Genomic DNA, 224,772 nt, shown 5'->3' on the forward strand with positions numbered 1-224,772 from the left:
TGTTACAAGAAACTTACTTAACAGACTCTGAGAGCATGCCAAGTTACATAAATCTATTCTATGCTTCCACTACATCCCATAAAGCTGGGGTGGCCCTTACATTACATAAATCCTTGCATTTTCAAATGATTAATATAATCAAAGATATGGAAGGTAGATATGCTTTTGTGGAGGGTCTGTTATTTGGACAAAGGGTGTTAAGTGAATGCCCAATTCACAATAGTGCAAAAATCAAACAGGAAGGGCAAGAAAATGTTTTTCAGTTGCTGTATTTTTATTAACTCATTATGGGTTCAAGCTTACAGATGTATCATCAGATATTTCAGTTTTAATCAAAATTACAATCAAATATGGACAACTGAAAAATGGTTTTCTTGCCCTTCCTGTTTGATGTTTTGCAGGGAGTATTTATGCTCCAAACATTTATTCTAAAAAAAAAAAACAAACCAAAAAACCCCAAAACAAATTTAACTACACAGATTACAGAAATGAGAAAGTTTAGCCAGCGAATTAGATCTTCCAATAAAAAAAAATTAAAACCATAAGAATCTTATTTCCCTTGGTTACTCTCTGCCACCTCCCACGCTTAGTTTATTGATCCCGATATACTGCCTTTCAACAATCTATCCAGGCGGTTTACATATTTAAAAAAAGGCAGCCCAAGTCATTGTTGTCTTTGTCCAGCAGCAGCAGCATGCTCTATAATCACAAGCAAAAATACAGCTAATCCCATCTCTCCATCAGAGAGGAGGTCCTTCAGAAAGACAACAGCTCTCCGGAGAAGGGCTCAAGGAGTCACAGAGGAGATCTTCATAGAAAACTAAAGGCTTCCTGGAGAAGTCGCATCAGCGAGAAGGTGCCTCTAGAAAGGTAAGGGCTCCCCGGAGAAGGGCTTAAGGAGTGGCATCAAAGCGGAGGTCTCTAGAGAAGGACAACAGCTCCCCGGAGAACGGCTCAGGGAACTTCACAATACAATGAAGAAAACAGTATTTCTCCAGTATTAGTCCAGCCATTATCTGCAATGGATCTCCAGCACACACACACACACAAACACCCACCAACCTAACAGGGACAAATTTATTGTAAAACAGCAAAACAAAAGGCAAGGGGCTTCAGCTTTCACAGCCTGATGTGAAGGAATACTTTTAAGAAAAGTCAATTGACACAAACTAAAAGGTAAATTATCCAGATAACAGTCTTTAAAATCTTTTTCTCTTGATAATTTCCGGTTTCCAGCTGACAGGATGAGTTTCTTCAGTCTAAAAAAACAAACAAACAAGGACTCAGGATTTGTAGGCTCTGTGATTTTAAAACTCATTCACTGTTAATCAGTGTCTGTCTGTGTTACCAAGTTCACAAAGTTCTTATCACGTCTTCTTTACATCGTATGGCACTAGTGGAATGGAAGTGAGGTTTGATCCAGAATCAGCTGCCTGAGGAGCAGATTCTGCTTCCCGGATCACTCCCCTTCCATACAGAGAAACTGTGCTAACCCTGGTCTCAGCAGCACTCAACTTCAAGAAAGGTAAAGCACCCAATGACACAGATTCTCAACTTACTCAGCTGCCAGCAGGAACGAGAGATCTCTGTGGTGTTCCAGCAACAAACAGAAAACCAAACCAGCCCTGTCTAGAGGCTGCAATGGATTCCTGTTTGCCTTTTCTTTTAGTAGCAAGGGAAGAGGATATTTTAAGGAGCCCACTCAATGAGACACATTGGCTAGAACAAAACCTGTTGGTACAATTCAGCAGGCAGTTAAAATCTGGACAGAAAGGGAATTGTAACATTTTGAGATGTGTGTAACTTCTAAGCAGAAGCAAGTGTTTAAAGATTTAGAAGCCCCCTCCTCTTGGTGATTCAGATATTAAATTAAGTGAATGGGGGGTGCTTGCTATGCCAATATCCTGGTGGGCATTTCTTGACAAATGTAAACTGAGCAGAGACATCTGAAACAGGCACCAAAGGAGATTTCTACAACCAAGGGCAATAGCTACAAAAAGTAATTCACTTTCAGTCCAAATAAAACATTAAAAAAATGAGAAATAAGAATAAGACAGAAAGGAAAGGCAACTCAGGAATAAGACAAGCAAATTGTATTTTGTAACATTTAATAATTTTGGTCAGTGAGGTGCCCTGAAAATGGGCACCATATCAATAATGTAATAAAACTGAGATTTTAAGCACTCCAAATAACACTGCTGCTTCAATGTTTTCATGTGCTTTGTAGCAAATTAATTTTGAAAATCGACCAGGAATGTTAGCTGAAGACCAGCCCCTTGTTCTGAGGTGGATCACATAGGACCGGGGAGGTAGAAGAGTGTCAAACTCAAATCCCAGGAATTCTCCTAACTCAAAAGTTAATTAGCAGACCATTCCTCCTCCCTCCCATTCTACATGCAGCAAACTTAAGTAAAAGGCACACTACTGAACCACCTCACTTCGCAGGGTTAACAGAGAACTTTTTTTTTTTTTTTAATATTTGGGACCTGGCAGCCTTCTCCTGTTCCTTTAGACTTCCACCATGAGCCTTCACTTGTGTTTTTCCCATTGGAACCCTCTCCTCCTGTCTAGTCCTGCTATCTCAACATTCCTTGGCCAGAAATAACAGACTGCAGCTCCCTATAGCCCCTGGATAATGTACATCCAAGACTAGCCAACAGATGTCATCATTGTGTGATGGCTCAGCTGCCAGAAGGGCTATGAATTCTGACTATATAGCACTGCCAGGTTGGCTGGCCAGAGGAACTCAGGAATTAAACCCACAATCCCTGCATAGCAATGTCAGCACCACCAATGTGCCATGAGACTAGCTCAATAGGAAGATTTTCAGTTAGAAATGTTTCCCTTCTGTGTGTCAGTATTCCTATATGCAGCAGCTCTCACACGGTCCATTAGCTCGGCACAGAAAGTGCACCATTTCTGACAGCATCATTCATAGCATCACAAGCTACAGGAGAGGAATATGCTGTAAGAATGCAACATCTATACATACCGCAGTATCATCTTCTTTGTACACTTTGATGGTTTTATCAGCTTCTGCAGTGATTAATCTGCTTTCTGACTGGTCGAATGTACACGAAAATATTCCAGACTCACTATCTAGAGACCCAGGTTGTACAGCTGCATGAACTCTCTGGAAATTATATCCGGTTCTCCAATCCCAGAGGTGCATAGTGCCATTGTCAGCTGAAGGGAAAAAAGCAAATGTGTAAGAGCCAGTTTAAGGGCTCAGCAATTACAGGTAGCAACAACCCCCACCTACCCACTTCCCCTCCCCCCCAAAAAAAAAAGCCAACCCAGAGGAAACTAGCCTTCTCCGAGCCCTGGTACACTAAGGACAGGAAGTAAGAGAGATAACATGCAAACTTAGGAGGAAAAGATGGATGCATACTCAACATCAAGCATGTCATGCTCCATAAACTTCAAGGTTGCTGGACTTTAATACATTAAAGTAGCCTCCGTTTCCCTGTAAACATCTTTCTCTTCTCCCTTAAACAGCAGCGTAACTTGCACATAGGAAAGTGAGGGAAGGCAGCTAGCTATCTTCAAGATTGAATATTGTTCTTGCCAGTCACTATCCAGGGGTAAAGATGCAGGTCAGTGATGAAAACTAAGCATGTACTTCTACTTCTCCACAACAAGCCTCCCCAGATTCCTGCAAAGCTTGGGTACACATGGGGACACTTCCTGCACAGTGCACACACACATTTATTCATTCTGTTCTCTTCATGCCTTAAATAGCACATAAAGTTTCCATGAGAGAATACCACTGCTGCTGATCTGTTGCCTGTGTGATGAAGAGGTCAGGCCACAAGCCTTCATCCCTTTCTCTGATGTTCAGCATGTGCACAGCACAAGATTATGTATACAAAGATATGAAGCTGTCACACCCGCCAGCTAAAGCCCCTCCCATCTGATCATTCAGTCTAGTTTCTGTTGGATTTTGGGCATATTTCTCTCAAATTTGTTAAACTCAATTTCCGCTAATATCCTTTGTTAACTTACTTCCCCCAAAGATCTGTTTTGTGAAAACAAGTCAATAATGGCTCAGAGAATGAATAAAATAAAGGAAGACATGTATCATGCCAATGGATGAGGTGATGTTTACAAGCATAAAGGGCTTTATGGAGGTGAGCATTTCAGAATTAGTCTCTCCTTCCACCAGCATCACGTAGTCCACAGCCGAGACAGCAAGGCTCATGAGTGACCTCCTGCTCTCTCAGTAAATAAGAACTTTGTACAGAAGTCAACCCCTCACTTTACCTCCAGACACAAGCACTCCATCGGAATTCACAGCCAGGGTGTTGATTATAGCACTATGACCAGACAGGTTCTGAATGAAGTTTCCATCTGGAAATTTCCACTGTTTAATATTATCCGGGGAGCCGGATGCAAACGTATACCTGCAAAAAGGTAAGATCAGGGCACTGAGAGAGAGCAAGAGAAGTCTAACTTTTAAATCAAAAGGCCAGCTACGATGGAATGCTTTCCTGTGAACGCATAACTCTAAAATGAGGTAACCACATCATGTGACTGACCAAGTTCATTTCCAATAAAGGAAAAACATGGGAATCAAAGCATTCTATAAATAACTAAATGCAGTCTAAAGCAGTCTCAACAATTTTTTTTTTAAAGATGCTGCCTTATACAAGTCCGCAACAGCACTAATCTTTCATTAGGCAAGGACACATCTTATAAGCTGCCAACAAAGTCCAACTTGGATTTTTTTTAAAAATCAGTTTTAAAATTAGAGAAATATGGCACCCATCTACCCATGGTGCTGTGTTTCCCTAATTTTATCAAGAGGTTTTTTTTTTAAAGTTATTTATGTATTCGTTTTGTCTGCGAACACATTCTCTCTTGAACCATGTAACTAACCTACAGCAACCATATTTTCAGGAAAGGTACATCTGTATAAAAGCTAGACACCAAAATTACATTTTCTCATAAAACATATGGATCTAGCCCAAAATTGTGGAAAAAGTGTTTTCCCATTAAACCAGGAAAAAAGCAATCATACAAATTACACTACCATTCTTTTCTTACTTGTTTGTAATAAAATTTGGACTTTATTGGTAGATGATTAGCAAGTGCCCTTATCTAATAAAAACAGCAGCATTATTGCAGATTTTTATATGACACGAAATTTAAAAAAAAAAAAAAAAAAGTGAAGGCTGCTTTAGACTGCTTTTTGTCATTTAAAGGAAAATTGGTTCTTACCTGCTAATTTTCATTCCTGTAGTACCACAGATCAGTCCAGAGTCTTGGGTTTGCCACCCTTCCAGCAGATGGAGACAGAGAAAGTTTTGCATATACCACCTAGTGTGCTACCTGCAGTCTCTCAGTATTTCTCTGTCTCCAGCAGATGGAGGTGGTGCAAAACCTGCTGCGCTGTATCAGAATTAAAAAAAAAAAAAAAGGCTTTTTGGATTGGACATCTTGAGATTTTCCTCCTAGGAGGTTGGCAGGTCCTGGTGGGGTCATCCCTCCTGGTTATAGGACTAGATGAGCAGGGGTTGGGGGACCTTAAATTGCTGTGTCACGCCAAGGGTGAAAGATAGTGGTCCAGTTTCCTCCCCTTCTGAAGGATCGATGGAAGCCTCTGCAACTCTTCTTTCAGGTAAGTGAGATTTCTGATTTTTTTCAGTAAAGTTTATATTAAAAAAAAAAAAAAGTAGAAAAAGAGAAGAGGAAACGGTACTTCCTTTCTTTCGACTCTCTCTGTCACCAGCGCAGATGGAGGTAGGCCGGTCGAAGAAATCAAGTCTTGCGGCTCCTGATCCCATCTCTGCCTCAGCATGTGCCAGATACGGACCCTGTTAGCACCTTGGTGGATCCGATGCAGGATCTGGATCAGGACCCTGTTAGCACATTGGGGATCCAATGCAGGATCCAGACGAGGTTCCGATTGCAGTCAGTGATGACCCTCAGGAGGTCCGGCTGTTCCGTAGGGATGAGCTGGGCCCACTACTTCCCCAAGTGCTGGAGGAGCTGGGTATTAAGGTCACTCAGGAGGATTTGGAAAAAGAAGGGGTAAACCCGAACCTAGAAAGATTATTGGGGGGTTCCCTAAGGCCTTTCTGCTGCCTAAGGTAGTGAAGAAGTTCGTGGATCAGAAGTGGGAATCTCAGGAAGTGGGTTTGAAGGTGGCCAGGGCTATGGCTAAGTCGTGGAAGATTCCTAAGGTGGATGTGGCAGTTTCCATATTTACCAAGAAAACGACCATCCCAATGGCAGCTTCAGCCGCCCTGAAGGATATCCAGGATCAGAAACTGGAAATTTTACTTAAAAGGCTGTTTGAAGTTTCAGCCTTGAGTCTGCATGCAGCGGTATGCGGAAGCTTGATGCAGAGAGCCTGCTTGTGCTGGGTGCAGAAGGCGCACGATAAGCGGTCAGGAATGGTGGCTGAGGCGGCTCAAGCTACCCGCTTGGAAGCAGGAGTGGTCTATGTAGCAGATGCTCTGTATGACATGATCCAGACTTTTGCCAGAAGCATGGTCTCTGTGGTGGCGGTGCAGAGATTTCTATGGCTGTGAAATTGGTCGGCGGATGTGTGTCTAAAGCCCAGCTGTCTTCAAGGGCAAGCTGCTGTTTGGGGAGGATCTGGAGCAGCTCATGAAGCAGTTGGGGGAGTCAAAGGGTAATATGCTGCCCGAGGACAGGAAAACCCCCAAGAAGTCTTTTCTTCTGCGAGTTTGCTTCTGAGAGGCGAGGTGGTTTCGCATTAGCAGGAGCCCTGGGCCAGTGGCGCAAAAACAGAATTCTGGCAGGCAGCAGTCCTTTCAAGCCCAACGCAAAGCTCCGAGGGACAGCGGGTCCCAGGGAGGGGGAGGAAATAAGATTGGTCAATGAAGGCGGGCTAGTCTACTCCTCTACTATCAGAGGAAGGCTGTCCCTCTTTTACAAGGAGTGGACCAGAATCACGTCAGACCAGTGGGTCCTGGAAGTGGTAAGAGACGGCTATGCCTTAGAATTTTCTTGTCCGCTCAGGGACACCTTTGTAATCTCCTGCTGCGTTTCCCGGTCCAAATGAGAGGCAGTGTGGGATACTTTGCAACAGCTACAGCTCCTGCATGCCACCGTTCCAGTATTCCCTCAGGAGAGGGGACGGGTCGGTCCTCCGTGTACATCGTGGTGCCCAAAAAGGAGGGAACTTTATGGCCCATTCTCAATCTGCAGAAAGTCAATGCTGTTCTCCGGGTGCCGTGGTTTTGGATGGCGACATTGCGCATGGTGATCGCAGCAGTGTGCAAAGGGGAGTTTCTGGCGTCGTTGGACTCGATGGAAGCCTATCTCCATATCCCCATTCAGGCTGAACACCAGAGATTCCTGAGGTTCATGGTCCTAGGGGAGCATTTCCAATTTCGAGCCCTTCCCTTTGGGTTGGCGACAGCGCTGCGCATGCTCTCAAAGGTGATGGTGCTAGTGGCGGCGGTGCTCAGGAAGAAAGGTATCCTGGTGCACCCATACTTGGACGATTGACTAGGTCGGTCGAAGTTGGAAGTAGAGTGTTGTCGCTCAGTCCAGTGGGTCCTGCAGCTCCTGGATTCATTAGGTTGGGTGACGAATCTGGCAAACAACTGAAGCCGGTCCAGTCATTGGAATACCCAGATGGGGAAGGTGTTTCTGACTATGGCAAGGGTAGTCAAGTTGCAGAGTCAGGTCCTTCAGTTGCTGTGTCTGTCGGTTCCCAGGGTCTGGGATTATTTGCAGGTCTTGTGTTCCATGGCTTCTACGCTGGAGTTAGTTCCATGAGCCTTTGCTCACATGTGCCCACTGTAGAGGGTGCTGTTATCCTGTTGGAAACTGCTTTTGGAGGAATTTCAGCTTTCTTTGCTGTTGCCAGAGGAAGCTAGGTTCAGTCTCTTATGGTGGCTGTCTCGGCACAATCACGAGAAAGGGATGGATCTGGAAGTGCCTGACTGGGTGGTGGTGGGATGCCAGCCTTTCTGGTTGCAGGGGGTGATGTGTGAAGGAAAGTCGACTCAGGGTCAGTGGTCATCAGAGGAGGCGTCCTGGTCCATCAATCGGCTGGAAACCAAGGCAGTGTGCAAAGACGTACTGGCGTTTTTCCCACTCATTCAAGACAAGGCGATGCGAGTGTTCTCAGACAATGCGATGACAGTGGCATATATCAACTAGCAGGGCGGAACGAAGAGTCATCTAATAGCGTGGGAGGTGCAAGAGCTATTTGTTTGGGCAGAGAAACATCTGGCAAGAACAGCTGCTTCCCATGTGGCCGGAGTGGTCAACATGCAGGCGGTCTTCCTCAGCAGACAGCATTTGGATCTAGGGGAGTGGGAGTTGTCAGCATAGGCCTTCGCCTTGATTCAGGCCAGGTGGGGCAGACCAATGGTGGTCCTGATGGCGACTTCAGGAAATGCAAAGATGGATTGTTTTTTCAGTTGCAGAAGGGAGGTCGGATCGGAGGGCGTCGAAGCTCTCATTCAACCATGGTTGACATCTGCTGCTGTACGTGTTTCCACCGTGGCCTCTCATAGCTCAAGTGCTGCGGTGCATCGAGTTTAATCTAGGCATGGTGATTCTGGTGGCACCCAAGTGGCTGCGCCAGTGGATGGTCCCGTTTGCTTGGCCTATCTGTCAGGGTTGTTGTGGCAGGGATCCGTATTTTCAGACCGGGAGGCTCCGCTTGAAGGGTTATTCATAGCCTGTGATTGCGACTTTGCTTCAGGCAAGGAGGTTTTTTAGGTCATTGGCTTATGCCAGAGTGTGGAGAGTGTTTGAATCGTGGTGTTTGCAGAATAGGGTGCAGCCTTTGAAGGTGGACGTTCTGCAGTTTCTGGCCTTTTTTCAAAGCAGCTTGGCCTATAATTCCCTTTGGGTTCAGGTGGCAGCTTTAGGGTCCCTTCAAGGTAGGATTCAAGGAAGACCGTTGGCATCTCATCCGGATGTGGTTTGTTTCCTCAAGGGGACAAAACATCTTTGTCCTCCGGTCCGGAAGATTTGTGAGTTCGTAGATGCAGGGTGAGTCCTTAGATGCAGGCGCCCCCCCCCCCCCCCCAAAAAAAAACCCAACAAAAAAAAGGAACAAAACAGGTGGTAACAGTAGAACAGCATCAACAATGAAGTTCGCCCTCCCTGTTCATTGTAATTTCTGCCTTTTAAGTTACATTGTAAACCGGTATGATGTATGCATACTAATACCGGTATATAAAAGTTTTTAAATAAATAAATAAATAAATAAATAAATAAGTTTCAATGAGACAGTAGTCTCATCTTGTGGATCTTGATGGCCCTTAGTTACAATGGGACACATCTTGATCCTCACCCAGACACTTGCAGCAGGTCTTGCGATGCCCTGTAATGGACAGCTGCCTGCAGTCTGTGCAAACTTAAGCCATGAACGTCTTTTCAGATATCATTCAAACAACCAATGAAGTTAAATCAAAAATGTTTCTAGTCAAACACACCTGAAGAAAAAAAAAAGGGGGGCACTGCGACCAGAGGTTTATTAAAGGCTGTGGTCTAAGCATCTAAGCAGGCCTGCTGACAAAAACAGCAAACAAATAAAAATGGAAATTTGAAAAATGGCATAAACCGAACTAGATGAAACTGGAAAAAAATGAAAGACTAAGGCACACTAAGCTAAAAAAACAGAGCAAGAAAAAAAGGATCTCTGAAGAGCCAAAATGCAGCAAAAAAAAACAAAACAAAACAAAAAAACAAACAAACCTGCAGCAGCCAAATGCATTTGCTGATCCCAGCATAAAAAGATGCATTCTGCATGACTGTGGGGACCTCTGCACATGCTCTTCAGAATTCTTGAGAAAGCTCTGATAATGTTGGCATCAAGTGCCTTCCTTCTCTCACACCTCTCTCTCGCTCAGCCTGTAAAGTTCAGCTTTTTGCACTTTTTACTCTCAATTCTTTCCACCTAATCCTCTCTCCTCATACATCTCATATTTTACGGGGCAGGAGTACACTGATGGCTGCATTGAAAGTGGAACAAAGGAAAGGAGCAATGCCAGACATGCACTCATAGTCCCTAAAGTACCCCTTCTTCCTCATGCTCTTCTTTGTTAGAGAGGAAGCACAGAAAATTGGGTGGGGGGGGGGGGGGGGGGGGGGGGGGGAGGTAGAAGAGAGATGAAGCGTAGTCCAAGAATCGTGAGTGCCTGTCTGTCACATCCCTGTAGTGGTGCTGGTATCTCTCCACTTTATTTCCAATGCTGCAAACTGAATGAAGAGCTTGAGTAGGTGAAGTGGAGAGATGCAGAGATACAGTTTCCCTAACCGGCAATCCTGACACAAATGAACCTGGCAAGGCAGGAGACCAGAGACTGCCGCCAGGAGAGGAAGCAGAGAGAGTCTGGGAATCTTCCTGTGAGTCAGGAAAAAGAAATCTGCAAGAATCCCGCCGCCTGCCAAAGGACTCACCTTTCTCTGTCTTATGTTTAGCAAAAGCAATCCCCTTAAGAACGAAGCTAAGTACAGCACAGGATCAGCATCTAACCTGTGAAAGGCCTCAGCTACAGGAAAGCAAAATGACCAGCTACTCCCTGATGGCTGATAACAGCAGGTGCTGCGGAGGGAAGCCAGTGAGGAAAGCGTGACTAGACCAAACAGGAGCCAGATATTCAAGTTACTTACTGCCTGGGATGCAATACAACTGCTCTCACAGACTTCTTATGATTTGTTAACGTGACACGGGTTTTCCCTGCTACCATGTCCCACAGTCTTATTGTAGTATCATGGCTTCCTGTAATAGAGACCATATATTACACATAAAATAAGCCCATAGCTACACATTCAAGATAATTAAACAACTATGGCAGACATGGTTGTAAAATGCTAACTATACTTAAAAATGAAGCAGCTTAGTGAAAATGCATGAGATATAGCTCTTATTTCATGTGTCAAGTTCATACATATGTCAGAGGTAATGTATTCTGTCCACAAAGTGCAAGTTTGGGTCCTGACTAGCTCTACAAAAAGTGGTTCCCAAACCTATCTGCATCCTCCCAGCAAATCAGGTTTTCAGAACATTCACAAGAAAGACTCATACACTACATCTGCATGCATTATCTCCACTGCATGCAAATATGTCTCATGCATATTCATTGTGGATCTTCTGAAAACCTGACCGGCTGGAAGAACATGAGAGTGGGTTTGGGAACCACTGTGTCTGCAGCACACTAGAAATACTGTTATCCCAGGACAAGCAGGATGCTAGTCCTCACATATGGGTGACATCAGTAATGGAGCCCTATGTACGGAAAACTTCTGTAAAAGTTTCTATGAAACTTTTGACTGGCACCAGTGTGCCTACTGAGCATGCCCAGCATGCTATGATATTCCCTGCCACAGGGGTCTCCCTTTAGTCTTCTTTTTTCCGCGAAGCAGTTAGCCTCGCGGTTATTGGGAGTCCTGTGGGATTCTCCACAATTTTCCTCACGGAAAACTTTCAAAAAAAAACTTCAACCGCAAAGGGTCTCCCTTAGTTTAGTCATCGCGGTGAGTTTTTACCGTTCTCGCGGTTCCGTTCCGTTTTTTGGTTAAAAACATTTTTACCTGAGTCTTAGGCCGTCGACGGCTGTCCGGCCACAAAATGGCTACAGGTTTTAAAAAATGCCCAAAATGCGCGAGAAATATGTCTATCACAGACCCACACCAGGACTGTGTACTTTGCCTTGGTGAGGGTCATGAGGTAAAAAATTGTCCCTTATGCGCTACGATGACCTCGAAAGGTCGACGTCTACGGCTGGACAAAATGGAGCAGCTATTCAAGATTCAACTAGTTACTGCTCCATCTACTTCCAAACAATCGTCTCCGGCTGGATCGATTAGAAAAGTAGTATTGAAAAAACGTCACTCAGGTGAGTCGGGAGACGCTCCATTTTCCTCCCCCTCACCATCGTCCAAGGCCTCAACATCGGGCAGTGAGAAAGCCCGCGAAAAAGACAAACATCACCATCGGCATCGTAGGCCGCATACGGCATCACCTACCCCGATAGCCGGTGAGCCATCGACAGATGACGGGGCACCGTCCAAGAAACCCCGGCTCAAAGGTAAGGCTTCCGAGCCATCGACAAGGCGATCCTCGCCGATTCCGGCGGAAGGAACCGTACCTCCTCAGGGCTCTGAGGTTGTACTGATGTCGCCACCACCGCCTCCCCCCATGGGTGCTCTGTTCACACCATCCATGCGGGCGGAACTTGACGTTTATATACGCCAAGCGGTTCAGGATGCCTTTGTGGAAGCGATGCCACGACCGACTACTCCTCTCCTGCCATCGACACCGGCCTTCATACCATCGCCGATTCCATCGCCAGTACACGCGATGCCGATGCCGAGGAAATCACCATCAACGATGCCGTCGGTTCCAGGACTGGTACCATCCAGGGCGCAACCAGCGGTGCCTTTGATGTCGATGCCCCAGATTCCATCGATGCCAATGCGGCCATCGACCTCGATGGCACAGCCGGTACCATCTCATGATACGTCCATTTTTCAACCTCTGATGGAAAAATTGGACTCACTTATATACGCTCTTTCCTCTGCACCTCAACATCCAGGTTCTGATCTCCATCAGGAACCGTTACCAGGCCCCTCAGGTGTCATACCACCCATCAGGCCACAAACACCACTCTCTGACACTCCTTTTAAGCCTTCTAGGCCTATAGAACATCCTCTGGACTCTAGTGACTCAGAATATTCATCAGGGGAAGATATCCTCTCTGAGCCCTCACCACCAGAGGATAGAAGAAAATCACCACCGGAGGATCTTTCCTTCTCGAATTTTATAAAGGAAATGTCTGAAACAATTCCCTTCTCCCTCCTTTCAGAGATAGACAGCAGACAAAAAACTTTGGAAGTTCTCCAATTCGTAGATCCTCCTAAGGAAATTCTTGCCATTCCAGTCCATGAGGTCCTACAAGAATTGATGTACAGAATGTGGGAGCACCCTGGGTCTGTGGCAGCGGTCAATAAGCGTGCTGATGCCACTTATCTGGTACAGCCCATCCCAGGGTTTCAAAAAACACAATTACCGCATCAGTCAGTGGTGGTCGAGTCGGCCCAAAAGAAGGCCAAGAGGTTAAAACAGCATGCCTCTACACCTCCTGGTAAGGATAACCGGTTCCTGGACAATCTAGGAAGAAAAATATTCCAAGCTGCCATGCTGGTATCTAGAATAAATTCTTACCAGCTCTTTATGAATCAGTACCAGCGAGACCTGTGGAAACAGGTAGAAACACTGTCACACCAGTTACCTGACCAGTTTCAGGACGGATTACTAAAACTCGTGCACAAAGGCCTGGAGGCGGGTAAACACGAGGTTCGAGCAACATATGATTCCTTTGAAACAGCCTCCCGACTGTCAGCGTCAGGAATCACAGCCAGAAGATGGGCCTGGTTGAAATCATCGGAGCTGAGACCAGAGGTACAAGAGCGCTTGGCAGACTTGCCTTGCCTTGGAGAAAACCTCTTTGGGGATAAAGTTAAAGAGGCGGTGGCGACAATTAAGGATCACACTGAGACCCTTAAACAACTATCTCAGCTGCCGCAAGAAGTACACCAACCTTCTAGGAGGCTTCCAAGAAGAGAACCAAGGAAACCATATTACCGCCCTCGGCGGTATTATCCCCCAGCAGCCAGACCCAGACAGCAAAGGCCTACTCAAAGGTCACAACCTCGCCAGAGACCTGCCAGACCTCAACAGCCTCCACCTGCAGCGTCCACGTCTGGATTTTGAAATCCAACCAGAGAGCATGAGTCATTCCAAAAATCCTTGCCCACAATTACCTGTCGGAGGCCGAATTTCTCATTTCCATCAAAATTGGAACTCCATCACGACAGATCAATGGGTACTCTCAATTGTATCTCAAGGGTACCACTTGGATTTCCTCACTGTACCAAACGACAATCCTCCTATCCCATCTTGGACAGTGTCTTATCATTACACAATTCTACAAGTAGAATTATCCACCCTACTGACTGCCAAGGCCATAGAAAAAGTTCCCAGGCCTCAGTGGGGCAGAGGATTCTACTCCCGATATTTCCTCATTCCAAAGAAAACCGGGGGCCTACGCCCAATCCTAGATCTCAGAAATCTCAACAAATTTCTAAAGAAAGAAAAATTCAGGATGGTGTCATTAGGCACCATGCTACCTCTTCTTCAAAAAGGAGATTGGCTCTGCTCTCTGGATCTTAAAGACGCTTATGCTCACATTCCCATTTTTCCTCCTCATCGACAGTACCTGCGATTTCTGGTGGAAGGTCAGCACTTCCAATATCGAGTACTGCCTTTCGGCCTAGCCTCAGCACCTCGAGTGTTCACAAAGTGTCTTGCAGTAGCGGTGGCACATCTTCACAAGCAAAGAGTACATGTGTTTCCCTACTTGGACGATTGGCTAATCAGAAGTCAAACACAAAACGGTGCTCTCACTTCTCTCCATCTCACAATGCAGTTACTTCACTCCTTGGGGTTTCTCATCAACTACGAGAAATCCCATCTCACACCATCTCACCAGTTACAGTTCATAGGTGCAGATCTCAATACTATCACAGCAAAAGCTTTTCTTCCAAGAGACCGTGCTCAGGCACTCGTCCTCTTAGCACAATCAGTTCGCAATCAATCTCGAGTTACAGCTCATCAGTGCCTCACCCTACTCGGACACATGGCCTCAACAGTTCATGTAACTCCCATGGCCAGACTGACCATGCGCCTACCGCAATGGACACTCAAATCTCAATGGATTCAAGCCATTCAACCATTGTCCACTCCCATTCGTATCACACCAGATCTAAGATCATCTCTTCTCTGGTGGACATCCGTAATCAACTTGCTCAAAGGCCTGCCTTTTCAGCACCCAGTTCCACAAGTGACTTTAACAACAGATGCATCCACCTTGGGGTGGGGTGCGCACATTGCTCACTTAAAGACGCAAGGCACGTGGACAAAACAAGAAGCCTCTTTTCAAATAAACTTCCTGGAGCTTCGAGCTATACGCTATGCTCTACATGCATTCAAGGACTGCCTTTCACACAAGACTGTTCTGATCCAAACGGACAACACAGTAGCCATGTGGTACATCAACAAGCAGGGTGGTACGGGCTCGTACCTCCTTTGCCAGGAAGCAGCTCAAATATGGGACTGGGCCCTAGCACACTCAATTCTACTACGGGCCACCTACCTAGCAGGCATCCACAACACAGTAGCGGATCGCCTCAGCCGCCACTTTCAACCACACGAGTGGTCCCTCGACCCAGCGATAGCAACCAAGATATTTCAACGCTGGGGTCAACCAACAATAGATCTCTTTGCGTCACCTCTGAACTACAAAGTGAACAATTACTGCTCTTTCCTCTTCCGGCAGAACAACTTACCAAAGGACGCGTTTGCTCGCCATTGGAACTCAGGCCTGTTATACGCGTATCCACCAATACCGCTCATAACCAAAACATTAGTAAAGCTACAACAGGACAAGGGGTCCATGATACTCATAGCCCCATATTGGCCTCGACAAGTATGGTTCCCCACACTGCTAGATCTCTCAGTCAGGGATCCCATTCGCCTGGGAGTAGCTCCCAATCTCATAACTCAGGAACAGGGTCAGTTGCGCCATCCCAACCTTCAATCCCTGTCCCTGACAGCATGGATGTTGAAAGCTTGATCTTGCAACCATTCAACCTTTCAACTAATATATCTCAGGTACTAATAGCTGCACGTAAACCTTCCACTAGAAAGAATTATTCCTACAAATGGAAAAGGTTTACTTTATGGTGCACTCAGAAAGATTTAGATCCTTTCACTTGCCCCACTACCACGCTACTAGATTACCTTTACCATCTCTCAGACTCTGGTCTTAAGACGTCATCTGTAAGGGTACACTTAAGTGCAATCTCAGCTTATCATAACAAGCTAGGTGATGCGCCTCTCTCCACACAGCCTCTCGTCAGTAAATTCATGAGAGGCCTAACTCACATTAAACCTCCAATTCATTCCCCAAGCATTCAATGGGACCTAAACGTAGTATTAACTAGGCTCATGCGTTCCCCATTTGAACCCATAAATACCTGTGACCTTAAGTACCTAACTTGGAAAACGGTCTTTCTTATAGCCATTACATCAGCTAGAAGGGTCAGTGAATTACAAGCACTAGTCACATACGAACCTTTTACAAAGTTCCTACATGACAGGGTAGTCCTCCGGACACATCCAAAGTTCCTTCCTAAGGTTGTCACGGAATTTCATTTGAACCAATCCATAGTTTTACCAACATTCTTTCCTAGGCCTCATTCCCATCAAGGTGAACGAGCCTTACACACTTTGGACTGTAAGCGTGCGTTATCCTTCTATTTAAACCGCACTACAGCCCAAAGAAAATCCAGTCAGCTGTTTGTATCCTATGATCCAAACAAACCAGGTAAAGCAGTGGGTAAGCATACTCTGTCAAACTGGCTTGCAGATTGCATTCAATTTTGTTATGGAAAAGCAGGCCTTACTCTTCAAGGGCGAGTAAAAGCACATTCAGTCAGAGCAATGTCAACCTCAGTAGCACACCTTCGCTCTGTACCTATTCTGGACATTTGTAAAGCAGCAACCTGGAGTTCTCTTCACACTTTTGCAGCTCACTACTGTCTAGACAAAGAAGGAAGACAAGATTCAGCCTATGGACAATCTGTCTTAAAGAACTTGTTTCCAGTATAATCCCAACTCCTTCTACGTCCAACCTGCTGTGATCTTCGGCTGATTCATTCCATCAACAATACTTCACTGTTGCTACATGACAAATTGACTCAGCCTCTAGCTTGCTAATCACCCATATGTGAGGACTAGCATCCTGCTTGTCCTGGGATAAAGCAAAATTGCTTACCTTGTAATAGGTGTTATCCCAGGACAGCAGGATGTAGTCCTCACGAAACCCACCCGCCACCCCGCGGAGTTGGGTCCGATACGTTTTATTATTTTATTTTTGGCTAACGCTATTGCTACAAACCAAGACTAAAGGGAGACCCCTGTGGCAGGGAATATCATAGCATGCTGGGCATGCTCAGTAGGCACACTGGTGCCAGTCAAAAGTTTCATAGAAACTTTTACAGAAGTTTTCCGTACATAGGGCTCCATTACTGATGTCACCCATATGTGAGGACTACATCCTGCTGTCCTGGGATAACACCTATTACAAGGTAAGCAATTTTGCTTTACCAGGGAGAGACCAGGGCAAGAAAAGAGGAGAAAGGACTAAAACAAAGCAGTGATACCTTCTCATCTTGTTTTTTTCTGTGAGCATATTGCGTGAGAATAGATTTCTCAAAGATTGTTAATTCTTGAATTGAAAACAAAACCATTTCCCACTGAAATGCTTAGCACATATTTTACACCAATGGTCTAATTCAATAAGAAATATCACAGGCTTCAGAAGATGTTTTAATCCTGCAGGTCAGACTGGCAGATACATTTCTGTCAGCTATTTCTTGCTGAATCAGACCCCAGGTGAAATGTTTTCTCCAGTCAGCAACTAGTTTTTGGAACAAGGTGGTTGTGTTCAGTGGTCATAAAATACAGCACTTCCTTTTACTGCCAAACCTCTTTGTAACAGAAAAGTACATGGGCATAAGAACATAGGAAGTTGCTATACTGGGTCAGACCGAGGGTCCATCAAGCCCAGTAGTCGTGGCCGTGTGGGCGGACTATCTCAGTCATGAGTTGGATCTGGGAGAATGGAAACTGGCTCCTGAAATTTTTCACCTTATTGTGGATCACTGGGGATGTCCCTTTCTGGATCTAATGGCGAGTCACAAGAATGCGAAAGTGGAGAGATTCTACAGTCTGACAATTGATATTCAAGCACTCAGAGTAGATGTGCTAGTTCAGGCTTGCCCGCAGGAGATGTTACTCTGTGTTTCTGCCGTGGCCAATGATTGGTCGCTTATTGCAGAAGATACCGCGCCTGGATGTTGCCCTGCTCCTGGTGGCCCAGGATCTGTGTTGCCTTCTGATGGGGGACCCATGGCAGCTCCCTCTTCTCGGGGGGCTATTGCGGCAGGGCCCATTTCACGACAATCCGAGTCAGTTTTGTCTTACGATTTGGCCCTTGAGAAGACTAGGGTTCTTATGGCATGGTTACTCAGGGGCAGTGGTGGAAACTCTTCTTTTTGCGTGCAAGTTTTCCACCTCTTTGGCATATATTTATATTTGGCAACCTGCGCATTGCGTGGTAGGCCCTGGCGGTATTTCGTACATTTTGCTTGTGCGTTCAGCTGCCCCCTTCAGGAGCATCAGTTCAGGCAGTGCGTCTGTTTGTGCATTCAGGTTGTGCATCCAGTTTTTGGACGCTTATTCGGGTGTCAGTGTGGGCATCCGGGCTAGATGTGCACTTATGCCGGGCACTTAGCTTGGGCACTTATATTTGGGACGCCTATGTTTTGGATGCTTAGTTAGCGCCACTTGCTGCTTTTGTAAAAAGCCCTAGCGCTTTACAGGGCTTTGTTTTGTTTTGTTTTACAAAAGCTGCAAGCAAGCAAGTGACGCTATATGACGGTCACTGTACATATATTTAAATACAATTGTTACAAGCTCTTTTTCGATAGCAGAATCCTCTTTTTTGCCTATCATGTTCTGGCATCTCAGCCTGGCGTGCCCTCTGACTTGTGCCAGCACTGTTTGGAGGCTTAGGGAGATTTATCTTCCTATGATTTTACTAAACCTGGTTCTTCCCAGCCTGATGAGGGCCTGGGTAAAGACGTGTCAGGAGGAGCGCCTGAACTTGGAACTCCCTTAACTGGTTCATCAGTGGGGGAAAGTAGCACAGTGGGCACAGCACAGATGCCTCCTGGTTTGGATCCTTCTGCCTTTTCCTGGGTAGAATTTTTTCAGGGGTTGCAATCCTTTCTTCAGGTGCAGTTCTCAGCCCCAGCTTAATCTTGCCAGAGCAGAGCTGCAGCCTGTTACTGCTAAGTGCCATGTAGATCAGCAAGAGGACCTCCAGATAGGGATCTGGATGCCACGGATGACAAGGCTGATCTGACTCCCTGGAAAATCTATTTATTTATTTATTTTTGATTTTTATATACCGATGTTCCTGTATAATATACATATCACACCGGTTTACAAGGAACTAAAACTGTCGCCTCGGGGGCGGAATACATTGAAACATAATAACAGAAAATACATTGAAACGGTAAATACAATGAAGCTTAATAACAGTAACAGTAAATAACTTAAATAACCAAAATGGGTAAATTCCTCTGGGACTGAAACCGTATAGGACTATGTTGCAGTTCTTTCATAGAGATAAGCTGCCGGCTCTGATTTCCCAGACTCTGAAAATGTTGGGAATGCCTCGGACAGATTCGAATTCTGAGCCAAAGAAAAGTCCCATTTTGGTCTCCTTGCATAAAGCCTCTTGTTTTTTCCCTGTCATGGAGGCCGGGTTTTGGAAGCCTATACCCCTTGGATCCAGTGGTGAGGGAGTGTTTACATTTTCTGAAGGTGGACGCACTTGTTTGTGCAGTCTCCAAATGGACGACTATCCCCACAGAGGTAACAGCGGCCTTGAAGGATGTTCATGATAGGAGGATTGAGACCATACTTAAACAAGCATTTGAAGCAGTGGCAGTGATGTTACAGATAGCTTCTTGTTGTTCCCTTCTTGTTTACTTCTCTCTCTGGAGTGAATTCCACAGCAGTTATAGAACTAGCAGCTGCCATTTGTCCTCACTTCGGCCAGAGGGGTGGCTTCGATAATAGCAGCCTGGCATCAGTTATGGCTGAGAAATTGGTCGGCCAATGCAACCTCTAAGGCTAACCTTACAAAATTGCCCTTTGAAGGCTCACTCTTATTTGGAAGTAAGTTGGAGAAACCGGCCAGTAAATGGGGCAAATCCCCGCTTGCCAGAGAGTAAGAAACAAACACCACAATTCTTTATCATGAGAGGTCGTGCTCGGGGATCCAGGCATTTTCTACCCTACAGAGGACTGACCATTCAGAGGACTCGTCCATTCAGTAGGTCTCAGTCCTTTCGTCCCAGACAGCTCTGACGGGGCACAGACTTGGGCAGTGGAACCTTGCCGATTCACCCCTGGGAACAGGAGATACAAGGACATCTTTCTCTCTTTTATCAGAAGTGGGTCAAGATCACATCGGATCAGTGGGTCCTGGAGGTGATATGAGAAGGATATGAGTGGGTCCTGGAGGTGATATGGGAAGGATATGAGAAGGATATGAGACTGGAGTTTCGCAGTGTTCCTTGGGATGTGTTCATGGTGTCTCCCTGCCACTCCCTGCAAAAGAAACAGACAGTGGAGTCTACTCTGTCAAGGCTCCTCAGTCTGAGGGCTATGGTTCCAGTATCCACATATCAAGAAAATACGGAGTGATATTCCATTTATTTCGTTGTGCCCAAGGAGGGTTCCTTTCGTCCCATCCTGGATCTCAAAGGGGCCAACCGTCATTTGCAGGTGACTTATTTTTGCATGGAAACTTTGCACTCAGTGATAATGAGTGTGCAGTCGGGGAAATTTCTGACCTCCTTGGATCTGTCCGAGGCATACCTCCATATTCCCATCTGATTGGAGCACCAACGTTTTCTGCGTTTCGTGGTGTTGGGGTGCCATTATCAGTTTTGGGCATTCTCTTTTGGTCTGGCCACTGCACCCAGAAGTTTGCCAAGGTTATGATGGTGGTGGCAGCAGAGTTGAGAAAGGATGGATTTCTAGTTCATCCGAATTTGGACTGATTTAGGTCAAGTATATGGAAGAGAGGCGACTGGTGATCCGCAAGGTGATCTCTCTGTTGCAAGAGCTCGGTTAGGTGGTGAACCTAGCCAAGAGCAGTCTTCAGCCATCTCAGTTATTGGCATATCTGGGTGTTCAGTTCAACACAAGGCAGGGCAAAGTCATCTTGCCAGAAGTTGATGCTGCAGGTGCATCTCTTGGTGAACACTATACGCCCAACAGTGTGGACCTATCTACAGGTTCTCGGTTTGATGGTGGCAACCCTGGAAGTAGTGTTGTGGGCAAGGGCACACATGCGTCCTCTTCAGTACTCCCTGTTGTTTCATTGGAGCCCGCTGTCTCGGGTCTACTCGATTCACCTCCACCTTTCGATGGAAATCTGCTCTCACCTCCAGTGGTGGTTGCAAGCGGATCATCTGAGAAAGGGAGTTTGCCAGACATTGCCGGACTGATTGGTTCTCACGAAAGATGCGAGTCCCCAGGGTTAGAGAGCTCAGTGTCAGGAACTACCGGCACAAGGGTGCTGGAATACAGAAGAGTTTCTCTGGAACATCAATCGACTGGAAGCCCGGGCAGTCCGGTTGGCATGCTTGCAGTTCAGCGGCAGACTGCAGGGTTGAGTGGTCCAGGTAATAAGAACATAAGAAATTGCCATACTGAGTCAGACCAAGGGTCCATCAAGCCCTGCATCCTGTTTCCAACAGTGGCCAATCCAGGCCATAAGAACCTGGCAAGTACCCAAAAACTAAGACTATTCCATGTTACCGTTGCTAGTAATAATAGTGGCTATTTTCTAAGTCAACTTAATTAATAGCAGGTAATGGACTTCTCCTCCAAGAACTTATCCAATCCTTTTTTAAACACAGCTATACTAACTGCAGTAACCACATCCTCTGGCAACAAATTCCAGAGTTTAATTGTGCGTTGAGTAAAAAAGAACTTTCTCCGATTAGTTTTAAATGTGCCACATGCTAACTTCATGGAGTGCCTCCTAGTCTTTCTATTATCCGAAGGAGTAAATAACCGAATCACATCTACCCGTTCTAGACCGCACATGATTTTAAATACCTATATCATATCCCCCCTCAGCCGTCTCTTCTCCAAGCTGAAAAGTCCTAACCTCTTTAGTCTTTCCTCATAGGGGAGCTGTTCCATTCCCCTTATCATTTTGGTAGCCCTTCTCTGTACCTTCTCCATTGCAATTATATCTTTTTTGAGATGCGGCGACCAGAATTGTACACAGTACTCAAGGTGCGGTCTCACCATGGAGCGATACAGAGGCATTATGACATTTTCTGTTTTATTCACCATTCCCTTTCTAATAATTCCCAACATTCTGTTTGCTTTTTTGACTGCCGCAGCACACTGAACTGACAATTTCAATGTGTTATCCACTATGACGCCTAGATCTCTTTCTTGGGTTGTAGCACCTAATATGGAACCTAACATTGTGTAACTATAGCATGGGTTATTTTTCCCTATATGTTTAAAAAAGGATTGGATAGGTTCTTGGAGGAGAAGTCCATTACCTGCTATTAAGTTCAATTAGAGAATAGCCACTGCCATTAGCAATGCTCTTGGAATCATACAGAGGAATGGTTCCAGACACGACAAGGCCTGTAGTTCAGAGATGTGATGTGCCAAGCATATAGCCACCAGGAACACCGTTTTCAGGGTTAATAAACGCAAGGAAAGACTGCGCAGCAGCCGTAAGGAGGGCCCTGCCAAAAACTCCAATACTATATTAAGATTCCACAAGGGAACCGGCCACCATAGGGGTGGCCGAAGGTGGTTCACCCCTTTCAGAAAACAGGCCATGTCCAAATGAGCTGACAGGCGGGTTCCGTTCACCTCGCCCCGAAATAGGAGAGAGCCGCTACCTGTACCAGCAAGGCGTTATGGGTCAAACCTTTATTCAAGCTGTCCTGCAAACATTCCAGAATTAGTGGGATTTCAACCATCTGAGGGGAAACACCACGTTGCTCTCACCAGGCCTCAAATACTCGCCAGACCTGCACATAGGCTAGGGATGTAGAGCACCTTCCGCGCGTGGAGTAAGGTGGCAATTACTGCCGCCAAATATCCTCACTTCATCAGGTGAGTCCTCTCAAGGGCCAGACCATAAGACAGAATCAAGTCGGATCCTCGTGAAGGACCGGTCCCTGTGGGCATGCGGTCTCCAGCAGGAGTCTCCGCATGCCCCCATACCAATCTGGAGCTTCTAGTAGGACTAACCCCCTGTGGCGCTCAATTCTGCGAATGACCCCGCTATCAAAACGAAGACTTGAAGATAGCACCACACCATCAGGCATATCATGTTCATCAACAGACTCACTTGGAACATCAACTACCTTATCCGCTTGGTTGGGAGGAAGACCTTGCCCTACTTGGAGTCGAACTGGATTCCCAGATATTCCAAGAACTGGGAGGGTTTGATACAGCTTTTGTCCAGGTTTACGACCCAACCAAGTTCCTGAGGCAAGGAAGTCACCCTGTTGATCACCCGGAGACTCTCTTCCACAGACTTTGCCCGGATCAACCAGTCATCCAAATACGGGTGGACCAGAATTCCCTCTTTTCCTAACGCTACCACTACCACCACCATCACCATAATCTTGGAAAATGTTCTGAGGGTAGTGACCAGGCCAAAGGGCAGTGCCCGGAACTGATAATAGCAACCCAGTACTGCAAAGCGTAGGAAATGATGTTCTTGATGGATTGGAGTATGTAAGTAGGCCTTGGATAAGTTCAGGGAGGTTAAGAACTCTCCTGATTGTACAGCCATTATCACAGAGCTTAGGGCTTCCATGCAGAAATGAATCACTCATTGATGTCGGTTGATGCTCATGAGGTCTAGGATGGGGCGAAAGGAACCTTCCCCTTCTTGGGTACGATGAAATATATGGAACAACGCCCCATATTTTCCCAGGGCTCAGGTCCTGGGATTATAGCCCTCATCCTGAGGAGCCTCAACAGGGTAGTCTCCACTGCCTGCTTCTTGTGCTGGGAGTAGCAAGGAGATATCGTGAATATATCTCAAGGAGTGCTGCAAAATTCCAGCACATATCCTTCTGGAATGGCCCTCAGTACCCATTTGTCTGAAATGATCTCGATCCACCGTTGGTAGAAGAGGGACAGTTGACCCCTATCTCCTCGTTCCCAGGGTGGGCCAGCAAAACTTCATTGGGGGGGTTTGGGACAAACCTGAAGCCAAGCCTGACCCTCTCTTGGGCTACCGACTCCAAAAGGACTGAGACCTCCCAAAGGTCTGAGACCTCTGAAATGATGAGTTACTGTAGGGTGAAAGTGTTGGGAGCCCCTGAATCGATCCCTCATGGGTGAGAGGCACTGTAACTGCTTTCTCTTATCTTTTGGTAGCCGGGGTACTGGAGATTCACCCATTTACTGGCTAGCTTTTCCAAATTGCTTCCGAAGAGGAGTGATCCTTTAAAGGGCATCTTTGTGAGATTTACCTTTGAGGTTGCATCTGCTGACCAATACTTCAGCCATAGCTATCTTCTGGCCACCACTACTGAGGTCACTCCTCTGGCCAAGGTATGGACTAGCATCAGCTAAAAAGGAGGCAGTGGGTTCCATAACTGCTCTGGAATTCGCCCCCAAGTCATCCACCTCCCGAGAGAGGAGCAGGCATGAACAAGCTACCAGGGCACAACAAGAAGCAAGCTGTAAGGTCATTGCTATTGCATCAAAGGACTGTTTAAGGATGGACTACATCCGCCTATTGTGTGCATCCTTTAAAGCCGCTCCTCCCTCCACCAGGATAGTTCCTCGCTTAGAGACAGCACAGACCAGTGCAACCACTTTAGGGAAATGCAAACATTCTCTCACTGCCAATTCCAGTGGGTATAGAGATTCTAACGCTCGTCCACCTTTAAAAGTTGCTTCTGGGGCATCCCATTCCAGGTCAATCAACTCCTAGATGGCTTCCAGAACTGGAAAGTAGCAAGAGGCTTTCCATAGGGAAATCAGAATGGGATTCTTCTTTGGTTCCATCAGAGAGTCCGCCTCAGGAACTCCTAGCATCTTCAGGGTCTGGGAAACCAGAGCCGGCAATTCATCTCTATGGAAAAACCATAACATGGTCTGATACAGTTCTAAACGAGGGGGGATTTCCCCATCTTCCAAGGAATCTGGATCCTCTTCTTTGTCCATGCCGTCTGAGTCCCTGCCAGGTATATCCTTGGGGAGTCGCGGCATGCCTAGAGGTCTGCTGATAGGATTGGGACAGGGAGGGCTTACCAGCTGAGGTTCCATCCGGACAGGGGCAAGTAAGGTAGCAACTGTGCCTGTATGAAGGCTTGAAGGTCTTGAAAGAATTCCACCTAAGAGAAGGCAGCCAGGTCCATGCCTAACCCAGGAGGGTACTGGGGTAGGTGCCGCTAAATTTCCCTCTCCCATGAATGACCCAGTCCCGGGGTTACTCAGATCTGGGGTACTTCCGATTAAGGCTGTGGCTGACTCATCCTCTGAATGGGAGGAGCTGGGCTTAGCAAAGTCCGGGGAGGCCAACTCTCCCTGGGCTTCCTCACAGTGCTGACATAAGCAAGAATCCAAGTCAGACTGTGCAGTCCTAATATGACAAGCAGCACAGAGAGCAAGACGTTTATGTTTCTTTGCCTCCGGAGCCATTGGTGACGGTAACTGCGTGTCCAGATGGCTCGCGCTTAAAATTTTATGCACACAGATTTCGGGTGCCTACGTGGCCGCAGTGAGGTGCCCGGCTTTACTTGTATTCTGTGCCTAGTAAATTCTGCATGTTTGTACACACGCGACGTTATGCGCCCAATGAGATGTGTTAATTCAATTCCCCTCTTTTTCTAGAGGACCCCTCATCCCTTCACTAAGAACATAAGACTTGTCATACTGGGTCAGACCAAAGGTCCATCTAGCCCAGTATTCTGTTTCCAACAGTGGCCAATCCAAATCACAAGTACCTGGCAGGATCCTAAGGGATAGACAGATTCCAGGCTGCTTATCCCAGAGATAAGAAGTGGGTTTCTGCAACACCACCTTAATAGTGGTTTATGGACTTTTCCTCCAGGTACTTGTCGAAACCTTTCTTAAATGCAGCTACGTTAACAGCTTTCACCATAACCTTTGGCAATGAATTACAAGAGGGCTTAGGAGAGACTAAAACAGTGGTATATTTTCCTTTTTTTTTTTAGTTCTCTAAATTCATCCTTATTTTTTGTGCAAGTGTAAATTGTGCTTGTATTTGTAAATGGATAAGAAAAAGTTAAAAAATTGAATAAATAATCATTGTACAACATATTATAGCACTCAAATTCAGTCAAAGTAAACTCTTCCTATCACAAAATTCATTGGCTCTCAGCCAACTGGTTATTAATGGATCACTGTACTTTTGTATGTATAAAATACATACAACAGAACACAACTATAATTGAATTCAATCTTCTAAAAAATGGATTATGTTCTCTAACAAAGAAGAATACAAATTGTAAATGGAGACCAATACAGTTTTATATTTGGGACAATTCACTCTTTAACAAAGCATAACATCTGGATAGATGTCTCTGTTGTATTAAGCACAGTTTATAGTAAGTGTCTTTCACATTCCTGTACTCTTTAAGAAATCCCATTTAGACTATTCTTCTTTTTCTGTTCTAATTTCAAGGACACATTCATGCTTTCTTATGGTGAATCCTTCTAAAGCAGAGGTCCTACTTCACCCCATGTTCCTTCTCATCTTCCTGGCTTTTTCACAATTGACTGTCTCTTTTCATTTTCTGGTTTGGCCAGAAGCCTTGGAGTAACCACTGACCCTGGGTAGGGCCAACTGGGCAGCTGCCCAGAGCTCTGTGAAATGAGCAGCACCTCAAGCACCGCCAGCATGGTCCACTGGACTGGACCAGGTCTGCCCCCACACCAATCCTACCATATGCATGGATAGCAGAAGTAGTGGCGCTGCTTACTAGTGTGTCAGTTTTGTCTGCAGGTGTCCAGCTTCACGATGTGAGCCTCAAGGCCCCACAGATCAACTGGTTCTTACCGAAAGATTAGCACTGTGTACAAAGGTATGTGATGCACTATTAAGCACTGCTCCTGCCAGCCATGGGAGGGCCCAAAAAAAGAGCCAGGAATAAAGTGATCAGGGGGGAGAGGAGAGGTTCAAAAATAGCAGGAATTGAGGGGAGTAGGGAAAGGGAGACATTCATTGGGGGGGGGGGGCGGAGGGGGGGCAGAGAGATGGCGACCTACATAAGTGATGGGGGAAGGGAGAGGGAAACCTACATAGTGGTGGGAGACACAAGGAGGAGGAGACCTACATGGAAGGGTGTGAAGGACAGGGAGAGGGAGATGTACATGGGGTAGTGGTGGGGAGAAAGGAGAAACCAGTACAGAGGGCCCAGGATGAGAAAGGAGAGGACCACAGATAGTGAAGAAAGAACTGGAGAGGGGATGAGGATTGGGGCTGGTGGGAAAGAGAGGGAAAGGGGGCCACATCAGGATGAATGAAAGAGTGAGAGAGTACAGGGGATGAGGACTGAAGCAGACCAAATCTGGGGAGTAAGAGGATGCAGAAAGAGAAAAGACATGGGGATGAAAGATTGAAGGAAGAGGACTTAGTTTGGCAAAAGAAAGGGACTCGAATCAGGAGAGAGAGTGAATGAAAAGGAAGGAGCTTGAGCTGGTGAGAGGATAAGAGGAAGAAGTAGATGAGCGCTGGAGAAAGGGTGACTACAGAGGGTGGACATTTGCAATTTGTTGGTGGGTGAAAAATAGAAGGGAAAACAAAAAGTTGGGGAAGGAGTGAGAATGGAGAGGAGGTGAGGGGAAAGGTCTGTGAAGGGTAATGAGACTGGGAGATAGAAAGCTAGAAGCTAGCCATGAGAATGCAATAGGGAGATTGTGATGACTGAAAGGGCAATGGAGATTAGAGATAGAAAAGCAGGATGTAGAGGCTCGAAGGAATGTGCAAGACAATAAGAGAGAGAGAGAAAGAGATGGGAGAGCTTGAAGGGGGATCGGTTAGAGAGTGAATCAGAAAGAAGGCAGAAGTTAGTGACGGGAACAAGATATCTGGAGATCAGAGTAGAGGAGATGGAGGGCTGAGAAGGAACGACAGAGGAGTGAGATAGGATAGTGAAAAGCTGAGAAAGTGAGAACTGCAGGGGAGAAGGAGGAGTGAAATTTAGCTAAGTGTGAACAGAAGCAGATAAATGAGAAGAAAGGAAAAGATCAATATCAGAGGCAGATGTAGGGGAAAAAGAGAAACAAAAAGGAGAAGAAACAGAAAATGGAAGAGAGACAGTGGAAATGGAAAATGGAAGGCACTAAAAGCAGGGAAAAAGACCAGGGCCAATAGGATTAGAAAAAATAAAATGCCCAGACAATGAAGATAGAAAAATATTTTATTTTAAATTTAGCGATTGGAATGTGTCAGCTTTGGGAACGTGCATCTCTGCTGTCTTTGTATTTTGTACAGTACATTAGGGAGCAAGTGCATTTCTATTTCTCTTTCACCAGTGTTACTCTGCATGCAGAGTCTGGCCTCCAACTCGGTTTTTATCTACATATTTATAATTTGTGGTTCCTTGTTGTGTATTAGATAAAGGAAAATCTGTTCTTACCGGCTAATTTTCATTCCTGTAGTACCACAGATCAGTTCAGACTCCTGGGTTTTGCCTCTCTGCTAGTAGATGGAGACAGAGATTGATGCTGTACATAACCCAGTGTGCCACCTGTAGTCCCTCAGTACTGACCTGTACCCAAGCCAAAATGACAGCAACAACCATAAATTTCTAATCAAACTTCTAAGCCAACTTGCTCCCCTCTGAGCAAGAAGACGGTGAAATTGCCCAAAAAGACAATGGAAAACTTTTTCCCAAATTTAACATAAGCAATCAGAATAGAAAACCTCCAACTACTCTGCATATACAAAGCAACTGTATGAGTGGCGAACTCTCACCCACAGTAAATGGGCAGGTCTCCCGGGTGCTCCTGTCATTGCTCTAGGAAGCCTCCTGTGTGCTATACACACATCCTTCCAGGATGCGCGCAAATACGCGCTCAAGACTAGGATGTGCACAAGTACATGCGCAAATACGCGCTCGTATAGGCCATGATTGTACGCGCACAAGTAATCATGCAAACGTGCTCAAGTTTAGGTTGCAGTCTTATGCACACAAGTATCTGCACAAAACATGCTCCAATCTAAGTCGCGGCCTTATGCACACAAGTAACTACGCAAATATGTTCTCAAGTACCTTTGCAAATATGTGCTCAAGGCTAGGTCACAGACGTATGTGCTCAAATATAGGCCACGGCCTTATGTTCATGCAACCGCCACGCGGCAAGAATGCACACACACGCCTTGCATGTGGGAAAAGAACTGCTGCTGTGACCTCCCACATGGCTCAGCCCGAGTCGGGCATTTTTTCATACTACCAATAAAATCTTCTTCTGATACTGATCCACTTTTGGTTTGTCGGCGCGTCTACTACATGGCTAAGCAAAGCCTGCCTGCAGCTTCAGCGTGTTTAGGCCCAGATCAGTTTAACATCTGGCACTGAAAATCATCGGCCTGAAGAGCTTCTCAACAGCTCAGGCCTATTGACTGGCCAAGAATCCATGGAGAATGGGGCCAAGAGCCAGCATCCAAGTAAAACATGCCTTGTGCACAAGCAAATTAAAACTGGCAAGAGACCTCTACAAGAATCAGAGACTCCTCCTCAGTGCAAGTTTCTCTTTGCACCTCTGTGGGACAGGGAACCGCCGGCAATAGTTGATGTGAGTATTCCACTGCTTTTACTGTCGACACTGCTAGACAATAAAAAATGGCCACAGTTTCCATGCTGTCGAGGAAAAACCTCAGCGCTGGACCCTGCCACCCGTCAGGCTTGTTCTACCACTGTGGTCATGCTTGACGCAGACCCCCAATGCCATGCTGCACATGCTGTTTCTCTCCGTACCTGCAGCACTACCAGCACCTCAAAGGCAAGCATGGGAACAGTATCTCAGCACTATGGAGCCAACACCTGGTCTTCTCCACAGGCAGAGAAGCTGCTGAAAAACCCCATTGCTGAGCTCCCCAAACTGCTAGGGTAGGTCCCCCCCTGGAACCCCAATGCTGCAAACATTCCTCTAACTAGTACTTTGTTCTCTTTTTTTTACACTCTGAGAACAAATAAAGATACTTAGAAACCAATTCTTTCCTTTGGTGCAGAGGTTCCAGTTCCAGGATTGCAGGACGCATGTCAGATCAGAAAAGAGCCAGACCACTGGCTATATCCATCTCCTTTCACCAAACCTTAGGTACCCATCCCAGGAAATACCGTATAAAAGGGGATACTTCCCTGCTTTACTGGGCTTGCAGTTCATAACTGGCAGCAGGTTTCACCGCTGTCTCGTGGGGGATGAGGGATTTGGACCTTTGGTTGTCCACCCCACGGACCTCTGGACCAAGCTATAAGTAGGGTCACCAATCCCCTGCTCATCTGCCTCAAACCAGGGGGGCTGGCCCCATCTGACAACCCCCTGGGAGGAACTGGAGATCTCTTTTTCTCTCTCTCTCTCTTTTTTTTGTGTAATCCAAACTGCAAGTTTTACACCATCTACCATCTGCTGGAGACGGAGAAATACTGAGGGAATATAGGGGGCACACTGGATTATGCACAGTGTCAGTGAAACTTTCTCTGTCTCCATCTGCTGGCAGGGAGGCAAAGCCCAGGAGTCTGTACTGATCTGGGTACGTACAGGGAAAGGTCTGTCTGTGCTCTCTTTCTTTGACAGAAGTGAAGTATTTTACTAGTGTTTAGTTTTTGTGTAGGGATCTATAGCAGTCTGACTTATTCTGTTTTCCCAGTGGGATATGTATTGGTGTTCTAGGGCTCAGTGTAATATTTGCAGTGCTGCCTTTCTCATAGGCAGTATTTTTGCTGTTTGAGTCTTGGAAATTAGTGCTGTTTTGGAATGGTGGGTTTACTATACAGGTTCAGAATGTTTTTTTGATATCTCCAAAGTGCCTGGTAGTGGAGAGTTTGTGCTGCTGTTACTGAAGTAACTTCCCGAATTTGTATATTACATATACTAAAGTTCACCTATGAAGGTATAATTGTGTATTTCTGCTGTTGTACATGTTTTATATATCAATAAAAAAAAAATAAATCATGGGTGGTATATATGAATTCCATATTAATATGTCTTTTTGTTATGTAAAGTTTATGAAATAAAGTCATAAATGTGACTGAGCTGGAGGCCCAAAGAATTAGGGGAAAAAATTATAATTAAAAAAGTGATAAACAAGAACAGCAATCTTTCTTTACCGGTAATGATCTGTGGTTCTGCTGCCTGGCACCTAACTGTTGCCACTGCATTGGTGTGTCCTGATAGCGTGTGCACACTGGCTTTTGTTCTCACATCCCAGATCTACAATTAGAACAGACAATGCAGGAAGTAAGGAAGAGCATAATCACAGATACCTTCAAAGCATTTTCTAACACACCACAGGAGGAATTTAGTGGTAAACTGGTGGTGTGCAGCCACCTCATTTCAAGCCAGACTACCACCACTTGTTGGCTAGCAGTATTTCACAATCTGTGGTGCCTCCTTTCCATTTGGTTGTATCAGTGTGCACATCATGCAGGGAGTGAAACTCTAATATCTATCAGATCAGGTTTCCTGCCTGCTGTCAGAGATGCCAGCTCCAACATCAGCACAGGAGACCCACTTGAGCACCTGCACCTTGTGAAAGCTGCGACCATAGAAATTAAATATTTGGCGTGAGTGGGGAGTGTGTATTTTCTCCACCCCCTTTATCTTCTGATATGTCACATCATACAAAAAAAAAAGGGGAACTGGATACAGACAACCACCACCATGGGCCCAGACTTTTACGGCCTGGGGTACTGACACACAGACATTAGAGGAAAAGAAAAGGACAGCTTCTACGCCCAAGTCCCAAAGCAAAAAACATCAAGCAGAATTGACTGAATTATCAAGAAGGCTCCACACCCAATAAAAATGCTGCTAGCAGTAATTTATAGGTTTGACCATTGCTTGGTTCTGATCGATTACTCCTCTTATCATAAGGCTTTGGGGTAAATGCATGGAGCGGCAGTTACTACCCTTGAGAGAAACATGGGGGTACTCTGCACAGAGCGGAAGATACTACTACCATAAGAAGCTTGCTGGCAGACTAGATGGGCCATCTTGTCCTTTTCTGCTGTCACTCCTATGTGACTATGTTATGTTACTATGTTTTACCCCTATCACAATATTTTGCTATGCACCTTTAGGTGCGCTCGTTTCCTTTGTCTTTTGATTTTTTGGAAAAATGTTACAAGTAACCACAAATGAAAATAGGTATGAGAAAAGTCATCTTGAGCTACATACATATCAATGTAAGACAGTGCCCATTACTTTAAGAACGATGTCTCCTGTTAAATATCCTACTTTGTGATGCTGACAGCATATGTAGTGCTGCATAAAGTAATTAGATATGCAAACAGAGGGTTATAATTAACACAAACTACAGTGCCCAGGAACTGGCAGTCCTAAGTGGGAAAAATGGGAGACATACAAGTGATATCTTTTTAAATTATATTATCAATGTGGGAGAAGTGGGAGACCACAGCTAAGATTACAGGATTTTCTCTCTCTCAAGTTATGAACAAAAGTACAATTCAAAAGGACCATTTCCAAATATCTCTGCAGTTATGATCCCTTTATTTACCATCTAGTATTGTAGCCATGCTTCTCATACTACTGCTTTAACTGAAAGGAAAACCAATGTACTATTACATTTTCCATGCCAAAATTAGCCATGGAAAAAGTTAATTCACATGAGTATCACCATAATAATATTTCTACAAATTAGACAGGTGTACCACTAAGGCCACCAAAAATAATAAGTAGACACACTAAAATCAGGAACAGCAAATGTACTTAAATTGTATTTTTAAATGATGCAGCTAATAGTTGGTCTCCACCCTGTGCTTGGCGTTAGTGCTTGTATCTTCTGTTACTCAGTTCAAATTAATTTTAAAGGATAATGCTTATGTGGGATACCAAACAATCCTTCCAGGCTGTAGACCCCCTCACTAACGCCAACCTTTTTTTTTTTTTTTTTAATATATTTTCAACTTTATCTAACATTTCCAACTTTCAAACAATAGTAGATTGCCTTACCTCAGGACAGTGTACTCACAAACGTTCATCAGAGAAGGACAGGAGCTCCTGCTTTTGGAGACACAGGGCCTCTTGATCCCAACTGGGCTCACATACTTATTCCCTTCCCAGCAGATTTCCACCCATATGGCTTTCTCTGTCACTGTGGGAATTAAGGTGGGCCAAGCTAGATGCCCTGTTCCAACAAAGAGCACTCTGGCAGCTTAACTTTTCTTTTCAGGGACCACACCTTATCCAAACAGTTTCTGCACAACTTTTTCTCTCCCCCCCCTTTTTTTTCCTCATAGTTTCAGCATCAACTTATTCACCTTTTTCCTCTCTCTCTCATGTGAAACTAATCTCCTTGTCCTGTTAAATTCCCTACAGGCCCCAAAGACCACTCTCTGGTTTAAAGGAAAAAAAACCAATAACTATTTTCTCTGTCTCTGTATGCTCTTCTTTGAGTCACTCTGCTTTACTTCTTCCGAGCTCTGTGCCCAACTAGCAGCAATGCTTTGCCTCCAAACTTCTTGGCTGGCCAAACACACAATAACTTTCTTTTCTTATCTCCTCTGGAGGTTTGGGTTTTCTCTGTGCGAAGCTTAGAGAAAAAAATCCCATTCCTTACACCATATATAGGATACCGTGCAATCCTTCCAAGCTGAAGAGACAAACACTCATTGTATCCAGCCTTTTCTTCCGATACTTTCAGCTTTATTTAACACTTCTAGCTTACAAACAATAGTAGACTGCCTTACCTCAGGACAGTGCACTCACAAATGCTCACCAGAGAAGGAGAGGAGCTCCTGCTCCTGGAGATGCGGGGCCTCCTGGGGGCCTCCTTATTCCCCTTCCCAGCAGCATCCCACCCACTTGGCTCTCTCACTCAGAGGATTAAGGTGAACCAGGCTAGATGCCTGGTCCTGCACAGGTTAAGGAAGGGAACTAGGGCCACTTCTTTATAGCTTATGTTATTTTCCTCTGGGTTTTTTCTGCACGCTTACTCCCCTTGCCATAAAACTGTGTTAATCTGGGGGAGAGTGAAAATTTGAAACTGCACCATCACCTCCTAGCTGAACCAGATGGATAAAAGTGATTAAAGTCTTTTGTTTTACCCCAGGAAAATGCAAGAGTTGCCATCAACTATGAGATTCACCCATGTATCCAGTTACGGGAACTTTACTGTAAACACAGGCCATGCAGAAAGTGGATCAAAATGCATTTTAATCAAGGTAGGTTTTAGGATGGTTTTTTTTTTTTTTTTTTTATACTCTCACCAGACCAGTGCTAAACAGAAACCTGCACACGGTCCAGGGAGAAGACGGCGTCAGCTACTTACTCGAGCAGTGGAGTCTCTGCTGCACGTTACCAGCACATCAATGGTTGGGTGCAAGTCTAGCCCATACACTGCACTTAGGTGGCCATGGTAATGCCGAATGACCTGAATCAGCAAAGGCAAAATCGAGGTGTTACATGGGGTCTGGAGAAAGAGGAGCAGCCCAAGAAAACTCTCGGCTCCTGGCCATGTTTACCGTAAACAGCATGAAATGCAGGCTTTCCAGAGGTAAAAAATTATAAGAAACAGTAAACACCATTTACTATATTTTATTTTTTTTTAAGAAACATACCTTATTATACTCGAGATCCCAACATTTCACTTGCTTGTCTTCCCCACATGAAAAGAGGTAGGGGCTTCTGGCACTCACAATAACTCCTCGGACTGTGCTGATATGCCCTGTTAGGGACAGCTTTAAGTTACCAGCAGCCAGGTCCCAGATCTGCCAAAGATAAAAAAGGGAACACGAACTGGAAAGGAAGCCTTGCAAAGCGCACAATACACCGCAGACAAGAGATAGCCGCACAAGTACAAGATAACTTCACGTTCAGATGTCCTTTCCTCTCTTTAAGGGTCTTGGGAGCTCAGAGAGAAATTCTACTTCTGGCTGGTTTCTGAGTTAGTTGGGTTGGTGTGAAATTGCAATTGTGTTTCAAAGCGGTCATGGCAAGTACAAATGCACCCTTGAAAACTGTTTAAGGCCTTGCCTCTGCCAGGATTTTAAATGTGAGCTTTCAGAAATATTTTTCACTTCTTTAGCAGTCCTGCCTGGGGCTCTGGGGCTGCCATGTTTTCCACCGTGCATCTGACATCCCTACACTCTTCTCTCTACAGATGTTTAGCCAATAGGAGTTCCACAATGTAGAAGGAAGAACACGGCTGCAAACTGGGTGTGCTGGTTAGCCATGGCTAAAATTGATTAAGAACATAAGAACATGCCAAACTGGGTCAGACCAAGGGTCCATCAAGCCCAGCATCCTTTTTCCAACAGTGGCCAATCCAGGCCATAAGAACCTGGCAAGTACCCAAAAACTAAGTCTATTCCATGTTACCATTGCTAGTAATAGCAGAGGCCATTCCCTAAGTCAACTTAATTAATAGCAGGTAATGGACTTCTCCTCCAGGAACTTATCCAATCCTTTTTTTTTTTTTTTTATTAACAGTTTTTTATTGCTGTTATAGATAAGTGATAACAGGAAAAACATGTACAAGCAGAACAGCATATTTTCTAGTAAGCATCACTAAATAACACACTATAATATAAGAAAACTCCAAAGTGTTCCAAGTTATTCTCCCCCCCCCCCCCCACCCTCCCCGCATGCTATGTGTTGGCAATAGAACTCTGAGCAGTCAATAAGTCATCTCTCCATACAGCACATTCACCGTCAGCATGGTAGTAAACGATTCGATTAAACCTAAAACTGAAAAGTCAGCCTATGATTAGGTCGTGAAAGTCAAAGGTCTCCAATATATGTAAGGACCCCAAACTTGGTTGAATTTGGCAAGGCGGTGGTGCTTCAAAGCCGTGAGACGATAAAGAGTACAGGCCCTATCCAGGCGTTGTAAAAGTTCCTCCGATGTGGGGGGATGAGTACGTTTCCAATGGTAAGCAATCTCCATTTTAGTAGCCGTGCAAACCTGTTGCATGAAGGTTTGAGCCGGAACCGGGAGAGAGTCATCCGTAAAAAATAGGAGCGCTTGTGCCACGGTCAGGGCACAAGGAGCTTGGAAGAGTTCAGACAATAACCGGGATACATAAGACCAAAGAGGCTGAATGAATTCACAGTCCCACCACATGTGTATATATGTTCCAATTTGACGACAATTGCGCCAGCAGTGGGGATCCACTCTGGGGTAGCAGCGGTGTAGTCTAGTTGGAGTCAAATGCCATCGGTAAAGAGTCTTATAGTTGGCTTCAATAATCCTGGTGGATATATTACCGCGGGCAACCGCGGAGAAGAGAGATGTCCAGGCCTCTTCGGATATTGAGATCTTAAGATCCGCTTCCCATGCAACCATGTGAGCATGTCTGCCAAACGGATGAGAGGTCAGCAGCTGGTATAGTTTAGATATAAGACCCCCTATTAACTTAGGAGAATCACAGTATCCTTCAAACAGAGATCGGGTGGGGGCCAACAACCCCCTGTGCTGAATGTGGAGCAGGAAATGTCGTAGCTGCATATAGGATAAAAATTCCACAGAAGACAGCCGATAGGACTCTTGTAGGGTTAAGAAAGAAATAGGTCTGTCCTGTCGGAGAACATGCTGGATACAATGAATGCCCCTGGATTTCCACTGAGCATAAGCTGTATGAGGAAGGCCTGCTGGGAACAGGTTATTGTGAAATAGTGGGGTAAGAGAATGGTAATCATAGTGTCCCACAAGTTTGTGCTTCCACTGTTTCCACACATTATATGTGTGCCTTATGCAAGGTGTCAGCTGCAGATTTGCGCGCCACGTTTTAGCAGGTTGCCAGAGGAGGGAGGCCAAAGGTACCGGCGCAATCCACTCTTGTTCGAGTGTGACCCACGGTTTCACAGAAGCCGAACAATGCCAGTCAATTATGGGCCGAAGTTGTGCCGCCGCGTAGTATCTGGACAAATTTGGCAGTCCCAAACCACCAGTAGACTTAGACTGATAAAGAATTTTTTGTGCCACCCGCGGTGGTCGGTGTCGCCAGAGAAATCGGAGCAGTTTTCTTTGCCATTGCAGCAAGATAGAGCGTCCCACCAAGATAGGTAGTGTCTGAAAGAGGTAGAGAAATCTCGGAAGCAGGTTCATCTTGATAGTTGCCAGTCGTCCAAGCCACGTAAGAGAGAGTGTAGACCATTTCTCTAGATCTAAATCAAGTTTCCTAAATAAGGGTACATAGTTAAACTGAAAGAGATCAGACACGTTATTACTCAAATATACCCCAAGATATTTAAGTTTAGAAGCAGCCCATCTAAATGAATGCCTTTCCTTCAAGGCACTGACCCTGTCAGGAGGACATGTGAGGTTCAAGATTTCAGATTTGTCCCAGTTGATTTTGAATCCTGAAACCGCGCTAAATCGCGCTAGCTCCATTTCAAGTACTGGGAGAGTCAGGGCCGGACCACCCACTGTGAATATAATATCATCGGCGAACAGGGACATCTTGGATTCGCAAGTATGTAAAGTAAATCCCTGCACCTCCCGGTTGGTCCTGATAGAGATGGCCAGGGGTTCTAGAAAAATGGCGAAAAGCAGGGGCGACAGGGGACAACCCTGCCTTGTCCCTCTTCTCACCGGGAAAGGCTCAGTATACCGGCCATTAATTTTGATGCTAGCTAAGGGGTTGGAGTACAATGCTGAGATCCAATTATGAAAGAAGGGTCCGAACTCCATTTCCTGTAAAGTATGAAACAGAAAAGGCCAATGTACCATGTCAAAGGCCTTCTCTGCATCAATGGCCAAAAGGAGATGTTCTTCCTGACTTTGTGATGCGCCCCAAATGATATTAATAATCTTGCGTACATTGTCGCTGGCCATACGGCCTGGAATAAATCCTGCCTGATCAGGATGTATGATTTGTGCAATGAAGCAGTTTATTCTGTCGGCCAAAATTTTGGCTAGGATCTTAAGATCTAGGTTTATTAATGAGATCGGCCGATAGGAAGCGCAGAGGGCAGGATCCCTTCCCGGCTTAGCTATAATAGTAATGCCTGCGGTATTGGAGTCCGTATGCAAGGTATCCCCTCCCCTAAGAGAATTAAAATGACTCTGAAGATGCGGGGCCAGGATGTGTCTGAAGGTTTTATAAAATTTAGCTGTCAGGCCATCGGGACCTGGGGCTTTGCCCACCTTAAGAGTCTTAATAACCTCTAAAATCTCCGGGGTCGTAATTTCTGCATTTAAACTATCTCGCATCTCCAGCGTAAGTCTAGGTAGGGGAATTGCTCGGAGATAGTGTAATATATCCACTGGTTGGATATGAGTGTCTGCTGAATAGAGATCCTGATAGAATTTGAGAAATTGAGAAATGATGGCAGAGTTGGCAGTTTCAATCTGCCCTTGTTCGTTTTTGATTTTAAGAATATGATTTTGAAAGGATTGTTTTTTTTAACTGGTGGGCCAACACCCTGCCAGCCTTGTTTCCCCCCTCAAAGTGGGTTTGTCTAGTCAGGTTCAAGGCATGTGTGATATGTTCTAATTCAAGCCTATGTAATTCGTCTCTACTCTTAGTTAACTGAGTCAGTAGGCGCTTAGAGCGGGAATGACTATGTTGGGCCGTAAGATCCGCTATACGAGTCCTGAGATGGGAGCAAGCTGCCTCCTTCTTTTTCTTAACGTAAGATGCATGCGAGATAAAATGTCCCCTAATATAGGACTTGAAACAATCCCACACTGTGACTGGAGAGGATACAGAGCCCACATTGTTAGTGAAAAAATCTCTAATCACTTGGGTAGAGGACTGTATAAACTGGAGGTCATGTAAAAGAGAATCATTAAGCCTCCAGTGTCGGCGCCCATGGTCCCCGACTGGAATACTCAACTGGAGAGAAATAGGAGCATGATCAGACCAAGTAACGATCCCCACTTCTGGTCTACGGACCATATGTAATAAGTTTTTATCCACTAGTAAATAATCGATACGAGTATAAGAATCATGTGGTTTAGAGTAAAAAGAGTAGGATCGTGAATGTGGGAAGGTAGTTCTCCAGGAGTCAACCAGGTTATGATCGGTCAGTAGGTCTTTAAGAGCCCTGGTATGGACCTGTGCTGTATGCGTGAAACCCTTAGAGGTATCCAATGAGGGTGAAAGCGGTACATTAAAATCCCCCCCCATAATAAGATGACCTGCAGCATGTTGAAGGAGAACTTTGTGTAAGCGACCAAAGAAGGCAGCCTGCTCTCTATTAGGGGCGTAGACAGTAAGCAGAGTAAACTCCAGACCAAACATGATGACATTCAATAGTAGATAACGTCCCTGTGGGTCTGCAATCACCTTCCTACATTCAAATACCAGATGTGATGCAAAAAGGATGCCAACTCCTGCATACTTTGCCTGCTTAGTAGCTGCTGAGAAAAACTGAAATGGAAATTTAGGGGACTTCATTAAATGTTCATATCTGCGGCTTAAGTGCGTTTCCTGCACAAAGACAATGTCAGGTTGGGAAACTCCCGTCTCTCTGTAAAAAAGAGATCTCTTCTGAGGAGTATTGAAACCCTTAACATTCAACGATAGTATTTTAATCATAGCCATATAGAAAAAAGAAAAAAGTACAACCTACCATTAGCAAAAAATATGCAGCATGGAGGAGTAGCGCACCGACCTGCACCACAAAAGAAAAACAGAATAACCACAATAGCATGCCCCCTGAGAGAACCCACACCAACTTGTGGGTCTCTGTAACAGCGTCTGCCAATGCCTCCAAGCAGACTGTCTCCCATACCGAATAAAGGGGATATTAGTGAAGACACAGATTTAAGAGATGGGTGCTCCCCACACCCCTCCCCCCCACATCCACAGCACATGTAAATCTAAATATGACAAAAACAAACTGGTCGCACTCATTCAACATTGCAGCATAAGCAAACCAGAAAAATATTTAGTAAAGTAATTAGATGAACTCTGGCGTTGTAAAAGGAATCTCCTCCGCTGTTGAAGCCCAGATGAGGATCAGCCCTGTCCTTGGGCTTGAGCTTGGTAATGGCCCCCTGACTGGCGGCGGAGCCTGCTATTGCGCTTCCCAACCCTCTGCCAAGCAGGGTGTTGTGGTCGGGCAGGGAAGGCACTGGATGCCTTGAGTGAAGACTGAGATGTCGCAAAGCCCAAATTAGAAAGACCTGGCATGGCTTCTTCTGGGGTCAAACATCTATGAGTTACTCCTGCATGCGAAAAAGAAAGTCCAAAGGGGTGGGACCATCGGTACTTCACGGCCTTGCTGCGCAGAAATGTAGTGATCTCTCGAAAGGACTGCCGGTTCTGAAGCGTGGCCAGAGAGAGATCTGGAAATATGGCTATTTTATGATTTTCCCAGGCCCATTCCTGGCGTTCTCGCGCCACTGTCGCAATCCTTTCTTTAAGTTGATATGAAGTAAAACAAGCTATAATGTCTCTTGGTCGATTAGACTGTGGGGCACGCAAAGCCCGATGAGCCCGGTCAAAATGAATTTCAGGAGGCTCAAAGTCCCCATCTTTTGCGGCCTCCCGAAGCAGAAAGAGGCAGAACTCGCGGATCACCGCGTGGCAATCCTCCGGCCCCGCCGACTCCTCAATGCCCCGGAACCGGAGATTACTCCGTCTTGCCCTGTTCTCTAGATCAGCAATTTTCGCCGTAAGTTGGGCATTGTCAGTGCGTAGCGTATCCAGCGCTGTAGAGTGGCCGGAGATTTGCTCGGCCTGCCCCTCAACCCGCACGTCAATGTCCCCGACCCTATGGCCCAGCGCCATCAAGTCCTCCCTCACCTCTTCCACCCGGGTAAAAAGTTCCTGCCGGTACGCTTTGAGGTCTGACCTGATACCTGCGAACCACTCCCGAAATTCGGCCCGCGTCGGGTGATCTGACAGCGCTCCGTCTTCAGATGGTGAGGCGGGCAGGGGCGGCTCTGGTGAGGCAGCGCGCGAAACTCCGCCATCTTGGGCTCCGTCTTCCCCGATCTGGGGGCAGGCCTCAACCTGATTGCTCTCCTTCTGATAAGAGAAGCGCTGGAGATCTATATTTTTTTTCTTGCTTGCCATGGCGCTGCTAGGGTATTTACCCAAATTATTGCGGGGTCGAGATGGGCCCTAGAATCGCTGATTGCTGCGGATCTGGAAGGGAGCCGGCGGGAGCCCAAAGATCAAGCCTCCATCTCTCAGCGTGACGTCACGCTCCCCCCATCCAATCCTTTTTTAAACCCAGCTACACTAACTGCACTAACCAAAAGCAGCAATAAGTATGATTATCAACCTTAGTGTAAGGGTTTCCACATGCTAAAATTCTGGACTCTCAAGTTAACTTTTTTTTCTTCCATAAAGCTATTTGCTTTCCAGAGCAGGAAGCTACTCCAGGGCTGCATCGCTGAGAGTCCAAGCTTTCACTGTATGGATGCCAGCAAGATGAGTGCAGGACTGTATTCTGCTGTTGTATACTATGACATTGATTACAGACTTCCTACCACCCACCAGCCAGACTACATTCCGGTGCTACTTTTTAACTAGATTGCATAATTATTTGTAAAAGCATGTTTCAATAAATCCCATGAAGTAAGGCAGTTACCATGTGGAACCAAATGCCTGCAGGTGATACCTTTTTGATTGCATCAACTGAATGTATTGGTGATGAATTATTTAAGAAATTTATAGCCAACCCATCTACCCTTCTAGACAGGTAACAAATATACATAAACAATGCCAAAACTTCAGCAACATAAAACTCTGCTTTTCTAATTACATTATGCATAACACATACAGAAGAGGACATCCAAGTTGACAGGGGACTTCGTCATGGACCATCATCTTCAAAGATCAGCAGATTCAGAGCCAAATGCTTGTACAAATAGTACTGTCTTTAATTTTTTCTTGACATTTTTTTTTACTGACAGTTCAGCACTTAATTCTTCTGGGAGGATGTTCCACCAGACAAGGCCAGGCACAGAAAATATTATACTGCAAAACTTAACTAACCGAATCGTTTTTATGAAGGAAAGATTAAAAGATTTTACCACGCACACCTCAATAATCGAGTAGGCATATACGGCTTTAATATCATGCTTAGATAAGCAGGCAAACCGCTTTTCAAAGCTTTATGGACCAAGGACAAAACCTTAAGAACACAAGAAATTGCCATGCTGGGTCAGACCAAGGGTCCATCAAGCCCAGCATCCTGCTTCCAACAGAGGCCAAACCAGGCCACAAGAACCTGGCAATTATCCAAACACTAAGAAGATCTCATGCTACTGTTGCAATTAATAGAAGTGGCTATTCCCTAAGTAAATATGATTAATAGCAGTTAATGGACTTCTCCTCCAAGAACTTATCCAAACCCTTTTTGAACCCAGCTACACTAACCACATCCTCTGGCAACAAATTCCAAAGCTTTATTGTGCGTTGAGTGAAAAAGAATTTTCTCCGATTAGTCTTAAATGTGCTACTTGCTAACTTCATGGAATGCCCCCTAGTCCTTCTATAATTCGAAAGTGTAAATAATTGAGTCACATCTACTCGTTAAATACCTCTATCATATCACCCCCCCTCAGTCGTCTCTTCTCCAAGCTGAACAGCCCTAACTTCTTCAGCCTTTCCTCATAGGGGAGCTGTTCCATTCCCTTTCATTAAATTTTATCCTTGTTGTCATTGGAAGCCAAAATAGCTTAATTAACTCAGGGGTAATGTGTTCCCTCAAAAGAGTATCTGACAAGATCGGAGTCTGCATTTTGGACTACCTACAGAGCTTTTAGCATCAATGCAGAGACAGAGCACATTACTATGATCTAAACCTTTCAAAATGAGAGGAAGAAGGATAATACAAAAACCTTCTATGGAAAGAAACTATTTCAATTCACGTAAGTATATAGCTTGAAATATGAAGTTCTGTCATCTAGTCAGTACACAAATGATGAAGGATGCATAATTCTCAAAAATGATTCAACACTGGATGAAGATGGTCCACTAAAAAGGGATCACCTGCTGTTTGCTGATTTTTATTTCCAGAAACCCCCAAAACACTGATAGCAATGGAAGAATTAGCTATATTAATTAGCCAGAGGTACAAATGACAGTAAGTTTCATCTAGATTTAAGTGGAAACAAGCACTTTGATTATTCCAAATAACTCAGTTATCATCAGGATCATTTCTGGAACTCATACTTTCAGTGGTTAAATCTAGACTAGCAAAATCTACAGAGCTCTTACATACAATGAAAGCCAATGACTCCCCTAAAGGCTGAACTGGTATGAAAATTCTATGGCTCGGTAATGGTATACCTGGCCCATCATTTACTGCTGCTACTCATCCCAATGCCCTGTTAGGGAGAGGGAGGTCTCTTCTAGTACATGCTCAGTCCTGGGAAGCGCTCTGTATGAGCAGCAAATAATTGTATGTTAGTCACAGCTTTCTGTGCCTGTGGATAAGCCATCTTCTTTTCAAGAAGTCATATAAAAACAGGGCTGGAAGGGGCCTTGGGTGGTCATATGTTCACTCTCCTTGCCATTTGGCAGGATCCATCATACCTACATCATCCCAGAAAAAGATTTTTCTAACCTGCACTTAGAAACCTTGACTAGGATATAATTATACCCAGCTCCAATCTATTCACAGCAAGGACCATGTAGGAAGGAAAAGAGGGGGCATGGCATTATATATAAAGAACAGTATTAAAGCAATAGCATTGCTGGGCTTACGAGGTAAGGAGGAGGCACTATGGTTAATCTGGAAAGAAAGAATGGAACAGCTATTTAATTTGGTGTAATATACAGATCTCCATTACAGATAGAGGAGATGAATAGCGATTTCATGTAGGATATTCAGAGGATTGCTGAGTCAGGGGAGATGCAGCTGCTCTGGGATTTTAATCTTCCAGCTGTTGATTGGGACATCCCAACTGCAGAATCTTTTAGAAGCAGGGAGATCCTGGAATCTGCAAGGAGAACTGTTCTGTGATACTGGACCTGGTGCTTTCCAATGGGACAGTATTTCTGATGTAGTGGATGATCATCTGGGAACCAGTGACCACCAAATGATGTGGTTCAATATTAGAATGCAAGAAATGAAGGTTCACTCCTAGACTTCAGGAAAACTAACTCTCTCAAAATGGGGGAGTACCTCAAGGAGTCGTTAACTGGATGAGAAAATCTAGGGGAAGTAGAAGGGCGTTGGGCAAAACTAAAAGGAGATATAAGATCAATGAATCTTTTTGTTAGGAATGTAAATAAAGGGAAGAGGAAAAAGATTGTTATGGTTTTCTAAAGAAGTAAGTGAAAAGGTAAGGGAGAAAAGGTTAGCATTCATAAACTACAAGAGATCAAAGAAAGAGGAAGTCAGGCAACAATGTCTGGAAAAAATTAAGAAGAGCTGGGAAAATAGTCAGAATGTGAAAATTCAAATAGAAGAAAAAATATTACATATGCTAAATTGGGGGGGGGGGGCAAGACATTTTTTTTTTTTTAAAGGTAGGTTAGTGATAAAATGAAATACAAAAGTGGCAATGTGAGTCTCAAAGGTGAGGAGAAGGAATATGTAGAGGCTGATGAGGAATAAGCAAAATTGCTTAATAAATATTTCTGATCAGTGTTCGCTGTGGAAGGGCCTGGAGCAGGACCACATAAAACAAACACAAATAAGAGTGGAAGTGAGGTAAACCTCAATCCATTTTCAGAACAGTCTGTGAGGCGATGGTGCTGGATGGGATACATCTGAAGGTGGGTACTAAGGGAACTTACAGATGTCCTGGCAGCTCCGTTGGCTGACCTTTTCAATGCTTCTTTAGAATCTGGAGTAGATCCAGAGGGCTGGAAAAGGGCGGATGTGGTTCTTATTCATAAAATTGGAAGTAAAGAGAAGGCCAGGAACTACAGAAGTAGTTCCTAGTCGTGGAAGTAAGGAGGAGACTGGGAACTACAGACCAATTAGTCTTACCTCTGTGGTGAGCAAACCAATAGAATCGGTGCTAAAACAAAGGAAAGTGCAATTTTTGGAATCCAATGTGGCTTGCAAGATCCAAGGCAGCATTGTTTTACCAGAGGTAAATCTTGTCAGACAAATCTGATCAATTTCTTTGATTGAGTAACCAGAGAGTTGGATCAAGAGAGAGCGCCAGATATACTGTACTTGGATTTCAGCAAGGCCTTTGACACAGTTCTGCACAGAAAACTTATAAATAAATTGTGTGCTCTTGGTATGGATCCTAGAGTGACTGCTGGGTTAGAAACTGGCTGAGTGAGAGGTGACAAAGAGGAGTGGTAAATGGAGTTTTCTCTAAGGATGGGGATTGTTACTGGCGGTGTGCCTCGGGTGTCTGTCCTTTGACCAGTTCTTTTCAACATTTTTGTGAGCGACATAACAAAAGGGTTGCTGGGAAAGGTTTGTCTTTTTTGCCGTTAGTACCAAAATCTGTAACAGGGTGGAGAACCAGGAAGTAGTAGAAAACATGAGAAGGGATCTAGTGAAGCTCAAGGAATGGTCTAATGTCTAGCAGCTAAGATTTAATGCTAAAAAATGCAGAGTAAAATGCATTTTACTCTGGTACGTATTGGAGGTGAAATTCTTCTAAGCAGAAAAGAAAAAAGGGTAATTAAGTGGCCAAACAGGTGGACAAAGTGATGCTAAAATAAAAAAAGATGCTTGGCTGCAAAGGGAGAGGAATTGTCAGCATAAAAAGGGAGGTGATATTGCTCCTGTATAAGTCCCTGGTGAGACCTCACTTGGAATACTGGGTACAATTCTGGAGCCCGCACCTTCAAAAGGAGATAAACAGGATGGAGTCAGTCAGAGGGGGGCTACTAAAATGGTCAGTAGTCTTTGTTCTAAAGCATATGGGGATAGACTTAAACATGTATAACCTTGAGGAAAGGCGAGATAGGGGAGATATGATAAAGACATTCAAATATCTCAAAGGTTTCCATGCACAGGAGGTGAACCTTTCTCGATGGAAAGGAGCCTCTATAACGAGGTTGAAAAGGGGTAGAATCAGGAGTAATCTTAGAAAATATTTCTTTGACAGATTCCTATGGGAGAACACATTTTGGAGATAAGTTCCAAGATTTTCTATTTTTAACACAGAATGTGAGAAAAATAAATGACAGTCAAGGATCGTGCATTTGCATCATATTTTCCTCCTTACCTTAATGGTTCTGTCAGCAGAGCCGGTAACAAACCACTGATTTCCAGGTTCCACTGCAATACATCTCACCCAGCCCAAGTGACCACTGATAACCTAGAGAAACAACAAAATACAAGCAAAGTTCAAGGAAAGAGCAACTTCATGAAAGGAGAGAAATGTGTATTGTCTGAATATTAGGTAGTAAAAGTGGTTTACGAAAAACATGTGAAGAACATGAGGAATGAACTGCCAACAGAAGCAGGTGGCATTCAGGAGAGATGCTGAAAATAAACAAGCTCCCTACTCATCTTGTGGAACTCAATAATGGACTGTATGGAGTCAGATTCCAGGAAGAAACTATGCAATCAGCAAGGCGATACCCCATGACATAGGAACACTACTCTTTGATTATTATTATTTCTTCCATTTGATCGACTACCCTTCAATAGTATAATCAAAGCTATTTACAATAAAATCCAGTAAGTTATATAATCAACTTAAAACAATTAAACTACCTTACCTAAAAATCCAACACAACTGAAATATACAGTTTACAAACTATTACAACAGACAAATTTAGATAGCAATCAGAAAGGAAAAATAATAAATAGAAGAGGCTATTTAGCTAAAAGCTCTAATCTAATAACAGAAGGAGAGGGAATTATAAGCAAGTCCTGCAATAAGCGAATGGGCTAAGGACACAAATGATTAAGTAGGCAATATGGTTCGCCAGAGGAAAGAGTTTTATGAACTAAACAAAGCATTTTTAAATCTGATTTTATAGCTGATAGAGTACCAATGTACCTCTAGAAGTAAGGAGGAGACTGAATTAATTTTTTTTGCACCAAGGTAAAGTGTGGATACCATATTTTGAATTAGCTGCAACCTCACCTGGCAAACCCTTGGTGATCCCTGGATGCCACTGGGGCCTTGTGTACAGTCTCTCTCATGTTATTGGCTCCCATGCCTTTAACAGAAAAATAACTATCTACTCTTTAGTAAGTGGCATGCACTTCCAGCAGATCTGATCTGGCCAAAGGACTCAAATGAAATCAATATCGGACACTTAAAAAAAATAACAAAAGATTTTATTTCAGAGTGTCAAAATGAGAGGCACTTTGAAACAATCTTAAGTGTTACCATAATTCCTTAAAAAGGACCACAAAGGCTAGTCCAATCACCGCATGTGAGACCCAAGTTTTATTCCCAGACTGGCAAAGGCAGTGTTCACAGTCCCTGGGGAAGTGGCCCAGTCATGACAAACATTGATACCTACTGGCTGGCTCATGGAAGCACACATGTACTGGACTCGAGGGAACTGTAGCCCATGTCTCGCACCTACAAGACCATCGTTGCAATGGCTGAACTAGACAGGAGAGGATGAGGGAATAAAATTGGAAGGAAAAGCCCACATAGTAGCGAACAATGGCTCTTCGTTTAACAGACCAGGTGGAGCAGATGCCAACTGAGCTGAAAACGTACAGCAGTCAGGGGGAGCTGCCAGGAAAAAGCCTGCAAATGATCACTAATTTCTGACTGACTAGTTTTGTGCATGGGTGGTTGATTTATTTAGTAATGATTTTTCATTCAGATGTCACAGCTGATGAGCGGCACCGTATCCCCCAACTCTACCTAAACAGAATATTTTTGACTGAATGCAGATGATGATCAGATTTAACAGTTTACTCTTAAGAGTCCATGGCCCACAGAGCTCATTTTTCCAGCCCACCACTTTCTATTGCTGTGGCCAGATTTGGTCCACCCAAAAAAAGATTTTTTTCTCATGTACGGCAGCAGCAGAAAGGCTAGCAGAGTTTCCCAGCCTCTGTAGTGGAAGAGGAACTGGCTGGATCTACACAAATACAGACAGCCGCTGGCAGGGAAGGCCAGACCTTCTGGCTCCAGTCACTATTCCAACCATTCTTGTTTTGCACTACACCGCTCTTCCCCTACGGTGATCTGTGATTTCCAGGTTCCCTGTGAACCTGTTATCCCCACTCATATCTTTGATAGCAATAGGAGCTGTTTTGAGCACTCTCTGCCTTGCCTCTGACCCACTACTCCGCAAGGTGACAGCTCTTGACAGACCCACAACACAACTTCCTACTTTCATATTCACCACAGCTGTTGAAGCTGCTGTCTGCACTTCTTCATCTGTACCCCTGGCTCTGACAGCGGAGGGGTACGATTTGGAGTTTTTCACACCGTTTCTGACCTCTCTTGTGAGACTCAAAACATCAGGCTGCATTCTCCCCTGCAGTCACCAGACTTCTATACCAGATGCAAGCCCTACAACTCAGGACCACCACACCAAAATAAGAAGGTAAGAAAAAATGTTTAATTTTTGTTTACAAGAAGGGAAGAGTTGACTGAGAGGGAGGGGAGGAGAGGGGAGAAGGGAGGTCACTACAATCTCTCTTTGCTCCTCTATACCTCAGGGGCAGGGCTCCTAGTGCGAGGTAGCTTTGCCAACTCCGAGAAACCTCAAATTATTATTTCCGACACTGTCTGCCACAACACTAGGAATCCTACCCCATTGCCTCCACCCTTTCCAAGCACCAGCATTTCGAATCATCAAAAGGACAGACACCCACTCAGCAAACTCTGAAGGGGAGCCCCCCTCCCCCAGCCCTCAGTGATTCGCAATATTTTATTTGATTCTTCCCTTGAAAATTTTGCGGACATCTCGTTTGCTCCATATTTTTTAAATTCCAGATAGTTGTCCCAAAATGGAGAAATTACTTACTTGATAATTTCGTTTTCCTTTGTATAGACAGATGGACTCAGGACCAGTGGGTTTATGCTCCTCTGCCAGCAGATGGAGATGGAGCAAACTGACGTCACAGCACATATAACCCTGCAGTGAGTCCAGTCTGCCAGTATTCTCTTCAAAAGCAACTGTGGACAGACTAGCAAAAAACATTACCAGATTTGTACTCAACCAACCATAAACACTGACCCCACATAAGATTCTAGGTACCCCAAGCTAGGGACTGGATGAACATTTACCAGTAATCCCTTGGCACCTAGAACCCCACAGGAGGACTATTGTAACACTCTTGTGGCAGTAGAGGGCAGGAAGCTGAGTCCGTCTGTCTACACTAAGGAAAACGAAATGATCAGGTAAGTAATTTCTCCATTTCCTAGCATTAGACAGACTCAGGACCAGTGAGATGGACCAAAGATAATTCCCAACAAGGTGGGAGGCTGCCCGCGGTACAGTCAACACTACATGTGCAAAGGCTGCATCCTCCCGTGCCTGCACATCCAGACAATAAAACCTGGAAAAAGTCTGCAAGGAGGATCACATCACAGCTCGGCAGATATCAATAGGAGACAACAGACCATCCTCCACCCATGACACTGCCTGAGCCCTAGTTGAATGAGCCCTAACCTGAGTAGGCAATGGTTTTCCAGCATCCACATACGTATCTATGACCACCTCCTTAATCCAACGAACTATGGTAGGCAGCAAAGCCAGACAGTCCTGTTTACTCCCGCCATGGAGAACAAACAGGTGATCGGTCTTTTGAAAAGACTCAGAGACCTCCATATTCCGCATGACAAAATGCTTAACATCCAAGCAGCGCAATAGGCGAAACTCCTCCACGTCCCTGACCTTATCCAGGGATGGTAAGGAAATGGACTGATTAAAGTGAAAGTCCGAGACTACACTGGGCAAGAAGGATGGAACAGTACACAGCTATAATGCTCCCGGAGTCACCCGAAGGAACGGATCCCAGCAAGACAAGGCCTGTAGCTCAGAAATCCGATGTGCAGAACTATAGCCACCAGGAACACAGTCTTCAAAGTCAACAACCACAAGGAAAGACTACGCAGTGGTTGGAACGTAGGCCTGCCAAAAAGTTCAGAACCAAATTAAGGCTCCACAATGGAACCGGTAACCTCAAGGGAGGATTAAGATGCTTCACTCCCTTTAAAAAATGTGCCACATCAGGATGAAACAACTAGGAAACACCATTCACCAGGCCTCTAAAATGGGCAAGAGCCGCAACCTGCACCTTCAAGGAATTAAGGGCAAAGCCTTTATTCAATCCATCCTGCAAAAAATCCAGAATGAGAGGAAGAACACCCCGCTCCTCACACCAGGCCTCTAAAACTCTCCAAACCCAGACATAAGCCAAGGAAGTGGAGAACTTGCAAGCATGGAGTAAAGTGACAATATCCGCAGAGGAATAACCATGCTTTAACAGGTGAGCCCTCTCAAGGTCCAAACCGTAAGACAGAATTGAGTCGGATCCTCGTAAAGAACTGGTCCCTGCTGTAGCAGGTCCATGTGCAGCAGAAGACGAAGGAGGGCCTCCACCAGGAGTCATTACAAATCCACCCTGGTGACTGATATAGGCTACCGTCGTTGTGTTGTCAGACATCATGCAAACCGCTTGATTCTGCAGCCTGTGGCTGAACTGCAAGCATGCCAGCCATACCACCCAGGCCTCCAGGCAATTCATGTTCCAGCAGGACTTTCTGGCATTCCAGTACCCTTGGGCCATTAACTCCAGACAGTGAGCCACCCAATCGTGGAGACTCGCATCTGTCGTTAGTACCAACCAGGCCGGAGAGGACAAGGGAACTCCCTTTTTCTCAGATGATCCTCCTGCAATCACCACTGGAGGCGGGAGCAGATTTCCATCGGCAAGTGGAGCCAAACCACATAATCCTGAGACTGTGGGTTCAAACGAGATAGCAGAGAGCGCTGAAGAGTTGACATATGTGCTCTTGCCCATGGCACCACTTTCAGGGTAGCTTCCATCAAGCTCAGTACCTATAGGTCGGACCCCACAACGTTGGGCGTATGATGTTCATTAACTGACGCACTTGAGACATCAATCTTTGGATCCGAACTTCCAGTAGGAAAACTCTGTTCTGTCCCTTGACAAACCAGACACCCAGATACTCCAACAACTGGGATGGTTGAAGATTGCTCTTGGTCAGGATCACTACCCAACCGAGCTCCTGCAATAAGGAGATCGCCTTTTGTGTCACCAGGCAGCTCTCTTGTTCAGATTTGGCTCTAATGAGGCAGTCATCCAAATACGGGTGCACCAGGATTCCTTCTTTTCGCAAGGCCACCACTTCATTGGGAAGTTCGGGAAGGTCCACCACCCGAGCCCACTCCTCTTTTGGGCTGCTGGGGATGAAAGGACTAAGACCTACCAAAAGGCCGAGTCCACTGAAAGGTCATCCCTCCATAGGGACAAAAAACTCCTGGAACCCCAGAAACAACCCCTCATACCGAAGGGGCACTGTAACTGTTTCTTACTGTCCGGCAACCGAGGCACCAGAGACTTGCCCCGCTTACTGGCCAGTTTCTCCAACTCGCTCCCAAACAAGAGCGAGCGTTTAAAGGGCATCTTGGTAAGAATGGCTTTGGAAGCTGTGTCAGCTGACCAATTTTGCAACCAGAATTGACGTCTGGCCGCTATCACCAAAGCCACTCCTCTGGCTGAGGTCCGGACCAAATCACAGCCTGCGTCTGCTAAAAAGGCGGCAGCAGGGTCCATAACTGCTCTGGAATTCCCTCCAGACTCATCAACCTCCTGAGAGAGAAGCACACAAGATCTCGCCACTAGGGCACAACAGAGGCAATCTGTAAATTCATCGCCACTGCTTCAAAGGCTTGCTAAGAATAGCCTCAATCCTTCTATCATGTACATCCTTCAAGGCCGCTCCTCCCTCTATGGGGATAGTCATCCGCTTAGACACGGCACATACTAGGGCATTCACTTTGGGAAAACGCAAACTCTCTCTCACAGCCAGATCCAGGTGGTATAGGCCTTCCAATGTCTGACTCCCTTTAAAAGTTTCCTCTGGGGTATCTCATTCCAGATCAATCAATTCCTGGATTGCATCCATCACCGGGAAAAAAACCAAGAGGCTTTCCATAAGGAAACCAAAATGGGATTCTTCCTTGGTTCTGATATAGCATCCGAACCAGGGACACCCAGCTGTTTCAAGGTCTGGGAAATCAGGGCCAGCAGTTCATCTCTATGAAAGAAACCAACATGGTTCGATACAGTTCCAGCCCTGGAGGAATTTCCCCATCTTCTAGAGCAGTGGTTCTCAACCAGTGTGTCGCCACAATTCCCGGTCCCCTGCTGACCCAGCTGCTCCCCTTACCCGAGCAAGTTAGGTCCTCCACCTGGGCTTAAAACGCTGAAAGCCCGGGCAGAATGCAGCAGGAGAGCTGGAGTCAGTGGCACCGGCATGCTCTCTTCTCCCCCCCTCCCCCTGAACGGAAGAGGAAGTGGGAGCAATGGGTGTGTGCGCAGGAAGAAGAGATCATGCTAGTGCAGGTAGCATTGGCCCGAAGAAAAAAAGAGGCGCAGCCTGAGGAATGAGCAGCGTGGCTCAGAGAAAAACGAAGAACGTCGTCAACCCCCGCAGCCGATGGGACTCCTTGCTCCGCGAGGGCTGAAAATGAAGTAGGTTGCTGCTGCCTTTAGGGTTAGAAGTGGAGGAGGCTGCTGCTGCTGCCGCTAGTTCGGGGGAAGGGGGGGAGAGTGAGTGAATGAGCAAGCATGTGTGTTTGAGATCCTGTGTGTGTGTGAGATAACATGTATGTGAATGATTGAGAGCCTGTACATGTGAAAGAGTATGTGTGTGATTGAGAGCTGGTTTAGGTGAGGGAGCATGTGAGTATGTGATTCAAAGCCTGTGTGTAAATGAGATAAAGAGAGAGAGCATGTGAGTCTGTGTGTGACAGAGCTGGTTTAGGTGAGAGAGCATGTGAGTATGTGATTGAGAGCCTGTGTGTAAATGAGAGAAAGAGAGAGAGCATGTTTGTAAGCATGTGAATGAGAGCCTGTGTGTGAGAGAAAAGGACAACATGTATGTGTGTGATTGAAAGCCTGTTTGTGTAAGCCTGAAAAGATAGACAGCATGTGTGTAAATGTGTAATTAAGAGCTTTTATAAGTGAGAGAAAAAGCATGTGTATATATGAGCGATTGTGAGCCAGTGTGAGGCAGAGAGAAAGAGGAGAACGTTCCAAGCAAACCTCACCTCCTGATAATTCAAAACAATCTCAGGGCACCTGGATATCCAACGTTCCCAGGTATGCAGAGCAAAACATTTTTTGTATCATTATTTTCATTACTGGGTCTTTGTGTCTGCTATTTTGAAATATTTTACTGGTATCTAGAAATTTTTTATATGAGTTTTTAATTATTGGATATTTCATTCATTTGCTGTTTTGAAATAATCTGGTTTTTTTTGTTAGTATGGTTTTACTACTACTGATTTTATATTTCTCGATTTACCGTATTTTCCGGCGTATAAGACGACCAGGCATATAAGACGACCCCCAACTTTTCCAGTTAAAATATAGAGTTTGGGATATACTCGCCGTATAAGACTACCCTTCTGTGTCACTACATAACCATAATGTATGAGGTACCCAGTATACAACCAGCCAATCATGGCAAGCGATGTACCTTACCGGCGATTGGCTGGTTGTTGTATACAAATCCTGCTTGGATTGGTCAGCTCTCCCTGCTTGCCCAGCCCTCCCTGTCTCCAAGACTATCAGAGCGGTAACGCATCCCTCTGGCCCACCCTTGTATCCTATTACCGGTACCTCCTTCTCTGCCTCTCAGATCTCGCTCCTGAGGACTGCAGTGAAGCAGCGCAGAGCGCATGTGCGAGATCTGAGAGGCAGAGAAGGAGGTACCGGTAATAGAGATGTGAATCGGAACCGGAATCGGTTCTGATTCCGGTTCAGATTCACATCGTGGGTTTTTTTTCGTCCGGCCCGATCGGGTTTTTTTTTATTGGCTGCGCCCGAGCCGATAAACAAAAAACCCACCCCGACCCTTTAAAACTAATCCCTCAGCTTCCCCCACCCTCCTGATCCCCCCAAGACCTGCCAAATTAGTTTTCTACAACCCCCCACCCTCCTGACCCCTCCAAGACCTGCCAAAAGTCCCTGGTGGTCCAGCGGGGGTCCGGGAGCGATCTCCTGGACGTGGGCCGTCGGCTGCCAGCAATCAAAATGGCGCCGACGGCCCTTTGCCCTTACTATGTCACTGGGGTCGACCAATGGCAGCGGTAGCTCCTGTGACATAGTAAGGGCAAAGGGCCATCGGCTGCCAGTAATCAAAATAGCGCTGACGGCCCTTTGCCCTTACTATGTCACAGGGGCTACCGCTGCCATTGGTCGACCCCAGTGACATAGTAAGGGCAAAGGGCCGTCGGCGCCATTTTGATTGCTGGCAGCCGACAGCCCAAGTCCAGGAGATCGCTCCTGGACCCCCTCTGGACCACCAGGGACTTTTGGCAGGTCTTGGGGGGGTCAGGAGGGTGGGGGGGTTTTGTTAGATTTTTATTTTTTTTATATTCGCTCCATAAGACGCAGACATTTTTCCCCCCCACTTTTGGGGGGAAAAAGTGCGTCTTATGGAGTGAAAAATAAAGTAATTATTCGCCCTATAAGACGACCCCCGACTTTTGAGAAGATTTTCAGGGGTTAAAAACTCGTCTTATACTCCGGAAAATACGGTATTTTATAAGGATGGGTGATGTTTCTTTTTTCCTTTATTACACTGCATACAGAGCTCTGGCTTGTTGCAGTTTCCAATTCAGTTTTTTCTGCATGCTTCTAGTTATGCGTTTTGATCTCTTTATTCTTTGTTAGGTGAGGGTCAGCACATGTGATTCAAGTGAGGTTTTCTGCTGGCGTGTAGTTTCTGTGTAGGGATCTATAGCAGCCTGGCTTGTTCCGTTTTCCTAATAGGAGATGTATTGGTGCCTTAAGGCCTGGTGTATTATTCTCAGTGTTGCCTTTTCTTAGATAAGGTGGTTACTGTTAAGTGCTGGAAATTGGTGCTGTTTTGGTGTGGGATGTTAACCATTTATGCAATTTCTGTTCAGACAGAATATGTATCTTTTCCTTGTGTTATTCTTAACAATAAAAATACTACTGTACCTTTATTTTTGTATTTCCGCCGTATATTGTAATGAGCAGTGTGTCTCACATGTGAGTGTGATCTGTCAGGTGTGTCACGATGGGAAAAAGGTTGAGAACCACTGTTCTAGAGAATCAGGATCAACCACATCATCAGTGCCATCCAGATTCCTGGCGGAAATACCTGCAGGGAGCCGAGGCGAGCCCCGGCGCTTAAGAATAGGACTGGAAGAGGGAGGAGCCACTGGCTGAGGGTCTGACTGGACAGAAATGGGGAAAACGGAGGACTGTGCCTAAAGAAAGGTTTGTAAGCCTCGGAAAAATTCCACCCAAGAAAAAGCAGCCAGGTCCAGACCAAGCCCAGAAAGAACTGGAGCTGGTCCCAAAGAACTGCCCTCACCAGCAAAGAAGCCAGCCAAGGGATAACCAAGATCTGGCATTCCCCCAGTCAAGGCCGTGACCAACCCATCATCAGATTGGGAAGAGTCAGGCTTAGCAAAATCCAAGGAAGATAACTGTCATCTGAGCAGTGCCAATACAGGTTAGAAGCCAGGTCAGCTGAGAAGCACTAATATGACAGGCAACACAAATAGGAAGATGCTTGGGCTTCTTGCTTACCGGCGCTATCACATGCATCAGAACAGCTCGCACTCAAAAATGAAATGTGCCCAAAAAATAAGCACCTAGAAAAAAAAGCACGGCAAGGTTCATGCACAACCTATGCACCAAGTTAAGCGCCTAAAAATATCTGTGCGTGTAAAAAGTACACACAAAAAACGAGTGCACAATGCATGCGCAGTGCCGACACACTGCGCACACCGACGCCTATAGAGGGCAGCAGAACATGCACAAGGGCTTGCGAAAATTGCTGCTGCAGTCTATCATATGGCGTGCAAGAAAAGCCTAAGTGCAGGGCCTAGCCCACCGGGGACACTAAACCCACCAGGTTGCCCAGTTCCCCAACCACAATGGGAGTGGGAACGAATGTCGGTACGGCGCACCGAGAACGAAGAGAGGAGGAACTTCTGAAACCTCTCTGTTTCTGATTCAGGTAAAACTTACTCACTTTTTTTTTTAAACCTTACCTGAGCTCAGCACTTTTGGCTGAGTACAGAGAAGGTCTCCAGCTGCGGAGGGAGAGGGTATCTGCAGTCACCGCCATGCTCAGCCTCTTTCACCCGTTACCTTTCAGCTGAACTTGAAACCCAGCTACTGGACCAAGGCACACCTCTGAGGGACCACAGAAATTGCTTCAGGAATTCTCAACTGGGGGAAGGACCTTTAGGTATCACTGCAGGAGAGCGGCGTCTTCTTTTCCTGAATTTCAAATTTCTCCTTTCAAAAAGCTTGAAGCAATTCCCATAGGGAGATGCATGTCCACCATCTGCTGGAGACGGAGAATACTGGCAGGCTGGGGTCACTGCAAGGTGATAATATACTGTGATGTCAGCTTGCTCCGTCTCCATCTGCTGGCAGGGGAGCATGAACCCACTGGCCTGGGTCTATCTGTCTACATGCTAGGAAAGCTGATATTCTAAAATAGGGGTTTTCAACCCAGTCCTTAGACACACCTAGCCAATCAGGTTTTCAGGACATCCATAACAAATATGCATGAGCTAGATTTGCATACACAAACATCTTAAAGGACTGACTCCAGCTATCTAGCTCAGTTCACCTTAAGGGACATCCATGAGGAGAAGCCAAGACACAGAGTGTTCAAAGCATTTCCTTAAGGAGAGGAATAAAAGCTCAGGAATAAGGCGGCTACGGGGAAGAGGAGAAGGCAGTTCCTACGCTATCTGTGATTGCCATAACTTTTGATTTAAATCTAAACAAAATAAATGAGGTAAGCAGATCTTTTTCAGACTATTTTCTGTTATACTATAAATAAATTGTCCTGTGAAGAAAAGGATCAAAGTCCTCCGGCCCCCTCCATAAACCAAAGACCGCTCGCACAGTATCATACATGATGGCAATGGTGGGATTTCTGCTCTAAGCGCAAGCACAGAGCAGACACATGCTAAAAAGAAAACCATTTTTGGGTGCCTGGATGCAGTGGCAGCCTAGAAATTACATACGGTGTGTTAATAGAGCTTGCCCTGCCTAGATAGCGAAGGACATAGAAGGAGTCTGAGTTGGACAGGCTAGGTTTTGGATTTTCACCCCTCACCCCCCCCCCCCCCCCACCCCCCGCACTTTCCCAGAAAAAAGAAAAGCAGATTTTTTTTTTTTGGCTGTATTCTTCAACAGGACAGTGGTCCCCTAGGAACTGAAAAGCCTTAGCTATATCAGAGCACGTACCAAACCAGTATGGAATGTTTATTCCAGGCTCTCACAGAGGGGTAGCAGCAGCTACAAACTGTTGTACAGACCCAGTGTGCCAAGCAGCAAGCTTTGCAAGAGAATTGAACAAGCAATAGGTTTCTTTGATACAAATTGCAGAAACCTTGCAAGCAGTCACAGCCAGGTACACCCTCTTACTCCTATGATACTTAAGATGGGCCTAGGTGAAGACCTAGAGAGACCATTTCCTACTGAACTTTGAATGAACTGCCTAGCTAGCAGAATGGCCAGTCTACATGGAACACCTATCTGGCAATTTTCTGACAGGCAGCGTTCCGGGCTGCTAATCCAAGAGTCAGGGCCACTTATGCAGAGGTTAAAGCAGCTATCCTTGAACATACAGAGTGTACTCCAGAAGTGTATCGACAATGGTTCCGGTGGAGAGCCCTCTAGTCCAGTTAAAGTCCATGGAACCTCTTCTACTGACTGAAGAATATAGGATAGAAGTGGCTTCAGCCTGAAGCTTGCATGGAGGTGACCAACTAAATTCTACTGGAGCAACTTTTAGAAGGCTTTCACCCATCTATGCAGCAGTGGGAATGCCAGCATTCAAAGCTTTCCCTTGAATCCACCCTAGAAGTGGTATATGCCTTTTATCAAGCCCAATCAATGCAAGAGTGCACCAGAGTACAAGAGAGATGGATACTGCTAGATTGTGGAGTCTGCAATTGGAAAGCAAGACTTTCACTGCAGAGCCCAGAGAAGGAACTTAGGCCCACAGGCATGCTTTCCTTGTTGGGAGAGAGTCCACTTCACCAAGAAAGGTACCAGGACTGAAGAAGAAGCAGCTATGGGTGTCAACCTAATGACATTCCATGGTTGTAATTTTGTTGATACACCTCCCCCTGAACCTACCACTTTTGTGGTCTGAATTGAGTTAGATGGGATCCCTACGCAGGATCTAGTCAATTCTGGGAGTGAAAAAAAACCCATCTGTATAGATTGAGTGAGTCCATACTGATTATGAACCTCCAATGACTTTAGCTTGCATTCATGGAGACCTATCACACAAATCTCACTGAAAACACCTGGCTGGGCATACTAACTTTGAAGTGGGAATACTCCAGCAGCTCTCAACATCCTGTTGACCTGGGATGCAATTTCCCAAACTTTAAGACTCTATGGGTCCACAAACTCTGAAGAGTCCTTGCTATAGATTTTCCCTTGGGGGAGCCCAAATTTTAAGTGAAGGATTCCAAAACACACAAATCCTGATGGGAGTGCTGTCAAGGGAAGGCTGGGTATCCAGGTCCCCAAAGGCCAAAATAGACAAGTTATTGAGAAAAAGGAGGAACTGCAGGTATCTCAGGAACCGTTAAGTGGTCCCCCAGAAAGGGTGGGGGAGGTTAATCCTGGAAAAGTTAAACAAGCCCCACTTGAAATTGGTTCCCTTAAGTTTGGCCAGAGGCATGTACAAGGGAAGTTACTCTCTTGCTTAAGGATCTACACCATGACTCTACCCTCCATTAAAAAAAGAAATGGACAGCCCCAGATCAGAGCGGGAAAGGACAATGGAATGATGATTTCCTTCCCCAGAAGGTACCCCTGGGTAGGGGCAGGCACTCAATCTAGGAAGATTGAGCTGAGGGAGAAAGTATGTGAAGGGGTAATATAGGAGAACCCCTCAGAACGCCTTAAAGATCCAGCTCCAACTATCTAGCTCGGTCCTCCTTAAGAGACATCAAAGAGGGACAGCCAAGGCACAAGACATTTCCCTGGGGAAGGAAATAAAAGCTCAGGTCCAAGGAGGAGGCCTGGCGACAGAGAAGGCTCTTATCTGTGATTGCTGTAACTTTTGATTTAAAGCTGCTGAAGGAAGTAGAACTTTTTCTGCCTGTTTTCTGATATGCTGTAAATAATAAAATTGTCCTGTGAAGAAAAGATCCAGAGTCCAGTCTGCTCTGTCCACCGGCCCCCTCCATAAGCCAAGGACTGCTCGCACATTATCACAGGGATCTATAACAGTAAAACATTCTATTACAAGACTTCAGCAAATGAATCTCTTTAACAGAATAAACGGCCCACTGACAGGGTAAAGTGCATTTACACAAATAAAACCCAATTTTAAGTGTGTAAAGGAAAATTGGTTCTTACCTGCTAATTCTTGTTCCAGTAATACCACAGATAAGTCCAGACAAGTGGGTTTTGCATCCCTACCTGAAGATGGAGGCAGAGAACAAATCTCTGAGGCACTGCTATATAACCGAGAGTGCCACCTGCAGTCCCTCAGTACTGACCTGTACCCAAGTCAGAGAGTAGATACCAATTCCCCTTTCTAGGGTGAACCAGACAAAAAAAAAAAAAGGGTTGGAACAAAAAAAAAACCCCTGAATTGGAGTCTCACAGAGCCCAAAAGGCAACATACTGACAAAAAAAACAAACCTCAGTCTTTGAACAGAGTGAAAAAATGTCTGACATAATGTGCTCAAAAACAGCAGGAAAAATCAGTCTTTCAGCAGTACATGGGGCAGTCTCTGGACTGATCTTTATTTTTTTATTTAACATTTTTTATATACCGATAACCGTTTGCACATCGTATCGGTTTACAGTTAACTTAGAACTGATAGGCAAAAAGGCCTTTACATGGAACAGTAACTGAAATTAGAACATGGGAAAACAGGAAATTAATAAACATGGGAACAGTAACTGAGATTAAAAAATGGGAGCAGGAAACAGTAGACAAATCAAATAAAGGGGAAAACTAGTGTACAGAAATTAAAATATACATAAATTTACGGGTATTTACAAAAAATAATCAGACACAAATGCATATGGAATCTGTTAGCAATTATGAGGACGAATTGGTAGACGGGTAGGCTTGAAGAAAAAGCCATGTTTTGAGTTTCTTTTTGAATTTAGGGGTGGATGATCTGTGGTATTACAGGAATGAAAATTAGCAGGTAAGAACCAATTTTCCTTTCCTGTTCATACTCAGATCAGTCCAGACAAGTGGGATGTACCCAAGCACCCCTACACCGGGCGGGAACTGAAAGACCCATTCTCAACACACTTTCACTGAAGCTCACCTCCTCCTGCGCACGAACGTCCAACCAGTAATGTTTGGTGAAAGTATGAATTGAGGACCACACAGCAGCCCTATAAATCTCTTGGGGAAACACCAACTGACACTCCGACCAAGAGGCTGCCTGCGCTCTAGTCAAATGCGCTTTGAGGCCCGTTGGAATTTCGCGATCATTACAAATATAGGCAGAGCAAATGGCCTCCTTTAGCCATCTAGAAATCATAATCTTAGAGACTCTCTCTCCTTTCTTCACTCTACCAAATAACACAAAGATGATCTGACCGTCAAAAACCATTAGGAACCTTCAAATACTGCAACAAAGGGCGACGCACATCCTGAAGATCTCTGTCCTGCAGAGACTCTCTAGACCACTCTAGAAAAGCCGGCAGCTCAATTGTCTGATTCACATGGAACGAAGACAGAACCTTCGACAAAAAAAGAGAGCACCGTACGCATCGTCACCCTGTCATCTGCAATAAGGCAAAAAGGGATCCCAACAAGACAGTGCCTGAAGCTTGGAAATCCATCTGGCTGAACATATGGCAACCAGACGGTCTTCAACATCAGGTTCTTCAAAGAAGCATGTCACAAAGGCTGAACCCATAAAACTAAATTGAAGTTCCACTCTGGACACACTTTCCAAACTGCAGGCCGCAAATGCTAAACCCCCTTCAGGAAGCAAACTACATCGGGATGAGAGGCGAACAACCTGCCCTGCAATTTGCCCCTAAGGCAGCCCAAGGCAGAAACCTGGACCCAGAGCGAACTATAGGCTAGGCCCTTGGACAAGCCCTATTGTAAAAAGGACAAAATGTGAGGGACTCCCACTTACAGAGATCCAGCCGCTATTGAACACACCAAGACTCAAACACCATAAGCCGTAGAAGGTCTCTGAGCTTGGAGCAGAGTGGAAATTACTGGTTCCGAATATCCCTTCAGGTGCAACCGCCGCCTCTCAAAAGCCAAGCCGCAAGACAAAACGATCCTCCCAATCTGAAAACATGGGTCCTTGATGCAGCAATCCTGTCAGGTGAACCAACCAAAGAGGTCCGTCTATCGCCAGATCTGTGAATCACGGACGTCGCGGCCACTTCGGCGCTACCAGCACCACTGTCCCTTGGTGCATCTCTATGCGCCACAAAACGCAACCAGTGAGTGGCCAAGGAGGAAACACATACAGAAGAATCCCGGTTGGCCATGGGCACCAGAGCATCCAGCCCTACTAAGCCGACTTGTGACTGAAAAATCTTGTCATCTTTGAGTTGTCTCGTGTCGCCATCAGGTCCAACTGAGGAACGCCCCACCTGGTGCAGATGTGATTCCAGGCTTCCAGGGACAGTTCCCACTCCCTGGGATCTAGCTGCTGCCTGTTGAGGAAATCCACCTGCAAGTTGTCCACTCCCACAACGTATGATGCCGTAATCCCCTCATGACGACATTCTGCCCACACAAACAATAGCCGAGTCTCTTGAGCAACAGCATAACTTCGTCCCTCCTTGGTGGTTGATATATGCCACAGTCATCGCATTGTCGGAAAACACTCAAACCATCCGACCCTCAATCAGGGGCAGGAACACCTCCAGAGCCCTGCCCACCACCCTGGTCTCTAGACAATTGACTGACCAGGATGCCTCCGCTGCAGACCAAAGCCCCTAGGTAGAACGACCCAGGTACACCCCCCAGTCCTTGAGGCTGGTGTCTGTGGTTACCATGACCCAGTCTGGGGCCTCCAGATCCACTCCCTTTTCTAAGTTATGCCTCGAGAGCCACCACGAAAGATGGGACCTGGATTCTCCTAGAAGTGGTAACGGAAGATGATACCCCTCTGAGAACGTATTCCACCTGGACAAAAGCGCCTTTTGCAACAGACGCATGTGGGCAAAGGCTCAGGGAACCAAATCGGACTTCGAGGCCATGGACCCCCAACACTTATAATTAATCCCAGACCTTTGGAGCTGAAAGGCTCAGATGCATCACCTGTGCCTGCAACTTTGACATCTTGTCTGCTGTCAGAAACACTCTGCCTTTCTGGGTGTTGAAGCGGGCTCCCAGACACTTCAACGACTGGGATGGAACCAGGTTATTCTTTGCTACGTTGATCACCCAACCCAGAGATCTCAGGGTGTCCATCACACACTGCACGGGCCAATTGCACTCCTCTGACTTTGCTCGAATGAGCCAATCATCCAGATATGGATGAACCAGAGTTCCCTCTCACCTCATGGCTGCCGCCACTAACACCATCACCTTTGTGAAGATGCAGGGACCCATTGCCAAACCGAAAGGAAGAGATCAGAACTAGAAGGGCAGGCCCAGCACCTGGAACCGCAGAAACCTCTGTTGCTCCTTTCGAATGCGAATTTGAAGGTATGCTTCCGTCAGGTCCAAGGACACTAGAAACTCTCCTCTGCGAACCGCTACTATCACTGTGTGTAACGTTTCCATCCGGAAACGCGGCGCCTGGAAGGTTATGTTTACCTTTTGCAAATCCAGGATGGGAAAGTAACCTCCCTTCTTAGGCACCACAAAATAAATGGAGTACTTCCCCTGACCTTATTCGCTCAGCGGGATCGAAACTATGACTTCTAAGGATAGCAACCTTTGTAGAGTCCCCCCTCTACTGCATCCCATTTCTTTGTGACGAGCAGTGGAACTCCAGGAAGGCCTCCCTGACCGGGCATGAAAATTCTAAGGCATAACAGTCTCTTAAAACCTCCAGAACCCACTGGTCCGAGGTGATCTTGACTCACTCCTCATAAAAACGGGACAATCTTCCCCTTATGGTTTCACTGAGGAATAGGTGAGCCTGACTTCATTGTGTGTGTGTGTGAGACAGAGAGAGAGAGAGAGAGAGACACAGCATCGTGTGACTGAGACTGGTCAGAAAGGTGTGGTGTGTATGTGGTGCTTGTGAGTGTATGTATGTGCGTGGTGTGTATGAGAGATGGGCAGGGTGCGCATGTGTGTGTGCGTGGTGTGCATGAGAGACGGGCAGGGTGCGTGTTTGTGTGTGCGACGGGGAGGGTGCGCGGTGTGTATGTGAGATGGGGAGGGTTCGTGTGTGTGTGCGTGATGTGTATGTGTGAGATGGGGAGGGTTCGTGTGTGTGTGTGTGTGAGTGGTGTGTGTGTGAGATGGGGAGGGTTCGTGTGTGTGTGTGTGAGTGGTGTGTGTGTGAGATAGGGAGGGTACGTGTGTGTGTGAGTGGTGTGTGTGTGTGTGAGTGGTGTGTGTGAGATGGGGAGGGTACGTGTGTGTGGGTGTGTGTGTGAGATGGGGAGGGTACGTGTGTGTGTGTGAGTGGTGTGTGTGAGAGATGGGGAGGGTACATGTGTGTATGTGTGAGATGGGGAAGGTACGTGTGTGTGTGTGTGTGTGTGAGAGTGGTGTGTGTGAGTGGTGTGTGTGTGAGAGATGGGGAGGGTACGTGTGTGTGTGTGTGATGTCTGTGTGAGATGGGGAGGGTACGTGTGTGCGTGAGTGGTGTGTGTGAGAGATGGGAAGGGTACGTGTGTGTGTGTGTGAGATGGGGAGGGTACGTGTGTGTGTGTGTGTGAGATGGGGAGGGTACGTGTGTGTGTGTGTGAGAGATGGGGAGGGTACATGTGTGTGTGTGTGAGATGGGGAGGGTACGTGTGTGTGTGTGGTGTGTGTGTGAGATGGAGAGGGTACATGTGTGCGTGTGTGAGAGATGGAGAGGGTACATATGTGCGTGTGAGTTGTGTGTGTGAGAGATGGGGAGGGTGTGTGTGTGTGTGTGTGAGAGAGATGGGGAGGGTACATGTGTGCGTGTGGTGTGTGTGAGAGAGATGGGGAGGGTACGTGTGTGTGTGTGTGAGAGATGGGGAGGGTACGTGTGTGTGTGTGTGTGAGAGAGAGAGATGGGGAGGGTACGTGTGTGTGTGTGTGTGAGAGAGAGAGATGGGGAGGGTACGTGTGTGTGTGTGGTGTGTGTGAGATGGGGAGGGTACGTGTGTGGTGTGTGTGAGATGGGGGGTACGTGTGTGTGTGTCTGTGTGAGTGATGTGTGTGTGAGATGGGGAGGGTACGTGTGTGTGAGATGGGGAGGGTTCGTGTGTGTGTGAGTGGTGTGTGTGTGTGAGATGGGGAGGGTACGTGTGTGTGTGAGTGATGTGTGTGAGAGATGGGGAGGGTGCATGTGTGAGAGATGGGGAGGGTGTGTGTGCGTGTGAGATGGGGAGGGTGTCTGTGTGTGGTGTATATGTGAATATGTGAGACGGGGAGGGTGTCTGTGTGTGTGTGGTGTGTATTTGAGATGGGGAGGGTGTCTGTGTGTGTGTGGTGTGTATTTGAGATGGGGAGGGTGTCTGTGTGTGTGTGTGGTGTGTATTTGAGATGGGGAGGGTGTCTGTGTGTGGTGTGTATTTGAGACGGGGAGGGTGTTTATGGTTGTGTGTGCGGTGTGTATGCGAGCGGGGAAGGTGCTTGTGTGTGTGTGAAAGATAGAATATGTGTAACAAAGACTGGTCAGGGAAGGGAGGTGCGTGTTCAGTGTGTCACACATGTGAGAACTATCCATCAGGTATGTCCCAACAGAAAAAAGGTTGAGAACCACTGCCTAACACTATCCTCTATATTTGTCTCAAACATGTTTAAATTCCACCAACTGGTATTGACTTTTTCCTTATCTTTACAAAGCCAGTATCAAGCAAGATTCAAACTGCTGCCCCCTAGCTGGGAGACATAGCAACATTACTGCCATGCTATAGGTTCAGAAGGTAAAATATGGTACTTTATACTCTTCTGTACTGTGTATTGTGTTCTAACTCCAGCATGAAGGGCGAATCCAAAAACTAGTCAGCTGTAAAAGTGTCTCTCTTCTACGTAAGGATGCCATGCCCTTTAAAAAAGAAGGCCAAGGAGGGGCCCAGGAAGTACCCAGAAAGGGTAACAAATTTTATATTTTTTCCCCAAGCTTCTACACTAGCTCCTGCTCCTCTCAGCAGCTTCTTTATAAGCTGCCGACCAGAGAGCAAAGAAGAGCCGGTGTCAGCTCTGCAGGTCTATGGACAGATTTCCCACATGCCTGGGGAGCTGTTTCACATCAGACTATTGTTTCCTGTTTACTAAAGTTCTGGGTTTCACTCCTCATCATTGCTGGCTACATAAGTGATAAAGTTCACAGGAAAATGCAGCTTTGCCGAGCCACACACTACTTTATGTTCCTCTTTTCCCTGTCCATCATGCAGACTTACTCTGTATAGCTTCCATGGAGGGTGCCACTGAGGCCTGGGCATGGTTGGAGCTTTTTTTGCCATCAAAGCTGAATTCTTGGTACCTCCCGCTTCCATGGCAACCTAGAAATAAAACAAATGTGTATCATGTGCAGTATTTTAAAGATTTGGCAATTACTTATTACAGGTACATCTGAAATATCAATAGATGTATTTTAAGAGAACATGTAACAGTTCCAAATAGATAGATATAAAATCTAGTAAAATGAAAGCACAATTTTGAAACTCCATGGAAATCAATCCATACATAGAATGTATTTTTCCTTTAATTTCATAGGTACAATTCTATCAGATTTTAAAATGCTTATTAGATGTCATTAACTACAAAACACAACTATCAAAAGCAACCAAACAGCCATTCTGAGATGGGGCATCATGCTCACTGTCTGGCCATATTCACATCCTGCTAAGAAACCCATCCCATTGTGGATGCTACATAATCTTAAACCTTGCCTCTCCTTAATCATTTCCTTATAGATTTTAACCATGCTTTTTATAATAAATACATTTCTTGAAGTCTGCCATGTCTGTGTATACTGACTACTCTGTAAGCTCCTCTGAGAAGGGACTGTCTCCTATGTGTATCTGTACAGCAAGGCAAACATCTAGTAGTGCTATAGAATTAATTAGTAGTAGTAATGTATACTTGAAGATGCATCAAAATAATTAGTCTCCAGAACAAGGAAGGACAATCATCAAAAGTACAAATGGCTTATCCATTAACATGAAAATGAGAAATGTTAGAAGTTGACCCTTCAGTGGCTGCATCAGAAGAAAGTGAAAGTTCTGGAGTGGCCATCATAGTCTCCTGACCTCAACATCATTGAGCCACTTTGGGGAGAAGTCAAACATGCAGTTCATGCTAGACAGTCAAAGAATTTACAGAATCTGGAGGCTTTTTGCCAAGAGGAATGGGCAGCTTTACCACATGAGAAAATAAATAACCTCATTCACAACTATCACAAAAGACTGCAAGCCATCATTGATGCAAAAGGGGACAACACACGATATTAAGATCTAAGAGTATATAAACTTTTGAACAGGACCATTTTATTATTTCCTTTACTGCTAGAGTTTGTTTAATGATTGTGCTAGTCTGTGATGCATAAAATAGTTTAATTTGAAAACACATTACAAATAACAGACATGTTTTGTCTGATCATTCATGTTTTCTTAAAATGCTACACCTTACTAATTTTGCCAGGCGTATGAGCACAACTGTAGCCATGCCAGAAATGATATTCAAAGGTGATTATTCAGAGGAACTGAAACAAATCTCAGTGAACTTGGAAGATGTACTAAGGCAAATTGACAAACTAAAGAGTAGCAAATCATCTGGACCAGATGATATACATCCCAGAGTGTTGAAAGAACTGAGAAATGAAATTATGGAACTATTAGACATTTGTTCATTATGAGTAATATCTTCTATGGTACCTGAAGACTGGAAGGTTGCCAATGTAAAGGAAAATTGGTTCTTACTTAATTTTCGCTCCTGTAGTACCATGGATCAGTCCAGACTCCTGGGGTTTTGCCTCCCCTCCAGCAGATGGAGACAGAGAACGATTCGACAGACTCTGCCTTATATACCAGGGTGCCACCCACAGTCTGCCAGTATTACGCAATGTCAAAGCAGAATTGTTCAAACCAAAAAAACTATATACAGGAATTGTAAACTTAAAATGGATCACTGACCCCAAATGTTAACCAGATCCATTAAAAAGGATAAACCTGATTGATCTGTAGATCAGAAATAAACAAATGCAAAAGTAGTGGACTCTCCATTACCTTTATGCAACAAGCGGGCGGGACTCTGGATCAGTCCAGACTCCTGGGATGTACCAGAGCTTTTACTTACAGGGATGGGATCCGGAGAGGCCCGCTCTCAACACACCTGCTCCGAAATTTGCTCGCCTCGGATCTTGGATATCTAGTCTGTAATGCCGCGCAAAAGTATGCAAGGATTTCCATGTAGCTGCCCTGCAAATTTCTTGCGGCGAAATCTGTTGATACTCCGCCCAGGAAGTCCCCTGGGAACATATGGAATGCGCCCTAAGCCCCACTGGTAAGAGCCGACCACGAAGCAAATACGTGGAATTTATCGCCTCTTTCAGCCACCGGGCTATCGTGGTCTTAGACACCATATTACCCCACTTTGGACCACTCCAGAGGACAAAGAGGTGGTCTGAGACTCTAAAATCGTTGGTAACGTCCAGATAGCACAGCAGAGCCCTGCAAACATCTAACTGTCTCAAATCCTTTGAGAGAGGATCCGACCTGTCCAGATTGGAAAAAGACGGGAGTTCCCCCAACTGATTCAAATGAAAGGAGGAAACTACCTTTGGAAGAAAAGATGGGACCATTCGCAAAGTAACCCCTGAATCGGTAATTCGTAAGAAGGGTTCCCGGCATGACAATGCCTGTAGCTCAGACACTTGACACGCAGAGGAAATCGCCACAAGGAACATCACTTTCAAAGTGAGGTCCTTCAGAGTTGACCTTTTCAAAGGCTCAAAAGGTGGCGCACACAAAACCATAAGGACTACATTCAAATTCCAGGATGGACAAGGTGAACTCACCGGCGGGCATAAATGCTTTGCTTCTCTAAGGAAGCGAGAAACATCAGTACGCGCAGCCAACGCCATGCCTCTTATGGCCCTGCATAAGCATCCTAGAGCTGCAACCTGGACCCTCAATGAACTACAGGAAAAGCCCTTAGCTAACCCTGCCTGAAGGAAACCTAGGATATCTGACACGGACGCCTGGGTGGGAACAATACTCCTGTCAACGCACCACGACTCAAAAACCTTCCAGACACGCACATAAGACAGAGAAGTCGAGACTTTACGTGATCTCAGCAGAGTAGTCACTACCGCGTCGGAGTAGCCTTTGTTCCTTAGACGCTGCCTCTCAAACGCCATGCTGCTAGACAAAAGCGATCGATCTGGTCAAAACAGTCGGGCCCCTGATGAAGCAGGTTTGGGAGGTACGAGAACCGCAGCGGACTCTCCACTGCGAGATTGACCAGATCCACAAACCACGGCCGGCGAGGCCACTCAGGCGCCACCAGGATCACATCTGCCGGGTGTTTCTCTATTCGCTGGAGCACTTTGCCGATAAGAGGCCAAGGGGGACACACACAGCAGGACGGTCATTGGCCATGGAAGAACCAGAGCGTCCACGCCCTCTGCACCTGTGTCCCTGCGACGTGCAAAGAAGCGCGGTGCCTTGGCATTCTTGAATGTCACCATCAGATCCATGCAAGGCGTGCCCCATCTGTCGCAGATGAGTTGAAAGGCTCTGTCCTCCAGTTCCTACTCCCCAGGATCGAGCTGATTTCGACTTAGAAAATCCGCGTGGATGTTGTCGACGCCCGCTATGTGGGACGCGGCTATGCTGACCAGGTTCCACTCTGTCCAACTGACACACAGGCGAGCTTCCAACGCCACCGGGTGACTCTTGGTTCCTCCCTGATGATTGATGTAGGCCACCGAGGTCGCATTGTCGGACAGCACTCTGACCGACTTTCCCTGGACCAGAGGGAGAAAGGCCTCCAATGCCAGTCGAACTGCTCTGGTTTCCAGACGATTGATTGACCACCGAGACTCTTCTGGAGACCATAGCCCCTGCACCGACTTCCGCAAACAAACCGCTCCCCAACCTGAAAGGCTGGCATCCGTGGTGACTACCGTCCATTCTGGTACCACCAAGGGAATGCCACAACTCAGACTGTCCGAGAATAGGCACCAATCCAGACTGGACCGAGCGGACTCCATTAACGGCAGGGGGCGATAAAACTGTTTGGAAACTGGACTCCACCGGGAATGCAATACTGATTGTAAGGGCTGCATGTGAGCGAACGCCCATGGAACCAGTTCCAGAGTCGAGGTCATGGAACCTAGAACTTGCAAGTAATCCCAGACGCTCGGAGGATGTTTTGCCAACAAAATCCTCATTTGCCCCTACAATTTGATAATTTGGTCCGACGTTAGAAAAACGTTTCCCTGATGGGTGTCGAACAAAACTCAAAAAAATTCCAACGATTGGGAGGGGGTTAGGTGACTTTTGTCCCTGTTGACCACCCAGCCGAGAGTGTTCAAGAATTGCAGCACGTGAAGGATTGCTGTCTGACAAAGAGCCTCGGACTTCGCCCAAATCAGCCAATCGTCCAAGTACGGATGTACCAACAAGCCTTCTCGTCGAAGTTGTGCTAACCACCTCCATTATCTTGGTGAACATCCTGGGGGCCGTCGCAAGGCCGAAGGGCAGAGCCTGAAACTGATAGTGCTGCCCCAGGATGGAAAATCTCACAAATTTCTGATGAGCCGCCCGGATCCCGATATGCAGATACGCCTCAGTCAGATCCAGAGATGCCAGAAATTCTCCCGACCGAACTGAAGAGATGACTGACCTTAACGTCTCCATGCGGAAGCGGGGAATTCGAAGACATTTGTTGACCAGCTTTAAATTGAGAATGGGCCAAGGACCCCTCTTTTTTTGGAACGACGAAACAAATGGAGTAACGGCCCCTGTGCTGTGCTGACGGAGGAACCAGAACAATTGCCCCCAGATCGAGAAAGCGGTGCAAGGTCTGCTTTACCGCTTGACGTTTTTCAGCGTACCCGCATGGGGAGACCAGGAACCAGGACTGGGCCGGCGTGCAAAATCTAAAGCGTAGCCATGTCTTATCACAGAGAGCACCCATTGGTCCGATGTGATTTTGGCCCATTCCTCGTAAAACAGAGTCTGCCCCCTACCACTGGTACCGAGGAATGGGCCGGCAGACCATCATTGTGCAGCCTTATTGCCTGGAGTTGTCTGAGAAGTACTAGGTTTGCTGAAACGCCGTCCACGAAAGGGCTGCGACCAGGCTTGCTGTCTGCCCGTATTCTGCCGAAATGAAGAAGTGGGCGTTCGGGTCGTCCGAGATCTTCGACTCCCTCGGAATCGGGACCTAGAAGAAAAAGTTCCTCTGGACCTTGGTCTGTCTTCCGGCAGGCGGTGAACCTTATTTTCGCCCAAGGACTGAATCATGTCCTCCAGTTCCTTTCCAAATAGTAGCTTGCCTTTAAAAGGCAAAGAACCCAACTGGGATTTGGAAGACACATCCGCAGACCAGTTCCGCAACCACAATAATCTCCGAGCCGAGACTGCTGAGACCATGGAGCGAGCGGAGGTCCGTAAAAGATCATAAAGGGCATCGGCACTATAAGCCACCACTGCCTCGAGGTGGCCAGCCTGCCGAGCTTCGTCCTCCGAAAGGCCCTTGTTGGCTTGCAGCTGTTGCACCTAGTGGAATCCCGCTCTTAAACCAAAATTGCTACACATCGCTGCCCGGATCACTAGGGCAGAGACCTCAAAAATCTTCTTAAGCTGCAGCTCCAGCGTTTGATCCTGCAGGTCCCTTAAGGGCTGTGGATCCCATAACTGGAATAGTAGTTTTCTTCGTGACTGCAGAAACTGCCGCATCCACTTTCGGCACTCGCAGAATCTCCAAAGCCTCCTCCGTCAGAGGATAAAGCTTATCCATCACTTTCGTGAACTTTAACCCCAAATCTGGGGTATCCCATTCTCAGAAGAGCAGGTCCATAGCAGAGAAATGGAAGGGAAAAGCTGATAGGATCCGTACTGGATGGCCACGTAAACTTTTCATACAGCACGCAATGCAAAATTCACTGCTCTCGTCTCTAACCGATTGATAAGCCATGAGGCCTCCTGCTTCAACCACTTGACCTGCGCCGACTGATCTTGCCACACCATCCTCAATCCAGAGAGGCTTACATCGGTGGTGACTATTATTCAATTTGGAATCTCCAATTGGTGTGAGTAAGCACCACGAAAAACTGTCCCTGGATTCCCCCCTCTAACAGCAGAAGAGGAAGATGAAACTCTTCAAGAGAAAAGCCCCCTGCAGAGGCCGAATATGTGCGAACGCCCAATGCATTAATTCCAATGTCATTGCCATAGAACCCAGACCTGTAAATAGTCCCAGACCTTGGGCACCAGGGTACAAACTACATCGCAATGACAGAGAGGAGCACCTGGGAGACGGTGTGGTGCTTTATGTCCAGGATGGCATAGAGTCCAACAGGATAAACATCCCTGCACGAGACTAAATGCACAATTCAATCTTTATGGGTAGAAATCCCTTGTGTGTCGGGGAAGACTATAGTGATAGGAATATACTACCGTCCACCTGGTCAAGATGGTGAGACTGACAGTGAAATGCTAAGAGAAATTAGGGAAGCTAACCAAATTGGTAGTGCGGTAATAATGGGAGACTTCAATTACCCCAATATTGAGTGGGTAAATGTATCATCGGGACACGCTAGAGAGATAAAGTTCCTGGATGGAATAAATGATAGCTTTATGGAGTAATTGGTTCAGGTACCGACGAGAGAGGGAGCAATTTTAGATCTAATTCTCAGTGGAGAACAGGATTTGGTGAGAGAGGTAATGGTGGTGGGGCCGCTTGGCAATAGTGATCATAATATGATCAAATTTGATTTAATGACTGGAAGAGGAACAGTGTGCAAATCCATGGCTCTCGTGCTAAACTTTCAAAAGGGAAACTTTGATAAAATGAGAAAAATAGTTAGAAAAAACTGAAAGGAGCAGCTACAAAAGTAAAAAGTGTTCAAGAGGCATGGTCATTGTTAAAAAATACCATCCAAGAAGCACAATCCAGATGAATTCCACACATTAAAGGTGGAAAGAAGGCAAAACGATTACCGGCATGGTTAAAAGATGTGGTGAAAGAAGCTATTTTAGCAAAAAGATCTTCATTCAAAAATTGGAAGAAGGATCTAACAGATGAAAATAGGATAATGCATGAACTTTGGCAAGTTAAATGTAAGACATTGATAAGACATTGATAAGACACGCTAAGAGAGAATTTGAAAAGAAGTTGGCCGTAGAGGCAAAAACTCACAGTAAAATCTTTTTTAAATATATCCGAAGCAGAAAGCCTGTGAGGGAGTCAGCTGGACTGTTAGATGATCGAGGGGTTAAAGGTGCACTTAGAGAAGATAAGGCCATCGCGCAAAGATTAAATGATTTCTTTTCTTCGGTGTTTACTGAAGAGGATGTTGGGGAGGTAACCATACTGGAGAAGGTTTTCATGGGTAATGATTCAGATGGATGGAACCAAATCACGGTGAACCTAGAAGATGTGGTAGACCTGACTGACAAACTTAAGAGTAGTAAATCACCTGGACCGGATGGTATACACCCCAGAGTTCTCAAGGAACTAAAAAATAAAATTTCAGACCTATTCGTAAAAATTTGTAACCTGTCATTAAAATCATCCATTGTACCTGAAGACTGGAGGATAGCTAATGTAAACCCCATATTTAAAAAAAGGGCTCCAGGGGCGATCCGGGAAACTACAGACCGGTTAGCCTGACTTCAGTGCCAGGACAAATAGTGGAAAGTATTCTAAACATCAAAATCGCAGAACATGTAGAAAGATATGGTTTAATGGAACAAAGTCAGCATGACTTTACCCAAGGCAAGTCTTGCCTCACAAATTTGCTTCACTTTTTTGAAGGAGTTAATAAACATGTGGATAAAGGTGAACCTGTAGATGTAGTGTACTTGGATTTTCAGAAGGCATTTGACAAAGTTCCTCATGAGAGGCTTCTAGGAAAAATAAAGTCATGGGATAGGTGGCGATGTCCTTTCGTGGATTACAAACTGGCTAAAAGACAGGAAACAGAGAGTAGGATTAAATGGACAATTTTCTCAGTGGAAAGGTGTGGGCAGTGGAGTGCCTCAGGGATCTGTATTGGGACCCTTACTTTTCAATATATTTATAAATGATCTGGAAAGAAATACGACAAGTGAGGTAATCAAATTTGCAGATGATACAAAATTGTTCAGAGTAGTTAAATCACAAGCAGATTGTGATAAATTGCAGGAAGACTGAGAGGCTGGAAAACTGGGCATCAAAATGGCAGATGAAATTCAATGTGGACAAGTGCAAGGTGATGCATATAGGGAAAAATAACCCATGCTATAGTTACACAATGTTAGGTTCTATATTAGGTGCTACTACCCAAAAAAGAGATCTAGGCGTCATAGTGGATAACACATTGAAATCGTCGGATCAGTGTGCTGCAGCAGTCAAAAAAGCAAACAGAATGTTGGGAATTATTAGAAAGGGAATGGTGACTAAAACGGAAAATGTCATAATGCCTCTGTATCGCTCCATGGTGAGACCGCACCTTGAATACTGTGTACAATTCTGGCCACCACATCTCAAAAAAGATATAATTGCAATGGAGAAGGTACAGAGAAGGGCGACCAAAATGATAAAGGGAATGGAACAGCTCCCCTATGAGGAAAGACTAAAGAGGTTAGGACTTTTCAGCTTGGAGAAGAGACGGCTGAGAGGGGATATGATAGAGGTGTTTAAAATCATGAGAGGTCTAGAACGGGTAGATGTGAATTGGTTTTTTACTCTTTCGGATAATAGAAAGACTAGGGGGCACTCCATAAAGTTAGCATGTGGCACATTTAAAACTAATCCGAGAAATTTCTTTTTCACTCAACGCACAATTAAACTCTGGAATTTGTTGCCAGAAGATGTGGTTAGTGCAGTTAGTGTAGCTGTGTTTAAAAAAGGATTGGATAAGTTCTTGGAGGAGAAGTCAATTACCTGCTATTAATTAAGTTGACTTAGATAATAACCACCGCTATTACTAACAACAGTAACATGGAATAGACTTAGTTTTTGGGTACTTGCCAGGTTCTTATGGCCTGGATTGGCCACTTTTGGAAACAGGATGCTGGGCTTGATGGACTCTTGGTCTGACCCAGTATGGCATGTTCTTATGTTCTTAAGTCTAATCTGACCCTGCAGTTTCAGCAATCTCTGTCCGTAAGAAACATTATCTCCGCCAGTGTGTTGAACTGAGCTCTCAGTTACTCCAGAGTTTGTAAGAGGACTAAAAGGATCGTTACTAGGTTCACCACTCCACTGTGGGAGCGGGGCAGGCTGAGCACCACGAGGCAGCATCGGAACACCCACACCATGGAACCGATATGCCTGCTGCTGCCGAAGGGCTCTCGCCCCCAGGAAGACACTGGGAGCAGAGGTTATTGCGGGAGAGCTGCACTGCCGGCTCCCCACACGCTCTGCAGGCCGAGGCGCGTGGCATCGCCATGTTGTAAAGGAGGGAAGGCCACCGAAAAAGAAGCACAGGAGCCCGGGAGGCCGAAAGACAGCAGCGCTGCTCTAAGAAACGCCGAGGCCCGTTTCGTTTTTTTTTTTAATGAAACGCGTTGGCCTCACCAAAGCACAACCCACGGTTGTCTCTGGGCCGGGGGGGGGGGACCGGCCCACCAGTAACCCCCCCCCAGTCACTCACCGGCTGCTGCTCCTGGTATACGGGAGCGAATAGAGGCTTCTCGGCAGGCCTACCACCAAGGAGAAATGACTCGGCTCCTCGGGAGGCCCAGGTTTTTTTTTTTTTTAAACTACCAAAAACAAAAACTTTGATTCAGTCAGACAAAATAAAGGATTCCTGTCACCCTCTTTTCTTTTTATGTATAGAATCAATTAACCAGGACTGCAGGTTCTGCCACCTTCATCTGCAGGAGACAGAGAAATACTGAAAGGGGCTGCAGGTGGCACATCCTACTTACAGGGGTGTCCAAGTTTTTCCTCTGTCTCCATCTGCTGGAAGGGAGGCATAACCCAGCAGTCTGGATTGATCTAGGTATGTACAGGAAATGAAATTTAATGTGGATAAGAGCAAAGTGATGCACTTAAGGAAGAGTATCCCAAATTATGGCTACACAATGCAAGGTTCCATATAAGGAGTTTCCACTCAGGAAAAGGATCTAGGTGTCATCGTTGAAAATACATTGAAATCTTCTGCTCAGTGTGCAGCAGTAGGCAAGCAAGCAAATAGAATGTTAGAGATTATTAGGAAAGGAATGAGAATACAGCAGAGAATATCATAATGCCTCTGCATTGCTCCATGGTGTGACCTTATCTTCAGGCCGATACAGTAAAGTCCGCGGGAGAGCCCAGCGCGTGCGATTCAGTATTTAAATTAGGCCAGGAGGTAAAAACGGGCAAAAGGAGGCGCTAGGGACACTAGCGCGTCCCTAGCGCCTCCTTTTTGACAGGAGCGGCGGCTGTCAGCGGGCTTGACAGCAGACTCTCAATTTTGCCGGCGTCTGTTCTCAAGCCCAATGACAGCCATGGGCTTGGAAACCGGATGCCGGCAAAATTGAGGGTCCGGTTTTCGACCCGACAGCCGCGGGTCGAATTCAAATTTTTTTTTTTCTAAACTTTTTTTTACTCTTTGGGACCTCCGACTTAATATCGCCATGATATTAAGTCGGAGGGTGCACAGAAAGGAAAATTAGTTTCTTACCTGATAATTTTCGTTCCTGTAGTACCAAGGATCAGTCCAGGACACCTGGGTTGTGACTCCGCACCAGTAGATGGAGACAGACTAAAACTTGTGGGCGGAGCCATATATGCCCCTGTGCCAGTCACAGCCCATCAGTCTTACGTAATGTCAAAGTAGCATAGGACAGGTAAACTAACTACAGAAACTATCCCCAACGGGAGCCATGTCCAAAAACCCCCAACTGGAACAAAACTCTCAAAACGAGAAACAGCAACCTAACAACTCAACGAGCGGACTCTCCGATTCTTCAGAGCAGCTGGGGCGGGATCCTGGACTGATCCTTGGTACTACAGGAACGAAAATTATCAGGTAAGAAACTAATTTTCCTTTCCCTGTACGTACCAGGATCAGTCCAGGACACCTGGGATGTACCAGAGCTAACTTACCGAGGGTGGGAAGCAGAGAGTCCCGCACGGAGTACCCCCACTCCAAAACCCCCAGCAGTGTCTCGAACATCCAGCCGGTAATGACGTGTAAAGGTATGCAACGACTTCCAAGTAGCCGCCCTGCAAATCTCCTGGGGCGACACCTGAGAAGCCTCTGCCCAGGAAGCAGCATGGGCACGGGTAGAATGTGCTCGGAGACCCTGCGGCATAGACTTTCCCCGTACTATGTACGCCGAACCAATGGCCTCCTTGAGCCAGCGTGCAATCGTAGCCCGGGAAGCCGGACCCCCACGCTTTGGGCCTGAGACCAAAAAGATGATCCGTAACTCGGAACGGATTGGTGACCTCTAGATAGCGAGGGACTGCCCTCCGGACATCCAACCTCCGCAACTCCTACATCTGTGGCAGCGACGCATCGTGAATGGGAAAAGCTGGAAGCTCAATGGACTGCTTCACGTGGAACGCCGAAACGTCCGTAAAGAGACTCCAGAATCCGAGATCCGAAGGAACGGCTCTCTACAGGACAGTGCCTGCAACTCTGAGACGCGACGCGCCAATGCAATTGCGACAAGGAAAACTACCTTTAACGTAAGATCCTTGAGAGTTGCCCGTTTAATGGGCTCGAAAGGAGACGAGCACAACGCAGAGAGTACCCAATCGAGATTCCATGACGGAGAGGGGTGGCGCAATGGAGGACGAAGGTGTTTAGCCCCCCTGAGAAAACGCGCAACATCTGGATGCAGAGCCAGGGAACCCTTGTGCCCCTTGCCCCTCAGACACCCCAGAGCCGCCACCTGGACCCTAAGGGTACTGTACGATAAGCCTTTAGCCACGCCGGCCTGCAGAAACAAAAGCATATCGGATACGGGAGCCACGGTAGGAACCACATTGCGCTCCGTGCACCATTCGTCGAAGACTACCCAGACGCGAACATAAGTCATCGAGGTAGACTGCTTTCGGGCCCGCAACAACGTAGCGACTACCGCATCCGAATAACCTTTCCTCTGCAAGTGCTGCCTCTCAAAAGCCATGCCGCGAGCCAGAAGTGATCCGCATCCGCCGAACAAACGGGGCCTTGACGGAGGAGGCCCGGAAACCCCTGGAAGCGAAGGGAAGACGCTATCGACAACTGGAAGAGGTCTGCGAACCACGGTCGCCGCAGCCATTCTGGCGCTACCAAGATTACACTTGCCGGATGCAATTCGATGCGCCGAAGAATCTTGCCGATCATCGGCCACGGAGGGAACACGTACAACAGGACACTCGTCGGCCAAGGAAGGACCAACGCGTCGACGCCTTCGGCTCCTCTCTCTCTCCGACGGCTGTAAAACCTGGGCGCCTTGGCATTCTGCCAGGTAGCCATGAGGTCCATATGAGGCGTCCCCCGCTTTCGGCAAATGAGGTGAAAAGTCTCCGGCGCCAGCTCCCACTCTCCGGGATCCAGATGATGACGGCTGAGAAAATCCGCCTGAACGTTGTCGACCCCGGCAATGTGAGACGCTGCTAGGTCGCTGAGATTGCGCTCTGCCCAAGCTAGCAAGAGCTGCGCCTCCTCTGCCACGCCAGGACTTCTCGTTCCCCCCTGGCGATTAATGTAGGATACGGTGGTGGCATTGCCCGACAACACCCGAACCGCCTTTCCCCGTATCAGCGGCAGAAAGGACTGTAGAGCCAGACGCACCGCCCGGGTCTCCAGACGATTGATGGACCACTGAGTTTGGGTTGAGGGCCACCTGCCCTGCCCTGACCTGCCCAGGCAGACTGCTCCCCAGCCAGAGAGACTGGCATCCATGGTTACCACCGTCCAGTTGGGCCCCAGGAGAGACACTCCGCCAGTCAAGTGGTCTGCTTGTGGAAGTGGTAGATGAAACTCCTCCGACACCGGCTTCCAACGGGAAAGCAACGCTGATTGCAAAGGACACAGATGAGCAAAAGCCCAAGGGACCAATGATAGAGTTGAAGCCATAGAACCCAAAACCGTCAGATAATCAGAGACCAGTGGTAGCCGAAGAGACAACAAGCGGCGAACCTGACACTGAAGCTTGCGAACTCTGTCCAGAGACAGGAACACTTTGCCCTTCCTGGTATCGAACAGGGCCCCCAGGTACTCCAGAGACTGAGTGGGAACTAGGTGGCTCTTGCTGAGGCTCACCACCCATCCCAGGGATCGCAAGAGAGCGACAACCCTGTTGACTGCCTGCCGGCACTGAGTCTCGGATTTAGCTCGAATCAGCCAATCGTCCAAGTAGGGGTGTACCAGCAACCCCTCTCTCCGAAGCTGAGCTGCGACCACCACCATCACCTTGGTGAATGTCCGGGGAGCCGTGGCCAGGCCGAAGGGAAGGGCTCGGAACTGATAATGTCGGCCCAGGATACATAATCTGAGGAACCGATGGTAGGACGGCTGGATGCCGATGTGAAGGTGCGCCTCCGTGAGATCCAAGGATGCCAGGAATTCGCCGAGCCGGACTGAGGCAATTACCGACCGAATTGTCTCCATTTTGAAGCGTGGAATGCGAAGGCATCTGTTTACACCTTTCAGATCCAAAATTGGTCTTGCGGTGCCGTCCTTCTTTGACACGATGAAGTAAATGGAGTAACGGCCGAAGCCCTGCTGCCCTATGGGCACGGGGGAACTGCCCCTAAGGCTTGCAACCGTTGGAGGGTTCCCCTTACCGCTGCGCGCTTTATGGGGCACTTGCATGGCGACACCAGGAACTTGTCGAATGGGGTCCGTGCAAAATCTAACGCGTAACCTTGAATTATCACGTCGAGAACCCACTGGTCCGACGTTATTTGGGCCCATTCCTCGGCAAACAACTGCAGCCGAGCTCCCACGTTTGGGACGAACGACCGCAGCTGCTGCGAGGGATGGACCGGCCTCATCTCATTGGGAGGATTTTGGACCCGCGCCTCCCTGGGCTCCTCCCTGACGGCCGAATCTTTTTCCTCGAAAGGACTGGGACCAAGAGGACGACCGTGAGGGCCCCGAACGGTAAGAAGAGCCAGCGGCCCCCTGCGGACGGGATCTTCTGTCGCCGCGGAAGTGGGAACGGCCCGTGAAAGAAGACCGAGATCTAGACCGATCCTCCGGCAGCCTGAATGCCCTATTCTAACCAAGGGACAACATCAACTCATCCAACTCCTTGCCAAACAACAACTTTCCTTTGAACGGCAGGGCCCCTAGATGGGCCTTGGATGATCCGTCCGCCGCCCAGTTGCGAAGTCAGCGGAGCCGACGAGCCGACACCGCCGAAACCATGGATCTAGCCGAGGTACCGAAGGAGATCATGGAGCGCATCAGCACTATAAGCAATCGCCGCCTTGAGCTGATCAGCTTGCCTGGCCTCCCCTTCCGAGAGACCTGCATTAGCCTTCAGATGCTGTGCCCAGCGCAGGCTGGCCCGCCAAGCGAAATTACTACAGATGGCTGCACGGACCCCTAAAGCGGACACCTCAAAAATTTTCTTTAGCTGTACCTCCAGCTTCCTGTCTTGGATATCCTTGAGAGCTGTGGCTCCCGTAACAGGAATCGTCGACTGCTTCGTTACGGCGGACACCGCCGAATCCACTTTCGGCAGACGGAGCAGTTCCAGCGCCTCCTCATGGCCTTGCTCACCTTGAGGCCCAGCTCCGGAGTGTCCCACTCCCGGAACAGGATGTCCGAGACCGTAAAGATGAACGGAAAAGCCACTGCGGGCCCCGTGAGGCCCAGTAGAACTGGGTCCATATTAGCTCCCTGTCTGGGCACCACCGCAGGCGCTTCCACTCCCAGCTCCTGGAGTATAGCCGGGATAAGCGGGGACAGTTCCTCCCTACGGAACAAGCGAACCACCTTAGGGCCGTCCCCCTCGACGGCAGGATTTCCTTTTCCCCCTGCTGGCTGAGACGGACCTTCATCCGGCGCACCATCAGCCCCCCCCAGAGGCTCCTCGGCCGGGTCATCCTCTCCCTGGGAGGAAGAGCTTGAGTCCGTGTCCTGCGGAACACCCCGCAAGGGACGGCTTCGCCGTATGGCGCCCCCATCAGGGCCCGTGATAGATTTCCTCTTCCGGGATCTGGTGGATCTGCCAGATCCCTTCGCTGCACCTGTCTTCCCAGATTTACTGCGGCGCTTGCATTTTAAAAACTTACGCAATAAGAGCGCGAAATCCGCGGAGTAGGAAGACCCGGAACCGGACTCCCCAGATCCGGAATGCACGGGAGACCCCGCTCCCCCGGGGCCACCCCCAGCGGGTCGCCGTTGTGGAGAAAGCGCGGGAGGCAAGCCGCCATCTCCTGCTGCCTCCCTCGTGGTTTCCCGGCCTGATGCTAAAATGGCCGCCGCTCCCGCGCTGAGCGGGAACGGGTCCCCCGGGCCTGCAGCGACGGCAGATTCGCGCGCCGGCGATCGCGGCGTTCGAGCCCGGACCCCCGGAGCGGCCCCTGACGAACCCTCGCCGCCAGAAACGCTGACAGAGCAAACTTTTTCTCTAGAGAGCCGCGCGCGCGGCAAACCGAGCCTCTCGGCATGCCACGAGCCGCGCGAGCGAGGAGGAGGAGAGAAGCAATAAAAAGAAATTAAATAATTGAAGCGGACGCGCACCAACAGTCCCCCCCCCCTCGAAGGAACGGAGAGCCGGCACTGAAGTAAAACAGGAGCTGCCGCAAAATAAAAACAGCCAAACTTTTTTTTTTTTTTTTTACTACTGCCGCTGTCTTCGGTCCTGAGGCCTGTGTTCCAGCGGGGGTGAGTGAACCGGGCTCCCCGGTGTCACCCCCGACGCTGCTACTGCAAAAGGCGGGTCCTCGACCCTAGCAGCGGCCTCGACCAGGGGGGGATGGTCCCCTCAGGACTTTCCAAAACCCCCCTGGGAGGCAGGACCAGCGGGAATCCAAAGATCAGAAAAAAAGCAGAAAACTTATGTGTTTAACACTAAACAAAACTAACTAACCAAGGAACCCTGACCATAAAGAAAAAACCCCAGGGAACCAGGGCTGTGACCAAACCTGCACCACCTACTGGAGACAGAGTAAGACTGAGGGGCTGTGACTGGCACAGGGGCATATATGGCTCCGCCCACAAGTTTTAGTCTGTCTCCAACTACTGGTGCGGAGTCACAACCCAGGTGTCCTGGACTGATCCTGGTACGTACAGGGAAAAGCAGTTTTTACTGCTTTTCTGTGCACTTTCCCGGTGCCGGAAGAAATTAGCGCCTAACCTTTGGGTCGGCGCTAATTTCTGAAAGTAAAATGTGCGGCTTGCCTGCAAATTTTACTTTCTGTATCCCGCGTGCATACCTAATAGGGCCATCAACATGCATTTGCATGTTGAGGGTGCTATTAGGTGCTGCGGGTTGGACGCGCATTTTCCTCCCCTTACTGAATAAGGGGTAAGGGAAAACGCGCATCCAAGAGCAGGCTAACAGTGTGCTCCGTCGAAGTGCACTGTACTGTATCGGCTTGCTTGTGTATTATGTGTGGTTCTAGTCACCTCATATCAAAAAAGATATAGCAGAATTTTAAAAGGTAGAGAAGGGGGCGACCAAAATGATAAAGGTGATGGATCGATTCCCCTATGAAGAAAGGTTAAAGAGGTTGGGACAGTCCAGATAAAGGTCTATAAAATGAGTTAAATGGAATGAGTAAATGTTAATCAGTTGTTTACTCTTTTGAAAAGTACAAAGACAAGGGGACACAAAATGAAGTTACTAGGTAATACATTTAAAACTAATAAGATAATATATTTTTTTACCCAACACATAATTAAGCTCTGGAATTCGTTGCCAGGGGATGTGGTGAAAGCTATTAGTGTAGCTGCTGTTCTGTCCCCAGTAAAGGGTACATATTTGTGTCTGTATAAAGTGCAGCCCTCTTATGTTTTCCACAGCCCCTCCTTCCTAATACTTGTGACACTTTATGTAACCCAGAACAAAAGTCTGAGAGCCCTGCCTTTAAAGGGAGTTTGCCTTTAACAGAAGCCCCCTCCCTTCTGTTCCTCCCATTGGGAAAAGGATTTGTATGCCTTCTTAATATAACCTGGGTCCTTTCAGGTGCCTTATTGGCTGAAGGGACTGCTCTTCATGTTCACTCCTGAGTCCCTTAGGTCCTGGGCTCGCTGTGATTGGTTCTCGCCCCTTACCTCAGCCTGAGGAGATTTTCTCCTGTGTTCACTTCCAAGACGGAGGGTCTGTCCCAGCTAAGCCAGTGGAAGACTCACATGCCTGTAACCTCGGTTACATGAACAGCTTTTTACGTTCCTCTTACTGCTTTAATTAGAAAGACTAATCAGCTTCAACCCCTCGTTGTCCTTCCCTGCGTCCTAAGAAACTTCACCCACCTTCCCCTGCCTTCCTACAGCCACAAGGATCTCTGCCAGAGGCATAGACGTTTGGAAACAACACTTGTAAGTAATCAGAAATTATCTTTACAATAAATGATTTCAAACATTAAGATCTTTGTTTTGAAGACTGATTGAGAGGAACGTTAGCTGCTTTGGATGAGGGAACTTTGAAAGTTTCTGTGAAACAAGCAGTATAAAAGCTGTACAGTAAAAGGCTTTACAGTTAAGAACTGTATAGCTGCATTTAAGAAAGGTTTGGACAAGTTCCTGGAGGAAAAGTTCATTAACAATTATTAAGGCATAGTTGCAGAAATCCACTGCTTATTCTTGGTCTAAGCAGCATGGAATCTATCTACCCCTTGGGATCTTGCCAGGTACTTGTGACCTGGATTGGTCACTGGTGGAGAGAAGATGCTGGGCTTGATGCACCTTTGGTCTGACCCAGTATGTTCTTCTGTTCTAAGAAATAGAAATGAACTCAGTGTAAACCTGAGGGCACTTTCTGTTTGCAAGAAGCTTACCAGTGAGAGCCCTGGAGGCTGTGAACGTTCAGAAATCCCAGCATGTCTGTAGATCTCCCCCACGCTGGCCGCAGTACGCTGAGCATCTAATCTGCTTACAAAGGAAAGAAAGAGCAACTTTACATCTTCTCACATACCAAACCATGGTCTGTTTCACTTTACGGTGACTGTATTCAGAAAAGATAGAACCGCTGTCCTGGCATGTGGAACTTTTACATTTACTGAATGCCACTACCACCCCTAAGTAAGTTATGAGACAATTAATAGTTATGAATGGAAGACTGCTTAAATGAAAAATGGATGCCCCTTATTGTTTTAGGACTATATGCAAGTTACCAGGTGAATTAGGCCTACGAGTCATTAAATGGCATTTATATCAAATATGTCTTTTGGCATATCCCTCTGCTAAAAGAAATCTCTGCAACACAGATGTTCAGGGCACCCACGTTCCATGGAATCACAGAGAGAATGTAGAAGCAGAGCAGGCAGGCAGAGGAGCCAGACAGCAGCTTCAATAAGGCACTGGCAGAGGGTGGAAGGCCAACTGATTTACTAAGAGCGGCAGGAATGGGACAGAGTTGAGGTGGTGTTCATAATGAGCATGGGGTGGGTGGAAATGAAGGGCTAAAAAGGAAAATTGGTTCTTCCTGGACCACCACAGTTCAGTCCAGACTCCTGGGTTTTGCCTCTCTGCCAGCAGAGAGAGACAGAAAAAAAGCTTTACTGACACTGCTGCTTAACCTAGTGTGTGTCTCCTGCAGTCCCTCAGTATGACCTGTACCAAAGTCAAGATGAGAATAACTATAACAGTAACTGAGACCCTCAACTCCCCTCAACGAGACAGACGCAGCGATGGGAGAGGCAATACTGTGGTACGCTACTCAAACGTAAGCCGTCCACCACTCTAGGCGGGTTCTTTCGCACACCAATCCTCTCAGCCTCGAATCGGCGTTTGGACTCTGGCGGAAAAGTGTTCTCTAGAAACCATTAGCTGGGGACTCCCAGACAGCATAGCTTATTCAGCCTGCGTATCAACGGGGGAAAAAAAGCAAGTTTGCTTACCGTAAACAGTGTATTCCGTAGATAGCAGGATGAATTAGCCATGCGTTTCCGCCCTCCTCCCTGGACAGCCCTTTACTCATTCTACCTCTACCTGGTATTTCTTCTCTGCTTGCTGCATATGTATGCTTTGTATTAACTGAAGAGAGTCATGCAGGCACAGCTCTGTATCTGTTGAGAGATTCTCCGTGGCCCGGGGACATCCCCAGACAGCATGGCTAATATAGCCTGCTTATCGACGGGAAAATGAGGGCACTGTGTGCAAGGACACCCCATTCTCTGTAAACTGAAGAAAGGGATTTCTACAAGACAACACCTGACACTCTAAAGTTCTTCTGGCCACACAAATTTCCACCAAACAAACCACTTTCAAGGTTAAATCATTTAAGAGTCGTCCTCCGCAATGGCTCAAACGGAGCATCACACAACACCCCATCACCATATTAAGATTCCACGAGGGACACACCTTCCGCATTGGGAGCCGCAAGTGTTTTGCCCCTTAAAGAAAATGAATCACAGTCACATGCGAGGCCAGGGACACTCCTGCACAACCTAAAACTGCCACCTGTACCCAAAGGGAATTATAGGCTAGACCCCTCAATTAGACCTTGTTGTAAAAAGGTCAAGGTATGGGAAATTGAAGCCTGAGTAGGCTGCATGCCCTGTTCAACTCACCAAGCCTCAAAAATCCTAACCTTAACATAAGCCAATGATATTGACAGCTGTCCAGCCTGCAGTAAAGTGGCAATGACATCTTTGGAATATCCCTTCTATCTCAAGTAGTTCCTCTCAAAAACAAAGCCACGACACAGAAGTGATCCATCTGATCCACAAATAAGGGATCCTGGCGCAACTGACTCAGAAGGTAACAAAACCTTAACGGACTGTTCACCGCCAAGTTTACTAGGTCCGTGAACCATAGTCAACAAGACCATTCTGGAGCCACAAAAATCACTTCGCCTAGGTGCCACTCTGCATCATAACACCCTGTTCAGCAACGGTCATGGGAGAAGACAAAAAAGAATCTCTGGTGGCCTCAGTAGCACCAGAGCATTGATTCCTTCTGCTCCGTGTCCTCGCTTACAACTGTAAAAGTGCACCGCCTTGGCATTTTGTTCGATGCCAACAAGTCCAAGCAAAGCATTCACCACATGGCCCAAACAGCAGCTCCCATACTCCGGGGTCCAAATTTTGCCTACTGAGGAAATCCGCCAGCACGATGTACACCAGCTATGTGAGATGGTGAACCAACTATCTCACACAGTGAACCAACAACTGAGCCTACTGAGAAACCATCCGACTTTTGGTCTCTCCTTGTCAGTTGATATAAACCATTGTCGTTGCATTGTCTGATAGAACTAGCACTGCTCAACCTTGTACTCATGGCAGAAAAGAAAACAAGGTTAAGCACACAGCTCTTGTCTCTGACTGATAGACCACAATGACTCTTCCTTTGACCATTGATCCTATATGGCCTGGCTCTGACACACTGCTTCCCAGCGACAGCGGTGATATTTATCACCCAATCTGGGATTTCCAATTCCATCCCCCGTTTCAGATTGACCCAAGTCACCACAAAAAACTGGACCTGGACTCCCCCGCCCCCCCCCCCGCAGGAGAAAAGGTATTTGAAATTCCTCCAATAACAGGATCCAATGGGAGAGGAACACTCTTTGAAGGGGCCACATATGCACAAATGCCCAGGGAATTAGATCTAGCATCAATGTTATAGACCCCAAGACCTGCAAATAATCTCAAATTCTGGGCAACTTGAGTCGCAACAGGTGGTAAATCTGACTCTGCAGCTTCACCATTCCATCCTCCATGAGAAAAACCTTGCCAAAAAATCATCCTTCAAAAATTGGAAGAAGGATCCATCTGAAGAAAATAGGATAAAACATAAGCATTGTCAAGTTAAGTGTAAAACATTGATAAAACAAGCGACGAGAGAATTTGAAATGAAGTTGGCCATAGAGGCAAAAACACATAATAAAAACTTTTTTAAATATATCCAAAGCAAGAAACCTGTGAGGGAGTCGGTTGGACCATTAGATGACCGAGGGGTTAAAGGGGCTCTTAGGGAAGATAAGGCCATTGCAGAAAGACTAAATGAATTCTTTGCTTCCGTGTTTACTAGTGAGGATGTTGGGGAGATACCAGTTCCGGAGCTGGTTTTCAGGGGTGATGAGTCAGACAAACTGAACGAAATCACTATCAACCTGGAAGATGTAGTAGGCCAGATTGACAAACTAAAGAGTAGCAAGTCACCTGGACCGGATGGTATGCATCCTAGGGTACTAAAGGAACTCAAAAATGAAATTTCTGACCTATTAGTTAAAATTTGTAACCTATCATTAAAATCATCCATTGTACCTGAAGACTGGAGGGTGGCCAATGTAACCCCAATATTTAAAAAAGGCTCCAGGGGTGATCCAGGTAACTATAGACCAGTGAGCCTAACTTCAGTGCCGGGAAAAATAGTGGAAACTATCCTCAAGATCAAAATTGTAGAGCATATAGAAAAACATGATTTAATGGGACACAGTCAACATGGATTTACCCAAGGGAAGTCTTGCCTAACAAACCTGCTTCATTTTTTTGAAGGGGTTAATAAACATGTGGATAAAGGTGAACCGGTAGATGTAGTGTATTTGGATTTTCAGAAGGCGTTTGACAAAGTCCCTCATGAGAGGCTTCTACGAAAACTAAAAAGTCATGGGATAGGAGGCAATGTCCTTTCGTGGATTACAAACAGGTTAAAAGACAGTAAACAGAGAGTAGGACTAAATGGTCAATTTTCTCAGTGGAAAGGGGTAATCAGTGGAGTGCCTCAGGGATCTGTACTTGGACCAGTGCCTTTCAATATATATATCAATGATCTGGAAAGGAATACGATGAGTGACGTTACCAAATTTGCGGATGATACAAAATTATTCAGAGTAGTTAAATCACAAGCAGACTGTGATACATTACAGGAGGACCTTGCAAGACTGGAAGATTGGGCATCCAAATGGCAGATGAAATTTAATGTGGTAAAGTGCAAGATGTTGCATATAGGGAAAAATAACCCTTGCTGTAGTTACACGATGTTAGGTTCCATATTAGGAGCTACCACCCAAGAAAGAGATCTAGGCGTCATAGTAGATAATACATTGAAATCGTCGGCTCAGTGTGCTGCAGCAGTCAAAAAAGCAAATAGAATGTTAGGAATTATTAGGAAGGGAATGGTTAATAAAATGGAAAATGTCATAATGCCTCTATATCGCTCCATGGTGAGACCACACCTTGAATACTGAGTACAATTCTGGTCGCCGTATCTCAAAAAAGATATAGTTGCAATGGTGAAGGTACAGAGAAGGGCAACCAAAATGATAAAGGGGATGGAACAGCTCCCCTATGAGGAAAGGCTGAAGAGGTTAGGGCTTTTCAGCTTGGAGAAGAGACGGCTGAGGGGGGGATATAATAGAGGTCTTTAAGATCATGAGAGGTCTTGAACGAGTAGATGTGACTCGGTTATTTACACTTTCGAATAATAGAAGGACTAGGGGGCACTCCATGAAGTTAGCAAGTAGCACATTTAAGACTAATCGGAGAAAATTCTTTTTCACACAACGCACAATAAATCTCTGGAATTTGTTGCCAGAGGAGGTGGTTAGTGCAGTTAGTGTAGCTGGGTTCAAAAAAGGTTTGGATAAGTTCTTGGAAGAGAAGTCCATTAACTGCTATTAATCAAGTTTACTTAGGGAATAGCCACTGCTATTAATTGCATCAGTAGCATGGGATCTTCTAGGTGTTTGGGTAATTGCCAGGTTCTTGTGGCCTGGTTTGGCCTCTGTTGAAAACAGGATGCTGGGCTTGATGGACCCTTGGTCTGACCCAGCATGGCAATTTCTTATGTTCTTATGCTGAAATCGGGCCTCTAGGGATTGGGATGGCATTAGATGGCTCTTCACTAAGTTCAAATCAAAAAAAGACAAAGTAGAATGAAATTCAAATGCTGTGCAGACCACAGGTATAATCAAAAAATCAATTTTTAAATGATACCGCATCAGCAAGCCAGACAACGGCAGTGAAAAACACTTGCCGTCCGGACTACTCGTCACTTCCGGTTAGATGTTATAAAGTATGTTTTTTTAAGTATGGTACAGTCTTAGAATATTAGCTGGTCCCTGAGAGTTAACTTCAAAAGGTAAATCCCCCGACAGCGGCCGGTGTTTTGCGATACAAAGATCGCTTCTTCAGGAGTGCTTCATAAATTGCTGGAAAGGTGCTTCTGTGTGGACTTGTACGTCTCAAACACTGTTGCAATCCCGTTCTGATTGCAACAGTGTTTGAGACGTACAAGTCCACACAGAAGCACCCTTTCCAGCAATTTATGAAGCACTCCTGAAGAAGCGATCTTTGTATCGCGAAACACTGGCCGCTGTCGGGGGATTTACCTTTTGAAGTTAACTCTCAGGGACCAGCTGATATTCTAAGACTGTACCATACTTAAAAAACATACTTTATAACATCTAACCGCAAGTGACGAGTAGTCCGGACGGCAAGTGTTTTTCACTGCCGTTGTCTGGCTTGCTGATGCGGTATCATTTAAAAATTGATTTTTTGATTATACCTGTGGTCTGCACAGCATTTGAATTTCATTCTACTTTGTCTTTTTTTGATTTGGGTTTTGATTGATAAGACGAGTGCCACAGTTCTTTGTTTCATTGTTTTCTTCACTAAGTTCACCACCCAGCCCAGAGTCCTCAACACTCTCTAGGACCCACAGCTGACAGAGGTCTGCCAACTTTGCCAGAATGAGCCAGTCGTCCAGATATGGGTGCACCAGTAATCCTTCCAAAGGGCTACTGCCACCACCATCACTTTGGTGAACATAAACAGCGCTGTCGCCAAACCGAAAGGAAGGGCACAAAAGTGAAAATGGTCTCCCAGAATCATAAATTACAGGAACTTCTGGTACTCCTGCCTGATTGGGATATGTAGGTATGCCTCTGTGAGGACTAGTGATGCCAAGAACTCTCCCTTGTGAACTGTCACTATACCAAATGTGTTTTCCATACAAAACTGTGATACCTTGAGGGCTGCAGTGACCTTCTTTAAATCCAAAATTAGACTGAAATGTCCCTTCCTTTTTTGGGACCACGAAATAAATGGAATGCCAACCTTTTCTCCATTCTTCTCGGGGAACTGGCACCATCGCTCTTAGCTGTTGCAAGTGGTCTACCATGTTGTGAACCGCTATATGTTTCGTGTGAGTAGCACAAGAGGAGATGATGAAGCTTTCTACACCAGGCGCACAAATTCTAACATGTACCCATCATTTTATTACTCCCAAGACTCACTAGTCTGCTGTGATTCCAATCCAGTTCTCATAAAAGTGGGCCAACCACCCCCTACAGCTGGAAGACAAGCGTGGACCAGCCTTGTTTCATTGTGAAGACTAAGCTCCCCTGGGTCCTTGACTAGGGGTATCTCAGTTCGGCTTCTGCCCACATCGAAAGGACTGGGTCCTGCCCGAGCTTTGTTTCTGTACTGCCGAAGGGCCTCTGTTCTGCCGATATCATCTATAGTATCTAAAACATGAATGGATGGGAAAAGATTTCTCTCTCACCTTTGTCTTGTCCTCTGGCAATTTATGACTCTTGGAATCTCCCAAATGCTTCACCAGCTGCCCTAAATCCTCCCCAAACATACCTTTGAACAGGAGGGCTCTAACAGACTTTGACCAAACATCTGCAGACCAGTTTGTTAACCAGTGCAGCCGCCTGGCCATAACCGCTGACATCATAACTCTGGAGGACGTCCTAACTGAGTCAAGCATCTGCCATATAGGCCACTGCTGCCTCCAAGTGCTCCGTCTGCTTCGTGAAGGACAATGACAAAGTCTCCTTTGCCTGCAATTGCTGAACCCAGTGCAAACAAGCTGTCTGCATAAAACTGTTGCATACTGTAGCCCAGATACCCAAAGCAGAAACCTCAAAAATCCTCTTGAGGTGAACTTCCAGCTTCTAGTCCTGCACTTCTTTCAGCGCGGCAGACTGTCACTGGAATGGTAGTTTTCTTGGTCACCGCCAAGACGAAGTGTCTACCTTTGGAAGCATCAAAAGATAGAGTGCTCCTCCGGTAACAGGTACAACTTTGCCACAATCTCAGGAGCGTCCCACTCCCTGAAGACCAGATGCTTTACCAAATTGTGAAAGGGAAAAGACTTCGCTGGACCTTTCAAGTTGACCGTGACGGGGTACATCCCTTCCTAGTCCAACTCCACCTGAGGAAGTTTGATGCCTAGCTGTTTAAGCACATGTGGAATCAAGGGCCACAACTCCTCCCTGCAAAATTTGTACCACCTTGGGATCGTCCCCATCGGTCACCAGCAACACCTCCAGATTCAAAAGGTCCTGAAGGGACTCCGCCCCCAGAGACACATCCAGTAGAACTTAATCGCCTGCAAACCAGTCAGATTTTCAGGTTATCCACAGATACATTCATACACATATCCAGGTCCCCTGAAAACCTGTGATGGTCATGGTTCTTAAAGGACTAAGTGCTACAAAAATCAGTAAGATAAAAACCTGCTGACTTAAATTTCTAATTATAGCAGTTATATCGTTATTAATCAGGTAGACTTGGAGAAAGCCACTGCTTATCTCTGGGTGTATGTAACATGCGATCTATCTACTGAATGGGATCTTGCCAGGCACTTGTGACCTGGATTAGCCACTGTTGGAAACAGGATATTGGACTTGATGGACCTTTGATCTAATCCAATATGGCAGTTTTTACGTTCTAAACTTTTTTTTTTTTGCACAAAATTTGGGTTCCAGAATAAACCCACTTGTGATAAAGTTCTGTTACTAGTAACCATCAAAGTAATGCACTCCCTTCCAGGCACTAAAGTACCTCAGGGATATGGCTCCAGTGTCACTGAACTATTAAGCTGGTTGGAGTTGTTACTGACTAAATTAAGACAGTAACAACTATTACAGCACTACACTATCCTGATTAACAGGCTTCCAATAACTCCAGTAAAAGAGTACAGGACTGTACCAAACAGCTACTTTTTCTATTTACTCACAAATACATTGTTATGCTTAATATCTAGGCAATTAGCAGCATAGCTATTGTAAGTGAAAACATGATAATTTTTTTTAAGGATTCCAGCATTTAATATGAAACAATTGTTTTATTGTGAAAGCCCAATTTATTTGTTTTGATTTTTTTTTTTTACATTACACTATTAGCTCAACAAGCTTTTCATCACATACTTCTTGGTTAAACTATTTAGCCAAACCAAACAGTATGGCCAACTCAAATATTGAATGCTTCCATTTTCTACCCTGCACAAGGCCAATAGCATACATTCTTTTGCATTAACTATTCCCTTCAAACAAAGTTACCAACTTTGTTACTGTTATATCTATATATCTACATCTATATGTATACATATATATATATATATATATACACACATACCTTTGAACAGAGAGAAATGTATGAATATGACTTAGATTATTTATTTGCTTTGTGCTGAACTAGAAAATGTATGAATATGAACTAGAATAAGCATTTGCTATTGTGTTGACCCAGAATATGAACGCTGTCCCAGTATGTGAATGTTGACCATGAACATGAATGCAGATTTTGTAAACCATTGGGAACTTCTTTTGGGATGACGGTATATAAAACTCCTAATTAAATAAATATACACATACATATATATACACAAGTATGTAGACATATGCATACGTGTATTATATATTCACACACAAACACTCACACGATGTGTTTCTAAACCAAAAATAACAGAAACATTGAAAAAAATTCACGTGAGTAGTTAGTATAACTAATCAGGGAGTAATTTACCTGATATTACACTGCATTGCAATGTCAGGCTAGGTAGTAAGTCTTCTAGCCCGTCAGCACCATCTACTGGTATGCAGCAGCACTGCCCTGACGATCTCACATCAAGGCCCTGTTCTGTGCCTCCTCTTTCCTTGCCTTTTTCACCACGCTCTATCTGCTGGAACGGAACAAACTTTCTACTTGTATCTTTAGGGATAGTTTTGGACTATCTTGCCTTCCATATATCTGCTAAATTGGGTTAACCTGGCAACTCCTACCCCTTCTAAACAACAAACAACATGCACTACATGATCCAATCAGATATTGTTCTGCGATGTCATCTGATACACACTTCAGGGCTGGTCACAGGGATGCAGGGAAACAAGAGTAAAAGGGATGTTAAAAAATGACTTAGAAATACCCTCTCTAGTAATCCTACTTGAGATTGGCATGGGGTGCTGGGAAGGGGCAACGTAGGGGCGGGAAGGGGGGTGAGGGATAGGTTTCATGTGCGGGGAGAAAAGCGTTCATGGGGAGGTAGATTCTGGATGTGCAGAATCAATTGTATGTATCTGTCTATTAGAATTCCTAAATATGAAACCTAAAATTGGTGCTTCCCCATGTAATAATATGATCAGTTGACACTGTTTGTTGAACATGTTTATTTAATAAAAATTGTCAATAAAAAAAAATAAAAATACCCTCTCTAACTGGGAGATGGACGTGGACTTTTATAGCAAGTGCTCTCAGCGAGGGCCACAAACATTTCTGGTTTTCAGGACATCCATGATGAATATTCATTAGATGCATCTGCATACCTTTGGGCAAACAACAAGATTAATCTGTACAGCTTGGACTAGACCTTGCTGAAGCCCTCTAGGAGCAGCACTGAGAGCCCCTGTTCTAAAAGACCAGCCCGTACACGTATGATTCTCTTTGCATTTAGTAACGATGCTTGCCAGCTTCTAACAGAATGGGTAAAGAGTTGCCCTCACTCATATTTCATCCATGCAGCTGATGAATGTTTGAATCAAAAGCAACTGGTGCTCTATGAGGCTCCTCTACTGTTCAGTCCTATTGGTCAAGCTTCCTTGTAATGCCTTACTGCCTGCTGTCTCCAGCAAGAACATGAGCCCATGAAGTGATGAAGCAGGAGAAGGCTACAGTTGTTTTCTGGGTGACTGTGTGTAATCTGTAATCCGGTTATCCAGTCCATTAATGGCTATTAATCAATTTTACTTAGGGAAAAGCCACTGCTATTAATTGCATCAGTAGCATGGGATCTTCTTAGTGTTTGGGTAATTGCCAGGTTCTTGTGGCCTGGTTTTGGCCTCTATTGGAAACAGGATGCAGGGCTTGATGGACCCTTGGTCTGACCCAGCATGGCAATTTCTTATGTTCTTATCCGACTGTAGGCTCAAGTAAGGGTCTAACTCAGCACAAGCTCAAGGTATCACAGAGCACAGGAAGAAGGACTTCACAAGCTGCAGAGCTAACTTTGACCTAAAAATGGCAGACTTTCTTTGCAGGTGGCATCACTTGTCTTTTTTTTTTTTTTTAAACACAAATCTAGAAAAAGACATCAAATGTAAAGCTAAGGTGGTAATCTGTGAGACACATACTTTACAGAATCCCTGGAACTTCTCTCATTTGTATGGAACGTGAAAGTAGGGGATCTTTCTGTACCTGGATTGGGACGCAGGCAATGCCAAAGCCAAAGACTGTGCAGCCGACTCGCTCGGCATTCTCTGGATCTGAGTATCCGCTGTCAGAGCCACACCTGGTGAAAGCAAGAACAGAAATGCAAGAGAAATGTGAAAGCAGCAGCACTAGCAACACAGATTTCAGAAAATACAACTGTCAGGAAATTTCTCTTTCTGATTTTTATTTTGTTTCTGAGAAAATTGAAAGTTTCTGAAAGTTCCAACTGAGTCACCCCTATCCATTCCTCACTATGAAGCTAAGTAAATCTAGGGAGCTGCAGGGCAGAATGCTATGGTCACAATGACAAAGAGAAAGCAAGAATATAGCACTCGTCCCTCAAGCATGGACACAGGAGATGCAGAAATAAAAGAGATGTGACCGCAATAAAAGATGCATACTTTTTTTTTTAAATGTGAAAAAATACAGGAAGCATAATATATAAGGAAAATGAAGAAGGGAGGTCTAGGAGTAAAAGCAAAGAGGGAAGTAAGAAAGTCAAGAAACAGGCACGTTATCGTTAAGATTCAAGTTGGTACTGCTATTTTAAGCCAACCTTAGGCCCAGCAGCCCTGTGGGCAGTGCTTTCTTCTGCTCTGTGGATGCCTGTATGATGGGCTGACGCTAGCAGTTTTAGAGGTAGCAGAATGCCAGGTTACTAGTGACTAGATTGGGGAGACTCTGGCACTACGATTGTGAATCTTATTTTCATGCATGCTATATACCCTGTTTCCCCGAAAATAAGACATCCCCCGAAAATAAGACCCAGTAGAGGTTTTGCTGAATTGCTAAATATAAGACCTCCCCCGAAAGTAAGACCTAGCAAAGTTTTTATTTGGGAGCATGCCCGTCGCACAGAACACCAGAGCATGCAGCTGTGATTTTTTTACCCTGCAGGATTCACAGTTAGTTGTCATCACAAACCAGCATAATCAGACAACTATTCAGAATATAATAAATGTTCATTTTTTTGTTCAACAATATATGTGAATTCTTCTTCATGGAAAAATAAGACATCCCCTGAAAATAAGGCCTAGTGCATCTTTGGTAGCAAAAATTAATATAAGACACTGTCTTATTTTCGGGGAAACACGGTATGTAGGCATAACAAATATTAACTAATATGAAATCAAAGATGAAAAATACAGTGAGAACTCCCTACTATTTCACATGTATCAAGTGTGGAGGAATTGTGGAGGAAGCAGGTGGGAAAAGTCTGAAGACACTGGAATATATGCCTCTCTCTCTCTAATTATATACCAGAGGAAACACAGACTTGCTTTCTAACATATCCTTGAGAAATTACTAGGAACATCTGTAATGGAAATATAAAAATCAGGAAAGCTCCACTCACCTGGGCCAGATGGATATGGATGTGTGCCAGTCACCACATAGTCAGATTCATGTCCTAAGCAAAAATGCAACAGTTATCAGTAAAGAAAAGGGAAACCCTCTGGAACGCTCACACTGAATCAAAGATGGATAACTAAAATGACAGCTCTGGCCAGAACAGTGCTCCTTCCTCTCACGCAAACTGCTCTGAATTTTTCCTCTTATTGCTGCCTGCTCTTGGTGAAGGGCATTCTGCCCTCTGTAATTTCTTACCATAGCAGAATTTCTGTTTGCAGAAAATTACAGATTAAAGTCAGATTATTTGGTACTCCAGGTTTTCAAAAATCTTTCAAACCGTAGACTTTACGTAGAATAGAAAACAGGAAGACAAAGAGGACAAGATATATCAAAAGATAAAAGGTAGGCTACATGTGAGCTCTCTCCATGGAATTTTTATTATATATTTATTGAAGCAGAACATTAACATGTTTCTTAATATATTTTAGGATTAATACATTTACTCATAGATGCCAGTTTTGTGGGAGCAGGGGGTGCTTGAACACCCCCAATATGGAGCACACTCCTCATTGTGTCTAGGGAGCGATAATTTGTGTTATATTTAGCACCCACAATAGTTTTGAAAAGTTTTCTATTTATTTACTTAAGAAGCTAAGGCACATGTAGCAAAAAGCTTTCACATCAAATTACAAGACTTCTCTTAGAGAAAGCTCAGACTGTCAGCACGGAGGAATAGAGATTTAGCAAAGGGATTCTGGTAATTTCCACGAGCTGTGAACAAACCATGCAATGCAGAATAGACCTCATAGGGGTCCCCCACACTGTGCAGCCCCTTTTCACGAATCTCCCTCTGGATAGGCATGTGCAGTACAGGTCCATACTCTGTGTGCAGCTTAATTGTCATCTTCACCTTGTGGCTGCAAACAGGAAATCACAAGTAAGCAACAAACCCAATCCTTCAGCTACACAGCTCTGGTCGTTAAAGAACTAGCATTTTTATAAATAACTGGTCAGAGGCTGTATTCTGTGCACTCTCTTCAGATGACATTTTATTCCAAGAGTTGGTTCCATTAAGAAATCAAAAATGATACACTCTAGAAGCAGCAGAAGCTTGTCAAATTCTATTCCAGTTCTCAGCATTCTGATAAACAGAAATCTGCTGATTCAATGAGAATTTAATGCAGATTTTCAAAGGAAATTTCCAAACAGACAGGGCATGTGCACTTTGTAGACACTTTCAGGCACCCTATTACATTACACTACATTGTCCCGTTTATGTCAGCTTTTCAAACAAATCTCATTCATAAGATTCTGTTATATTTGTTGTTTATTTAATTCTGGTTGTTCACAGAAGACTAATTTTTGAGCCTTAGAAAAATCTTAATTTTCCTATTCTTAACTTAAATTTTCTTGAAATTGATAGTTTTGCTTTAATTTTTTTAAATTGATTTTTATGTATTATACTCTGGTTGAAAGCAGAGTTGCTTACTGTAACAGGTGTTCTCAGAGGACAGCAGGATATCAGTCCTCACACGAATGACATTATCAGATGGAGCCCGGCATGGAAAACTTATGTCAAAGTTTCTAGAACTCATGCTCAGGCATGCATTATACCACACGTCCACACGGAGGTCCCCTTCAGTCTTATAATATAGATATCAAGGATAAAATTATAAAGGAGAAGAAACTCACGTAGTGGAAACCCAACTCTGTGGGGTGGCGGGCAGGTTTCATGAGGACTGACATCCTGCTGTCCATGGAGAACACCTGTTACAGGAAAGCAATTCTGCTTTCTCCGACAAGCAGGATGGCAGTCCTCACACACTGGTGAATCCCTAGCTGCAGACTGCGTCCCCCCCCCCAACGTAAAAGGGGACCATCAAAACACTAAAATAAGTGCTAACGGGTACAACAACTAGTTTTGTTGGTAACAGCAGGAGGGTAGCCTGAACAAAAACGGGCCCTAGGCGATTACAGAGTTGGATTCAACATCTCAAACAAATTCCAAAGGATAGACTAGCCAAACCTACTATCGCATCAGCCAATGTGATGTGTTGTGAATATGTGGAGGGAACTCCATGTCGCAGAGCTCAGCAGATCTCCTCTATGGGAACAACTTGCAAGTAGGCCACTCATGCTGCCATGGCTCTAACAGAGCGAGCGTTAACATGACCCCCCAAGATGCAATCCCACCTGGGCATAACAGGAGATGCAGTCTGTTAGCCAATTAGAAAGCATCTGTATGGCAATGGCGACACCCAACTTATTCCTATCAAAAGAAACAAAAAGTTGGGTGGACTGTCTTTGGGCTTCTATCCACTCCAGATAGGAGCTAAAGCTCTTTTGCAGTCCAAACTGCACAGGGCTTGTTTGCCTTGGTGTGAATGGGGCCTGGGAAAAAATGTTAGTGGGACGATGGACTGGATAAAAGGGAAGTCTGACACCACCTTAGGCAGGAACTTAGGGTGTGTACATAGGATGACCATGTCATGAAAAAACTTTGTGCAAGATGAATAAATCCCTAAGGCCTACAGCTCACTGCCCCTACGTGCTGAAGTGACTGTCACCAAAAATATGACCTTCCAGGTCAGGTACTTCAAGGCCCAGGAGTGCAGAGGCTCAAATGGAGCTTTCATTGGCTGAACTAACACCACACTGAGGTTCTAAGACACAGCGAGAGGCCTTAGGGGAGTTGACAATTGAAACAGGCCCCGCATGAAGCATACAACTATTTGCTGTACAGAAATGGGGACACCATCTACACCACAGTGATATATGCCAATAGCACTTAAATGAAATCTAATGGAGTTGGTGTTCAAGCCAGCTATTGATAGCTGTACAAAATAGTCAAGCAGTTTTTGTGAGGAGCAGGAACATAACAACATAAGAACATTGCAATGGAGTAGCCGCCTAATGGTTAGAGCAGTGGAATTTGAACCAGGGAGACAGGGTTCAAATCCCATGCTGCTCCTCCATTGCCTCAGGTACAAAAAGATTTTGAGCTCACTGGGAACAGAGAAATAACTACAGTACCTAAATGAAATCCGCTATTAAGTGCCAAAAAGTGGAATATAAAAATCAGATAAATAAATCTAAGACCTTCTGCTCACACCACACAGAAAACCTCCTCTACTTTAGTCCATAGGACTTTCTAGGAACTGAGACATCTTCTGAGAGATTGAGTGGTTTCCTGGAGGAGTGGAAACCATACCCTCTCGGCCAATGAGGGGCTATGAGAATCATATTCCCTTTGTCCTTGCAAAGCTTCAAAATAGACTTCGCTGTCAGTAGAGCTGGAGGATATGCAAACAGGAGCCTCTCGTCCCAATGACAGGCAAAGGCATCCGTGGCTGGTTTGCCCGGTGTCCTGTACAGGAAACAGAACTGAGGAACCTTCCTGTTCCCAAGGCGCTGCAAAGAGATCCACCTCCAGGCTTCCCCAGAGGTGGAAGATGCGATTCACGACCCCTTGATCCAGAGACCATTCGTGAAGTCTGAAGGCGTGCCTCTGTCTGTCCACTATCAAGTTCTCCGTTCCAGTCAGATACGTGACCCTGAGCACCATCCTGTAGGAGATGGCCCACGACCATATCTGTACCTCCCTGCTTGTTGACGTACCTCTTTGCCGATTGGTTGTCAGTTTGGATCAGGACAATATTTTTGGACAGCTGATCTCTGAAAGCCCATAGCGCATACCTGATAGCCTGGAGCTCCAGGAAATTGATTTGACAAAGATGTTCCTGGGCAGAGCATAGACTCTGGGTGCTGAGCCCATCTACATGAGCTCCCCAACCCAGAATACATGCATCTGTGGTTAGGACAATTTAGGTAGGACGACTTTGGAAGGAGATCCCTTGCTCCAGATTTGAAATTACTCACCACCAGGACAATCCTGGAGAACGAAGAGACTTGGATGCGATCCTGGAGATTCTTCCTGGCCTGTCACTGCGACCTCATGGTCCACTCACTGGGCCTTTCGTATGTGTAAATGTGCCAAGGGAGTGACATGAACTGTCATAGCCAACTGGCCCAACAGCCTCAACATGTGCCAAGCTGACGCCTGCTGGCTCTGTTATATCTCCGAAACAATGGCCATCAGAGTGATGGCCTTTTGTCGAGGTAAGAAGACCCTGGCTTGAGCCGTGTCTACCAGAGCTCCAATAAAGTCCAATTGAGGTGATGGGTTGAGATGGGACTTCAGGTAGCTGATGACAAACCCGGATGATCGAGTGCATGGACTAGTCAATCGCTGATGGATAAGTGTTCTTGACCAACCCAGATACGGAAAACGAACTCCCAGTCCATGAAGGTGCACCACCATCACAGCTAGGCATTTTGTAAAGACATGTGGGGCTGACACAAGCCAAATGGCAGCACACGATACTGGAAATGCTGTTTTCCTACAACAAATCTGAGATACGTCTGGTGACTTGGGAAAATCTCAGTATGGGTATACGCATCTTTCAGATCCAGGAAGCATAGCCAGTCCACTTTTTGTAAGAAAGGGATTAGGGTGCCCAGGGAAACCATCTTGAACATTTCTGTGATGAATTTGTTGAGGGTCCTTAGGTCTAGGATGGGACGATGTCACCGTTTTCTTTGGTATCAGGAAGTGCCAGAAATAAAATCCCTGCCCTCTTTGCCCTCATGGAACGGGTTCAACCGCTCTAGTCATTAAGAGGGAGGAGAGCTCCGTTACTAGTACTACCTGATGCATTACTGGGGCCCAGAATGGGCTTGGGGGCAATTTGATGGGGCATCCAATAAGTTCAATCAGTACCCTTGGCGGACGATAGATAAAACCCACTTGTCCAAGGTTATGCTGAGCCTCTGGTTTGCAAACTACCGTAGTCTTCCTCCAACTGTCAGACCTACCTTCCCGGGTACAGACAACTGGGCTATGTTCCCTAAGATCCAGTCAAAACCCATTCCTGGAGTTGACTGAGATGCGGTGGGGGTTCGAGGCTGTATATTGCCTGGAGCGGTCAAGGAAGCCCTGATGAGACTGACGAGAACAAGGTGCTGGAGGATAGTACTTCCTTGGGCAGAAGGAGGACTTCCTCGGTCCAGACCTTGACAAAATCCTGGATGAGGAGAGTGGGTCCAGAGTGCTGTTGAAGGGTCGCATGCTGGCCCTGGATTTGGGCCATTGCATCCTTGACCTGATCTCTGAAAAGATTCTTGCCAATGCACAGCACGTTAGTGAGTTGTTCCTGTATCTTTGGTCTGAGATCTGAGGCCCGCAGCCATGTGAGTCTGCGAGTGTTTATTCCTGCTGCAGAGACCCTCGATGGTATTTTGAAAACACTTGAGTGGACCTTGTGTTTTCCACATTCCAGGCCCTTATGTTCCAGTGACTGGAGTATGCCTTGATACTGCTAAGGCAGTTGCTTGGTCCAAAACAACAGACCGGAAACTGATCCAATATTGCAGTAGCGACCAAGACAAGAGGATCAGTGAACACCAGGAGTTCTTTATTCTGCACAAAACATCATAAAAAGCCCGACTCAGGCCGAGTTTCGCTCTTTGAGCTGCTTCAGGGATTGACAGAACAAAATAAATATAATCACATATGGAAACATAAATGTGAATAAAAATATATAAATGTGAATAAAAACATATATACCAAACATAGATAATGAAATTATATAAATTATATAAAATCAAAACCACAAACATAATTATTAATGCTTGACAACACTGAGTGACACCTATATTGTAACATAGTCTAGTTATCTAAATAGCTCAAATGCCATTCCTTGTATAAAAGTTAAAAAAAAAAAAAAAAAAGACTACATACGTGCCCATATAAAAATATATAATTAAACAACTTTGAGATACCTATTATGTGTATTGCTGGTGGTTTGTCTCCATATAGCAGTTCAGCCTCTTAGGAAAGGCTTAAACAATTACCTTCAAGACAAACATCGAGTGATATTAAAACAAATTGTAACTACTTACTGAGACAAAATAAAAACTTGAAACAAAGAATCACTTGGTTGTCTATCTGGAGTTAAAAAGGATTACTCTGAAAAAACTAGCATGCAGACAGGGGCTGATGTGAGGCAAAAAAGTAACTACTATGTCTTCATAAAACAATTAACCATATAAGCGCTGTCAAGTTGACGCACAAAAAAGAATATTTTTTGAATTGTTTTACAGACTGTAGGAGTGATGGTGTGATATATGTGGCCATCTGCCCATGTAAAAAGATGTATGTAGGCAAGACCATTAGACCTCTGCACAAACGTATAATTGAGCACAAGAGAGCAGTTAATAGAAAGGTCGATGGGAAACCACTAGTAGCACATAGTATTGAGGCAGGACATAAATTTGATGAATATAGATATTGTGCTATCAAGAAAGTGAATAAGAATTGGAGAGGAGGAACTTATGACCAGAATCTTTAGAGAATAGAACAAAAATTCATCTTTGATTTCAATACAATATCACCAAATGGTCTTAACAATGAGTTAGATTTTTCTGTTTTTTTATAAATATTTTTATAATGATCATACTTTATTTATTACCTTAGTTTTTTTTTTATCTTCTTTTTGTTTTTAATGATCATATTCTATTTATTATCTTGATTTTATTGACTTATCATTGTTCAGACAAATCGTCACATTGTTTTTGTTTTTAACTGCCTCTTTTTATATGGTTTTTAAAGAATTTAGGTTTTTTTTTTGCCTTTTTACTATAGTTATAGGAAAATTAGTTTCTTACCTGATAATTTTCGTTCCTGTAGTACCACGGATCAGTCCAGACACCTGGGTTTTGCCTCCGCATCAGCAGATGGAGACAGAGCAAGATTTGGCGGGCTCAGCCACATATAGCAGGGTGCCACCCACAGCCTCTCAGTCTTAAGTAATGTCAAAGCAGAATGGAACAAACAACCAGACTACCTATGTTTCACCCAAACAAGGCCCAAGTTCAAACCCCCAACTGGAACAAAACTCCCAGAACCAAAGGAGTGAACGATAATACAACAAATATTAAGGAAAAAATGAATCCACGAACGGACTCTCCGTTACTTCCGAGTACACACACAGACACGGGTGGGTCCCTGGACTGATCCATGGTACTACAGGAACGAAAATTATCAGGTAATAAACTAATTTTCCTTTCCCTATACGTACCCGGATCAGTCCAGACACCTGGGATGTACCAGAGCCAAGTTACTGAGGGTGGGAACCAGAGAGTCCCGCTCGGAGCACTCCCTCACCAAAACCACCCGAAGCTGAGGCTTGAACATCTAAGTAGTAATGTCCTGCAAAAGTATGCAACGACTTCCAAGTAGCCGCCCTACAAATTTCCTGAGGCGACAACTGCGAAGATTCCGCCCAACAAGCGGCCTGAGACTGCGTAGAGTGAGCCCGAAGGCCCACGGGGACAGGGTGCCCCCGCAGCAAGTATGCAGAACCAATGGCCTCCTTGAGCCAGCGAGCGATCGTGGTTTTGGAAGCCACACATCCCCTCTTTGGACCAGTACACAAGACAAATAGATGGTCAGAGACGCGGAAGGGATTCGTAACCTCAAGATATCGAAGTAGGACCCTGTGAACATCCAGTTTCCGTAAATCTCTCACCCTAGGATCCGCCCGCTCCCCTTCAGGAAAAGAGGGAAGCTCAATCGACTGATTCAAGTGAAAAGCTGACACCACCTTAGGCACAAAGGAAGGAACCATCCTCAAGGATACCTCTGAATCTGAGATCCATAAGAACGGCTCCCTGCACGACAGGGCCTGCAATTCCAATACTCGCCTAGCCGAAGTAATCGCGATGAGGAACACCACTTTTAGCAAAAGATCCTTTAGCGTCGCCCGCTTGATAGGCTCAAAAGGCGATGATCATAAGGCCGAAAGCACCCAATTGAGGTTCCAGGATGGACAAGGATGGCGTAACGGAGGACGTAAATGCTTAGCCCCCCGAAGAAAACGAGCGACATCTGGGTGTAAAGCCAAAGCACCCCCGTGTACCTTACCTCTAAGACAACCAAGCGCCGCCACCTGGACCCGAAGGGTACTACAAGAGAGACCTTTAGAGAGACCAGCCTGAAGAAAAGCTAAGACATCGGACACTGAAGCTCTCGTAGGATCCACACTGTGATCCCTACACCAGTCTTCACACAACGCCCAGACCCGAACGTAGGCTAAGGACGTAGACTGTTTCCTAGACCTCGACAACGTGGCTACCACCGCATCAGAATACCCTTTATTCTTCAAGCGTTGCCTTTCAAAAGCAATGCCACGAGACAGAAGTGATCCGCTGCCTCCAAACAAATGGGGCCCTGATGAAGAAGAGCTGTGGACTACCGAAAGCGAAGGGGTGGCTCGACCGCCAAGTGGAGTAGATCCACGAACCACGGACGCCACAGCCATTCCGGCGCCACCAGAATCAGGTCCTTCGGATGCAGTTCTATGCGCCGAAGCACCTTGCCTATCAGAGGCCAGGGAGGGAACACGTACAGTAACACGTTTGTGGGCCATGGAAGAACTAGCGCATCGACCCCTTCGGCCCTCCTCTCTCTCCGTCAGCTGTAAAATCGCGGAGCCTTTGCGTTCTGAAAGGTGGTCATCAGGTCCATGTGTGGCGTGCCCCACCTTTCGCAGATGAGGTGAAACGCTTCCTCCGCTAGTGCCCATCTCTGGGATCTAGATGATGCCGACTGAGGAAGTCCGCCTGAACACTTTCTACCCCGGCGATGTGAGACACCACAAGGTTGCTGAGATTCCGCTCCGCCCAGCACATCAAACGTCGCGCCTCCATCGCCACTAACTGACTCCTTGTCCCACCCTGGTGATTGATGTACACCACGGTAGTTGCATTGTCCGACAATACTCTGACCGCCTTCCCCCGAATCAGCGGGAGGAAGGATTGCAGCGCCAGAGCCACTGCCCTGGTCTCCAAGCGATTGATGGACCACTGAGATTGTGCCCTTGACCACTGTCCCTGCACTGAATGTCCAAGTCAGACCGCTCCCCAGCCGGAGAGACTGGCATCTGTGGTGACTACCGTCCAGTCGGGCATGACCAGGGACACTCCACATGTCAGATGATCTGACACCAGCCACCAGTGGAGACTGGCTCTCGCCTGGTCCGTGAGCGGAAGCAGCAGATGGAATTGTTCTGACACCGGCTTCCAGCAGGACAGCAATGCTGATTGCAAAGGACGTAGATGAGCGAAGCCCCAGGGCACCAAAGCTAGCATGGACGCCATGGAGCCCAAGACCGTCAGGTAATCCCGCACTTGAGGCATCTGTAGGGACAATAGGTGCCTCACTTGACACTGTAGCTTGACCACTCGCTCCTTGGTGAGAAACACTTTGCCCTGCCTTGTGTCGAACAGAGCTCCCAGAAACTCCAAGGACTAAATAGGGGTCAAACAACTCTTGGCAAGATTGACCACCCATCCGAGAGAGCGCAAGAGCTGGAGGACCCTGGTGACTGCCTTCTGACACTGCAACTCGGACTTCACCCGAATCAACTAATCGTCCAAGTAGGGGTGCACCAGAAACCCCTCTCTCCGGAGTTGAGCCGCCACCACTACCATCACTTTGGTAAACGTACAAGGAGCGGTAGCGAGGCCGAAAGGGAGAGCTCTGAATTGATAGTGCCTGCCCAGAATGCAGAACCTGAGAAACCTCTGATAAGACGGCTGAATGCCTATATGGAGATACACTTCCATGAGATCCAGAGAGCCAGGAATTCGCCTGGTCAAACTGAGGCAACAACCGACCGAATCGTCTCCATTTTGAAGCGCAGAATCCGAAGACACATGTTGACCCTCTTCAAGTCTAATATTGGTCTGAATGTTCCCTCCTTTTTGGGTACTATGAAGTAAATGGAGTATCAGCCCTTGCGTTGTTGCCCGTGAGGCACGGGGATTATGGCTCCCAAGTCCTCCAGGCGCTGTAGAGTGTCCTGCACTGCCACTCGCTTCTCTCGGTACTCGCAAGGTGAGTCGAGAAACTTGTCTGTAGGAATCTGTACAAAATCTAAAGTGTAACCTTGACTTATCACGGTGAGGACCCACTGGTCCGACGTTATTTTGGTCCATTCCTTGACAAATAGAGCCAGCCTGGCTCTCACGTTTGGCACCGGGTGAGGAACCTGCTGAGAGGAATGGACCAAATGATTTTCATTGGGAAGTCTTAGCCCCTGTTCCCGATGGAGGACCACTTTGCTTCCCAAATCTTCTGCCACGAAAGGACTGAGGCCAAGACGGCTGCCATGACGAGCTTGTATGGTAAGACGATCCTGAAGACCTCGCTGGATGAGACTTCCTGTTCCCCCGGAACCGGGTCCTATTGGAAAAGGAGCTCCGAGGCCTAGGCCTGTCCTCAGGCATCTTAAAAGCCTTGTTTTCTCCGAGCGATTGCATCAGATCATCCAACTGTTTGCCAAACAACAACTTCCCCTTGAACGGAAGGGAGCCAAGGTGGGTCTTAGAAGAGCCATCCGCTGCCCAATTCCGAAGCCAAAGGAGACGGCGCATGGAAACCACAGAGACCATAGATCTGGCCGATGTGCGCAAAAGGTCATACAAAGCATCCGCGCTGAAGCGATCACCGCCTCCAAACAATTCGCCTGAGCAGCTTCTTCTGAGAGATCAGCATTGGCCTGGAGCTGCTGGGCCCAGCGCAGGCCCTCCCTCAGGGCAAAATTACTACATATCACTGCGCGGACACCTAGAGCAGAGACTTCAAAAACCTTCTTAAGTTGGAGCTCCAGCTTCCTATCCTGTACGTCCTTAAGGGCTGCAGCCCCCGTGACTGGAATCGTCGACCTCTTTGTCACGGCCGACACCGCTGCATCCACTCCAGGGAGGCGGAGAAGCTCCAAGGTGTCCTCTGGAAGCGATTATATAGTTTATCCATGGCCTTACTCACCTTCAGACCTAATTCCGGAGTGTCCCATTCCCGGAACAGTATGTCTGTCGCCGAAAAGTGGAATGGAAAAGCCACCATCGGACCACTGAGGCCCAACAAAACCGGATCCATTTTGGCTCCCGGCCGGGACTCCACTGGTGGAACTTCCAAGCCGAGCTCCTGAAGAATGGCCGGAATGAACGGAGCCAGTTCATCCTTCTTAAAGAGCCGTATCACCTTCGGGTCATCACCTTCCACCTCTGGAGTTCCTTTGCTGGTACCAGGCTGAGCCGGCACCTCCCCATCCACCTCGTTGGCCCCCCCAGGGGTCTTATGAGCGGATCTGTCTCATCCTGAGACGTGGACTCCGTGTCCGTTTCCTGAGGGACAGACCGTAATGGCCGCTTATCTTTGGGCGGGTCCGAGCCCCTCTGGACCTCTCTCTTGTCCGCCTCTTCCGGGACTTTGGCTGCAGCCCTAGTCCCCCAGGAGCCAACTTCTTTCCTGCCTTCCTTTTAAGGACTTTGTGCAGCAGAAGCACAAAGTCAGATGAAAAAGATGATTCAGATGAAGAAGATGCCTCCCCCAGGCTATTCTCTGGCAAAGGAGAGGCAGCCCCCCTGGGACGGTCGCTGCTGTGGAGAAAGCGCGGGAGGCATTGGGCCATCCCCCATAGCCGTCCGCGTGGCCTCCCGAAAGGAATCTAAAATGGCCTGCCCGCAGCACTCTGCCCAGCGCGCGCCGGCAAACACGGCGTCCGAGGCCGGCCCCCCGACCGGTATCAGACGGCCCCTCACCACCCGGCACGCAATTAGAACAGATACTGTCACGCGATAAGCGCGCGGCACGAAGACCCCTGAGGCATCTTCTCCCTCCGCCGGCTGACCCCCGAAAGGCAAGAAAACTAAAAGTACAGCCAAAAGAAACCGCGAACTAAGTAGCAGAGAGTTGGCGTGCAAGTCCCAAAAGTAAACACCTTTTATTTTATTTATTTATTTTACTTGCCGTCGCTGTCCCTGTTACTGGACGCCTGCTCCAGTAGGGGTGAGTGAACCGGGCTCCCCGGTGTCACCCCCGATGCTGCTAACCAGAGGGGCCGGGTCCTCGACCCTTAGCAGCGGCCTCGAGCGGGGGAGGGGGGGTCCCCTCAGAGCCTTCCACCCCCCTGGGATGCTCCCACGACGAGGGGCTGTCTTCTTTTTCTTTAATTTTTTTTTTTTTTTTTTTAAACTCAGAAATCCCTGAATCAGATCCTGACTAAACTAAACCAACAAAACAAAAACCTTTCTCCCCTGGGGATCCCAGAGGCTGTGGCTTCTGCACCTGCACCATCTGCTGGAGACAGAATAAGACTGAGAGGCTGTGGGTGGCACCCTGCTATATGTGGCTGAGCCCGTCAAATCTTGCTCTGTCTCCATCTGCTGGTGCGGAGGCAAAACCCAGGTGTCTGGACTGATCAGGGTACGTACAGGGAACTGGATTTTATCATTTTAATAATTTATGTTTTATCATTTTAAGTGATATTTCCTTTTAATAACTTTTAGTTATTAAGACACATGAATACATCGCCTTTTAAGTCATATGGTCAAATTGCTCTTGTTTACTTTTACTGCCTCTTTTTATATCTTTTTATATGTTTTAAAAAATAGTTGGGCGGATTTTCAAAGCCCTGCTCGCGTAAATCCGCCTGGATTTACGCGAGCTGGGCCTTGCACGCCGGGGCGCCTATTTTCCATAGGCCGCCGGCGCGCGCAGAGCCCCGGGACGCGCGTAGGTCCCGGGGTTTTGGGAAGGGTGTGTGTCAGGGGCGGGGCCGAATGACGTGGCGTTTTGGGGGCGGGCCCGGGGGCGTGGTTTCGGCCCGGGGCATTCCGGGAGCATGGCTGCGCCCTCCGGAACCGCCCCCGGGTCGGGTCTCGGCACGCCAGCAGGCCACTGGCGCGCGTGGATTTACGTCTCCCTTCAGGAGGCGTAAATCCATGGATAAAGGTGGGGGGGGGGTTTTAGATAGGGCCGGGGGGGTGGGTTAGGTAGGGGAAGGGAGGGGAAGGTGAGGGGAGGGCGAAAGAAAGTTCCCTCTGAGGCCGCTCCGATTTCGGAGCGGCCTCGGAGGGAACAGTGACAGGCTGCGCAGCTCGGCGCGCACCGGCTGCCCAAAATCGGCAGCCTTGCGCGCGCCGATCCAGGATTTTAGAAGATATGCGCGGCTACGCGCGTATCTTATAAAATCCAGCGTACTTTTGTTTGCGCCTGGTGTGCAAACAGAAGTACGCGAACGCGCTTTTTAAAAAAATCTACCCCTATGGTTCTTAAGCAAGCTAGTGTTTTTTGCCTTTTCACCACAGTCATCTGGATTGTATCACACTAATGATTTATGGTTCATCATTTCAGTGACATCCCCCTTTAATAACCTATAGTTATTAAGATACATGACATCGCTTTTTAAGTCACTGCACCCCAATACTGTGTGTACAAGGTTCATAAATTCCTGTTTAAACCATTAAGTACTCTGGATATAGTATATTTATTCATCTATTTATTTGTTCAGGTTTTGACACTGTCCTTGGAATAATTTATTATATTTGTAATCGTGCCGTTTTTAAGTATTTATTTATATATCTGTAACATATGTGTATGGTTCATTGATGTTTATATGTTTTTTAATCACATATTACTCTTCACACACGGTGGTTTGTCTCCTGGACTTTCAGCCCTTATTGGTGTTCTAAAAAACTGGCGCGAAAAGGATGTGCTTAAAGAGGCTGCCTGACGCGCAGCCCGGCATTTCCGGTATCAAATTTGATCGCTGAGATCGTTCAAATGCTGGCATCTATTCAGTCATCCTCCTGTTCGGACAAAGCTGAGCCAGTCGCCGAAGTGTTAGCGGCAGCAATCGAATGGTGGTGGTGAGTCACAAAATAGCGAGAGGCTGTTTTCGTTTTCTTTTTATCTTTGTATGACAGCTTTTTTTACACTCGGTCTGACAAGTGCCTTATGCCCCTATTTAAAATTTGTCTAACTTCTTTACTGTATGCAGTATTTAAATATTTATTTTTTCATATTTTTAAGTGACTTTTGATGTTTGATTTTCAGTGCCTTAGCATATAAAACACAGCGGGTTAACTTCGACATGATGGCGTTTTTATGGCCATTCACTTTCATGAAGATATAGTAGTTTTACACTCAGTTAACTTTGTTGTACTTGAATAACCATTAGTTCATAATGACTTTATAGCTTCACCTTTTTGTTTATATTAAGTCCCCATCTGCATGTCAGCGAGAGGCTGTTTTTAATTTGGCATGACAGCGTTTCTTACACTTAGTGTCTCATGTCTCTATTTACAAATGAGTCTGGCCGTATTTTAAATTATTCCTTACTTTTTTAAGGTTCTTCTTCATGTCTGATTTTTTGTGCGTCAACATGACAGCGCTTATATGGTTAATTGTTTAATGAAGACATAGTAGTTACTTTTTTGCCTCACATCAGCCCCTGTCTGCATGCTAGTTTTTTCAGAGTAATCCTTTTTAACTCCAGATAGACAACCAAGTGATTCTTTGTTTCAAGTTTTTATTTTGTCTCATTAAGTGGTTACAATTTGTTTTAATATCACTCAATGTTTGTCTTGAAGGTAATTGTTTAAGCATTTCCTAAGAGGCTGAACTGCTATATGGAGACATAATAGGTATCTCAAAGTTTTTCAATCATATATTTTTATATGGGCACGTATGTAGTCTTTTTTTTTAACTTTCATACAAGGAATGGCATTTGAGCTATTTAGATAACTAGACTATGTTACAATATAGGTGTCACTCAGTGTTGTCAAGCGTTAATAATTATGTTTGTGGTTTTGATTTTATATAATTTATATAATTCCATTATCTATGTTTGGTGTATATGTTTATTCACATTTATATATTTTTATTCACATTTATGTTTCCATATGTGATTATATTTATTTTGTTCTGTCAGCCCCTGAAGCAGCTCAAAGAGCAAAACTCGGCCTGTGTCGGGCTTTTTATGATGTTTTGTGCAGAATAAAGAACTCCTGGTGTTCACTGATCCTCTTGTCTTGGTTGCTAAGGCAGTTACGTGGCCTCATCTTGCACTTGCATCCAGATGTCCTATGCATATTGGCTCATGTAGAGCTGATAAGCAGCCATGCAGGCAATGATCATTGCTCCCTGGAACACCTCTCTCCCAAGAGCATCCATTGCTCTCTGATCCATCCTAGGGGGCGTCGAGGAATAGGTCCAAGAGCGCTTGGCCTTGAGAGCGGATTCAATGACCACCGATTGGTGGGCAGCTAACGCTTGTTCAATGATAGAGCCTTTTGGACAAGATAAACCGTGTCCACCTTCTTGTTCACAGGAGGCACTGTGGGGGTGTGTTTCCACATCTTCAACAGTAACGCCACAAGGATCTTATGCATTAGGACTGCCACGATTTCCATGGGAGGTGCCATGAACTGGAGGATATAGAGCATTTTCTGCCTGGCATACTCTTCATTCATCAACTGAAAGGGGATGGCCTCCGCTATCAACCGGACAAACCCTGCGAAGGAGAGGTCCTCTGGCAGGGACTTCCCTTGTTAATCTGGAGGAGTTGGCTCTGAGGGGAGACCATAAGAAACATTGTCAGATTATGCATGAGTCAGCCCCGAGTAGTTATATTTTCCCTCATCTCCATTGTCAATCAACAGGGGACGGGACCCTGTATGCTCAGCCTTTGGCCAGCAGTGCAGGCACCAATGGAACTGGACAGGCCCCAGTGTCTTTGCCGGTCTATGCGAAGCTTCCTCCTCCGAGGACGCAGCAATGATGACCAGATCAGCAGGAGGTGATGCCAGTGCCCCGCAGGGCCTCAATGCCACACTGGGAACTGGTGCCGGCTGGATTGATAACATGACAATGAGCGCATAAAAAGATTCCAGCAGTGGCTCAAGGAGCGACTGTGCTGGTGTTGCAACACCTCACCGGCATCACCTTCCAACAGCCAGCTGCCCATGCCTCTCTAATTCCTCCTCTAACATCACCGATGCCAAAACAGGTTGGGACGGAGAAGGTGTAACCAGATCCTCTTAGGAACAGAGAGGAGGATCGGTGGCTGGCATTGGGATCAATGGAGTCCATGGTGAACCCCCGACATTGATGGAGGACTGACTTTCCTCACAGCGGGGTCGCTTCAGGGCATCACAGCAGAAGCTGGTACATCCCCATGCTCGACACTGTGCATCGACAGAGTCCAATGCCAATGCTTCTTCAGCTTCCCTTGATGCTCGGAACAGTCATTCCCTGGAGCTGAGGTCGAGGATGAGGAATCTAATATCCTCAACTTGGAGGAGCCAGACGATAGCCAGTCTCCAGCGTCCCTTTCAGCTGACGACCTCAATGGAACCGATGGCCCTGCCAGTGGCTTGGTTTCATTAGTGCCGATGTCTCCAATATATCGGTTTTCTCCAGCCTGAAGAATCACTTAGCCCTCTGGGGATAGGGAAATACCCACAGTACCTGAATGTAATCTGCTTTGAAGTGCTGAAAAAAATGCAAAAAGTGGAATATTTTAAAAAATAAATAAAGAGATCACATGTGCTTTTTTGATTGAGCTCATGTCTCTTTACGTCTTTCTGACGTTTTCTACGTGAACAAGTGACGCGTGTTGCGCGCGTGTATAAAAAGGACATAGTGAAGGTACTTTGTTTTAAGATGACTGATGCGTATGAAAGCTGCCAGCGTCAAATAAGAATTTTTTTGTTAAACTGGGATTGTCCTATTTATGATATGTTTTTAATTCTTGATTTTAATATTCCAGAGAAAGCTTTAGACGCAAATGTGATTTATCGGCATCATAGCAATGTGGGTGCATATACTACTTAACATAGAAACATAAAAATGACAGCAGAAAAGGACCAACAGTCCATCCGGTCTGCCCAGCAAGATTACGGTAGTTTCTGTTGAGCCATACAAGTCCCCCATTCTTATCAGTTTCTCCGCCTGTCAAAGTTAGGCCCTTACTGGTTGCTGTTAAGAGTCCAATTCCCTGTTACCTTCTGCTGTAAAAGCAGAGAGTAATATTAGAGTTGAGAGTAATGTTGAAATTGCATCAAGAGTTTCAGGCTTATTGGTTAAGGGTAGTAACAGCCACATCAGCAAGTTACCCCTATGTTTATTTTAACCAGTCGGCAAAATTCAATGTCCTAGTTATTTGCTATCTATAAATTCTTTTTTCCTCCTTTCTCCCTGCCATTGAAGCAGACAGCAATGATGGAGTTATGGCTTATTTGTTAAGGATTGTAACCGTCACACCAGCAAGTTACCCCCAAGTACTCATTTCTTCATTTCTATCCTCTAGCCTTTAGGGATCCACAGGGTTTATCCCATGCCCGTTTGAAATCTTTCACCGCTTTTGTCTTTACCAACTCCTCCGGAAGGACATTCCAGAGTTCCACCACCCTCTCCATGATGAAATATTTCCTGACATTGGTTCTGAGTTGTCCTCCCTGGAGTTTTCCCAGCTGCCATATCTTTGACCACTCTTCAAGCTTCCTTAAATCACTTCTCATTCTCTCTACTCCTTCCAGTGCATCCACTGTGTTGCAGATCTTAGTATCATCCGCAAATAGACTAGCTTTACCTTCTATCCCTATCTGGTCCCAACACCGATCCTTGTGGCACTCCACTTAACACCGGTCTCTCCTCAGAGTAGGTTCCATTCACCTTCTGTCTGATAACCAGTTTGTAACCCAGGCCATCACCTTGGCGCTCATTCCCAAGCTTCTCATTTTATTCACAAGCCTCTAATGCGGGACTGTATCAAAGGTTTTGCTGAAATCCAAGTAGATCACGTTGAGCGCTCTTCCTTGATCCAGTTCTTTAGTTACCCAATCAAAAAAAAATCAATCAGATTTGTCTGACAGGACCTTCCCCTAGTGAATCCATGCAGCCTGGGGTCCAGCAATCCTCCTGAGTGTAGATAGTTCACTATTCTTTCCTTCAGCAGAGTCTCCATTAATTTTCCCACCACCGAGGTGAGGCTAACCAGCATGTAGTTTCCAGCCTCCTCTCTGCTCCCACTCTTATGGAGCGGGACCCACCACCGCTCTTCTCCAATCACTCGGCACCACTCCTGTTGCCAGGAATCTATTGAACAGGTTTCGCAGCAGACCCGTCAGCACATCTCTGAGCTCCCTCAGTATCCTGGGATGTATCTCAACCAGCCCTATGGCCTTGTCCACTTTCAGTTTTCCTAGCTCTTCCCATACATTCTCTTTTGTAAACTGAGTTTCATGCACCCCATCTTCACCAATGGTTTTGTCAAACAGCAAAAGACCCTCTCCAGGATCTTCTTTAGTGAACACTGAGCTGAAGTATTTGTTTAATATTTCTGCCTTTTCTTCATCTCGTGCCACAAACTGATCATTGTCACCTTTCGATTTCACTATATCACTTTGGACCTTTCTCCTTTCTCTGATACATCTGAAAAATGTTTTGTCTCCTTTCTTTGGCAATCCTTTCTTCCGCCTGACTTTTAGCTTTCTTGATTTCCTTCTTTGTCTCCCTCAGTTTCAAGCAATATTCTTCCCCGTGTTCCTCACTTTGGGATCTTTTATATTTCTTGAATGCTGCTCTTTTTGCTTACTCTTCTTACATATAGATTTGTTGCCTTTGTAATTGCTCCTTTTAGTTTGGCCCACTGTTATTCCATCTCACCCATTTTCTCCAGTTTTCTAATTCCATATCCAGGTATGTCCCCATTTCGACAAAGTCCTATTTTTGAAATTCAAAACCTGGGTCTTTGTGTGACTTCTTTGCTTCCTATTTGCGATATCAAACCATACCGTTTGATGATCACTACTGCTGAGGTGGGCTCCCACCCGGACATTAGACACATTTTCCCCATTAGTGAGTACCAAGTCGAGTATCGGATTTTCCCTCGTGGGTTATATTACCATTTGTTTGAACAGAGCCCCTTGCAGGGCATCCACTATCTCTCTACTTCTGGTAGATTCCGCAGAATGAATACCAGCTAAGAATGAATTGGAAACCTTGAAGCAGTCATTCGAAATGTAATATCATGTCGGGCTTGATAAGCACATTGAAGGGGAAGTATTTTTTATACGCATTTTAAAAACCTGAAAAATATTTCAAAAGGATTTTTTTCCAAGTTCTGATGATTATTTATGACTCTTAGTGATGAAAATACCAAATAAGATTTATGTTCTGCATCCGCGGGGTGTTATGATGGTCCATTTTCTTTAAGTAAAAAGGTTTTTCTGTGTAAGATACCATCATTTGAACAAGTGGTATTTATTAGACTTTGCTTGCAACATTTTTGCAAGAAATGATATTCAAAGGTAATGACTCAGAAGAACTGAGACAAATCTCTGTAATCTTGGAAGATGTACTAGGGCAATGACAAAGAGTAGCAAATCACCTGGACCAGATGATATACATTCCAGAGTGCTGAAAGAATTGAGAAATGAAATTGCAGACATGCTACCAGAACATCATCTAAGGTACCTGAAGAGTTGCCAATGTAATGCCAATTTTTAAAATGGGATCAAGGGGTAATCCAGAAAACTACAGACCTGTGAGTCTGTCGTCTGTGCCAGGCAAAATGGTGGAAATTATCATAAAAAACAAAACTGCTAAACATATAGATAAGCATAGTTTAATGGGACAAAACCAAATTGGATTTAGCCAAGGGAAGTCTTGCTTCACAAATTTGCTACATTTTTTTGAGGGTGTAAATAAATGTGGATAAAGGTGAGCTGGTTGATATCTGGATTTTCAGAAAATATGTGACAAAGTCCCAGAGGAGAGACTTCTTAGGAAATTAAAAAGTCATGGGATCGGGCCAGTGACCTATTGTGGATAGCAAACTGGTTAAAAGAAAACAGAGAGTAAGGCTAAATGGTTAATTTTTCCAATGGAGAGAAGTGAACAGTGGCCTGCCCGAAAGATCTGTTCTGGGACCACTGGGTTTTGTTTTTTTTTTAATTTACAAATGACCTGGAAATGGGAACGAATGATTTATTTTATTTAATTCTTTTCTATCCCGATGTTCATGACACGTCATATCACGTCGGTTTACATCAAACATGGGGGATTACCATTAACAGTGATCATAGCTGGAGAGCTAATGATAGAGTTAAGGGAGGAAAGTAAGTTATAATGAACGGGGTTACTGAAAACTTGGAGGTTGGACGAGAGTATGGAGAAAGGAACGGTTAAGTGATGGTATAAATATATGGAATCACAACAGTAAGAGGAACAGATTAATGATATATGTTATAACAATAAAATATACAAAATAAATATGAGGAACACAATATATGCTATAGTAATAGAATAGAACAAATAATAGAATATACAAATAAACATGTGGAGCACAATAAATATAATATAGAATGAAGAATATAATGATGCATGTTTGAAAAGCCATGTCTTTAGTTTTTTGGGGTTTGTTTTTTTTAAAGGTCAGTGGGTAGTGTTCCTGGCATAGGTCAGGAGGCAGGGTGTTCCAAAGGGATGGCCCAGCTGTGGAGAAGGCACGTTCCCTGATGGAGGTGTGAAGAATGATGTGATCAAATATACCGATGACACAAAATTATTCAAAGTTGTTAAATAACAAGAGGACTGTGAGAAATTGCAAGAACACATTGCAAAACTGGGAGACTGGGCATGCAAATGGCAAATGAAATTTAATGTGGAGAAGTGCAAAGTGATACACTTAGGGAAGAATAACCCAAATTAAAGCTACATAATGCAAGGTTCCAGATTAGGAGTCGCCACTCCGGAAAAGGATCTAGGTATCATTGTTGAAAATATGTTGAAATTTTCTGCTCAGTGTGCAGCAGCCAAGCAATCAAATATAATGCTAGTGATTATTAGGAAAGAAATGGAGAAAAACTGAGAATATCATGCCTCTGTATCACTCTATGATGCGAGCTCATCTTGAGTAGTGGTGCAGTTCTGTTCACCCCCTCTCAAAAAAGATATAGAAGAATTAGAAAAAGTACAGAGAAGGGAAGCCAAAATGATAAAAGGGATGAAAAAATTCCCCAATAAAGAAAGGCTAAAGAGGTTAGGACTCGTTAGCTTGGAGAAGTGATGGCTGAGGGGGAATATAATAGAGGTCTATAAAATGATGAGTGGAATGGAAGAGTAAACAATCAGTTGTTTACTATTTTGAAAAGTACAAAGACCAGGAGACGCACAATGAAATTACTAGGTAACACATTTAAAACTAATAAGAGGAAATATTTTTTTATTCAACACATAATTAAGCTCTGGCATTCCTTGCCAGAGGATGTGGTGAAAGCTATTAATTTAGCAGCATTTTAAAATGTTTTGGACAAGTTCCTGGAGGAAAAGTCCATTAACCATTATTAAGGTAGAGTTGCAGAAATCCACTGCTTATTCTTGGGATAAGTAGCTTGGAATCTCTCTACCCCTTGGTAGATAGGTACTTGCGACCTGGATTGGCCACTGCTGGAAACAGGATACTGGGCTTGATGGATCTTTCGCCTGATGCAGTATGGCAAGACTTATGTTCATATGTTCTTATATTACACCAATATAAATATAAATAGGTGTTGCATTCCCTTTTTTCAAATTAACCCAAAGTGCCTCCTCCTTGGCTTACCTCGTAAACCCTGCAATTCTGTTGGTTAATATTTTACTATTTTAAACAGCGGTTATTGTATATTTTGTTTTTTGATTGTTACTCTGCCTTACTCATCTTTTTGGAAAGGTGGTTTTATAAATCTATTTAAAATACTTGGATTTGCTAACATGCATTTTTCTACACCAAAAAATGATAGAAATTCCTTAGTAAAACTATCTCCAGCTCTACCAGTTTTTATCCTGTCTAACCAATATCTAATTTCTCCCCCAAAATACCTCCTGTACATACAAACATGGCCACTTCTTTAAAACACCACTGCTCCCACCACCCAGCCCTCCATTTCTTTACCACAAATAACTGAGAACTAAGCTTCATTCTTGAGGGCCCAGGAACTAGTATTGCAGCCCACCTCAGTCTTTTTCTGGTTCAGTGTCTTGCTCACTGGGCTGAATGTACAACTACCGCAGTGCCCATAGATGAGAGGAAGAAGCCAGCCATGGACTGAACAGTGAATAGTGTAGGGATGGCCAGCTCTGGTCCTCAAGAGCTACAAACAGGCCAGGTTTTCAATGTATCCACAATAAATATGCATGAGACATATTTGCATACAATGGGGGCAGCAGTGCATGTAAATCCATTTCAAGCATACTCATTGTGGATATCCTGAAAACCAGGCCTGTTTGTGACTCTCAAGGACCAGAGCTGGCCGCCCTTGGTCTAGTGGTTAATCAAAGCACAACACTGAAATAGCTCTCTCATCCACAGCAACTGACCTACACTTAGCAGCAATACTGGAGGTTGTGTATCCTGGTTTTATGGTGAAAGCCAAACAAGCAGATGAAAGGAGAGAGCCCTTAACAGAAACTAGACAGGAGAAAAGTTCCAATTTCATTCAATTTTTCATTCAGTTTACACATTTCTCTTGCATTATCATGTATGTTTGACCTGACTAGACCATGTGCGCCATGGAGCAGGGGCTGTTTTTTATAGGTATCTGTATAGTGCTGCGTATGTCTGCTAGAGCTTTACAAATATTTAGTAGTAGTAGGGAATAGTGCAGATGGCTGGACTCCCTGTTTGCTACTGACTCATTTGCTCATGTCTTACCAGTCTTCGTCCATCTCAATTGGCTTTGCATTATCAGCCACAAACATGTCATGCGTCCTTTTCAGAGACCTGAACACGAGCGTGTGCACCGAGTGTTTCTGCACATCCTGCAGGGGAAACACAGCCACAAGGGACTCTTTACTTACAGAGGTTCACACAGTACTGAAAGCTCCACTCCAACCCAAATCCTTCTGGTCTCTGGAGGGCAAGCAAGGGAAAATTTCTGAACAGCAATAGTCATAAAAGTTCAGGAGACATTCAGCATAAAGACAGCATTCACCTGCATCGATTAAACTGTGTTTGAAGCATGCACCAGGAGCTACCGCAGACAATTCATTACCTTGCTCCACAGGTCTGTCTTCTAACACCACTCCACCAGTTCTTTTTTTACTCACCTCCCAGAGCAAACCAAATCAGACAGATTTACTCCGGTTTCAGGCTGGCGAGGTCCAGGCCTGATGCTGCGGCAAGCTGCACAGCTCCCACCCCTTCCAAAGGGCGCAATTTTGACATATTTAAATGCACACATGCTTGGTAAAACGATAGCTGGTCTGAATCCTCTTCTATTACTCCATCAGATAACATGGGAACCAAAATTTTACCAACTCTGTTTTGAAACACTGGTCAAAATTACCCTTGCAAATTCCACTTTTAAACAGGGCTGGAAAAAATATTTAGAAAATGTAGGTGCTAGTCAAAAATGTTTAAGAGCTGGGGAAATGTTTCCTTTATTTTTTTTTTTTTTTGCCTTTTCTCTTTTTCAGATTATTCAATGTATTTATCACCTTTTTGTTCTATTTATTTGGGGGGGGGGGGTCTTCTTTTCTTTATTTATTTTTTGCTCTCCTCATCCCCTTCCCTCTAGGTACTCCCCACCAACTCCCTTTTTCTCACCCCCCCCCCTCCCTCCCAGCCTCTTGTGTGCAGCCCGGCAGCAATGCACAGCCCTGAGTCTCAGCGGTTCTTCTCGAGTGCAGCTGGCAGCCCCAGAGAGCATTTCTCAGGCCCAGCTAGTGCCACCAGCAGCCAGGGCTCTTCCTAAATTAGAAATCAGATGCACCCATGCGCCATGTTCTTGTTCTCTTGTATTACTGCAGGGTATCTGTTTTTTTTCACAGTTCAGTGAAGCTTTGCTTCTTTACTCCTCTTCTGAATTATGATCAAGAGAAGAGGCTAGGTCCGTTCTTCAGGCCCAGTGCCTACCTCTGCCCAGTTAACTATTCCTTATGTTTTTTTCTACCATAGAGCAGCCTCGGTCGGGCGAGTCACTTGTGGCAGATTTAGGGCTAGAGGCAACGCCTGGTCAGCCAGAATTGGAAACCACCTTGAGTCCCAATGATCGTCCACCACCTCCTTTATTATCAACTATGAGGAACAGTGATGGTTCTACATCTGATGTGGGAATTGGTTCTCAGTCCTTGGTGCCTTCTCAACAGCATCCTGAGGACTCCTCAAAACTTTGTTTGACAAAACTTGCAGTAATAAGTTTTGAGGATGTATGGAAGGCAATCACATGTCTAGAGAACTCTAAGTAAAAGACTGGATGTGGTTAACATTTCTGCAGACCTGGTTTAAGGTCAACTTGCAGCGGTTCAATCTATCACTATTGAGTATGGTGTTAACGTTCAAGCTCTGGAGCTTCTGAATTCATCTGTTCAGGACTTTAAAACTGCTGCTGTTAAAGATAGTGCTTTGATTCACAGGTGTTTAGAAATGTTTGAGAATAGATCTCAGATATTTAATTTGCGTATTTTTAATTTCTCTAGGACTCCCCTTATCTCTCCCATTGAGTTGATGAAGAAATATTTAAAGGAAGGGCTTGGTCTGTCTGAGGACTCTTCCTTCTTTCCTTAAAGTTATTATTTACCCTTTAGAGTAAAGGTTGAGTCTGGAAGGAGAGAATCTCTCTCTCCTATTAATAGTCTTAAGATTACTAATTTTTTTTGGAACAGTCCTCTGAAGAGATTAAGGAAAGGGCCATCTTATTAGTAACATGTTCTTCTGAATTGGAGAAAATTTTAATTTTAGTAATCGTAAATATTCCTTTATGGGCCTTAAAGAGTGGATCTCTCCTGCTGTATGCAAGCAAACACAGACTAGAAGGAAAGTGTTTTTTCAATTCAGAGATATAATTCTAACGTTGGGGGGTCTTTCTCTCTTCAATATACAGCTAAATATACAGTTGTTCTTTCTGCTCAAGATTATATCTTTTTTGAACCTTGGCAGATGAAAGCTATGTTGGATAACAGATCTGTACACCCTCCCACTTCCACTCCCTGAGCTATTAGGTTAGTAGACGAATTGATAGCAGCTCCAAGAACTATGTTTTTCTTTTTTGTATTCTTTTCCGTCTATATTTGCCTCTTGGTGCTCCCTTCGATGTTGTGGACTTGATTTGGGAATTTTTGCTGCATAATTTCATGCTGTTGCTTTCCTTTATAATAATGTGTCTGGCATTAATCCCATGTTTTCTGTAAAGCACGTACGCTTGTATATGAATTGTGTAAAATTATAAATAATGAGTTAAAAACAAAACAACTTCAAGTGTTATTGTCCTATAGTGAAGTTATAAAAGGTTAAACACTTTAGTGCTCAGCCCTAAGACAGTGTACGTACAACAGAAAAACAGACACTGATGGAGGAGTGGCCTAGTAGTAACAACAGCAGGCTGAGAGCCAGAAAGTCACGTTCTGATCCCACTTCTCCTGCTTACTCTTCTTGTGACCTTGAGCAAGTACTAAGACAGGGACAAAAAATGTGTATTATGAAGAGCTGGTGACGACAAAAACAGTAAATGAATTCAAAAAGGCATGGGATAAACACTGCAGATCCCTAAAGGCTAGCTGTTGGTAATAAAGAAAAGGGTGCATGGTGGTACCCTGCACAGAGCGGCAGTTATTACCTTTTACAGAAGGTACGGGGATTACTACCATTAACCGATTAGCCTTGATGCTTTTGAAGCAACTGCAACATTGCTCTCCACTTCAATGGTGAGGGCAAAAAGGGGACTTGGAGTCAGATGACAACCAACAACTGGGCCCCAACTTTTATGGTCTGGGGCATATGTATACAGTAGGACTGCTTCTATGGCAAGTCCAAAAGCAAAGAACATTCAAGCAGCATTATCTGAATTATCATGAAGCCTGTTCATCCCGTAAAAGCATTGCTTGTTATGGGTTTCATAGCTGCTTGATTCTGATTGAAAATATTACTACCTTTAACATAAGGCTTGGGTATCACCTGCACGAAGCAGCAGTTACTACCCTCAACAGAAATATGGGAGTAACCTGCACAGAGCAGCAGTTACTACTCATACTAGACATATTGGGGTAACCTGCACGGAGCAGCAGTTACTACTCATACTAGCCATATTGGGGTAACGTGCACGGAGCAGCAGTTACTACTCATACTAGACATATTGGGGTAACCTGCACGGAGCAGCAGTTACTACTCATACTAGACATATTGGGGTAATCTGCACAGAGCAGCAGTTACTACTCATACTAGACATATTGGGGTAACCTGCACGGAGCAGCAGTTACTACCCTCATCAGAAATATGGGAGTAACCTGCACAGAGCAGCAGTTACTACTCATACTAGACATATTGTGGTAACCTGCACGGAGCAGCAGTTACTACTCATACTAGACATATTGGGGTAACCTGCACGGAGCAGCAGTTACTACTCATACTAGACATATTGGGGTAACCTGCACGGAGCAGCAGTTACTACCCTAATCAGAAATATGGGAGTAACCTGCACAGAGCAGCAGTTACTACTCATACTAGACATATTGGGGTAACCTGCACAGAGCAGCAGTTACTACTCATACTAGACATATTGGGGTAACCTGCACAGAGCAGCAGTTACTACCCTAATCAGAAATATGGGAGTAACCTGCACAGAGCAGCAGTTACTACTCATACTAGACATATTGGGGTAACCTGCATGGAGCAGTAGTTGCTACCATAAGAAACTTGCTGGGTAGACTGTGTGGATCATTTGGTCTTTTTCTGCCTTCATTACTATGCTATTATGTATGTGAAGCCGGACCTCAACCACTCTTCTCCAGTCCTGCGGCACCATTCCTGTTTTCAGGGATCTATTGAACAGGTCTTTCAGTGGACCCGCCAGCATGTCCTTGAGCTCCTTTAGTATGTACTTCATTCGACCCTATGGCCTTGTCCACCTTCTGTTTTCCTAGCTCTTCCCATTCCGCAGGCTTGCGTGGCATGACTAGGTCCAATGATTTTCTGATAATGTTGCACTATAGCCAACCCCTTTCTTTATTGCATTCAGTGACTGCAATCACTTCTTTAAATTTCAAAGGGAGAAGATGTTTTCTTCCATCCTGGAAGTCACACTTACATGTGAGAACCGAAAAGGAATCTCTACTTGAAAGATCACTTTACATGACAAGTAGGGACCTTCATTTTCAGTTTATATTTTATTTTTCCTAGAAATTTAAATGTTTATAACAAAAAAAAAGAAAGAAAACACTGGAAACATGAGTGTTATAACACACCGGAAAAAAAATCAGTGGAAAACAGTCATGTTTCCACTGATTTTTTTGTTATAATGTTGAAATTCCCAGGAAAAATAAAAGAAAACTAAATATGAAGGTCCCTACTGACAGGCCATAGGAAAGAGGTAGATGCAATGAGAGCTCTAAAAATGATCTGTATAACAATGGCACCATCAAGGATTTCTAGCAAGAGGCACAACAGACTTTGAAACTCTCTCTCTCACACACACACCCCTCCTCTTTCTGCTATAGTTTCTTTGTAATATACAAATTTGAACAAAGCTTATGTCGCTTGTACTACAATAAGAATATGTTATATCATCTGCCTTTGAGTGTCCTTTATTCTACGACACTCACTGCTTCTAGAAAGTTGACCTGAATAATTATTACTAGCCTCAAGTGGATCAAAAACTGGCCCCAGGTTTAAGTTGTGACTGTTGCTGGGACTTTGGCTGATTCCTTCCCTCTGCTGAGCTCTAGCAGGAAGTTGCTGCTGCTGGAGAGAGTGGAAGGAGCTCGATTGCATGGCAAAAAATGCCTTCGGAAGAACAAGTCCTTAAAAGAGAAATACTGCCGTCAGGTTGTGGGAGGCTGATCTCCGCCACTGCAGACAATGACTGCAAGCTGGATTGATGCTCCTTAATTGGAGCCACTGTCTCCAGCATCCTGTCCCCAAATAAATTATCCCCTGTACAGGGCACATCCACCAGATGGACATGCACTTCAAGAAGGCTACTCACTTGCAACCGGGCAAGCCTTTGTGCTCCTCTGGAAGCAGCCAAAGTTCTGGCCATAGTGTTGAATGCTTCATATACAGAGCGGATAAGATGCTTTTCACGTATTTATTTATTTGTTTTTATATACCGAAGTTCGTGGAAGACATCACATCGGTTTACAATAAAAATATAAAACATACGGTTCAAAATAATATAATGAAATACAAAGTTTTGTTAAGAGAAACAGTAAAAAGCATAAATAAAATTTTTTATAAAAATTCTAACAGTATAAAACACATCTAAACACAACTATAAAACACATCTAAAATGGCTAACAAGATAGAAATCATAGAAGATAAAACAAAAGATCTTCTCCACATCCTTCACTGCCTGACAGAACTCTGCATTCTCAGGGTCTGATAGTTCCATCAAAGGTGTTTCTTTTGCACACTCATGTAACTACTGCACTGTGAACAACTGGAGAGCAGCAATCCGGGCACTAAGCACAGATCCCTGGAAGACCTTTTTTCCAAACACATCCAAGTATTTGAATCCTTTCCTGAAGTGATCATGAGGACACTTGGCACACCAGCTCCAGAACCACAGAATTCTGTAGCAGCTAGACTACTACAAACCCTGGGGAGGCATGGACCCACCCCATACAGCATGATGTGCACTGTGGAATCCAGAGGTTGGCTGTGGAATCCAGAGGTTGAAGAAACTGAACAAGCCAAAAAACATCTGTTCTCTGCTTTTATTCCTTCCTGATACTGATGGTTGGCATCTCAGCCAGCGTATCCAAAACTCACTAGTAGCAGAAATCCTCTGGAGAGGTATACTGTGTTAAGTCTGAAAGGGGATCTCTGAAGGAATCCCCCATGAAATCTTCATCCTCATCTGACCACAGGCGAACACTGAGCCAACGAAGAGGATGGCTAGAAAGGGGACTTCCGAAGGTCTGAAAAGGAAGTGACTGGCATAGTGAACTAACCCCACTTCTTTCCTTCCATTTCATGAAGGGAAACCTCTGGAGGAGGCAAATCTACTACTTCAGGATGAGGACTTAATCCCAGTGATGGAAGCTCTTAAGGAGACACACACATCTCTGGGGGACTTTGGGCAGCCCCACCGTAAGGAAAAAAATCCTCCATTTTGGATGGAGAGACTCTAGTCTTCCTCTCCAGTCTGCAGGGCTTAAGGAGGCAAAGAAATTCCTCAACAGCTCCGACAGCTTGGCTCTCACTGGTTGATGGACCTTCAGAGGTGGAGATGGAGCTCCGAGAGACAACCTCTTCGGATATCCAGATAAGCTCATTCTCACTAACAGCTGCTGTCAGCAGTGAGGAAGAAGTCGGCACTGTGGCGGTTATATCTATCACAGAAGCAGCTGGTTCTGAGTTGTTCCATGCCAGCTGTGTTTTATGTGAATGTGCCGTGTTTTACCACTGACAGTGAGAACACCTTCTGCAACAAAGCTCCAGTAGCAAGACCCTTAGACTTCTGTATCAAGGCGCTTTGGTCTGACAAAATCAAAGGAGCCACTGCCTGCTGTGGCAAGAGGGAACAAAGCACCCTAGAAAGTGTTCTCTACATTGATGATAGGGATACCACCCTGGTTGGCATTAGGCTCAGGTAAAACAGATGGCTTGGCATCATGGGATTCTTCTACAACATAAAGGACAAAGATACCCGTCCCGTTGAGGTTATTTCCCATGTTAGCATCAATGAAGGGCCTGTTCTGGTAAAGCCCTGCACCAATGGCGCTGACTCTCTCTTCGGTGCCAAGGGAGAGAGCTCAGAAGGAGATCCCTTGCATTGCATGGGCACTCTTTTTGGCACCAGGATCCTGTACTACTGCTAGGACCAATGTTCCCTCCAAGAAATGACTAGGTAGCTGCGTGCACATTTTTTTTTGTGTGTGAGCAACAATTTTTTTAAACCAACTATTTTTGAGTGCCAGTATTAGTGTTGCATTTCTGTGTATAGTACAAAGAGGACTGATGTGAAAGCAGTTAGCATAGCTGGACTTAAAAAAAAGGTTTAGAAAGTTTCTGAAGAAAAAGTACATAAACCACTATTAGTCATATAGCCTTGGGAAAGCCAAAGTTCACCCCTGGTTCTAGAGGTTCTGGATCTATTCTTTGAAATCTTGTCAAGATACTTGTGATCTGGATTGGCTGTTGTGGAGAATGGATGTTGGGCTTAATGGACCTTTGGTCTAACCCAGAAGGCATTTCTTATGGTCAGTGATCCCAATACCTTGCTAAAGGGATTAATCCCTAGTTAGATGTGAGCATCCTAATGTGGCAGAATAATCCCTGGGAGCCACCTGGAAGTTTGACTCCTTAGACAAGCTTTAGAAGAGGGGTTGCTAACCCCACATTCTGATGATGCTCATCCGTGACTAAATCACAGAAAATAACTGAACTGTGGGTTGTTGTGAGCTGGCAAAGTTTTGAAATGTACTGTTAATATTATGCATGCTGAAGTAATGTGGACAATTAAAATTGTGTTATTAGGGGGATATGCAATGTGCTGAAGAGGCTCAGCACTGCAGAAGGTGGGTATTGTAAACTGAGAGGTAGGAAGCTCCCACTGCTAAGCAGATGCTGTTATGACTACATTGCTCCTCCCTTCCCCCACCTACTGCTGCTGCTGCAGGTGGAGAGCAGAGTCCCTGGTTCTGTAGCTCCCAGTGTGTATGTTGGCATGTTAAGAGAATCAACAAATCAGAAATAAGAGATGGAACTGCACATTGGAAAGACATCATAGAAAACACAAGAATATCCAAAGAAAATAAACTAAAATGAATAGACACATATTGTAAGTGTGCCAGCTTGTTAGCTAAAAACTGTTAGTTTATTGTGTATTTAGTAACAGAAGCTATCAGTGTAAGCTCGAGGCAGGGGAGCATGAGGCTTTGTCAGGATGTTGTAGAGACCCTGTACGGAGGAGTTCCTGGCACCAGGGAGTGAAACTCGTGCTGGAGAGGGGCACTTCAGTGAAGAGGCTGGGAAAGCCAGCCAGTAACAGGACTAAGAAAGACATCTGTTGCCAGGAGGGGACATTGGCATTTGCCTGTGCCAGTGTCCAATCACAGCTGTGCTTAGGCCAGTGCTCTGTGCAGCAGCCACTATCAGCCAGACCAAACCAGCATCCCCCCATGGCTGAGGGAACATGGGAGCACAAAGATATTGAAATGTGAATTTTGTAGAGCTTTTGAGAACAAAGACTGTGAGTAGCAAGCTCAGCCTGCATAAACTGCATGTGCAGAATAAATTTGTTGGCTCCTTCCTGCCTGTATATTGGTACTTGCCATGATCAAAACCATGGCTTTAGGGGAAGGAAAGAGACAGTCAACCAAACATGTAACAACATCCCAAGCATATATAATACAGCCCAAGTAAGCAAAGCAGATAACTCTCTCCCCTGAAATCCAATTTCCACTCCAAACACTCCTGCATGTTTAGCACAAAATTCACATCTCTTCTGTAACATATCATCAGAAAACTCCTTAAAAAATGTAAGCAAAAACGACAAAGAGGCTAGCAGCACCTTGTAGATTAACAGATTTACCGAAGCACCAGCTTCCAATGACTAAGGATGCAATTAAGTGGACTCCTGTCCTCAAAAGCTCATGCTGCAACAAACTGATTAGCCTACAAAAAGTGCCACTGTCCTATCATCTTTGCTATTCCAGATTAACACAGCCATGGGCACTGGAATGGAGTGGGATACAAGGGCCATGGCTAGACCAAAATCTGGACCTTCCTGCAGAATTGCTGGAGACCCAGGGACAGATCGAGCAGACAGCAGCTGTTTGGTAGCAGGTGAAGGAAGAGGAGACTAGCAGTGCATTAGCCAAGACTCCTCTGCAGCTTTGAACAAAACAAGAATCTGTATAGCCATGCAATTCAAAGTAGCAGAGGAGGAAATTCCCCAAGACACCACTGCTCTCCTCCTCCAGCCGCTGATCAGCATAGGAAGAAGGATAATTGTAGGGCAGGGGAAGAGAGAAGGTGTTGAGAGAGAAAGAGAGAGCCCAGTGGTGGTAGGTAGGGGCAGAACTGGTTGGTTTGCCACTCTCCCCGTAAAACAAAAAGGTATTATGCTTCCCCTACCCATGAACTCAGCTACCTCTCCGGAAGCTTTTTTTTTGTTTTGTTTTTTTTTTTTAGAAATTCAGTCCTTCTCAGTATCTACAGAAATCAGGGTTATGTAATTTGAACACAGCACTGCCAAGTGTCAATACTTATGCAGCTTCATAACAAACTTGTCAGTTCTTTTTTGCATACTGGGGATATGGGCACAGGTATTTATTTATTTAAAGGTTTTTTATATACAGCGGAACGTTTCAAACATTACCTCGGTACAGACCAGAGCTAATGAAACCGGACCTCCTCCTCCTCCTCCACATGGTACACTCACAGCAACTCACACTACGGAGAAAGCCCTTGAGTGGGACGTTTATGATACTCCTATAGGATGCCGGTGCGTGTGTATATGTATTTGGGGAGAGGGGAATATTTGTTACAGTTCCCTATTTTGAAGTTGTCTTGTGACTAAATTAAGACATGAGTTTATTAGCAGCCCCTGCGCGAACCTCTCTATGGCCCGGGACAAGTTTCTCTTTCCTGGGCAAGACATGCCAAAGGCCGGCACTTATTTCGCTAGGCACCTGTAAAGTGAAGGCAGGAGCCGCTTCCCTGGCGCGGCTTAGCCTATACAGCACCCAACAAGTTTTCACCTTGTACGACAGAAATACAACAGAAAGCACCAGCGTCTACCCATTTCCCCTCACCTCCACGAAGCCGTAGCTCCACTCCCGCTGCGACATGTCTCCCTGTAATCAAAGGCAAGCGAGAAGCAGCAGCGTCCGTGGCGCTCCGGCACAGGAAGTGACGCCATCAGCAAGCGCAAGGCGGGCAGAGAGCGCTCTGGGCCCTAGAGGTCGGCGCGCGCCCCCAGCAGTCCGGAGGAAAACTACGGCATCTGGCTGCGCAGAGGCCGTTCAATGCAGCGTTGCTGATACCGGCGGCCGGCGCCGATCATCTCAGACCCGGTCTGGTGACCTAATGGCTGCTTGAGTTTTCATGATTTTCCCAATAAATATGCATGAATACATTTGCATACAGTGGAGCCAGTAAATTGTCATACGTTTGGGTTTCTCCGAGGCTGTGGATTCAGTGATAGCGTCTAACAAAGGAGGGTTTGTGCAGGAAGGAAGGGTCCAGCAACTTTAGGTCGTATACACAATTTCACAAGCAAAAATACTGTAGGTGGGACTTTCTATTAATAGTCTCGATTCTGCATCTCCCCAAAACACAAGGCACTTCAATTTATTGGTGTTGCATTTGCCCACAGTCCTAGGTATGCTGGCTCAGTACCACTAGTAATGGCTTCTCCACACTGATTCAATATGATGGTGCTCAGGCATAGGCACTTCTAGCACAGATGTTGCTCTTGGTCCTGTTACTGACTGGACCTTCCAACCTCTTCACTGAGTTGTTTCCCCCTCCCCAACACAAATTTGTCTATTTAAGTGTATGGCCCTCTCCTTTAAAGAGATCCAGGCTCACAGTTGCAGAGCTTCAGGCTCTCCTGCTTCTAAGGTAAATAGTTTCTAACTGCCTCTAAATGCAAAATAACTAATAACACAACATGTTAAAGCCCAATGTAATAAGACATGAGTAAAACATATTTCTATTTATTTATTTAAAAATTATACTGCAAATCAAGAATTTCTAAACAGTTTACTAGAAACATACATAAAATGTAATATAACACAGATATAAACCAAATGAATTAGGAAACCTGGTTATTTCATTTCCATGTGCATGTTAGAGAATCTCCCAATTTACGTGTAAAAGCCATGTAACAGGATTTTAAAAAGCACTTTAATCTGAAAATGTGCACACAAAAATACAAACCCATTGATTGCTATCTCTTCTCTCCAGCCTCTTTGGTCACTTTTTCCCGCTCTGTCTCGTTATTCATTTTTTTGCCTCTCGCCCTCCCTTTGCATACTGTCTCCTCTATATACCCTCACACCCATCTTCCTCCTGATATCCCCCCCCCCCCTCCACTGGCAGGAGGAAAGCAGCAACAGCAGCACTTTTTTCCTCCAACTGCCTGCTTCCTCCTCTGCTGACTTTACTATAAAGTTTGTCTATGCAATCCCAACAGGTCCCACAGATCTCTGACTTCATAGTGAGCTGCTAAAGGAAGAAGCAGGCAGTCACAGGTAAGAAGTACTGCTGCTACTTTCTTCTTTCCAGTGGGATTGTGCTGGAAGAAGATTGGCCATCAAAGCAATTGGTTCAGGAACCAACAAGAGAGGGAGTTATTTTAGATTAATTCTTAGTGGAACGCAAGATTTGGTGAAAGAAGTAACGGTGATGGGGCCACTTGGCAACAGTGATCATAATATGATCAAATTTAAACTCCGGCGCATCTCAGCGGCGTCCATTTCGGCGGCCTACATCGCGGCGCCCACCCGCACCCTACCGCTCCCTCCTCCCTGCCGAGGCTTGCGCGATCGGCGCGGCCCATCCGGGGCAAAAGCCTGCTCACCAGTCACTCGAGGTGAGCCGTGCAGGAGAGACGGGAGGCAAAGGACAAAGATTTTGAAAACGAAACCAAAACTAATCAGCCACCCCAGAGCTGAGAGCCAGCAGGACGCAACGTGGTGAGTGAGCCGCGCCCCTAAGCAGGCAGCAGGCCTATCAGAGGGCGGCTACTGCCCCCTTTAAACTCCGGCGCATCTCAGCGGCGTCCATTTCGGCGGCCTACATCGCGGCGCCCACCCGCACCCTACCGCTCCCTCCTCCTCCCTGCCGAGGCTTGCGCGATCGGCGCGGCCCATCCGGGGCAAAAGCCTGCTCACCAGTCACTCGAGGTGAGCCGTGCAGGAGAGACAGGAGGCAAAGGACAAAGATTTTGAAAACGAAACCAAAACTAATCAGCCACCCCAGAGCTGAGAGCCAGCAGGACGCAACGTGGTGAGTGAGCCGTGCCCCTAAGCAGGCAGCAGGCCTATCAGAGGGCGGCTACTGCCCCCTTAAACTCCGGCGCATCTCAGAGGCGTCATGCGCCCGGCGTCGCGCGCCCGAAGGGGCGCGACCTAAGGGGCCTGGGGCCTGCCCCTTAGCGCGCCCCTTGGAGCGTCCCTGAGCCTGGGCCGTTACCCACCTCATCCTTTCATTCAGCGACCACTCTTCCACCCATTCAACCTCCAGCTGAACACACAGCAACACATCCAGTCTCCAGCAGCACTCATCCAATCTCCAGCAGCACTCATCCAGTCTCCAGCAGCACTCATCCAGTCTCCAGCAGCACTCATCCAATCTCCAGCAGCACATCCAATCTCCAGCAGCACTCTTCCAATCTCCAGCAGCACTCATCCAGTCTCCAGCAGCACTCATCCAGTCTCCAGCAGTACTCATCCAGTCTCCAGCAGCACTCATCCAGTCTCCAGCAGTACTCATCCAGTCTCCAGCAGCACTCATCCAATCTCCAGCAGCACACCCAATCTCCAGCAGCACTCATCCTATCACCAGCAGCACATCCAATCTCCAGCAGCACTCATCCTATCACCAGCATCACATCCAATCTCCAGCAGCACATCCAAGCTCCAGCAGCACTCATTCAGCCTCCAACAGCACTCATCCAATATCCAGCAGTACTCATTCAGCACTCATCCAATCTCCAGCAGTACTCATCCAGCCTCCAGCAGCACTCATCCAGTCTCCAGCAGTACTCATTCAGCCTCCAGCAGCACTCATCCAGTCTCCAGCAGTACTCATCCAGTCTCCAGCAGCACTCATCCAGTCTCCAGCAGTACTCATTCAGCCTCCAGCAGCACTCATCCAGTCTCCAGCAGTACTCATTCAGCCTCCAGCAGCACTCATCCAATCTCCAGCAGCACACCCAATCTCCAGCAGCACTCATCCTATCACCAGCAGCACATCCAATCTCCAGCAGCACTCATCCTATCACCAGCAGCACATCCAATCTCCAACAGCACATCCAATCTCCAGCAGCACTCATTCAGCCTCCAACAGCACATCCAATCTCCAGCAGCACTCATCCAATCTCCAGCAGCACTCATTCAGCCTCCAGCAGCACGCATTCAGCCTCCAGCAGCACTCATCCCGCACCGATCCAACCTTTTCCAACTATGCACTACCGCCCACGCAACTACAAATCACTCATCCCAATCATGATCTCCCCCACTACACAATTCTTAGGTCTCACTCTATTCACCATCATCCTTTTCAACGCACAATCGCTCACCAACAAAACTCTGATACTCAACGACATACTGCAGGACACAACCCCAGACTTTTGCGCCATAACAGAAACATGGCTCAAATCCACCGATATAACCCTCATTAATCAACTACCAACACAGACTTACGATTTCTTCTCCATCCCTAGACAAAAAAAAAGAGGAGGGGGTATCTTCTTAGCTGCAAAAAAATCCTTAAGGTTCACACACCACCACATCAGTACAGCTACCAAACTAGAACTAGGATTGTTCAAATCAGAACATCTCCAAATCCTTCTAGTCTATGCCCCTCCAGGATTACTAGAGTCAGATGCCTCACCTATTATCGAAACCATAACTTTACATCTCAATCTTGACTCCCCTGCTATAATCCTGGGCGACTTCAACTTACATGTTGACAAAGTCCCCCTTTCAACAAACTGTGAAGCTTTCCTCACCGCAATGTCAGCGATGGGTTTCAAACAACAAATCAACAAACCCACCCACAAAGCAGGCCACACGCTCGATCTCTTCTTTACAAACTCTGGTATTTCCCTTACAAAACAACCAAATTGCAAAAAAGTCCCATGGTCTGACCATTCGCTAATCTCCACCAGCTTTTCTTTACCAAGATCAGACTCCAATCTTAACTCAAGAACCTCTTTCCTATACAGAAAACCTTGCACCTCGGAACACCTCAGCAACCTCCTAACCTCAGATCTACCACTTATCGATGTCTCTACGCCCAACTCTGCCCTTCAATCCTGGTCCAAAATAACAAAATCTATAGCAAACACTCTCTGCCCACTGACAACCAAAATAAGGTCGTCTAATGCATCCAAAAGACAACCCTGGTTTAATGATGAACTGCGAAAGCTCAAACAACTACTTCGGCAGAAAGAAAGAAAATGGCGCAAAGCCCCTTCACCGGCCTCACTATCTGACTACAAACGCTCACTCCATCTATACAAAAGTAGCACGCTGAAAACCAAAAGAGACTATTATGCCAGGAAGGTTCATCATCTCATCTTTGACTCAAAAGCTTTATTCGCCTTCGTTTCCAGCCTCACTAAACCTGTCATTCCAGATATCCCACCCGAGTTAGCCCAGACTAAGGCAGATGAACTGGCTCTTCATTTCAACAAAAAAATATCTGATCTCCTTAATCAGCTGATTACAAACACTACTGCTCCAGACAACTCATATCTCCCCCAAAACAAAGACATACAGCTAAACGCCTTCGAACCCATTACAATCACAGAGATACATTCGGTGTTAAAGAGAATGAAACCGTCATCACACCCATTTGATCAAATCCCTTCTAAAATGCTTCTTCTCATCCCTGACACTATAGCAAAAACCCTGGCAGAAATCATAAACTGCTCCCTATCACACGGTATCTACCCAGATGACCTAAAAACTGCCTCAATCAAGCCTCTGATAAAAAAACCAAATCTAAACGCATGTGATCCCAACAACTTCCGCCCTATTTCCAACCTCCCATTCATAGCTAAAATCATGGAAAAATTGGTAAACACCCAACTATCCAAATACCTAGAGGACCACAGTATTCTGTCCCCAAACCAATATGGTTTTCGCAAAGCCGCAAGCACCGAAACACTACTACTCTCTCTCACGGACTACCTCATTTCTGGAATTGATAAAGGCCAAACATTTTTACTAATCCTCCTAGACTTCTCGGCGGCCTTCGACACCGTCAATCACGCCCTCCTTCTAAAACAACTGGCAAACATTGGATTGACAGGTGCTACACTAAACTGGTTCAAAACATTCCTAGAAAACAGAGGATATAGAGTCAAAATCCACAATAAAGAATCCCATTACCACCCTTCTAACAGAGGAGTGCCGCAAGGTTCATCACTTTCACCCACGCTCTTTAATGTGTACCTGTTACCACTATGTCAACTTCTTACAAAATTAAGCCTGAAACACTTCCTGTTCGCAGACGATGTACAGATCGTGATTCCCATAAAAGAAACAATCTCAAAAACAATGGAATTCTGGGACAGTTGCTTATTAGAAATTAAACTTCTCCTCACCAGCCTAAACCTCGTACTCAATGCTTCGAAAACGGAATTCCTGCTCATATCACCGGAAAACAATAACTCACTTCCAAAACCACCCACACTCCTTCAAACAACCCACGTAAGAGATCTAGGAGCTATCTTAGACAATCGTCTCAACCTCAAAACATTCATTAACCATACCACCAAAGATTGCTTCTACAAATTACATATTCTGAAAAGAATTAAACCACTTTTCCACGCTCAAGACTTTAGAACAATCTTGCAAGCAATAATCTTTTCTAAACTAGATTATTGCAACTCATTACTACTAGGCCTCCCAGCTTCTTATACCAAACCCCTTCAAATGGTTCAGAACTCTGCAGCCAGAGTGCTTACAAATTCCAGGAAAATTGACCACATCTCCCCCATCCTCAAAAACCTCCATTGGTTACCTATCCACTATAGAATCATGTACAAATCCATCAACATCATATACAAGACCATTAACCAACACACACAACTCGATCTACAAATACCACTTAAAAAATACACTTCCGCCAGACCCATCAGGGAATACTACAAAGAGTCACTCCAAATTCCAAATGCCAAAACCTTCCAACATAAATCCTTGAGTCTCAGAGCCTTCTCTTCAGCAGGTCCATCTCTTTGGAACTCTATCCCGCCGGATTTGAGACAGGAACCATGCTCTCTAACATTTAGAAAAAGACTAAAAACTTGGCTTTTCAAAAAAGCATTTCCAAGCCTTGAATAAAACCTCCACTCTTCAACACAAACTCGCATGCAATAACTGGATCTAAATAAGAATCCAACTACCATAAACTTACGCACATCATTACCTGCGGAGTTTTATCATATTATTATCATTCACTACTGTGTCATATTTATTCTCTTGGTTACTTATTTTACCGTTTCATATTTATGTACTGTCCCATTTATTCACATAGGCTTATTTATTCACTCCGCTATACTACTACACTAATTGGCTGAAATGTAAATATTGCATTGTTCAATCTCTCCCCTCTTCCAGCTCCAAGTTAATTTTCCCTGTTTTATTGTTTTATTGTAACTTTCTCACCCTTCAATTGATTCTCTGTATTTAAAGTTCACAGTTTTTATTTATTTATTTAGGGATTTTATATACCGATTTTCTTGATACAGATCAAATCAACTCGGTTTACATAGAACGATAGTACATTAACAGTAACTAGTCAAACCTCAAAAGAGGAGACAGATTAGGAGCAGAAGGTAAAAGTTACATTATAACAATGGTGGATAACTTGGAATTGGAAATGAAGAGACAGATAATCAAAGTAGAGAGATATAACAGAGAGAAGGGGGTTGAAGCCAACCTCAGGAGAATAACTCTAGCATTATAACGTGATTATATGACATTCTGCTAGTTATTGAAGTACAGCTGATTGAATAATATCTTAGTAGAATATATTCTATTGGGAATATTGTTATCACGTTACCTTATGCTTTTCACACATTGTTAATTGTAAACCGGGTTGATGTGATGCCAGTCATGAAACTCGGTATAACAAAAACAATAAATAAATAAATAAATAAATAAATAAATAAATAATAACTGGAAGGGGGACAATAAGTAAATCTGCAGCTCTAACACTAAATTTTAAAAAGGGAAACTTTGATAAAATGAGGAAAATAGAAAAAAACTGAAAGGTGCAGCTGCAAAGGTTAAAAGTGTTTAACAGGCTTGGACATTGTTTAAAAATACAATCCTAGAGGCACAGTCCATATGTATTCCACGCATTAAGAAAGGTGGAAGGAAGGCAAAACGATTACCGTCATGGTTAAAAGGTGAAGTGAAAGAGGCTATTTTAGCCAAAAAAAATCCTTCAAAAATTGGAAGAAATATCCATCTGAAGAAAATAGGATAAAACATAAGCATTGTCAAGGTAAGTGTAAAACATTGATAAGACAGGCAAAGAGAGAATTTGAAATGAAGTTGGCCATAGAGGCAAAAACTCATAATAAAAACTTTTTTAAATATATCCAAAGCAAGAAACCTGTGAGGGAGTCGGTTGGACCATTAGATGACAGAGGGGTTAAAGGGGCTCTTAGGGAAGATAAGGCCATTGCAGAAAGACTAAATGAATTCTTTGCCTCCGTGTTTACTAATGAGGATGTTGGGGAGATACCAGTTCCAGAGATGGTTTTCAGGGGTGATGACTCAGACGAACTGAACGAAATCACTGTGAACCTGGAAGATGTAGTAGGCCAGATTGACAAACTAAAGAATAGCAAATCACCTGGACCGGATGGTATGCATCCTAGGGTTCTGAAGGAACTCAAAAATGAAATTTCTGATCTATTAGTTAAAATTTGTAACCTATCATTAAAATCATCCATTGTACCTGAAGACTGGAGGGTGGCCAATGTAACCCCAATATTTAAAAAAGGCTCCAGGGGCGATCCGGGTAACTATAGACCAGTGAGCCTGACTTCAGTGCCGGGAAAAATAGTGGAAACTATTCTCAAGATCAAATCATAGAGCATATAGAAAGACATGATTTAATGGGACACAGTCAACATGGATTTACCCAAGGGAAGTCTTGCCTAACAAATCTGCTTCATTTTTTTGAAGGGGTTAATAAACATGTGGATAAAGGTGAACCGGTAGATGTAGTGTATTTGGATTTTCAGAAGGCGTTTGACAAAGTCCCTCATGAGGCTTCTACGAAAACTAAAAAGTCATGGGATAGGAGGCGATGTCCTTTCGTGGATTACAAACTGGTTAAAAGCCAGGAAACAGAGAGTAGGATTAAATGGTCAATTTTCTCAGTGGAAAAGGGTAAACAGTGGAGTGCCTCAGGGATCTGTACTTGGACCGGTGCTTTTCAATATATATATAAATGATCTGGAAAGGAATATGACGAGTGAGGTTATCAAATTTGCGGATGATACAAAATTATTCAGAGTAGTTAAATCACAAGCAGACTGTGATACATTACAGGAGGACCTTGCAAGACTGGAAGATTGGGCATCCAAATGGCAGATGAAATTTAATGTGGACAAGTGCAAGGTGTTGCATATAGGGAAAAATAACCCTTGCTGTAGTTACACGATGCTAGGTTCCAAAATAGGAGCTACCACCCAGGAAACAGATCTAGGCATCATGGTGGATAATACTTTTTGCAGGCATTTCCAAAGAAATTTTAAAGATAGTCCGGAGCATAAGAACATAAGAAAATGCCATACTGGGTCAGACCAAGGGTCCATCAAGCCCAGCATCCTGTTTCCAACAGTGGCCAATCCAGGCCAAAAGAACCTGGCAAGTACCCAAAAACTAAGTCTATTCCATGTTACCATTGCTAATTGCAGTGGCTATTCTCTAAGGGGCAGATTTTAAATACTTGCGTGATCGCGTACTTTTGTTCGCGCACCAGGCGCGAACAAAAGTACGTGCCTGGTGCACATTTGTGCACCAGGCACACGCAGGTTGCACATTTGTGCAACCTGCGTGTGCCGAGCCCAGCGCGGCCTGCCTGTTCCCTCCGAGGCCGCTCCGATTTCGGAGCGGCCTTGGAGGGAACATTTCTTTGCCCTCCCCCCACCTTCCCCTCCCTTCCCCTACCTAACCCTATCTAAACCCCCCCCCTACCTTTGTCGGCAAAGTTACGCCTGCTGAAAGCAGGCGTAACTTTGCGCGCGTCGGTCGGCAGCCCCGCTCTGTCCTCCGGTCCTGGGGGCTGGTCCGGAGGCCTCGACCACGCCCCCGGGCCGGCGCCACGCCCCCGGGCCTGCCCCCAAAACGCCGCATCGTTTCGGGAACGCCCCGGACACGCCCCCTCCCTCCACTTTTCGAAAGCCCCACGACTTACGCGCGTCCCGGGGCTTTACGCACGCCGGCAGCCTATGCAAAATAGGCGCGCCGGCGCGCGGGCCTTTTAAAATCCGCCCCTAAGTGAACTTAATAGCAGGTAATGGACTTCTCCTCCAAGAACTTATCCAATCCTTTTTTAAACACAGCTACACTAACTGCACTAACCACAACCTCTGGCAACAAATTCCAGAGTTTAATTGTGCGTTGAGTAAAAAAGAACTTTCTCCGATTAGTTTTAAATGTGCCACATGCTAACTTCATGGAGTGCCCCCTAGTCTTTCTATTATCCGAAAGAGTAAATAACTGATTCACATCTACCCGCTCTAGACCTCTCATGATTTTAAACACCTCTATCATATCCCCCCTCAGTCGTCTCTTCTCCAAGCTGAAAAGTCCTAACTGTTACGAGCACGCGCGGGCGCGGTCGTCTCCAGTGGGTGGTGAGCCCCTGGGCCACGGCAGGACTCAAGGAGGAGCCCAAAGCCACACCGTGGGAGGTGAGCTGAGCAGGCATGGGGAGCCAGGCGGGCACAAAAGCAGGGAGTCTGACCCTCAGCTGGACCTGCACGCCCATGGTAGCCAACACTGGGAAGTTGACTGATGAACGGTCCTCCGACTGTTCCCTGCCCTTTCGGACCTGCCGCTGGGTACGGCAATGGGCAGCAGGCCGGACAGAGGCGAGGGCAGACAGAGTCCTTTACACTGAAGACATCGCAGACAAGGCAGGTGCAGACATCGTAGACAAGGCAGGTGCAGACATCGAAGAGGAGGGCTGGAAGAAGACATGGCACTGTCCAACAGGGCACCCTACTCAGCCCACCCACGGGACTGAGTCGCGGACCACCCCGTCCCAGAAGCGCCCTACACAGCCCAGGAAGGCTGGTCGCGGACCACGCTGAGGAAAGGAGGGTGCAGGAAAGGTCCAGTCGAGAAGGAACTCCGATGCCGGGACCAATGACATCCAAAGCCCCGTCGGCTGGCAGGAACAGAAGCTCAAGAGCCCAGGGGACGAATCCCTCCTGTTGGCCACACCAGGGCCCAACAGGCCAGAAGGCTCAGGAGCCAGACGAGGACATCAAGGAAGAGCAGGAACTGGATCAGACATCAGGTAACACATCAAGGCAGACATCAGTAACATCAGGTAGCGGACATCAAAACAGGACATCAAGGCAGAGACACTGGACAGGGACCCATCAAGGCATAGGCGATCACGGAGGACCTGGATCGGCAAGGTTACAGACAACTGTAGAGCCCGATCCGAAGGCCAGTTGCAAGTGACAAGAAAGTCCTTATATACTGGAGGTTGTAGGCAACTCCCTGGGAGGAGTTTGCCAGGACCGCCCCTCGCTGGCCCTATAAGTGGGGTAGAGAGCTGCGGGCCGGCCCCTAGGAGAAGGGCGTCGCCAAACAGGAAGTCCAAACGCATGCATGCAAGCCACAGGCAGGCCTCAGGAACCGCTAGGCCTCCCAGGCCCTGGAGCAAGTCCCAGATGGTGCACAGGCGAGGCCCTGGATTCGGAGCGGCCTCCGGTGGAAGGTGAGAGACCACCTGTAGCGCAGCAACAGGGGGGATCGTAACACTAACCTCTTTAGTCTTTCCTCATAGGGGAGTTGTTCCATTCCCCTTATCATTTTGGTAGCCCTTCTCTGTACCTTCTCCATTGCAATTATATCTTTTTTGAGATGCGGCGACCAGAATTGTACACAGTGTTCAAGGTGCGATCTCACCATGGAGCGATACAGAGGCATTATGACATTTTCCGTTTTATTCACCATTCCCTTTCTAATAATTCCCAACATTCTGTTTGCTTTTATGACTGCCGCAGCACACTGAACCGACGATTTCAATGTGTTATCCACTATGACACCTAGATCTCTTTCTTGGGTTGTAGCACCTAATATGGAACCCAACATTGTGTAATTATAGCATGGGTTATTTTTCCCTATATACATCACCTTGCACTTATCCACATTAAATTTCATCTGCCATTTGGATGCCCAATTTTCCAGTCTCACAAGGTCTTCCTGCAATTTATCACAATCTGCTTGTGATTTAACTACTCTGAACAATTTTGTGTCATCTGCAAATTTGATTATCTCACTCGTCGTATTTCTTTCCAGATCATTTATAAATATATTGAAAAGTAAGGGTCCCAATACAGATCCCTGAGGCACTCCACTGTCCACTCCCTTCCACTGAGAAAATTGTCCATTTAATCCTACTCTCTGTTTCCTGTCTTTTAGCCAGTTTGCAATCCACGAAAGGACATCACCACCTATCCCATGACTTTTTACTTTTCCTAGAAGCCTCTCATGAGGAACTTTGTCAAACTCCTTCTGAAAATCCAAGTATACTATATCTACCGGTTCACCTTTATCCACATGTTTATTAACTCCTTCAAAAAAGTGAAGCAGATTTGTGAGGCAAGACTTGCCCTGGGTAAAGCCATGCTGTCTTTGTTCCATTAAACCATGTCTTTCTATATGTTCTGTGATTTTGATGTTTAGAACACTTTCCACTATTTTTCCTGGCACTGAAGTCAGGCTAACCGGTCTGTAGTTTCCCGGATCGCCCCTGGAGCCCTTTTTAAATATTGGGGTTACATTTGCTATCCTCCAGTCTTCAGGTACAATGGATGATTTTAATGATAAGTTACAAAAGCTACAAAAAAGCAAACAGAATGTTGGGAATTATTAGAAAGGGAATGGTGAATAAAACGGAAAATGTCATAATGCCTCTGTATCGCTCCATGGTGAGACAGCACCTTGAATACTGTGTACAATTCTGGTCGCCGCATCTCAAAAAAGATATAATTGCGATGGAGAAGGTACAGAGAAGGGCTACCAAAATGATAAGGGGAATGGAACAGCTCCCCTATGAGGAAAGACTAAAGAGGTTAGGAATTTTCAGCTTGGAGAAGAGACGGCTGAGAGGGGATATGATAGAGGTGTTTAAAATTATGAGAGGTCTAGAACGGGTAGATGTGAATCAGTTATTTACTCTTTCGGATAATAGAAAGACTAGGGGGCACTCCATGAAGTTAGCATGTGGCACATTTAAAACTAATCGGAGAAAGTTCTTTTTTACTCAACGCACAATTAAACTCTGGAATTTGTTGCCAGAGGATGTGGTTAGTGCAGTTAGTATAGCTGTGTTTAAAAAATGATTGGATAAGTTCTTGGAGGAGGAATCCATTACCTGCTATTAATTAAGTTGACTTAGAAAATAGCTACTGCTATTACTAGCAACAGTAAAATGGAATAGACTTAGTTTTTGGGTACTTGCCAGGTTCTTATGGCCTGGATTGGCCACTGTTGGAAACAGGATGCTGGGCTTGATGGACCCTTGGTCTGACCCAGTATGGCATGTTCTTATGTTCTTGGAAGCCTCTTATGAGGGACTTTGTCAAAAGCCTTTTGAAAATCCAAATACACTACATCTACCGGGTCACCTTTATCCACATGTTTATTAACCCCTTCAAAAAATGAAGCAGATTTGTTAGGCAAGACTTCCCTTGGGTAAATCCATGTTGACTGTGTTTGATTAAACTATGACTTTCTATATGGTCTACAATTTTGATCTTTAGAATAGTTTCCACTATTTTCCAGGCACTGAAATCAGGCTCACTGGTCTATAGTTTTCCGGATTACCCCTGGAGCCCTTTTTAAGTATTGGGGTTATATTGGCTACCCTCCAGTCTTCAGGTACAATGGATGATTTTAATGATAGATTACAAATTTTAACTAATAGATCAGAAATTTCATTTTTTAGTTCCTTCAGTACCCTAGGATGCATACCATCCAGTCCAGGTGATTTGCCACTCTTTAGTTTGTCAATATGGCCTACTATATCTTCCAGGTTCACAGTGATTTGGTTCACTTCGTCTGACTCATCACCCTTGAAAACCATCTCCAGACCTGGTATCTCTCCAACATCCTCATTAGTAAATATGGAAGCAAAGAATCCATTTATTTATTTATGTAAATTTTATTTTTATAGTTTTCAAAATTCACAGCAAGCTATTACTTACTTACAGAAAAAAGAAAAAGAAATTACAATATTTTTACATCCGATCCCAATTTACACAAAGATTAATCTTATCTGTCTACCAACATTACATATTGTAATTCACTAAGAAACTTTGAGTGGAGGCAGAAACTTAAAGGAAGAAATTCTAAGGAAAAATTAGCACGTATTAAGCTTAACATAGCTAAAGGTATTTATCTAATTATGATCCATGATTTGATGTTATTGTTGTACATTGGAGGGAACTATTACCCTCCTCGCGTTTAAGAAAGATTTTAACTGTTCAGGATAATGGAAAGCAAAGATATCTTTTGCAGATTTAACAACACATTTGCATGGGTATTTTAAAATATAAGAAAAACCTAATGCAAGAACTTGAGATCTCATTGCAAGAAACTCGCGTCTCCTGTTTTGAGTAACAGGAGCATAGTCTGGAAACACACGTATTTGTGCCCCCCTAAACTGAGATTCAATATTCCTAAAGTCGCGCTTCATAATCTCTGACAAATCTTTTTCAGATATAAAGGATACCATTAAAGTGGCTGTCTCATAATATTCCATAGCAGAATCTTCTAAAAACTTGGTCAAGTTCCCTTCATTTACATTTAATTGTAAAACATTTCTGTTCTTATTCAATACTGGAAGATAATACAATTTATTTACTAGAGGGATTCCTCCCTTTTGAAACTTCAAAATTTCCACAAAATACTTTTTCAATGTAATAAATGGGAACTCGCCAACCATTTTGGGAAAAGTTAAGAATCTTAGATTCAGATGTCTAGAAAAATTTTCCAAATGCTCCAGTCTCTTTGATACCAAGTTAATGTCCTTTATAATCTTCACATTACATTCTTGATTTTTCCTCATTTCTACCTCGACTGTTCCCAGCCTTGGCTTTATTTCGTCCAGTTGATTTTCACATAATTCCAATTTCTGCTCTGCTATCTCCAAATTATCCTGGAAGTTGCCAATCGATTTCACCAACGCCGCCATTATGTCCCATATTGCCTCTAAAGTTATTTTATCCGGCTTAGTAGGCATTTGAAAACGGGGACTTGAAGATAACTCACCTGTTTTCAACACCGGCGATATTCCATCCAGTTGAATTTCCCCTGCTGCCGTCGAAGCCGCTCCTCTCAGTGACTCGGTGTTCTCCTCCCGAATCGGGGTAGATACTGGGGGCACGAAAATCAAATTTTCTGTCCCTGCTGTTCCAGAGATCTCCGAGTCCTGCTGCAGCCCTTCGGCGTCTTCCGCCCTCTGACCTCCTTCTACTGAGCCAGTCACAGCTACCTCATGGGTCTGTGACTCAGCTGCCGTCGGGCGGCCAGGAGAAGTTGCAATATCGGGCTTTCGAGGATCCGGGGGACTCAGGGTAACTTCTCCAGGGGAGACCAACGCTTCCTCGATGGCTCCCTCAGCGGGGCTCACTCTACCCGTTTCGAATACCTTAACAGACACATAAGAAGTTATCAACCGTTGTGCGGCCATGAGCTCCGCATCAGAAGGGTAAGTGCGGAGCTAGCCTTTTTGTTTAGCCGGCATCTTTGCAAGAAAAAACGCTGCAGTATCGGAGCTCAACGGGTATGCGTCTGCCTACGCTGCCATCTTGCCTCCACACCCCGATCAGCAAAGAATCCATTTAATCTTTCTGCATTGGCCTTATCTTCTCTAAGAGCCCCTTTAACACCTCGGTCATCTAACGGTCCAACCAACTCCCTCACAGATTTCTTGCTTTGGATATATTTTTAAAAGTTTTTATTATGAGTTTTTGCCTCTACGGTCAACTTCATTTCAAATTCTCTCTTCGCCTGTCTTATCAATGTTTTACACTTAACTTGACAATGCTTATGCTTTATCCTATTTTCTTGAGATGGAGCCTTCTTCCAATTTTTTAAGGATTTTTTTTGGCTAAAATAGCCTCTTTCATCTCACCTTTTAACCATGCTGGTAATTGTTTTGCCTTCCTTCCACCTTTCTTAATGTGTGGAATACATCTGGACTTTGCGTCTAGGATTGTATTTGTAAACAATGTCCATGCCTGTTGAGCACTTTTAACCTTTGCAGCTGCACCGCACCCTCTCTCGTTGATTCCTGAACCAATTGCTCCATGAAGCAGTCATTTATTACATCCAGGAACTTTATGTCTCTAGCATGTCCTGATGTTACATTTACCCAGTCAACATTGGGATAATTCAAATCTCCCATTATTATTGCACTGCCAAATTGGTTTGCTTCCCTGATTTCTCTTAGCATTTCATCATCTGTCTGACCATTTTGTCCAGGTGGACTCTAGTATACTCCTTTCACTATACTCTTTTTATTATTATTATTATTATTATTATTTATTTATGCAGTTTTACATAATTAACAAAGTAATCTTTGTTCAGAAAAACAGAAACATTATATTCAAAATAATTTTCATCCATACAAATAACAAAAGCCATTATTTAGACCACAATCTTGTTCTTTGGGGGGGGGGAGAAATAAGAAAATAGGGAGTCACAAAGAAAATATTGATCCTATTTCAAACTTATGCATTACAAGCTTTATATTTACCAGTTCAATCAATCAATAGATCTAGTTTTACTTTGATCCTCAATGGGGGAAGATGTTAACATTACCCTCTTCCTTGAGTCTAGGAATACTCTAAGTTGTTCTGAGGCATTAAAACCATATACATCTTTATTATAGGTAACCACACATTTGCATGGATATCTGAGAAGAAACTTAGCTCCCACCAAATTAGATTCCTGTCTCATAGAAAGAAAGGCTTTCCTCCTCTCCTGTGTTGCTTTCGATAAGTCCGGAACTATTTGGACACATTGTCCCGTAAAACTTTCTCCCATATGTTGGAAGTAAAACTTCATCACCAAACTCACATCTGATTCAATTACCAAAGAAACTAGTAAAGTCGCTCTTTCATATATTTCAACTGACGATTCCAAGAACTCTGTAAGATTATTTATATCAAACTGTGGTGGATTTCTCTCATTAGATCTATTGTATGGTAAAAAATAGACCTTATTTACTGAGGGTAAACTTTCAGTTGGTATCTTTAATACTTCCATCATATATTTCCTCAATGTTAATCGAGGTTGTTCTCCTATCACTTTGGGGAAATTCAGAAGCCTTATTTTTAACCTTTTCAGTCTGTTCTCCAAATTCTCCACTTTTCTATTAACAGCTTGTTTGTCTTGGACCAACATATTACAAATACCCTGCGTCAACTTCACCTCCTTTTGTATTTCAATTATCTTGTTGGTATTTTCTTGCAGTAACTTTTCATGTTCTAGGGACACTTTGTCCAACTTCCCGGACAACGAATTCAACTACCTCGTTAGCCCTTGAAACATAGGGCCATATGAGGCAACCAGTTTCCACAAGGATTCAAGGGTAACCATGCCCGTTTGTATTAAATCCTTATTCAAATCACTAACGAAGCAGCTACCTCTCCAATTGATCGCACAACAAAGGAGAGAGGAGACTAAACCCACTCTAAAGTTTAGAGTGGGTTTAGTCTCCTCTCTCCTTTAAATCCTTATTCACCAGGTCCCCCAGCTGTCCTCCTAGGTCTTTCTCCATCCCTCGACCCACAACCTCCTCCACTCGAGGCAACTCACCACCTCCAACGGGGTCCAGTGGATTCAAAGCTGTTGCTCCTGGTGCTTCTGGAATCTCAGATTCCGCCGCTGTTTCTAGGCCTTGCCTCACTGCTTTGGCTCCCTCCAAAACGCCTGCAATACTCTTCGGTCCTGCTTCCAGCATCGTCGTTGCGGTGAGGTTTAAAGTTCCTGGCGCCACTGGATTCCGTAGATCTGGGGGCTAAGAGAAGTATCCCCAGATGCGAAAGACGCTCCCAACACCGCTCCATCAACGGGGGTATTAGCATCCCCTCTCTGGTAAACCGCGGCTAGCTCCGGGATGGTTCGCTGTCCAGGCAAAGTTGATGGTATGGTGGGAAATACCCTCACTCGGCCCTTATGCTTAGGAGGCATTTTTCTATTTAATCCGAAAAGAAGATTCAGAGGCAATAGGAGCAGCGCCGTGCTGCCGCTAAAAGCTTGCCGCCATCTTGGCTCCTCCCCACTTGCCCATCACTATACTTACCCAACACACGATTTTCAATCGTCCGAAGCCCGATTCACATCCCTATTATTCAATGGATCTACATCTCCACAGAGACCCGCACCTAAGTCCAGCCGGCACTGGCACCCGAGGGCTCAACCTAAGAGGAACGAGGGCTGGTATTGGGCCTCTGCTCCAGCCAGCTCTGCCTGCCGACACTGAGGACCTACCGGGCTCCACCCTGTGGGTTGTGCCAGCTCCACCTCGGTCCAAGGGTCCACTCCACAACAGGAACATGATCTACTCTGTAAATACAATTGCCAAGGAATCAAAAGAAGGGTAATGCTCTGTTTGTCATCATCATCATCTTTATTTATGTAAGACCTTTTCAAATTAATGATGAAAATGACTTACAGCATAATAACAAACATAATACACATTATAAAAACAATATACCATCAACAAATTTCAAATCATAGAATAAAATCATCTCCTAAACAATAATTTCAAATCCAAAAAAGTATGATTATACAACCAAGTTTTCAAAAATTTCTTAAAAAGCTGCAAATCTGACATAAAGCAAAGTTCTCCTGGGAGAACATTCCAGAAGGCCAGGGCTCGACATGAAAGAGCAGGCTTCTGAGTTTTCATGAAGCATGCTTCCTTAACAGTAGGGATTTCTAACAATCCCCTCAGAACCAGATCTTAAAAACCGGTCCACTAAATAACCAGGATCCCACTCATTTAAATACCTAAAGACTAAAACTCAAATTTTGAATTGGACTCAAAGATATGAAGATATGCGTGTGTCGGTGTGAGAGCTTGTATGTTTATGTGTGTTTTGTGCCTGTGAGAGTCTATGTGTCACATATAGGTGCTCACAGGCACAAACACACACACATAATGTATCTGTTTGGGTGAGGGAGAGGCAGCCTGTGTATGTTAGAGAGAGGGAGGGTGTGAGAGAATGAATGTGTTACTGTGCATGTGTGTGTGAGAGAGAAGATAAAATGTGTGCGGCCCTAACTCCCCCAATCCATGACAATCTCAGGGAGACAGGAAATCAGATCCCAGGTATGGAGAGCAGATTTTTAAATCCTTATTAGTTTTAATTATTGGTTGTAATTTGATGATTCTGCTCTTTTGAAATATTTCTTTTCGGGGGTGGGGGGGGGGGGCAGAGATAGAACATTTTTAATTGGATTTTTTATTCATCAGATTTTTTTAAATTTATTGATGTTTGGGAAATTACCGATATTCTATTCATTAACTGGTTTGAAATATTCTTTTTATGAATATGACTTTACTATTTTGGTTAATGTTTGATATTTCTTGATTTTATTAAATGTTTTATGAAGAATGGTAATGTTTCTATTTTTGCATTGTTGCTCTGCATATTGAGGTTGGCTTGTTGTGGGTTCCAGTTCAGTTCTTCTCAGCACATTTCTGTTTATACTTTCTGATCTCTTTATTCTGTGTTTGGTCCGGGTCTCTCTGAGTTCTGCATGTGTGTCTGAGGTGAGGTATTTTGCTGGCATGTAATTTCAGTGTAGGGATCTCTAGCAGCCTGGTTTCCTAATAAGAGCTTTTATTGGTGTTCTAGGGCTTGGAGTAATATGTGCAGTGTTGCCCTTTCATGGATAAGGTTGTTAGGGTTGATTTGGTATGGGAGGTTTACTATATTGTAATGGTAATTCTGTTTGTTCAAGATTTTCTGAGGTCGAAGCTCACATTCAATACGTATTACAAAAAGTCTAATTCCATAGGAGCTCCAAGTGTCTTTTTTGCAGAGTTTTCTGGTTGGCGCCACAGGAGTGCATGTAAATATAATATGCATGTTATAAGTGATATTTTAGCCTCAGAAGGCTGTCTCTTGAATGTTCTTTTTCATGTAAATTTTTTAGAAATGCATCATTTAATTGTGTGTGTCTGTAAAGGGGGTGGGAGTGTGTGTGTGTTGGGGGGGGGGGAGCGTGTGTGCAAGGCTGTAAGGTTTGCCTAGGGTACCTAATACACTGCCTTATCCATGGCTTTTGGGTGTGGGGGCTTGTCAGTTTTTAAAAATATAGTGTTAGAGGAGTGGACCCCTGAACCGAGTCGAGGTTGGTGCCAGCTATAGGAGGGAGCCCCCTATTGGTCCTCGTCGTCGGTAGGCAGGTGCAGGCGATGAGCAGGCTGGAGGTCAGGGCAGGCAGTGGACAGAGCAGAATCCAGGGACAAACCGAGTCAGAACCAGAAAGCAAACCGAGGGGGACAAAGAGCTGGAGCAGGAACAGGATCATGGACAGGGAACCGGGAACAGGATCACAGAGCTAGAGCAGGAACAGGATCACGGACAGGGAACCAGGAACAGGATCATGGAGCTGGAGCAGGCACAGGATCACAGACAGGGAACCAGGAACAGGATCACGGACAGGGAACCAGGAACAGGATCACGGAGCTGGAGCAGGAACAGGATCACAGACAGGGAACCAGGAACAGGATCACGGAGCTGGAGCAGGAACAGGATCATGGACAGGGAACCAGGAACAGGATCATGGAGCTGGAGCAGGAACAGGATCACGGACAGGGAACCAGGAACAGGATCACGGAGCTAGAGCAGGAACAGGATCAAGGACAGGGAACCAGGAACAGGATCATGGAGCTGGAGCAGGCACAGGATCACAGACAGGGAACCGGGAACAGGATCACGGAGCTGGAGCAGGCACAGGATCACAGACAGGGAACCGGGAACAGGATCACAGAGCTAGAGCAGGAACAGGATCACGGACAGGGAACCAGGAACAGGATCATGGAGCTGGAGCAGGCACAGGATTACGGACAGGGAACCAGGAACAGGATCATGGAGCTGGAGCAGGCACAGGATCACGGACAGGTGCAAACCAGGTCTCCAGAAGCGGGAGTAGGTCCAGGAGCACGGAGGTAAGGGTCTGGTCGCGGCACTCGCGGCCATAACCGCAACAGTCCCTTTAACCCCTCAATCATCTAATGGTCCAACCACTTCCTAAAAAGGCTTCATGCTTCAGATATATTTAAAAGTTTTTATTATGAGTTTTTGCCTCTACAGCCAACTTCTTTTCAAATTCTCTTTTAGCATTTCTTATTAATGTTTTACATTTTACTTGCCAGTGCTTATGCTTTTACCTATTTTCTTCAGATGGATCCTTCTTCTGATTTTTTAAGGAAGATCTTTTGGATAAAATAGTGTCTTTTACCTCCCCTTTTAACCATTTGGCCTTCCTTCCACCTTTCTTAATGGGTGGAATACATCTGGACTATGATCCTTAAATGGTATTTTTTAACAATGTCCATGCCTGTTGTACACTCTTAACCTTTGCAGCTGCACCTTTCAGTTTTTTCCTAACTATTTTTCTCATTTTATCAAAGTTTCCCTTTAGAAAGTTTAATGCTAGAGCCATGGATTTACTTATTGTCCTCCTTCCAGTCATTAATTTAAATTTTATCATGTTATGATCACTATTGCCAAATGATCCCACCACCATTACCTCTCTCATCAAATCCAGTGCTCCACTGAGAATTAGATCTAAAATAGCTCCCTCTCTCATCGGTTCCTGAACTAATTGCTCCATAAAGCAGTCATTTATTCCATCCAGGAGCTTTATCTCTCAAGCATGTCCTGATGTTACATTTACCTAGTCAATATTGGGGAAATTGAAATCTTCCATTATTTTATGTCCGGGAGTGCCATCCCGGACATAAAGTGTCACCCCTTCCCCCCTCCACCCAAGTTGTTCCTCTCTATTATTGAGACATAATTTGTATCCTTGTATGGTACAATGCCATTGGTTCTCCTCTTTCCACCATGTCTCTGAGATGCCAATTAAGTCTTTCTCATCATTCACTGCTATACACTCTTAACTCTTTCATCTTACTTCTTATACTTCTGGAATTGGCATACAGACATTTCAAAGTATGGTTTTTTTTGTATTAACAGCCTGCTTTTCAGTTGACAGGGATAATTTAGAATCTTTTAGCTCAGGTGATTCTTTACCTATAGGCACATGGAATAATTTTGCTTTTATTGGAATCTCCATGTTGGGATGTACTAACTTTCATGCTTAGCATCTTTCAGCGATACCTCCCTCCGAATCATGAACTGCAGAGTGACTGTTGGCTTTCCCCTTCTACTTCCGGAGGAAGTGGTGGAGACCAAAACTGTGAAGGATTTCAAAGGGGCGTGGGATAAATATTGTGGATCCATAAAGTCTAGAGGATGTGAATGAAGAGAAGAGGCATGGGGGTGGCTTGCGGGAATGATGGCTACTACCTGGAGATTAATATCCTTATTCAATAAACACACACACGGTTAATGCAACTCCAACATTGCTCTATGCTTCAACGGCAAGAGGAAATGTGGAAAAAAGGATTTGCATCCACATAAAAGCAGGGGAGTAGCTTGCTTATTATGGCGGTTACTATCCAAAACCAATTAGATGGATACTTCACTTAGATGCAGCTCCAGCACTGCTATCTACGATGGCGGGGGTGGAAGGGAAATAGAACCAAAAAAGTTATTTAGTATCAAACGGTTTTTATTATTATGCAGTCAACACAACGAAAATGTGGAACCAAAGAATTGGTCTGGAGAGGTGGTACACTGTCCCCCACAGACCATGCAATAACAACTGCTCTACAATGATCAACCAACAGCATCCCTTCCCCCCCCCAACCCCTCCCACCCTCCCCCCAATGCAGGTGAAATGTCCACAAGCAGAGTCCATGCACGCAGATTCCTGTGGTATGTCCCGAGGCCATGTTGAATCTTCAAGAGGTGGAGTCCACTACAACCTCAGCAATCGTTGATAACCAAGCTTCGTGACTGGGGAGATAGTGATTGCAAATATGGGTCCCAAATCAGTAAAAATCGCCGGCGGGAGCGAGGATCCACCCGGGAGCCCAATTCCTCCATTCTCAACAAATGATGCAAATGGTTGCGCCAAGTCCAAAATGATGGGGGGCTCGGATCCCGCCAGTACAATAAAATGACCTTCTTCCCCACCAAGCAAGCTTTGTGTATGAAATAACGGGGACCCTGCTTCAAAGAGATGCGGGGGAAATGGCCAAAAAGGAACAGCAAGGGCGTTATAGGCAGTTGTCCATTAAATAAGATGCGACCCGTCCCCAGAATCGGCGGACTTTAGGACACGCCCAAAAAGAATGAGAGAGATGCCCAACTGCTCCATGACATTTACCGCAAAGTGCACTCTGGACCAGGCCGGAGCGATGAGCCAATTGGGTGGAAATATACGCTCTACGCAAAAATTTATAATGCATCTCTCGGTAATACATATTAATAGTAATATGATTGATGCGTCCAAAACTTGCTTTCAATATGGGGATTGTAAGAGCAAATATCCCATCCCTATTCCAGCGTTCAAGCAATATTGCATATGGCTCAACTCTCGTGACACCTCGTACAATCTTATAATACTGGGATAACGTAGGGCCCTTCTGAACATTAAACCTCAATACCTTATCTAGGGAGGTAAGAACCTCCACTGGGCCAGGGTCCATCGGTAAGGACTGAAAATAATGCTTAAGTTGGAGATATGGGAAAACATGAGAAGCATTCAACGCAAACCTAGTGCGCAGGTCTGCAAAGGAAAGTAACTGACCATCATCATTTATAACCTGTCCCAGGCGAGTCAGGTCCTGCGCCCGCCAGTCCTGGAACCCCTTGGTCTGGGAGCCCGGGAGAAAGGCACCATTCCCCTGGATAGGCAACAGGGGCACACACACCCGAGGCGTCCGTAGCAGCTTGGTGACCAGCCACCACGTAGCTCGAATCGGGGTAACAACCGAGGAATGAGTTAACACAGAGGGGAGTTCCCGAGCGGGAGCTTGAACAACATAGGATAGAGCGAAGGGCACCACCAAGGCCGACTCCGCTGTTATGTGTACAGAGGAGGACTGATGTAACATCCAATCCCGTAGAATACGGAGATTGCACGCCAGATTGTAAAGGCGCAAGTCCGGGACTCCCAAGCCCCCCGCTCCCCAGCGCTCTCGAAGATCCACCAACGAAATACGCGCCTTACCTCCCCTCCATAAAAAAACCCGCAGTGCTTTGTCAATGGATCGAAGATCCTGACGCCTAAGCAAAAGAGGCAAGTTTTGCAAAAGAAATAGCCACTTTGGTAAAAGCACCATCTTAAATAAATTAAGACGGCCACAAAGAGAGAGAGGCAAGGCATGCCAAGTGCGGAGTTTTTCCAGAGTCACGTGTAATAAGGGCTTAACATTAGCCATATAAAGACCCGTAAGAGGGGAAGAAAGGATCACCCCCAAATAACGGAGGGAGCCATCAGCCCATTTTAATGGAAAGTCACCCTGCCAACTCTCTCTAAGGGTAGCTGGAAAGGCTAACGCCTCAGACTTAGTCGGATTAAGGCGAAGACCCGCAAAACTGCCAAACTCAGTAAAAAGTTGCAGTAATGGAGGTAGAGAGCGCTGGGGTCGAGACAAAAAAAGCATCACATCATCAGCAAATGCAACATATTTAAAAATTTCATGGTGCATGCGAATACCCCGTATCAGCCCATTATCAAGAATTGACAGTAATAAAGGCTCTAACTGTAGCAGAAAAAGCAAGGGTGACAGGGGGCACCCCTGCCTGGTACCACGGGTGATAGAGAACACTTCTGAGTGAGCATTATTGGCTACGATAACAGCAGTGGGTGCATGATATAATAGTCGAAGGGCCTCCAGGAACCAGCCATCGAATCCCAACCGCTGCAAAATATAAAAGAGATAGCCCCACTCTACCCGATCAAATGCTTTGTCCGCATCAAAATTGACCAGAAGATACGGCTCTTCCATCATCTGACTCATTTCCATGGCCGCCATGATCTTTCTAATAGTAGTCAACGCATAGCGCTTCCGTACAAAGCCCACCTGATTTTCCCCAATTAAGGAAGGGAGTACCTCCGCCAGTCGGTCGGCTAGAATTTTGGCCAATAGCTTCTGGTCTACATTGAGAAGCGAAATAGGCCTGTAGGAGGTCACTGAAGTGGCATCCTTCCCCGGCTTGGCTATAAGTGTGATATGGGCCCGATTCACATGGTGGGGATATTGCCCCTGAGTGGTCAGGGCGGTAAACGTCAGAGCCAGAACTGGGCTAACCAGATCCACCAAGCTTCTATAAAACTCAGCAGTAAACCCATCTGGCCCTGGCGCTTTAAATCGTTTGGACTGCTGTATGGCCTTTTGAATTTCATCCTGCTCAAGTGGCAGATTCAGCTTCTCCTTTTGCGTCCCTGTAAGAGCTGGTAGATCCAGCTTCGCACAGAATTGAGCACAGACATCAGGTTGCCAATCCCCCTTAGTATAAAGACGAGAAAAAAATGTCTGAAACTGTGCGAGAATGGCCTTAGCATCCGTATGCAGAACTCCCGTGTCCGAACGGATTACGGGAATGTGCTTGGAGGAGCGAGACACCTTCACTAAGCTATGGAGTAACCTGCCCGACTTATTGCTATAGCGGTGCATCCGATATTGATAATAGAGCAAGCTCTTCTTTTCTCGTTGGTGTAGTAAAGTATTTATTTTCCCCTGCATTACCCGATGGGCCGCCCTGTCCTCCGGGAGATTAGTACTAGCTAAACGCCGTTTAAGCTTCTGCAACTGAGCGCTTAAAGTGAGGAGACTCGCATCAAGGGCTTTCCGTCGACGGGCGACATACGAGATAATATCTCCCCGTATCACCACCTTAGCGGTGTACCAAAAAAGTACAGGGTCTGATTTATGTTCCTCATTAAGAGTCGCGTAATCATGCCACCGTACACGTAGATATTCTTGAAAGGGAATATCATCTGCCAAAAAATATGGATATCGCCACTGCCGAGGGGTAGGAGCAGAAGGGGAAACCTGCACATCCAACCAAATTGGAGCATGATCGGAGATAAGAATATCGCCGATACACGCATCATTAACCTTTGTAAAGTATTTATCACTAATAAAGAAATAATCCAACCGTGACCACATCGCGTGTGCCCGCGACACGTGCGTGAAGTCCCTCTCACTCGGGTGTAAGAGCCGCCAGGCATCAAGAAGATGTACCGACTGCTCAAGCTGTGCCAAACTGGCACTGACAACCCGATCCCTTGGGCTACGAATGGATTTATCCAAGTCTAAATCTCGGATCGCATTGAAATCTCCCCCCAGGATAACAAAGTCCTCGAGATAGGGCAGTAGCAGACCCTGCAAGGCCCGGAGGTAGTCCACCGTATCATTATTGGGAGCATAAGCGTTACAAAGTATTATTGTCACATTGAATAGTTTAACAACTAAAAGCAGATAGCGCCCCTGCGGATCTTTCAATTCCTGCAGTATGGTGAAGGGTACATGTTTACCAAACAGTATGGCTACCCCGGCGGATTTAGATGAGGCCGAGGCATAATACACATCCCCCACCCAACCTCTGCGTAGTTTGGAATGTTCGACATCTGTCAGATGTGTCTCTTGGAGGAAAGCCACATCCACCTGTCGTTTCTTAAGATGATTCAATATTTTTGACCTTTTAATCGGCGAATTTATACCACAGACATTCCAGGATATAAACCTCAGTCCACTAACTGACATGACCTAAAAAGAGAACAAACTGTGCCATAAGTGAACATAGGACATACCCAGAAAGGTTCTCCCAGCTAAAACCTCCCTGCAAGAACAATCCCAGAATAGGACAATAATTGACCTCTCTAACTGCGTGCATGGTAACCCCCCCGTAACCCAGAGTGAAATTCCCCCCCTCCCCTACCCTGTCTCCCTCCCCCCCCCCTAGTCCCTGTACCTCCCCACCCCACCATACTTACAATAAAAGAAGTCACCACCATGCATACAAACACCCACCCCCCCCCACCCGACGCATTCCAGCCTCATCCACTCCACATATGAATGAACATGGACCTTGGGAGGGCCACACAGTAAGACAATCATGGGCTTAGTAGCAGATGAGAGAAAAAAAATAGAAACTGTAAGGCAGTCCAAGAGCAGGAACCGCGGTCATACAGCCCAAGGTCCAGAGAAAAAAAAAACGCGGTCCAGCCCAGCACTGTGAACCCGTGCAAGGGAAGAAAGAGACTCCCAAGAAAAAAAAAACGGGAGAAACTCCAAATTCGGCCCGCTAGAGCTCCAAACAGCAATTGCCAGCCCCTCCGCTGCTCTCAATCTGGGTCCTCACTAGCGCGGGGGGAGCTTGGATGACTCCTGGAGGCCCTTGTACGTGCGAACTCCTGTGCCTCCGCGTGCTCAGTGAACCACCGGACACCTTCGCGGGTAACCACCCTTGGTCGAGCCGGATATATCAAGGTGGCACGGTATCCCATATTGATGAGCTGGGTGCAGACCGGGGCTAAAGCGCTGCGCTTTGCAGACAAGGCGGTCGAAAAATCTTGAAACACCAGGATCTTTTTGCTGTCATACATCAGCGTTTTACCCGCCCGAGTCGCCTGCAAAATTTCCCCTTTGTGCACAAAATTAAAAATTTTTGCAATAATGATGCGCGGCCTGGGGTCCGACTCTTTCTTTTGGCCCAGCCTGTGTGCCCTCTCAACGCGCAGGGGTCCGTGCGCCGCTGTAAGGCCCAATTCTTTGGTGAGCCAGCCCTCTAGAAATGTCACAAGCTCCCTATCAGGGATCGATTCCGGGAGGCCCAGGAAGCGCAGATTCGACCGACGAGACCGGTTTTCTAGGTCTTCTAGACGGTCTGCCTGCTTCGCCACCACCAGTTTTAAGGCCGTCACCTCAGCCTCCACGTTTTGCGCGCCGTCCTGCAAATCGGAGACTCGCTGCTCCAGCGTCGAAAAGCGGGCCTCGCAGCCCGCAAACGCCACGGCCAGCTCGGTAAGTTTAGTGGAAATGCCTTTCAGCTCCGGACCCAACAGTTCCGATATCGCGGTCTTAATTTCAGCGATCGCCGCCTTGGCCGGTGGGGGCGGGGTAGTCGGCGCCATGTTGGATTGCACCTCTGAGCCGCGCGGCTTGTCCTTCTCCTTGTCATTTTGCTTCAAGCGGGCCGCCATGGCGCTTGTCGGAGTTGCCAGACAATCAGTACTGGTTCCCCAAGGTCCCTTAGTAGTTTGAAATCTAATTAGCCGTGGATGAGGCTGGATGCAGGAGGGTCGGCGCTGCGAGGGAAAAAATCACGGCTTTCCCCTGCACTGCATCACGTGACCTCAAAAAAAAAAAAAAAAAGTTATTTAAAGGGACAAGAGTAACAGAAAAGTATGAAAAAAAACCGTGTAAAAGCTTGCTGGGCAGACTGGATGGACCGTTTGGTCTTCTTCTGCTGTCATTTCTATGTTTCTATGTTTCTAATTTAAAAACTGCTCTATCTACTTTTTAAAGGTTAGCGCCAGCAGTCTGGTTCCACCCTGGTTAAGGTGGAGCCTGTCTCTTCAGAAAAGACTCCCCCTTCCCCAAAAGGTTCCCCAGTTCCTTACAAAACTGAATCCCTTTTCCTTGCACTATCGTCTCATCCACGCATTGAGACTCCGGAGCTCTGCCTGCCTCTGGTGACCTGCGCGTGGAACAGGGAGCATTTCAGAGAATGCCACCCTGGAGGTTCTGGATTTAAGCTTTCTACCTAAGAGCCTAAATCCGGGAGGAGGAATAGCCTAGTGGTTAGAGCAGTGGGCTATGAACCAGGAAACCAGGGTTTGAGTCCTGCTGTCAGTCCTTGTGACCATGGGTAAGTCACTTTACCCTCCATTACCTCAGGTATAAAACCTAGATTGTAAGCCCTCTGGGGATAGGGAAATACCTACAGTACCTAAATGTAAACAGATGTGATATCTCAGATTGAATGTTGGTATAATAAATAAATTTGGCTTTCAGAACCTCCTCCCACATTTTCCTATGTCATTGGTGCCCACATGTACCACAACAGCCGGCTCCTCCCCAGCACTGTCTAAAATCTTATCTAGGTGACGCGTGAGGTCTGCTGCCTTTGCACTAGGTAGGCATTTTACCAGGCGATGCTCACCACCAGCCACCCAGCTGTCTACATTCCTAATAATCAAATCACCAACTATCTCCCATTGCTTCAGGTACCCACAGATTATAAGCTCTTGGGGGAAGGGACTTATTGTAACTGAATTCTAAAAATTCAGTAAGTCATCGTGAGCATTATTTGGAAAGGTGGGCTAGAAATCCATATTTATGAACCGCTTTCCCAGTTTTAATTTATTTATTTATTTGAATTTTTTCTATACCGGCATTCGCGATGGGAATCGCATCATGCCGGTTTACAATTAACAAGGTGTGACAAAAGGAGAAATACTTAGAACATTAACAAGTGCTAGAAGAAAAAATAGCGGTTACAATAAAACAGGGACATAATACAACTTGGAATGTAGAGAAGGCAATAGAGAATTAACAGTGAAATAAAAGAATAAAATTAGATAAGTAAAAATCTGCCAATTCAAAAGAGAAAATCACATTATGGAGTTGTCAAAGTTGTTGATTACCCTGTAGGGAGGTCTTAGTTAATTGAATTGAAATTAGGTTCAATTGGTGTCTGGAAAGGCTTTCATAAATAACCAGGTTTTAAGTCTTTTTCTAAATGTAGGAAGGCAGGGTTCCTGTCTCAGTTCTGGTGGGATGGAGTTCCACAAAGTAGGTCCTGCTGCGGAGAATGCCCTGTCTCTGAGAGTCATATGCTGAAAGGTTTTGGAAGGAGGCACCTGTAATGAGTCTCTGTAGGACTCTCTGATAGGTCTGGTGGAGGTATGTTTTTTAAATGGGATTTGGAGGTTAAGCGGAGAGAGTTGATGGAATGCTTTGTAGATGGTGGTAATGGACTTATATAAGATTCTATAGTGCACTGGCAGCCAGTGTAAGTCTTTGAGAATCGGAGATATGTGGTCTCTTCTTCTTGTGTTTGTCAAAATTCTGGCTGCCGTGTTCTGAACCATCTGAAGAGGTTTAGTGTGGGAAGACGGGAGACCTAATAGAATGGAATTGCAATAATCTAACTTAGAGAAGATTATTGATTGCAAGACTGTTCTGTAGTCGTGGAAGTGGAAAAGTGGTTTAATTCTTTTTAAGATGTGCAGTTTATGAAAGCAGTCCTTCGTGGTTTGATTAATAAAAGATTTTAGATTTAGCCGATTATCAGTGATGGCTCCTAGGTCTCTTACTTGTGATGTTTGAAAGCCGGTTGGTGGATTTGAGGTGAGGTTACTGTTATCGGGGGAAATTATGAGGAGTTCGGTTTTTGAGGAATTTAAGATTAGAATTAGGCTGGAGAGGAGGTTGTCAATTTTTTGAAGGCAGTTTTCCCAGATTTTAATAGTTTTAGTGAGGGATTCTTTGATAGGGATGACAATCTGGACGTCATCTGCGTATAGAAAGTATTTGAGGTTCAGATTGGTTAATAGTTGACATAGTGGTAGGAGGTAAATGTTAAAGAGCGTGGGGGAAAGAGAGGAGCCTTGTGGAACTCCTAGCGTGGAAGGATAAAACTGTGATTCTTTGTTATGTATTTTAACTTTGTATCCTCTGTTTCCCAAGAATGATTTGAACCAGGCATGTTTAAAAAATCATCCAAGGCGGTATACATAATAACATGCATAACTCATAAAAACAAACAATAACATTAAAAAAAAAAATAACAGTTTCATATCACTTGCCATTTTTCCATCTTACTGCCTCACTTTACTTCTTTTTCCCTCCCATTAAAAGGTCACCTACACCTGCAAAAATAACCATGATTTTACTTTTTCCAAAAGGTTAAATAATTGCTCTCCAGTTGAACATCAGCTGGAAATGTGTCTCATTTATTTAACTTATTTCCCTTTTGCCTTCTTTTCTGCTCTCCAGAAGCACTGCAGAAACAAGAATGGTCTCTGTGATTTCCGAGGGCTGAAAGATCTCTGAGTAGTCAACCCTGCAGTAGTGCTCTGAGGCCAGCAGGGGTCACCCTTACTCCTTCAGAAGGATGGTTTGATCCCAGGACCAGTCTAGTGAGAATTCTTGCAGTATGGTGCTGCCCCATGCAGCCGTACATTAGTAAAACACAATGTAGAACTAAAGGTTGGCAGAGAAGACACACATGACTAATCTATTGCATGTGGCCAGCTTTTGAAACGTTATATTCCAGTAAGAATGCGTAACCTGCAACTTGTTTGCTGACCTTTGCTGGTACGGTTTTTGATGGGATGATTTGGTGACCACATTTGCTTCTGACTCTTTAGAATGTGTTATGTTTTAATTCTTAATGCAATATTTGGCTGCACTGAATTTTCCTGATCTGTTTGAGGGTGGCCAGCAGAGGGTGAAATTGGCCTGCGTTTCCCACTGCCACGTCGGACCTTTCACCGCACCGAACCTGCACTACTTTGAGTGTGCTTTCCTCACCCCTGGAGAGACTAAGTGCCTTCGGTTAACCCATTGTCGGTCATGGGAATATGGTCACCTTGCAGGGCTGCCAACTGTCGGTAAATGTACTGACAGTCAGTTAGTAAAAGAGATGTGTTCATAAAAATAACTTCATGGCAGTAAAAATGTCCTGAGTTACTCAGGCTGAGTGAGTGAGCTGTCTCTGCTGCCATGGGATCAGGCTCTGTGAGGCGGCAGTAGTTGGTGGAATATGTCTCAGTGCATAAAGGAGTGAATCTCAGCATTATGAGGGTAATTTTGTAACATTTTGATTTTATAATATTTTGATGTTATAAAATTGACTGAGATCGCCATCTCGATTTACGCTCAACATTTACTAGAGAGTTCCCATTTATTCCAAGTTAAAATTCAACACTATAGAGACATTACATGTTTTATGAAAGTGTCAAGGATATCTTTTATAATAACTTGTTCGCTCTACTTAACTATATGTCATAGGAAAAGAATGGCAGTTTATGATAGCGGGCACTTCATACTGTCTTCTTAATGGGACTCGTTTATTGTATCATAACCTTCTGTTATGATGTAACATAGAATGCATTATTGTAACCTGTTGATCAGATCTGATTGGCTAGTAGGGGATAAACAAACATTTAGTGTAGCAGTTTTCAGTACTGAATCTTCCTAGACCACACTGTTGCCACCACTTCAGCCTGCTTATCCAATCATGTCCTTCAGTCCTTGCCCCTTCCGGATGTATCTACCTCAGGATATTAAAATCATATCATTCACCCAACCATTCAAAAGGATTTTGACTCAAGAGGCGAATGTAAACAATTCCCGCACCCCTGTTATTCCTGAAAATTTCCAACACGACTCTTTATAAGAGTCATTTCTCCTACTAATACCGCTCCATGTGTTTCATATATCCTGTGAAGACACCCATGTGTATTTTTATGAGGTGGGAAGTAGTTTGAGAATACTTTCAGTTACTTTTGCTGTGCTGAGAAAGACAAGTTAAACACCCTGATGAACCCCCTGTGCATGTAGCTGCAGGTCCTCCATATCTCCCTGCCCAAAAGAAATAAAAAAAAACAACAGGTCATCCTTTCCTTGCTTTTCTGGTTAACAGGTAATGTTTTTCCCTGCAAACAAAAACTAGTCAGCCTAGGGTTCAGAGAGACTGTAGCCAAATTTACTTAACGGTTTCCATTATCAACAGGTGCTTACAACATAACTTGCTTAGAAAAATAGACATTTCTAAATCTGCTTGTTTGGTTTGTTTTTATTTAACAAGAGTCAACATTCTGGGTTATCACTGCTGGGGGAAGTTATGAACCCAGAGCCCAGGAAGAGCAATGGGCTGCGGGGGAGTGAGTTATCAGTTCTCTGCCACTGATTTGCTGCCCTTGGCATGGCAGGTTGTGGTGGGCCAACGAAAGGACATCGATTGCGCCACCGATGAGAGAAAAAGCTAACAGTAGAAATAATTGCAATCAGGGCAGAAAAATCTGGAACTGAACTTTTAACCCTTGGTGTGCCAGTATGTTGTTGAGGCATGCTTGCTGGACCTCAGAGGAGAGAGTCTTCTATAAGCAGTATGAAGGATGCTTTGCTATGTATAATGCGAGAAGTCTTGCGCAATTGGGAAGAGTTTAGGTCATAGCAATGGATGAGGGAAGAGGGCAGGGGAATGCTTATTCAAATGAATATCAGTGTCACACATGAGCCACACATGAAGAAAAGAAATGGAAAAACCTTCTTATGTCCTGCTTGCTTTGTGTTGACTGCAAAGGTCACCAGCACAAGTCGCTAGCTGTCCTGACTGCAGTGCTGGGCTTCCCCTTAAGCAGCGGGTGAGGCTGTGGGAGCTGTGGCCATTCTCCATGACTCTAGAACTTTGTCAAGAAATAACGATTATCCCTCTCTTGAGTGAGAACTCTTTAGGGATGGGGACTGGCAGCTTTGCAGTGCTTCTACATTATGCTTTTTACCGGATTTTTGTGAGACTTTCCTAAGTGAAGAGTTCTAAGCCAAAAAAAAAAATCCCCTCTGGTATGTCTGGTATGGGTTTATCCTCCCAAAGCAAAAGCAATCAAATTGAAAAACACATCTGTGACTGTATTCTAAAATAACCCAATAAAAAGCAAATGAGGCACACATACATATAAAGCAATCACTTAATATCCTGCAAAGGGAATCTGTGGTACAATTCCATAATGATTCCTAAACCTTTTTATTACCTTCCGAAATTCTCATATAAAGCAATTCCCAAATAAGTTCAGAAAAACGATATACATCTAAAAGAATCCTCCAAATTGCTAAATCCCAGCATGGGTATTTTCTGTATTTAGGAAAGGAAGAAATCAAGCATGTACTACAAGGGCTCCTGGGAGAAAGTGAAATGCATGTGAAGGAGTTCATGTGGGATCTAGGAAAGCCCTTTGAGAATAAAACATTATCTCATCGCTTGGAGAAGCTGATTAAGAGTCACATACCCACAACTGGGGCATGGGAGAAGGTGAGTGCAGGGGCATTATCCCCTCCCACCCATCCTCAATCATCTGCAGTGGCAGAGGCTTCACCAGTCCTAGCAGTACTGCAACATTTGTGGAACCAAGCAAGGGTCATGCAAGAGTACAGTGGAGGGACAGAGCAGGCTGAGCCCTCCAAAACGTAAGAACATAAGACTTGCCATATTGGGTCAGACCACAGATCCATCAAGCCAAGTATCCTGTTTTTAACAGTGGCCAATCCAGGTCACAAGTACCTGGCAGGATCCCAAGGGGTAGAGAGATTCCATGCTGTTTATTCCAGGGATAAGCAGTGGATTTCTGCAACTCTACCTTAATAATGGGTTATGGACTTTTCCTCCAGAACTTATCCAAACCTTTTCTAAATGCAGCTACACTAATAGCTTTCACCACATCCTCTGGCAACAAATTCCAGAGCTTAATTATGCATTGAATAAAAAAATATTTTCTCTTATTAGTTTTAAATATATCACCCAGTAACTTCATTGTGTGTTCCTTTGGTCTTTGTACTTTTTGAAAGAGTAAACAACTGATTAACGTTTACTCATTCCATTCCACCCATTATTTTGTAGACCTCTATCAAATCTCCCCTCAGTCATCTCTTCTCCAAGCTGAAGAGTCCTAACCTCTTTAGCTTTTCCTCATAGGAAAATCGTTCCATCCTGTTTATCATTTTGGTTGTCCTTCTCTGTACCTTTTCTAATTCTGCTATATCTTTTTTGAGATGTGGTGACCAGAACTGCACACAATAATCAAGATGAGGTCTCACTATGGAATGATACAGAGGCAATATGATATTCTCTGTTTTTTGGTTGCTGCTGTACATTGAGCAGAAGATTTCAACATATTATCAATAATGATGCCTAGATCATTTTCCTGAATGGTGACTCCCAATGTGGAACCTTGCATTTTGTAGCTATAATTTGGGTTACTCTTCCCTAAGTCCATCACTTTGTACTTGTCCACATTAAATTTAATTTACGATTTGCATGCTCAGTCTCCCAGTTTTGCAATGTCCTTGTGCAATTTCTCACAATCCTTTTGTGATTTAACTACTTTGAATAATTTTGTGTCATTGGCAAATGTGTTCATCTCACTCATTGTTTCCATTTCCAGGTCATTTATAAATATATTAAAAAGCAGTGGTCCTAGAACAGATCACTGGGGCACGCCACTGTTCACCTTTTGCCATTGGAAAAATTTACCATTTAGCCTTACTCTCTTATCTATCTTTTAACTAGTTCACAATCCATAATAAGACACTGCCTCCTATCCCATGACTTTTTAATTTCATCTAATGAGGGACTTTGTTAAATGCTTTTTGGAAATTCAGATACACTATATCAACTCGCTCACCTTTTCCATGTATGTTTATGCCTCAAAAAGGTTTAGCAGATTGGTGAGGCAAAACATCTCTTGGCTAAATCCATGTTCGCTTTGTCCCATTAAACTATGCCTATCTATATATTCAGCAGTTTTGTTTTTTATGATAGTTTCCACTATTCTGCCTGTCACAGATGTCAGACTCACAGATCTGTAATTTCTTGGATAACCTCTTGATCCCTTTTTAAAAGTTGGTGTTAGATTGGCAACTCAGCACCATAGATGATTTTAATTACAGTTCACAAATTACTAATAGCAGGTCCGCAATTTTATTTTTTGTTTTTTTCAGAACTCTGGGATGTATGCCATCTAGTCCAGGTGATTTCCTACTCTTTAGATTGTCAATTTACCCTAGTGCATCTTTCAGGTTCACTGAGATTTATTTCAGTTCCTCTGAATCATTACCTTTGAATATCATTTCTGAATTGGGTAACCTCCTTTACATTTTTCTCAGTGAAGACCGAAGCAAAGAATTCCTTTAGTTTTTCTGCTATGGCTTTACCATCCCTAAGTGCCCCTTTTATCACTTGATCATCTAATGGTCCAACTGACTCCCGTGCAAGCATTTTACATACTTTGAATGTACCTATAAAAGTCTTTTGCCTTCGTTATCAATGCTTTGCATCTAACTTCACAGTGCTCATGCTGTTGCCTGTTTTCTTCATTCAAATCCCTTTTCCATTTCTTGAAAGATGTTCTTTTAGTTATTATAGCCTCTTTCACCTCACCTTTTAACCATGCTGGAAGTTGTTTAGCCTTCCTTCCATCTTTTCTAATACATGGAATACATCTGGTCTAAGCCTGTCATACAGTCCTGCCTATGGGCTAATGAAATTTATTGTCATTTCTATTCCTCACCTTCCCCATGCCCTCTTTTCTTCTTAAACCTGTTTTCTTTGTTGCAGCACACAGTTAAGAACATAAGAACATGCCATACTGGGTCAGACCAAGGGTCCATCAAGCCCAGCATCCTATTTCCAACAGTGGCCAATCCAGGCCATAAGAACCTGGCAAGTACCCAAAAACTAAGTCTATTCCATGCTACTGTTGCTAGTAATAGCAGTGGCTATTTTCTAAGTTCCTGCAGGGCATACAACAATTTCATTAATTCTTCTGCCTCTCTCTGAAATTTTCTACTATTGTCTGAATATCTTTTTACCTTACCAGCTCTCACCCTCAGTTTACAGAATCTCAAGACGTAACTCATCACTCTGGCATCTGAGTGCTAAGGGTAGCCTGACCTATTCCAGTGTATGAACATTTAGTATAGGGGTGGCCAATTCCGGTTCTGGAGAGCTGCAAACAGGCCTGGTTTTCAAGATATCCACAATGAATATGTATGAGATACATTTGCATATAGTGAAAGCAGTGCATGCAGATCTATCTCATACATATTCATTGTGGATATCCTGAAAATATTCCCTTTTTCTGGCTCTCGAGGATTGGAGTTGGCAACTCCTGGGTTAGTACTCTATTCTATCTTGTGTGTACATTTTATGGGGCTGTGAAATACTCTGAGATACATTCATATAAAACGGTGTTTCCCAACTCTCTCCTGGAAGCACACCTCATCAGTCAGGTTTTCAGGATATCCATAATGAATATGCATGAGATGGAGTTGCACACATTGGAGACCCAGGGTATGCAAATCTATATCATGCAAATTCATTGTGGAAATCCTGAAAACCTGACTGGCTAAGTGTGCCTCCAGGAGAAGACTGGGAAACACTGATATAAAAGACCATGGCCTAGATTCATCATTTTGCTATAAATATCGTAAAAATAACGCCTGTGATAAACAAAAATGGTGGGTTAGACTAATTTTCCTGGTACTGCATTACATAACTATTTTACCACAATGTGAGTTAAATTTATTGCACCTGTGTTATTTTCACATTGCATGCCTAGATAGGCTTTTATTGCACTTGGTGGTTTGGGCTGCAGGAGAGAGAGAGCAAGAGAAAAAGCCTCTGTAGAGGCTCACAAAAAATTTAATTATTTATACCACTGTAAGAGGGAGCATTAGGTACTCGGGGTGAGGTTTGGGGGGTGAGTTGGCTTTTGGGGTGGCAGTTTTACATGCACAGTCATACGTACGAACGGCACAGTTACCGCCAATGAAGATTTAAAATGATTTGGAGGGATGAAAGGTGAAAGAAGAGCAGATCAAGCTAGGCAGAGAGAACATGGTACAAATCTTCTCTTCTTTCACCTTTCATCCCTCCAAATCAAATTAAATCTTCACTGATGGTAACTGTGCCATTTGTACGTGTGACTGTGCATGTTAAACTGCCCCCCAAAACCCAACTCATCCCACAAACCTCACCCCGAGTTATAGTGCCCCCTCTTACAGTGGTATAAAAAGTTCAGAAACCGGTAGGCCTCCATAGAGGCTCTCTCTATCTCACTCTTTCTTTTCTGGATTTTTTTTTTTGGCTGTAATGCACAGCTATCACAGGTATAACACTGGGGGGAAAAAGGTGTAGCTAAATCCTGCGATAGTGTATGTTATGTTATCGCGTGCAATGTTAACCAGCCCTCACTTTACTCCTTCCACTTGATTAAAATTTGCATATGCATTTAGCGATGCGGTATTTATCGCATGCGTTAGAGCGTTATTGCAGGCGTTAGGGCCCTAACACCCGCGATAATGCTCTAATGCGATTTGATGAATGATCCTCCATATGTCATATAAGTACAACAATTTAATATATCAGTCCCAAGTATACTACACATAATAATTGTGTTAGGCATTGGCCATTGTATATTCCATTACTGGGCATTATTTTCAGCATCAAATGTTTATGTCAGGGGTGGCCAACTCTGCTCCTCAAGAGTCACAAACAGATCTGATTTTCAGGGTATCCATAATGAATATGCATGAGATAGATTTGCATGCATTGCCTCCACTGTATTCAGATGTATGCCATGCATATTCATTGTGGATATCCTGCAAATCAGGCCTGTTTGGTGCTCTTAAGGACCGGAGTTGGCCACCCCGATCTGTGTGGTCTCAGAAGCTCATGTACACGTTCATCTTTGGATGATTCCTCGGTCAGGTCAATAAAAGATTTCACAATCTGCACTGAATTTAGTATTCTCCAAGGCTGCTGACGTGGATACTAGAGCTGAGCTCTACAAAGGGATTTAGGCAGGAATTTCAGCATGGCCAGAAAATATTTGCCATCACCTACTCATTTGCTTCTTGTCCTCTTTTGGGCTAAGTACAGGGTCTCATCCATGAACTGAGATAGTTCTTTCTTGGACTTTTGGCTGAGACTGAGAACCTGTGCAATATGGTGTGTGTATGAGGGGGGGAGGGAGTGGTTAACTCCATGCCCCCTGACTCCCATCAGGACATGACGATAGCACAATTATTGCTAAAAGAGGAAGATTAAACCTCCTGCTTAAAAAAAAAGTCATTTTAGACCTTCTGTGCCATTTTACACAGTGGCTGCTGCTGTCTTTCATTTCATTTTGATAATTTGCTTTGTGAAAGGTTCACTAATTAAAGGGAAGCTACCATCCCTGCTGCTGACTCAAAGGGTTCTTTCTAACAAGAAAACACACAAAGTACATGGTGTCAGTGGGCAAAGCTGGTTGACCACCATGAACAGCACTCTGGGTTCGTTAGTTTAATTTCTGGCTTCTCAAAGTGGATGGGCCCAGAAAGTCGGAGAGTGCCACGTGCCACTTTGTCAGTGGACAGCACTGGAAAGGGCTCTGGTCACACAGAGGGGCGGATTTTCAGAGCCCTGCTCGCGTAAATCCGCCCAAAACCGGGCGGATTTACGCGAGCAGGGCCCTGCGCGCCGGGAAGCCTATTTTACATAGGCCTCCCGGCGCGCGCAGAGCCCCGGGACTCGCGTACGTCCCGAGGTTCTCGGAGGGGGGCGTGTCGGGGGGCGGGGCCGGAGCGCGCGGCGTTGCGGGGGCGTGTCGGCAGCGTTTTGGGGGCGGGTACGGGGCGTGGCTACGGCCCGGGGGCGTGGCCGCGCCCTCCGTACCCGCCCCCAGGTCGCGGCCCGGCGCGCAGCAGGCCCGCTGGCGCGCGGGGATTTACGTCTCCCTCCGGGAGGCGTAAATCCCCCGACAAAGGTAAGGGGGGGGTGTAGACAGGGCCGGGTGGGTGGGTTAGGTAGGGGAAGGGAGGGTAAGGTGAGGGGAGGGCAAAGGAAAGTTCCCTCCGAGGCCGCTCCGATTTCGGAGCGGCCTTGGAGGGAACGGGGGGAGGCAGCGCGGCTCGGCGCGCGCAGGCTATACAAAATCGATAGCCTTGCGCGCGCCGATCCAGGATTTTAGTGGATACGCGCGGCTCCGCGCGTATCTACTAAAATCCAGCGTACTTTTGCTTGAGTCTGATGCGCAAGCAAAAGTAGGCTGTTCGCGCGCCTCTTAAAATCTACCCCAGAGAGTTTATGGCAGAACGAGGTTTGAACAGCGGCCTCTTGGCCACAGTCAGTATTTCTCAGTATTTCTCAGTTTAAGGGCCTCTGTTTTCATGAAAGAACCCATATTGGTTTCTGAAGTTTTAGCCCTGATGATGCACTAAGCTCTTGCTTGATCCTCTGCCATCGCTGCTCGGATAGTAGGGAGAGGAGCCCAAAGAAGTGCAATCCATGTAGAATTAAGAATACATTTGAGGGTGGGAGAAGGGATGTTGCTGCAAAGGAAGTTTCTAGAGCTCTGGGGGAAAAGAGGCACATCCGTGACATCTAAGGGGAAAGATTCAGGTGCAAGTGGTTCTGGTGGGAGCCATAACTTGTGGTTGTAGACAAAGGCAAGCAAAAGCAAGAGAAAATTGACAGAAGCTTTATAAAAGAGATGTGATTGTTTCCTGGTTGATCTTGCTGTTAGTTCATTTTAAAATCAGCAGAAGGGACCCAGCTATTAGGGGATGCTACATTATATTTATATAGATTGATTTTTTCCATTCTTTTTGAATTGAGGTCTGAAGTAGGCTATTGTAGTTCCAAGTGCAGGTAGGCTGGCTTTTCTTAGGCACGCATCAGATGTACAAAAGGAGAGAATAACACTTGAGTAACTCTTCATATTGCTGTAACAATGCACCGGCATGCATCCTAGCCTGCCACTTACCGGGATTTCATATCCCAGGGTGCAAAAAGCAAGGATGTGAATTGAAACAAACTGTGACATTCTGCTTTTTTTGAGGTTGGCAGCTTGGGAAAAAAAAAAAAAGTCAGATTAAATATTAAGAGCTGGAGGGTGACTGCCCTGAAGCATTCAGCCAATCAGAGGCAGGCCAGGATGGCCCCCCGGCTGCTTGCCATAAATACAAAGGCAGAACAGCAGCCCTGGCCAGAGACTTCAGCAGCGAAAAAAAAAGCATTGAGAAGGTCAAAGCCATCCAGCGCCATGAAGCTGCTCCTGCTGCTTCTGCTCTGTGTTTTCACAGTCAGACTACATGCTGTCTCAGACTATGATGAGGTAGTGGCAATAACCAATAACACAACCGGCATTTGCAAACATCCTTATTGCAGTTCTGTAGCTTGAATCGTTTGCTTGGTTTATTGAGGGAAGGTTTCTTAGACAGGAGACTTCTAGTTCTGGTCCTATCAGGTCTTTCCTCGTAGGGGACCTTCAAATAATCTCCTGCCTGGGAATAGTTTAAGTGAAGGAAGAGATAACTGTGTGTCAAAGAACTCATCAAGAGAAAAAAACTCTTACCACAAAGAGAGTCTGGTGGGAGTAGTGCATGCTGCACCTTTTTTCTTACTCAGAAGGAAATTCTGGTATATCTGGCTGACACTGATCCATTTTCTTCTCTCTTTCACAGGACGACGAACCCACTGACAAGGTAAGACCAGTGGTTCTGGACTGGACATTTAGTTGAGTATTTAGTATTTCACTTTGCAACACGTGCAGCTTTATTAAGGTCGTGAGTTGCTTTCTAGTTCTGTTCTGTCATTCTACCATATTTACATATGAGTTAGAAAAGCGACATATCTGAAATCTTTCTCTTTAATCTTCATACTCTCAGGAATGGATTGCTAGCAGAACCATTTACCCTGAGTCAAGGTGGAAGTAAATAATAGAGGGCAAGGTCCATATTTGATGGTACAGCCTTTTGCCAGATGGACTTCCAGTCAGTAAAAGTACTCTACATGGGTGGGGGATAGGGGCAGGTCTAAGACTCTTAGGTTTTCATGTTGTTATTCCTTTCCAGAACTTAATCCCCCAAACTGCCTGCGTGATAATATTTTTAAAAAACAGATTCTCTTTGTGCTAATTGCCAATCCTCCCCCCACCCACTACACACATACCACACAAATACACATTTTAGCAAACAATAGCAATGATGATGCAACAATGGCATTTTCTACCAGGAGGTCGGGAAGTGCCAATTGAGGTGAAAACCCTTGGCAGAGTTCTTTAATGAGTGCATTATTGAATGATATATAAATCCCTAGCCTTTCCTATTGCTTTATTCTAATTAGTTGAAGAAGATGGGTTTCTTTAGCCTTTAAAAAGAGAACACTGAATGGTAACTTGATAGCAGTCTTCAAATACATTAAAGGAGGTTGCCTCTGAGTCTACCTGCTTGAAGCCTCAGATCATGACTTGTATTCTAGAGTAGTGGGAGCAGCTCCAACCCTGGACTGCCACAGACAGGTCTGGTTTTCAGGATATCTACAAAGGATATGCAGGAAATATATTTGCATACAATGGAGGGAGAACATGCAGGGCCGGTGCGTCCCATTAGGCGAACTAGGCGGTTGCCTAGAGCGCCAGCCATTAGGGGGTGGCAAAGAGCAGCCATGTGGAGCTGCGAGCGGAGCCCATCCTGCTGGCAGCTGAGAGAAGCAAAGACTTGGTGGGCCACGAGTGGAGCCTCCGTGTGTGTGCGTGTGTGTGTGTGTGTGTGTGTGTGTGAGAGAGAGAGGGATTGGTGTGTACGAGGGAGCAATGGTGTTAGTGAGAGCGAGGGAGGGAACCTTTGTAAGGGTACATATGTGAATGGGAACCAAAGAGTATGTAAAAGAGGGGGCCTGTCTGAGTGAATGAGGTTGGTGCTGGAGCCGGGGCCTGGACTGGGGGGGCGGACGCAAGGCAGAAGTTTCGCCTAGGACGCTGAATACCCCTTGCACTGGCCCTGAGAAAATGCACTATATCTCATGCATATTCATTGTGAATATCCTGAAACCCAGACCTGTTGGTGGCACTCCAGGACCGGAGTCGGCTGTACCTGCTCTAGAGGCAGCACTAGTGGCAGGTTGGTGACTCCTGTCCCCCAAATTGTCACACCCTAGGCCAAGGTCTAGAAATAATAAGCTCAAATTACAGCAGAGTAGGTTTAGATTAGGAAGAATTTTCTTTTTTTTACAATTTTCTTTCTTTCTTTCTTTACAAATCTTTTTAAACCACACAAACAGAAAACTGATCAGAGCAGTGTACAACATATCAAATACAATCGATAAAAACATAGCAGTTTAAACTACCATACAATCCCAAATGCATTTAATGTCTCTTATAAATCCAAAACCAAATAATTAGCATAGAAGTATAGCATCAACTCCATATCAGACAGTATCTCCCCTCCACCCTAACCCCTCCCACCACAGCCTCCACCCAGACCCAGCATAGAGTGAGGTACAAAAATATTCAAAACATAAAAATTGAGAAAAAAAGGAAAGTAAAGGGCGCTATTTCTCAAATCAACCCATCAGTCATGTAAATTGCACCACTGTTGGTACAAGAGCCAAACATTTTAAAATCCTGAAAATCATTATTTTTAAGCACCATCAGCTTCCCAAAATAGTAAATAGTCCTCAAACGCCGATCTACAGCAGGTAAGCTTGGAGTTGAAGGAATCTTCCAGTAAGCTGCTAATGCACCCCTAGCTGCAAGAATAATTTGGGGTTATCAATATCTGTAGTTTCCTAGAAACATTAGAAACTGGAAAGCCCATCAGAACTATCTTAGGGTCCTTGGGTGCAAGAGCACGACCAACATCCTGTTATCCACTTTAAGATCAAATCCCAGTACTTCTGAGCTGAAGGGCAGAAACCAGGTTCGCACACCATCACACCAATGCCAGCAGTCAGGCTCAATACCTGGGCAGATCTTATGACGACGCTCTGGCGCGAGATACCATCTCAGTAACACTTTGTGCCCATCTCCCACTACTTGAGATTGAACGTTTCTTGAGGGCAAGGAAACATAAATCCCAACAGCTTTCATCCAGTGGGCCTCCCGGATCATTTTACCAAGCTGGAACAAGTTACTTAAGGCGGGAGAATGTTCGTAGCAGCCGGTTAAGCAAACACTTATCCAGGGCTGAACCTGCGAGGGTATGGGGCCTGGAATGCTGAAATGCATGGTTTCATCACAATAATTATAGTGATGGGGATGGGGCTATAATGGCAGCATGGGATCCCCTCCCAAAGAGCAGGGCCCAGAGTGGTTGCCTCTATTCACCTCCTCCCTCCCAAGAGAGCCCTACATTTCTCTAAGATGATTTAGATGCTGAGGGTCCTGCCTGGAAGCGGGTGGGGGGGGGAATGGACTAGATGTCCAGTCCTTGATTTTCAATGGCTCTGTGCATACTGATTTCGTATTAATCTTTTTGCGCCTCTAGGACAAAAGAACCCCCTTAATTGCCCCGACCTCTTCCTGCATATCCATGGAAACAGGAACCAGCGGCATGAGTCAATTACTCATTATCACAGTACTGTCAGACTATAATTGAAATGATTCATATGCAATATTAAGAAGTTAAATAGCATGATGCATTTTGATGGTCCAATGAAAGAATATAGCCCCTAAGCAGATTTAAAAAATACAAAAAAAAAAGTTAATCTGTCATGACACAATAGTTTACTGCACTGTTGTACTTCTCTGTCCAGCTAAACTTTTAATGATTTTATTATTGTCATTTCCAACAGACGTATACAGCAAGCAAGATAGGTGGACTGTGTGAAGATAAGGAAATGACTCCTGTTACTTCATCACTAATAACCAGGCCCGGATTTAGGCCTAGACAACATAGACAACTGCCTCGGGCACCAAAGTTTGATAGATGCCAGAGCATTGCTGCCTCTGCGCTGCCTCTGTCTGTGTCACCTCCCAAACACTTACCTAAAGTGGTGGAGTTTGATTCCATGGCGGCAGAAGCAACAACTTGAAGTGCGGAGCTTGCAGCTACCCATTACATACTTAAGGCTCTCTGGCAGCCCTGCCTCTTGCATGGGTTTCCATAGCAACGGGAGGCCTGTATGGGAGAAGGATGTGGGGGCCACCACATGGCCTTGAGTATGTGATGGGCAGCTGCAGGCTCCACACCGAATTTCTTTTTTTCTTTTAATGGTTGCCGCCACTGCCACTGCCACTGCCACTGTAGGATTGGAACACTACCGTTTTAGGTAACAAGTGATTGGGGGTGAGGGAGAGGATCTGGATAGGGGCAATCTGGGATCCTTCGCTCTCCTGCCCTCTCCCCCTTACTTCTCGTGGCTTTGAGGGGTTGGACTGGGAGTGGATTCACCCCCCACCCCCTGCATTTCAGGGGAGGAGGGGTGGCTGCCACCTACTCCTGTTCCCTATGGTGCTGGAAATGTAAAACCAGCCCTGCTAATAACAGTGGCACCAATCCTAACCATGCAGCGTTTTCTCGCTTTTTTCCTTGTCTTGGAACAGGCCTCTACTATCCAAGATCCTCGGGGTCACAGACCAATAAATCGGTATCGAGAGCCAGTGCCAACCATCAGATCGGTTCCTGCTCCTATTGATGGAAGCACCTACCGAGCACGACCCACCAAGGCCCCTACCCAGGGCCAGAGGAAAGCAGAGGAGATTGTGTACCCTGATGAGGGGGGTTGCAAGCATGCTTCTGAAGAACTGGTAGGTTGATCTGCAGTCTGTTTGCGCAATGACCAAATAAAAGTCAGATTTTCTGTTCATAATCCCACTCTAATGAGTATATTATACAAAATTACTTGTAGCAGCATATTCAATCAGTAATGCACCTCATTGCAAGAGTGCACACATAGCTCACCCAGAGCATGATCATTTTCAGACACATGACACGTGTGGACACTGAATCTGAAACTCAGATTGTTATGCGAGTAAACATACAGGGCCAGATTTTCGTATCTACTCGTGGGCGTAGATTTGTGCGCGCAATGTGGCGCGCACAAATCTACGCCTGATTTTATAACAATAGCGCGCAGCCGCGCACATGTTATAAAATCTATGGTCGGCGCGTGCAAGGGGCTGCACACTTGTGTACCTTGAGCGCGCCGAGCCCTAGGGGGAGCCCCGATGGCTTTCCCCGTTCCCTCTTAGGCTGCTCCGAAATCGGAGCAGCCTCGGAGGGAACTTTCCTTCCGCCTCCCCCCCCACCTTGCCCTTCCTTCCCTCCCCTATCTATCCCGCCCCCCTGGCCCTACCTAAATCCCCCCCCCCCACCTTTATTTTTTTATTTACGCCTGCCTCTGGGCAGGCATAGGTTGCGCACGCCGGCCGAGTGCTGGCGCGATCCCCTGGCACCGCCGGGGTACCGGAGGCCTCTATCCCGCCCCCACCCCGCCCTGGACTGCCTCACCCACTCCCCGCCCTTTTTTTCAAGCCCCAGGACATATGCGCGTCCCGGGGCTTGCGTGCGTCGCCGGGCCTATGCAAAATAGGCTCGGCGTGCGCAGGAGGGGTTTAAAAGGGTTACACGCATATATTATGCGCGTACCCCTTTTAAAATCTGCCCCGCAGTACACATGCATGTTTAGGGAAGGTAAAACAGGGGAAGTAAAGTGAGGCATGTTAGCGGCATGCCATCTACATGCGTACCTTTTGAACAAGTTAGTTATGTGCAGACATCTAAATCATGATCACAGAACAGCATCCCCTGCCGCCCCCCCACACAAACCCTGTTTGCGTGCTATAAAAGTAATCATATATATTCAGGCAGCTGAAAACCTATTTACTTAATTCAACCGATGTACATGGGCCGACTCTATTTTTGTCTACATGAGTCAAACTCTGTTGCCTCATGTAGACAAAAAAGAATTTTAAAATAGGTAAATAGGTATATATTTTTTATACAGGGTTGATGGTAAATATAGTCTTGTACAATAGAACACAATTATGTCAACACAGGCACCTACTGAATGATTACCATAAGTCATCCATGTACAATAGATAAGGGAGTTCCCTGCCTCCAGAGAGGTCACAAAATGTATACAGAACTAATTGAGCCTAGTTTGTGGAATGCACATGTAACCCCCACGTATGCGTGGATTTAGAAACAAAAACCCTGTCAGGATCCCCTTGCATCCTCTGAAAAGTTGGTGTGGAAGGATACTAAATACAACAGCTCTTTGGAGGGAACACATACGGAGATCTCATAAGTCTTCTTCCCTTTGGAAAGTTGCAGGCAAGAGATGTGAAGATGAGGGTTGGTGGTAGGTCACAGTGGAGTTGCTGGGGTTTATAGAAATGAATTGACAGCCTTTCTGAAGAAGTTGTGCTGTTCTCAGGTGGGAGTTTTTGAGGCTCCTGGTGTATTGAGGAGGGGGAGAGAGTTTCAGAGATTGGGGGCTTGGTGGCAAGGCAGCAATGTAAAGGGCTTAGAGGCATTAATGTGAAGAAGAGACGGAAAGGGGACCCAGAAAGGAGAGAGGCATGAGCTGAGCACAGGTTGTGAAAAGGAAGTTGTAAAATGTAGGCAAATAAAGTTTGAGGTTTTGAAGAGACAAAAATAGATGAGGAAGCTTCAGTTTAACACAGAGTTAGATGGGGAGCTACTGAAGAAATTCAGTGAATGGATTTGCAATAGAAGGAAATTCATTTTATAATTATATTCTGTAAATAGTCAAGCTAATGGAACTAGCAGTAGTCAAAATGAGAGAGCAAGGATTAAGGCTCTGGCTGTGGGGAAAGAGAGGAAGAACCGGATGTATTTTAGATTTATATATTCTGCTTTGTGGCATTTCAAAGTGGATAAAAAAAAAGTGTTGGCAGTCAAGTTAGGAAAAGGGACGCTCAATTAACGAGTGTCCCTTTTTCTAACCCGTGGCTGTGCGCAGGTTAGGAAAACAGATGCACATAAAATTGAGCGTCCATTTTCCTAACCCACTGACAGCCACCTCTCCTGGGCGCCCGCTAGGGGCACACATTTGCCCCTAGCACCTACTTGGCAGTGCGACACCTCATTTAAATATTCAATTCCGCACCCAGACTGGGCACACATTAGGAAAGCGGGCACTCAACACTGTGAGCACCCATTTTCCGCGCTGATTTATTGCATCGGCTCCCGTTATGAAAGTTACTCCTATAAACTTATACGACAAAGCTGCCGTACCAAAACATTGCTGACTCCCAGAACTCAAATAGCAACAATCCTGCTTATAAAAGGCAGTAATAGTACAAATATTACACCAGATCTTAGAACAGTATTTACTATTCTTCCAGCAGGGAAAAAGCGTGTGTTAGTGGTTAGAGCAAGGGACTGATAATCAGGGAAATCACTTCCCCCATTGACACTCGGTGTGACCTTGAGCAAGTCGCTTTGTCTCCTGTTTCCTCGGCTACCCACTTGAAATGTAAGCTTTATTGTATGTGAATACTAAAAATGCTCTAAGCCTCCTCAAGCATTATTCGCAAAGGCAGGCTAAAAATCCAGAATTTATCATCAGTACACCTACTACTGGGAAAATAGAGCAAGATGGAATAAAAACCACATATTATCAAAGTACCTCATGTTGGGAACATACAGGGCCGGCGCGAGGCATTAGGTGGACTAGGCGGTCGCCTAGGCTGCTGGAAATGGACCGGGGCACTGTCGCTGGACATGAGGGTGGTATTCTTTTTAACACAAAGGAGGCAGGTGGCAGGTTTGAAATTGTAGGAGCCACGCATTGGGATGTGTCAGTCGGCGAGGTAAGAGAGCGCTGGCTACGCAGGCACTGTGACTCGTGGGGGGAAGGGGGGGGGGGAGAATATGAAGGAATATGACATCATCTTGACATCACCGCCTAGGGCGGCTGGACACCCTCGCACTGGCACTGGCCACATAGATAAAACACAGAGAAACCCTCACTAAATACAGAAAAAGTGACCACAAACTTAACTCTTGTCCGCTCCAGCCCCACGCTTCCTACTCGCTGCAGGAGGGGAAGAGGAGGGGAACACAGAAGAAGAGGGGGTCAGTTAGAGAACTCTCTGCACACTGTCTGCTCAGGACTCACCCTCTCCCTTCCTGTTCTCTGCACACTCAGGCCGATACAGTACCGCACTGTTAACCTGTGATTGGACGTGTGTTTTCGACGCGCTAGCTTTACCCCTTATTCAGTAAGGGGTCGAAAATGCGCGTCCAACCCCCCTGAACCTAATAGCGCCCGCAACATGCAAATGCATGTTGATGGCCCTATTAGGTATTCCCGCGTGATACAGAAAGTAAAATGTGCAGCCAAGCTGCACATTTTACTTTCAGAAATTAGCGCCTACCCAAAGATAGGCGCTAATTTCTGCTGGCGCCGGGGAAGTGCATAGAAAAGCAGTAAAAACTGTTTTTCTGTGCACCCTCCAACTTAATATCATGGCGATATTAAGTCGGAAGACCCAAAAGTTAAAAAAAGTAAAAAAAAAAAAAAAAAAATTTAAATGGGCCCGCGGCTCGCGGGTTGAAAACCGGATGCTCAATTTTGCTGGCGTCCAGTTTCCGGACACGTGGCTGTCAGCGGGCTCGAGAACCGACGCCGGCAAAACTGAGCGTCGGCTGTCAAACCCGTTGACAGCCGCCGCTCCTGTCCAAAAAGAGGCAGTAGGGATGCGCTAGTGTCCCTAGCGCCTCTTTTTGCCGCGGACCCTAATTTAAATAAATCAATTTACTGTATCGCGCGCACAGGAGAGCGGGCGCTTGCCCGCTCTCCTGCAATTTTTACTGTATCGGTCCAACTGTTTGGTAGGGGAGGGGCTGAAGCAGGAAGCAGAGGGCTGTTCTGTCCTGCCTGAGAGAATTGGAGCACTATCCAATAGCATTCACAGGGCTCATCATGCACAGCCAAGCTCCTAGTGTTGTCCCTAAAATTTGCTGTGCTGGAGACATAGCTTAAGTCTGCCTAATGGAAGGTCTGTCAGAGGGTATAGCAGAGAAGTCTCCAACTGATGCCTATCTTCTTTAAGGTAAGCAGGAAATACCCAATCTACTACATCCAGCAGTTTTTACCTTATCAAAGAACAAAAAAAAAACAAACCCAAAATTCATAGCATAACTACATTTAAGACTCATTCTTAAAATATTTTTGTGGTTATGCTCTGACAGATACAATATTTATTTTATTTATTTTATTTATTTAAAGAATTTTATATACCGGGGCACGTAACAAAACATCACCTCGGTTCACAGTGTAACATAAAATAGCAAATAGCTTTACAATGAATATAAATAATGGTTCACACTATAATATGATATAGTAACAGGCTTTACAATAGGTTGTTATCTGATTGTAAACTATATACAAGAGACTGATAATTAACTATATACAAGGGAGGATGGAGTCAAAGTTGACTGATAACATGGGAAACAGTAAAGGTTTGGGGAGGAGGGGGAGTGGCGGAGAGGTAGTGTGGGCTGAAGGGAATGTGGAAGTAGGAGGATGGGGATGCGAAGGCGGGTAGATGCGGGAAGTGGATTAGTATGTTTGGATTAGGCAGGGGGTAGGGTTGTAGTTGTAGTTGTATCAATAAAATGTGTATTTTTTTGGTGGAATTAAGCCTTCCCTCTGTTACAGCTGAAGTATACCGCAAGGCTGTTCTTCAAACGTGTAACTCCAGTGATCTCTTTTTTACAGGGGACATTATGTCCAACGGGATGCGAACTGCAAAAGACACTGGTAAAACAGGAAAAGAGTGTGAAAACCAGCCTGAAGGAACTGACTGGCAATGTAGACAAGCTCTCCGTGTCTTCCAGCTACATGTATAATTACGTGAACGTGCTGGACAAAGCAGTGAAGGAACGTCAGAAGCAAATAAAAGGTATAGTAAACGTGTGCATCCTTGCTGACAGTAATCTGTCAGTGACATTTGTAGTAAAAGCACAAATATATTGCAACAGTACAATTTATGAAACAGAGAAGAAACGGCAACCCACACCATGCAGGAAACTTGCACTGAATGAAGAGGCTTAAACTAGCTACCTAGATTATTTTAAAGAATAGTATCTGCTTCTGAAGTGCAGACAGGAACTCGGTGATGAAGGACAAAGTTGCAAACATTTCCGCATATTGCACTGGAACTTCCAATCCCTGCAACCTTCCCAGGTTATTTAAGAAAAATAATGTATACTAGTGTGAAACAGGAAGGTGTAACCTTTCCCCTCCTTTATCTAGCATTCACTGAAGGCGTGTGTGTGTGTGCGCGCGTGTGTGCGTGTGCGTGCATGTGCGCATGTGTGTTTAGTTTAGTTTTTTGGTTTTTCTATACCGTCACATCGGCAATGCCATCACAATGGTTTACAATTAAATTAAAATAGAGAAATACAATAATATCATAAAAGAGATAGCAGGTATAATTTAGCAGTATAAATTAGCTGCTAAAAAAATATCATAAAACTACTACTGTGTGTGTGTGTGTGTGTGTGTGTGCGTGTGTGAGTGTGCGCGCGCACAAAGCTAGGGTTAGACAGACATCCTGGGGCCCAGGACAACATGGGAGGGAGTCTCCAATCCCAGGTCCCCCTCCCCGTGGTTCCTCTTGCTTCTCCTTTCCCATGGCCCCCTCTATGAATTCTTTTCCTCCTTCCCCAGCTTCCCAATCTTTCTTAATTCTTCAGCCTCGACTGTCTCCTCCTTCCTTCCCCCATGGCCCCTTCCTGGGTCATTCCTTTCCAATCCCATTCTCTAGTCCTTGATGCTCTCAAAGTACCTTCAGCCCTTGAACAATTCTCAATAACTCCTTCCTGGGTCTCTCCCTTCCTCCCACTGTCTTCCCTGTTGTCCTCATTCTCCCTCCAACCAATTTCTCCCTCAATGGCTCTTTCCCTGCCCCCTTCCCTGTTACTCTTCTTCCTACTCCCCTACCACAATGGGCCCTTCTCTGGTCCTCTTCTTGCCTCCTAACACTTTTCTCCCTCAATTGTTCCTTCTGTGGCTCTCTCCCGATCTCCCAGCTATCATTCCCTCCCCAGTGGCACCTTCCTTTCTTCTCTGCTACTGCTCCCCCCCACCCCCGGTCCCTTCCTGGGTCTTCTCTAGCCATCGTCTCTCCTCCCCTCATCTACTTTGAGTGCTTTTGGCTTTCCTCTGCAATGGAAAGCTTCAGGAGCTGCTATGGCAGAGGAAAGCAGTGTGGGTCCTGCGGACCGATGTGCACTCACAGATCCTGCAACGGCCTCACCTTTTGCAGGGGTTTCTTTGCCTACAAGAAGCCTGTTCAGTAAAAAGCGTGGGGCCACTGCAACCTATTGACCTTACACTGATTTCCCCTACTATTGCTGTGCCTGAAGATCTCCATTGCTGCCACTGGCAGGCTGGGGCCCAAGACTAGGCTGTGCCTGCCTTGGGTGGGCACAAGGCCTCCCTGTGGCATGGTAGCCCAGGGAAATTGCCCTGGTTGCCTGCCCCCCCCCCCCCCCCCCCCCCCCCACACCTTCTCCCAATGCCAGCTTTGTTTATTTATGTGTTTTTTAGGTGATGGACATTTTTGTCTTTATATTTCTGAACTAAGAATGAAAGATCAAGTCAGTACCAACTCATCATGCAAGCAATTATGTAGGCTCAAAAGACAACCCTCAAAATAAACATCGATGACAGCCTAACTAGAGCGGCTTCTCTTCCTTCTTTTCCAGAGAACAGTAATGTTGCTTCGGAGTACACGACAGAACTGGACCAGCACTACACCTTTATAAAAGAGAATGTGGATACCAACATCCCACTGAGCATACGAGTCCTCCGCGCAACGCTGGAGGCTCTAAGATCCAAAATACAGAGCATGGAAGCTGCTATTACAAAGCAGATTGACTTCTGTCGCTCCCCCTGCTCTGTCTCCTGTAACATTCCTGTGGTGTCTGGCAAAGGTAGGTCTTGTTAGTGCATGTTATAGGCTGGGGCAGAATGCTTAAGCACTAGGATTTGTCAGCTGTGGTGATTTGACAGCGACAGAATACCAGCCCAACAGCAGGACAGCTTTAATTCTGCCCGAAAACATCACAAAAGGCTCTCGTTCGCTAAGGCTTTTCTTCCACTCCGTTATCTATGGAATAAAAACTTACAGGCCAATGCAGTATTGACGCGCGTTAAACAGGTGCTCATGAATGAGTGCCGGCTCCCTTGACGCGTGCCAATCCACCTCTCCTGGGTGCCTGATTTAATATTTAAATCGGGTGCTGCGGTAAAAAGGAGGCGCTGGGGAAATTTTGCGCCCCTAGTGCCTCCTCAGCAGCGGGTACCCGGGAGAGGTGGCTGTCAGCCAGTTAGGAAAATGGACGCTCAGTTTTATGTGCATCTGTTTTCCTAACCTGTGCACAGCCACGGGTTAGGAAAAACGTCGCTCGTTAATTGAGCGTCCCTTTTCCTAACCTGACCGCCAACACTTTTTTTTTTTTTAATTCTCTTTTCCATTCCTCCAACTTATCACAATGGTATTAAGTCAGAAGAACCGATAAAAGGAACAGAAAAGCAGTAATTTCTGCTTTTTTATTTTTATTGGGCTCCTCAAGAAATAACGCCCGCTCTGGGCAGGCGTTAAGTTTTGCAGGTTAAAACGTGCGCGTTGTGCGCATTTTTTTTTTTTAAATTGGGAGAGAATAGCTAATAGCCTCATCAACATGCATTTGCCTGTGATGAGCACTATTAACTTTGCAGGGGCTTGGATGCACGTTTTGGATGCGCTGATCCCCTTATAGCATAAGGGGTTGTGGACGCACGTCCAAAATGCGAGCCCAACCAGGGGTTAAACGGTGCACTCGGCCGACGACACCATGTTGCATCGGTCTGTTAGTGAATGAGACCCAACGGGATCCAGACTCCCCGAAGCCTCGATGTAATAAGAAGTGAATACAAAATGTGCACCGAACTGCACTTTTAGTTCTTCATGAGCTGAAAAAAAAAAAGAGTTAAGACATGCTAAATTTGTGGGATTTTAAAGAAAAGCATTCTACCCCCAAAACGTGTGCAGATTGATTTTTATGCTCCTAACATGTTTTCTGTGCAAAATGTTTAAGGGCGCAGATCATGTTCTGCACACAACGATATGCATAAAGGACCCCCATTCTGCGAATTCCAGGTTTGACTGTTCAACCTCATATACTGCCCCAGAAACCTGCCCCCACCTCTGACCAGGAGTTCCATTTCCAGGGTTAAGAAAACATGAGTTAAGCCAGCGCACTTCTCTGCATTGGGGAAGTAATAGGTAAAGCCTCGATTGACCCGGGATTTGTATGGAGGGAGCACTAATTTGTGTGCACACACGTTTACGCACCATTGTTCACACATTTCAGTTCAGCTTAATTTAATTTACGAAGGTATAGTCCGCCTTTTCAAAGATTAACCTATGCAAAAGCGGATCACAGTAAAAAAAATTACGAAAACAATGACAAGACAGCAAAAATGGATATTCACATAAAAATCAAACTGTGTACATATTAAAAACAAATGCCAAAAGAATCACAGACTGCGCAGCAAAAAACAACAACAGGCTATCTTACTAGAAAATAATCGGGGTCTCCCCTGTCCCAATAGCCACATTTTTAGCTGGCATGTAAACAATGAATAATCCCCTATCCCCTTCAAGAAGAGAGGAAGGCATTCCTCAAAGAGGGAGCCACTTCAGTAAAAGGTCCTCTCTTTAGTTCTGCTGGGATGCAGTGCATTAGCAGATTGAACTGCAAGTCTACGAGCTAGATTAGAGTGCATGTATCGTGAAAATTGGAACAGCTCCATGTTTTGCACTCAGCTACGTCGGGCTAATATGATTTATGGCTCGTAAGACTAAACAAAGAAGCTTAAGTTAATGCGGAGAACTAGCGGCAACCAATGCAACAAGATCAACAAGGGTCCAGCACTTTCCCGTCCGACCCTATCAGGACCAGGGAAGCCAGAGTTTGAACTGCTTGCAGACGAGATAGGAAGAACCATGTAAATGGAATCACAGATGTCAAGATGGCTCAGCACTACAGTGTGCATGATTAATCTAAAGTCACTCGCCCTAAGACACGGCTTCAGTTGCCCGTCAGATGACTCACTGGTGACTGCGGGAACCTGAATCTCAAACATCAAAGCAGAGTCCAGGATAATATCTAGGCTTTTTTACTTCAGACAAACATGCAAAATTAATATTGTCTTTGCAGAACTTGGGCATTTATCAAGCAAGTGTACCGATGCAGCTGATTCAGAATCAAAGGGCAACAGGATCTAATATCATCAGCATAAATGCGTACTGATTTTTATATTTTTTTGTGCTTATTACATAGGGAGTAAAGCTGTACGCAGAAAAATGTGCGCACAATCACACTACTAACACGTGCGAACAGCTGAGTGCACCTTATTACATCTGGGCCTGAGATTTTATCTGTGACAAATAAATATGAATAGAGGATCAAAACTTAAGGGTTTCAAATTTTAAAAGCATTAAAATAATGCATATTTCTCCTGGTGCCAGGATAGTGTGTGAACTGAAAAACACAGGGTGCATTCTAAGTGATTTCCCTGGGTGATATAGCCTTGGATGCCTCCCTTTGATTCCTTTAATGTACACCCCTGTTACGTGATGGTTTATGCACCATCAAAGTTCTACCAACTTTCCTTACCACATATTTCACTTTTGAAAATTAGAGATCTTCATATAACTGCATGACTGGTTACTGTGGGTGTGGGCCCTTGGACTGAGGTGGAGTTGGCGCAGCTTGAAGGGTGGAGTCCTGCAGATCCCCACCGTCGCCTGGCGGAATTGAAAGAAACAGAGGCCCAGCTGGAGCTTCACGTATACCAGCCTACGTTACCCTTGGGTTGAGCCTTTGTGTTGCCAGGGCTGGCAGATCTTAGGTGGGGGCCTCTGCTGATGGTCAGAAGATCTGTTGAAGAGGCTGGAATGTACAAGCAAAGTCTGAGGCAGGCTTGGGTCAATAGCAGGCAGTAATCAAGGAATGTCCAGGAAGCAAGCAGAGGTCAGAGGCAGGTGACAATCAAGGTAGGTCCAGGGAGCAAGCTGAGGTCAATACCGGTTATTTATCCAAGGTAAGGTGGGACAGATAAGCAGAGCAAGGAGGTGAGGGAAAGAACAGGTGGGCAGATGAGGAGACGTGGAGCACAGAAGAACTGAAGGACTGACCATGAGAACTGAACAGCAAGGACAATGAAGACTAGAGCAGAAGGCTGAGACGAAGACCAGGAACTGAAGACAGGAACAAAGACCAGGAACTGAAGATAGGAGCACAGGAACTAGAGAACCCAGGCAGGGAACGCTGAGGCAACTCACCCTACAAGGACTGTAGGAGATCTGTTGCCAAGGCAAGGAGGAGAGGCATCAGTGGCCTTTTTATAGGCCTTCCCTTGTGAGGTCATCACAGGGCGCCGCAGGCCTTTTCCCACCACATGCCCTTTAAATGAGGGGCCATCGGGTGTGCGCACGCCTTAGGGAGGGCCTGGGAAGCGTGCTGGCAGCGTCTCGCTTCAAAGACTATCAGCGGCATCCCACCTCGCTGGAGGAGAGAGCGAATTGGCGGCATCGGGGAGGCACTACAAGGACCCGGCCCAATGGGAGAGTATAGTAGTTCGTGGGGGGAGCCCGCAGACCGCCAGATGCAACACACATGAGTTAATAATAAGGTTGTAATGCTCACAACTTGAATATTCTACCTTTTTTGTGTTTATTCTTTTTGGGGGGTTAGATGTGATGGCTTATTACAGCCTTTATTTCTTTAATTGGCCAGTAAGCAGGGGGTTTAGTCTCCATTTTTTTACATTAAAAGCTCCATGTGTCTAAGAATGGCAAGCAACGTAACACTGTAGAACCTTTTTTTTTTTTTAAGAAAAAGTAATAATTTGGTGAAATTATTTGCTTCCATTTCCATATTTTGGGAGGTGTTTATTTTAAATAATAAAATAGCCTTTCCACTGAGCCTAGGTAAAGCTTATTTATTTATTTATTTAACAGCTTTTTTTATACCGACATTAAAATACACATCATATCGGTTTACATCATAACGAAAGGTAGAAATTACATTAAACAGGCAGGGGGGTAACATGAGAACAATAAACAACAGAGAAGAGGCTATGAGGAGGATTTGTTTTTGCCATTTTGGGTCTTTTCTCCCAGCTGAATTTCCATAAAATAAAAATTCAACTGAAATTAGACATTCTTGTTTCCTGTTAAATTTTCTTTATATGCCAGTTAATCTCCTGTTAATCTGTCCCAGAAGCGGGGGTCTCATGATTCTACAGAGTGCATGCATACGTGCAGTCTCACCACGACAGCGTGACTGTTTATCCTCTGGTTGCAGAGTGTGAAGACATTTACCGGAAAGGCGGCGAGACCTCTGAGATGTACCTGATCCAGCCCAATGACTTTATCAAGCCCTACAAAGTTTACTGCGATATGGTCACCCAGAATGGAGGCAAGTGGTCATGCCTTTCACAAACTGTAGGGTCATACAACGAATCTCAGCAATGAAGAAAGAGCTGCTGTTATAGGAACGTTGTGGTTCTCAGAACATTTTTATCACGTCCCTTTGTGTAGACTCTTTACCTCATTGTCTGAGAAGAGTTCCGCTGAGTTCCTCTTCATGGAAGTATGATAATTGCTGCTATAAGAACATTTGGTTTATTAGAACATTTCGAGGTCCATATTCAAAAGCCACTTAGATGGATAATGTATATCATTATCCATCTAAATAACTTTCCTGGTTACATTCAGCCCTTATCTGGCTAAATTCTAGCCAGCTAATAAGTTAGGGGGCTAAAATTTAGCTGAATAAGTTAGAGGTGGTCCAGAAACGTAATTGGGAGAGTTGAGTTAGCCAGCTAACTCCGACATTCAGAGTTAGCCGGATGAGTGTGGATGAGTCTAAAGAGCTGTCCTAAAGTTAGTCGGCTCTAAGTTAGCAGCTAACTAATTAAGGGGGTCATTTTCTAAGCCTATCACGTGCGAAAAGTGACTTTTTGCGTGCGATAGCTTGCCGGGGGCGGAGTCGGGGCTGGAAGGGGAGACGTCGGGGCGTTATCGCTGCCAGTAGCGCGCCCAATAGCACCACCTTTCACAGTGGCGCTATTGGGTGCGAAAGCCGGCAGCGATAAAACTGCGCTGGTGCGATCGCTGCCAGCTTTCGCAGGCCCTCCCCCTGCTTCGCCCCCCCGGTCCCCGTTACCGTGGGATTCACTATCCTCTGTGATAATGGAAAATCCAGGCCTAAGATAGCCAGCTATATCCAATAGTGTGGCTGCACTGTTGAATATAACCTCCAATTTAGCTGGATATGTTTACCCAGCTAACTTTGCAATCCGGACTGTGTCTGACTATGGACCTCTTCATTTTTAATCTGGTCTCGAAATTGTTCTTAAGAGAAAAATCCACTCAATCTGTTTTCTGCTCCGCTCTTTCAAAATTTTGAATATTTCCATTCAGGCTATCTTTTGAATACAAAGAATATACGATGATTTTAATGTGAACTCGTTTTGGTATGTTAAATTTTGATTTCCTGTAAATCATTTCATCATGGAATTTTGCTGTATTTTAAATCAGTATAAAATATCACCAATAATCCTGGCTTACAAAAAAAAAGCCAGACTTCCACCCCCCCGCCACCTCTTCCTCATATGTAACATAGTAATGGCAGCAGAGAAAGACCAAATGGTCCGTCCAGTCTGCCCAGCAACCTTCTTATGGAAATAACTGCTGCTCTGTGCAGGTTAACCCCAAGCCTTATGTTACGTTTAGTAATATTTACATTCAAAATCAAGCAACTGTCAAACCCATTAACAAAATTACTGCTAGTAACATTTTTACAGGGTGAGCAGACTTCCCGATAATTCCTACAGTGCTGCCGCTTGAACGCGCTTTGCTTTTGGACATTTTTCCCATGATGTCTGCGTATCAGTACCCCAGACTGTAAAAGTCAGGGCCCAGCGTTGGCTGTCTGAATCCAATTCCCTTTCTCCCCGCTGTTGAAGCGGAGAACGATGTTGCAGTTGCATTAAAAAAGCATCAAGGCTAATTGGTTAAGGGTAGTAATCCCCACGCCTCTTGTTAAGGATAATAACTGCTGCTCCAGGGGGTTACCCCCATGCACCCTATTTTTTTTTTTTAATGTATGCATGTAAACATGCATCCACCCTTTGGGTGTAAGATAACATTCCTTTTTTCCTAATTGCGTTTTATTTTTTCAGGCTGGACCCTGATTCAGAACCGGCAGGACGGCAGCGTTAACTTTGGCAGAACCTGGGATGCCTATAAAAATGGATTTGGAAACATTGCAACCGATGGGGGGAAGGGGATTTGCGACATGCCAGGTAAATTCGGATCCCCCAAACCTCCACTGTAAAGACAGGGCTCTTGTCTTTCCAGGAGTTGCTGACCGTATCTGAGTTAAGGAACTGTCTTGTCATGGATTTGTGCGTTCGTGGCCTGGCCTTTGTTTCAACGCATTGTTTTTTGGTTTTGGTTTTTTTTTTTTGTTCACTTTCAGGTGAAATGTGGCTTGGCAATGACAAGATTAGCCAACTCTCCAAGCTGGGAGCCACCGAAGTTTTATTTGAGATGGAAGACTGGGATGGCAAAAAGGTGTCCGCTCAGTACAAGGGCTTCACAGTACAGAACGAGGCAAACAAGTATCAGCTCTCCGTCAGTGGCTATCAAGGCACTGCTGGTAACACTCTCCTTGAGGGCGCCTCGCAGCTCTTCGGCGAGAACAGAACCATGACCATACACAACGCCATGTTTTTCAGCACTTATGACCGAGACAATGACGGATGGTGGGTATCTTATTGATTGCAAAGGAGATTCCCCATGTTGACATGTACGCATCATTTTTCATGCTGCATTATCCTCTTTATGAAACACTGGGCATTATTCAAAAGAGACGTTTCCATGCGTTGCCCTCGTCTTTTTTGTAAGAAAACTTAAGACAGACATGCTAATGAGCTAAAGCTTTTCACGAGTACAAATTTCACAGGTGCATTTTAGATTAAAATTGTGTTTTTCTTGTAGGAATCAGTCTGATGGCTGTCTGAAATGGTTGGGGCTGCAGACTTGAGTGTTAATTTCAACAGCAGTACCACCTGAGAACAGCTCTGTAGGGAGCCACATTACCGTTATTGACCGAGAGCTTTCTTCCTGCTACATTGTTTTAGGATGAAAGTAGGACATTGGGGCTTTAGTTGTGGGGGACTTACAAATCAGGCTAAATGCAGCTGACAACTCTAGGTTCTGTTTTCCACTATGCATCTGTTTGCACTAGCAGTTCATACTTACCCTGTGAGACTGGGAACTGCTGTTGTCAGCTGTAATTCTGTATTCCCTGGATGCACAATGATGTTTATGGCAGTGCGTGTAATATATGCAGCTACAAATGGCCAGCATGGCACTAAATGCAGTTTTGGCCACTGACCGGATGAATTTATTTGGATTTTCTTCACTCACTTAGCACAGGATCCGGACTTTGTCCTAATGTGCAAATGCCTCAGCCTCTGCTGTGATCACTGATAGAAACATAGAATATGATGACAGATAAGCTGGAAGGCTCATGCAATCTGCCCAGTTTACTTTTGCTGTTTCAGTAGGAGAGACTCCACTTGATCTTCAGTTTTACTTTCACTTCCTTGCAACTAAGGATTCCCTGTGCTTATCAAGTGCTTTCCAGAATTCTGTTACTACTTTTTCTCTTTCACCGCCTCCTTCGGAAGGTCATGCCATGCATCCACCACCTTTTCTATTAAGAAATGTTTCCTATTGCTACTCTTTGTTTACTGCCTTTGAGCCCCATATCATGACCTCTGATTCTAGAACTTTCTTGCCAATGAAAAAATGTTCTGCTTCTTGTGCATTATTTATATCTTTTGAGGTAGCTGAATATTTCTATTATATCCCCCATGTCAACCCTCTCCTCTAGGATATAATTGTTTAGATTGTCAAGTCTCATTTCTTAGGGCTTTAGGTGCAAATGCTGTAAAATGTTGGTAGCCCTTCTCTAGACTGCCTCTGTTGTGTCTGTATCCTTTTAGTTGTATGTAATTCTCCAAAATTGGAGGAGGTCTCACCTGATGATTTGTACAAGGACATTATCACCACCTTTTTAATTCTGGTAATAGCACTCTAGCATTCTTCTGGCTCTGGCCATCGCTTTGCCTCACTGTTTTGCAACTTTGGGATCATCAGATGGGATCACCCCGAGATCTTTCTCTTGTTTGTCACGCATCAGTATCTCACAGTGCCCCCTTTCCACCCTGCTCCCCACCTCTTTAGGTTTTCCATCTCCCGACATACATGAGGTTGTGGCTTAAATATAATGTTACACCTTTTATTCCAAATGGTGTAAAAATACAATAGATGAAATTATGTGAGGGTTTAAAAAAAGAGCCCAGGAGGAAAGCAATAGAATAGGCAACAGCGTCTAGAAAGAAGGAAGTTGTGGCTGCTGGTCCATTGGCTACACAGTGCCATGCAGATGCACCTGGGTTCAATTCCTGGGCCAGGACTCTTCTCCTTAGGCCAGTTGGGGTTCGGGATGCTGCGTTCACAACCCCTGGTAGGGGGGGGAGGGATGAAGCAGTCATCGTTCAGTGGCAAAACCTACTGGTCAGACTTAAAAGTTCATTGTTACCCAGGTCATGCCAGGAACTGTAGTTTGCGGCTCCTGGTCAAGAATAATCACTGGACTGAGCTTATTTATTTCATTTATATTCAGGTACTGTAGGTATTGCCCTGTTTATTTTATTTTATTTTATTTTATATTCAGGTACTGTAGGTATTGCCCTGTTTTATTTTATTTTATTTTTTTGATTTTTATATTCCGCTTTTCGGCACTTCACAGTGTACATCAAAGCGGATTACATGCAGGTACTGTAGGTATTTCTCTATCCCCAGAGGGCTTACATTCTAATTTTGTACCTGAGGCAGGGGAGGGTAAAGTGACTTGCCCATAGTCGCAAGGAGTGGCCATGGGATTTAAACTCTGATTTCCCTGGCACGTAGCCTGCTGCTCTAACCAATAGGCTACTCCTTTACAGTTAATAGGAGATATAAAACGGGGGTGGGGGGGGGGGAATCAGGCGATTGCAAATGAAGGCTCATGGTGAAAGAGGTAACTGCTGGGCCATAAATAAAAGAGGCAAGCTGACATTTTGACAGATCTGAGTACTTTCAGGGCAACTCTAGAAGTTGAGCGATCAGGACCCAATAACCCGTAGAGGTGAGCACATTATTCATCCTTCCATGGACCAAGACAATTCATTTTTTCTCTATCTTTTTTGCTTTTTCTCTCTGCCTCTTCATCTTTGATTTTGTTCCTTTCATCCCCTCTGTTTCACAGAAGCATGTTTGCATCGTCACTGGTGGCAAATAACCTTTACACTTGTCGCAGAGGTACATTGCCCATCTGCACACTCCCACGATGCTGCGTTGCTGCAATATTCCTTCAGTAGAGCTGTCACGTCTTTGTGCACATGTTTTATTTTTTGGCTTTTTATTTTGCAGGGATCATGCAGACCCAAGCAAACAGTGCTCTAGAGAGGATGGCGGCGGCTGGTGGTATAATAGATGTCATTCCTGCAATCCAAATGGCAGATATTACTGGAATGGACACTACAGCTGGGATATGGCAAAACATGGCACCGATGACGGCATTGTATGGATGAACTTGCAGGGTCCTTGGTATTCTATGAAGGTGATGAGAATTAAGTGCCGACCAGTCTTTTCATAACAAAAAATAAATCCTTAAAAATGAGGACCTGTCACCTAGGCAGAAAAGTTTTGCATCCTCATGTCACTTTACGTGAACTGCTGTTTCAGTTTGCATTTGCAGAACAAGTTCCAAAAATGTCATTGTTAATGCTGGGAACACACATTGAACCTTGCTGTACCATACTGGAAAAATGACTTTACATGTTACTAGCTGACGCTGCAAAGTGTTCAGTGTATCTGTTTTCTCAACAAGAAAGTAACTGAAATAAAGGCAGATAACATAAGAACTGAACTACAGTTTGATGGATTGCAATCTGAGTTGTATTTCTTTCCAACATCTTTGAAACAGACCAGGGAAAAAGAACACCATGATTTTAGCCTAATTTCCACAGGGAACCTGGCCTTATCTATGTGTCCGTCTGTTCCCAACCAGGGTGTCTGTGAATAACTTTTGAAACAAGACACCCAGCTTCATTCAAATGTATGCCACAGATAGTAGAGCATCCCATGACTCCCAGCTTGCACTTTTCATGTGCCCTTGACGTGTCCAACAAATCATGTTGGAACTGAAAAATAAAATTTAAAAAAATGGTGGAATTTTCATTTTTGGGAAACAGTGCGCACTATTTCTTGAAAACAAAAATGAAAAACGAACCAAAAATCTCCAAACTGTGAAAAAATGAAATAAAGATGAAAAAATTAATGTGCACATCCAAATTCATATAACAAATGTTGTCATAACTATGTGCAATTTCTTTATCAAAAATGGTGTCATGAAATGTACACACATCTTGCTCTTTCAAATGAAACTTCCCAAATGGTTTGAAAGTGCATTCCAAAAGTTATAGTCTCAGAAATATTATTTAGTTGTGCCCTTTACCCCTAATCTGTTTGTCAGTACCCAGATTACAGGGCCATCCCCAGGCTAGGGCGAAATAGGCCAATTGCCTTGGGCCCCACACTTTGACTTCACATCAGCAGGTTCTCTTAATCTCCCTCCAGTACAATCCTCCCCCAACCGCTCCATCTGGCACTTTCCTTACCTCCCTCCCCACTGGTAGAAGGGGAGCAGCGCTTGTTACCTGCATCAGCCTCCTACTTTGCCAGTTTCAGTCGGAAGCCTGCATGCGGGGCCCCCGTAGTCTCACAGGACCCACTGGCACTATGCATTCAGACTTCAGATTGAAGCTGGTAAAGTAGGAGGCAGCTGAAAATAAGAAGCACTCTTTATCTCTGTCTGGCAGGAGAGAAGGGGAAGAGGATCCTGCCAACAGGGAGAAGCTGTTGGAGGGGGGGAGATGTTGAACAGAGAGGATAAAGGTCTTGAATCTTAAGTACCTAGCCATGTCTCTGCTGCCAATGTCACCGAGAGTGCCTCCATCTTGTATTTTACACTCATCTGGTATAGCACACAAGAAGTGGAGTAATGATCAATGAGTACATTTCAGTAAATAAACAATTATACTGAAAGTAAGCAAAGTATTCCACATATAGGCAAGTTGGGAATGCTCTGGCTACTTAATAAAGGGGGGAGTGGCATAACATTTTACTAACAAATGTAAAATATTAATGTGGCCATCACTCCTGCAATGGTTTTGGCTTTGTCTGAGCTATTCTTAATATTCATTGTTCTGAAATCCACCAATCTGGCTCCTTACTCTTCATTCATGGGATAAGAATTAAGGTTCAAACACATTCAAAATTAAAAGCTGTTCATTTTATTTTTGCAAACCTGGTTATATTAGTCAGCTGCAGAGTCACATATGGTGCCAGTGCCTCCAAGCAACCATTGAACTTAGTGAGAGGGCAGTTATCAATGGTATTTATTGTATTTCATTGAATTTATAGAACCACCTTTCCAAGAAAACATTGAAGGCAGTGAATAACCAATAAAAATAAAGAGACTGAATAGTTACAAACAGTAAACAATAACCAAATAAGACGTAAGACTCTATAAACAACAAAAATCAACTCATTTAAGATACAATAAAAACATAAAATATAAAGTAAACATAAATATATATAAAATTATATTGTTGATTTAATTCTTATTTAAACAAAAAAAAAGTAAAAGCACAAGTAAATTAGGTTTATGGTTACACCTAAAACCAGGAATTACATTTTCCCAGAAAATAAACGTGGGCAAAACAGAGAATACAGAGAAAGGATTCATGAACAGACTTCAGGGTCTGGGTAGAGAAATACCAAGAAAGGTCATCACTTGAGCTACAGAACTCTAAACCAACCCAATGGAGACAATGAGGGCTGTTATGATACTGTTTCATTGGTCATTAAGCAGATAATAAAGTTGATGCGTAACATACATGCATACTCGACAACTCTGGCAAATAAAGTTCCTGGTCTCTAGATCTCACACCTGATTTATATTTAGATCATTTCCAGTTAACATAGGCAATCTTTGGATAATGAGTAACAAAGCTGAATAAGTTTTGCAAGTGCCAGTTCAGAACATTTTTTTGGAATGAATTGGATCTTTTCTTATAGGAAATTTTGTTTTCTTGTTGTGCTTCTACCATCCTTCTATTGCTCTTCTCTGTTACAATTCCCAGACCCAAAGGGCCTTTCCATACCTTTCGGCGCCAGGTCCAGGCTGCAGCCCTTCTCGCTCCGGCTGCGCCTGCTGGATGCCGTCTCAGTCTTGCTGCTTCCTGGCTCCCCGGCTCGGCTCTGGACTGCTCCTCACCTCCTCCATGGCCTGTCCCTACCTCCGCTGCCTCGACCTCCACATGGGCTGCCTCCCAGCCGCAGCAAGGGAGTGACGCCATGCCGCCTTGCCTGGCCCCTGCCTCTAGACGCACGTGCGTACCGCCGGTCAAGATTTAAAGGGGCCATGGCAGGAAAGCTTCCCGCAGCCCCTAGTGATGACGTTGCCTGACCTGGCAACGGGTCTTCTCGCTCTTGCTTGCTCAAGTTCTTGTGTTGCTGTTCCAGTTCTCCTGTTCCTACTGCCAGTTTCTGACCTCTGTACCAGACCTGACCACGTTTTCTGCTGCCTGCCTCAGACCTCTGGACCAGACGCGACCACTCCTCGTGCCTCAGTTCTCCTGGACCAGCCCTGGCCATGCTTGCTGCCTCTCGCCTGGCCCACTGGACTGGATCGGTGCCGCCCTTGGCTTCAGGCCTCCAACCTCTCTCTCCTGGTTGCCACCGTGCTTCCTCATCTACTCCCTGGGATCATCCATGCAGAGACCCACCTAAGACCAGCCGGCCCCAGTACCCAAGGGCTCAACCTGCGGGGAACGCAGGCTGGTAGTGGCGAAGCTCCAGCTGGCCTCTACTTCCCATCCGGCCTCACCACCAGACGGTGGGGGTCCTGTGGGGGGTGTCCCCCACAGGTAGCGCCAACACCACCTCGGGCCAAGGGTCCACGAACATAACATTCTCCACAGCTCCCAAATCAGCCTTACTTCATTTTTATTGCTAAAGTACACCAAATGTTTCCACAGTCCCCCACTCAATCCGAAAGCATTTTATCTCTTCATGTGCTTGCCTAATGAATCTAAGCTGAACCTAATGAATCTAAGCTGAACCTATTTTGGGTTCTAAAATGTTGGAAGGTATGCCTCTGATGGAGTTCACAAAAGATTGAGATTCACATACTAGAGTGTCTCAAAATATCACAGAGAATGGCGGATATCATGTATAGTCATTCCTTCTCTCACTTTTTACACACATATGATGTAATCCTTTCCATTTGCGTAGCCAATGCTTGAACAGAAATTGCAGACTGCCTTGACATCAGATAGTGTAGAGCTAGTGGTTGAACTCCTATATGTGTTGTATCCTACTGGTTTCAGAGAAAATATTCAAAAGGCGCACAAAAATACAGGAAGCTGAAGAAGAGGCTAGTAATGTATATGCCATTTGTTCCACAGAGAACACTCAAATGTGGCCCATATAAAGAGTATCATAAAACAGATGAAAAAGTTAATCTAACCATGCAATCACCATGGCTCTCTATATCTGTCAATGGATTAAGAATCTTTTCTAGCTCAGTTGCCTTGAAAGCATCAGAAAGAGGGAAGCTTGCTCTCTGGATGGGAGTTCCTTTGATTGAAAGAGTATCCTGGGTTTCCCAGGTGGAAAATTCTTGGGTGGAAGAGCATCCTTGGTTCCCTGAATGGGCATTTCTTGGAGTAAAGTGAAGGTGGATTCCAGGCTCCCTGGATGAGGAAGTCTCTAGTAAAGAAGTAAACCCAGGTTCCCTGGATGGATCTTCAGCTCCTTGAACACATTGTTGCGGCCTGGGAGCCACGGTTCGAGAGTGGACCCTTGAGCCGAACCACCCTGGGTAGAGTAGCTCGGGAGGCGGAGCCACAAGCACAGGACTTCGCCCGGGAACCAGGAACCCCCCAGGAGGAGCCCGTAGGGTCCTGGAGCCTTGGGACTTAGGAGACACATAGGGGTCTTCACCCGGGAACTGGGAACCCCCCAGGAGGAGCCCGTAGGGTCCCAGAACCTTGGGACTTGGGAGTGCAACTAAGCTCTTCACCCGGGAACCAGGACCCCCCAGGAGGAGCCCGTAGGGTCCCAGTCCCTTGGGACTTCTGCACAGTGATAGTCTCTCTCTAGGAAGGCCCAGGCAAGGGTAAGCACAGAGTCCAGAAGCAAGAGCCAATAGGCCAAGGAGCTCAGAGCAAGCGGAAGCAGGAACAGAGTCAGTAATGTCTTGACTGGAACTTGCAGAGTGCAAGATAGGAGCCAGCAGCGAGTAGGCCGGAGCCTGGCAGGGAGTAGAAGGTAACGGAACCCAAGACAGTCTGGCAGAGGCACTAGTCCAGGCCTGCAGGAGGCACTGTCCGGAGGACAGGAGCGGCCAGAGGCCGGAGGCTGGTGGCAGGCAGAAGCAGAGTCAGGAACGAGCAGAGGTCGGTGGCTGGCGGCAGGCAGAAGCAGAGTCAGGAACGAGCAGAGGTCGGTGGCTGGCGGCAGGCAGAAGCAGAGTCAGGAACAAGCAGAGGTCGGTGGCTGGCGGCAGGCAGAAGCGGAGTCAGGAACGAGCAGAGGTCAGTAGCTGAAGCAGAACAACAGAAGTGCAACTAAGAACTACTCACTGTAGCGACCCTCGTTGCAAGGCAATGAGAGGACTGAAAGACGCCGGTTATATCGGCCTTGGGGCGTGGCGTGGCTAGCTCAGGCGGGGTCAGGCTTCCGGTGAGCGTACGTCCATAACGCACGTCCCTTCGTGCGCGCGGGGCGGCAGCGAGACGACACAGCAATGGCGGACGTCCTGAAGGCTCGACCGAGCCGTGGAGGTGGCGTTCCTGGCCTCGGAGGTGAGCCCCGAACACAGCTAGCAAGGGGGAAGCGGTGGAGACCGCAACACACATCACATAAATACATTTCCAATGGGGGGGGTGGGGGGCAGATCCAATATGGCGGCTTGAAGGAAAGCTTGCTCCAGTTGTGTGGCGCTGTCTATAGTAAATTTGTTTCCTGAAGAACTAATATGATGCATAAAAGAAAAGGGATCCCAGCCTTCCCTTACAACAGCGTCTAATCTCGGAGTTCGCGATTCCCGCTGTGGTTTCAGGGACGGTTAACCCCCACTGGTGGAGCGGTGAGAGGAGCCTTGCTTTCACCGGGGGAAATAACTTTGAGTCCCCCAGATCCTCGACAGCTGCTCGTAGCTTCCCCCTTGAGACTGTCCGTAGACGCTGGAGGAAAAGGAGGAATTCCTGCCAGTTTTTTCCAGACAGACGGAGCCTGCAGTGGAGATCTTGAGAAGGCCAGGACTTCAACCCCAGACCAGAGTTTGATTCTCCCCGGAGGAGGAGGTGATAGTACCGGGGAAGGCTTGCCAGTGGTGGCAAGCGGAGGAGATCGCGAACCTGGAGCTGGAGAGGTGAGTCTGAACCCGGTGGGGATTATTAAACCAGCAACTGTGACTTTAGAATCCCTCTGGGATTTAATGGCGGGACTTTCCAACAACTTTCAGGATCAATCCTTAAGACTACAAAGTGTTTCTTTAAAATTAGATACTGTGGCACAGGATCACCAACGTATTTTATTGGATCAATGTACAGTTATTTATACACTTGAGGAAGAGGTAAAAAATTTAAAAACCACAACTGCGGTGATCACATGTGAGAGATTAGCCACAGTTAGCAGAATGGAATTCCTGGAGAACTCTATTCGACACCTTCATGTACAGATATTGAATTTTCCCAAAGTTAAAAATGAGTTTATGCTGATTTCCTTGAAAAATATCTGGGGGAAATTCTGAGAATACCCTTGGAAAGAATTCTTGTTGTTAAGAAGATGATATACCTATCCCGAAAGCAAAGCTCACCAATACTAAATCCTCTGGAAAATTTTTACAAATTTCACAAATTTAACTCAATATCTGGAAGAATCTCGAGTGGAAGTGACGGATAGAATAACTCTGCTCATGACTTTTCAATCAGAGCAAGATAATATGAATAGTGTGATGCGTTCCTACTTTAAAAATGCATGGGTACACCATTTCATGGGAGCCTGGTGAGAATCTTCCCCGATCTAGCCAGGGTAAACCCAATTGCGCCGAAAGGCTTTTCTAGAATTGAAACCCGAAGTAGTTTCTTTGGGAGCAAATTTCCTGTTAAAGTACCCATGCAAAAGTGTGGTGAAACTCCTGGGAACCACGTATATATTTTTCGATGTTGTTCAGTGAAGAGAATTCCTGGGAGTTAGACGGCAAGCCCCAGTCATTAATATAAGTGGAAGTGGATCGAATTAAAATAATGTGGGAAACTTTCAAGCTAGCTATATCTTTACAGGGAAAAAATTGTGTATGGAAATAATATCCTCTTTTGCTTTGGTTTTTGTGGAACAAAATTTATATTATTTTCCTGTAGAGATTTTCATTTCCGCTAAGAATGGATTTTCATTTTCAATTGTTAAACACATTTAATGTTTCTGATACAAGGTGTGATTACTTTGTTTAGTGTACTAAAAATTTAATAAAGAGAAAAACATTTTCCCATATCTGGTTCTTCTGCTAGGATAACAGCATGAAACTAAAAGATTCTTCTCTTTTGTCTGCCCCCCTCCCTCCCAGTGGTGGTGCTTTTAGAGCACCACTGTCTACGTGATATCAGTGATGTTTGCCAGGGAAAATAAAGCAAACAGTAGCTTTGCAGTTGCTGTCTGGCCTTGGAAACAACCGTAGATAAGATAATGAACTCTGTGCTAGAGGACAGTGAGCTTTGTATATTTTATGACAGGGAGTACAAAGAAATTAAATATTACATAAGACAAACCTGAGGGCAGAAGGAGGTCCGCCAGGGGTGCTGTGAACATGACAATGGTGCCCCTCCTCCCAAAGCTCTTCTTAGGGATGAGGTTCCTTGAGAGCTTCAACAGAAAAAAAATTTCCCAATGGAGTATTGGATTTTGGAATGGGGGATGTATAGGAAGGAGGTTCAGGCAGATGAGTATTAGAGGGGTTAAGCCCAGCAATTTGGAGTTCCTTTGCTCCTGCTGGGTCTGATGAGTTACCTTGGTCTAACCTCCTCCTGCCACGGCTGGGTCCCACATAGTCAAGTTCTACCCCTGCAGGATCTAAATAATTTCACCTGACTCCCCACTGCTCTCCATGAACCTATTGCCAATGCAATTAGCTCTCCTTGTATTGCAGTTACAGAAGACTGGAAAGATCAAGAGGCACAAAGCGATAATTGCAGTCCAAACTACAATTTACCTGCAAAATAAGCAATAACCTACCACACCAAATCTTGGGAGTAGGTGGGGTAAAATCCCACCAGCCACTGGCAGAACCCATCCCACCATTGACAGAAAATGAGCGTGGGCCAGGGCCCATCCCACTGATGGTCAAAGAAGGAGGAAAAGCCCCGGGGTTCCATTGGTGGAAGCAGGAGGAGGCCTAGTCTTAGGAGGGGGGGGGGGGAGAGAGGGAAAATAATGTTGGAGAAGGATGAAGGGGAGTAAAAGTTAGAGAGAGAGAGAGACTGTGCTGGAGTCGGGCTAGTCAGAGCGAATGCTGAGCAGGCAAGATTGTATGCTGAGTGGGTATGAAGTAGAGAGAGAGGATGCTGGCACTGTAGAAAGAAGGCAAAGAGATTGGGTGATGCTAGTATGTTAGGTGAAGAAGGGATAAAAAGACACTGGGCAGGGAGAGAGAGAGTGTGGATGCTGGGCACTATGGGCAGGAGGATACTGGTTAGAGTGTGAAGGAAGAGACAAAGGAAGAATGCTGTGCCTGAGATAATATCACCAGCAAAGAGACTCTGCTGGAGTTTTTGCCAGTAGATGAGTATAGAAGGGGGGAAGGTTAGGGGGACAAGACCAGGGTTTCACCTAGGGCATCTAATACTCTTGCATATGCTCTGGGAGTTACAAGCCACAAGCCAGTAACTCTTTTTACTCTTCAAAAAAATTCCATAGAGAATAAAAATAATAATAGCAAAAAAAAAAAAAAAAAAAAAATAATAATAATAATAACCTTTTTGCTTCCAGATCTTGAGGCTCTAGCTGGATCTGGACAGAAAGAGGTAAAAATCAAAGTATGAAGCTTCTGCAAGAATTTTAACCTCTGTTTGCATCATACTGGTGATCCGTTCTTTCATCCTTCACTCCAACTGTCCAGTCTTAGCCATTTAATCTGTTATTATCAATTTAAAATTAGTTATCCTTTTCTGTAGTTCTTCTCCCATTCATGTTAAACTAATCTACAAATTTCTACCAATAATTCACCATAACCTGAATCCTAGCAATGATATGCTAGGAATAAAATTTAATCCACGTATTCCTTCACATTCTCTTAGATCTCAGGACAAAGGCTTATTTGAAATCCCGACTATAAAAAACTACCACCTAAAACAAACAAGAGACAGAGCCATATCAATAACAGGCCCTATGCTCTGGAACTCCTTCCCAGAAAACCTTTAAATAACTACAGAAACCAAGAAATTTAAACAAGAACTGAAATCTTGGCTTTTCAACAATGCCTTCTTGCTAACTCTGTAACTAAAAGTTCGCCCTTAATTCTAGGATGTGTTCATTGAATGTCTTCCTGTTTATATGCCTTCCTTTTAACTCTTCCTTTATACTTTACATCTAATCTTAATACACCATTGTGATCTAGTGATTCTCATATGGAATGATGGTATATAAAAACCCAAATGAAATAAAAAAATAAATAAAAAATCTTGTACAAATATAAATGGAAATAGGCATTGTAAAATTCCTAATAATAGCAAATAATAAGATAAAGAATAGTATGCTTCATTTAATAGCTGTTCCTATATGTATTGTTGCAAACTGGTAATGGAAGCATTGTAATTGTAGTATTGATAGGAGGCAAAGAAAATGGGGTGGAGACACCCCTCCACTTGGGAAACAGCATCTAAATATAAAGTTTTCTCAAGTATCTGCTGTTATAAAAAAGGAATATTTGGCCGCTATTCAGTGTGTTTACAAGTTCTGAAAAAGATATTTGGAAAGGCATGAAGTCCACCTACTCTCTCCACTATTGAGCTTCACTCGGCCTCAGTTCCCACTTACAAATGGCAAGACATCTCTTGGCTTCATGACTTTTATTTGTCTCCCCCAGACCTCTACCCTGAATATCTGCACTCCAGCTCAAGGAGGAATAACTCCAGCCAGCCAATCTCCCATTTACTAGTGTGACTCCCATTATTTCCTAAGGAAAGAAAAGGATTTTTCTTTTCTTTTCTTTTTCTTCTCATGGAAAATCATGGAGGCAGGCTAATGCACCCTCTTTTCTTTTACTCTATCTGATTCCAATGGAACAGAATCAGAAAAAAAAGACTCAGGAAGAAGGTGCAAAAATGTTCTAATTAGAGTGGTTTCATTATATTGAAGAGCAGGGGATGGGGGATTAGACTGATGAATTTCTGGGACTCAGGAACAGGAAGTGATGACAAGAGTGTGGGGCTACTGTGGCAGTACTAGGGTCCGGGACACTCACTCTAATTCATCCATCCTAAGGACAGCCCTGAGCACAGCACACCAGAACCATAGCTAACCTATGGCCAACATAGGCGCCAATGCTCAAGGGTGCCAGAAGCACACCGTATGAATAACTGATCCATAAGAGGGGGCTGGTGTGTGGGAGGAGCATGTGTGTGTGCTCTCCCTTTCTCACCTCAGCCTTGGCCAGCACCTCTAACCGGGTCCGGTTGCTCGTGTCCCCTGCGCAGTGGTGCCTTTCCTCTTCTGGCCCGCGCGGTTGAAACCTGAGCTCAGCTGTTTGAATGGCAAGGCTCTGTTTTTAACGGAGCCCTCAATATTTATCCATGCAATTCAAACAGCCGACGTTTGATCCACATGGGACTCCACAGAGGCAGAGTTCTGCGGTTTAAACTGCTGAGCTCAGGTTTCAACTCCTAGGGTCTGGAAGAGGAAGGGAGGCAGTGCACCTACAGCACGAGTAGTCAACCAGGAAATTATTTAGTCAGGCGGGGGCGAGAGAACAAGGGCATGAGGATTTTAGGGGGAAGGGGCCATCAGATGAAGAACAGGGATGGGGGGGGGGGGGGATAGCAAGGCAGAACATGGGCTCAAGGACTGGGGGAAGGAGAGATCAGGTGAAGAAAAATAATTGTTGGAGAGAGAGCAAAGAATGTGGACTAGGGGTAGAACAGCTAAGGGGCAGAGTGGGGAAAGAATGGGGACTGTCACCTGTGGACTGGGGGAGAGAGCAGGTGAAGCACCAGGACTAAGGAATGGGAGAGCAGGGAAGAATGGGGACTCAGAGATTGGGAGGGTAGAAGAGCAGGAGATGAATAGGGATGAAGGAAAAGAGAGTACGAATGAGTACTTGGTGACTAGAGGGAAGAACAAGGTAAGAATGGGGACTTGATATTAACTGTGGGGGTGGGGGACCAGAGCAAGGATGTGGGGATACAGAGTGGATGGACTTGGAGACTGAGCAGGGATTTGGGGCAGATAGTAGGGACTCAGGAATTTGGTGGGTATGAGTGGACATAAGAACATAAGAACATGCCATATAGGGTCAGACGAACGGTCCATCAAGCCCAGCATCCTGTTTCCAACAGTGGCCAATCCAGGTGACAAGTATCTGGCAAGTACCCAAAAACTAAGTATATCCCATGCTACTGATGCTAGTAATAGCAATGGCTATTTTCTAAGTCAACTTGATTAATAGCAGGTAATGGACTTCTCCTCCAAGAACTTATTCAAACCTTTTTTAAACCCAGCTATACTAACTGCACTAACCACATCCTCTGGCAACAAATTCCAGAGCTTAATTGTTTGTTGAGTGAAAAAGAACTTTCTCTGATTAGTTTTAAATGTGCTACATGCTAACTTCATGGAGTGCATCCTAGTCCTTCTATTATCCAAAAGAGTAAATAACCGATTCACATTTACCCTTTCTAGACCTCTCATGATTTTAAACACCTCTATCATATTCCCCCCCTCAGTCGTCTCTTCTCCAAGCTGAACAGCCCTAACCTCTTTAGTCTTTCCTCATAGGGGAGCTGTTCCATTCCCTTTATCATTTTGGTTGCCCTTCTCTTTACCTTCTCCATCACAACTATATCTTTTTTGAGATACAGCAACCAGAATTGTACACAGTATTTAAGGTGTGGTCTCACCATGGAGTGAAACAGAGGCATTATGACATTTTCCGTTTTATTCACCATTCCCTTTCTAATAATTCACATTCTGTTTGCTTTTTTGATCAACACAGCACACTGAGCCGACGATTTCAATGTATTATCCACTATGATGCCTAAATCTCTTTCCTGGGTGGTAGCTGTTGTGTCCGTCGGTGCCCGACGCCCTCTCTCCGCCCTCCTTACTTCTCTGGCGCCTCCCTCTCCGACCGCGGGAAGATTGGCTGCCGCGGCGTTCTTCTGCTGCAAGTCTTCGGGCGTTCCCGGACCAGCTCGACGCTGCTATCCGCCATGTTCCTGGAGGCCTAGGGGCGCTCATGTGGTGCAATCCCGACTGAAGTACCGGCAATGGCGCGAACCTCGGGGGCGTCCCCCAAAGATGACGTCACCCGCGACGGATATTTAAGGTCTCAGTATTTGCTAACCGAGTTAGCAAGGATTGACAAGGATTGACAACGGTCTCGCTTTGTCTTTCTAAGCAACTCTGCCTCCTCGGACTTACCAGAGGTACCCGCTCCTCAGGGGCCTCGCTCTCTTCTTTGTTTTTCAGGTGACAGTCTGGAACCGATACTCGCTCCTCGAGGGCACTTGTTCCCAGACTTGCTTCATATACTCTTCTGCCTGGAAGTCATTTCTACTAACTATATCAGCTACATCAGTGAGTTACCATCGTTCTCTCTGAGCTTTTCCTGGAACCAGGTACTCGCTCCTTGAGGGCCTATACATTCCAGCGCCTGGGCTTTATTGGGACATTGTGTGAGTGTTACCATCTGCATACCCTGCCTAATCACTATATCTCAGTTTCTCTACAGCTCAGCCTCCAGGGATTGCTGTTCCAGTATCTGAGGGACTACAGCCCAGCCGGGCTTTCCAGCTCACTACTGCCATCTCTGGTGGTTCAATATATTGTTTAATAAAAGAATTAGTGTGTGTCTGTCTCCAAACTCTGAGCCTGACCGGTGGTCCCTCTCGGGATCTTTCCCCGGGAGGTGTGGTCGTCTGCCACTGGCCCAAGGATCCACCCATAACTATCCCTAACTATAACAGATTGCTACTCCATGCAGACTGTTAACTCCGAATGATAACAGATTGCTAACTCCTATCTGATTGCTCCTCCCATCAGGCATCAGATTCATAACACTAGCTCCTTATATGGAACCTATCATCGTGTAGCTATAGCTGTTGCGTCCGTCGGTCGCAGATGGCTGCGACCGCTCTGCCTTACCTGTTTTTTCCCCTTTCTCTCTCTCTGGACAAGATGGCTGTCTCCGGTGCCGGGTGCTGCGGGCCTCGGCGTTCTCAGACCAGCATGGGCAGCCCCATCCACCATGCTCACTCCCGTGACCTCCTAGGGCGCGAGCGCGCACACCTCTGACGCTCAAGTACACATCATGGCGGGAACCTTGGGGACGGCCCCACTGCATGACATCAGTACCTCCGGGTATAACCAGCCTTCGCTTCCGCTACCAAAAAGAGTTAGCAAAGACTTTGCTTCGCTACTCTGCCTTCTCTAAGCTGCCAGCTTAGACGCTTCCTTTTGCTAAGGGCCTCTCTCCAGTAGAAGCTCTAGACACCCGCTCCTCGGAGGTCTCTCACTTCTAACTTCCCTTCAGGGTCATCACTAACCTAGACGACTGCTCCTCGGGGGTCTTTTCTCTTATTCTTCCAGGATATTGGACCATTGGGTACTCGCTCCTCGAGGACCTATCTACTTCATATCCCGCACCACAGACCTTCGGTCCCACCATTCTACCATCAGGAAGACGCCTTCACTCTGTGAGTACCTCTACGAGCCAGTGCTCCAACTCCACCCACCAGCCACGGCATTACCCGCACTGCGGGCTCCTGCCTGTTGTAAACATCTGGGTGAGAATATACTTCTGAGCCTGTTGAGCATATAGGCACCTTGTGGATCAGTGCCTTACCTTCCTGCAATACCAGCTCATCACAGCAGTACAATAAAGACTCTATCCATTATGTGTCTGCTAACTGTGTCAGCCTATAGCAGTGGTCCCCACGGGCTCCTCCCCGTGGGCAGAGTCATCTCCATTGCGACCAAGGGTCCACAATGCCTCAAACACAACTATAGCATGGGTTATTTTTCCCTATGGCACATTAAAGTTCATCTGCCATTTGGATGCCCAATTTTCCAGTCTCACAAGGTTCTCCTGCAGTTTATCACAATCTGCTTGTGATTTAACTACTCTGAATAATTTTGTATCATCTGCAAATCTTATTACCTCACTCGTTGTATTCCTTTCCAGATCATTTATAAATATATTGAAAAGCATGGGTCCCAATACAGATCCCTGAGGCACTCCACTGCCCAAACTCCTCCACTGAGAAAATTGTCCATTTAATCCTACTCTCTGTTTCCTGTCTTTTAGCCAGTTTGTAATCCACGAAAGGACATCACCACCTATCCCATGACTTTTTACTTTTCCTAGAAACCTCTTAAGAAGAGTTTTGTCAAATGCCTTCTGAAAATCCAAATACACTACATCTCCTGGTTCACCTTTATCTACATGTTTGTTAACCCCTTCAAAAAAGTGAAGAAGATTTGTGAAGCAAGACTTGCCTTGGGTAAAGCCATGCTGATTTTGTTCCATTAAACCATGTCTTTCTCTATGTTTTGTGATTTTGATCTTTAGAACACTTTCCACTATTTTTCCTGGCACTGAAGTCAGGCTAACTGGTCTGTAGTTTTCCAGATCATCCCTGGAGCCCTTTTTAAATATTGGGATTACATTAGCCACCCTCCAGTCTTCAGGTACAATGGATGATTTTAATGATAGGGTACAAATTTTTACTAATAGATCTGAAATTTCATTTTTTAGTTCCTTCAGAACCCTGAGGTGTATACCATCCGGTCCAGGTGATTTACTACTCTTCAGTTTGTTAAGCAGGCCTACCATGTCTTCTAGGTTTATCGTGATTTGATTTAGTCAATCTAAATCATTACCCATGAAAAACTTCTCCCAAAAGGGTATCTCCCCAACATTCTCTTCAGTGAACACCGAAGCAAAGAAATCATTTAATCTTTCCACAATGGCCTTATCTTCTATAAGTGCCCCTTTAATCCCTCGATCATCTAATGGTCCAACTGACTCCCTTGCAGGTTTCTACTTCAGATATATTTTTAAAAGTTTTTACTGTTAGTTTTTACCTCTACAGCCAACTTCTTTTCAAATTCTCTCTTAGCCTGTCTTATCAATGTTTTACATTTAATTTGCCAATGCTTATGCTTTATCCTATTTTCTTCTGTTGGATCCTTCTTCAATTTTTGAATGAAGATCTTTTGGCTAAAAAAGCCTCTTTCACCTCACCTTTTAACCATGCCGGTAATCATTTTGCCTTCCTTCCATCTTTCTTAATGTGTGAAATACATCTGGACTGTGCTTCTAAGATGGTTTGTTTTTTTTTAACAATGTCCTTGCCTCTTGCACACTTTTTACCTTTCTAGCTGCTCCTTTCAATTTTTTTGTAACTATTTTTCTCATTTTTTTTTCTATTTATTAAATTATTTCAAATTATACAAAGAATATCCTCTTTGCACAGAAACAAAGAAACAAAACATATATTAGTACACAGTAAAATACTGTTTAACAATTTTAGAAAGAGAGAAAATATTTCACTTACATTGACCTCAAATATAAACTGGCAGGGGGCTTATGCCTGGATTATGAGGAGATTAAACACAAGAAGATATTTATAATAAAGTATAAGCTTAGCGGTTAGGCTATTTCTTATTATCTCTATGACTCATTGACACTCTGGGATTGGGGCTGGGTAATACTGTTTTCTTATTATCCATCAGTGCCTTCAATTGCTCGGAAACAAAAAAGACATAAGTGACATTATCCATTTTTAAAATACAATGGCACGGGTATCTTAGAATAAATACAGCGCCCATGGAGCAAGCCTCTTGCCGCATGGCAAGGAACCCTCTCCTCCTTTCCTGGGTTATTTTGGCCAGATCGGGGAATACCTGTTCAACCTTACCCATAAACTCCACTCTCATATTCTGAAAATAATTTCTCATAATTAAACTAAGATCCTGTGAGTATATAAAAGACACTAGGAGGGTTGCCCCCTCTATAATTTCAGACGTAGAAGTCTCTAGAAAGGCAGTTAAATTTGCCATATCGATCGTGGGTGTCACTTCTTCTTCTCTTACTCTTGCATGAGGAAGAAAATATACTTTATTAAATCCCGGTATATTTTCAGGTGCAATCTTTAATATCTCTGTCATATATTTCTTCAGAGTTATCCTTGGTTGTTCTCCAAGAACCTTAGGAAAGTTAATAAACCTAAGGTTCAAGTTTCTAGTCTTGTTTTCCAACTGTTCCATTTTCCTATTCAGGTTAACTCGATCCTGGACTAGTGCCACCTGGATATCTTGGAACTTCTTAGTCTGTTCCTCCAGAGCTTGGATCCTTTGTACTTGATTCTCACTCCTTGAATTGAAGTCTCGGGTAACGGTTTCTAATTTTAAATAAACACTATTTTGCTGTAAAGAAACTGTTTGTAGTGCAACCCCCATCTGCGCCAACAGTCCCCATAGGGAATCCATGGTCACAATCGGAGGTTTAGGGAACATGGTTTTTGCAGCTTCAGATTCCAGAACTTCACCAGTTAAAGTATTAATAGAGAATACTGCCTCAGGTTTGGGGCTTGCTGTCTGCAAATCAACCATGCTTCCCCCTTCCAGGCCTTGAGCATTACTCCCACTTCACACGGTGGCACACGCAGCTGCATTATCTGGTCCCATCAGGGCCGCTTCTGCACTCACCAGACTTGAGAAGTTTTGGGGAATCGGCACCGGAGGCATCCTAGAGTCTGGGGGACTAAGAGTGGTCTCTCCAGGATCGTTCGCAGCTCCTCCCAGCGGAGAACTGCTCCCCCTGTGTTGAAAAGCCGGCAGCCAACTCCGTTATAATATGCTGTCCTGGAGGTAGAGAAGGGGCTGCGGGGTACACCCTTACTCCACCTTTTCGCTTCGGAGGCATTTCGAATCAAAAAAGAAGAAAAATTCAAGTGGAAACAAGCGAAACACGGAGAGCGTCCAGAGCTGTGCTGCTATTCCGCCGCCATCTTGGCTCCGCCCCCCCATAGAACCGAGTTTCCTATTTTTCTCATTTTATCAAAGTTTCCCTTTTGAAAGTTTATCATTGCTTACTGTCACCTTCCAGTCATTAATTCAAATTTGATCATATTATGATCACTATTGCCAAGCAGCCCCACCACCATTACCTCTCTCACCAAATTCTGTGCTCTACTGAGAATTAGATCTAAAATTGCTCCTTCTCTTGTTGGTTCCTGAACCAATTGCTCCATAAAACTGTCATTTATTCCATCCAGGAACTTTATCTTTTTAGCATGTCCGATGTTACATTTACCCAGTCAATATTGGTATAATTGAAATCTCCCATTATTACTGAATTACCAATTTGTTAGCTTCCCTAATTTCTCTTAGCATCTCACTGTCCATCTCACCATCTTAGCCAGGTGGATGGTAGTATAATCCTATTACTAAACTTTTCCCCAACACACAAGGGATTTCTACCCATAAAGATTCAATTGTGCATTTAGGCTTTTGCAGGTTCTTTATCCTGTTGGAATCTATGCCATCCTGGACATAAAGCGCCATCCTGCCTCCTATTAAGATATAATTTGTACCCCATTATAGCATTGTCCCATTGATTATCCTCTTTCCACCATGTCTCTGAGATGCCAATTAGATGGGCTAGGGAAGGTATGAGTGAAGGAATGAATGACCTGGAGTTCTAGAGAGAGTGTGAGATGCAGTGGAAAGGGATTTGGGTGCTATGAAGTTAAGAGAAAGTGAGAATAGGGTTCAGAAGGCAGTGAAATAAGGGTAATAGAAGCCTCAGTAGGAGATAAGAAGAAAGAGGCTGGAGGCCATGGAAAGAATGAGTAACAAAGAAGGAGCTGAGACTGGTGAGGGGATGGAAATCACAGGAAGGGAGATGAGGGTTGGGAAGGGGTGGGTACAGAGGGTGTAAATGAGGATTATGGAGTGATTGAAAAATAGAGGGGGAATAGGAGGATGGGGAAGGCATGACAGATGGAGGGAAAGGAACAAGGGAGGGGAAAAGCTGGTAGGTAGACTATAGGTAAAAAGAGGGAGATTGAGAACTGGAGGGTTAAAGATGGGAAGAGAGGTGACATTTAGCTATGAGTGGATAGAGAGGCAGAAAAGAGAAAAATGGACAAAAAACATGAAAGGGTAAGATCAATGTCAAAGACAGATGTAGGAAAAGAAGGGAAGAAGAAAGGAGGAGAGAGAAGAAATATAAAATGGAAAAGAGATCTTGGAAAGCTTGTGGACAAAGCATGAGTGTAAAGGTGAGCCAGTTGATATAGTATACCTGGTTTTCCAGAAAGCATTTGACAAAGTCCCTCATGAGAGACTTCTTAGTAAATTAAAAAGTCATGGGATAGAGCACAATGTACTATTGTGGATTGGGAACTGGTTAAAAGACAGAAAACAGAGTAGAGCTAAATGGTAAATTTTCCCAGTAGAGAAAGGTGAATAGTGGAGAGCCCCAGGGATCTATTCTGGGACCACTGCTTTTTAATATATTTATAAATGAACTAGAAATGGAAACAATAAGTGAGGTGATCAAATTTGCCAATGACTCAAAATTATTCAAAGTTGTTAAATCACAAGAGGATTTTGAAAAATTGCAAGATGACCTTGCAAAACTCAGAGACCGGGTATGCAAATGGAAAATGAAATTTAATGTGGACAAGTGCAAAGTGATGCACTTAGGGAAGAGTAACCCAAATTAAAGCTATGCAATTCAAGGGTCCACATTAGGAGTCACAATTCAGGAAAAAGATCTAGGTGTTATCATTGATAATATGATAACATCTTCTGCTCGGTGTGCAACAGCATTCAAGAAAGCAAATAGAATGCTAGGAATTATTAGGAAAGGAATGGAGAATAAAACAGAAAAATATCATAATGCCTCTGTATTGCTCCATGGTGTGACCTGAATATACATGATACAGATTTTCATGCATCTGCTTCTATTTTAATCAAGTCTATTTCATACAAATTCATTAAAGATATCCTGAAAACCCGACCTGTTGGCAGCTCTCAAAGGCTAGGAGTGAATATCACTGTTCTAGCTACTAGCTGTTGCCCAGTAACACTTTCCCTGACCACACCAGGCCTCCCCCAATCCATGTAGCCTGTTGTCTTTCCACACACAGCTTCCATAGACTCACAAATGTGTGCGCATCAGTGGACTCACATGCATGTGCACATCATGGACCCCGATAGACACTACTATTGGAAGCCTAACTATATTTTCTATCTAGCTAGCTATCTATGTATAGATATAGATATATATCTGCCAGTTGGCAATTTGGTTGCTATTACTTCCATTTTTTGTTGAAAGACAAACCTTAGCTAGGGATTCCCAGTTGTGTGCTTAGTAAACCTGCTTGCCTACAGTGAAAACCAAATTGCTTATCTGTAATGGGCATTCTCCGTGGACAATAGGATAATCAGCCACACATGGGCCCTGACAGATAGGCACCGTTGTTGGCAGCCCAAGCATTTTTATTGATAGATTCCTTCACTACCATTCCTACTAGCTAATCAATAAGGAGATCAGAAGAGAGAGAGAGATTGTCTGCGTGTGCATTTATGTGTGTATGTGCATGCCTGTATTTGGATATGTGTGTGGGTTGTGCACATATGTGTTTGTGGTGATGAGGCTCTCAGAATGTTGCAGAATAGATGCACTGGAGAAAAACACAGAAAGTATTTACCAAAAAGAGAAAAACGTTTCAAGAAATAAAAATAAAATAAAATTCCAAAGTAAGCAATGCAGAACTTTTTCTCTGAAGGATTTTGGGATATATCTCTGTGTCTCTCTGCATGCAGGGATTAAAGAGTTTAGAGATAAGGCACACTTTCCATAAACTTTGAAGCCAGCAAAAGATTTAAGGAATTCTTGCTTTTTTTTTTTTTTAAATTTCTTTCACTTTTCTAGGACAAGGAAAACCTGCCTTCATACACCGTCAATCTTTCTTCAATGGCTTCATGTCCTTGTTTGATTTGAGAGAATGCTTAGGTAGCTTTGGCTAGTTTCAGTCCAGAAGCTACTAATTCTTGTCATTTGATGTTAGTCTTATGGGGCTTAGCCTGGAGTTTATAGCCCTGCACTTGAGATTTATGTGCAAAAAAAACATGATCTGTTCACAAATCACATTTTCTGCACATAAATCCTGAATACAGCATCCTGTACCACAAACTCCAGGTTCAGCTCCATAGACTAAAACTGGCCCCAGAAGATTTCTCCATCTTTAACCAGGAGTTAAATTTCTAGCATTAAGAGAATACAAGTTAAGCCTACACATCTCTCTTTATTGGGAAGTAATAGTTAATGCCTAGATTAACCTGAGATTTGTATGGAGGAGGGTTCATTTGTGTGCACATTTTTACTCATATTTCTGCACTCATGTTTTGTGTACTAAACTTCTTGCTAAACTGAGAGTAAAGTTCTGCACACAAAAATGTATGCACAACTACAGGCTAACATGCACATAGCCAAGTACACCTTATCACATCAGTTCCTCTAAAAAGCCCTGATTTACTAAGGCTTTTCTTCCATGTTTTCTTTATGGAAAAACAGCTTAAAGGTTGATTTTAAAAGCCCTACACGTGCCTAAGCCAGGAGATGCGCGTATATCTCAGGCCAACGCGCATCATGTAGATTTTTAAAAGTACACGAGTATGTGTGTATTTTCAGGTACATGCACAAATGAAAAAGTTTTAAAAGGGGTGGGGCATGGGCATGATCTAGGCAGAGCATGGGCGGGACATCGGCATTCCAGAAAGTTACCTTGAAATGTGCAATTATTTATGTGTACAAGTGCGTGCCGGCGTTCCCTACCTCGTAACTTTACTTCTGCTATGGATAGTGTGTAAGTAATGAAACAAAAACACAAGGCTAGTTTGCGGGGTTTTAAGGGTTGGGGCTAGAAGGGTAAAAGGGAGGCATATTAACTAGGGGTGTTAGGAAGTCATATCCTTTACCTAGGCAAACTTGGAAAGGACTGGGGAAACTGGTAAGATAATTGCATCGGCATCATATCTAATAAAATCTTCCCACTTACGTGGTAGAGCTGGCATTTGCGCGCACATGTACATGTCTATATAAAATTGTGCACACATGTACATGTGTACAGCTGATTTTATATCATATGTGCATATACATGAGTAATTTATAAAATGCTGCGTCCATTGGCACTCATACATATGTGCCTGTGCAGATATGTCAAAGTTACCATCTTAATGAATAAGGCTGTTTGAAAAATTTAGAAAAGGATTACATTTAAATGAAAACAGCAAGCATTTTGTAATTTTTAAAGGAAAGCCACAACAGCAGCTTTCTCCTACTGTGGAGGAAGCAAGGATATAGTAAATTAACAAAGTGGAACAGATTTTCTCTTGCGTCAAAAGAACAATCACATTTTTAGGTGTTTTGCTGATGGGAAATATTGTTAAACATAAGAACAAGGCACACACTTTAGCTGCACCTCTCTCACATCCATTAATATATTTTTTTTCCCCATAGAATATAGTAAATATTGCAATAGTGACTTGTATTTTTACAGACTTACACTATTAGAACCTGTATTTTAGGTGCACTTACCAAATACATTTTAAGTTGTAAAAAGTCATTTTCGAAAAAAAAGACAAGAGACACAACTTTACAAGATTAAAATATATAATTGTAATCAAGTCAGTTACATTCAGCTATGTTAGCTAAAGGCATATTACTTCTTGCTCTTCGAGGGGTATAAAAAAAAACCAAATAATAATTATTACCAAAAAAAAAATCCCAACCTCTCTCTTTCTTTCTGCCTAATGCGACTTTGCAGGCCTGATTTTCATTTTAACAGTTTTAAGGGAGTAATCGGCAGCTCTGAACGGTATCCAGACCACTCCTTTTCAATCTCATAAGGAACATTGTTTCTTGGGTCGTACTGTCCTCCTGAATAGTATATGCCATTGAGATTGGCCGCTTGGCAGTTGTTAAACCACCAGCCCCCTCCGTAGACTTCGGCGCAATTGTCTTCCCAGCGGTCGCTGTCCCTGTCAAAGGTGCTGAACTTCATGTTGACGTGAGACGTGTACTCCTCGTCCTCCTCGGAGCCCTGGATCAACGCGTCTCCAGCTGTGCCCGCATATGAGAGACACTTTAAGGGCATAGCCTTCAGATTCAGGCCTCACCTGCATGCTGTATTCCGCGTACGCCCCCTCCCCGGCCCAGTCCTCTAATTCCACCCGAAGGACAGTGTCCTTCTGGCTCAGTAAGTGGATGTATTCATTGCCCAACCAGAACTCTCCTTTCCCTTTTGCATCCAAGCTGCCAAATCCTTTCTTGTAATCTTGCCAGGTGCGGTTAAAATTCACTGATCCATCCTCTCTCTGCTGGATCAGAAGCCATCCTCCCCAAAGGGTGTCTTGGTCGCAATAGACTGATAGCACTTTATTGGATCCTTCTGGCCTGATTCTGAAAATGCCACTTTTGGCACCAGAACCGTGTTTTTGGTGGATATCATCACAGTCTAAAAAATAAATACATTTTTTTATCTAGTTTACAATAGTTATCAATACAATTCAGAAGGACTGGTAGGAGTTTGATAGCAAGGATGATGGTAAGTACATGTTCTTGCTATACTGTTATAGGTCTACAATGGAAAATATGACGTGCAGAAAAGTGAATTTGCAATTTTTAGTATATAGTTTTAGAAAGAGTCCCTCCAATGTTAACATCAGATTGTAAAAGTAAAAAGTTTGGGTTTGCTATGGCAATTCTATTTTAATGCATGCCATATTTATTTAGGTAACTTATTTAAATAAGTTGCAAATGCATACCTGGACGTTATTCTGTATGCAAAAATGGGGACATTATAGCATCTCACTGTGCTATGTCTTCTGAAGTTATGTTTGTTGACTTTTTGAATTAGGAAGATTATGACGATGCACATAAAATAATTTGCTAATACAGTAGCTAGGTGCATTTTATTAGTGTGAGAGCACCTACTGTCGACCGTCGGTCCATCTGTCTGTCTGTCTGATCCCCCGTATATATATTGGCATTTGGAAAGTGGTTAACGGATTTGGGTGAAATTTAGCACTGGGGCATCTAGATTAAAAGTTGTGGGGGAATTGTGATCTTGATGTGAATCAGAACAAAGCAGTTTATTTATCTTCACTGATCATGAATGGGGGAAGTGTGTCTATGACTCAGGGGTGATGAAGACGCTAATTAGTCTCACAGATAATCATGAGAATACACAAAATAAAATGGACAATTATGTACACTGCTCTTGCCATGTTTGCTTGGCATTTTGTCTAAAACTGTATTTAAATTAATTCCTTATGGGGTTGTCAGGTTGTTTTGGTGTGACAGAACTGCCAGAATGCTTTTTTTAGGTCATCAACTACTGCAAAAGCAGCTGCCTCTGTCCTCTGTCACATCTGATTCACCAGAGATAGTCTGCTGCATCATTATATTTCAATTCTAGAATAGTGTTTAAGGTTAAGATAATTAAAAAGAACGTATTCAGTTCTTCCTGAAAATTTATATAGATACTGGTTATTCAAACTTTTTGAGATGATGGCTAAACATCATATGGTTTAAACATATATATTACCCAACAGTAAACTTTTACAAAATGACTGACATCATTAGAAGGACATTTAAATATCTGTAAGTATTTGATTTTTAACAACTTGTTTCTTGTCTCAAATAGGTAGCACATTATTTGATGTATTATGTAGTGTAGATCCTGAATTTTGGCAAAGTGATTGGTAGTTAATTGTTAAGGAATGCTTTCTGAATTCCCTAAAAATCTGAAAGCTTCAGAACCCTCCTTCCCCCATGCATCTGTCGGAAACGCTCCTGGTTGTGCCAGTTGCCAAGTGTGGATTTTGATGGTTGACGGAATCTGGCTCAGATATCACTTGGATTTACCTGTCCCGATGTAACCTTCTGTTTTCACAATGCCAGTCTTAAGGTCAAGCATGTCGTCCTCATGCTGGTCGTGCTGGACTGGCCCCTGATCTTCAGGCACGAAGCTGCTCTTCATGGACTTCGTTTCAGTAGGGGAGCTCTTGCTGCTGCTGCTGCTGCTGCTCGTCACTACCGTCTTGGTATAGGATGCTCTCGCCGGGGCTGGAGCTGCCTTTGGTATGGAAAGAAGGCGTACCAAAGTGTATATGGCTGAAGTCATCCGTTTCGCTTTCACCCAGTTCTGAGAAGACGTCCGGCCCTGTATAAACCGTGTGGGTGACTTTGGAGCCGGAGGTGCCTGTGCCGGTAGAACTGCTGCTGCTGCTACTGCTGCTACTGGTGTGGAACTTGCCTCCGGTACCCCCCATGAGGAACTCCTCATAGCTTGGGATTTTACTAATGTCATCTATGCCACTGCTGGAAGTGACTCGCACATTGTAGGTGCCCCCGGGTACTACGCCAGCAGTATCACCACCAGTACCCAGAGTGCTCACCAAACGGGCACACTCATCCCCTTCACCCCCACTCACAGTTTCTATCTTTTCCTCTCTAGGGCCGTCGGGGCCATGGGTAATCTTTGTTGTGATGGTTTTGGTGCATTTAACGGTCCGCCCTTGACTGGTGAAGGTCGTGGTGGACTTGTCCCCGCCACTTCCGAAGATTTGTTTCTCTGCCCTGTGGATACTCCGCCGTCCACCTTAACTGCAGTTACTTTAGAGCCAGAAAATGTGTCAGTATCGGGGATATAACTGGGAACTTTTACCTCTTTGCCTGGTCTTTCTAACACCATTAGCTTTTGCTGGAATTCAGTAAATATGCCGAACTGTTTATCCAGTCCTGTCTGTGCAAGAGTTTTAAAATGTTCTGGGACCACGGTATCCTTTATTGGTCTCATTTTCAGGAGTCGTATTGAATTCAGTTCAGCTACGCTAGGATCCATCTTCATTGCCCCTGCTTGCAGGAGTGACTTCTGTATAGTTTCATAGGTCGCTAGGTCCACATGATAGTTATAATTCTGGGCACAGGATCCCTTGCAGGCACGAATCTTTATGTCAATGTCCACCTAAGGAGGAGGAGGGGGAAAGAGAGGCAAATAAGCAGAGCCCCAGTGTTTATACTATTTATATTTTAGGCTTTTGCTGCATTTAATTTTCAGTAGAAAGTTCTGCATTGCTTCACCTTTCTTTCTGTTACTTTAAGAAAGTAAAGCAGAGCTGCACATATTGTTTATTTTTGAAAGGCCTTTGGTTGAGGAAATCTGAACACAAAAGTGAAAGAAATGTCCCTTGGCTTCTAATGCTATTGCCTTTCAGGACTCCCAGAGTGGGCAGGAATGGCAGAGGACTGGATCTCAGCCTGCAGCTCTGCAGTTGCTGTGAGATGGAGGAAGGCAAAGAGAATAGAAAGAGCCAGCAGTGGCCACAGCTGGGCCCATAATATTCAAAACTTAACAGGGACATATTCTCTGTAAACACTGCCTTAGATCAGAAGCAAAAGGACAGGGTGAACTTGTTCACCTTCTTCCAGATAACAACAAAAATAGAGATGATATGAAAGCTTCAATTTCATTTGAATTTTTTTTATCCAGATTTACTCATTCTAATGGGAAACGAAAGCACTGTAGTTCATGTTGTTTCTACTGGTGACCTGTATTCTTAGTCAGGACCAATAATCCTTGTCTTCCTTCAGGGCTCTGCAAATGCTGGTGCTTCCCTAACCTAGCCTAGTGACCCCTTGAGTCATGCCAGGTTGTCAGGAATCCACAACAAATATCCCATGAGATGATTTTTCATATAATGGGTCCCCAATGTATGCAAATTTTATGTCATGCATATTCATTGTGTGGACATCCTGAAGGCCCAATTGACTAAGGAGGTCACCAGTATAGTTTTGGCAAGCCCTGGATTTGGAAAAAGAGAGAAATCCACATAAAGCCCCTCACCTCCAGACGTTTGATATCCACCACCTGATTCTGGATGCTGTTCTTCAAGGACATAATCCTGTTCATATTTCTGAGAACGTTCTGTTTTAGTTCTTCAATTCTTCTTCGCAGATCTTCAGAAACCTGCCCATATTTATTGTCACTGTCTGAAAAAAATAGGATTTTAACAGTAAATATTCCAGGTGTAGCATGCACAGTTATAAAAACTCACTTAAAATCAACAACAACAACAACAAAAACAAGGTTCATGGTACCTAGAATAACAATGAGGTTAGGGCTGTTCAGCTTGTGGAAGAGAAGGCTGTGGGGGGATATGATAGAGTTGGAAACAGGATGCTGGGCTTGATGGACCCTGGGTCTGGCCCAGCGTGGCAATTTCTTATGTTTCTTATGTTCTTAATTATGAAGGCTGTTAAAAATCACTTCCAGCTTCTTGTGGCGACACAGAACATTAGACCAAAGGATAAGGATTCTGATGTCACAAGAAGCCTAAGAGGCTTTGAACTATCTTATTTTAAGGCTTCTATTATTTTGGCAGGTGGGAGCAGGGAAGTGTTTGAGATTTCATTTGAACAAGCTGTGAAGTCTGCTGGAGATTACAAGTTGCCAGTGGTCCTGCCTAGTTTGTCCAGCTTTCCGACACAGGCTCTCGGCAAAACCCAGGGTAGTGCCACAGCTACAGGCAGCAATAGGAAGTCAGTGCTATCACAGGCACAAAGACTCCATCAAGTTTTGTAGTTTGTCACATTAACAACATCCCCTTAAAATTACGTCTTGAATCCATGTTTGGTTCTTTCTTGGGAGGGGGGGGGGGGGGGGGAGAGCTGTGCCAGATAAGACCCATGTTGAAATTTGGCCCTGACACTGGGTATAAACATTCCTAACCTTGTAGGAAGTGCCTTGGGACTTTTAAGAGTCTCAGAGGGAGGCAGGATCTGAGTTTTATGTCTCTTCTGAAAACAAGCAGCATTCTTAGCTGCAGAGTGACCCCCCCCCCCCCCCTGAGAGAGCTGAGTCCCTTGTGACTAAGGCCTTATAAATAGATTTAAAAGGGACCTCTGGTTTTCTGAAAACTTCCCATTTTTCTGCTCCTTTTTGGTCTAACACATTAACATTTTCATTAAAAATGTCTTTATAACCCACGTACATCTCGAAATTCGTAGTGGTTTATAACATAAAGGCATAGTTAAAATCAAAGACAGCATCAACAAAACAAACAATGCATTACTAACTCTGCACAGTTATTTATTGTATTCTGGTTTTAAATTGTTTGGATTGTAAAGCTTGTTGCTGAATTATTGTTCATTGTAAACCGAGGTGATGTTTTCTAACGTGCCGCGGTATATAAAAATTCTTAAATAAATAAATAAAATAAATTTACATCTGCAAGTTAGCATTCTTATATATCACCAAAAGCTTGCCTAAATAAATGTGTATTAAGAGCTCTCTTGAAGCTTTTAGTGCATGGTATTAGATGCAACTACTCGGGGAGAGAATTCCACATCTTGGGTGCTGCTTCGGAGAATGCGCTCTCTCTGGCTCTTTAAGAGATGGTACCTCTGATAGGTTCTTGTTACCAGATCTTAATATGTGGTTTGGTTATAGATTTTTAAACTATGGGATGGAATCGTTCTGCATTAGTTTATGAACAATTGAGATTATTTTATATTCTCTTCCAAACTGTATGGGGAGCCGATGTAAAGATGAGAGGACAGGTGTTATGTGTGAATACAGAGTGGATCCTGTTAGCAAGTGAGCTGCTGAGTTTTGAACTAGTTGCATGGCTGTATTAGTTGAAATGCCCAAGAGAAGGGAATTGCAATAATCCATTCCAGTCAAAATTAGTGCTTGGAGAACTATACAGAAATCTGAAGTTCGAGTAAAGATTATGGAAAAATTGGTAAACTCACGACTCTCAAACTACATTGAAGACAACAACCTCCTATTCCCATCACAATACGGATTCCGCAAAACCTTAAGTACGGAAGCCCTTCTCATCTCCATGACAGACCACATCATCCTAGGCCTCGACAAAGGACAAGCCTTCCTTCTGATCCTACTGGACCTATCGTCAGCATTTGACACCGTCAATCACTCCCTTCTCATCAACCAACTAATAGCCATAGGTATCTCAGGCACTGCCCTCTCGTGGTTCAGAACCTTCCTCAGCAATAGAGGATACAAGGTTAAGATTCATAACAAAGAATCCTCACTTTACCCCGCATCAGTAGGAGTCCCTCAGGGCTCATCCCTATCTCCCACCTTATTTAACATATACCTGTTACCCTTATGCCAACTTCTCACTGACCTCAATCTCAAACACTTCCTCTACGCTGGTGATATCCAGGTCCTGATCCCCATCAAGGAGTCCCTCGCGAAAACACTGTCTCATTGGGAAACATGCCTCCAAAATATCAAACAGCTTCTCACAAGCCTCAACCTGGTACTAAACTCATCTAAAACGGAACTATTACTCATCACACCAGAGAACAGCTTCTCCACCCCCACTCATCCAGCCTTACCAAAAACTACACAAGTGAGAGACCTAGGAGTTCTAATTGACAATCGACTGAACCTGAAAGCTACCATCAACAAAACCACCAAAGACTGCTTTTATAAACTCCAAGTGCTGAAAAGAATAAGACCTCTGTTCCACACTCATGACTTTAGAACGATTCTACAATCAATCATCTTCGCAAAACTGGACTATTGTAACACCATCTTGCTTGGTCTCCCCTCATCACACACCAAACCACTGCAAATGGTTCAAAATGCCTCTGCCCGTATACTCACTAACACCAGGAGAAGAGACCACATAACCCCTATCCTAATGGGCCTCCACTGGCTACCCATCCACTTCAGAATAATCTACAAGGCCATTCTCACCATATACAAAAACATCCATCAACTAGCCCCAATTGACCTTCATTTCCCCCTCCGATTACACACCTCACAAGACCGACAAGAGATGCTTACAAAGGATCACTTCAAGTACCCCCAGCCAAAACTACCAGACACATTACGCTAAGAGATCGGGCCTTCTCTACAGCCGGCCCTACCTTATGGAACTCCATCCCCCCAGATCTTAGAACGGAACCCAGCCTCTCAACCTTCAAGAAAAGACTCAAGACCTGGCTGTTCATGCAGGCTTTTCCTAACTCCAATATTATTTAACTCATAACAATCAATACACATCACCACCAATATCACTATTAGCTACCTCTTACAATGTAATTATATGTAATTATCTGGTTCTCCTTTTCCTTTTTTCCTTCTTACTCCAAGTTTTTTTCCTGTTACATGTAACTGCTTTTTCCGCACTATTGTTCAAGTTTAAGCTTATTTTGCACTCCTGTTTCATGTGAACCAGCATGATGGGACTATTGTCTTGAATGTTGGTATATAAAAAACTTAAAAAATAAAATAAATAAATAAGTGGTTTTAAATGTTTTAATAAATGCAGTTTGAAAAATGAGTTTTTAGTTTTACCAGTTATTTGCAGAGAGGAGTGAGATATATGTTAAAGAGTGTCGCGGATAAAGCGGATCCCTGAGGCGTGCCAGATTTTAGTGTGTACTATTTTGAATGAGCATTACCAATTTTGATTTGGAAGGATCTTTCTGACAAATATGATTTAAAACAGTCTAATATGGTATCTTTAATTCCAAGAGATTGCAGTCGGAGCAGTAATTGTTTGTAATCTAGTGTATCGAATGCAGCAGCGATGTCTACAAGCTCTGGTACATCGTTTGTAACCTGGTCAAAGCCGTGAATGATTGCATCAACCGCTGAGATTAACAAGGTCTCAGTACCGAAGTGATTTCAGAATCCGAATTGAAATTGGTCAATCAGACTAATTTTCTAAAAAAAAAAAAAAAGTCTATAAGTTGTTCTATTACAGTAGCTTCAATTAGTTTAGCAATAAATGGGAGAGATTAAATTGGATGGTAATTGGTTAATATAGTAGGATCAACAATTTTTTTTTTAGATCAGTCGAAATGCAGCTTTTTTTTTTAACACGGGAGGAAGGCACCCACTCGAAAGAGATAAGTTAATTATAGAAGTGAGTAAGTCGGAGATATCTTCTCTAACTGTTTTTAATAAAACTGTTGGACAAACGTTATATGGGCATGAAGCAGAACTCATTCTCTGAATAATTTTGATAGTGCTAACTTTGTTAATGTTTTGAAATATATTTCATGATGGATGTTCTAGTACCGCACCTACCGCTGGTTCATGTGTCAGTGTGGAAAGTTTACCAGGAATATTTGCAACTTTAGTTATCATCATGGTGGCAAAGTTACGCACCGCTGATTAGTAAAATCACTGTCATTTGATATAGTAGAGGGGGAGGATGTCAAATTTTCACTGTTGAAAATAGTTCCATAGGATTATTTAGTGAAGCTTGAATTCTAGAGGTATAATAATAGTAATCTCTTTTAGCCTTGTTAATTTGGTTTTTATATGATTCTAGAACATTCAGATATATTTGTTTTTGTTCACTGAAATTTTGTGGGGTTTTTTTTGCCATTGGAACTCACTTTTCCTTAGATTTTGTTCTTTCTTTTTCTAGGTGCTAGTGTTCCAGGATGGGTATTTACTATATCTTAGTATTATTATTTTTTTTGGAAGCCATTTCATCATTTAAGAATTCCTTTTGTGGGTTAGACCCCTGTCCATCATGGATATTTTCAATGCTTAAAGAGGAATATGTCGAATTCTTTGCGCAGTTAGCGCATTTATCCCTATCTGAAGGAGCTGTGCCAAGTGGACTGAAGAAATCTTTAGCACAGCCTATATTAAAGAGGAGAAGAACATCCCCAGACCATTCCGCTTAGAGGCCCATCTCTAATTTAATTCCTAGGGGAAAGTTTTTGGGGAAAAAAGTGTTTAAGCAGATGAAGGAATTTTTGGATTCCATTGGAATATTGCATGAAAACCAGTGCGGCTTTAGGCAAGGTCAAAGTACAGAGACTGCTCTAATATCTGTTAATGATTATCTATTACGAAATTTGGATTGTGGGGGATGTGATAGTTGTTTATTTAGATATCTCGGCGGCCTTCGATTCTGTCTGGCATACAATTCTGTTATCGAGACTAAGGGCCTCGTTTTCTAAAGTATCGCAGGCCGGCGATACTTTAGGGAATGAGGGGCGGGGGGCCAAAACGGGGGGCAGGCCTGCACTAGCCAGCAGCGATCGCACCGTCGCGGTGCGATTGCTGCCAGTTTCGCACCCAATAGCGCCACCATAGAAGATGTAGCTATTGGGAGCGAACTCGGATGCGAAAAGGGCCTTACCTTTTCGTCGTCCATGGCGTCTTCGCGGAGTCAGCCCCGGTGACGCCCTGACTCCTCCACTTCCGGGGCCGACTCCGCCCCCATTTTGGTATTGCATGCGAAAAGGGATGTTTCGCATGCGAAACGTCCCTTACCGCGTGCGATACGTTTAGAAAATAAGGCCCTAAGACATGCTATAGTTACACAATGTTAGGTTCCATATTAGGTGCTACAACCCAAGAGAGATCTAGGTGTCATAGTGGATAACACATTGAAATCATCGGTTCAGTGTGCTGTGGCAGTCAAAAAAGCAAACAGAATGTTAGGAATTATTAGGAAGGAATGGTGAATAAAACGGAAAATGTCATAATGCCTCTGTATCGCTCCATGGTGAGACCGCACCTTGAATACTGTGTACAATTCTGGTCGCCGCATCTCAAAAAAGATATAATTGTGATGGAGAAGGTACAGAGAAGGGCTACCAAAATGATAAGGGGAATGGAACAGCTCCCCTATGAGGAAAGACTAAAGAGGTTAGGACTTTTCAGCATGGAGAAGAGACAGCTGAGGGGGGATATGATAGAGGTGTTTAAAATCATGAGAGGTCTAGAACGGGTAGATGTGAATCGTTTATTTACTCTTTCGGATAATAGAAAGACTAGGGGACACTCCATGAAGTTAGCATGTGGCACATTTAAAACTAATCGGAGAAAGTTCTTTTTTACTCAACGCACAATTAAACTCTGGAATTTGTTGCCAGAAGATGTGGTTAGTGCAGTTAGTATAGCTGTGTTTAAAAAAGGATTGGATAAGTTCTTGGCGAGAAGTCCATTACCTGCTATTAATTAAGTTGAGTTAGAAAATAGCCACTGCTGTTACTAGCAACGGTAACATGGAATAGACTTAGTTTTTGGGTACTTGCCAGGTTCTTATGGCCGGTATTGGCCACTGTTGGAAACAGGATGCTGGGCTTGATGGACCCTTGGTCTGACTTAGTATGGCATGTTCTTATGTAGGAATTCAGGGTAAAGTACACGAGTAGTTTAAATCATTTCTAGATACTCGACAGCGGCAGGTTAAGGTTGGTTCTACCTATTCCAATTGGTTTGATGAGGGAGTGGCAGTCCCCAGTGCTTTTTAATATTCAACTTTTATCATTATGTTCTTTGTTGGAAACTTAATGAATTTTTTAAATGTGATGCTGACAACGTGCAACGGTACTTTTTAGTTGCAGGGGATAGCACAGCTTCTTTGTCTCAGATTTCTTCTTGCTTAGCTGCATTTGGGGATTGGATGGCTTTAAATTCATTTACATTGAATTTTAGTAAATCTAAAGTACTTTGGATTTCAAGAAGGACGAAACCAGGGTATTTAACAGTTTCAGTTAATGTGGAAGCTATATCATTTGTGGAACAGGTGAGGAATTTAGGTTTTATTTTTGATGAAAACCTGAGTTATGTACCACAGTTGCGAGCAGTTTTGACTTCGGGTTAATTTAAGTTATAACTGCTCCGACATATTAGACAATAATTGGACACAAAAGATTTTACGTCAGTAGTGCAAGCGCTTATATTAACTGCTACAGACTATTGTAATTCTCTTTATATTGATCTGCCTAAAAAAAATGAACATGGGCTTTGCAATTATTACAAAACACAACAGCCCAATTATGTTAAAAAAAAGTCATCTCAGGAGCTTATTACTTCCCACTTGCATCAAATGTATTGGTTGCCTGTTTTAAACGCTTGACATTTAAGATGTTGAATTTAGTTTTTAAGCTGTTACAAGTAAATCCCCCTAATTATTTAAGTTGGCTGTTCAGATTATATCATCCAACCCGTACGTTAGGGTCCTCCAGTCAGCATTTATGCAAGTCCAAGAGACTAAAATCCGAGCCCTTTCTGGCATCGGAACGAGTCGCCCGAGGACCTGCATTTCATTCAAGATTTGAAAAATTCCCAGAAAATGTTTTTTTTTATATAGAGAAGCCTTTTCTGTTTCTATAATATGCTATGCTACTGTTTAAAAGGGATTTTAAATTGTATATTTTATGTTTTGTTGGTTTTACCATTGTTTTACGTTGAACATAGAATCCGCTCAGTTTAATTGTTCATTATTATAGGCGGACTATAAACTTTTTTTTTTAAATAAATAAATGAATAAATGGTATATCTTTAGTAGTTACATTCCATAAATTTACAGTTGAGTCTATATTAGTGAATGAGAAATCAGAACTGTGCGAGTGAATTTTTTTCTCTAAATATTTCAGCGTCAATTTTACCTCGTTTGGTGATAGTTTTGATAAAGGACTAGCAAATGTTTCTAGGTTTAGATAACAAAAAACATTCTATCAAATGATAGAAACATAGAAACATAGAAACATAGAAATGACGGCAGAAGGAGACCAAATGGCCCATCTAGTCTGCCCCGCAAATTTTCTCTCTCATACTTATCTGTTTCTCTTAGCTCTTGGTTCTATTTCCCTTCCACCCCCACCTTTAATGTAGAGAGCAGTGATGGAGCTGCATCCAAGTGAAATATCTAGCTTGATTAGTTAGGGGTAGAAGCCGCCGCAATAAGCAAGCTGCACCCATGTTTATTTGTTTTACCCAGACTATGTTATACAGCCCTTATTGGTTGATTTTCTTCTCCCATGCCGTTGAAGCAGAGAGCCATGCTGGATGTGCATCGAAAGTGAAGTATCAGGCACATTTGGTTTGGGGTAGTAACCGCCGTAACAAGCCAGCTACTCCCCGCTTTGCGAGTGCGAACCCTCTTTTCTGGATGTGTGAAGTATCAGTTTTTCTTCTCCCCTGCCGTTGAATCAGAGAACTATGCTGTATATGCATTGAAAGTGAAGTATCAGGCTTATTTGATTTGGGGTAGTAACCGCCGTAACAAGCCAGCTACTCCCCTCTTTGTGAGTGTGAATCCTTTTTTCCACATTTCCTCTTGCTGTTGAAGCTTAGAGCGATGTTGGAGTCACAGTAAGCCTGTGTATGTTTATTTAATAAGGGTATTGACTCCAGGCAGTAGCCGTCATTCTGGCAAGTCACCCACTCTTCATTGGCAGCCTCTTGACTTTATGGATCCACAGTGTTTATCCCATGCCCCTTTGAAGTCCTTCACAGTTCTGGTCTTCACCACATCCTCCGGAAGGGCATTCCAGGCATCCACCACCCTCTCCGTGAAGAAATACTTCCTGACATTGGTTCTGAATCTTCCTCCCTGGAGCTTCAAATCGTGACCCCTGGTTCTGCTGATTTTTTTCCTTCAGAAAAGGTTTGTCGTTGTCTTTTGATCATTAACACCTTTCAAGTATCTGAAAGTCTGTATCATATCACCTCTGCTCCTCCTTTCCTCCAGGGTGTACATATTTAGATTCTTCAATCTCTCCTCATACGTCATCCGATGAAGATCCTCCACCTTCCTGGTCGCCCTTCTCTGTACCGCCTCCATCTTGTCTTTGTCTTTTGAAGGTACGGTCTCCAGAACTGAACACAGTACTCCAGGTGAGGCCTCACCAAGGACCTGTACAAGGGAATAATCACTTCCCTTTTCTTACTCGATATTCCTCTCTCTATGCAGCCCAGCATTCTTCTGGCTTTAGCTATCGCCTTGTCGCATTGTTTCGCCGACTTCAGATCATTAGACACCATCACCCCAAGGTCCCTCTCCTGCTCCGTGCACATCAGCCTTTCCCCCCCCATCGAAAACAGTTCATTCGGATTTCCACTCCCCATATGCATGACTTTGCACTTCTTGGCATTGAATCTCAGCTGCCATATCTTCGACCACTCTTCCAGTTTCCTTAGATCCCGTCTCATTCTCTCCACTCCTTCCGGCGTGTCCACTCTGTTGCAGATCTTAGTGTCATCCGCAAAAAGACAAACCTTACCTTCTATCCCGTCCGCAATGTCGCTCACAAAGATATTGAACAGGACCGGTCCCAAAACCGATCCTTGTGGTACACCGCTTAAAACCGCTCTCTCTTCAGAGAGAGTTCCATTTACCATCACACATTGTCTTCTGTCCGTCAACCAATTTGCAATCCAGGTCACCACCTCGGCACTCACTCCCAAGCTTCTCGTTTTATTCACCAGTCTCCTGTGCGGAACCGTATCAAAAGCTTTGCTGAAATCCAAGTAGATGACATCGAGCGCTCTTCCTTGATCCAATTCCTTGGTTACCCAGTCAAAAAAGTCAATCAGATTTGTCTGACAGGATCTTCCCCTGGTGAATCCATGTTGCCTCTGGTCCATTAATTCTCCTGACTGTAGATAGTTCACTATTCTCTCTTTCAACAGTGACTCCATTACTTTTCCCACCACCGAAGTGAGGCTGACCGGTCTGTAGTTGCCAGCCTCCTCCCTGTTCCCACTCTTGTGAAGCGGGACCACCACCGCTCTTCTCCAATCTCTTGGTACCACTCCTGTTTCTAGGGATCTATTGAACAGGTCACACAGCGGACCCGCCAGAACATCTCTGAGCTCCCTCAGTATCCTTGGATGAATCCCATCAGGCCCCATGGCT

At 44.9% G+C, this 224,772-nt stretch overlaps 3 protein-coding genes across 4 annotated transcripts; 1 reads left to right on the plus strand and 2 right to left on the minus strand.

Annotated features, from left to right (window-relative positions):
- Nucleotides 1-1,057: 1,057 nt before the first annotated feature.
- On the minus strand, nt 1,058-127,907 carry PLRG1 (pleiotropic regulator 1). Of its 2 annotated transcripts, none has more exons than XM_029611979.1 (15): nt 127,753-127,907; nt 117,710-117,816; nt 95,889-96,022; nt 95,110-95,163; nt 93,741-93,834; nt 83,151-83,241; nt 65,456-65,557; nt 45,972-46,064; nt 34,480-34,629; nt 34,191-34,292; nt 31,009-31,111; nt 10,612-10,720; nt 4,264-4,403; nt 2,993-3,186; nt 1,058-1,259 (listed from the first exon to the last, which is right to left on the minus strand). In XM_029611979.1, exons 1-15 carry the CDS (start codon nt 127,786-127,788, stop codon nt 1,200-1,202), a joined length of 1,569 nt encoding a protein of 522 aa, XP_029467839.1. In that variant the 5' UTR covers nt 127,789-127,907; the 3' UTR covers nt 1,058-1,199. The 2 variants fall into 2 exon arrangements, with proteins under 2 accessions (XP_029467839.1, XP_029467754.1); XM_029611894.1 differs by having other exon boundaries at nt 83,151-83,244.
- A 39,832-nt stretch (nt 127,908-167,739) lies between these two features.
- Nucleotides 167,740-189,627, plus strand: FGB (fibrinogen beta chain). Its single transcript, XM_029612104.1, has 9 exons — nt 167,740-167,934; nt 168,284-168,304; nt 172,144-172,347; nt 177,294-177,477; nt 179,288-179,515; nt 183,938-184,051; nt 185,820-185,942; nt 186,119-186,404; nt 189,124-189,627. The coding sequence occupies exons 1-9, from the start codon at nt 167,755-167,757 to the stop codon at nt 189,347-189,349; spliced, it is 1,566 nt and encodes a 521-aa protein (XP_029467964.1). The 5' UTR covers nt 167,740-167,754; the 3' UTR covers nt 189,350-189,627.
- Nucleotides 189,628-210,706: 21,079 nt separating this feature from the next.
- LOC115092632 (fibrinogen alpha chain-like) lies at nt 210,707-215,745 on the minus strand. Its single transcript, XM_029603714.1, is given in 8 exon segments — nt 210,707-210,947; nt 210,950-211,190; nt 211,192-211,568; nt 212,981-213,167; nt 213,169-213,687; nt 213,726-214,082; nt 214,962-215,167; nt 215,733-215,745. Coding segments are annotated over 8 exon segments (1,986 nt in total). The 3' UTR covers nt 210,707-210,861.
- Nucleotides 215,746-224,772: the final 9,027 nt, after the last annotated feature.

The sequence above is a fragment of the Rhinatrema bivittatum genome, chromosome 1, assembly GCF_901001135.1.
Source record: "Rhinatrema bivittatum chromosome 1, aRhiBiv1.1, whole genome shotgun sequence".
Classification (NCBI taxonomy): domain Eukaryota; kingdom Metazoa; phylum Chordata; class Amphibia; order Gymnophiona; family Rhinatrematidae; genus Rhinatrema; species Rhinatrema bivittatum.

Excerpts from the sequence above, each read along its gene's own strand:
- FGB (XM_029612104.1), top strand. The coding sequence starts at position 167,755 with ATGGCCCCCCGGCTGCTTGCCATAAATACAAAGGCAGAACAGCAGCCC. Across the intron at positions 168,305-172,143 it reads ACGACGAACCCACTGACAAG|GCCTCTACTATCCAAGATCC; the intron begins GTAAGACCAGTG and ends GTCTTGGAACAG. Across the intron at positions 185,943-186,118 it reads GGGGATTTGCGACATGCCAG|GTGAAATGTGGCTTGGCAAT; the intron begins GTAAATTCGGAT and ends GTTCACTTTCAG.
- PLRG1 (XM_029611894.1), bottom strand. The coding sequence starts at position 127,788 with ATGTCGCAGCGGGAGTGGAGCTACGGCTTCGTGGAG. Across the intron at positions 93,835-95,109 it reads TCCATATCCATCTGGCCCAG|GTGTGGCTCTGACAGCGGAT; the intron begins GTGAGTGGAGCT and ends TGCTTTCACCAG. Across the intron at positions 46,065-65,455 it reads CTCCATGGAAGCTATACAGA|GTTATCAGTGGTCACTTGGG; the intron begins GTAAGTCTGCAT and ends TTGTTTCTCTAG.